Source organism: Mercenaria mercenaria, chromosome 18, assembly GCF_021730395.1.
Source record: "Mercenaria mercenaria strain notata chromosome 18, MADL_Memer_1, whole genome shotgun sequence".
Lineage (NCBI taxonomy): Eukaryota > Metazoa > Mollusca > Bivalvia > Venerida > Veneridae > Mercenaria > Mercenaria mercenaria.
In genome coordinates, this window is record NC_069378.1 from 35,005,331 (window position 1) to 35,271,683 (window position 266,353).

General features: G+C 35.9%; 5 protein-coding genes and 1 non-coding gene across 10 annotated transcripts; 2 read left to right on the forward strand and 4 right to left on the reverse strand.

Annotated features, from left to right (window-relative positions):
- Window positions 1–17,216: 17,216 nt before the first annotated feature.
- On the reverse strand, window positions 17,217–24,688 carry LOC123538712 (uncharacterized). The gene is made up of 3 exons (XM_045323007.2): window positions 24,408–24,688; window positions 22,412–22,577; window positions 17,217–18,833 (listed from the first exon to the last, which is right to left on the reverse strand). The coding sequence occupies exons 1-3, from the start codon at window positions 24,583–24,585 to the stop codon at window positions 18,494–18,496; spliced, it is 684 nt and encodes a 227-aa protein (XP_045178942.1). The 5' UTR covers window positions 24,586–24,688; the 3' UTR covers window positions 17,217–18,493.
- Window positions 24,689–30,252: 5,564 nt separating this feature from the next.
- LOC123538380 (low affinity immunoglobulin epsilon Fc receptor-like) lies at window positions 30,253–31,552 on the reverse strand. The gene has a single exon (XM_045322428.2). It carries the CDS (start codon window positions 31,468–31,470, stop codon window positions 30,535–30,537), a length of 936 nt encoding a protein of 311 aa, XP_045178363.2. The 5' UTR covers window positions 31,471–31,552; the 3' UTR covers window positions 30,253–30,534.
- A 1,535-nt stretch (window positions 31,553–33,087) lies between these two features.
- Window positions 33,088–136,711, reverse strand: LOC123538120 (spermatogenesis-associated serine-rich protein 2-like). Of its 4 annotated transcripts, none has more exons than XM_053529578.1 (15): window positions 136,628–136,711; window positions 108,995–109,071; window positions 101,890–101,998; window positions 85,869–85,915; window positions 85,425–85,599; window positions 81,828–82,154; window positions 77,805–77,888; window positions 77,368–77,500; window positions 59,411–59,469; window positions 58,133–58,242; window positions 51,581–51,680; window positions 49,855–49,980; window positions 48,682–48,779; window positions 48,374–48,464; window positions 33,088–46,984 (listed from the first exon to the last, which is right to left on the reverse strand). In XM_053529578.1, the coding sequence occupies exons 2-15, from the start codon at window positions 109,028–109,030 to the stop codon at window positions 46,506–46,508; spliced, it is 1,974 nt and encodes a 657-aa protein (XP_053385553.1). In that variant the 5' UTR covers window positions 109,031–109,071; window positions 136,628–136,711; the 3' UTR covers window positions 33,088–46,505. The 4 variants fall into 4 exon arrangements, with proteins under 4 accessions (XP_053385553.1, XP_053385551.1, XP_053385552.1 ...); XM_053529576.1 differs by lacking the exon at window positions 136,628–136,711 and adding an exon at window positions 130,330–130,411; XM_053529577.1 differs by lacking the exon at window positions 136,628–136,711 and adding an exon at window positions 113,684–115,071.
- Window positions 136,712–152,832: 16,121 nt separating this feature from the next.
- Window positions 152,833–161,169, forward strand: LOC123537884 (eukaryotic translation initiation factor 1-like). The gene is made up of 4 exons (XM_045321788.2): window positions 152,833–152,994; window positions 155,711–155,874; window positions 159,823–159,954; window positions 160,482–161,169. Exons 1-4 carry the CDS (start codon window positions 152,961–152,963, stop codon window positions 160,494–160,496), a joined length of 345 nt encoding a protein of 114 aa, XP_045177723.1. The 5' UTR covers window positions 152,833–152,960; the 3' UTR covers window positions 160,497–161,169.
- Window positions 161,170–167,822: 6,653 nt separating this feature from the next.
- On the reverse strand, window positions 167,823–229,882 carry LOC123538121 (N-acetylneuraminate 9-O-acetyltransferase-like). Of its 2 annotated transcripts, XM_053529573.1 has the most exons (22): window positions 229,735–229,882; window positions 222,197–222,293; window positions 218,555–218,741; window positions 215,794–215,904; window positions 214,380–214,431; window positions 213,414–213,485; window positions 211,692–211,782; window positions 207,502–207,613; window positions 205,760–205,884; window positions 204,603–204,673; window positions 203,402–203,534; window positions 194,946–195,054; window positions 194,629–194,718; window positions 192,328–192,447; window positions 184,165–184,230; window positions 181,516–181,672; window positions 181,016–181,095; window positions 178,553–178,657; window positions 175,901–176,041; window positions 174,930–175,007; window positions 173,167–173,259; window positions 167,823–172,103 (listed from the first exon to the last, which is right to left on the reverse strand). In XM_053529573.1, exons 1-22 carry the CDS (start codon window positions 229,862–229,864, stop codon window positions 171,852–171,854), a joined length of 2,472 nt encoding a protein of 823 aa, XP_053385548.1. In that variant the 5' UTR covers window positions 229,865–229,882; the 3' UTR covers window positions 167,823–171,851. The 2 variants fall into 2 exon arrangements, with proteins under 2 accessions (XP_053385548.1, XP_053385549.1); XM_053529574.1 differs by lacking the exon at window positions 184,165–184,230.
- Trnat-agu (transfer RNA threonine (anticodon AGU)) lies at window positions 212,418–212,490 on the forward strand. Its single transcript has one exon. It is a non-coding gene; the product is annotated as a tRNA-Thr (tRNA).
- Window positions 229,883–266,353: the final 36,471 nt, after the last annotated feature.

Below are 266,353 nucleotides of genomic sequence, written 5' to 3' on the forward strand. Positions count from 1 at the left end.
AAACAGTATATTGTCGAGTGACTATGGGCAATCACAAAAAGTTTGATGTCCATGTTTCTAGAAAACAGTATATTGTCGAGTGACTATGGGCAATCACGAAAAGTTTGATGTCCATGTTTCTAGAAAACAGTATATTGTCGAGTGACTATGGGCAATCACGAAAAGTTTGCTGTCGAGTGACTGTGGGCAATCACGAAAAGTTTGATGTCCATGTTTCTAGAAAACCGTATATTGTCGAGTGACTGTGGGCAATCACGAAAAGTTTGATGTCCATGTTTCTAGAAAACAGTATATTGACGAGTGACTGTGGACAATCACGAAAAGTTTGATGTGCATGTTTCTAGAAAACAGTATATTGACGAGTGACTATGGGCAATCACGAAAAGTTTGATGTTCATGTTTCTAGAAAACAGTATATTGTCGAGTGACTATGGGCAATCACGAAAAGTTTGATGTTCATGTTTCTAGAAAACAGTATATTGTCGAGTGACTATGGGCAATCACGAAAAGTTTGATGTTCATGTCTCAAAAAGCCAGTATATTTTCAACTGACTACTGGTAATCACGCAAATTAATGTTCATATCTGGAATCCAGTATATCATCTAGTGACTACAGGCAATCATGCAAAGTTTGCTGTCAGTGTCTCTATAATCCAGTATATCATCCATTGACTATGGGCAATCACGCAAAGGTTGATGTCCATGTCTCTATAATACAGTATATCATCTAGTGGTTACAGGCAATCATGCAAAGTTTGCTGTCCAGGTCTCTACAAGCAAGTGTATGTTGTAGTGACTACGGGCAATCACACAAAGCTTGATGTCTACATAATCCAGTACATTGTCTTATGGCAATCACGCTAAGTTTGCTTTCCGTTTCTGTAAGCCAGTGTATTGTCTAGTGACTATGGGCAATCACAAAAAGATTGATGTCCGTGGCTCTAGAATCCAGTAAATCATCTAGTGACTACGAGAAATCACACAAAGATTGATGTTCATGTCTACATAATTAAGTATATTGTCTAGTGACCACAGGCAATCACGCAAAGTTTCCTGTCTATGTCTCTAGAATCCAGTATATCGTCTAGTGACTACGGGCAATCAGGCAAAGTTTCCTGTCCATGTCTCGAGAATCCAGTATATTGTCTAGTGACTACGGGCAATCACACAAATTGATGTTCTTGTCTCTAGAATCTAGTATATCATCTAGTGGCTCCGGTCAATCACACAAATTGATGTTCTTGTCTCTAGAATCCAGTATATCATCTAGTGGCTCCGGTCAATCACACAAATTGATGTTATTGTCTCTAGAATCCAGTATATCATCTAGTGACTCCGGTCAATCACACAAATTGATGTTCTTGTCTCTAGAATCCAGTATATCATCTAGTGGCTCCGGTCAATCACACAAATTGATGTTCTTGTCTCTAGAATCCAGTATATCATCTAGTGGCTCCGGTCAATCACACAAATTGATAATCTTGTCTCTAGAATCCAGTATATCATCTAGTGGCTCCGGTCAATCACACAAATTGATGTTCATGTCTCTAGAATCTAGTATATCATCTAGTGGTTACAGGCAATCACGCAAAGTTTGCTGTCCAGGTCTCTACAAGCCAGTATATGTTGTAGTGACTACGGGCAATCACACAAAGCTTGATGTTAATGTCTTCATAATCCAGTACATTGTCTTATGGCAATCACGCTAAGTTTGCTTTCCGTTTCTTAAGCCAGTGTATTGTCTAGTGACTATGGGCAATCACAAAAAGATTGATGTCCGTGGCTCTAGAATCCAGTAAATCATCTAGTGAATTCGGGCAATCACGCAAAGATTGATGTTCATGTCTACATAATTCAATATATTGTCTAGTGACCACAGGCAATCACACAAAGTTTCCTGTCTATGTCTCTAGAATCCAGTATATCGTCTAGTGACTACGGGCAATCAGGCAAAGTTTCCTGTCCATGTCTCAAGAATCCAGTATATTGTCTAGTGACTACGGGCAATCACGCAAAGATTGATGTACATGTCTCAAAAAGGCCAGTATATTTTCAAGTGACTACGGGCAATCACGCAAATTAATGTTCATATCTCTGGAATCCAGTATATCATCTAGTGACTACAGGCAATCATGCAAGGTTTGCTGTCAGTGTCTCTATAATCCAGTATATCATCCATTGTCTATGGGTAATCACGCAAAGATTGATGTCCATGTCTCTAGAATCCAGTATATTGTCTAGTGATTTACAGGCAATCACGCTAATCTAGTATATCATCTTGTGATTACAGGCAGTCACGCAAGTTTGCTGTCCATGTCTCTATAATCTGGTATATCATGTATTGACTGCGGGCAATCATGCAAATTGGTGTCCTCTAGAATCCGGTATATTATACCATGACTATGGGCAATCACGCAAAGTTTGATGTCCATGTCTCAAAAAGCCAGTATATTGTCGAGTGACTACATGCAAATACGCAAATTGATGTTCATGTCTCTATAATCCAGTTTGTCGTCCAGTGACTATTGGCAATCACGCAGAGATCGATGTTCACTATAATCCAGTAATTACGCAAGAATTCATGTCCATGTTCCTGGAATCCAGTATATCGTTTAGTGACTACAGGCAATCACGCAAATTGATGTTCATGTCCCTATAATCCAGAATAGTGTCTAGTGACTATGTGCAATATCATAAAGAATGATGTCCATGTCTCTAGAATCAAGTATATCATCTAGTGGCTCCGGTCAATCACACAAATTGATGTTCTTGTCTCTAGAATCTAGTATATCATCTAGTGACTCCGGTCAATCACACAAATTGATGTTCTTGTCTCTAGAATCCAGTATATCATCTAGCGGCTCTGGTCAATCACACAAATTGATGTTCTTGTCTCTAGAATCCAGTATATCATCTAGTGACTCCGGTCAATCACACAAATTGATGTTCTTGTCTCTAGAATCCAGTATATCATCTAGTGGCTCCGGTCAATCACACAAATTGATGTTCTTGTCTAAAATCCAGTATATCATCTAGTGGCTCTGGTCAATCACACAAATTGATGTTCATGTCTCTAAAATCCAGTATATCATCTAGTGGCTCCGGTCAATCACACAAATTGATGTTCATGTCTCTAGAATCTAGTATATCATCTAGTGACTCCGGTCAATCACACAAATTGATGTTCATGTCTCTAGAATTTAGTATATCATTTAATGACCACGGACAATCAGCCCGAAAATCGTAATTTCCATGTTTTCTTTAGACTCGAGAAAATACTAAACCATCTGTTAACCAAGGGCAAACATCCTGAAATCCTCCAAATTTTGATATTTTTTGATGCTTCTTGAATCCAATATGTTACCCTGTAGCGCCCAGGTCCAATCATTCTACAGGGTTTGATGTCCATATAGATTCGTGTGTATCATATAGCAACAGAGAGCAAAGTTTTGTCTCTAGTATCCGGTATATAATCTAGTAACTAAAGTGCAAGATCCTGCAATGTTTGATGTTTTCATGTCTTCTGGTCTGTAAAATCATGTATATCATCCAATGACAGAGTGAAAGCATCCTGCAAAGTTGATGTTCATGTTGTAACATCATGTATGTTATCTAGTGATAGAGAGCAATCATCCTGCAATGTTTGATGTACATGTTGTCTGTAGAATCATGTATATCATCTAGTGATAGAGAGCAATCATCCTGCAATGTTTAATGTTCATGTTGTCTGTAGGATCATGTATATCATCTAGTGACAGAGTGCAATCATCCTGCAATGCTTGATGTCCATGTTGTCTGTAGAATCATGTATATCATCTAGTGACAGAGTACAATCATCCTGGAATGTTTGATGTCTGTAGAATCATGCATATTATATATAGTGATAGGATGCAATCATCCTGCAATGTTTGATGTACATATTGTCTGTAGAATAGAACAGAGCGCAATCTACCTGCAATACTATTATTAGTATTTGATGTGTGTAGAATCATGTATAACATCTTGTAACCAGGCAATCACCCTGCAATGTTTGATGTTCATGTTGCCTGTAGAATCATGTATATCATCTAGTAACAGAGTGCAATCTACATGGAAAGTTTGATGTCTATAGAATGAATTATGTATAGCATCTAGTAACCATTGGCAATCATCCTTCAAGTTTTGATATTCATGCTACCTGTAGCATCAGGTATATCATGGAGTGACAGAATGCATCATCCTGCAATGAATCATGTATAGCATCTAGTAACCATGGGCAATCATCCTGCAATGTTCATGTTGTCTGTAGGATCATGTATATCATCTAGTGACAGAGAGCAATCATCCTGCAATGTTTGATGTTCATGTTGTCTGTAGAATTATGTATATCATCTTGTGACAGAGAGCAATCATCCTGCAATGTTTGATGTTCATGTTGTCTGTAGAATCATGTATATCATCTAGTGATAGAGAGCAATCATCCTGCAATGTTTGATGTTCATGTTGTCTGTAGAATTATGTATATCATCTTGTGACAGAGAGCAATCATCCTGCAATGTTGATGTCATGTTGCTCAGTAAGAATTATGTATATCATCTTGTGACAGAAGCATCATCCATGCAATGTGCGATGTTCATGTTGTCTGTAGGATCATGTATATCATCTAGTGACAGAGAGCAATCATCCTGCAATGTGCGATGTTCATGTTGTCTGTAGGATCATGTATATCATCTAGTGACAGAGAGCAATCATCCTGCAATGTTCATGTTGTCTGTAGAATCACGTATATCATCTAGTGACAGAGAGCAATCATCCTGCAATGTTTGATGTTCATGTTGTCTGTAGGATCATGTATATCATCTAGTGACAGAGAGCAATCATCCTGCAATGTTTGATGTTCATGTTGTCTGTAGGATCATGTATATCATCTAGTGACAGAGAGCAATCATCGTGCAATGTTTGATGTTCATGTTGTTTGTAGAATCGTGTATATCATCTAGTGACAGAATGCAATCATCTTGCAATGTACGATGTTCATGTTGTCTGTAAAATCATGTATATCATATAGTGATAGAGAGCAATCATCCTGCAATGTTTGATGTTCAAGCTGTCTGTAGAATCATGTATAAGTGATAGAGTACAATCATCCTGTAATGTTTTATGTTCATGTTGTCTGTAGAATCGTGTATATCATCTAGTGACAGAATGCAATCATCTTGCAATGTGCGATGTTCATGTTGTTGTAGGATCATGTATAGCATCTAGTGATAGAGAGCAATCATCCTGCAATTTTTATTATTCATGTTGTCTGTAGAATTATGTATATCATCTTGTGACAGAATGCAATCATCCTGCAATGTTTGATGTTCATGTTGTCTGTAGCATCATGTATATCATCTACATCACCTGCAATGTTTTTTGCTCATGTTGTTGTAGAATCATGTATAGCATCTTGTAACCATGAGCAATCATCCTGCAATGTTTGATGTTCAAGCTGTCTGTAGAATCATGTATAAGTGACATAGTATAATCGTCCTGTAATGTTTAATGTTTATGCTATCTGTAGAATCGTGTATATCATCTAGTGACAGAGTGCAATCATCTTGCAATGTGCGATGTTCATGCTGTTGTAGGATCATGTATTGCATCTAGTGATAGGGTGCATTATCCTACAATGTTTGATGTTCATGTTGTCTGTAGCATCATGTATATCATCTAGTGACAGAGCGCAATCATCTTGCAATGTGCAATATTTATGTTGCCTGTGGAATCATGTATATTATCTAGTGATAGAGCGCAATCATCTTGCAGTGTGCGATGTTCGTGTTGTTGTAGAATCATGTATAACACTTTGTTACCATGGGCAATCATCTTGCAATTTGTTGTCTGTAGCATCATATATATCATGTAGGGACAGAATGCAATCATCCTGCAATTTTGATGTTCATGCTGTCTGCAGAAGCATGTATATCATCTAGTGACAAAGTGCAATGTATCATGTACATGTATAACATCTTGTAACCGTGGCCAATCATCCCACTAAAAGTAATGTCCATGTTTCCTCTAAAACCCGATATATCATCTTCTCATCCATGGCAGTCATCTTAATGAGTTTGATGCCCATGTTAACCAGAAGAACGTACTAATATATCATCTATTGACCAAGGATAATCGCCTTGTCAATAAAAATATCTATATTTTGTATGTAAAATCTGGTATATCATCTAGTGACCAAAGGCAAGTATCTTTCAAAGTATCATTAGTATGAGTCGTGTACCTCAGATCTGGTGATCAGGCTCGGAGGCCGTTCATGTACCTAGGTATCACCTGAACTCTGAATCATGTTCTAATGAATCATGTATATCGTCTAGTGCCCAAAAGGCAAGTATCTTGCGAATTATTATTAGTATGACGCCGATGTTGTCTTTGGAACATGGTATATCATCTAGTGACCAATGGCGTTTGGAAACCTGCTCTATCTTCTAGGGACCAAGGGCAATCATTCTACTAAATTTGATGTCCATGTTGTCTCTAGAACCCGATATTTTATCTAGGTGCCTCCGTTGCCGAGTGGTTACAGTCGCCGACTTCAAATCACTTGCCCCTCATAGATGTGTGTTCGAGCCTCACTTGGTGCGTTGAATTCTTCATGTGAGGGAGCTATTCAGCTGGCTTACGGAAGGTCGGTGGTTCTACCCAGGTGCCCGCCCGTGATGAAATAATGCATGGAGAAGCACGTGGGAGTCTTTTTCCACCATCAAAGCTTGGAAGTCGCCTAATGGCATGTGGTTGTGTCGGTGTGACATTAAACATCCCCCCCACCCACACACACACACCAAAGAAAAAGGATATACATGTATTATCTAGTTTACCTAGTTACCAAAGGCAGTTACTGTGCAAAGCCTCGTGTACGTGTTGACTAAAATGAAGTACTTATTTTCCATCTAATTACCGAGGGCATTCATCAGTCAATGGAAGATATTTTCCTATGTTCTCTCTACAATCTGGTGACCAAGGGGACTCGAGGAACAAATACATCATCTAGTGACCAGGATCAATTGCCGACACAATTTGATGCTCATACTGTCTCTATTATCTAGAATCATCTGTTGACAAAATGCAATAATCCTGCAAAATTTGATGTTCATGGAAACCAGTTTATCAATTAGTTACCAAATGCAACAATCCCGTAAAGTTTAATGTCTGTGGTGTTTGTCTCTAGACTCGAGAATCAACTTTACCATGTAGTGACCAAGGGCAATCAGCATGAAAGTTTTATATCCATGTTTCCTCTAGAATCCAGTATAATAGCATCTAGTGACGAAGTAATAATCAGTTCCCCAAAGTGGTATGTCCATGTTATCTCTAGAACCCGGTTTATCATCTAGTTACGATAAGATTTTATGTTTATGTTGTCTCTAAAATTCTGTTTATCATTTAGTGATCTAGAACAATCATCCAGCAAAGCTTGATTTTGATCTTGTCTCTAGAACCCGATAAATTTTTACTGACTTAACCAAAGGCAATCATCCATGACGTTTATGTTGTGTCTAGAATCGGATTTTTCATCTACTGACCTAAACCATCCTGCAATGATGTTGTCCGTGTTGGCTAGAATCAGCTACATCACCTAAAATTATCTCGATAAGTTTGATTCTCATGTTGTCTCTAGAATCCGGTATGTCATAGTCATTGGCAAACACTCTGCAAAGTTTGACGTTACTGTTTCCTGTAGGATCCAGTATATCGTCTAGTAGCCAAGTGTATCCATTCTGCAAAGTTTGATGTTACTGTTTCCTGTAGGATCCTGTATATCATCTAGTAGCCAAGTGTATCCATTCTGCAAAGTTTGATGTTACTGTTTCCTGTAGGATCCAGTATATCATCTAGTAGCCAAGTGTATCCATTCTGCAAAGTTTGATGGCCATGTTTTTTTTATTATAGAATCCACATGTACATGTATATTATTTAGTGACCATGGGCAATCATCATGCGAAGACTTGGTGTCCATGTTGCCCCAGTGATCGTGTATTTCATCTAGCAATCATTTTTCAAGGTACGATTTCCACGTGTTATCTACGATCATTGAATGCGTTTCATTTGGTGACCAGGGCAACTATACTGCAACATATGATGTCCATTTTTTTTCTACAATCAGTAACCGGTATATCACCAAGCAACAAAACAAACATCTTGCAAATTATGCTTTAGAATTAGGCATACCATTTAACGATCCAGGCAATTTACCTGCAGTCTGATGTCCATGTTGCCGCTAGAATCAGGTACTAGTATATTATTTAATGACCAAGGGCAATAACCCTGCCGAGTTTGATGTCTATATAGTAGCATGATCATCTTGTGGCCAAAGGAAATCACCCTATAAAGTTTGATTTCTATATTGGACAATCATCTATCGGTCAAAGATAAACATCCTGTAAAAGTTTATTGTCTATACTAGCCTTAAGGCTAATTCAAGCTGATGATCAGGTGACCAATGCAATCATCCCAGAATCAAGTCTACTGCCAAAAGCCAATTTTAGCCCGCCCGCTTAGCTCAGTAGGTAAGAGCGTTGGTCTACGGATCGCGGGGTCGCGAGTTCGATCCTCGGGCGGGGCGTATGTTCTTCCTGACTATTTGATAAACGACATTGTGTCTGAAATCATTAGTCCTCAACCTCTGATTCATGTGGGGAAGTTGGCAGTTACTTGCGGAGAACAGGTTTGTACTGGTACAGAATCCAGGAACACTGGTTAGGTTAACTGCCCGCCGTTATATAACTGAAATACTGTTGAAAAACGGCGTTAAACCCAAAACAAACAAACAAACGCCAATTATACAGCGTTTGTAATTTTTATCATGACCCCAGAATCAGTTATAGTGACAAAAAGTTTAACGATATCTCGTATACTGACTTTTGATTCTGGTGGATCTCGTGACCAAAATCAATCATACTATAACGATTGCTACAAGTACTGGTCCCTAAACCCTAATGATCAGAGTTGTGCACTCTGAATGTCATCTGGATGAGATTAAGAACTCGTGATTATTCTATACAAATTCATTCAAGTCACAAGTGTGACTGCAGTAGTAGTCACACGAACACAAGAGAACTGTAACTCTCTTTGAATAAATGTTCATTTATCCTCAATTATATTTTTCCAATGTTTTGTCCAAAAGCAAAATTACTTATGTTTTCCAATGAAACTCCATGTACATGAGGGTCAAGATGGCACTAGGTCTCTCACCTTAATAACACACCATAACAATGTTAACATGTTTTAACAAGTGATTTCATGGGAGACAAAATTTTGACCAATTTTCATCAAGATTGGACCAAAAAACGTGGCGTCTTGAGTGTAAACAGTCATTTTCTTTGATTTGACCTAGTGACCTAATTTTTTTACCCCACATGACCCAGATTCGAACTTGTCCAAAATTTCAAGAAAACAAAGATTCTGACAAAGTTTCGGGAAGATTGGAGCAAAAACGTGGCCTCTAGAGAGTATACAAGCTTTCCCTTTGATTTAACCTAGTAACCTAGTTTTTGACCCCATGTGACCTAGATCTGTGTCCCCTAGGGTGTAAACAAGCTTTTTCTTTGATTTGACCTGGTGACCTAGTTTTTGACCCCAAATAACCCAGATAAAAATTAATCCGATATTTCATGCAGACAAATATTCTGACCAAGTTTCATGCACATCAAATGAACAATAGTGTTAACAAGCTTTTCCTTTGATTTGACCAGGTGACCTTGTTTTTGACCCCACATGACCCAGTTTCGAACTTGGCCTAGAAATCACCAAGATAAACATTCTGACCAAGTTTCACGAAGGGAGGATCATAAATGTGGCCACAAAAGTGTTAACAAGGTTTTCCTTTGATTTGACTGGGTGACCTAGTTTTTGACCCCATATGACCCAGTTTTAAAATTGGCCTAGAAATCATCAAGATAAACATTCTGACCAAGTTTCATGAAGATGTGGCCTCTAGGTTGTTAACAAGCTTTTCTTTTGATTTGACCTGATGACCTAGTTTCGATCCAGGCCTAGAGATCATCAAGATAATCTGTGCAAGTTTGTATCAAATCAAAGCATAAAACCGAAACCTCTATATGGCTGAAAGAGCCAAATTTGCAAATTCTTCCCCTTTCAGGGGCAGTAACTCTAGAACCCATGATGGAACCTAGCCGGTTTTCAAAAGGAACCAAGATCTTATTGTGACTTAAGTTGTGTACAAGTGTGGTTAAAATCAAATATAAAATGTCACTTCTATCGGGTTCCCAAGGTAAAAATTAACAAATTTTGGCTCTTTCATGGGTCAATCAGGGAACGTATCTCAGGAACCTATGATTGGATCTGACAAATTCATCACGGAATCCGAGATTTATTGTTGTTAAAGACATTTTGCAAGTTAGAATCAAATCAAACCATAAATGAAGTCTCTACATGACTGCAAAAGCCAAAATAGCAAATTTTGGCCCTTTAAGGGCCATAATTCTGGAACCCACGACGGGGTCTGGCCAGTTTTTAAAAAGAACCGAGATATTATGCCAATACAAGTTGTGTGCAAGTTTGATTGCAAAATGTTGTCTCTATCGTGCTCAAAAGCCAAAAATATCAAATTTTGGCCCTTTAAGGGGCCATAACTCTGGAACCCATGATGGGATCGGGCCAGTTTTCGAAAGGAACCAAGATATTATGCCAATACAAGTTGTGTGCAAGTTTGATTGCAAAATGTTGTCTCTATCGTTTTCACAAGCCAAAAATAGCAAATTTTGGCCCTTTAAGGGGCCATAATTCTGGAACCCATGATGGGATCGGGCCAGTTTTCGAAAGGAACCGAGATATTATACCAATACAAGTTTTGTGCAAGTCTGATTGAAGTTGATTGCAAAATGTGGTCTCTATCTTGTTCACAAGCCAAAAATAGCTTTAAGGGGCCACAACTCTGGAACCCATGATGGGATCTGACCAGTTTTCGAAAGGAATTGAGATATTATGCCAATACAAGTTGTGTGCAAGTTTGATTTAAATTGATTGCAAAATGTGGTCTCTATCGTGTTCACAAGAAATTGTGGATGGATGGACGGACGGACAGACGACGTACTGTCACAAAAGCTCACCCTCTCATTATGTGACAGGTGAGCTAAACACACTGATCCATGTGATCCAAAATCTGACCACAGTGAACAATTCTTTAATAAGTGCAACAGTTTTAACAAGAGTTTAAATCAAAGTCAGACATAACAGAATTACAATAGCTTGTGTTGAAACCTTCAGAAGAGATGAGAGCTAAGTAGTAGAGACTAAGAAACGCAAGAAAAATTCTAACATTTTATTATTGCCATGCAACATTTTTTCAGCATGCCTATCAGTCATCAAAAATGAAACAATTTACAGTAAAAATATACATTTGTTCATACAAAAACATTTATCACCCATATGGCCTTTAGACTATGTACAGTTATACTCTTTAACATAAATTTTGTAACTAGTCTTCAAATCACTAAATCTGACCTAAAATGTAGTAGAAAACATACAAGTTATTCCATACTTTGTTGTTTTTTTTGCATGTCTAATACAAATGTAAAGGTCCTGAAAATGAATAACAGAAACTTCATATGTGAGCCGTGCCATGGGAAAACCAACATAGTGGCTTTGCGACCAGCATGGATCCAGACCAGCCTGCGCATCCGCGCAGTCTGGTCAGGATCCATGCTGTTCGCTAACAGTTTCTTTAATTGCAATAGGCTTTGAAAGCGAACCATGGATCCTGACCAGACTGCGCATATGCGCAGGCTGGTCTGGATCCATGCTGGTCGCAAAGCCACTATGTTGGTTTTCTCATGGCACGGCTCAATATTATAAAATTCACTAGTAAACGCGAGCATGATAATGATGGTTATCTATGTTCAGACATTGTGAGGTTCTGGCATTCTCGCTACAATAACTGACACAATTCTAAATTTTGACAGTCTTGTTCCCTAAAAGCCCTCAATCCCATATCCATATTGAACAGGTCATGTGACTGTTTGAAATTCCCAAAAGTGAATATTAACCCTCAGAGTAACATTTGATATGAAAGAAAGTCATTTTAATATTATTATTCTTAACCTGGTTAGACTTTTTTACTGTATCTCAATGCTCAATGAAAATGTCAGAATGAAAATACACATGTCCTTCCGGTAGTTTATCGCCTAATTTACCACAGTTCATCATTCAGGTTTGACATTTAACCTCTCAGGCTTAAACCGTATGGTGTAATTCCTACGTGTCTGAACTCTGAAACTGTGGTAAATCTGAGAGTAAATCACACTAAGGCACTGATTATTTGATAATTCAATTTAGATTAGATGCTACAATGACACTATCAATTATAGAAAACAAATCATAACAATATCAGGTCATTTCAGTTTTACATACAATGTGCAACATACTATGTATTCAGAGATTTTGATTTAATTACTTCTGACATTTATAATGACAATTAAATTATCAAGAATTTTTGGTGCAATTGATTAAAATTATCATGATTAACAGCTTAATCTTATGATCATGTAGCCAAAATAGAAACTAGTATAAATGTCTCAAAGCATTTAAGCAAACTGTCTCAAAACTCTTACACAAGACTATACAGCAAGTAACTCTAAATGATTAATGGTTATCACTGGCTGAATGAAGTCTGTTTCTAAAACCCTATGTATTTTTCTAGACAAATAAGAAAAGTTACCTCCTTAAAAAACTGTTACTTGGAAACAGTAAACTAAAAACGTAAAATGTTAACTTTTTGAACTGTAAGTAATACTACTGTCTTATTTAGCACCGTGTGTGTCTAGATTCTACATTATATATACACTATTTACAAACACAAGGGATTATCTGTTGACATAAAAATTATTGTAAAACAAATTTGTCAAACAAGAGCTGTTTGTAAACATATATATGTTCCCCATGATGAGCTGTTGGAAGCAACAAAGTATGTCATTTTTTATTCAGTGACCTTGACCTTTGATCTTAAAACAACAGGGGTCATAACAGACTCCAGCACTTTCTAGCAATTTATCACAGACCATTTTAAATCTCAAACTCACCAAGACCTCCAAAAAAAGATAGAATCCTAATAAACTGACCGCTGTTTGCCTGCAACTGTTCCAGATATAGATTTGAAAGTTTTCAGTTCTAAAGTCATTTTGACCTACTGACCCAAAACGTTATGTTGACCACAAGCAATCATCCAACGTGTACAACTATAGTCCAAACAGTTAAGTTACTGAGCAGTAACCATTTTCAGTCTCAATGTCATTTTCATCTACTGAACCAAAAACAACAGGTCATACACTGAACAGTAGCAATCTTCCTGTAATGTGTGAAGCTTTCTTTCGTCAGTGGAAACTGTGCTTAGTCTCAACATCACTATGATCTTCACCTTTTACCTTCTGACCTCCAAAACAATAGCAGTCACCTGATGACCAAAGGAAATCACCCTATGAAGTTTGACCATTGTATGCTAAAATGTTCTTTAGTTATCCAGAGGATTATCAGTCTCAAGGTCACTTTGATCTTGGCATTTAACCTACTGACCTCAAAAATAATTTGGGTCATTTACTGACCACAGGCAATCACCAAAGATCTTCAGTATCTGTAGGACACAGTATTTCTAAGGAAGTGAGCAGAAACCACTGTCAGTCTGAAGGTCAGGTTCACCTTGACCTTTGACCTAATAACATTCAAAACATCAGGGGCTATCTACTGACCAAAGGTAATCATCCTTAGAGGTTTGACAATTGTATGCTGGATCCCAAGAAATATGCTTAAAAGCAACATAATTATGTTGGCAATTAATGGTTCTGGAATTTTACATATTCTATTACAGCCATGACAATATACTGTGACCTTGAACTCTGACCCTAAATTAAGGGTTATCTACCAACAACAGAAAATTATGCCGACATGACTTTTAAACACGAGTTTCTTTCCATTACATATGAACATATACATGTATTACAGAAGAAAACGTTTCATAATAAAGGAAGTATGAATAGTTCTAATTTCATGTAAACAGATCAAAAACGAATATTGTACAGGAAGTGCACAACAAAAGTGTCCTATAACAATAGCCAAACTCACATCACCATGCTTTCTCCACAAGAGATAAAACTGTAACAAGAAAAGTGTAATATAAAACTTGAATTTTTACATGAAACATTCAGAATGGATTAAAAACCAAAAACTCTCTAGAAAAACAACACAAATTTTCATAACAAAACAAGTTAAAAGTCCTCAAAAGCATGAAAATGTCCTTTAACAATTTTCTAAAAAAGTGCAAAACCACTAACAAAAAACAAGAGGACCATGATGGTCCTGAATCGCTCACCTATCTCCACATGACCAAGTGTTCAACTGAGTATGACGTCGTTATTTCTATTATTTGACATAGTGACCTAGTTTTTGAGCACATGTGACCTAGATATCATCAAGATAAAAAATTCTGACCAATTTTCATGAAGATCCATTGAAAAATATGGCCTCTAGAGAGGTCACAAGGTTTTTCTATTATTTGACCTAATGACCTAGTTTCTGAAGGCACCTGACCCACTTTTAAACTTGACCTAGATATCATCAAGGTGAACATTCTCACCAATTTTCATGAAGATCTCGTGAAAAATATGGCCTCTAGAGAGGTCACAAGGTTTTTCTATCTTTCGACCTACTGACCTAGTTTTTGACTGCACATGACCCAGTTACGAACCTGACCTAGATATCATCAAGCTGAACATTCTCACCAATTTTCATGAAGATCCATTGAGAAATATAGCCTCTAGAGAGGTCACAAGGTTTTTTCTATTTTTAGACCTACTGACCTAGTTTTTGACCCCACGTGACCCAGTTTCGAATCTGACTTAGATATCATCAAGATGAACATTCTGACCAATATTCATGAAGATCTCATGAAAAATATGGCCTCTAGAGAGGTCACAAGGTTTTTCTATTTTTAGATTACTGACCTAGTTTTTTAACCCCACGTGACCCAGTTTCGAACTTGACCTAGATATCTTCAAGTAAACATTCTGACCAATTTTCATGAAGATCCATTGAAAATATCGCCTCTAGAGAGGTCACAAGGTTTTCCTATTTTTAGACCTACTGACCTAGTTTTTGACCGCACATGACCCAGTTTCGAACTTGGCCTAGATATCATCAAGGTGAACATTCTGACCAATTTTCATGAAGATCCATTGAGAAATATGGCCACTAGAGAGGTCACAAGTTTTTTCTATTTTTAGATCTACTGACCTAGTTTTTGACCCCACATGACCCAGTTTCGAACTTGACCTAGATATCATCAAGGTGAACATTCTGACCAATATTCATGAAGATCTCATGAAAAATATGGCCTCTAGAGAGGTCACAAGGTTTTTCTATTTTTAGATCTACTGACCTAGTTTTTAACCCCACATGACCCAGTTTCGAACTTGACCTAGATATCATCAAGATGAACATTCTGACCAATTTTCATGAAGATGCATTGAAAAATATGGCCTCTAGAGAGGTCACAAGGTTTTTCTATTTTTAGACCTAATGACCTGGTTTTTGACCCTATGTGACCCAGTTTCGAACTTGACCTAGATATCATCAAGATAAACATTCTGACCAATACTCATGAAGATCTCATGAAAAATATGACCTCTAGAGAGGTCACAAGGTTTTTCTATTTTTAGACCTACTGACCTAGCTTTTGACCCCACGTGACCCAGTTTCGAACTTGACCTAGATATCATCAAGGTGAACATTCTGACCAATTTTCATGAAGATCTTGTGAAGTATATGGCCTCTAGAGAGGTCACAAGGTTTTTCTATTTTTAGACCTACTGACCTAGTTTTTGATGGCACGTGACCCAGTTTCGAACTTGACCCTGATATCATCAAGATGAACATTCTGACCAACTTTCATAAAGATCCCATGAAAAATGTGACCTCTAGAGTGGTCACAAGCAAAAGTTTACGGATGCACGGACGGACGACGGACACCGCGCGATCACAAAAGCTCACCTTGTCACTCTGTGACAGGTGAGCTAAAAATTAAAAAATTATATATATATATATATATATATATATATATATATATATATATATATATATACACAAACTTTTTAAGGAAAGCAATCCTGATAACTGATACAGATTTTCTCTATGGATGTTTGACACAAGCTTGGATAAATCATTGATTCATAAATTAAAAGTAACATGCCTACAATTTTACCTCACAATATCAAAATCTGTATTTTTCCAGCATTTTTTCACTGCATAGCTTAGATGCTATTTTGCATCATACCCCTGTCCCAAGACATCTCCTAACATTTTTTTTAAAATAGATACCTCATACATAGCACTTTAATGTTGTGTAGGAACCTACATGCAATCAGAACAAATGATTTTAATTTCATACAAACATACTACATCATGAAATGTATAAACTGCTAAACCTGCAGCAAGATGCTCACAGGAAGATGTATGAACTTGTCATACATCAAAATCATGAAATTTCTTTATGTTATATATCAATCATGAATGCATGATGCGTGATTTTTCATCCCAAATAAAAATTACACATCAATGAAGACAAATATCTACAAATCAGTTACAGTAACTGCCAGACCTAACAATGGTTGGCATGTCTCAAAGTACAAGAAAAATGTATTTACATATCACATCCTTATTTACATAACAAAACATAATCTTTTGATCAAGTAAAGTACTTAGCACAGTTTTTTTTTTCTGGCGAATTGGGGGACAAAATTGGGCCCCAATCGCAATGGCAATTCGTATGTTTTTTTTCCAAGTTTCAAATCTAAAATTCCCAAAGTTAAACTTGTTTACTTCTTTTTTTCAACTTTTTCAAACAAGACTGTACCTATGAAACCTTAAACATTTGAAACAAATGAAAATTTACTAACTTAATGCATAATGATAAATTTTATGACCATTTTTTTCTTAAATGTGACATTTTAATAAAAATATGACTTTTAACAATTCCCAATTTAGGTCTTTTATGATGCATTTTATCCCAAATGTAGAGGCCCTGGCCCCATTCCCAAATTAGCAGAAAAACACTGTAGCAACTAGAAGAGTGGAAGCTTATGTTAAAAGAATACAATTTTGTAAGAGTGCCTGTATTTACTTTTATCTTTTTTGATACACAGAAACTGTTGTTGTATTCACACACACACACACACACACACACACACAAAAATTCTGTGAATTTATATCCCCCGCTGAATAGCTAGTTTTGTGAATAAGGGGGATATTTATTTTCCAGATATATTTCTGATTTTTTAAACAATTTATGGGCAGTTGCTGAAAAGATCCTGATGAAAGATGTGCACGCACCATCACACATAACCATCTTATTTTTTTTTTATTTGATGAAGATCCATCAATGGATTACTTTGTAATGTGAGAATCTGTGGATTGTAAAACAATTAGGGGGGATAACTCTGAATTTACTGAAGTGATCCCAATCAAAGACATTTTTACTCAATCAAGGGGAAATTTATTTATTTATTTGGGTTTTACGGCGCACCAACACAGTATAGGTTGTATGGCGCCAAACAGGACTACAAATTTTGGTTCCACATCTCATTTACATCGAAATAAAAACATGAGGTATGGAATCAAAATTTGCATACCTGCTGGAATCACAGAGTTACTGCAAAACCAAGTGTTAAGACCCTATTAGTCCCCTCTTACTATCATGCAAGGGTAAGGCAGTGGTTTCAATTCTTTTCATACACAGATCGTCCCAGAACCACATGGGGCCAATCAAGGAGAAAAGCTCTACCTTTAGTGGATCAAGGGCGATAATATTAAATGTGAGAAAAGGCCAATCAGTATTCATGGACTGTAAAACAACTGAAGGGCAATAACTCTAAAAGTAACTAAAGTGATCCTGATTAAAGTTGTGCATGAATCACTGCCCAATAGTGATCTCCATTTGTGTAAAGATTCATAAAAATCTACCAAAAGGTTACTTACACACAGTCAAACATCCTTAATATTTACCAAATCACAGGGAAAAGCCGTTTTTACTAAGTCAAGTGGGATAATACTACAGGTGAGCAAAGGTCATGTGCTATATAGTTATATAAATGTTTGTTGATTCTAGCTAAAATAACTTTTTGAATTATAAGCATTTTCATTTTCGGACAGACGCTTCAATGAACAGCCAGACGGACAACGCCAATTATATCTCCCTCCACCTTTTGGGAGCGGATAAAAATAACAGTTACAATAATTTCAACATGGCAAGCACTAACAAATAACAAATGGTAATTACAGTTAACACTTTTAAAACCCTTTTAACTAGCAAACAACAAGCACAAAGAAATTGCTATATTTCAACACTTGCAAGAATACAGCTACATTTATTTCTCACAATGTTTCCATCACAACTGGGGCAAAGTTTATCTTACTGAACACATTTTTCAAAAGGTGTCTGCATTTTTTTATATTGTTTTCACTCAAGTAATAGCCTACGCTTTTTCTTTGATGTGCGCTGCAATTTTGCTGCTGCTGATTTGCGTTTATCTTTCCTCGGTGTTGCTGGACAAACAAGTCTAGGTTCAAACTCTTTCTCAGGCGTGACAGGGGATAGGAGCTGGGTGCTGGCTGGATAATGGACAGGTCGTGTGTTCTCAAGCATTTCTTTGTGTGGTGACTGAAAGTGCGAAACCTGTCGCACAGTTTTTGGAGAAGTTGGCATTAGAGATGTGTGTGCTGGTTTCCCTTTCTTTGGCGTTGTCTGTGTTACTGATGCATCGTGTCCGCTCGGTGATGTAACTAACAGGTCCCGTAGTCTGAAATCAAATTATCTGTTTTATACTTAATGTACTTCACAAAGCAGATCAGCAAGTAAACAAGAGCTGTCCATAAGACAGCCAAGCTCGACTATTCGAAATATTGTCACAGAAGCTGGAAATTATTACCCAAAATGTTAAATATCAAAAGAGTTTTAAGTTCAAAAGGGGACATATCAGAGTTATGGGACTTGATGCTATCAACTAGTTTTATAACCCCGAAGAAACATGTTAAGTTTCAATTCAATATCTGCATTAGTTTTGGGGATAGTAACTTGCATGTAAAACTTTAACCAGAATTTTCTAAGTCCAAAAGGGGGCATAATTTGCTCAAAATACATGTTAAGAGTTATGGAACTTGACCCAGTGAGGTAGGTAATTGATCTAGAAAAAGAATAAATAAGTTCCAAATCTATATGCCTTTTAGTAATAGCTGTATGTACTTGCACGCAAAACTTTAACCAGAATTTTCTAAGTCCAAAAGGGGGCATAATTTGGCCAAAATACATGCCAGAGTTATGGGACTTGACCCAGTGAGGTAGGTAATTGATCTAGAAAAAGAAAAAATAAGTTTCAAATCTATATGCCTTTTAGTAATAGCTGTATGTACTTGCACGCAAAACTTTAACCAGAATTTTCTAAGTCCAAAAGGGGGCATAATTTGGCCAAAATACATGCCAGAGTTATGGGACTTGACCCAGTGAGGTAGGTAATTGATCTAGAAAAAGAAAAAATAAGTTTCAAATCTATATGCCTTTTAGTAATAGCTGTATGTACTTGCACGCAAAACTTTAACCAGAATTTTCTAAGTCCAAAAGGGGGCATAATTTGGCCAAAATGAAGGTCAGAGTTATGGGACTTGGTGCTATCAACTAGTTTTATAACCCCGAAGACACATGTGAAGTTTCAATTCAATATCTGCATTAGTTTTGGAGATAGTAACTTGCATGTAAAACTTTAACCAGAATTTTCTAAGTCCAAAAGGGGGCATAATTTGCTCAAAATACATGTTAGAGTTATGGAACTTGACCCAGTGAGGTTGGTAATTGACCTAGAAAAAGAATAAATAAGTTTCAAAGCTATATGCCTTTAAATGATAGCTGTATGTACTTGCATGCAAAAACTTAACCAAGGTGTGACGCCGACGCCGACGCCGACGCCAGGGTGAGTAGAATAGCTAGACTATTCTTCGAATAGTCGAGCTAAAAACTATAAAAATCTTAGCATTCCCATCCTCTTTTGTTTTCTAAATAATGAAAGGATTAGTCTAATTGTAAATCACTAATTTGGGCAAGTTGCTCAACATACAGTCAGCAAAATAATGAAGGATGCCAAATAAATTAATGTAAAACAAGTGAATGAAGTATTTTTCTCTATTGTTATTTGTAGTAACAACAAAGGGAAGTTTATCCGAAAAAAAAAAATCTATATAATGTAAGTCCACACATAATTCTTTACCAGGTAGAGATAAGTTAAAAATACACCTAAAAATTGGATGTAACATCATGAATGTTGTACCACAGCCAGTAATAAAAGTTACAATATAAGCTATTTATAGTAACAACAAAGGGAAGTAATTTAAAAACAAGGGTGCCTCATGGTGGTGAACATTTGTGCCATGTTACATCAAAATCCCTCCAAGCATGAAGAAGAAATGCTCTGGACAATGTCATTCTTGAAATTGACATTTGACCTCTAAGTGTGACCTTGTCCTTCGACCTAAGGACCTGGTTCTCGACACTCTGTCTCATGGTGGTGAACATTTGTGCCAAGTAATATTAAAATCCCTTTAAGGATTGTCGAGTTACAGACTGGACAGGAAAAAATCCCTTTTGGCCTCTGACTTGCAAGTGTTACCTTGACCTTTTAGCTAAGGGCCTGGTTTTTGCACATGACATGTTGTCTCATTCAGGGGAATATTTGTGTCAGCTGATATTTAAATCCTTTGCATGACAAAGTTATAGACCAGACAAGAAAAAATTACTACTGACCTTTGATCTCCAAGTGTGACCTTGACCTTTAAGCTAGGGTTCTGGGTGTTGCGCATGACACGTCATCTCATCATGGGGAACATTTATGCCAAGTTATATTGTAATCCCTTGATGGATGACAGAGTTATTGACCGGACAGGAAAAAAAACTGTTGTCCTTTGACCTCCAATTGTGACCTTGACCTTTGAGCCAGGGATCCAGGTTTTGTGCATGACATGTCATCTCATCATGAGGAATATCTGCGTCAAGTAAAATTAAAATCCCTAAATGAATGGCAGAATTATGGACCAGACATGAAACAGACCCTGTTCATGCCATGTAAACATGTGACTGCCAAGTGTGACCTTGACTTTTGAGCTAGGGGTCTGAAAGTTGTGCAAGACACATCGTCTTCTTATGAGGTGTAATTGTGCCCAGTTGACCTTTGACCTCCAATTGTGACCTTGACCTTTAAGCCAGGGGTCCGGGTCTCAAGTCGTCTCATCATGGGGAACATTTGTGCCAAGTACATGTAATATGAAAATCTCTTCATGAATGACACGAAATTGCGGGCGTACGGGGCAGACGGACGGAAGGACAGAATGACGGAGGGAAAAGTGCATTCCTATAGTCCCCGAGACTGGTTTTCAACCAGTAGGGGACTAATAAAAATTCTAATGTTGAAGAAATCAGTTTCTTCTTTTCTTGGAAAATACTAGACAAGTGCAATTTGTTTCTTTGGAAAACTGATAACCTGTGGGACATAATTCAGTGTATAATTTTCTGTCAAGTACACTTCGACCTTTATTTCCTTCAGAACAACAGGGTAAATCTGCTAATCATAGGCAGTCATGCTATGAAGCCTGATCAATGCATCCACCCAGCTATAGATTCTTAATGGCTTTTAGTGTCAAGAACACTCTGACCTTGACTACAGTTTCTGTGACCTTTGACCTCCAAAACAAAATGGGTCATATACTGACCATGGGACATTATCTTGTGAAGTTTGAAAATCCTACGCTAAAGCTTCTCAAGTTACTAATCAGCGACTGCATTCAATTTCAAAGTGACTATGACCTTGACTTTCTAACCCTGAAAGCACCAGCGTAGACGATTATCCTATAAACTTCAACAATCCTATGCATATTTAAGGTCTTGATTGAAAACTGTTTTCAGTCTTTAGTACTCTATGACTTCAACCTACTTACCCCTGAAATACAATAATGGTCTTCTAGTGACAACAATGTCTACATACAATCCTCCTAGGATGTCTGACCAAAGTAAGTAAAATCATCCTCCAGTTATTGGCTGGAAACTGTCTCAACATTTCTGTGACCTTGATCTCTGACCCAAAACAAAATCGGTGTCATCTTCTGACACAGGCAACCACATGATCAACTTTGACTGCTGAAGACCAGAGCCTCTCAAGGTATTTACAGGAAATACAGATAGTCTGCAGGATGAAGAACAGAACAACAAGGAGCAAACTTTATGCCTCTTCTTTGACAGTGGCATAAAGACAGAATGTACCATTTTAGTGTTCAAACATCACTCGAGTCCTCATCTCAGTAGCTGCCTAAATTATCAACCAAGTATCAAGAATCTCACCTTTCCGCATCTTCCTGTGTGACACCCAGGTATCTAGAGTAAAGGATGAGGGCTGCTTGTATAGCCAAAACTCGCTCGTGGTTCTTGTCACCAGGAAACAGGTCCCAGTAAACACTGTGCTCCCACAAATGTTTGATGAAACACACTTTGCTTTTGTACAGCTTACCTTAAATGTAAAACCATTATCATGTTTAGAAAGCAAAAATGGTCGTAATTGCCTAAGTAGCTCACAATATTTACACTTGAAGGGATTTGTTTCAATTTTTGTTTAGGGTTGCTACCAACAACAGCAAATAAATTCCATGACCTTTCCCCTTTAGAATCAAGTCATGATTTCCAATGCATATAACAGTTTAACTGTTATGGGTCACTGTGACCTTGACCTACTGATCTCAATATCAATAGGGGTTATGATCAACCTCCCTATTAAGTTTCATGATCCTAGACCCAAGCATTCTTAAGTTATCCTCCAGAAACCTTTTAACTGTTCCAGGTCACTGTGACCTTGACCTTTGACCTACTGATCTCAAAATCAATAGGGGTCATTTGCTGTCATGATCAACCTCCCTATTAAGTTTCAAGATCCTAGGCCCAAGCGTTCTCAAGTTGTCATTCTGCAAACTGTTTAACTGTTCCCGGTCACTGTGGCCTTGACCTACTGACCTTAAGAGCACTAGGAGTCATCTGCTGGTCATGACCAACCTCCCTATCACCTTTCAGGATCCTAGGCCCAAGCGTTCTTGAGTTAATGGGAGGAGGGGGGGGGAGGCATAAAAATGTAAGCAAAGAAGTACCCTGGTATGTTTCATGAACACTTCTAATAAATGTCCTTTGTTATTTTTTATGCTGAAACAAACTCCTTTTGGAGTTACATTTCGGACAAAGTGATATGAGGAAATTAAACAAAGGGAGATAATAAATCATAGTTCAAAAAGCAAGGTAGGTTGAGTTATGGTTTTTGTACATGGCACTTCCTCTCCACGTCCTTTATCATTTTGTGATGCTGTACAGAATACAGGACCCAAAAATAATTTGCAACATCCATTTGTTATATATTAATTATATAATAAATGGGTGCTGGATTTATTTCTGGGTCCTTGACTGTCTAATAAATTAATATATATAGCATAATTATTGACCTGTAGCAGTGTGTATATAATGTATATAATTTGTCTATGATATCGATTGTCCGATTAGCTCAGTTGGTAGAGCATCTGACTTGCAAGCAGAAGGTCGCAGGTTCGAGTCCTGTATCGGGCTGCACATTTTTCCGCTCCTATTACATTGGTGCCGTGAGTGTGGTGGCTAGCCTTGGAATCCTAGAGCTAGGGTGAAGCAATGGCTGGGTTAGTCAAAAGAATCTGAGTTTGTCTTTGAAAAAAGGAGGGAGGAATGTAGCAGTGTGTATATAATGTATATAATTTGTCTATGATATCGATTGTCCGATTAGCTCAGTTGGTAGAGCATCTGACTTGCAAGCAGAAGGTCGCAGGTTCGAGTCCTGTATCGGGCTGCACATTTTTCCGCTCCTATTACAGACCAAACAAATGGGCCGAATGGCCATGGTCTATGTTTAGGCCATGTATACATATATTTGGATGGGGAAACCTTTTTCCCCGACCATATCATCATTTTAAATGATTTAGTCTATGTCTTTCTATATCATAATCTACCTATACCTACCTCAGCTGAGCTACGCTACTGAATCTATATATAAATATGTTGACATCTCTTCCATGATCATTACTCATAGATAATTCTGCATGGCAAATCTGCAGATTTCATTTGTCTTGCTCCCCTCCCTGTCCCCTCCCGTTCCCACTTCCCTCCCATGTAACACACACGGGCACACAAATTAAATGTTACCAGATTCCGCGATCAAAGCACTAAACTGACATCACCGGAAAATTAACCTACATAAATGGCTATTTTCAAATTAAATTGATGTCAAATATTAAATTACTGCATAATTCATAAATTTGAAGAAAAGAAGTACCACATTTGCTGCAGTTTATTCCACCCTCGTAGTCTCTGTATGCACTGAGAACTTCGAAGATCCCACGCAACTCCAAGTTTCTCTCGCCTTCCCCGTCGTAGTTTTTGCCTGGACTCTGTAACACACGCCGTGATCGGCCAGAAATATCCAAGATGTTCGAACTGTCAATCATTGCCATTGTGATTACACATCAGAAAAGTAAATATCCGTCAATTTATCAAGAAAAATGCAACTTTTTAAGTCCTCGTGTTGACTCTTCGACGAAAATAACAACAAATGTCACGTGATTACGGTCATTTTGGGGTTAAAACTCCAATAACCAATCACTTGATAGATATTCCTTTCATCTTACCGCCAATTTATACCATGTGACCTTTTATTCTGATCATGTGATATTTTCGCGGGAATTGCAATACACAATTTTCCCGCTTTAAAAATATACATGCGACATGAGGGCTATGGAGCGTAGCCGGATGCCCACTAAGGAGGACCGGCGAGAAAAGAAGAAAAGGAGCGTATCTAGATGCGCTCATGGGGAATGAGAGCACCGATGGGAAAATGAGCCTAGCCAGATGTGCCCTGACCGACGAGAAAAGGAGCGTAGTAGCTAGATGCGCACTGCCGACAAGAAAAGGAGCGTAGTTAGATGCTCACTAAGGGAATGAGAGCACCGACGAGAAAAGGAGCGTAGCCAGACGTGCTCTGAGGGAATGAGAGCACCGACAAGAAAAGGAGCGTAGCTAGATGCGCACTAAGGGAATGACAGCGCCGACAAGAAAAGGAGCGTAGCTAGATGTATCCCGAGGGAATGAGAGCACCGACAAGAAAAGGAGCGTAGCTAGATGCGCACTAAAGGAATGGGAACACCGACGAGAAAAGGAGCGCAGCCTTATTCGCATGAAGGGAATGAAAGCATCGACGAGAAAAGGGAGGGGCGGGGAAGTGAGAGAGGGAGAGAGAGATTAAAACTTGTTTTACTAGTTTTATAATTAACTCTCACAGACTTGATACTGAAACTGGTCTATAACTAGATGTAAATGAGTTCCTGCTGACCAGAGGTCATGTGATCTATGCCATTCTGAAGAAATTGAGAATGTTATAATTTTGATACTGGCTGTAAAACACCTATTTAAGACAGTCGGCAATATAAATACACGCTTCTCAAAGATATTCAATGAGAACGAACGATGAAAATGCTAATACATGCATTATTAATAATTTTGCAAGTTTTATGTACGAGTGTTATAAATGAGGTGTGAATTATTGAAGATCTTTGTGTTACCTAGCTGAATTTGCATATTGAATTAAGGGACAAAAATTGTAGCTTCCTTGTAACCAACTACTGTTGTTGAAGTTCTTTCCCTTCCCTTACAAAATGTCCACAGTATAAATGTCATGCATGTTGGAAAATGAAAAAATATATATATTCTATTCTATTCTATCTATTCTATCGACAACTGCTCTCTACCCCCAACCCCCACTCACCCCGCCCAACACACACATACACACACCCCACATCCCTCATCCCTCCCAAATTAAGCCAATGTCAATAAAAAATCAATACAGACGGAGTCAAAATAGAATTATGCGTTTTGTAAAGCATTAGAATAGTTCACCAAAATATTGCAAACTATGCCAAAATGCAAAACCCAGTATATAAAGCGATGTCGTCGGACTAGGGCGACAGGGAGGCAAGTACAGCCCTAATATTTCGGCAAGCAACGACAAGCAAAGAAAATTACTGAAGTTGCTGAAAAGCGGATGTAAAGTAGAACGTAAGGGCCAACGTATGTATCCATAAAGAGAGGGTTGCACATTTCATTGATCCAATCAAACCGAGTCTGCTATTATTCTTATTTCTTCCAAGAGATTATTATCACAACAGCAATCTTTAAGTGCCGTGTGGCGGCTGTAAAAAGTCTCCCCGTATTTGGATTCAGTGTTGTTATATGTTCTGGACCTTTGGGATCAGGGAGTCCATTCAACATGTATGCAATAGAGTTCCACTTAAGCCGCTGCTAGGGGGCGTTAAAGGTGTTGTTACATTTCATTACCTCTCATGAACAGACTCAATGAAACCGAGTCTGTTATTATTCTTATTTGGTTGCATTCTATGCTTCAAAGAGATCTTTTTACAGATTTTATTTCCGAATTCACAAGCACCGTTAATCGTTGAGCACTGTGCTAATGGAATGACCTGTAAAGGTATACTGAGATTGTTCAAAATGGGCTGCCTTTTAACCATTCGCATTAGAGTTCTTGTAATAATTGCTTTACTCCGTAAACACTCTACCTTCAGGACGTTAATTTTCCATGCAGCTGTTCGGTAAAAACGTCATCTAAAGTTTTATTCTTTGAAAGCATAACTGCTGTAAACCATATTGTAGTTTTCTTACTCAGACACTGGCAAAATCAAAATATGAAATTTTGGAACACGTAGGTTTTGTTCTTCACCTCATTTAATTAATTTATCTGGGACGCGACAACGATAATCGTGTTTTATCAAGCAAAGATCTGGGAAAAGATGTATGTCACTTCTTTCATTTCTTGCCAGCATCCCTCCCATGTCCCATGTCGAGCATCCGCACTGCCTCTATCTTCCCAATGTTTCAAGGACCTCACGACGCGCCTGGACATGAGAGTGGATGGGTGAGGGGAATAGGTTGGTCAAGGTTTTTCGCAATACACTACTACGGTCATCTGCAAAAAGACGTACGCTGGAGACGCAGACGAAGGTAGGTCATTCCTGTAAAGCAAAAATAGGAGAGTTCCTAAGACGGATCCATGAGGTACGCTTGATATAACAGGAGCCGAGCTGGGTGTTGCCTTATCGATCATTTTTTTAGTTCGATGACCTGGAAATGCTTTTATCCAAGAATGAGTAGAGCGCCTGATGCCATAATAGGCTAATTTTAGCAGCAGTTTACCATGGCTTGATGGCAACATATCAACATGGCTTCGCTGTATCGACTTAGCATGTCATGAATAAAATCCATTAGTTGGGTTTCACAAGACCGCCGGGCAGTAAACAATGCTTAATTGAATTTATCTTCATGATCTAACATACTGCTAGGCTGAACACCACTAAATCCGGCTGTTCTTTATTTCATATAAAATCCACTCACTTTATAACGGTTTTCGACATTTTCTAGCGTATCAGATTTTCAGAGAAAGAACTATATCGCTACTTTAGAAAAAAACAAAAAGAAAAGGGGTGTTAACTTTTATATAAGAAAACTACAATTCGTTAAATACAACCCGCTGGTAATCCTTTTCGCTTTTTCAAAACATTACTTCTTAGGCCGCCATTTTTATCTAGCATGCGACAGGAACATGCCGATTTCGATAGAATCGGCTAAGAGATACATACTGAAACGCGGTAGAGTAAAAGAAAACACGATGCTATTGAGAAAGGGCACGAGGAAAGGGAGAAAGATTAGCTATATTTGGACTACTTGTGACTAGACCAGCGGAGGCTTACATTTGATTTGGCAGTGATCTGCCTACTAGCTACAATAGGTTAAGGAAACGGACCATAATTTGAAGTTTGAAATGTTTTTCCTTTCTTAAAAATAGACGTTACCAGTCTGAGGGAACAAAACCAGATTTATTGAAATGGATAGTAAAAATGGATGTACATTTGCACATTCTTTATTTCCTTCTGCTTTGTATGGATTTAGATTTTCCAGAATCTATTTAACACCCTTTCTTTTTCATCATGAAACCACGATGATGGAAACGCAATATCATTTCGCATTTTCACCATCGTGGTTTCGTGTTTTCATAATCGTGGTTTCGACTTTCAGCATCGTAGTTTCGACTTTCGACTTTCATCATCGTGGTTTCGACTTTCATCATCATGCTTTCGACTTCCGATGGTCGCAGTGAAAGCTGAAACAACGATTTCGAAAGTCGAAAGCAAGACGATAAAAACACAAAACCACGATGAGTTCATCATCTAGGTTTCGTGATTTCGACTTTCACCATCGTAGTTTCGAGTTTTCAACATCGTGATTTCGACTTTTCACCATGGTGTTTTTTAATTTCATCATCGTAGTTTCGTGATTTCGATTTTCGAGATATTGAGTTCAAAAATAAAAACATCGATGGTCCAAACGGAACACCGTACGTACAGCATGTCTCTTTCGTGAAATGAATTAGGGACTGTCTGAGTTTTTAACAAGCTCCGTAATCGTTTAAAGTTGACAGTCTCGCGCAAATCTCTAGAAAACTGCTTCTTCTTCGTTCGCAACTACACTGTCAGACCAGTAGCTATAAAACTGCTGATAATAACTTAATTCAAAACGACAGTACTGGACATAGGAGAAACGAACGCTTTGCTTATTTGAATATGTTATGTCACTAAAAACTGGTAGCTTTTTTAAACAAATGACTGTTGCTAGCGGATAATTTGTTATAAGTGATATAGCACTACATACACATATATTTACATAATCAGCCAATCTAAATATAAACGATGAAGAATTTGCAAATATAAATCAGTATCTAATGATAATGTTTTAGTAAAAGTTGAGCATTTAGTGCATGCTTATTTATATATTTATTTACTTATTTATTGATGTGGCCGGAAGGAGGCAGTACACGGATATATCGAATATATCGATATATACATAGGCCTCGAATCCTTAATAAAAGCCCGGCTGTGACTTTACGTTTCCTATTTTTCACTTCATAGTTTCTGTATGTTTTATAGTGTATAATAAGAAATGAAAAATAAGAAATGTGAAACGTGTCACACTTTACACTTCTCGGTTTTGGTATCGAAAGTGAGAAGTATGAAATGTGCAATTCACATTTTCTCACTTCTCGTTTTCATAGTTTCTATATGTTTCATAGTGTATAATAAGAAAAGAGAAATAAGAAATGTGAAGTGTGAAATTCACATTCTTCTTAATTTTGTACCAAAAACGAGAAATAAGAAATGTGACATTCACATTCCATAGTTTCTGTATGTTTCATAGCGTATTATGTGAAACGTGAAGTCAACACCGTGCCATTACTTCTCTGCATTTGCCTGAAAGTTCACGTTTTCCGTATCTCCCAGAATAATGCTGTCTCGGTCAAATTGACTGTAAATATATAGAGAATATTTCTTTGTTTCAGTGTAAGTATGAAATATCTTTCACGAGTGACGAGTGAACACCAGAAGCAATATTTTCAGGAGTGACATAGCCACGATTGAAAATATATGATATGGTGTTCATGAGTGAAAGGTATCCAATCCATAAATAGGTAACATTTTGATGCCTGGTGACCCCATGATTTTTGTATCATTTGAAAGAGTTGTGTATGCTGAACAATAATTAGTAAATAAGATAAGCAGAAATAATATGCAAGAATCATTACAGTCATTTTTTTGACAGCGAAACGATAAATCTTACACTGTAATAACTGGATCATAGTTTTGTTGAAGTTTCATGGAAGACTATAAAGTAAAAAACATAAAAACTCTGTAACAATTTTTTGTTTTCTTTTTCAGTAGGCAATATACTTTCAAATGATGTAAAAAATTATATGAGCTTACCAGGCATCAATATTTGATATAGGCCTATCTTAATAGCACTGTTATATAGAACTTGCTTATTTGTGGATCGGATACCTTAAATGTAAAACAAAGAAATTTTCATTTTATTTCATGTTTTGATTAAATTTGCCCATTTTATAGTTTCTTATAAGTGAAAATTTTGCCATTGTGATATTTGTCATTGTGAAAAATACCAGATATATTTCAATCTAATATTTCGATAAACCACTGAAAAAAAATCTTCTTAAGGTTATTTTACATACAACAAAACACAATAGAAAACAGCAATAAAACACAATAGAAAACAGAAAGATATTATAATAGGACGTGAAGTTTCAAAATCTTTATACACAACGTACATTTGATAGTAAGTAAGCAACATTTTTGGTAAAGTCTTCAAAGCACGTCGCGAATTTAATTTTCAGTTAGAAAGTGGGAAGAAATCATTCATATATTTTAGTAGAACACACAACATGCATTTTCCTTCGTCCAATCCCGTTACCATTAAGCTGTATACTACTGACGGTTGTAAAAGCCTAATATGTGATAATTGTCATCACAGTCGTGGCTGCACCAAGAACTTTAACCGACCACTGCTTTCTCACAAATGTAATAGTTATCCTCAAGACACGATTCGTCATTCAATAACGACAGTCCTACTTCCATGCAGTGCTGATTCCCGGACAGATTGTTCGGTTGACCAGGCTGCCACAAGGACGTTGAACCAACCGACTTTTGTGAACTCGCCCAAACCCAGCTCCCCTCATGACCATCATCGGTCGCGCCAATCCAAACATTATTTTCATCAAGTGTCAATAACATATACATCATTTTTTCTTCTGTGTCAGGTTCAGCAAGTTTTCCTCCTAAATCGTCACACCTGATCCTTGCTCCGTACCAACTCAACTGTTCGTTTTTCTGGTAGAGGTAACACGTGTCACCCTCCCGAAACCAGTTCTTTGGACAAGGATCTATCTTTCCGGCACTTTGAATTACAACATTTCCATCTACGTTTTCAAGCATATCTTGCAATGTTTTTGTATTCTTTCTCATTTCATTCAAATCACTTCTGACACTGTCTTCAAACAACTTCCAGTCTCTCTTAAAATTCTCCCTTTCATGCTCATTTTCGTTTACCGTTTGTTCAATTTCAAGCACGGATTCAGTATTACTGTCCGCCAGGTCTTGTATTATTTTCAACATTTTTCTTGTCACTGCCTTCTCTTCTGTTATTGCCATTGCTAAAGCGACCTTTGTGTCATGCTGCTCCTGCATAAAGTGTTCCAGCTTCTCGTCGAGTGACTTCAGTTTAGCTTCAACAACGGAAGTATTCATCGTCTCACTACCACCCACTGGTCCTGTCGCATTGATAACGTAGATAAGGTCTCGAAGTTCCATAACATCTGATCTAGTTTTTAACGACTCCTTCTCCAGGAAATCCAGTCTGCTTTTCAAATTTCTCGAGTAACTCAGACAGAAAATTCCAAAAAGGATACCGAATCCGAGCAATTTCAACATTCTCTTTCTGTATTTTATAAAACGTCCATTCAAAAGAAACAATATTAGGTATAATGAAAATATAGGAAGTGTGTATTAGTATTCATACAACAAATAGGAGTAGCCACTTGATCAGATTTAGAAATGTGCCGTATAATTGCATCCTGTTTGTAGAGAAATACATAAATATAAGTGTAAAACTATATGATTATGGTTACACTAATTTAAACTTCCTTTTTAAGAACCTTTATAACAACTGTACGTGTATTTAATCAGTTCTCTTTTTTCCTTCCATTGTATGATTAGAAAGTCACATCATTTATCGCCAATACGAAGGCAATATGTATGTAACATTAAATCTACAGTCGCCCAGAGGCATCAACTGAAAATACAAGATTTATTTGAAACCCGGTGATGGTTCGAATCGTGCATAAGTCAACACATGTTCATGATTTGATTGTATTATTTCATTCTTGGTGTTCGTCGGAATAAACTTATGGGTCGCCCCCACCCTTCTCACTCTCTTTCAGTCGGTTCGTCAGTCAAACAAGGAGTATCCTGCGATAACTTTAGAAATACACGGTATCTTTTATGGAACTTGGTACATGGATAGGTGGCAATATGGAGTATATGCACGTCCTTTTATTTTGTTGCAATGGCAAAAAATTGAGGTTGCGATGACAACAAAAAGTCCAAAAAATATGCGGACAAAAATGGCAATTGAATGAAGAGATTGTATATACATGAAAACAACACCAGAAACACTGGCTGTTTGCATATAAATATATTGCCTAGCGTCCAAAATAAGGTGGGACAGAGTTTGGCAATTCTTTATTTTAGTGACAGTAAACTTAAACTTTATCAAAATACAGTCAATGAAGTTTCAACGACACTGCAACTTAATAACCATTTAAGGTCTCGAATTCAATCCTGGTGTATAGGTAGGTGGGGGTGAGACGTAAAGAACGCACGGAACGGATCGGTGTGTCAACAATTACAAAAGGAGCTCAATGGTCAAATTTGTCCATCATATTTCGTAGCACTTCAGTCTTGGTATAAAGGTAGGTGGCTGGCGAGAGGACGATTCACGAAGCACATGAACTTGATCGGTATGTCAAGGTCACAAACTGAGTTCAAATGTCTAATCTGTCCTTTGTATTTTGCGTCTGCAGCACAACTTAAAAGTTATTCAAGGTATCGACTTTATACTGGATCATTGATCGGTAATTTGACTATTTGCAGAGTGCAACACTCCGCATTACTCGACCCTAAAACCACATTTAGTTTATTAAGCCTTAGTATATATAACCGTCACCGCCGTCGCATACACACACACACACACACACCTCTCCCTCATCGAAATATACATCCGACAAAAATTCAAAAATTCTCCCGCTTTGCACAGCATGCGTTCAAACAAGAAATGTTACTGACGAACGACTTTGCGAGTGGAGTGTTCTTGTTTGTGACCTTAATGTTAGCAGGTATAGACCCTTTTTACTGCATTTGACATACACAACAGGGCTTCTATTTGTTTCACTAAAATTCCTTGAATCGTTGACAAACTTCCTTTAGAGTTCAGTCAATAAATGCCTTTATCCATGCACAAGTGATGTTAAAGAGCAAGAACAAAACAAATATTTTTCATATAGTTTATTCGATATATTTGTAACATAATTTGCATTAAATATATTTATCTTATGCATATTTTAACAGATAGAGAATCTTTAAAGTTCAAAGTCGATAGTCGAGACAAAATCTAAGTAAACATTTTTACAGTTTCATAAATGCTGTTTTCCATTTTAAAAGAGATATATACAGTGACTAATATCTCTACATATAAAATATCTTCCAAATTCCACTAAGCCAGCTCTTAACAAACTGCCTATACATAGATTTATGTATACATGTACATAAATAATAATCTATTTTCTAACTGTGCAAATATATTTTTACTATAATCATATTGTTGATTCTTTACAAACCAGAGAATGTGTTTTGGTACTGTCCACAGATTCTTTACTGACAAGAGAATGTACACAAATACTGTCATGCTGTACAATACTTTTCCAATCTATCATCTCTAGTTATTCCAAAAGTACAATGTTAGAAAGCCCTATTTTAACAACCAATTAAATTATCAAGGCACTAAATACATTAACTAGAACTATCACTTAAGGCTATTAATACCCCAGATGCTCCTTTCATACAAAGTTAAATGTTGTGATCATCATCTTTGACCTTCATGTGACCTTAACCTTAGACCTAAGTTGTTAACTCTGTATGTCCTCTGGACAGGTTCACAACTGATGTTAATTTCATGAAAATCATTCCAGTTGTTAAGAGATACCAAGCGGACATAAATTATACCTATTTGATCTTTGACCTCTAAGATAGTGACCTGGGTCATGAGCTGTGCATGTCTTCATGATGAGGTTAACAATTGATCCTAGGTTTTATGAAAATCTTCCCAGCATGCAATGGACCGACATACGGACATGTCTGACTCCAATATAGCCCCCTTATACTTTGTATCTGCGGGTATAAAAATAACCTTTATAACAATAGTGTCTGAATATTAATCTTATCTAACTAGAATTTTGATTTCTTTTCACTTGATGCTGTTAATTCAAATCTGACATGTTCATAATGACAAAGTTGCAATGATAATTAACTCACATTAAACAGTTTCTGTACAAGTCTTAACACATGTAGGTTGGTTCATTCTGCATACTGACTAAATAGCATCATTTTATTACCAAACTGTATACCATTTATGTTACTATCTTTGTTTTCATCACACCAAAGTATAGATAATTACATAAAGTTCTGCAACTTCAAAACAAGAGGGTCATTGACCCTAAAGCGCTCACCTGCACAAGGCTTCAACTGCATCTGTATAATGTAATGGTACAAGTACAGAGTTAGGTTTCTTCTATGTTAGCCTATATTATATACATGTCACACAATTTTTAAAGTTTCCACTATATACATATAGGGAAAAGTAACCACGCTTTCTGGCAGCTATGTTTTTCGACAAATCAAAATAATCAGAGGGTCACAGAAGGACCACTTGTGTAAAATTATTTTAAAATCAAGGCAGCAGTTTCACAAAAGATTTTTTAGATTTCCACCATATACATATAGGGAAAAGTGACCACGCCTCCTGGCAGCCATGTTTTTTGACGAATTGGAATAATCTGAATAATCTTAGTAGAGGGTCACACAAGGACTATTTTTGTAAAATTATTTTAAAATCCGGCAAGCAGTTTCACACAAGAAGATTTTTAAATTTCCACTATATACATATAGGGAAAAGTAACCACGCCCTCTGGTGGCCATGTTTTTTGACGAATCAAAATAATTTGAACAATCTTGGTAGAGGGTATCACAAGAACCATTTGTGATAAATTAGGCGTAAAAAAAAGAGTTTGTTTCCGGTATCCGGACCTACCCTAAATTTTTGGCCTGACCCTAAATGTTTTTATGGCCTTGGAGAATATTTTTTTCAACTTTATAACAAAAAGTTGCAAAACTTCACTTTCTATACTTTAAACATGGTCAGTGATGTTAGAAATCAACTTACTGATACTATTTGTATTCATTTTTTGACATAAAAAAAAGACTCACTTAATAAATTCCAGAATTTTTTTTTTTCCAACCTACCTACCCTAAAATCTTTTAGCATGTTACCGGAAACAAGAATTTTTTTGTAGGCCTTATTTGAAAATCAGGGGAGCAGTTTCACACAAGAAGATTTTTTAAATTTCCACCATATATATATAGGTAAAAGTGACCACGTCCCCTGGCAGCTGTTTTTTTGACGAATCGGAATAATTTGAACAATCTTGGTGGTCACACAAGGACCATTTGTATTAAATTATTTTAAAATCGGGCCAGAAGTTTCACACAAGAAGATTTTTAAAGTTTCCACTAAATACAAATAGGGAAAACTGACAGCGCCCCCTGGCGGCCATGTTTTTTGACGAATCGGTAAAATTTGAACAATCTTGGTTGAGGGTGACATAAGGACCATTTGTTAGAAATTACTGTAAATCACTTTATATTAGCGTGATCTTTGTTTCGCGAATTCCGGCATCCTGAATTATTTCGCGAATTCATGAATTCGCGACGGAAGGGTCAGAAATTTAAATTCGCGAAGGTTCTTATCTCATGTTAGCAAAATTTCAGTTCCGGAACCAAATTAATGCAGGCTAAAGACTCGTCAAACACATGGTCCGTAACTTTTTTTTCATTTTAGCAATCGGTTACTTTATTCATACAGACTGAGATAATTGAGCATTTAAATCCTTTATTCAAGTTACTGGCTATCATTCTTATTACACTTAATAGCCAATAAAATGTTTGTTACAACCATTTCATAAATAATCAACGTACAAGTATATAATACAACGGTGTGATAAATTGTCCGTTTATCCCTACTGTTGTCTTAACAAAATGTGTAAAAAAATCAGGTTTATTTAGAAGATAAGGGATGATATAAATGTTCTCCTCGTACAACACGCGCTCTGCTTGTTTGACACATACGAAGTGCATCCAGAAGATGCTCTCCGTTAAAAACTGCCAGCTGCATGTAAATGTAACCTCAAGCAGTATATTCTACATGAACTATTTATAATGTATTGAAATGTGAAATGAATTGAAATTCATTCAATAAACATCAATGTATAGGTTGCTAGTATTCACTGCTGAATTTGACCGTATTTTGGACATATTTTCGGATATGTCTGTATGTTATGGAAGGATATTTACGCGGATTCATGATTTCGCGATGTACCCCATTCGCGAAAAATAGCGAAAATTAAAACACCACAAATAATACCGGATTTACAGTACTTCAAAATCGGACCAGTGGTTTAGGAGGAGATGTCGTTTGAAGAATTTTCTATTTATAGCTCTGCTGGCCCCTATGCATTTGAACAACTTTGGTAGAGAACCACCCAAGGAACATCCAGGCCAAGTTTCATCAAAATCCATTCAGTGGTTTTGGAGGAGATGTCATTTAAACACAGTTGTTGACGACGGATGGACAACTTGACGGACGGACGGACGAACGACGGGCACAGCGTGATCACAATAGCTCACCATGAGTACTTTGTGCTCAGGTGAGCTAAAAATTAAAGGTTAAAACAATTTGAACACTGAATTCAAAAGTGGCAAAATTATAGAGCTTGCTTCTCAAGCTACTAATCTTTTTTTTTTTCTTACTTTATCAAATAATTTAATCATGTAAAATTCTACTCTTTATTTAATTCCATTTTATGTGCACCTGCATGACTGCAGACTTTGAATGTATGTGTTCCAACTTGGTAACACAATATATATACAGGAATGAAATTGAAAAATTGAACATCTATACTGCATTACATTTCATAATGCATAAACAACTAAATCTACCCAATCCTGATTGTATAATGAAATGGTTATGAGGACCTATGAGACATTTCTTAAAATGATTTTTACTTTTTTTAGTTACCTTAAAATGAGTTCCATGCAGAAAATGAAATTTAGTGATGATGAATTTTCTAAGTTTACACCTGTTACCACATCAGAGTAAGACATTTTCAGAACAAAATAACTTAACCAGCAAACCCACAAAAACAGTGCAAAAAGCATGTTTCAATCCCATTAAATAGGAATTGTTCAGTAATTATCTCACATATCCCTATTAACATTTCCCCCAAAAGTTTTTTATCTGTTACAGAATTGCAATTCAACATATTTTTTCAAAGTGAGAGGCAGTCCAAAATCTGATCTTCAACACTGTATATATTGAAGTTGCTGTCTTGTATAAGCTATGTTTCACTGGGCTATCCAGGGCTAGTTTTTGCCAAACAGATCATTGCTATATATTTCCAAAGATATTTGCAAATTAAAATTGTCATATAAAGAGACAAAATTGAAGCAAACAGAGGTTTTCCTAGTGAGCAGTACACAATCACCTGACTATCTAGGTGAGGTAGAAAATGGGAGAGTTACATGTTATTCCAGCACTTGTTACAGTGTCCAGTATAACATAAAAGAAGTTTGTGTAAAGCATAGTCAACTCAGAACAATATTTTTTTACATTAAGTCTGAATTTGAATTCCAAAAGCTATTAGCTATGAATATCCAAGCAATTAACAGTAAAGTAACTTTGTTAAAAAAATAACAAATGTTCATATCAAGGTTGGAGATGGATCCCATTTGATGAATTCTACAAACATAGAAAGTACAACACAGAAGTATTTCCAAAACTAAACAAGATGGAGCAGCAAACTATTCAATTTCAACATTTTAATAAAAACGTGTCTAAATATTTTCACCAGTGTTCTTTAAATAAAGTTGCTGTCCTGTACTTTCTAGGTATGCAAAGTTGCAACAGTAAAGAGTTCAATCCAACAATGTTGTTTCACAAAGTTACATATACAAATAAATATGTAAAAGCTATAACCTTTTCAAATATACTATCATCTTTAAAGCATATTTAATTTTTTCATTTCACATTTAACTTTTGTTTATAACTAAAAACTACAGAACAACAATAAAAACAAGAGGGCCATGAAGGCCCTGTATCGCTCACCTGACCTCCTGACCTAAAGATCATCAAGATTAACATTCTGACCAAGTTTCATTAAGATATGGTCATAAATGTGGCCTCTAAAGTGTTAACTAGCTATTCCTTTGATTTGACCCCGTGACCTAGTTTTTGACCCGACATGACCCAGATTCGAACTTGACCTAAAGATCATCAAGTTTAACATTCTGACGAAGTTTCATGAAGATACAGTCATAAACGTGGCCTCTACAGTGTTAACAAGCTTTTCCTTTGATATGACCTAGTGACCTAGTTTTTGACCCCACCTGACCCAGATTTTAAGTTGACCTAAAGATCATCAAGATTAATATTCTGACCAAGTTTCATTAAGATATGGTCATAAATGTGGCCTCTAAAATGTTAACTAGCTTTTCCTTTGATTTGACCTGGTGACCTAGTTTTTGACCCGACATTACCCAGATTTGAACTTGACCTAAAGATCATCAAGTTTAACATTCTGGCTAAGTTTCATGAAGATACAGTCATAAATATGGCCTCTAGAGTGTTAACAAGCTTTTCCTTTGATTTGATCTGGTGACCTAGTTTCTGACCCCACTTAACCCAGATTTGAACTTGAGCTATAGATCATCAAGATTAACATTTTGACCAAGTTTCATTAAGATATGATCATAAATGTGGCCTCTACAGTGTAAACTAACTTTTCCTTTGATTTGACCTGGTGACCTAGTTTTTGATCCTACATGACCCAGATTCAAACTGAACCTTAAGATCATCAATATTAACATTCTGACCAAATTTCATGAAGATACAACCACAAATGGGGCCTCTACAGTGTTAACAAGCTTTTCCTTTGATTTGACCTGGTGACCTAGTTTTTGATCCCAGATGACCCAATATCGAACTCGTCCAATACTTTATTGAGGTTAATACTCTGATCAAGTTCCATTAAGATTGGACCAAAATGGTGACCTCTCGAGTGTTAACAAGCTTTTTCTTTGATTTGACCTGGTGACCTAGTTTTTGACCCCAGATTACCCAATATCGATTTAGTTCTAGATTTTATTAAGGGTAACATTCTGACCAAGTTTCATTAAGATTGGGCCAAAAATGTGACCTCTAGAGTGTTAACAAGCTTTTCCTTTGATCTGACCTGGTGACCTAGTTTTTGACCCCAGATGACCCAATATTGAACTCGTCCAAGATTTGATTGAGGGTAACATTCTGACCAAGTTTCATTAAGATTGGGCCAAAAATGTGACCTCTAGAGTGTTAACAGTCAAATTGCTGACGACGGACGGACGACGGACACAGGGCAATCACTAAAGCTCACCTTTGAGAACTTCATGCTCAGGTGAGCTAATAAGAAGCAAGAAAATTTCTCAATATAATTATGACATAATCTGACATCCACATCACTGTGCCATATTCGTCATACAATTTAAAGCTAACCAGAATTGTGTCCATAGGACACGGATGCCCCCACATACTGTGCCATCCTCTATATAGCAAAAACCATCAAAGGGTCATAACTGCAGTAAAAATTGTCACAGAAAAAATTCCTTCCTTTATGGTCATCTGCACATCAAGCTTGTTTATCTGTGAAAGTTTGAAGCACATCAGGTTAATAGTGTGGGAGGAATTGGACACACAATATTTTTCTCTATATTCCATACAGCAAAAACTATCAAAGGGTCATAACTGTGGTAAAAATAGTCATAGAAAAAAACCCTTCCTTTCTAGTCATCTGCACATCTAGCTTGTTCATCTGTGAAAGTTTGAAGCAAATCAGGCTAATAGTGTGGGAGGAGTTGGACACACAATATTTCTGAACATAGGTACAGACGGACATACAGACAGCAGCAACGCTATATGCCCCCACATAAATGTGTGGAGGCATAACAATCTGACTAGAAAAAGTTGTTAGAAAATGAAGTAGGTAATGGTATCAATATATAAAGCAACTTTTACCATCTATAATAGAAACTGGTACCAGGTGCTGTCACAAAGCTTGTAATATTTTAGCTGCTAAAAGCAAACATCTATATTCCAAAATAACAAGAGTATGACACATGCCCAGTGAAAATTACTAAAAGGAGAATAAGTAACATGAAAACAAGGGCATAACTTTAATAATTTCTGACACAAGAATCTGGAAAAAAGGCACATCTACTTCATGTTGATGTTTTTTAACAAGTTTTATTTGAAGATGTTGGAAAACTGAAAATAATTCAATGCAGCAGCAATATTTTTAAGTCGAAAACGTCTGTAACTAATAAAATTTGAACAAAAAAGTTCTGAAAATTTAAGCATGTGCACTTCATGTTGATGATCATTTCAGTTGGATGGAAACAGTAAGAACAGTTGAGTACACAATGTTCTAATGTAGCTGAAGTCCAAACTCAAGAAAAAATAACCAGACATAAAGTCCTGAGAATATGTGCATTTCAACTTCATGTTGACAAAGTACACCTTTCACTTCAATTAAATGGAAACTTTAGGAGTTGAGTACACAAGTAAGTTTGACAAACAGATGAACAGTTCAAACACTATGTCTCCTGTGTCTCTGACACCAAAGGCGAAGCAAAACTATTAAATCACTATACATCAATAAAAATATTTCACCTAATTAAACATTAACTGTACATTACTGACTTAAAAATACATATAATTAAATGCGTTAACAGTTGTTTAGCAAACAAGAACAAAGCTAACACTGTTCATCAGTTTCAATGATAAGATTCAATCAAAGCTCCTTCTAAGATTTAAAATAATAAACAATTTAACAGGCAATATTAACAGGCAATATTAGTTTTCTTAGGTAATTGAATAGAAAGAGCATAGTAAGCAACCTAGTTACTTATAACAACTTTAGCATAGAGAGTTCTGTACACAGAAAACAAATTACCATCACTTTATTCTGACCAAGGCAGCATACAAATTACCATCACTTTATTCTGACCAAGACAGCGTACAAATTACCATCACTTTATTCTGACCAAGGCAGCATACAAATTACCATCTTGATATGTCAAACCAATCTCAATAAACCAAATGTTGCTACTGCCTAAATGCACCAAGCAGTACAACCACAATCATGCACCAGAGAAAGGTGATGCTAACAGTATCCCATCTGCAAAACTTAAAACTTGACAGAAAATGTCAAGGCAGTTATAAAGACACATTCATCTGTAGAATATGTCATACTTTTAACACATTCTTTTACTGGCCATAATTGGTATATTAAAAATCCTGGAAAAAAAAAGTCAAGAACATTACTACCAATAAATACCATTTATTGGATTGTGAAATTAGATATATTACTGATCTTGTATATGAATTAAATTTTATAAAAACATTTTATACAATATATTACAGATTTTACTATAGCAACACTCTTGTACCGTTGAAAACATTTTTACTGAATGACAAAAGAAAATAAAGGTGTGTCCATAGGATACAGATGCATTACAATGAGAAGATTGTTACCAAGCTTTGCCATCGCTCACTTCAATTTCAAAAGAAATATTTCATCTCTCAAAACATTTTATGCCATTTCATATTAATTTATAATTTCATACTTCTAAATAGTCCAATATCAAGATACATATTGCAATGATGCAGACAAATTAAAATGAACTTTCCTTAAGACAGAAATATATCCTTATAGAAAATCTGTTCCTGAACACATGCAATGTAATAATATTTTTCAAACTGAAAAGTCACGCAGATATTAGTAAAACAAACTGGACCCCGACCTGCAGGTACCCAAGTTCTCATTCCATGTTTTCTAAACTGTTCAACCAAGTCTATTTTCCTTTGAAATATCATTTAGTTCCTCTATACACAATAAACAAGACTATATGTATATACCTAACAATAAAGGCTCCATACTAGAAGAGGCATTTGGTATTTGCTGCTATAAGAATCACAATATTATACTGAAACCAAACTGAATGACATGCATAAACTCAAAAACAATCTTACATCTATAAACAACTTTTCTTGCACTTTTAAAATTAATGCAAGGTCTATCTTTTAAGACTGATGTATGGACAGACAAACAAAATGACAAAATAAAACAAGAGCTGCTTGTAAAACACACATGCCCTTCATGAAGGTATGTCCCATTTTCAATTTTAAGCTTGACCTTTGACCATCAACACAATAGGGGTCAACTACTGACCACAGGCCATCATCCTATGAAGTTTGATGACTGTAGGCTGAAGCATTCTTTAGTTATTAAGCTGAAGCTGTTTGCAGTCTCATAGTCACTGCGACCTTGATCTCTGACCTACTGACCCCCAAAATATTACAAGTCGTGTACTGACCACAGGCAGTCATTGTATGAAGTTTTACCATTGCAAGATGATGCGTTCTCTAGCTATCGACCAGAAACCAAATGGTCTACCAACTGACTGCTCAAAATGAGCGAAACAATATACTCAACTTTTTAGAAGGAGGCTATACTGTTATACACATTCTCCATATTGCCATCTACCCATGATCAAAGTTTCATGAGAAAATATCTTGTACTTTTTAAAGTTATTCCAGAATCCACTATTAGGGACTGGTGGATGAACAGACAGATGGACAAACAGAGAAAATGAAGTAAAGTGCATAGTATTAAAAGTAATCACAGGATCACGCTGGATTGACCGACAGACTAACATGGAGTATACCAGAAGACCGCTATGATTTTACCAGAAGGAGACTAACCAAATTCTAAGGAAACTTCACTTTGTGATTTGTTGGTTTGTTAATTCTTTATTACCTGTTGAAAAGGACACAATAAATATTAAGTAGATTAAGAGACATGTAAAGAAAATTAATACTTTGTTATAACGAATGCTGTAACAATGAAAGTTGACTGCATTTCTGTTCACATAAGTAAAATAAATCACATATAATACACAACACCTTTAACCATTTAACATTAATACAAAATACTTCATTTTAAAGCTCTACAACTACAAAGCAACAAATTTGGCACATTACAACAACAACTATTTCTGAGAAACATGTTCTGCTAAGGTATTTTCACACATTACAATACATGTAGGAGAAGTAAATGTTTCTGTTTGACAAATATAAGTATTATAATAGCTCTATCTACAATGTGTCAAGCAAAATGTAGCTAAATGTTTGCAACAAGTTATATGACTAGTAACACTATAATGAAGCAGTTACATCAAACAGTTATAAAATCAGAGTGAAACACTTGTACTGTGTAAAAAGGTGTTCCCTCATATAAAATGCAACAGGAATTGTGGATAACAATCCAAAAGGTTTTCATAAATATTTCAATGGAAGGTGTATACTAAACTTCTAAACTGGTTCCGTCATTTTTTTTAAAGAACTAAATAGTACTAGGGCAAAAACTGAACCAAAAAACCTGACCAATCTTCCAGCTTAAACTGGGATAAAGGACAAACACTATCAAGACTGCCTATCATCACAGTATTAATGCCAACCAGGCTCCATGTTCACAAAACATTTTTCAGTCTCAGCTGAGTTTGAGACAGACATGCTAATAAAAATTCCAATCAATTAGGAAGTCACTTGAAAAACGTCATTATCAAACTCAGCTGAGACTGAAATTGGTTTGTGAACATTGGGCAAGATGATTAAACTCAATTATTCCTCACTCGATAATCCAGTGATACCTGAAAAGAGTGTTCACACTTTAAGCACAAGGGGATGACCCTACAATAATGGAGAAATCGGAACACCCATGCAGCTAGTACAACCCTTTTCTTTGTTTTGTTATCCTTTATTTTCACATGTTTACTATTCTCACATAATTCTTGTACAGATTAAGATTCAAGTTTTTTACAAAAATTCAAGGGACTTTTCAGAAGTATCACAATACAGCAGTATTTACAACCATTTCTTAACTTCAGAACATTATATCACTATATATATATATATAACATACCTTTGTGGCAAGCAGTGACTTGACAAAATGTTTTAATCTGACAAAGTCTGTTCTTAAAATACTTAGCAAAAATAATTTACCAAGACAAAATTTCTCACTATGTATTAAATTGACTGATCAAATTATGAGGTAATATTTAATATTTCTATTGATGGCAATATTAAGTTCAATAAACAGAGAGAGAAAATAAGGCCATAATCAAATTATGACAATACAGGAAGTCAACATCTCTAAAACACATGACAAAAACTCACTTTCGCTGTTTGCTAGAATTAAGTTAAAATATTTGTACACAGGTAATTTGCATTGTTTAAGTTCTTCTTTAACTACATATGTTTCTATATGTGTAAACTAAATTGTACAAAATATAACTGTATTTGTCTATTTGATATGTTTGAAACAAGTCAGTTCACTTATGTTTAACAAGATAATAAAATCATCAAGCCATGCATAATCTAAAATTTGAAATTCATATAAAATCTAAACAAGGCAGTCAGTCCAGTTCAATAAAAATACCCACAAAAATATAATAATCTGAATACATCTAACTGAACAACACTAAGCAATGAACAACCTTTCAACAAGAGGGCTAGGATAGTCCTAGATAGCTCACCTGAGTTTCAAAGCTCGCTTGAACAGGAAAATGAGTTTATAATTAGGGCCAGCAGTTTTCGAAGATTTTAAAGTTTTTCAACAAATGATCAAAACCAGAAGGAACTGGTAGAGGGCTACCCAAGGAACATTGCCTTCAAAATGTTTTAAAATCAGCAGTTTCAGAGAAGATTTTTAAAGCCAATGTATATTTTTTAAAGAAACAGATTATTTAAAGGTCTTTGGTAGAGGATCATTTTAAGGAACATTGCTGTAAAATTATCTCCATCCTCTGGAAGTCATATTTTTAAAACGAAACTGAATACTGAAGGAATCTGGTAGAGGATCACCCAAGGAACATTACTGTGAAGTTATTTTGAAATCAAGACAGTGGTTTCAGAGAAGATTTTCAGTTTCAATATTACAAGACAGGGAAAACTATCCCACCCCTGCTTTCCCTCAATCCCCGCCCCCACTTTTGCATGTATGTTTGTTTAAACAGAAGGCATCTGGTAACCGGTTACTCGAGGAACACTGCTGTCAAACTCTGATATAGGGCCAGTGGTTTCATACTGGGGAAGACTAGCCTTGCCCCTTAGGGGCCATGTTTTTATAAACAAACATAAAGATCTGAAGGAATCTGGTAAAGGGTTACCTAATGAACACTTTTGTGAAATTAATCAAAAATCAGCTCAGTGGTTTCTGAGATTTTTTAAGCTGTTCCTTTTCATTACCATGGCAACCAAAATTCTGCAAAGAAAATTTATTCTTGAAAAAAATCTGGAAGGGGACCAGTCAAGGAACATTCCTGTGAAGTTTGATTGAAATTGGTTTGGTGGTTAAGGAAAAGATTTCATTCAAAGCTATTGTAGATGACAAATGGATGACGGACATACAGATGTACGACACGCATCCACAGATCCTAAAAGCTCACCATAAGCATAAAGCTCAGGTTAACTAAAATGCATTAAACTAAATTATGAAACACATTATGTTAATTTTCCAGTTCTACTCTACTTGTCTTTCTGAGCACTGGACTAAACCTCTCCCCATCATTTTTTTTTTTTACATAATAGATATTTTCATGATAACTGATGTACATTAATTGATGAATTAATGTTAATATTATGATTTACTAAGGATTTATGAAGGTGTTCCCCTCCAGTTTGCACACACTTTTCTAGGAAGAAAAGGAAAGTCACAATTACAACCTTTAAAATGTCTTCCACATCTGTAACACAATATAACTGTGAGAATTCTAACTTGTTTACAACTAAATAGTCATTTACAATTTCAAAAAGCCAGGGCTGCAAGCTGCGATAAACATAGCATAAACAATGATTAATATGATGAAAATCAGGTTATCTTTTGGAAATTTTTGGAATAAAATAATTGCTTAACACAGCCCTGCATCAAAATATACAACAAATAACATGACTTTTAAATTACTTTCTACAAATTAGGTACAAAAATATTTCTTGATGCTACAGTAACAGTGATGTTTATATGTCAGTGACAGCATGACTTTCATTTTTTCTCTCACTTTGAAAAATTTCTTTAGTAAACATTTTTTTCACTCTACACAAAGTATCAACTATGTATCCATTATGAAAGTTGATTTCAAAAACAAAAGCAAAAATAAAACAAAAAGTATGGTGATAATTTGTATGAGTCTATGGGAACCATGAACATCGGAATCCTAAAGCGCTATGAAAAAGAAGGAAATTTTACATCTAAATTATATCAATTCAATAAAATGCATCATGTAGAACAGTCACCAATAGCATGATACATATACAAGAGCATAAAGATAACAATAATATACATCTAGTGAATATGTAAGTAGATTGCATAATTAACAATGTCATTCAAAAATAGAATCTGTAATAGTAACAATGTTTTTTCAAAATATAACAAAATTATTTACACTGTAGCTGTGCTATTTTCGTTGACTAGCAATTAAAGATACTTTTACCCTTCCCTTTTATTTTCATTAGAATTGTGAGGCTGTATATTAGTAGTGCTTGAACTAGGTGGATTACTGCGACGGCCAGGGGGACCTCGACCTCTGCCCCGACGTGGACTGCCTGAATTCTCTCTCTGTGGTTGTGGTTTCCTTGCACTAGAATCTTTGCTTCCTGATGCAGATGATGAGCCTGGTGCACCTAATCCAGAATTTTCCCCAGAATTACTTCCAGGTCTTAAACTGTCTGTATTGGCACCCCTGTTCATGCTTGAACTACCTCCCCTTCCCCGTCCACCACGACCCCGCCCGCCCCGAGGAGGTCGTCCAGAACCCTGAGGGCCCGTTTTACGTCCAATCAAAATAACTCTCTCTCCATTTGGGGCCTGATTAAATGAAACACGATTATCATCCTTTGGTCCATCCTGACGAGGTGGTCTGTCACGATCATTTCGTTGACGGTTTCGGTTGTTTTTTCTTGCTCCACCTGTAGTAAGCAGAGAAAGTATTTAAACTGGTTTCCAGTTCTATCTTTATATTTCACTATTAAATTCCAATTTATCACAGGAATTTTTCATTTAAATCAACTAAGGAAGTCTAAAGAAGAACACTGTCAACATTGTTTGACACATGCCCTCCAAAATGCCTGATAGAGTAACAATTTGAAGAAAATACAGGGGCTTTAATCAAAACGAGAACAGCCAGGATGACCCTAGATCGCTCATCTGAGTTTCATAGATTGTTTTCAACAATTTTGGTAGTGGGTCAGGCATGGTGTTTTGACAATGAAAGGTTTCCACTAGATACGGCTATCCTCTCTTGTAGCCACCAATTTACAAACTGGAATAATTTGAACAGGTTTGGTATAGAGTCATCTGGGGAACATTACCATAAAATTATTTAAACTAGATTTCATAGAAACAAACATTCAAACCATGTTCCATGTAAATGAGGTAGTTCATTAACTATGTTTTTCAATGATTTGACATTGTAACCTAGTTACAAATTTATCATTGAACATTCTGACCAAGTCTCAGGATCATCAGGTAGAAAGTGTTAACATGGTCTTACTAAAATTTGGTAAGTGACTTAGTTTATGACCTAGATAACGCAGTTTCAAACTTGAGTGTTAAGGCGTTTCTGTGATTTACACTAGTGACCTGTCTTTTGACCTCAAATCACTTTAGAACATGACCTAGAATTCACAAGACAAATATTCTGATAAATATTTATGTGGATTAAGTTGAAAATATAGCCTCTAGAGTGTGAACAAGTTTTTTCTACGATTGAAGCTAGTGATTTAGTTTTTTACCTCAAATAACTCAATTTCTAACTAGACCAAGATTCTGTAGTGAGAAATGGTCTGTCAAGGATTTAAAATCAAAATTAAGACCTCTGACAACCCAGTTTTGAACTTTACGTACATTTCATACAGACATTCTGTCAAAGTTTTATGAAGACCAAGTAGAAATGTGGCCTCTGGAATGTTAACAAGGTTTTCCTATTAAATGACTTCGTTTTTGTCCCCAGATGATATGGTTTACAATTGGTCCGAGATTTTATCAAGGGTAACATTCTGCCCAAGTTCTATGAAGATTGGGCTAATATTGCAACATCCTGTTTTAATACACAGTGTATAAATGTAGTTCTAACATTTCATTATGAAGTCAAAACAGGGGCTTAACTCAAAAACCGAAGTCCTGATAATGTGCACCCTTGTCCACTTCATGTTGATGTATATATATCAATTTTCATTTGATTTTGACAGAAATGGAGTTAAGTACATAAGAAAGTCTTACAGCAGGAATGGCAGGTGGACAGTTGAAACACTATGCCTTCAAAGAAAGATTCAGAAATAAATTGTGTATGAAATTACCTTGTGTAGGAGAACTTTCTACTTTAGCTGTGGAGTTATTTGAGACTGGAGCACTTTCAGGTCTTTCTGGGTAATTCTTTACAGGTATACCCTAAAACATATCAATTAAAATACAAAATACTGATACAAATAGTTAGGCATTTATTTGTACATCAAAATGCAACGTTCTAATATATCTTAATAACTACATGTAACAGTATACTGCTGTATTTATTTATATACTTTATGTATAAAACATCAGACTTTGCAAAACTTTGCAGTGAGGCCATCACTTTACTAGGTTCTCATAAATAATGAAATGTGACTACCTCTAAAGTTAAAGAATGTTTCAATCTTCGCTGTAACTCTGCCACCTCGTGGGCTTCGTCACGGTCTAAGTGGGGTGAAATGGGCTTCTTCTCATTATCTGTAAATGGAATATCTTAATAGAGTTTCATAGCAGTAGACAAATATAACTGCTCTATAGTTTTCAACCAATTCCATTGAAATGTACTAATTCAGTAACATCTTAGATCTATAATAAACTTTATAAGTAAACCCTCAGCAAATATCGTATGTTTGGAATTGACAATTTAATCTATAATAATATTACTCTTATGATAAATCTACAATATCCAGAGTTGTAAATGATAATCAATTTCTTGTACTGTTCCAATGAAAAGCAAGGATAAAAACAGAAAGATTGCATCTTATCATACCTACTAAGTACAACAAGAGTTGTCCATAAGACAGCCAAGCTCGACTATTCGAAATATTGTCCCAGAAGCAGGAAAATATTACCCAAAAAGGTTAAATATCAAAAGAGTTTTAAGTTCAAAAGGGGGAATAATTTGACCAAAATGCATATCAGTTATAGGACTTGCTGCTATCAACTAGTTTTATAACCCTGAAGGCACATGTGAAGTTTCAATTCAATATCTGCATTAGTTTTGGAGATAGTAACTTGCATGTAAAACTTTAACCAAAATTTTCTAAGTCCAAAAGGGGGCATAATTTGCTCAAAATACATGTCAGAGTTATGGGACTTGACCCAGAGAGGTTGGTAATTGACCTAGAAAAAGAAAAAATAAGTTTCAAAGCTATATGCCTTTAATTGATGGCTGTATGTACTTGCATGCAAAAACTTAACCAAGGTGTGACGCCGACGCCGATATAGACGCCGACGCCAGGGTGAGTAGAATAGCTAGACTATTGAATAGTCGAGCTAAAAACAGTAAATATTTGCATGTGCACAGATTTCATTTTGTAATACTTCAAGTAACTGTAAACAAGAGCTCTACCCCATGATAGCCTTTTGGAAGTTTATTGGTGTGTCATTTTCCGTTTCAAACATGCAGTAACCTTGACCTTTGACTAATGATCGCAGAAACAACTGGTGTCATCTCCTGAGAACAGGCTATCATTCTTTATCTTGAAAAGTGTTCTCCAGTTGGAAACCTTTTTCAGTATGAAGGTCTCAGATAATAAATATAAATACATACTGTTAGAACTGGAGATATCTAGAGTTGGTTTAGGTATATGCTGCTCCGACTCAGACATCGCTATACTGCTTGTTACACTGGACACTGATCCTTGACATTGAATATACTGACATTTCACTGGCATAACTAGAAAAAGAATTAATATGAAAAAAAGCAACCACTTTGTAAATTACAAACAAAACGCTTATAAAATCCAATGATTATTAAATATTCTTTGTTCATATAATACAAAACAATTACAAGAGCTGTATGTGTAAATTTTACATCAAATCTTTTGTAGCTCAAAACCCCATGATTTTCCCTAGAAATGTTATTGAACTTAATTCAGACTAAATGTGAATTAAACTAGAGCTATCACTAAAGGTGATGAATGTACCCCCCTCATGCACTGACACAGTACATTGCAATTTGACACACACAAGATTGCATAATTATGTGGACTGTATGTATACAGTATAGTAACAAAAAACAAAGTCCCATAACTATGCAGAATATTTATCTAAAAGAACGTAACATGCACCATGCACAACTAGGTTTGGTACTGATCACTTGTGTGAAGTTTCATTAAATTATGTGCAAGGGTTCGGAAGATTAGGCGCGCACAAGATTGCATATGCAGACTGTATGTACATAGTATGTTAACAAGAAACAAAGTCCCATAACTCTGCAATTTTTGTTGTTGAAAGAACCTAACATGCCCCATACACAACTACTGTTGTTACTGATCACTTGTGTGAAGTTTCATTAAATTGTGTCAAGGGGATAAGAAGAGATGGTGCGCACAAGATTGTGTCTATGTATATAGTATAGTAACAAAAAACAAAGTCCCGTAACTCTGCAAATTTTTTTTCTGAAAGAACCTAACATGCCCCATGCACAACTACTGTTGTTACTGATCACTTGTGCGAAGTTTCATTAAATTGTGTCAAGGGGATGAGGAGAGATGGAGCGCACAAGATTGTGTCTAAGTATATAGTATAGACGCTGTCTAGCATACCCTGACAAAAAATTAGGGCTAATTTTAGGGCAATTTGTACAAAAAAAATAGGGCTAAAATTAGGAATTTGGTACAATTTTAAGGAAATTTTAGGGCTAAATTTAGGAATTTTCAAATTAAAATATGGACTTTAAAGACCATGTAATGTGCTTACCTTTATGTGACTGACATAAAAGTAACTCACAAATAGTGCTTTATTTACAGAAAAGACGTCTACCACTGGTAAACTGCTTTGAACTGTGCTAAACTGTTTTTTTTCTGAATTAAAAGAACTTTAAAACAACATTTAAAACATTTTCTCTTTTTGATCATTGCAAAAAAGTAAAAAAATTAGGAATTTTTGTGAAAAAATAGGGCCTTTTTAGGAACTTCCTTTGATTTTTTAAAAAAAATAGGAATTTTAGCCAAACTGAAAAAAAATAGGAAAAAGTAGGAATTTTAGGGACGCTAGACAGCCTGTATTATAGTAACAAAAAACAAAGTCCCGTAACTCTGCAATTTTTTTTTCTGAAAGAACCTAACATTCCCCATGCACAACTACTGTTGTTACTGATCACTTGTGTGAAGTTTCATTAAATTTCCTCAAGGGGATGAGGAGAGATGGAGCGCACAAGATTGTGTCTATGGACAGACGGACAGACAGACAGACAGACAACCTGAAACCAGTATACCCCCCCTTACAACTTTGTTGTTGGGGGGGTACAATAATGAAGTATAAAGTATACATACTTTCACCAAACTCCTCTATGTCTTTCTTCAGCTTGTCATCATACATAAATCTTGTTGTTTTTGCCAAATCTTCATCAATCTTTCTGTCACTCACAAAATGCTGAAAAACAAAACAACAACAATGAATTCAATCCACTCTAAACAAACTCAGAATGAGGCCAACTCGTGCACATCCTGAAACAACCACTAGAAACAATGCTTTTCAGAGTTTTGTGGAGATACAGGTCATTCTAAATTCTGACCCATTCTTAATGCCTCAAAGTTGGATCAAAACAAACTAAACTAGATCTGCTTCTGTAGAAAAGCGCATGTCTCCCCAAAGCATTGTAGTAACAGGCAAATAGTCAATAGGGGACAGAAGCGAAAGTCTAAGAGACACTGATAGTTGGCTTAGTGACTGAAATGCAAATGGGATAATCTACTCTGCATCTCAAATCATCTATTGAAGTTTCAATGTTCTGGGTGAAGTGGTTCACAAGTTATAGAAGTTACTGGAAACGGTTTTCCATGTTCTGGTCCCTGTGACCTTAACTTCTAAAAGAATGGCCCCAAGATCAATAGGGGTCATCCACTAGGCATGTCTAATCATCCTTTGAAGTTTCAACATTTAGTTTTAAAGTTATGGATTGGAAATAGTTTTCCATGTTCCGGCCCCTGTGACATTGACCTTTGATTGAATGACACTAAAATCAAACGGGGTCATATACTCTGCATGTTCAATCATCCTATAAAGTCAAGTGGGTCAAGTGGTTCTCAAGTTATAAATTGGAAACAGTTTTCCTTGTTCAGGCCCCTGTGACCTTGACCTTTGATGGAAAGATCTGACCTTGACCTTTGATGGAGTGACCCCAAAATCATTAGGTCATCTACTCTGCATATCCAATCATCCTATGAAGTTTCAACATTCTGGGTCAAGGGGTTCTCAAGTTTCTGATCTGAAATGGTTTTCCATGTTCAGGCACCTGTGACCTTGATCTTTGATGGAGCGACCCCAAAAACAATAAGGTCATCTACTCCATAAGCCCCATCATCCTATGAAGATTGAAGGTTCTAGGTCAAATTGCTCTTGAGTTTTTAATCGTAAACACTTTCTCATGTTCCGGCCCCTGTGGCGTTAACCTTTGATGGAGTGATCCCAAAATCAATAGGGGTCATCTACTTCACATGTCCAATCATCCTATGAAATTTGAAGGTTCTAGGTCAAATGTTTCTCCAGATATTGATCATAAATGAAGTGTGACAGATTCTGGACAGTGACCTTTGACTGACTGACCCAAAAAATCAAAAGGGGTCATCTACTCTGCATGTTCAATCGACCTATGAAGTTCCAACATTCTGGGAGTTATTGATCCAAAACGGTTTTCCATGTTCAGGCCCCTGTAACCTTGACCTTTGATGGAGTGACCCCAAAAACAATACGGGTCATCTACACCATAAGCCCTATCACAATAAACTCCAAGGTTCTAGGTGAAATGGTTCTTCTCAAGTTATTGATCGGAAATGAAGTGTGATGGACAGATGGACCGACAGACAGGGCAAAAAGAAGTCTCCCCCAGTTTGGGGGGGGGGGGGGGGGGGTTTGGGAGACATAATGAAAGACGTAGATGAAGATATACTAAGAACTTGGTACATGAATATAGAAAAATCCCTAAAATGCCATTTTGGAGGATCATCCAATAATTATTTGTAAATCCATTGTGCTTGCCTTAATGGAACTATTAACTATAATACAAAATGAGCTACTCTACACACATAGCTATAGCCCAACATATATTACAGTGCTCACATAACTGTAGCAAACATGCACAAAACTGCTCAAATTGCTATAGCCTAAGATGTACAACACTGCCCACAAAGCTATTGCTGTACAAGTAAAAAATTGCTCATATAGCTATAGTCCCAACATGTACAACACTGCTCACATAACCATAGCTCTACATGTACTTCACTGCTCATATGGCTACAGCCCAACATGTACTATTAAGCTCGCAAAGCTATAGCCTAAAATGTACTATACTGCTCACATAACCATAGCCCTACATGTACTTCATTGCTCACATGGCTACAGCCCAACATGTACTATTAAGCTCGCAAAGCTATAGCCTAAAATGTACTGTACTGCTCACATAGCTATACCCCAACATATACTTAACAACTCACATAATTATAGCACAGCATGTACACCACACCACTGCTCACATAGCTGTTACTCAAAATGTACTTCACTGCTCACATGACTATAGCCAAACATGTACAACACTGCATACATGGCTATAGCTAAATATGTACTATACTGCTCATATAGCTATAGCCCAACATGTACTGTACTGCTCATATAGCTATAGCCAAACATGTACTGTACTGCTCATATAGCTATAGCCAAACATGTACTGTACTGCTCATATAGCTATAGCCAAACATGTACTATACTGCTCATATAGCTATAGCCAAACATGTACTATACTGCTCATATAGCTATAGCCAAACATGTACTATACTGCTCATATAGCTATAGCCAAACATATACTATACTGCTCATATAGCTATAGCCCAACATCCACTATACTGCTCATATAGCTATAGCCCAACATCTACTATACTGCTCATATAGCTATAGCCCAACATGTACCATACTGCTCATATAGCTATAGCCAAACATGTACTATACTGCTCATATAGCTATAGCCAAACATATACCATACTGCTCACATAGCTATAGCCCAACATATACTATACTGCTCATATAGCTATAGCCAAACATGTACTATACTGCTTACAAAGCTATAGCCCAACATACTCAAAACGTACTTCACTGCTCACATGGCTATAGCCAAACATGTACAACACTGCATACATGGCTATAGCTAAACATGTACTATACTGCTCATATAGCTATAGCCCAACATGTACTATACTGCTCATATAGCTATAGCCAAACATGTACTATACTGCTCATATAGCTATAGCCAAACATGTACTATACTGCTCATATAGTTATAGCCAAACATGTACCATACTGCTCATATAGTCTAGCCCAACATATACTATACTGCTCATATAGCTATAGCCAATCATGTACTATACTGCTCATATAGCTATAGCCAAACATGTACTACACTGCTTACAAAGCTATAGCTCAACATGTACAATGCTGCTCACATAGCTATAGCCCTAACATGTACCCCAATGCTAACATAGCTACTGCTCAACATGTACTACTAAGATCACAAAGCTATAGCCTAAAATAAACTATACTACTCACACAGCTATAGCCCAACGTTTTTTTGTTTTTTTTGTTGGGTTTAACATCACATGGACACAGTTACAGGTCATATGGCGACTTTCCAGCTTTGATGGTGGAGGAAGACCCCAGGTGCCCATCTGTGAATTATTTCATCTCGGGCGGGCACCTGGGTAGAACCACCGACCTTCCGTAAGCCAGCTGAATGGATAGCCCAACATGTACTTCATTGCTAACATGGCTATAGCCAAACATGTACAATACTGATCACATAGCTGTTGCATAAAATATATTACACTGATCACAAAGATATAGTTCAGCATGTACAACTCTGCTCATAAAGCTATAGCTCAACATGTATCACACTGCTCACATAGCTATAGCCCAACATGTGCTACACTGTTCACAAAGCTATAGCTCAACACGTATATCACTGCTCACATAGCTACTGCCCAACATGTACTACACTACTAACATAGCTACAGCTCAACATGTACAATGCTGCTCATGAAGCTATAGCCTAACATGTACAACACTGCTTGCATAGCTACAGCCCAACATGTTCTACACTGCTCACATAGCTATAGCCTAACATGTACAACACTGCTTGCATAACTATAACCCAACATGTTCTAACATAGGTATAGCCTAACATATACAACACTGCTTGCATAGCTATAACCCAACATGTTCTAACATAGCTATAGCCTAACGTGTACAACACTGCTTGCAAAGCTATAGCTCAACATGTACAACACTGCCTGCACAGCCACAGGCCAACATGTACAACACTGCTTGCAAAGTCCAACATGTACAACACTGCCTGCATAGCTACAGTCCAACATGTACAACACTGCCTGCACAACTACAGCCCAACATGTACAACACTGCCTGCATAGCTACAGTCCAACATGTACAACACTGCCTGCACAACTACAGCCCAACATGTACAACACTGCCTGCATAGCTACAGCCCAACATGTACAACACTGCGCAAAGCTAAGCCAACATGTACACACTGCTCATAGCTAGCCCAACATGTACAACACTGCCTGCATAGCTACAGCCCAACATGTACAACACTGCTTGCAAAGTTACAGCCCAACATGTACAACACTGCCTGCATAGCTACAGCCCAACATGTACAACACTGCCTGCATAGCTACAGCCCAACATGTACAACACTGCTTGCAAAGTTACAGCCCAACATGTACAACAATGCTTGCATAGCAACAGCCCAACATGTACAACACTGCTTGCATAGCTATAGACAACATATACTACATACTGCTCACATAGCTACTGCCCAAATATGTATTACACTGCTCACATAGCTATAGCCCAACATATACTACTAAGCTTGCAAAGCTATTGCCAAACATGTACTATACACTGCTCACATAGCTATTACTAGCCCAATATGTACTACACTGTTCACATAGCTATAGCACAACATGTACTACATTGTTCATTTCCTTTGCCCAACACCTAAAGTGGATTTTTCTTAAAACAGACAGTTTCTCCGCTTCTTTCACACACTTTTCTCTGCAAACTAAATTTTGTCCATAATCTGGTACATAATAATGAACTTTTAAAGCGAATTAAAGTTATCCATTTCTTGTTTTTGTGAATTCATTGATGAGCTATCTTGACAAAGTTTAACATTATACCTCTTACTCAAGCGAGAACAGTACATACAACAATTACTTCCAAGTCAATTAATACATCCACTAAAGTAAACATCTGTTTGCTAGTTTATAATGAGGATTCAAGAAACACCTTTCAAGAACATCTGTCATACAGTAACAGATAATATCTGTGTGTGTGTGTGTTGTGTGTTGTGTGTTGTGTGTGTTTAATTTGATTTTTCAACAAATTTAACATTCAGAATAGAAGTGATTTTACTTATCACTATATATGCCAATCTATATATGTATTGATTGCTTGAAAGCCCAGATCAGTGGCAACCTCAAGCAATCAGTGTTTTTACTGTACCTTTTCATTTTCAATCAACAGTTTTTCTTTTAAAACTTGTCTCAGAATGATACAAACAGATCAAAGTGAACTAGAGCTATCAATTCTTGATTAATACCCCTCAACACCTCGTTGAAACAGGGAAAGTAAAATGTTGTCATCAAGACCTTTGACCTTCAATGATGACCTTGATCTTTGACCAAGTGACCTGGATTATATACTCTGCAAGTTGTCTTGATGAGATTAATAACTGATTTAAGCTATTTAAGCTAAGTGTGGCCTTGATCTTAGATCTAGTGGGGTTGTGCTCTCTGAATATCACCTTGATTAAATATATGACTGAAATTTGTTTTATAAATTTTTCCCCAACAGACAATATATATGAAGCAAATCCATTATACCTTTGACCTCAAAAGTGTGACCTTGACCTTAGACCTAGTGTCCCAGGTTTGCTCCGCACATCGTCTTGATGAGGATAACAACTGAGGCTAGTTTTATGAAAATATACCCAGCTATTATGAAGACATGGAGTGGAAACAGAGTTAAGTTACTTGACCTTAAACCTCCAAGTCTGACTTTGACCTTGGACCTACTGACCTGGGTTCTGTGTTCTGCACTTCCTCTCAGTGAGGTTATCATTTGTTTTGTTTTTTTTTTTTGTGAAAAATCTACCCAGCATTAAAAGATATGGAGGGGAAGACACAAAGTTAAGCTAGTTGACTTTTAACTTTCAAGTGTGACATTGACCATGGACCTAGTCACCTGGGTTGTGTGCTTTGCACGTCCTCTTGATGAGGTTAACAACTAATGCTAGCTTTATGAATATGTTCCCAGGTGGAATGGACAGGTGAACCAACAGACATTGTGTATTTACAATATAGTGCAGATATATTTAGTATCTGGGGGTAAAATAAAAGGTAAGAACTGTAATATAAACACCTGGCTACAAAGTTTGTAGGGGAGTGACAAAAAAATAAAGGTAAGTGTCAGTGAGCCATCTTATTTTTCCTTCAAGCTTACTTGCCTGATAATTTAAATAACTTTTTTTAAATCTAGAAATGTACTATAGGAAACAAAATGCAACTATAAAAGTATTTTTTATCCCGCTTTACATAAAAATGAGCTTTCTGGAAATGTTTCCGTCAAAATACTGATGTTTTATTATGTTAGGAGCCATAAAAACTGCATAAAAAACAAGAATATTCCCACAGTGATCATAATTTATCACAACATTCACTGAGTGATTGTAATGTTTAGTAATAATACTTATACTGTCTCAACCTCAAATTCATTATAATTATCACAAGAAACAAGGATGTTTGAAGGCTGTAATGTACCTTTATATCTAGACGCAATTCTGCCAGATCATGTTCACTCATTCTTTCTGCACGATCAATCTTCACTTTAAGGTCATGTGCGAGCCCTTGACGCATGTTGAATACATCCCCTGTATGAACAAAAACAGTGTTCTGTCAACTCCAGATTAACATCAAAATAACACAGTTTTCAAAATGCATAAGTGCCCCCATTTAAGTCACTAAACTAAGGACTTTCATCGTTTGACCTCACTTCTACCCAAGTTTGGTAGACATCCAGTAAGCAAATTCTTAAGTTATTAAAGGTTTTTCTATGTTTAACTCTGGCAGCCATTAAAAGCAGTCAAGTGGAATCTTAAGTTATGAGCCCTGCAAGCTAATAGCTGCTATAAGCAGTGAGCACAATGCCCAACTTCATAGTACTGCCTGCTGTAGACAAATGACATGATACACACCCAGTCACATTATACTGACAGAGCTGACCAGTACAAGAACTATCCTCTTAATGTTGAGTGCCAAATGAGGAAGCCACTTGTACCATTTTTTTACATCTTTGGTATAACATGGCCAGACAGCCAATCCATGACCTCCCGCTCTTGAAGCAGGTGCTTTACCACTAAGCTAGTCATAAATAAAGTCTAGTACACACTGTTCACTTCTATAACTACTAATAAATGAACTGTACTTTTTAAAGGAGTTTGTAATTTCTTAAGTTAACACCAACAGCTTACTTTTATAACATCCATGAGTAATATTATCACACATGTTGCACAAAACATGAAAATCTTATAGCTACAAAAATAGTTCCTGAATTATCACATGTATAGATATTTTTCATATTTTGTGTATTAAAAAACCAATGAATTGACATTCATCAGTAAAATTCATCAAAAAGGAGCCCTTAGTCATAACAATTATTTACTTCTCAAAATTTTAACTTCTCAATATATGACAGTAAAATATGTTTGTGATGGAAGGATCCTTCAAACCAATTTTAAAGACAAAAGTCTAATTTAGGGATTTTTGTACACAAAATGGTGAAAATGTCAATACCTGAGGTATTTTTGGAATACAAGTTTTTATTAGATTAGACATCAACATTTTAAAAGCAAGTTGTTTTAGATGTTCTCATTAACTTCCAAAATTTGTTCTTAAAACTAGTGACCATTTTCTTATGTAATTTCTTAGTACCCCTTTGGAAAAATTTGAAATTTGGAGGTGTGCTTCTTTTAGACATAACAGTTACCTGTCAATACACATTATCACTTTTAGAAGTTCAAAAAAATAGAATTGTGTTACCTCCTGCTTCTTTAAGTGCTTTCACCTCTCCTACAAGAAAGGCCTCTCTTGCATTCAAACTGAAATAAAAGCGATTTATTTAGAACAAGGCAGTCTGAAAGACAGCTAAATCCCCCACCACTGCTATGGATAGTGAAAGGGTAAACCTTTGATTTTAGCTGTGACCTTGACCTTGAACTGACATGGCTGACTCATGAATTCTGCACAACGTCTTGATGAGGTGATCATTTGACCCAAGTTTCATGAAAATCCTTCAAGGAGTTTAGGAGATACAGAGCTGAAACCTTTGACCTTCAGTTGTGACCTTGACCTTGAGTTGACATGGCTGACTCATGAGTTCTTGATGAGGTGATCATTTGACCCAAGTTTGATGAAAATCCTTCAAGGGGTTTAGGAGATACAGAGTGGACACAAAATGGAAGGCTCAAACCTTCAACCCTTAGTTGTGACCTTGACCTTGAGCTGGCATGGTTGACTCATAATTTCTGCACATCGTTTTGATGAGGTAATCATTTTACCCAAGTTTTATAAAATTCCTTCAAGGGGTTTAGGAGATATAGAGCGGACACGAAATGGAAGGCTCAAACCTTTGACCTTCAGTTGTGACCTTGACCTTGAGCCGACATGGCTGACTCATAAGTTCTGCACATCGCCTTGATGAGGTGATCGTTTGACCCAAGTCTGATGAAAATCCTTCAAGGAGTTTAGGAGATATAGAGCGGACACAAAATGGAAGGCTCAAACCTTTGACCCTAAGTTGTGACCTTGACCTTGAGCCGGCATGACTGACTCATGGGTTCTGCACATCGTCTTGATGAGGTGATCATTTGATCAAAGTTTGATAAAATTCCTTCAAGGGGTTTAGGAGATATAGAGCGGACACAAAATGGAAGGCTCAAAACTTTGACCTTCAGTTGTGATCTTGACCTTGAGCCGACAAGGCTGACCCATGGGTTCTGCACATCGTCTTGATGAGGTGATCATTTGACCCAAGTTTCATGAAAATCCTTCAAGAGTTTAGAAGATATAGAGCGGACACAAAATGGAAGGCTCAAAACCTTTGACCCTAAGTTGTGACCTTGACCTTGAGCCGGCATGGCTGACTCATGGGTTCTGCACATCGTCTTGATGAGGTGATCATTTGACCCAAGTTTTATAAAATTCCTTCAAGGGGTTTATGAGATATAAAGCGGACACAAAATGGCAGGCTCAAACCTTTGACCTTGAGTTGTGACCTTGACCTTGAGCCGGCATGGCTGACTCATGGTTCTGCACATCCTCTTGATGAGGTGATCATTTGACCCAAGTTTCATGAAAATTCTTCAAGGGGTTTAGGAGATATGGACCGGACACGATTTTGTTACGGAAGGAGGGACGGATGCAGACCATTCCTATAATCCCTCCACCACGGCGGGGGATTAAAAGGAACTAGGATCTCCAAAAATTCAGCATGTTTTCAAATGAGTTATCAAGATCTAAAAGACAATGAATGGTGTGTGTCTAGCCATCTATGTAATAAAGACAAGCTCACTCTTGCGAAGCGTTTGTATGGTAGCAGAGAGATAAGGAGAGAGGGAGGGATGAAGGGAGGGAGAGGGAGAGAAGAGAAGAGTAGGGGACAGAGGAGAGAGATGATACTTGATGAAACAAGTTATAAATGAAATACAAGAGCTCCCCCCCACCCCACCCCACTGCTAGTTCCAAGGCTTGTATGAGGCAATATTGCCAGAGTTATGTTTACATTACCTACTAACGACAAATATATATATATGAGCAGTGTCATGAGAAAACCAACATAGTGGGTATGCGACCAGCATGGATCCAGACCAGCCTGCGCATTCGCGCAGTCTGGTCAGGATCCATGCTGTTCGCTTTCAAAGCCTATTACAATTAGAGAAACCGTTAGCGAACAGCATGGATCCTGACCAGACTGCGCGGATGCGCAGGCTGGTCTGGATCCTTGCTGGTCGCATACCCACTATGTTGGTTTTCTCATGGCACCGCTCATATATAAAGTTTCAAAGCTGGGGAACTCAAGCAGTGAACCTAAATAAAAAGAAAACAAATAACCAAGAAATTACCATTTTCTAAGTTAAAAGGGGCCATAATTCTGAGAAAAAGCAACAGAGACCTGTTACTTCACTACTTACTCTTCTAATGATAATTAACAAGTGTACAAAGTATAGCTATTATAGTAGTCATGAAAAGTGAACCTGAAAAAAATCATAACCAAGAAATTCCAATCTTCTAAGTTAAAAAAGACCATAAATCTGACAAAATGCAACAGTTACACTTCCTAATACCTCCTAATCTAATGAAAACAAGCAAATTCGATGAATTGCTATCCCCCTCCGAAAGGGTTTGTGGTGAGGAATGGCAAAAAATATATCCGGCAAAAAGTTAAGGATGTTAATAAGAAGCAAATAATTTCATTAGTCAAAATCAATTTAACAGAAAACAAATGTTTAATTAAAGAGTACATAATAAATGTATGATACTTTGATCCCGACTAAAAAATTTATTTTGAATGGGATATGCTTACTGTAATAAGCTTAGCTTTTAAAATTAAATGCAGTTAATTGAAATGTGAGCTTGAAGTTTAACTGGAACAAAATATTGTCTTTGAGTGGTTTGGCACCAGGTGTTGCTGTTTAACATGTACAGTTGAACTTAAAAGAACAGATGTCCTTAAGATAACACAATCAAGTAAGATATCTTGAACATGGCTGAGGGCAAGGTTTGTGCAGTCACAACTTAACATGTTGAAGGTTTGAATATTTAAAACAAGAGGGCCATGAAGGCCCTGTATCGCTCACCTGACCTACTGACCTAAAGATCATCAAGATTAACATTCTGACCAAGTTTCATCAAGATATGTTCATAAATGTGGCCTCTACAGTGTTAACTAGCTTTTCTTTTGATTTGACCCCCGTGACCTAGTCTTTGACCCAACATGACCCAGATTCGAACTTGACCTAAAGATCATCAAGTTTAACATTCTGACTAAGTTCCATGAAGATACAGTCATAAATGTGGCCTCTAGAGTGTTAACAAGCTTTTCATTTGATTTGCCCCCATGACCTAATTCTTGACCCAACATGACCCAGATTCGAACTGACCTAAAGATCATGAAGTTTAATATTCTGACTAAGTTTCATGAAGATATAGTCATAAATGTGGCCTCTAGAGTGTTAACAAGCTTTTCCTTTGATTTAACTTAGTGACCTAGTTTTTGACCCCAGCTGACCCAGATTTAAACTTGACCTAAAGAGCATCAAGATAAACATTCTGACCAAGTTTCATTAAGATATGGTCATAAATGTGGCCTCTACAGTGTTAACTAGCTTTTCCTTTGATTTGACCTGGTGACCTAGGTTTTAATCCTACATGACCCAGATTCAAACTGGACCTTAAGATCATCAATATTAACATTCTGACCAAGTTTCATGAAGATATAGTCATAAATGCGGCCTCTACAGTGTTAACAAGCTTTTCCTTTGATTTGACCTGGTGACCTAGTTTTTGACCCCAGATGACCCAATATCAAACTCGTCCAAGACTTTTTTAAGGATAACATTCTGACTAAGTTTCATTAAGATTGGGCCAAAATTTTGACTTTTACAGTGTTAACAAGCTTTTCCTTTGATTTGACCTGTTGACCTAGTTTTTGACCCCAGGTGACCCAATATCGAACTCGTCCAAGATTTTATTAAGGGTAACATTCTGACTAAGTTTCATTAAGATTGGGCCAAAAATGTGACCTCTAGAGTGTTAACAAGCTTTTCCTTTGATTTGACCTGGTGACCTAGTTTTTGACCCCAGATGACCCAATATCGAACTCGTCCAAGACTTTATGGAGGGTAACATTCTGACCAAGTTTCATTAAGATTGGGTCAAAATTGTGACCTCTAGAGTGTTAACAAGCTTTTCCTTTGATTTGACCTGGTGACCTAGTTTTTGATCCCAGATGACCCAATATCGAACTCGTCCAAGATTTTACGGATGGTAACATTCTGACCAAGTTTCATTAAGATTGGGCCAAAAATGTGACCTCTAGAGTGTTAACAGTCAAATTGTTGACGACGGATGGACGGACGGACGACGGACACAGGGTGATCACTAAAGCTCACCTTGCTCAGGTGAGCTAAAGAAAAAAAAAAGGAAAGGAATGGAAATATATTTATCTATACATATCTGTATATAGATATATGTATATATTTATTTTTTTAGGGGGTGGGGCTGCGGGGGAACGGCTGAGGAAACAAAATTTCACATGTTGATTATAAATCTTGATGGAAAATTAAAAATGAAAAAAAAAAAAAAAAAATGGGTGAAGGTGGTGGGGGGGCACAGGATGCATGATCAGTGGTGGGCATGACTGGGTGGAGGAGCGAGGTGGAAGAATGGTACAACTTGTATGTTGATAAATATTCGTGGAATGTTTGAAAAAAATCTAAAATAAGGAATGATAAAAAATATATATATATTTTTATTTTTTTTTCGGGTAGGGAAAGGGGTGTGACCAAGGCAAGTGGGTGACCAGGTGTGGGTGTGCAACTTCACATGCTTATAGTAAATGTTCATAGAAAAAAATGAAAGAAATTTAATGAAATTCTGCCAAATGGTAAGTTTGTTATGTACAAATATGTGTATTTTTAGACAATTAAAGGGCAATAACTCTGAAATTACAAAAGAAATCCGTACGAAATTGTGTGTGCACAACCACATTATGGTGGGTGATCTAAATTCTGTTTAAGTTTCATAGTTCAAGGTCAAATATATCAAAAATTATGATGCAGAAATTGCCATATCTATAGATCTATAGTATCCTATATAGTTAACACTAGAAACTTCTAAGGGCCATAACTCTGTTGTTACTTGGGCAATCTGACTGAAACTTGATGGGCCCCATAATCTCACATGTATATGTAGTTTGTTTAAAAAAATCTAAAATAAGGAATTTTTTAATTTTTTATTTTTTTTTTTTTTTTTTTGGAGGGTTGGGGGGTGGGGGGGGGGGGGGGGGGGGTAGGGGAGGGAGGAGAAGGGGTGTGATCAAGGTAAGGGGGTGACCAGGTGTGGGTACACAACTTCACATGTTCCAAACAAAATTGTGTGTACACAACCACATTATGGTGAAATCTAAATTCTGTTTAAGTTTCATAGTTTTAGGTCAAATATATCAAAAGTTATGAGGCAGAAGTTGCCATATTTATAGTACCCTATACAGTTAACACTACAAACTTCTAAGGGCCATAACTCTGGTGTTACTAGGGCAATCTGACTGAAACTTGACGCGCCACAAGAACTCATAGTGGTGAACATGTATATGAAGTTTTATATAAATATTCCCAACCATTTCCTAGATATGGCTCCGGACGGACGGACAGATGGAAAGACGGATGGAAGGACGGACGGAAAGACGGACGCACGTTCCTACATATGGATACTTATGTGGCTACTCTTTTGTTCTCTCTATTGTTCTTTTAGCCACGTAAGAGAAAAATAGCCACATAAAAGCCTTATGGAATGAATGACATCAAAGAAAAAGTAGTTACCTATTGTTCCTATAGCCACCTAAGTATGCAAATGTGAGCTCGGAAGGACGGACGACGGACAACGCCAAAACTATATCCCTCCGACTTTCGTCGGGGGATAATAAACACAGCGGTTCTTGGTCAACATACTCATCTTACAATGATAAACAAGTTTGTAAAGTTTCAAAGTTAATGTTCGTAAGGCCATAATAAATTAATAATCCTAGATTATCATCCAAATTTTGGTTAAAAAGAGGGGGGGGGGGGGGGGGGGGGTGGGAGAATTTTATTTTTAGCTCATCTGATTTTTTGAAAAAAAAAAAATGATGAGTTATTGTCATCACTTGAGCGGCTGTCGGCGTCGGCGTCTGCGTTGGCGTTGCCTGGTTAAGTTTTATGTTTAGGTCAGCTTTTCTCCTAAACTATCAAAGCTATTGCTTTGAAACTTGGAATACTTGTTCACCATCATAAGCTGACCCTGTATAGCAAGAAACATAACTCCATCTTGCTTTTTGCAAGATTTATGGCCCTTTTGTACTTAGAAAATATCAGATTTCTTGGTTAAGTTTTATGTTTAGGTCAACTTTTCTCCTAAACTATCAAAGCTATTGCTTTGAAACTTGGAATACTTGTTCACCATCATAAGCTGACCCTGTATAGCAAGAAACATAACTCCATCTTGCTTTTTGCAAGATTTATGGCCCCTTTTGGACTTAGAAAATATCAGATTTCTTGGTTAAGTTTTATGTTTAGGTCAGCTTTTATCCTAAACTATCAAAGCTATTGCTTTAAAACTTGCAACACTTGTTCACCATCATAAGTTGACCCTGTACAGCAAGAAACATAACTCCATCCTGCTTTTTGCAAGATTTATGGCCCCTTTTGGACTTAGAAAATATCAGATTTCTTGGTTAAGTTTAATGTTTAGGTCAACTTTTTCTCTTAAACTATCAAAGCTATTGCTTTGAAACTTGCAACACTTGTTCTTCACCATCATAAGCTGACCCTGTACAGCAAGTAACATAACTCCATCCTGCTTTTTGCAATAATTATTGCCCCTTTTGGACTTAGAAAATCCTTTTCTTGGTTGAGTATTATGTTTAAGTCAACTTTTCTCATAAACTATCAAAGCTATTGCTTTAAAACTTGCAACAGTTTTTCACCATCATAAGTGGACACTGTACATCAAGAAACATAACTCTATCCTGCTTTTTGCAAGAATGATGGCCCTTTTTAGACTTAGAAAATCACGGGTGGGACAATATTTCTATTACACAAAAAAAAATCAGATGAGCGTCAGCACCCGCAAGGCGGTGCTCTTGTTTATTTTTAAAACAACTGTACGCAAGGGACCCGGACTTGGGATTTTGACTCTTGAAATTAGCAAAAGTGTAAATACAAACTCCTAGGATTTCAGCTGAAGGGTCCTTTTCATCAACACGAGATTTATTTCAGTTTAAACTCACAAAATGAAGCCTTATATATTCAAAATGACAGCTATTTATACATAAATAGAACCCCTGAGTACAAGTAAAGACAAATGGCAAAAAACAGAATAAAGTAAAAACAAACTTGCAGACTTTCATTTTTACTCTCATATTACATTTATCAACAATTCAACATTCTATTTAGGAGCAGGATCGACCTGCGTCTTTGATGAGCCCACTTAGTTTTCTCGAAAATAAAACTAGTATAATTATTTTAAAATCTGGATATCCAAAATTGTCTGTCCGGATACTGTTATGCTTTTGTAAACATTGCCCATATCTCCAATTTAAAGGATGTGTTTGACAAATTATGAGGATGCAAAGACAATTGAACTGCATTTAACAGTACTTGATATTAATATTTACCTTGACATCTTCTCTTACTAAAATTATTTAAGAGAAAAGTTTATCAAATTCGGCACCACGGTAATCTACTTTCAATTTCAAAAAACTTATAGAACAAGAGGACCATGATGGTCCTGAATCGCTCACCTCTTCCCACATGACCCATTTTTGAGTATAACGTTGTTTTTTCTATTATTTGACATAGTGACCTAGTTTTTGAGCTCATGTGACCCAGTTTTGAACTTGAAGATCTTGTGAAAAATATGGTCTCTAGAGAGGTCATAAGGTTTTTCTATTATCTGACCTATTGACCTAGTTTTCGACCACACGTGACCCTGTTTTGAACTTAAATAAATGTCATCAAGGTGAACATTCTCACTAATTTTCATGAAGATCTCATGAAAAATATGGCCTCTAGAGAGGTCACAAGGTTTTTCTATTTTTATACCTACTGGCCTAGTTTTTGACCACACGTGACCCAGTTTCGAAACTGACCTAGATATCATCAGGGTGAACATTCAGATCAATTTTCATGAAGATCCATTGAAAAATAGGGCCTCTAGAGAGGTCAAAAGATTTTAATAATTCTAGACCTACTGAGCTAGTTTTTGACCGCAGTTGACCCAGTTTCAAACTTCGAACTTGACCTAGATATCATCAAGATGAACATTCAGACCAACTTTCATACAGATCCCATGAAAAGTATGGCCTCTAGAGAGGTCACAAGGTTTTTTTTATTATTTGACCTACTGACCTAGTTTTTTACGGCACGTGACCCAGTTTCAAACTTGACCTAGAAATCATCAAGATGAACATTCTGACCAATTTTTATGGAGATCCATTCACAAGTATGGCCTCTAGAGAGGTCACAAGGTTTTTCTATTTTTGGACCTACTGACCTAGTTTTTGACCGCACATGACCCTGTTTCGAACTTGATCTAGATATCATCAAGATGAACATTCAGACCAATTTTCATACAGATCCCATGAAAAATATGGCCTTTAGAGAGGTCACAAGGTTTTTCTATTATTTGACCTACTGACCTAGTTTTTGAAGGCACGTGACCAACTTTCGAACTTGACCTAGATATCATCAAGATGAACATTCAGACCAACTTTCATACAGATCCCATGAAAAATATGGCCTCTAAAGAGGTCACAAGGTTTTTCTATTATTTGACCTACTGACCTAGTTTTTGAAGGCACGTGACCCACTTTCAAACTTGATCTAGATATCATCAAGTTGAACATTCTGACCAATTTTCATGAAGATCTCATGAAATATATGGCCTCTAGAGAGGTCACAAGGTTTTTCTATTTTTAGACCTACTGACCTACTTTTTGACCACACGTGACCCAGTTTCAAACATGACCTAGATATCATCAAGATGAACATTCAGACCAACTTTCATACAGATCCCATGAAAAATATGGCCTTTAGAGAGGTCACAAGGTTTTTCTATTATTTGACCTACTGACCTATTTTTTGAAGGCATGTGACCCAGTTTCGAACTTTACCTAGATATCATCAAAATGTTCTGACCAATTTTCATGAAGATCTCATGAAATATATGGCCTCTAGAGAGGTCACAAGGTTTTTCTATTTTTAGACCTACTGACCTACTTTTTGACCACACGTGACCCAGTTTCAAACTTGACCTAGATATCATCAAGGTGAACATTCTGACCAATTTTCATGAAGATCTTGTGAAATATGTGGCCTCTAGAGAGGTCACAAGGTTTTTCTATTTTTAGACCTACTGACCTATTTTTTGAAGGCACGTGACCCAGTTTCGAACTTGACCTAGATATCATCAAGATGAACATTCTGACCAACTTTCATATAGATCCCATGAAAAATGTGACCTCTAGAGTGGTCACAAGCAAAAGTTTACGGACGGACGCACGCACGGACGACAGACACCACGCGATCACAAAAGCTCACCTTGTCACTTTGTGACAGGTGAGCTAAAAAGGTAGGACCAATACATTTACTGATCTAAATTTGATTGTATTTGACAGAAATTAAATACCTGTTTCAGTTGTGACACATTAATCAACATCTGGCTTTGTTATATCATGCAATAAACAACAATCAACAGGAGTAAACAGGAATGAAAATATCCGCAAACTGTTGTTTACAGATTCGTTATTAGCGAGGATTAATTAATATAAAGGAGTGAATCTTTTTTTTTGCGTTGTTTGATTTTTTCAATCGGGAGATTTGGACTTTTTATCAGTGTGATCGGGTTTTACATCCAGAATCGGAAGAAACCCGACGGGATTGAGAGAGGTGGGACGACTGAAAATATTGTTATATTTTTTTTTTCTTTTTTCTTTAAATATTTTGAATAAATAGAAAGCAACTGTTTCAATATTTCGGAATGGTATCGTTTAAAATGACATGAGCTTCTCAATTCAAACTGATAACAAAAGGTGTGATAGTCTTTTTGTTTTGATCAAATTACCAGTAATTATCGTCAATTAGCTTGCCACCTCATGTCAGTTTTGTTGTTCACATTTGATCTCGGTTAAAATGATCTCCATTTTATTTTATAAGTACCCTAATATTTGTGATTTTTAATATTTCTTTCATCAAAATACTTTTAAATTTATATGAAATTAATTTTGTTTGAAAGAAAAATAAAGTTTAAACTACTCGATCTATTACGGGAAAGTAACGGCAATCTTAGATTTTAGCGTAGACAGTAAGCACAGAGAGTAATTTCCCTTTATCAAAATGGCGAAAATCGAAAACAAAATTTGCTTTGGTTTGAAGTTGGAAAGTCATCTATACCCGTGTGTTGGGGCTGGTTAAAAAAAAAAAAAAAAAAACGCATTATCTATGGTATTTTGCCGCAGCATTAAAACAAATAAACCCTATCGCATGTTCGTACATTTTTGGTTCTTTTTTTTTTTTTGAGAGAGAAATAAAAAAGGTCGGGGCGGCATAAAAAAGAAGGGGCAGGCGGGGATGATGATCTAGCAATTAATTTATTATGGCCTAAAGTATTCAAATAAAGTGACCTTACTGGCATGCGAGTAGTCCCCGGACAGCAGTAGTCCCCGGACACTGTCCCGCAACGCTCTTTTTTTGCGATTCGTCTACATATTTTTGTGCCTAATCATACAAACGTTTGTTTTGGAGAAGTTTATCAATTTATTTTTTCACAGGTAATCATTATGAGTATAATAATCGTGGAAATCCTACCGCATGGTTACTTGTTTACATTTTCACTGGTGGGGCGTCCGTTTTTATTGCGCATGTGGAAGAAAGGCCCGGCTTGAGGGTTTTGAAATTAAGGCTACACGTATTTACTTCACGACTAGCAGACGATACATGGGTGGTTTTCAAAATAATGAAGCTTTTTCTTTTCTCTCACCTTACTTTAATTCAGTTTAGCTTTAGAATGCATTTTGGGGCAAATTATATCCAAATCAATGTAGTCAATAAATGTGTGCAATTTCAGCTTAATGAATCAAACAGTTTTAAAGTTATATTAAATTATATAGCTAATTTTGTCCCCTGTGCACCCAAAAAAGTGTGACATTTTACATGAAGTATAGTTTTCAACTGTGGCTTACTTTTTAAAACCATGCTTTATTGTAACAGCTTTGGCTTTTTCGTGTAACTTAAACTCTGCACATTTAAATAAAATACTTCTTTTCATTACCTACATCTTATTGTTACCAATATTTCACATCTTGTGATGGTACCCCCTTCACAAAAAATAGTGAAAAAAATACTAAATTTAAATGTTGAACACTACAATTTCATAACCCTATTACTTTTCTAAAGTCTTAATGTTTTTCTAAGATCCTTATCCCTTCAGCTGTGAAGACACAGTATGATTTTTTTCTTTAATAAATCAACTTTCTCAGAAACTTGCTGGATGTCTATACACCTAAAAATGTCCCCTGTGCACCTTTTCAGTTGTTAAGTGTCAGATTTCTTATATTCTTTAAATAAAATGGGATTTTACTTTATTTTCCTTGAAAGGGAGTTACAACAGATACAAAAGCAGCATTCAACTTCACATATTACTGACTGTTAAACATTCACAGAGCCAAAAGTGATGTCCCCTGTGCACCCTTTTTTGACATATATCAATTTTCATAGCATTACTGTAATTTGTGGTGGCAGTTCTATATTCTTAACAGTGTGAAAGCAAAATTTAGGCATTACTTGATAATTTAGCATTATATAAGAAACCCTGGACAATTTAAAATTCATTGTTTGCATTTATTTCTGAAGTTGCCAATTTTCAAGTTTAAAAGTGGATACATCAATTTTATTGCTTCTTAAGCTCTTTAAATTTACCTAAATATCTAATGTTCACTAGTAAATATTGTGTAGTTAAAAGAATTTTACTTACCATGAACATATTCTATGAATAAATATTTTGATACAATTTGTCCCCTGTGCACCCTTTTTAGTAACATTATAAAGTATGTATGAATTTTACTATTCCATTTTATCATGCATGGCATTTCGTCATTTGTCTACTATGAATAAGCATTGCATGTAAACTAAATGATTTCAGTGTATTAGTTATGTATAAAGTCACTTATTTTTTCTTTTAAAGCATTACATTCAGTTGAATTTTCATGTTTTGTAGTGAAAATTTTCAATTTTGTAGTTATTTTGTGGAATAAATCAGTTTTTTAATAGGATTTGACTAAAGTTGATCACCATTAGTCTTTTTATGAATAGAAAACTAATAATGGATAAATATTACACTGATTTTTAGTATGTGTCCCCTGTGCATCTGTACAATAACTCAATTTTGAGTTGACAATTCTAGAAATTAGAATTACTGGACATTCTTGAAATTTGGCATGTGGTTTATAAACATGCAAAGTGAGAGAAAAAAATAGGTTTAATAATTATATGTTAGTTATTTTGCATTTAGCAACAATTTTTCTAGGTAAAGTTTTATTTTCATGTCAGATTTGTGCAGAAATTGTGATTTTAAAAACCAGTGTCCACAAACATTTGAGTAAATAAGTTTCAAACCATACACATACACCCATTACTTATCATTTATGTTGAAAAAATTACTGTTATACATAATTCCTTGTCATAAAACACTGCAACATTTATCACCCATCTTACGGGAAATTCACTGAACTTTCGAATTAAAGGCTGAAATATTTTCTTATTGGCATTTCTCAACACTTTCCGAGAGTTATTTCCTTTAAATCTGAAGTATTTGCTATCATAAAAAATAGGTGACCACCCTAACAAATAAGTTTGAATTTTCAACCCCTATGTCACACTTTTGCTTCATTATTTTGAAAACCACCCACATACACTTTCAACAAGAAAACTTATTTTCTTTGTGACAACAATACTAATATGCCAAAATATTTCATAATTTGTTCGATTAGCCAGTTATTGTCCGTGACTTAAGAATAATTATTCTATTTTCTGATGTCGCTATTTTCCTTGTGGCTGGGACAAATAAATTTGACGCAAACTTGCACTCTTTTTACAGTCATATAAAATATCATTTTTTTTTTTTCAAAATTCCAGCTCATATGGGCAGTTCCCGATAAATATATTCATGAAAAAACGGTGTCCGGGCATTACTATCGAGCATGTAAAAATTTGACGTTCTACAGACCCCTTTTCGGTCCTCGCTAATTCCACGCAAACCTGACGGCATTTCACAGGAAAAACCCTAAACTGGTAATACCAGAGCTAAGGTATGTGTATATGTTTATCGTTTTTATTCTCGATATTGTTTAAGCTTTTGAGGATGAAATATATGCGATTTCTGTCCGGGGACTACTCGCATGCCAGTAAATAAGACTTTACCAAGAAATTCTAATTAGCTAAGTACGAAAAGGGCCATGATTCTGACAAAATGCTAGTGAGACAGAGTTATGGTTCTTGGCCAACATTTTCCTGTTTAAATGGTAAACAACTCTGCAAATTTTAAAAGCTACACTTCTTGTAGTACTTGAGAAAAATGGGCATAAAAAATCTAATTAAGAAATTAAATTTTTTTAAGTACAACAAGAGTGCCAGACTGTCACAAAATACACCCGTCATCGAACTTGGCCTAATTCAAGGGCCATAATCCAAGAGTGCTTGGGGCGCTTTGGCTGGTTATTGAACTTGGCCGAGATATTATGCCCATAAACATTAACAGCAAGTTTGGTTAAGATTGGATGAAAACAGTTCAACTTAGAGAGCGGACAAGGCTAAATTCGCAGTTTTTCAAGTAATTCAATCCAAGAGTGCCTGGGGCACTTCGGGTGGTTATCGAACTTGGCTGAGATATTATGCCCACAACCATTGTCAGCAAGTTTGGTGAAGATCGGATGAAAACTGTTCGACGCAGAGAGCGGACAAGGCTAAATTCGCAGTTTTTGGAGTAATTCAAGGGCCATAATCCAAGAGTGCCAGGAGCGATTTGGCTGGTTATCAAACTTGGCTGAGATATTATGCCCACAAACATTGTCAGCAAGTTTGGTGAAGATCTGATGAAAACTGTTCAACTTAGAGAGCGGACATGCTTTGGACGCCGACCGCACGCCCACCGCAACGGGTATTCACATAATGCGCCCCGTTCTTTCAGAGACGGGCTAATAAAAAGGGGCTACAACTAGAAATTGCTTTTGTAAAAAAGCGCATGTCTCCCCCAATGCAAAGATCTATATGCAAGAAGTCAATAGGGGTCAGGAGCGAAAGTCAAAGAGACACTGATGGTTGGCTGCAATAGGGATCATCTACTTGGCATGTCTAGTCATCCTGCTAAGTTTCAACACTCTTGGCCTAGTGGTTCTCAAGTCACTGTTCAGGCTCCTGTGACCTTGACCTTTGATCAAGTGACCCCAAAATAAATAGGGGTCATCTACTCTGCATGTCCAATCATCCTATTAAGTTTCAACATTCTAGGTCAAGTGGTTCTCAAGTTATTTTCCGGAAATGATTTTACATGACCAGGCCCCTGTGACCTTGACCTTTAATAGACTGACCCAAAAATCAATAAGGGTCACCTAATCTGCATGTTCAATCATCCTATGAAGTTTCAACATTCTGGGTCAAGTGCTTCTCAAGTTATTGATCGGAAATTGTTTTCCATGATCAGGCTCCTGTGACCTTGACCTTCAACAGAGTGACCCCAAAATTGATAGGGGTCATCTACTCTGCATGTTCAATCATCCTATGAAGTTTCAACATTCTGGATCAAGAGGTTCTCAAGTTATTGATCGGAAATGGTTATCAATGTTCAGACCCCTGTGACCTTGACCTTTAACGGAGTGACCCAAAAAACAATAGGGGTCATTTACTCTGCATGAACAATCATCCTATGAAGTTTCAACATCTTGGGTAGAGAGGTTCTCAAGTTATTGATCAGAAACGGTTTTCGATGTTCAGGCCCCTGTGACCTTGACCTTTAACAGAGTGACCCCAAAATCGATAGGGGTCATCTACTCTGCATGACCAATTACCCTATGAAGCTTCAACATTCTGGGTCAAGTGGTTCTCAAGTTACTGATCAGAAATGGTTTTCAATGTTCAGGCCCCTGTGACCTTGACCTTTGACCCCAAAAACAACAGGGGTCATCTACTCTACATGACCAATCATCCTACGAAGTTTCAACATTCTGGGTCAAGTGGTTCTCTAGTTATTGATGATATCGGAAATGGTTTTCAATTTTCAGGCCCCTGTGACCTTGACCTTTGACAGAGTGATCCCAAAAGCAATAGGGGTCGTCTACTCCAGCAGCCCTACAACCCTATGAAGTTTGAAGGTTCTAGATCAAATGGTTCTCCAGTTATTGATCGGAAATGAAGTGTGACGTACGGATGGACAGGGCAAAAACAATATGTCTCCAGGGGGGAGACATAATTCTAACAAATTGCACCTGAGAGTTATTCTTCTTTACCTACTTCAGCTGATGATGATTAACAAGTGTGCTAAGTTTCAAAGTTATAGCTCTTATGATCTTTTTATAAAACAAGAGGGTCATTGACCCTAAAGCGCTCACCTGACTATAAGGATTTAAGTGTGTTTGCATAACATAATGGTACAAGTATTGATAGGTTTCTTCTAAGTTAGCCGTCACACACATTCTTTCGCCTAGGGCAATAGTTAGACAGTACAACTCTGATATCACACACCAAAATCAAGGCTCTAGCTATTATTGATTCAGAGAAGATGCATGTGGTCCAAGTTTGAAGCCTGTATCTTCTTACATGTGAAAGTAGGTCACTAGGTCAATGTCAAGGTCAAAGTTTATTTCAGTACACAAACATATATGCATGTGGTCCAAATTTGAAGGATGTAGCTACAGAAATGTGAAAGTAGGTCACTAAGTAAAGATCAAGGTCAAAGTTCATTTCGGTAAACAAAACTATGCATGTGGTCCAAATTTGAAGACTGTAGCTTGAGAAATGTGAAAGAAGGTCACTAGGTTAAAATCAAGGTCAAATTTCATTTCGGAACACAAAACTATGCATGTGGTCCAAATTTGAAGCCTGTACCTTCAAAAATGTGAAAGTAGGTCACTAGGTCAATGTCAAGGTCAAAGTTGATTTCGGTACACAAATCTATGCATGTGGTCCAAATTTGAAGGCTGTAGCTACAGAAATGCAAAATTAGGTCACTAGGTCAAGATCAAGGTCAACTCATGTCAAGGTTCATCTAGCCACTCAAAACTATACATGTGGTCCAAATCTGAATCTTGTAGGATATGGACAAGAAGGTTTTTAAAGTTTTTCCCTATACAAGTCTATATAAACCATGTGACCCCCGGGGTGGAGCCATATTTGACCCTAGGGGGATAATTTGAACAAACTTGGTAAAGAACCACTAGATGATGCTACATTACAAATATCAAAGCCCTAGGCTTTGTGGTTTTGGACAAGAAGATTTTTAAAGTTTTCCCTATATAAGTCTATGTAAACCATGTGACCTCCAAGGTGGGGCCATATTTGACCCTAAGGGAATAATTTGAACAATCTTAGTAGAGAACCACTAGATGATGTCACATACAAAATATCAAAGCCCTAGGCCCTGTGGTTTCCGAAAAAAAGATTTTCAAAGCTTTTCCCTATGTAAGACTATATAAACCATGTGACCCCCCGGGGCAGGGCCATATTTGACCCTGGTAGAGGACACTAGATGATTTTACATACCAAATATCAAAGCCCTAGGCCCTGTGCGTTTGGACAAGAAAGATTTCGGGCCAGCACTTTCACACAAGAAGATTTTTAAAGTTTCCACTATATACTTACAGGGAAGTGACCACGCCCTCTGGCAGCCATGTTTTTTGACGAATCAAAATAATTGAACAATCGTACTAGAGGGTCACACAAGGACCATTTGTGTAAAATTATTCTAAAATCGGGCCAGCAGTTTCATATAAGAAGATTTTTAAATTTTCCACTATATACATATAGGGAAAAGTGACCACGCCCTCTGGCGGCCATGTTTTTTGACGAATCAGAATAATTTGAACAATCTTGGTAGAAGGTCACACAAGGACCATTTTTGTAAAACTATTTCAAAATTGGGCCAGCAGTTTCATACAAGGAGATTTTTAAAGTTTCCACTATATACATATAGGGAAAAGTAACCACGCCCTCTGTCGGCCATGTTTTTTGACGAATCGGTATAATTTGAATAATCTTGGTAGAGGGTCACATAAGGACCATTTCTGTAAAATTATTTCAAAATCGGGTCAGCAGTTTCATACAAGAAGATTTTTAAAGTTTCCACTATATACATATACAGGAAGGCCATGTTTTTTGACGAATCGGTATAATTTGAATAATCTTGGTAGAGGGTGACATTAGGACCATTTGTGTGAAATTATTTCAAAATTGGACCATCGGTTTAGAAGGAGATGTTGTTTGAAGTTTTTTTCTATTTTTAGCTCTGGTTGCCCCTATGTGCAACCAAGCGGAACGGTTTGAACAACTTTGGTAGAAGACCACCCAAGGAACATCATGGCCAAGTTTCATCAAAATCCATTCAGTTGTTTTAGAGGAGATGTTGTTTAAACACAAATGTTGACGACGGACGCATGCACGACGGACACAGCGTGATCACAATACCTCACCATGAGCACTCTGTGCTCAGGTGAGCTAAAAAGTTGACCTAAACAGAAATCTTAACTAATGTCAACACCAATAATCAAGTGACAATACCTCAGTTTTTTTTCAAAAATCCGACAAGCTAAAAATGGTAAAAACTTCCTCATCTGACAAAGTTGAAATTACATTACAAATGTTCCAAGACAGACCAGTCTCTTGTCATTACAGAGTATATCTGTGAAGTTAGAGGTAGAGGATGTCTATAACAGAGGCCGAAATTTGGTGGCTTCCCAATCTAAAAACATGCTTTAATTTCCCAACTTTTGGGGATAATTCCCAAAAAATTCCCACTTTCAAACAAAATCTTTGTTGAATTTGCCCAAATTCCAACAAAAATAACACTTGAATTTCCCAAAAGAAACAGGCTACGGTTTCTTCCAAAAACTGGGGAGAAAAAAGCCCTGCATTGGTCATAAATGACTTTTAATTTACAAGATAAATATAACAAATGTGTATCTGAGAGCTGATAATTACCAGGTTCTGACTTCATCAAATACAGATTTTATTCTTTTGCAAGATTTGTCCACCTCTTCATTAAAGATGAGACGAAGACGGTCCAGGGATACAGTTTGCCTGTGTAGATCCTTGGCTGATCTTTCCAGACCCACTGAAAACATATAAAAAGTATCATATTCTCCTTCTTACATTGACACAACCATATGTTATACTACACAAGACAGATATTCCCAAATAACTTCTGAGTAAATAGCGAGTATATTGTGATGGGTTTTTGACCCATGTAACCTTGAATTCAGACACTGACGTAGTGTTACTTCCAATAATATAATCAGTCATTAGCAAATTTGTGTTCCGATCATCAAGTGTTGATTGTTTGCTCCACTTTTCTACATCTAATTAATTCATGTTAAGAAAATAGTGCAAAATGATTACACAGGTGAGAAAATACTTACAGTGAGCATGTTTTTTCCCTGTTTTTCCATCTGTTGATGATGTACTTGCTGTCCTATCTCTGCTGTCATTGTGGCCATGAGATCCTGAAAATATAAGCACTTTTACTTTCCTCTTCAACTACGAGAAAACATAAACGTCTTTAATACATAATTTAGTCCAGTTTCTGAGTGCGGTTCAGTGTGCATGACAGGTGCCCTAATAATATTTCAATGAATTTGTAGACGGTTATCTGAAGTTAAAGAAAATCAAGGGTGGTAGTCATACCATGGTGCCCGAGTGTACTCTTTGTTAATTAAGAACAGTTATATACACAAGTCTGCTAATTAAACACCTGAGTGTGCTCTTTGTTTATTAAGAACTTAGGACTTGTGTATGTGCTCTTTGTTTATTAAGAACTTAGGACTCGAGTATGTGCTCTTTGTTTATTAAGAACAGTTACATACTTGAGTGTGCTCTTTGTCTAGTATCAACAGTTACATACCCAAGTGTGCTCTTTGTCAAGTATCAACAGTTACATACCCGAGTGTGCTCTTTGTCCAGTATCAACAGTTACATAACTGAGTGTGCTCTTTGTCTAGTATCAACAGTTACATACCCGAGTGTGCTCTTTGTCAAGTATCAACAGTTACACACCCGAGTGTGCTCTTTGTCTAGTATCAACAGTTACATACCAGAGTGTGCTCTTTGTCCAGTATCAACAGTTACATACCCGAGTGTGCTCTTTGTCAAGTATCAACAGTTACATACCTGAGTGTGCTCTTTGTCCAGTATCAACAGTTACATACCCAAGTGTGCTCTTTGTCCAGTATCAACAGTTACATAACTGAGTGTGCTCTTTGTCAAGTATCAACAGTTACATACCGGAGTGTGCTCTTTGTCAAGTATCAACAGTTACATACCCGAGTGTGCTCTTTGTCCAGTATCAACAGTTACATACCCGAGTGTGCTCTTTGTCAAGTATCAACAGTTACATACCCGAGTGTGCTCTTTGTCTAGTATCAACAGTTACATACCCGAGTGTGCTCTTTGTCCAGTATCAACAGTTACATAACTGAGTGTGCTCTTTGTCCAGTATCAACAGTTACATACCTGAGTGTGCTCTTTGTCCAGTATCAACAGTTACATACCCGAGTGTGCTCTTTGTCCAGTATCAACAGTTACATAACTGAGTGTGCTCTTTGTCTAGTATCAACAGTTACATACTTGAGTGTGCTCTTTGTCTAGTATCAACAGTTACATACCTGAGTGTGCTCTTTGTCCAGTATCAACAGTTACATACCCGAGTGTGCTCTTTGTCTAGTATCAACAGTTACATAACTGAGTGTGCTCTTTGTCTAGTATCAACAGTTACATACCCGAGTGTGCTCTTTGTCCAGTATCAACAGTTACATACCCGAGTGTGCTCTTTGTCCAGTATCAACAGTTACATAACTGAGTGTGCTCTTTGTCCTGTATCAACAGTTACATACATGAGTGTGCTCTTTGTCTATTATCAACAGGTACATGCCCGAGTGTGCTCTTTGTCTTGTATCAACAGGTACATACCTGAGTGTGCTCTTTGTCTATTATCAACAGTTACACACCCGAGTGTGCTCTTTGTCTAGTATCAACAGTTACATACCCGAGTGTGCTTTTTGTCTAGTATCAACAGTTACATACCCGAGTGTGCTCTTTGTCTAGTATCAACAGTTACATACCTGAGTGTGCTCTTTGTCTATTATCAACAGGTACATACCCGAGTAGGCTCTTTGTCTTGTATCAACAGTTACATACCTGAGTGTGCTCTTTGTTCAGTATCAACAGTTACATACCTGAGTGTGCTCTTTGTCTATTATCAACAGGTACATACCCGAGTAGGCTCTTTGTCTTGTATCAACAGTTACATACCTGAGTGTGCTCTATGTTCAGTATCAACAGTTACATACCTGAGTGTGCTCTTTGTCTATTATCAACAGGTACATACCCGAGTAGGCTCTTTGTCTTGTATCAACAGTTACACATCCGAGTGTGCTCTTTGTCAAGTATCAACAGTTACACACCCGAGTGTGCTCTTTGTCTAGTATCAACAGTTACATACCCAAGTGTGCTCTTTGTCAAGTATCAACAGTTACATACCCGAGTGTGCTCTTTGTCCAGTATCAATAGTTACATACCCGAGTGTGCTCTTTGTCCTGTATCAACAGTTACATACATGAGTGTACCCGAGTGTGCTCTTTGTTCAGTATCAACAGTTACATACCCGAGTGTACTCTTTGTCTAGTATCAACAGTTACATACCCGAGTGTGCTCTTTGTCTAGTATCAACAGGTACATACCCGAGTAGGCTCTTTGTCTTGTATCAACAGTTACATACCTGAGTGTGCTCTTTGTTCAGTATCAACAGTTACATACCTGAGTGTGCTCTTTGTCTATTATCAACAGGTACATACCCGAGTAGGCTCTTTGTCTTGTATCAACAGTTACACACCCGAGTGTGCTCTTTGTCTATTATCAACAGTTTCACACCAGAGTGTGCTCTTTGTCTAGTATCAACAGTTACATACCCAAGTGTGCTCTTTGTCAAGTATCAACAGTTACATACCCGAGTGTGCTCTTTGTCCAGTATCAATAGTTACATACCCGAGTGTGCTCTTTACCTAGTATCAACAGTTACATACACGAGTGTGCTCTCAACAGTTACATACCCGAGTGTGCTCTCAACAGTTACATACCCGAGCGTGCTCTTTGTTCAGTATCAACAGTTACATACCCGAATGTGCTCTTTGTCTTGTATCGACAGTTACATAACTGAGTGTGCTTTTTGATTAGTATAAACAGTTACATACCCAAGTGTGCTATTTTTCTAGTATCAAGAGTTACATACTTGAGTGTGCTCTTTGTCTACTATCAACAGTTACATACCCGAGTGTGCTTTTGTCTATTATCAACAGGTACATACCAGAGTGTGCTCTTTGTCTATTATCAACAGTTACATACCCGAGTGTGCTCTTTGTCTAGTACCAACAGTTACATACCTGAGTGTGCTCTTTGTCTAGTATCAACAGTTACATACCTGAGTGTATCAACAGTTACATACCCGAGTGTGCTCTTTGTCTACTATCAACAGTTACATACCCGATTGTGCTCTTTGTCTAGTATCAACAGGTACATACCCGAGTGTGCTCTTTGTCTAGTACCAACAGTTACATACCCGAGTGTGCTCTTTGTCTAGTATCAACAGTTACATACCTGAGTGTATCAACAGTTACATACTTGAGTGTGCTCTTTGTCTACTATCAACAGTTACATACCCGAGTGTGCTTTTTGTCTATTATCAACAGGTACATACCAGAGTGTGCTCTTTGTCTATTATCAACAGTTACATACCCGAGTGTGCTCTTTGTCTAGTACCAACAGTTACATACCTGAGTGTGCTCTTTGTCTAGTATCAACAGTTACATACCTGAGTGTATCAACAGTTACATACCCGAGTGTGCTCTTTGTCTACTATCAACAGTTACATACCCGATTGTGCTCTTTGTCTAGTATCAACAGGTACATACCCGAGTGTGCTCTTTGTCTAGTACCAACAGTTACATACCCGAGTGTGCTCTTTGTCTAGTATCAACAGTTACATACCTGAGTGTATCAACAGTTACATACCCGAGTGTGCTCTTTGTCTACTATCAACAGTTACATACCCGATTGTGCTCTTTGTCTATTATCAACAGGTACATACCAGAGTGTGCTCTTTGTCTATTATCAACAGTTACATACCCGAGTGTGCTCTTTGTCTAGTATCAACAGGTACATACCAGAGTGTGCTCTTTGTCTAGTATCAACAGGTACATACCCGAGTGTGCTCTTTGTCTAGTATCAACAGGTACATACCTGAGTGTGCTCTTTGTCTAGTATCAACAGTTACATACCCGAGTGTTCTCTTTGTCTAGTATCAACAGTTACATACCAGAGTGTGCTCTTTGTCTAGTATCAACAGGTACATACCCGAGTGTGCTCTTTGTCTAGTATCAACAGTTACATACCTGAGTGTGCTCTTTGTCTATTATGATGATGATTTGAATGATGCTGTCTTTGGGGCTGAGGACTTGGTGACTTCTCTTTGGCCCCTTTATCTCCTGTCACCTTCAACTCTGGTATGACCTTCACCTCTATTGCTGAATTGGTGACATTTGATTCAGACTGACTTGTAATGCTGTTAGGCAAGGTGACATCAAAATGATTACTATCTTCAGCAGCAGCTGTTGTTGTGGCTGACTGGGTGGGGTATGGTGAGGTGGCGCCAGTGGCAGGAACATGATATGTTGTTGGTCCATTTGAGATTACCGTAACTGAATGACTAATGTCTAGTTCTAAAGAAGAAAATGATATTAAAACAAATGGTTTTTCCTCCCCATTATTACTGATTATGCATTTTGTAAAATGCAGTAAAATTAATGTTTGAGACTTTGTAAGAAATTGAGGTATGCTATCTAGATAAGTGGTCTTAATTTAACCCTCTTTTGCTATTGGTTTATTCAAGAATAACTACATTCCCAATGCAGGTTTGCATTCATTTGCCATTAAACACTGTGCCAGTACTTTCAATGTTTATTATATATCACAAAGGTGCTATACAAACTGTTCTAGACCCAGTGACAATAAAGGAATGTTGCATTATTTACAGAAGAAAACATCTTTTTAAGTGCATTAAAAATAAATTCCATATTTGCTGATAAAAGATAACTTTTAAATCACATCATTAGTTATAAAGTTGTACAAAACATAAAAGGTATATATGGATGCTACAGCTGTAGGGTTAAATCAGTCGACTGCTAATGCCTTACAATTTCCGTCCACAGTTTTAAAGTCCTTTAGACTCAGTAATATTAACAATGGTTTTATTATCACTAACATTCACAACCAGAATGATACACAAACTAAAAACAGTCATGAACATTAAAAGAACTGTTGGAAAATAGCAACGCTTAACTATTCAAAAGCCTCGGCACTAAAAGTTAAAACAACAAATGCATAGGCAAAAACAAGTATAAAAGGGGCAACAATGCTGACTCATAGAACTTCTGCCTTTTATGATGCCTACAGAGATAACAGATTACCAAAAAATTTGGTTAAGTTTAAAAAAGGGGCATAATTTTTTAAAAAGCAAACTACAGTTACAGAGCATGCACACTGCATGTCAGATAATCATCGGGGAAAACTGTTAAGTTTCAATCCATTCCTACAAGTGGTTACTGAGATACATCTTATATACAAGAAAATATCAATAAATCCGATGGATGCTCCCCAAAATTTGCATATAAAAAAAACAAAATTGGAATTTACTGACTCTGCAAATAATTATAGTTTACTGATTTTGAATGACCAAAGGGCAATATCTCATTGAAAAATCATTCCAACATATGAAGAAAATATGCAAACCTCCTATTGAGAGTGAAGCATACGATGAATTCTTGTTGAATTTCAGTCTGTGGTTGCTGAGAAATACTCCTGACTATGATGTCGCTATAGTTTACTAATGTTGAATATTCAAAGGGCAATAAATAGTGAAAAAATCATCCAACCGAAACACCAAGATTAAATACCCGCATCTCCTCTTAACAGTAAAGCCTCCTATGAAGTATGGCTGAATTCCAATCGGTGGTTGCTGAGAAATATTCCAGACAAGAACTGTACTATAGTATACTATTATTGAATAATCAAAGGGCAATAACTCTGTATAAAATCATCCGACCGGAACATGAAGATAATATGCCCATCTCCTCTTGATGATGGAACTCGGCTAAATTCCAACCTGTGGTTGCTGAGAAATACACTGGACAAGAATTTTACTTAAATTACTATAGTATACTACTGTTGAATAATCAAAGGGCAATAACTCCAGAAAAAAATCATCTGACCGGAACACGAAGATAATACGCGCATCTCCTCTTAGGAGTGAAACTTCCTATGAACTTAAGGAGGTAGGTTACCTTGCTACAAGGGTAAATTCAAGTTAGTTTAACCGCAACATGTTTTTGTATTTCGTGTAATATGATGTTTTAACTGCTACAATCTCAATTTCGTTTGTCTCTGTCCCTTCAAGTTCAATTTTTATCTAGGTTTGAAGAACATGACCCTCTAAAGATATTTCATATTAAAAAAAGAAGGAAAATACGGATATTTAACACTTTTCAGCGTATTTTAGTTTCATTGATATTCGTAGAAGTCTGCATAAATATTAATTTTCCTAGTATGCACGTTAGCTTTCTAATATAAGCTTTAAATGCATATGTCGCGGGGCTCGTGTTTCCATGGTAACGCATTTTCTCTCATTTTTAAACAACTATGTATAAAAATAGGGGTTTTCGACCGCCTAAGTGGCATTCTGTTAATGACTAACATGGAATATTTGGGAAATATTAGAAGCAACATACCATGCACTTTACATGGTACCTAGTTTTCTTAAAGTTTACAGTAACCATGGCAACATAGATGTTTAAAATAGCTTATATCTTACTTTTTGTCGTAATTTCTTATAAAAAAAATATTGAATAAGATTATCTTTCTAGTTACTTTAGCTTTAAAACATATTATTTCTAACGTAAGTTATATTTTCTTGTTATTTGCATTTATTCAAACAAATTTTACAGCTTAGAATACATACGGCAGTACCCCTCGCCTGGCATTTTTCATGGAAAAATCGTTCAGCATGCTGATATTATTCTTATGGATATTGTTGAAATGAAAATAAAAAGCCGAAGTTGTGTTTCTTAAATAGACCAGTGTCAACGCTTTTGAATTTTACATTTAGATACATAGGTCACGGGCTTCGTTTCCATGGTAACATCAATTAAATTTAAGGAATCACATTTTTCTACTGAAAATTGAACAGTTTTAGATCTTATTTTTAGTATATAAGTAACAATTATCAATGGAACCTGAAAAATAGGTAATACAAATCAAACTGCTAGATTTTTTATTTGAAAATGGCCGTTACAAGTAACCTTTCATCCAACTATATTCCAAATAACATTGGTTACCATCATCCATTTTCTTACAATCCGCATAACGTTTCAATATAACTACATAAAAGAAGCAAAATATTGATGATTATTCAGAGCAAAAGATTCATAACAAATATTTCAGCAAATATTTGTTATTTGAAGATAGTTAAAATAAAGAAAATGCACAGAAATACGTACTTTCAAGATAAAAGCTATTAATTTTGCGCGGTAACTGACACGTAACGTCATGACGTCAATGACGTCATTTTAAGGCAACATTGTTTTGAAGCGTTTCTGCGGCGATTGATTCATTATTTCTGCATTATTAAACCATAAAGTAACAGATCGGAGGCAGGTTCATGATTTGTTTTCAGGAGAATGAATATACAAACACATTTAATTTGTCGTAAACGTCGTCGTAAATCGTCACGTTAACTTCCGGTTGGACATGCGCACATACAAATATGAAGGTAACCTACCTCCTTAAGCATGAATAAAGTGTAAATAGTACAATAAAACTATTTAAATGTTAGTAACTCAGTTTGATACCTAGTATCAGTGAACATGTGAGAAACCTCAGTCAATTATACTGAATGTATATCAAAGAGAAAAATGTCCAAAAAAAATACTTCTAACCATTATCTAAAACTCCATTTATCACAGGTGGGTGAGAGATATCTCCGTTCAGAACGCAGGTTGTTGCTGAGCCTGTTTCGCTGTCTGGAGTCTGTGCTATACTAGCAGACTGTGCTCCAGCAGGAGGTGCCTGAGTTGTTGATGTCTTCTTCTTGTTTCGTTTCTTCTTCACTGGCTGTCATTTCACAATGAAACAAACTTGTATAAATTACAATTGTAATATGTCAAATAACTTAAAATTTATGTCTACCTGCTTGTTGCTACCAAGAAATAGTGCTTTCATATTTGACTGGCCATTTTAGTCATTAACAACCATATCTCATAAACATGCATGTGGAATATGCAACTTTTTGAATAATTTTCTTCAGTAACTTAAGTCTCGAAATGCCTTAAGCCAGCTACTTAGAGAGCTTGCAAAGTTCTTTAGGACAACAATGAACATACCTTTGTTCCTGAGAACTGCCACTCCTGCAGGGCCTCTTTTGCTCCATCTATCAATGGAAATATAAAACATCACAGTTCATTTAAACTGCCTTTTCTTGGACTATTCTATATAAACGTGTTGTTTAACAAAGACATAATGCTGAATCAAACTTGTATTACAATACCAGTAACTAGAAGATGCTTTTGTAGAAAAGTGCATGTCTCCCAAAATGCATAGTCATATAGGCAAGAAGCGAAAGTCAAAGAGACACTGACGGTTGGCTGCAATAGGGATCATCTACTTGGCATGTCCAATCATCCCACTAAGTTTCAACATTCTGGGCCTAGTGGTTCTCAAGTTATGAATTGGAAACGGTTTTCCATGTTCAGGCCCCTGTGACCTTGACCTTTGATCAAGTGACCACAAAATCAGTAGGGGTTATCTACTCTGCATGTCCAATCATCCTATTAAGTTTAAACATTCTGGGTCAAGTGCTTCTCAAGTTATTGATTGGAAAGCGTTTTCTACGTTCAGCCCCTTGTGACCTTGAACTTTGATGGAGTGATCCCAGGGGTCATCTACTCTGTAAGTCCTATCACCCTATGAAGTTTGAAGGTTCTAGGTCAAATGGTTCTCAAGTAATTGACCGGAAATGGATTTCCATGTTCTGTCCGCTGTGACCTTGACCTTTAATAGAGTGACCCCAAAATCAATAGGGGTCATCTACTCTGCATGTCCAATCATCCTATTAAGTTTCAACATTCTGGGTCAAGTGGTTCTCAAGTTACTGACCAGAAATGGTCTTCCATGTTCAGGCCCCCGTGACCTTGACCTTTGAAGGAGTGACCCCAAAAAACAATAGGGGTCATCTACTCTGCATGACCAATCACCGTATGAAGTTTCAACATTCTTGGTCAATAGGTTCTCAAGTTATTTATCGGAAATGGTTTTCCATGTTCAGGCCCCTGTGACCTTGACCTTTGACGGAGTGACCCCAAATACAATAGGGGTCGTCTACTCCATAAGCCCTGTCACCCTATGAAGTTTGCAGGTTCTAGGTCAAATGGTTCTCCAGTTATTTATCGGAAATGAAGTGTGACGGACAGACAGGGCAAAAACAATATGTATCCCTGGTAACTGGTATTTTCATTCTTAACAAGAGTGCCAGAATGTCACAATATACGCCCCTCACAGCAAATTTCTTTACACTAGCACCTATATTTGCAAATGGAATTTTAATTTTGTGGTTGTTTAGTAATTATTGTAATTCTTTTGTTTTTCTAACTCCACAAAAAAAACCTCCTTACCAGGCAGAGATACCTTAGAATACATGTAAAAGTTAGAAGTAATATCGGTGTTGTACCACAGAAAAGTGGTCTTGGTTTTTCCCTTTGGTCAATTATAAAAAAGTTTCAATATACTGTGAAATCATTAATTTTCGTGGGGGACTAATTTTCGTGGATCTCGTGGTTGAGTCAATCCATGAAATTAAATCCCAACGAACAAGTAAAATTCCAATTAATTTTATGTTCAAAAGTTGAAATCCACGAATTCAAACCCCCACGAAATTGCCGTTTTGACTTAAACCACGAAATTTCATGCCCACGAAATTAAATGATTTCACAGTAAGTTATTTATAGTAACAACTAAGGGAAGTAAATCTAAAAAAAAAAAAATCCAAAAAAAAAAAAAAAACCCAAAAAATTTTAAGTCCACAAAAAAATCCTTACCAGGTAGAGATAAGTCAAAATACACCTCAAAATTGGATGTAACATGCATTTCATACTACAGAAAAGTGGTCTCGATTTTTCCGTATGACTAGTAATGAAAAAGTTACCCAAAAAAATATATCCGGCAAAAAGTTAAGGATGTTACTAAGAAGCAAATTTCATTAGTGAAAATCAATTCAACAGAAAATAAATGATTTTTTTTTTGGTTGGGGTAGGGGGGCGGGGCCAGCGGGGAGGGGATGTGACCAAGGCAAGGTGGTGACCAGGTGTGGGTACACAACTTCACATGTTTATAATAAATGTCCATGGAAAAGAATGAAAGAAGTTTAATGAAATTCTACCAATTGGTTGGTTTGGTATGTACAAATCTGTAGATTTTTAAACAATTAAAGGGCAATAACTCTAAGAACAAGAGGACCATGATGGTCCTGAATCGCTCACCTATCTCCACATGACCCAGTGTTCAACTGAGTATGACATCGTTATTTCTATTATTTGACATAGTGACCTAGTTTTTGAGCACATGTGACCTAGATATCATCAAGATAAAAAATTCTGACCAATTTTCATGAAGATCCATTGAAAAACATGGCCTCTAGAGAGGTCACAAGGTTTTTCTATTATTTGACCTAATGACCTAGTTTTTGAAGGCACGTGACCCACTTTTAAACTTGACCTAGATATCATCAAAGTGAACATTCTCACCAATTTTCATGAAGATCTCGTGAAAAATATGGCCTCTAGAGAGGTCACAAGGTTTTTCTATTTTTCGACCTACTGACCTAGTTTTTGACCGCACATGACTCAGTTAGGAACCTGACCTAGATATCATCAAGCTGAACATTCTCACCAATTTTCATGAAGATCCATTGAGAAATATGGCCTCTAGAGAGGTCACAAGGTTTTTTCTATTTTTAGACCTACTGACCCAGTTTTTGACCCCACGTGACCCAGTTTTGAATCTGACTTAGATATCATCAAGATGAACATTCTGACCAATATTCATGAAGATCTCATGAAAAATATGGCCTCTAGAGAGGTCACAAGGTTTTTCTATTTTTAGATCTACTGACCCAGTTTTTAACCCCACATGACCCAGTTTCGAACTTGACCTAGATATCTTCAAGGTAAACATTCTGACTAATTTTCATGAAGATCCATTGAAAAATATAGCCTCTAGAGAGGTCACAAGGTTTTCCTATTTTTAGACCTACTGACCTAGTTCTTGACCGCACATGACCCAGTTTTGAACTTGACCTAGATATCATCAAGGTGAACATTCTGACCAATTTTCATGAAGATCCATTGAGAAATATGGCCACTAGAAAGGTCACAAGGTTTTTCTATTTTTAGATCTATTGACCTAGTTTTTGACCCCACACGACCCAGTTTCAAACTAGACCTAGATATCGTCAAGGTGAACATTCTGACCAATATTCATGAAGATCTCATGAAAAATATGGCCTCTAGAGAGGTCACAAGGTTTTTCTATTTTTAGATCTACTGACCTAGTTTTTAACCCCACTTGACCCAGTTTCGAACTTGACCTAGATTTCATCAAGATAAACATTCTGACCAATTTTCATGAAGATGCATTGAGAAATATGGCCTCTAGAGAGGTCACAAGGTTTTTCTATTTTTAGACCTAATGACCTAGTTTCTGACCCTACGTGACCCAGTTTCGAACTTGACCTAGATATCATCAAGATAAACATTCTGACCAATATTCATGAAGATCTCATGAAAAATATGGCCTCTAGAGAGGTCACAAGGTTTTTCTATTTTTAGACCTACTGACCTAGTTTTTGACCCCACGTGACCCAGTTTCAAACTTGACCTAGATATCATCAAGGTGAACATTCTGACCAATTTTCATGAAGATCTTGTGAAATATATGGCCTCTAGAGAGGTCACAAGGTTTTTCTATTTTTAGACCTACTGACCTAGTTTTTGACGGCACGTGACCCAGTTTCGAACTTGACCTAGATATCATCAAGATGAACATTCTGACCAACTTTCATAAAGATCCCATGAAAAATGTGACCTCTAGAGTGGTCACAAGCAAAAGTTTAAGGACGCACAGACGCACGGACGGACGACGGACACCGCGTGATCACAAAAGCTCACCTTGTCACTTTGTGACAGGTGAGCTAAAAATTGACCAATTAAAAAAAAATGACAGGCATCATCGAAGTACGTTGGTTCATATTTATTTCAAGTTTCATGAAATTCTACCAGCTTGTTACTGAGAAATGGCTGCAGACGTGGATTTTTCATTAAATCAAGGGCAATAACTCTAAAGGAAATTGACCAATCAAAAAAAAAAAAAAACTTGACGGGCATCATCGCAGTATGTTGGTTCATGTTTATTTCAAGTTTCATGAAATTCTACCTGCTACTTACTGAGAAATGGTTGCAGACGGATATTTTTGGGCATTTTTCATTAAATCAAGGGCAATAACTCTAAGGGAAATTGACCAATCAAAAAAAAACTTGATGGGCATCATCGCAGTATGTTGGTTCACGTTTATTTCAAGTTTCATGAAATTCTACCTGCTAGTTACTGAGAAATGGCTGCGGACAGACGGATGGGACAGACGGACAATGCCATTTCAATACCCACCTCCCAATTTCATTGCCGGGGGATAATCATAATAAGCTATTTATAGTAACAACAAAGGGAAGTAATTCTAAAGAGGTGACCTGCACATGACACTCAGTCTCATGATGGTGTACAATTGTGCCAAGTTACATCAAAATCCCTCTATGCATGAAGAAGAAATGCTCCGGACAAAGTCATGCTTGTATCTGACCTCTGGCCTCTAAGTGTGACCTTGACCTTAGACCTAGGGACCTGGTTCTTGTGCACGACACTCCGTCTCATGGTGGTGAACATTTGTGCCAAATTATATCAAAATCCCTCCATGCCTGAAGAAGAAATGCTCCGGACAGTCATTCTTGTATCTGACCTTTGGCCTCTAAGTGTGACCTTGACCTTACACCTAGGGATCTGGTTCTTGCGCAAGACACTTCATCTCATGATGGTGAACAATTGTGCCAAGTTACATCAAAATCCCTCCATGCATGAAGAAGATATGCTCCAGAAAAAGTCATTCTTGAATTTGACCTTTGACCTCTAATTGTGACCTTGACCTTAGACCTAGGGACCTGGTTCTTCCGCATGACACTCCGTCTCATGATGGTGAACAATTGTGCCAAGTTTCATCAAAATCCCTCCATGCATGAAGACGATATGCGCCGGACAAAGTCTGTGGAGGCCGCCCGCCCATCCGCCCGCCAGGGGCATTCCAATAATACGTCCCGTTTTTCAAACGGGTATATAAAAATCAGTCATTGGCAGGGACTGCGTTTTGGGCTAAGTTGAGCGATAACTTTGCTTTAAAAAAATTCACTTCGCCCTTCCCACCCAGAAAAGCAAAGTTCAAGTTGCCCTAAAATTGCATGAAAGGAAAACATAATTGGCAATAAAGAGCGCCGAGATTATACGTCTTGGTTTATATGTAAAATCTGTAAACACAATACGCAATACACAGAATGTCACCGGGAGGCACGAGTGGCAAAACGTGTCAATGACAACAAAAGATGATCACTCGATTTCAGACTGACGTGGCAGAATTAGCTGCTAATTGTTTGCAGTTAATGTGATTGCAGTAAACGATGATAAAAGAACACAATAGTGACCGAAATCAGAGATCGGAGAGCTCGAAAAATTCGTAAACAGTGATAATTAACTTCCGATATTACAGACTAAACTAGAGCTATCACTAAAGGTGATGAATGTACCCCCTGCATGCACTGACACAGTACATTGCAATTTGACGCACACAAGATTGCATAATTACGTGGACTGTATGTATATAGACTGTATGTATACAGTAAAGTAACAACAAGAGCTGTCGGATGACAGCGCGCTCGACTATTCGAAGAATTGATTGAAGAATGGGGTCAAAATATTTCCATAGATTTTCAGACTAAACAAAAAAATGGATTAAACAAAAAATGTTCCTGTATTTGTGGATTTCGATTAGTCTTGCACTAAATGGCAATGTGTGACCATGATGGCAAATATGTTAAGTTATATGTTAGGCAAAACATGGACTTATATGAAAAATTTAACTAATTTCCAAGTCCAAAAGGGGCCATAATTCAGTCAAAATAGTTGACAGAGTTATGTACTCTTGCCTACAGATGGAAATCATGTTGATAAACTAGTGTTAAAAGTTTCAAAGCCACAGTTCAAATAGTTTTGACAAAACGCTGACTTGTAAGAAAAACTGAACAAATTTGAAAGTCCAAAAAGGGCCATAATTCAGTCAAAATAGATGTCAGAGTTATGTACTCTTGCCTAGAGATGGAAATCATAATGATAAACAAGTGTTTAAAGTTTAAAAGACATATGTCAAATAGTCTTGACAAAACATGGACATATACAAAACAGAACCAGTTTCCAAGTTCAAAAAGGGCCATAATTCAGCCAAAAAAGAGGAGAGAGTTACGTACTCTTGCCTATTGATAGAGACTATTATACTGAACAAGATATAAAAGTTTCAAAGCCATATGTCAAACACTTTACACAAAATATAAACTGGTACGAAAAACTTAACCAAGATTTCTAAGTCAAAAGGGGCCATAATTCAGTCAAAATGCTTGACGGAGTTATGTACTCTTGCCTACAACTGGATATTGTGATGGTAAACAAGTGTTGAAAGTTTCAAAGCTTTATCTCAAAAGACTTTGTCAAAATGTGGACTGGTACGAAAAACTTAACCAAGATTTCTAAGTCAAAAAGGGGCCATAATTCAGTCAAAATGCTTGATGGAGTTATGTACTCTTGCCTACAACTGGACATGGTGATGGTAAACAAGTGTTGAAAGTTTCAAAGCTTTATCTCAAAAGACTTTGTCAAAATATGAACTGGTACGAAAAACTTAACCAAGATTTCTAAGACAAAAGGGGCCATAATTCAGTCAAAATGCTTGACAGAGTTATGTACTCTTGCCTATAACTGGACATGGTGATGGTAAACAAGTGTTGAAAGTTTCAAAGCTTTATCTCAAAAGACTTTGTCAAAATATGAACTGGTACGAAAAACTTAACCAAGATTTCTAAGTCAAAAGGGGCCATAATTCAGTCAAAATGCTTGACAGAGTTATGTACTCTTGCCTATAACTGGACATGGTGATGGTAAACAAGTGTTGAAAGTTTCAAAGCTTTATCTCAAAAGACTTTGTCAAAATGTGGACTGGTACGAAAAACTTAACCAGGGTGTGACGCCGACGCCGACGCCGACGCCGTGGTGAGTAGGATAGCTCTACTTATTCTTCGAATAGTCGAGCTAAAAAACAAAGTCCCATAACTATGCAGAATATTTATCTAAAAGAATGTAACATGCACCATGCACAACTAGGGTTGGTACTGATCACTTGTGTGAAGTTTCATTAAATTGTGTGTAAGGGTTTGGTAGATTAGGCATGCACAAGATTGCATATGCAGACTGTATGTACATAGTATGTTAACAAGAAACAAAGTCCCATAACTCTGCAATTTTTGTCGCTGAAAGAACCTAACATGCCCCATGCACAACTACTGTTGATACTGATCACTTGTGTGAAGTTTCATTAAATTGTGTCAAGGGGATGAGGAGAGATGGTGCGCACAAGATTGTGTCTATGTATATAGTACAGTAACAAAAAAAACAAAGTCCCATAACTCTGCAAATTTTTTTTCTGAAAGAACCTAACATGCCCCATGCACAACTACTGTTGTTACTGATCACTTGTGTGAAGTTTCATTAAATTGTGTCAAGGGGATCAGGAGAGATGGTGCGCACAAGATTGTGTCTATGTATATAGTATAGTAACAAAAAACAAAGTCCCATAACTCTGCAAATGTTTTTTCTAAAAGAACCTAACATGCCCCATGCACAACTACTGTTGGTACTGATCACTTGTGTGAAGTTTCATTAAATTGTGTCAAGGGGATGAGGAGAGATGGTGCGCACAAGATTGTGTCTATGTATATAGTATAGTAACAAAAAAACAAAGTCCCATATCTCTGCAAATTTTTTTTCTTAAAGAACCTAACATGCCCCATGCACAACTACTGTTGGTACTGATCACTTGTGTGAAGTTTCATTAAATTCTGTCAAGGGGATAAGGAGAGATGGAGCGCACAAGATTGCGTCTACAGACAGACGGACAGACAGACAGACAGACAACCTGAAACCAGTATACCCCCCCTTACAACTTTGTTGTCGGGGGGTACAATAACGTGTCGGCGCATGGCGTGATTGACATCTGTCAATAGCTAATTAATATACGACGCTCCACCTACTGGCATACGTCCGCTTGTTGCGGCGAACTATATTGAAATTCACCGAGATTTTGATTGACAAGGCAGAACTTTCGAACTCGAGACGAATTGCGGGTAAAGCCGACGCATGGCGCATTTTGTGTGCAGGTCAAAACCTGGAATCTCGGGTCAACCGAACGTAATTCATGGTTTCAGAAAAAAGTCGTTTCGAAATTAATATAGACTACCATTTACTCCCGACGTTTATTTCTCCATCGGGATCTACTTACTAACCATTTTTTACTTTATTTCTCAGTCTGTATTTCTTTCATTAAAAATCATATAAGTTAAATATAATGCCCTTGACAAACTTTTTTAGTATTAAATTTATTGTTTGATAAAAATAACAGACAACTCTTTTAGTTCCTTTTGAAATGTATAAAAGGGAGGTAATACATTTAACCAATTATAAGGTTTTTTATGTCAAAATACGTTGTTTTTAAAAAAATATTGCCCCTGATTTTATCTACTGATCAATACAAATAACATTTCATTGAAAGTTCGAGAGTTTTTAAACTCTGTAGTTTGTCAAATAGGAGGAAGTACAAATAAAAGTTTTAAACTTTAAATGCTCACATACGTGAACGATGCTCACTGAAAAAGCTGCCCTAGGAAGGAAGAAATCCAAGAAAAATCAAGTACTGGTTATACGAAGAAAGATGTGTTGTGTCAAGTTGTCAAACATTTTACAGTAAAAACAGTGCAAATATGTACTGTATTGTTGAAACATGCACTGTTTTTATTTGTATGTCATAACAGATAATTCTACAAATGAAACTGAATAAACAATGTGGTTTTTATTTAATGCATGTGAGCAATGTCCTGCCTCCCAGTTACCAAACTTCTCCCTAAATTTCAAAACTTCTCCCTATTTTTCCTGGAGGGAGAAGTCACTTCTCCCTAATTTTCCAGGCTAAGGTAGTCCCTGCATTTGATTTGCACAAATTCTGTTGCAAAATATTGAACAATTTTTATTTCCTGAAAACGAGAGAAAGTGCATATTTCTCAATGAGAAGCTAACATGCTATTTACATAATACATCTTTAGCCTGAGTAAATCTGAAAATATCAGCATTAACGAACACTTTAACATAACAATACACAATAAAAGTTTGTAACATACAAAGTCATACATCAGAAGTTAATATGGAATGGAAAAGTATGTGTAATTTGGATATTCTCACAGACAAGTATGTGTGACTCTACTCTATCAGGCGACATAAAGTTATAAGTACTACTGTAACAGAAGGCAAAAAGTGCCAATTAGGAAGTCTATATCTCATAAGACAGACATAAGGAGTGTTTGGCCTAAATCTGATTTTAATCAAGGTTCAAACAAGGTTAGAGAGAGTTTATAAGTTTTACTGCTAGAGAGTTTCTTAGATAAGAGCATTCTCTACCAACTATATGAGATGGCAGAGTTTTTGTTCAACAAATACAACTTGGTCCAACCCCCTTTTATCAACCATATTAGCACCAATGATGTGTATTTAAGTTCTGTAGTAAGCCATCTTGAAGGCTTATAAGTGACTTGGGCGTAATGGTAAAATCCATCCTAATACATGAACACTTTTAGCCAAATGTTTGATCTCTAAGTTAGGACCTAATACAAACAGGGAAGATTTATACAATTCAAACAAGAGGCCCAAATGTGCCTAAGCCGCTCACCTGAAGAAAACCTCAACCATCTGACTTTGCTTCTAGCTAAGTTTGGCAAAAATCCTTTAAGCTTAAGTTTGATGTAATTCAGACCAGCAGTTTCAGAGGAGATGTTTAAGTAAAAATGTTGACACAGGACACTGGATGCCGGACTATCCAGCTATACTAATAGCTCTTCCTAAACAAAGTACTAAAACAAGAGCTGTCGTAGGACAGCAACACTCGACTATTCAACAGCCTTGTCAATTGAATGAATACAAAAGTCGATAAGGGGCATAATTTTGTAACAAGAGGGCCATGAAGGCCCTGTATCGCTCACCTAACCTATTGACCTAAAGATCATCAAGATTAACATTCTGACCAGTTTCATAAAGATATGGTCATAAATGTGATCTCTAAAGTGTTAACTAGCTTTTCATTTGATTTGCCCTGATGCCCTAGTTTTTGACCCCACATGACCCAGATTTGAACTTGACCTAAAGATCATCAAAATTAACATTCTGACTAAGTTTCATGAAGATACAGTCATAAATGTGGCCTCTAGAGTGTTAACAAGCTTTTCCTTTGATTTGATCTTGTAACCTAGTTTTTGACCCCACCTGACCCAGATTTGAACCTGACCTATAAATCATCAAGATCAACATTCTGACCAAGTTTCATTAAGATATGGTCATAAATGTGGCCTCTACAGTGTTAACTAGCTTTTTCTTTGATTTGACCTGGTGACCTAGTTTTTGATCCTACATGACCCAGATTCAACCTGGACCTTGAGACCATCAAGATTAACAATCTGACCAAAATTCATGAAGATACAGTCATAAATGTAGCCTCTACAGTGTTAAAAAGCTTTTCCTTTGATTTGACCAGGTGACCTAGTTTTTGACCCCTGATGACCCAATATTGAACTCATCCAAGATTTTACTGAGAGTAATATTCTGACCAAGTTTCATTAAGATTGGGCCAAAATTATGACCTCTAGAGTGTTAACAAGCTTTTCCTTTGATTTGACCTGGTGACCTAGTTTTTGAACCCAGATGACCCAATATCAAATTCGTCCAAGATTTTATTGAGAGTAATATTCTGACCAGGTGACCTAGTTTTTGACCCCTAATGACCCAATATTGAACTCATCCAAGATTTTATTGAGAGTAATATTCTGATCAAGTTTTATTAAGATTGGGCCGAAATTAGGACCTCTAGAGTGTTAACAAGCTTTTCCTTTGATTTGACCTGGTGACTTAGTTTTTGATCCCAGATGACCTAGTTTTTGATCCCAGATGACCCAATATCAAATTCGTCCAAGATTTTATTGAGAGTAATATTCTGACCAAGTTTCATTAAGATTGGGTCAAAATTGTGACCTCTAGAGTGTTAACAAGCTTTTCCTTTGATTTGACCTGGTGACCTAGTTTTTGACCCCAGATGACCCTATATCAAACTCGTCCAAGATTTTATTGAGGGTAACATTCTGACCAAGTTTCATTAAGATTGGGCCAAAATTGTGACCTCTAGAGTGTTAACAAGATTTTCCTTTGATTTGACCTGGTGACCTAGTTTTTGACCCGAGATGATCCAATATCGAACTGGTCCAAGATTTTATTGAGAGTAATATTCTGACCAAGTTTCATTAAGATTGGGCCAAAATTGTGATCTTAGAGTGATAACAAGCTTTTCCTTTGATTTGACCTGGTGACCTAGTTTTTGAACCCAGATGACCCTATATCAAACTCGTCCAAGATTTTATATAGAGTAACATTCTGACCAAGTTTCATTAAGATTGGGCCAAAATTGTGATCTTAGAGTGATAACAAGCTTTTCCTTTGATTTGACCTGGTGACCTAGTTTTTGAACCCAGATTACCCTATATCAAACTCGTCCAAGATTTTATATAGAGTAACATTCTGACCAAGTTTCATTAAGATTGGGCCAAAATTGTGACCTCTAGAGTGTTAACAAGATTTTCCTTTCATTTGACCTGGTGACCTAGTTTTTGACCCCAGATGACCCAATATCAAACTCGTCCAAGATTTTATTGAGGGTATAATTCTGACCAACTTTCATTAAGATTGGGCCAAAACTGTGACCTTTAGTGTGTTAACAGTCAAATTGCTGACGACGGACACAGGGCGAGCACAAAAGCTCACCTTAGCTAAAAAGGGAAGCAGGCTTACGGAACCTGCATAGTGCTTATCAGCTCATGACAGTAGACTAGTGTGTGAAGTTTCAATCCATTCCCATTAGTGGGTACTGAGATACCAGCTTACATAAAAGAATTTAACCAAAAACTGCTAAGTTGTAAAAGGGGCATAATTTTGAAAAATAATGCAAGGTAGAGTTACTAAACCTTTGCACTGCATGTCATATCATGACAGTGAACAAGTGTGTGAAGTTTCAATCCATTCCAATAAGTGGATACTGAGATACCAGCTTACATACAAAAACTTAACCAAAAACTGCTAAGTAGAAAAAGGGGCATAATTTTGAAACAAGAGGGCCAAGAAGGCCCTGTATCGCTCACCTGACCTATTGACCTAAAGATCATCAAGATAGTTTCATTAAGATATGGTCATAAATGTGGCCTCTAAAGTGTTAACTAACTTTCCTTTGATTTGACCTGGTGACCTAGCTTTTGACCCCATATGACCCAGATTCGAACTTGACCTAAAAATCACCAAGATTAACATTCTGACTAAGGTTCATGAAGATACAGTCATAAATGTGGCCTCTAGAGTGTTAACTAGCTTTTCCTTTGATTTGACCCGGTGACCTAGTTTTTGACCCCACATGACCCAGATTGGAACTTGACCTATAGATCATCAAGATTAATATTCTGACCAAGTTTCATTAAGATATGGTCATAAATGTGGCCTCTAGTGTTAACTAGCTTTTCCTCTGATTTGACCTGGTGACCTAGTTTTTGAACCTACATGACCCAGATTCAAACTGGACTTTGAGATCATCATGAGTAACATTCTGACCAAGTTTCATGAAGATATAGTCATAAATGTGGCCTCTACAGTGTTAAAAAGCTTTTCCTTTGATTTGACCTGGTGACCTAGTTTCTGACCCCACCTGACCCAGATCTGAACATGACCTATAGATCATTCTGACCAAGTTTCATTAAGATTGGGCCAAAATTGTGACCTCTAGAGTGTTAACAAGTTTTTCCTTTGATTTGACCCGGTGACCTAGTTTTTGACCCCAGATGACCCAATATCGAACTCATCCAAGATTTTATTGCGGGTAACATTCTGACCAAGTTTCATTAAGATTGGGCCAAAATTGTGACCTCTAGAGTGTTAATAAGCTTTTCCTTTGATTTGACCTGGTGACCTAGATTTTGACCCCAGATGACCCAATATCAAACTCGTCCAAGATTTTTATGAGGGTAACATTCTGACCAAGTTTCATTAAGATTAGGCCAAAATTGTGACCTCTAGAGTGTTAACAGTCAAATTGTTGACGCCGGACGGACGCACAACTGACGACGATGGACACTGGGCGATCACAAAAGCTGACCTTGAGCACTTCGTGCTCAGGTGAGCTAAAAATGCAAAGTAGGGTTATGGGACCTGCACAGTGCATGCCAGATCATGACAGTGAACAAGTGTGTGAAGTTTCAATCCATTCCCATTAGTGGATCAGGTATCAGCCTAGGTCAAAATTTTAGGGAGAAGTGACTTCTCCCTCCACAAAATATAGGGAGAAATTGAGAAATTTAAGGAGAAGCATCGGCATAGCATTCAGTTTCTTGCCTATATATATCCACTATCTGTGGGTCTAGCTGTAACTTATAAACAGTAATTATTTAAGGAAATTGATTCTTGCATTATCATTTTCATGAATTTCTAAATAAAGTATAAACTTAGCTAAGAAAAAGTCGCCTTTAAATTTTTATCCGAAATTTACATGTCCGAAATTCGTAAATTTAACAGGAGCACGATCAAAACGGCGTGAAAATTTTCATTAATGTTTCAATTCTCGTACTTTTATAATGCTCGATTTTTGCACCAACTTGTTCAGATTTATACATTTAATTTATTTATTTATTATTTTTTTCGAAAATAATACCAAACTCGTAGTTAATGGCGATCTTTTTACAATATTTTGTACGGCAGTTCTGACGTCCGCGAAATCATTTTTTATCCACATTACCCGAGCCGTTCATTTACAGAAATTGACCGTAATTACAGGCTTTCAAGTGACCTGTAATGAAAACCTAGGAGAAAAGTAGGAGCCTCTGACATAAAAAAGTAGGAGAAAAGTAGGAATCTGATAATAAAAAGTAGGAACTTATTAGAACAAACTCAGGCCCGAATCCAGAAATATCTGATTGGGGAGGCATCAGTTTTAGTACAAAAGCGTAACAGGCAAGGTGCATAGCGCCGAAAGGTTTTGGGGTACTGGAGGGGTATTCCCCTCATTTTAGGGGTGGAGATCAGGGGACTGTTGGACAATTTTGAAATAAAGGTGTGAAACAGTGGAGCTCTGGTGCATTTCTTTTTTTCTTTGGTCTAAAGTTTGAAGTATGGGAGGAGGCATCCAAGACATTTTATGGGATGGGGGGTTCTCCCCCTGGAAAATTCTGAAATACAAGTACGAAATGGTGGGTCTCTGGTGCATTTATTTGTCTAAATTTTTAAGGATGGGAGGAGGTATCCCAATCATTTTAGGGGGGTCAGGGGGCTTTCCCCCTTGGAAAATTTTGAAATGCAGGTTGAAACAGTGGGCTCTGGTGCACTTTGAGGTATGGAGAAGGTATTCCAATCATTTTAGTGGGGTCAGGGGCCCCGTGGAAAATTTTGAAACACAGGTATGAAATTGCTGGCTCTGGTACATTTTTGGTCTAAATTCTTAAGTACGGGAGGAAGAATCCCAGTTATTTTAAGGGGATCAGGGGGGCCCTTCCCCTGGAAAATTTTGAAATATAGGTATGAAACGGTGGGCTCTGGTGCAATTTTTGGTCTAGATTTTGAGGTATGGGAGGAAGTATCCCAGTCATTTTAGGGGAGAGGGGTTAGAGGGCTCTCCCCCTGGAAAATTTTGAAATACAGGTATAAAATGGTGGGCTCTGGTACATTTTTAGTCTTAATTTTGAGGTACTGGGGGGGGACACTTTCCTCAGTTGGGTGCAACTTTGATGAGTATAGGTCACTTCTCAGCAAACTTGGTGGGCATGGGCACCCTCTATCTAGCCCAGGATCTGTACCTGAATCTTGTACATTTACTCACAATTAGGAAGCAGGACATAAATCACAATATATAAGGTCTGTCTATTTTCATGATACTTTGAGGTGCCCATTGTACATAGCTACTTAACCTCTTATGCTTCAAAATTAAGGTCAGTATTCAACTTACATAACAAACTGTCAGCAGGTTTCTGCATGCATAAGAGGTCACCAGCAGCATGTCAAAGGTCTCTAGAGCATCACAAGTACACTACCAGTCCTTATATTATGTAACAAAATTAGTTATATAAATAGACTTACAATATTAAAATTGTGTTAACATATTTCTTCTTCTTTAGATAAAAAAGTAGGAATAGTAGGAGTTTTTTCAAAACAAGCAGGAAAAAAGTAGGAACAGACCTAAAAAGTAGGAATAGTAGGAAAAAGTAGGACTACTTGAAAGCCTGTAATTATGGTAATTGAAATAATTTTTGAAGTAATCTTTAATAAAATGAAAGAATAATATACAATTGTTGCATAAAATCATGCTCTCGTTAAGTTTATCGGCTTTTTACACGCAGATTGAAAATTTTCAAAATGGCGGCGGCTTACAATATTATTGATTGACACTGTTAGATATTAACGCTACGATTGGCTGAAGTTTGACAGGCGAGTAGGCGGGGTTGACTATGGATTTATCGATAATTTAATCTAGAATATGCATCAAGTTTTGCAACTTTAAGTAAACAGATAATAACTCGCTGAAAAACTCGGCGATTTGGATTTCGCCCGGAGGCGATAATTAGGTGAAGTGGCCGACTTTAAAGCGACGATATCGCTCAAATCGCCTTGTAGGCTGATCCCTGGTGGATACTGAGATACCAGCTTACATACAAAAACTTAACCAAATTGGGACGCCGACGCATGGGTGAGTCCTATAGCTCTACTATTCTTTGAATAGTCGAGCTACAAATTGCTGTTTTACAACATAAAGAAGCCCTACCACTTGTAAGACATGTATTTTACTACTGGTGTGAACAATTTTACAAGCCCCATCTAAAAAGTGAAGATATTAATATAAAGCTTGAAGAAAAAGGAAGGTGAGAGACTTACCTTCAAGATAGGCCTGTATAGTCTTCTCTACATCATAGTCATAAAACTGTAGCACCAGGATTATTTCGTTGTTGCTTCTTCCACTTACAACTTCTCTCACAGAATTTACCTGAAATTACAGAACCACACTGAATGACTATTTTAGCAACTTCCACAGACATTCCAGTTTATTTCTCTTGTCAATAAATGATCAAATGTTAGCACGACTTGTAAATCATTTATCAAAGAGCTGTCCTAGGACAGATGCTAGACTATTCAAATTGTTGTCCCAGGAGCAGGAATACTACCCTAAATGTTAAACAGAGTTTCAATCAAGTATTTGCATTAGTTTTGGAGATAGTATTAACTTGCATGCAAAACTTTAACCAGACGTTTTTTTAAAGAAGTTTTTATGTCCAACAGGGAACATAATTTGGCAAAATACATGTCAGAGTTATGGAACTTGATGCTATGACCTAATTTTATAAATCTAAAGAAACATGTGAAGTTTCAATTCAATATTTGCATTAGTTTTGGAGATATTAACTTTTATGCAAAACTTAAACCAGGATTTTTTAAGTCCAAAAGGGGGCATAATTTGGCCAAAATAAAAGACAGAGTTATGGGGTTTGATGCTATCACCTAGTTTTATAACCCCGAAGAAACATGTGAAGTTTCAATTCAACAGTCGAGCTAAAAACATAAAAATTTCAGACTGTGGCCTTAAGAAGAAAATAAAGCCTGTCAGTATAAACATGCATTTTATTAGATGAACCATGAATGAGTAATTGTTATTAAAGGCTGCTTACATGCCAATCTTTGTGTACTTGACGGACATGTGCAAATGTTCAACATTTCTCAATCATTAAAACATCATTCTTTTAAATTATATTTCATTTCATAAATCATTCACAAAGCCAGTTTTGAGTGTTTCATGTTAAAGCCACAGGGCTCTGGACAGTTTCAGCTATAACAAGAAATATCTTTAAAAATGATGGTCGGCGAATTGTAATAAGGAAAGAAGTTTATAAATTTTTCATCTTACATTCATCTTTCATCTAACATTTTCAAATTGCAAAACTAAACACCGCACTTTAACAATTTAAATGGTTCTCTTTTAATTTTTCGCAAAGGTTTCGTAGGGTTGCAATTTTGTTTTGTTTATCCTTAGACGAATAATTACAGCAGTAGTTCGATGAAGATTCATAAAGTGGTTCATGAGAAGAGTTCATTAAACGTGTTTATATTTTTAGCTAAATTGGTCCCTATCTCCATTTGTAACAAAATAGCAGGAGACCTTACGATATTGTTACAAATCGAGTTTGATAAAAATCCATTACATTTTAGTGGTTAATGCGAAGAAAGGCATATCTACTTTTAGCTATAGTGGTCCCTAATAGGGCCCAAGTTCCTATATAAATAAATTTGGAAGAGGACCTTATAATGATGCTCCAGACCAAGTATGACAAAGATCCACCAAGCTGTTCATGAGACGCTGTATAAAGGCATTTCTAGTTTTAGCTCTAGCAGCCCCTAAAAGAGGTCAAATGTCCCAGCTGAACAAAGTTGGCTGCGGGCCTAATAAAGATGCTACAAATCAAGTTTGATTAGAATACATGAGAAAAAATCAATTAAAGGATTTTTTTATTTATTATTTTTATTTATTTCTAAAATAGGCCAACTGATCCCGCTTTAACAAATGCATATTCGCTATTCGTGAATCTTTGGACAATGACGTCACACCTATAAAAAGTGAAGGTCAAGCAAAACATACAATTGTTATTATTTCAATATTTCTGTTTCATAAGCAAATTATGACCGCATAAGCAAAGTTTGACCGTAGTTATATCACATAGATAAACTGTATGCAACGTACCTTCATTTCAGTGTAAAATGAGATTCAGTCATTATATAGCATATATATAATGAAACAGATTTGAACTGAGTTCAATACTTGCATACAATACTAAAAAAAATTTTCATATATAACAAATCAGTTAAATAATTTGTAACAAATATATCAAAGCAAACAAGTATTCATTTTAATATGCAAACTGAATAAGTCACAAAAGCAAGAAACCTTTTCATATACAGACGACAATTGTAACAAGGAAAATCTTTTAAAAAGCACTTCTCTACATAAAAGACTCTTATCACACCCTTATTCATGTGATACGCAGACCGTATTCAGCTCTTTTTTTAATTTGATATATGTTGGTATTTGAACAGGTTTTTATCATATTTATTAAACTTACTTATTATTTTGAGATATATCAATATTCTTGCTAAATATACTGAGCCAAAGTTGGCTTTAAAACTCTGAGCAGGGTCGTTTAGGATAAACGCTTTGTCTACATTTCACTCAGCGTAGCACAGTCAACAGAGTGAAAGAAATTGACACTCTCGTCCAATCAGGCAGAGTGTTGCATAAATCTTCCGTTTTGATAAATTATCTATAATGCATTATCAAGTAGTTTGATTGGCAAACTGAAGTCACGTGGCATAGGAAAACGAAAACGAATTTAGACGGCGTCGCCGAAAAATGATCTTTACTTAAAAGTTAAATAGTATTACAGAATTATGAACTGACAGAAAGTTATATACAAACAAGATGGAAACAAGCAAATCTGTTGATTAATTACTGAAGAGATCCTGACAAATGTCTGTGCATCACTGCACAAAGTTCATATTCTGTCTGTTACATTTATTTTAAGAATAATGATATTTGGTCAACTGGTTTCTTGGTTTATGTAGTAATTTTAGGATTTTAAAACAATTCAAGGGCAATAACTCTGAAGTTACTGATGTAATCCTGATTAAAGTTACATGTGCAATACCACACTAAGCTGTTGTATATTTATAATAAGTATAATGAATCTATTGACTACTTCATAATGTAAGAATCTGAGGACTTTAAAGCAATAAATAGAGAATATTAGGTTACTGTCTTATAAATTTAAATTTATTAAGTGAGTCGGAGAAAATATAAAAGTCGAGGCTCTGCCGAGACTTTTATTTATTCGTAGACGAACTTAATAAATTTAAATTTATAAGACAGTAACCTAATGTTCTATTTATCCTACCTTCTGATCTAAAATCATTCTTTAATTAAAATTCAAAATTTACCACCAACTAGATCTGAGTCTGTCTTGCACAGAAATTAATACGCCCCACCATTACACAAACAGGTCTTTAAAATAAAAATATTATAAAATTAGAGCCGAAAAACAAAGGCTAACCTTGTTCTGCTTTGTGTCTGACTTCTCTGTTCTGCTGAACATTAAAGAATAATTTTAATTTGCTGCCAAGTAAAGTTTTGTCCGAAGTTCAGTTGAATGTCGGATTGCCCATCCTCACCAAGCAAACGATTGACGAGACTTATATACACGCCATATCGCCGCTTGACAAAACGAATAGGCAAACCGTTTCCTCGATGATTTTATTCAATAACACACCATTACAGATGCAATATATTCCTAGATTGACGAGTAGAAAGCTAAAATTCTGAACAAACGCTATACATGAGTCACTTCCCGTTTCTCCGAGCGTTTCCGTTATAAAAACTTTTTGTAGTAATTGCAAGTACGGTATGCATACACTATACATTTGTGATGGTCTCACATACCTAATAAAAGCGCGTTTCTGAAAATAATTGCATAAATATGTCTTTTAGCAGTTATTCTCAAAAACAAGATGGCGTCGTTTTAAAAAAAAATCCAAAAAGTAGTCCGCCAAGCTTTATTTAGTCACTGACCAGATAAAGCAAAATTTATCTGACCCCTTGATTTTTGCCTTTATTTTGCATGAAGGTAGGATAAAGGGCTATAACCCTGCAGTTACTGAAGAGATCCTAACAGAAGTTGAAACTCTTCAATATTCTGTTGAATATTTGGGTATTATGATATCCTATCAAACGGCTTCTTCATTATGTTGGAACACCAGGATTTTAAAACAATTCAGGGGCAATAATTCTAAGTTTACTGAAGAGATCCTGATGAAAATTGCATGCGCACCTCTACACAATGTTGTTGTATATTATTTAATTTAGATGAATTTCTACCTTGAATCAAATCCATTTACTAATTACAGAGACAGAGTGAAAGTGCAGGAAGCATAATTCATACAATATTGATGCAAGAGTAATGGACCTTGTGTGACTGATGACGTGGAATAACTATTTTAATTAAGAATCTAAGCCATTAATTTTGATAATAACAGAAATAAGTGAAATTACATAAAACTTTAATCTGAAATTCTTAGTAAAAATGGGGCGTAACTCAAGAAATATTGGTGCCAGCCTTATATCCCATGTGATGTGGGTCAAGATGAGGGATAATAGCTTAAGTCTGAAGCAAATCCAACAAATAATAATAGAAAAAGTGGATGTGCATTAAAAGCTTGGCCAAGGATCCTAGATGAGGATGCAAGGTGGGAAGGATAGCTTTCCATATACTCGAGCTATAAATAATACTTCTCAAAACAGGAAGAGTCAATCTGATGACTGAAACTATATTTTTGGCTCATTATCTACATGTCTCCCCACACAGATTGCAATGAAATAGGGGGTTTCCAAGGAAATCCATTACTGAATGTTTATTGAACCTTTCATCACATGCATACATAACTCTTCTACAGGCAGGAACATTTGAAGTCAACCATCTCTTTGTCAAGCTTATCACCTCAACTTATCACCTAACATTAAAGCAGTGTGCCCTTTAAACTTAATTTCTGAAAATGTCAAACACATATCTCACATTAATCAGATGTAAGATGTAAATTTCAAAGTTCTTTAAATTAAGAATGTTCATTCACACTGATGACAAGATTTGTTTTGATACATTATAGTAAATATACATATGATAATATACTAGTTTAACAAGAGCACCGCCTTGCGGGGGCAGACGCTCATCTGACTTTTTGTCTCAGTATAATAGAAATATTGTCCTACCAATTATTTTCTATGTCCAAAAGGGGCCATAATTTTTGCAAAAAGCAGGATGGAGCTATGGTACTTGCTGTGCAGAGTCAGCTTTTAATGGCGAATAACTGGAACAAGGAGCTGCGTTTTTAAAATGCAAAATCATACTGAAGTGTGTATGATCAAATATGTTGTTATCCGATGTTTTAAGTTTATGGTGAAGATCATATGAAGGTCAAGGTCATGTATAAATAGATCAGTTTGTAGGTCTTGCGATAAGGTTTTCTGAGTGTGAGTATGAACTAAATTGTGTCATTTATGTAAGCTGTAGGGCTAAAAATGTTGTTCATTATAAAAGTATGCTTGTTTTTACTAGACTGCCAGGATACAGTACTGAATTAATTTTACAAAACTGTAACAGTTTTAACCTGACACCATCTTATAAACATCTTGTTAAAATAATTCCATCAGCACATCTTATAAAATCTAACAAGATTACTCAGAATAATAGAAAAAGAAAATATTATGCTTGTGGGACAATTCGAATAATCGAGCATTGACTGTCTTAAGGACCGCTCAATTTCCTGTCCAGTCCAAAACTCTGTAAATCCTTGAAGGGATTCTAATATTACATGGCACAAAATGTATCCCGGTCATGCATAATAACTCGGAAGCCACAAGTCAGTAGTGCTGTTTTTCTGTTTGCTCCATAACTCTGTCATCCTTATATTACATGACTTGTATGGCAAGTGCAATACAGAGGTTAACTAGATCTGCTTTTGAGAAAAGCGCATGTCTCCAACAACTGCCTAATCATCTAAATAGTAAGTCATTCTTTTTATACTGTTTGGGTAAATCAAGGGCCATAATTCTGAAATACCTTGGGCGATTTGGCGAATTATCGAGCTTGGCCGAGGACTTATGGTCAAACACATTTTGCTCAAGTTTGGTGAAGATCGGATAAGAAATGTTCGACTTAGAGCGCAGACAAGAGCAAAAAGGCCGATTTTCAGTACTTCAAGGGCCAAAATTCTAAAGTGCCTAAGCCAATTTGGCTAGTTATCGAACCTGGTCGAGGACTTATGGTCACACACATTTTGTTCAAGTTTGGTGAAGATCGGATGGGAAATATTAGACTTAGAGTGCAGACAAGAGTAAAAAGGCCGATTTTTGGTAATTCAAGGGCCATAATTTCGAAGTGCCTGGGCCGATTTCGCTAGTTATCAAACTTGGCCGAGGACTTATGGTCAAACACATTTTGTTCAAGTTTAGTGAAGTTCGGATGAGAAATGTTCGACTTAGAGTGCGGACAAAATGGTTTTTGGTGCATGTTTAAGAATGAAGACTTCAGCATTTTTATGAGTCTAGGTGATTCATTAATTATTGTCAAGTGCCATAATTCGGAAGACCCTGGGCCAATTTGGCTAGTTATCGAACCTGGCCGAGGACTTATTGGCAAACACATTTTGTTCAAGTTTGGTGAAGATAGGATAAGAAATGTTCGACTTAAAGAGTGCGGACAAGATTAATGGTTTTTGGTGCATGTTTGAGAATGAATACCGGTACTTCAGCATTTTTATGAGTCTAGGTGATTTATCAATTATTGTCAAGGGCCATAATTCTGAAGAGCCTGGGTCGATTTGGCTAGTTATCGAACTTGACCGAGGTCTTATGGTCAAACACATTTTGTTCAAGTTTGGTGAAGATCGGATGAGAATGTTCTATTAAGAGTGCGGACAAGTTTTGTGACAGAGAGACAGACTGACAGACACACAAACAACAGTAAATCAATGTCTCCCACACCACTGTGTGGTGGAAGACAAAATAAGTCCAGCCCTGGTCAGTCAATCAATATTTCAACAAAATTCTTTTAAATTCAACTTAACTTTGAAAACTGATTATTTTGCCTCCAGACCTAAATGTGTACATTTTTAGTGTTAACAAATAAAAGTACAGTTTCTATTTTACTATTGTCACTTAGTATATGTTGACTGAATGCTATTATAATTCATTATCGATTAAATTAGTAAGGTTATCTTAAGGTAGATTTGTACTTTCTGAGGAAACAGTTTAAATGCCATAGTTATGAAAACTTGACTTGTGAAGTCATCTCATAATGCTATACAGACTTGTGAAGACTGAAAGTATTCTGTTCAGCAGCAGATGTTAGTTAGTGATAGGCACAGTCAGCAGACAAGCATGACATACCTTTTCTTTAATGTTTTCTTGTGCTACATCTGCCATGACCGCCTTTGTGCGGGAGTTGAACGTAAGTGTTGTAGTATCTGTAAAAGACAAACAAATTATCTTTAAGAAGATAATGTTTAAACAAGAGACACCACTAAAGTCTTGTTAATAGCAAATTACTTTTGACTTTTACAATACTTTACTTATTGAGCCAATTGGTTGTCAATTAACTCAATTTTGACTAATTCAACCCAAACGAATCAGTCAAAACAAGCAAATTCAGTAAATTGGTATCCCCGCCAAACAGATTAAAGGTTTCATCCTTGAAGCATTACCTGCCTGTAACTAGAGTTATGTAACTTGCCCCACAAGGTCACCTCATGATGCAGAAGACATGTAAGTTTGAAAGTATTTGACCAAGAAGTTTTAGAGAAACGGCTTACATGCGAAAGTTTACCTTTAAATTCTGAGTTAAGGGGTATAATTTTGAAATTATAACAGGTAGAGTTGTGTATCTTGTCCCTGATTTCCACATCAATACAGAATTTTATTACCTCTGTGTAATATTACATAAAAATATGCATGAAAAGTAGAAGTGCACAGTCATGCTTGTGAACTTGGATGTACGGACCTGACCTTCTACACAACACTCATCACCTCCCCAAAAGTTTCACTGGAATTCTTTGAAGCATTACAAAGTTTTAGCCAAAAACATTTAAATGTTTACGATGGATAAAGAGCAAACAAACAGCAAACTAAAACACAGTACGCCAGCATATCAACTATATCCTTCCCTTCTGGGGCATAAAAATTAACTTAGAATGCCCAACTTCTTAAAAGCGGGAAAACGGCTGTCTTCTTTGAAATCACAACTTTTTTTAAAAAGTAGCCTTCATAGATAATTTTTACATAATTATTTAAAAGATCTAGTGAAAATATAACTGCCTGACCTAGAATGCATAAACATTAAACAAAGTACAAACTACAATGTAAGTATTTATTATAATTTCTTCTAAAGGTCAACTATAATCTCTGAGATATGATTAATTCTATTATTGTCCCATTTTAATTCAGTTATCCAAACTTCTAAATGTGGCATAGGTAAAGTCAGCATAAAACTTAATTCTACAGTCTCCTAACTATATTCATTGCAGAGCAAAACAATCTGTCTGAAAATTTTAGGTATCATTTACCTTTACATCTTAGAAACACCTTTATATATAGAAACTATATCAGATTCTGTTTAATAACTATATATCCAGTATGTTTGTTAAATACCTATATAGCTGTATACACAGGTAAAATGTGAAAAGTCCAAACTAACAAAACAAGGCTATTTCACTCATTTAAATGTACATATCTCTGTATCTAGTTTAATCAATGGTGCGCTTCCTTTATCACAAATTAAAGGCTGACTTTTATCACAACAATTTTTTTTTATTTTATCACAACAAACTAACAGAAAAATAAAACAGCTTAAATCACAAAATGAGACTTAAAGCAAATATATTTTTGAATTTTTTTAATCTGGACACAGCTTTAATTAGGAGTATGTAAACTTTGCGGACTTTGAAGTACTTGAGTATGAAAATGCTCTCTGTCAAACTTCAATTGTGTGTCTATAGGACACTGGTGTGATATTAATTATGTATATCACCAACTTAACATCACACATTTAAATATTTAGAGACAGCTAAAAATGATTTGACTGAAATATAATATAGCACTCTATATTTTGATCAGCCCTCTGTATTCTCCTGGTAATAGGTAGGGCTGTCATTGATAGAAACGATATCGATGTATCAACGATATTTTTTGGTCGATCGATTATCGATTCCCATTTTTAAAAATCGATATTTTACACAGAGAAAAAAACTGTCCAGATAAACACTCAGACCCTCTAAAACAACTTTTCTGCCTGCAAAAATGCGCCCTAAGTAACGGAAGTTGTTAATAAAGGTCATGTCTAAACTTGTCCCGTAGCAGTCTTTTCCAACTAGTCGGCACTACCTGTATGGGGAAATACATAAATACAAATAAAACACATGAAAAGCATGCAATTAAACTAAAAATAACATTAACAAGAAGGTATATAGCATGTACATAAACAAATAGGTTGTTACACTAACTTAATAATCGATGTATCGTCGATATCTGTCTTCCGATATATCAGTATCGTCGATATGACAAAGACCCAATCAATGACAGCCCTAGTAATAGGGTTGCCACGACAACTCAAATGTCATTTATTTGTGAAATATCTTACAATCTGATTTGTCTTCAATAACTGAATTATAACATATATGTTTCTAGTTTCTGCATGAACATAAGAAACACAATGACTTTCCAGTATTTTAAACAAGTTATTACACAATAATCATATCATTTCACTAACTTAAGTTTTCTCATGGAATAGCCTGTATATGTATTTTTTTTTTTATTTATAATTTATATTAGGTTATACAGGACATGTACATTTGTTTAGCTGACAAACTCAATAAATTATCTGGAGTATTGTGAAATAGAAAAACAAGTAAAATTAGATTAGATAATTTCTATAAATATTTTCTGTACTATTAGCGATACATCTGTACTGTACTTTGAGTCATTCATTAAAAGTATGGTTTCAATGAAACAAAGCTAAGTTGAACATGGCAATTAAAGTGGCTCATTACTTTCTCTATTATTGAAAGAACACACTCGACAAGTAAGTTGGCATACACTAATTATATAATGCATTAATGACTTCACCTAACAAGAAATGTCTTTCCTTAGTTAGAACTTTCCTTACACTTCAAATTTCAGTGTACACCAAAGACTAGCTTTTATTCTGAAAACCAAACTCAGAGTTACTTATATTATCATACATGATCTTCAAATGTCATAAACGTAACTCAAGCCCTTCACAGTTAAAAAAACAAGAACAAAGTTACAGACCAGGATCCTGGTATATCAGTAATTCCAAAACCTCACAACAAACATTGAATCGAGACTTCTACATGTACACTAACAAATTCTTTAACAAACATGTGTTTTAAAGTACACTTTACGAAAATCAGAGTATCAGATTTCCATTTTGTCTGGGAATTGCAGATGTTTATCACACAGAAGCAAATGGATCTCTAACAACATACATTACATACAATTGCCCCAACTGATAAAACAGATTTTACAAGTATATGTCTCAAAACTTTATCATACTGCCAGAATAACCAAGTATTAACACAGCAAAGATGGTTAAATGACTATTATGGCATATACAGAAAACTGATTAACAAGAGGCTCAAATGGGCAAAAATCGCTCACCTAAAGGAGAACCTTGACCGTCTGACTTTGCTTCTGACCAAACAGTTTCATTAAAAGTTATTCAAAGCTTTCATTTTTTGCTGTCACTATAAAAAGCTTGACAGAGGTCCAACCAAGGCTGCCACATATCTGGCTGACAGAGGTCCAACCAAGGTGCCACAGATCAGGTTGACAGAGGTCCAACCAAGGCTGCCACAGATCAGGTTTGGTCCATAAAGTGGTTTATGACAAGAACTGTTTAAAGATTTTTTTTATTTTGAGCTCTGGAAGTCCCTACCTGCAGTCAAGTGGAAACATTTAAATAAACCTGAGAAAGACTGTTACAGGCTAAGTTTAGTGAATATCTTTGAAGAAGTTCATGAGAAGATCAAGATGTTATTTGAAGGTTTCCTATTTTTAGATCTGGATGCCCACAAAATGGGCCAAGTTGGAACCATTTGAATAAATTTCAGAAAGGGCCATACAAAGATGCTACAGAGGATCCATCAAGTGGTTCATGAAAAGTTGTTTGAATATTATTTTTTCGTTAGCTCCGGCCCAAAGGGGCCAAGTGCAACAATCTGAATAAACCTTAAAGAGGCCAACACAAGGATGTTACAAACCAAGTTTGGTTTTATTCTGACCAGTAGTTTCTGCAGAGATGTAAGTAACAAGAGCTGTCCATAAAACAGCCAATGCTCGACTGTTCAAATAATTAATTATTTTCCCAGAAGCAAGAATATTACCCTAAATATTAAAATATCTATAGAGTTTTAATCCAGTATCTGCAGTAGTTTTGTAGATCTATGGTAACTTGCATGCAAAACTTTAGCCAGGATTTTCTAAGTCCAAAATGTGTCATAATTTACCCAAAATACATATCATGGGACTTGATACTGTGAGGTTGGTTATTGATCTAGAAAAAGAAAATGTAAGTTTCAAAGCTATATGTCTATAAATGATTGCTAAAAATGTTGATGCAGGATGACGATGGATACAGGACTACCCATCTATTCTAATAAAATATGTCACAGATCCCTAAAGCTTTCAAAATACTTTATAACATGTAAATTTCTGAAAATGTGTGATAGCATACAGGAAGTCTAACCCTGTTGCAAGTGTCTGTACCTACAATGCCCACTGAGGCATTTTTGGATGGATATATAATAGCTTTTATACTTACATTTTCAAAGTTTCAAACATTGTATTGGGAATATGGACTAATTACAAAATTACAAAATTTCATTTTTTTCTCTTTTACTGTATTTGCATAAAGACAGATTTTAAACTATATTAGACAAGACTTGCATGTATTTATTGACATGCTCCATGTCTGCAACACATTCACTCATACCTCAGCATTCAGTAAAGCAAGCCTTCAGTTTGATTGATGCTTATTCAGCAGAAATTAAAGACAAAACTTACATCTATATGAAGTCACGCCTACTTAGTCTGATCCATTTTCAATTCAACAAGCCTTAGACATTTCCTTAAAGCAGCAAACTATAATATCATTACAACACTACATAAATATATACCAGTGGATTAAATGATTGTACTTCCTGTTTATAAAAGCCTATTTTTTGAAAATGTCTTCAGTGTCCTTAATCATGAACTTGAGTCAATACTTATATAAACATAAAATCTAACTGATACCCTATGAACAGTTGAATGACTTTACAAAACTTTCAAAATGGTTTGTAGGCATAAACCAAACCAAAATATTTTACAATAAACAGTTTTACTATTTTCAGAGACCATTTATAGTCAATATTTATAACTTTCAGTCTTGAATAATTCATTTGGCACTCACCTACATATTAAAAACTGTAAAGTTTTACAATGTTTTCAGTGCGATAGATTAAGCTTAAGTTTATAGTACAAGAGTACTATTAGTATTCTTTTAAAATTTCATTTAACAAAGTATAAGGGAAAGGAGACTATCATACATTTCATGGTTGCGTCAATCCACAAAATTACATTAAAAAAACTGCCTTTCATTTATTTTTTGTGAGTACAAAATTCAAAATGGAATTGTTGTTGGTTTTTTTCTTTTCATTTTCTTTTTCATTTCATTTATTTTAACTAACTCTGCAATTTATAAACTTGAAAGCTTAAAACCCTCCACATCAGTCAGGGATAGATTAATTTAACATTTTAGATAAAAATATGACTACTGTGCCATGCCTCTCTTCATCATCTCCTTTACTAAAAGGGAAATAATACAGAAGTTATTCAAGATAGAATTATAGCTTTTATGCTGTGCACTTCCTCTCATTTTGCCACATCATTACACTCAAGGAAAGTAAAAAAAACATCATATACTTACGGCAAAAATGTTATGTACATCTATGTATTCAGATATATTGTAAAACCATAATCTTAATGGGGGACTAATTTTTTGAGGATTTCAAAGGTTGAGTCTATCAACAAAATCAAATCCTAGCAAACAAGTAATATTCACATTCATTTCACTAAGGTCAAAATCCCCATGAATAACAGTTCTGTTTTGGTTCAAACCACAAAATATCAAGCCCTTGAAATCAACCAGGGTTTTCCCTTGGAAATTTTGATAGGGGGTCATAATGACCCCTTCATGTTTGACTTTGGGGGTCAATTTCAATTTCAAGGAGTCATTTTTGTAACCTGTTAAAAAACAAATAATGAAATAACAAGAGCTGTCTCCATAGGATGACATATGCCCCCGATGGCACTTTGAATGAGTAGTTATGGCCGATGTTAGAGTTTAGGACCTTTGACCCACGGAGCTGGTCTTGCGCGCGACACGTCGTCTTACTGTGTCACATATTCATGCGTAGTTATTTTAAAATCCATGCATGAATGACAAATATATGAACCGGACACGCCCATCAATGCACTATCATGAAAATAACCTTTAACCTCTAAGTGTGACCTTGACCTTTGAGCTACGGACCTGGGTCTTGCGCGCGACACGTCGTCTTACTGTGGTACACATTCATGCCAAGTTATTTGAAAATCCATCCATGGTTGACTAAGATATGGACCGGACACGCCCATCAATGCACTATCCTTTAAAGTCTAAGTGTGACCTTGACCTTTGAGCTACGGACCTGGGTCTTGCGCGAGACACGTCGTCTTACTGTGGTACACATTCATGCCAAGTTATTTGAAAATCTATCCATCGATGACAAAGATATGGACCGGACACGCCCATCAATGCACTATCCTTTAATGTCTAAGTGTGACCTTGACCTTTGAGCTACGGACCTGGGTCTTGCGCGCGACACGTCGTCTTACTGTGGTACACATTCATGCCAAGTTATTTGAAAATCCATCCATCGATGACAAAGATATGGACCGGACACGCCCATCAATGCACTATCCTTTAATGTCTAAGTGTGACCTTGACCTTTGAGCTACGGACCTGGGTCTTGCGCGCGACACGTCGTCTTACTGTTGTACACATTCATGCCGAGTTATTTGAAAATCCATCCATCGATGACAAAGATATGGACTGGACACGAAAATTGCGGACAGACTGACAGACCAACAGACCGACAGACTGACAGACGGTTCAAAAACTATATGCCTCCCTTCGGGGGCATAAAAATCCAAGAGAAACACTGTAATTGTGTTACATGATGCAGAGTTTTTAACGCTTATATACTTTTATTCAACTTGTCTTTATAATTTCTGCTTTTTTTCTACACATTTTTCTTAAAATCGGACTACAGTTTCAACCATTTGGGTGCATTTGCATGACTGCCGAATAAGTTTAATGTTTAGAAAACTTTTGCAGCCCGATATGAATGATAATACAAGGCCGGCATTACATCTTGCCATTTAATTTTTGTAGATTCTGCTTCCGTTTCGTTTGAGGACGAGGCAGTGACAGAGCTTTCCTCATGTGCAGAAGACAGAAAACATGTCATCTTTCGTTAGTGAGCCATTTTTGTTGAATGTAATGAGACGTGGAGGTTTATCCGATAATTAGATCTAGAACCCAGTCTACCTTACTACTTCGTACTTATGCGTGAATCGGTACTTACTTACAATATTGATAATTGAGTACAAAAATTCGCGACGCCATTATTTTGATATGATTAAGTTGCATCAATAATGACGCATTCAGAATTATTTTAAGGGTCATTTTGAAAATCAGTGTGCTAAAATGCACAAAATCGTGCGTCAAAGAAAACCCCGTGCTTTAAGTTTCAATTCTTCGCACATGTAGATCGCCTTAAAACACTTAAGGGTTAACCAAATCGATGTCAGATAATAGCTGCCTTACCTATTCTTAGAATAGTTGAACATCAAAGTATGATAGACAGATAGACAGAACATTCTGTAAAAAATATTACAGCTGAAACAAACCATATAATTTATACAGACAGCTCTTTAAATTATTGAAATATCTATATGTACGAGGGTTGTCCCAGAAAATCGCGAACTGTTTTTATTATTTCAAAAATAAGCGATGCATCAAATATTATTTTAACTGACGTTATTTCAATGTATACTTGACAGGACGATAGAGTTTAAAATTTGGTATCTGTCATATCATTTAAGTATTTTTTAAATAATGGACGGCAGTCAGTTCAGTTTCCCTCCTACAAAAAGAAGTGGCTCCCTTTTAAATTCATGTAACTTACTTGATATACATCTCAAAGGATTAAAATTTATATCATCGTTAGCGGCAACATGTGACACTTAATTATGTTGCATTTCAAGTCTTTGACATTACTTACGTTAAAATAACGCCAAAATCTTTAAAGTAATGGTCGCACGCACTTTCAGAAATGGCGACGCCAGATTAGTTCGAAGTGCAGGAAGCATTAAAGTATTATGCAGCCCTCTCTTGGAATCACTCGGCCAACCTTCCTTAAAACGTTTGTGCAACGTTAAGACAAGTGTTCTGCTAGCATTTGCCTGACTTCCAGAATTTTCTATTTCTCGTTTCGTTTGTAAAGGAGTCATACTGCGATCTTCACAATCTTTTATTAATACTTTCTGTGCTGCGAACTTTTCTGACGTCACCAATTCCGAAAGTGTGTGCGAACGTTATATAAAAAAAACTGAAACTGCTTTATTTGATTAAACGCCTAATTTTACACATAGTATATTCACCGGCGTTGTACATTAAATTATACCAGATTTATATAGCGCCAAAGGCGCTTTACATAGTTCAAATGCAGCCACACAGGGCGCATAATTCATCCTCTACTAGTACAGACACAGAGCGATCTGACCAGAGGGACAGAGTGAGACAAAGCCCCCACGACAGAGAGATCAGAAATCAGATACAGGCTTATCCGGCTAACTTAGCCTAGCTCGTTTCAATAGACAGCCTGGTTCTTTAACGTGCCCAGTGTATAGCACTGATACACGCAAGGATTGCCTGGGTTCCTGACCAGTACACCTCTAGTTGGGTGGGAAACACTGAAAAGCGTTTCTGAAAATTCCCGAGTAGCTGCCGGGGATCGAACCCCGACCTCAGGATTGCAGGCCTTTTTTTATGCTGATTTTAGGGCCGAAATTCGGCCCCATTCCCCAATCTAAAAAGTATACTTTTTTCCCCACCTTGGCCAAAAATTCCCCATGCAAAAAAAATGAAATTAGTTTTGATTTTCAGTCCTGATTTTAACAACTTTTCAGCAAATATATTCCTCCAAACAATGATTTCGCGACGTAAATTTCCCCTCCAAAAGGGACCTGGTACCCTTCCCCAAATTTACAAAAAAAGGGCTGGATTGGAAGGCCAGTGTGCAAACCACTGAGCTATCCGTCCACCCAATATATAATTACGCGCCACACGCTGCCATTGACGTCAATATAAATTTTAATCCAGTAATATGTATATTGGATAAGTTACATAAATTTAAAAGGAAGCCGCTTCTTTTTGTAGGAGGAAAACTGAGCGTGCGCAGACTAGCACTGACTGCTGTCCATTATTTAAACAAGAGGGTCATGATGACCCTGAATCGCTCACCTGAGTAATATGAGCCACATGTTTCAAATAGCAAACTGACGCTTAATTATTATAAAGTAGGTCAGTAGGTCACATTCATGTTCACTGAAAGACAGTTTTAAGATTGGTGTGCAAAACTGTATATGACATCCAAATTTCAAGGCTGTATCTTGAAAAACCAGAAAGTAGGTCAGTAGGTCAAGGTCACAGTCAAGTGATCCCTAATCACTTGGGTCATCAGGTAATTATAATTAAACAGTCTAGGAAATATGACCTGATAACTTTTGAAGTCATTTTTCCTATATAACTCATAATTATAACAAGTGACCCCCAGGGTGGGGCCTCTTTTCACCCCTGGGGCATAATTTGAACAATTTTGGTAGAGAAACACTAGAAAAGGCAACATACTTAATATCAAAAGCCTAGGCCTCGCAGTTTCAGGCAAGAAGATTTCTAAAGTTTTTTTACAATATAAGTCTATGTACAACACGAGACCCCCCCCTCACCCCACGAGGCAGGGCCTCTTTTCAACCCAGGGGCATAATTTGAACAATTTTGGTAGAGGACCACAAGGCAATGCTATATACAAAATATCAAAGGCCTAGGTCATGTGGTTTTAGACAAGAAGATTTTTAAAGTTTTTTACTATATAAGTCTATGTAAAACTTGTGACCCCCAGGGCGGGGCCTCTTTTCACCCAGGAGCAGAATTTGAACAATCTTGATAGAGGACCATAAGATGATGCCACATTGCAGTTTTGGACAAGAAGATTTTTTAAAGTTTTTCCTTTCGGTTGCCATGGCAACCAGAGTTCTGCATGGAATTGAATTCTTGAATTCTTTGAACAATTTTGAAAGGGGACCACCCAAGGATCATTCCTGTTAAGTTTTGGTGTAATTCTGCCCAGTGGTTTTCAAGAAGATTTTTTTAGAAAATGTTGACTGGCGACGGACGACTGGCGACAGACATTGAGCGGTCACAAAAGCTCACCATGAGCCTTTGGCTCAGGTGAGCTAAAAATACTCCAATAATATGACAGATATTTAATTTCAAACTCTATAGTTCTGGCGAGTATATTGAAATAACATCAGTTAAAATAATTATTTGATGTGTCGCTTATTTTTTAAATAATAAAAAAGTTCGCGATTTTCTGGGACAACCCTCATACACATGAAATATAGACAGGAAACAGTATCACACTTATCACTAAAGTCTCCAGAGATTCAGTGTCAGATCAAAGGATACTGTTTTTCAAGGTGAAAACTTCAGAATATATGTATTGATTAAAAAGAAAGCAGGCAATAACTAGCAAATGTAGTACCAACGTACATGTACTGTACACCATGATGGAAAACATGAGGGCCATAATGGCCCTATATCACTCACCTGTTATCATTGCACTTCAGGACAGGAAGGTCAAACAAGAGGGTCATGATGACCCTGGATCGCTCACCCGAGTAATATGAGCTACATGTTTCAAATGTCAAACTGATGATTTTTAGAAATTTTTTGGAAGATTTTCCGATGTACATTCAAGTAACCCCTGGGGCAGGGCCAATTTTACCCCAGGGGTCATGATTTGAACAATGTTTGTAGAAGTCTACTAGGCAATGTTACATATCAAATACCTAAGATCTAGGCCTTCTGGTTTATTTTTAGCAAATTTATGAAGATTTCCCCCATGTACAATCAAGTAACCCCTGGGGCTGGGTCAATTTGACCCTGGGGGGTCAAGATTTGAACAAATTCTGTAGAGGTCCATTAGGCAATGCTACATGTCAAAGATCTAAGCTCTAGGCCTTCTGGTTTATTTTTAGAACATTTTGAAGATTTTTCTATGTACAATCAAGTAACCCCATGGGGCGGGGTCATGATTTGAACAAATTTTGTAGAAGTCTACTAGGCAATGCTACATGTCAAATATCTAAGACCTAGGCCTTCTGGTTTATTTTTAGAAATTTTTGTTAAGATTTTCCTATGTAAAATCAAGTGACTCCTGGGGCGGGGTCAATTTTAACCCCGGGGGGACATCATTTGAACAAATTTTGTAGAGGTCCACTAGGCAATGCTACAAGTGAAATATCTAAGCTCTAGGCCTTCTGGTTTATTTTTAGAAAATTTTTGAAGATTTTCCTATGTAAAATCAAGTGACCCCTGGGGAGGGGTCAATTTTGACCCCGGGGGTCATGATTTGAACAAATATTGTAGAGGTCTACTAGGCAATGCTACATGTGAAATATCTAAGCTCTAGGCCCTCTGGTTTATTTTTAGAAAAATTTTGAAGATTTTCCTATGTAAAATCAAGTGACCCTTGGGGCGGGGTCAAGTTTGACCCAAGGGTCATGATTTGAACAACTTTAGTACAGGTCCACTAGGCAACGCTACATGTCAAATATCTAAGCTCTAGGGCTTCTGGTTTTTGAGAAGATTTTTTAAGATTTTCCTATGTAAAATAAAGTGACCCCTTGGGCGGGGTCAATTTTGACCCGGGGGTCATGATTTGAACAAACTTGGTAGAGGTCCACTAGGCAATGCTTCACACCAAATATCTAAGCTCTAGGGCTTCTGGTTTTTGAGAAGAAGATTTTTTAAGATTTTCCTATGTAAAATCAAGTGACCCCTGGGGCGGGGTCAATTTTGATCCAGAAGTCATGATTTGAAGAAATTTTGTAGAGGTCCACTAGGCAATGCTTCACACCAAATATCTAAGCTCTAGGGCTTCTGGTTTTTGAGGAGAAGATTTTTAAAGTTTTTCCTTATGGTTGCCATGGCAACCAGAGTTCTGCATGGAATTCAGTTCTTTGAACAATTTTGAAAGGGGGCCACCAAAGGATCATTCCTGTGAAGTTTGGTGAAATTCTGCCCAGTGGTTTTCAAGAAGAAGATTTTTTTAGAAATTGTTGAAGGATGACGCACGACAGACATCAAGCAGTCACAATAGCTCACCTTGTCACTTCGTGACAGGTGAGCTAAAAATGAGACAAATATTTGATTTAAACTGAGACACTGTTTGAACTGAATAGCAATTTATTTCCAATTTGCCCATAAAAATTAGAGGTATCTAATTCCATCTGCTTTGGGTCATTCATAATGGATTTTTTTTAAATTTCAATTCTTGGCTTACTGGAGTTACCAAAAATTTGATAACCATATCAGATAATTGTGGATTACAGGGGTTACCAAAAATTCTGCAAAGACATGTTGACAAACATCATATATATTAATATATGTATAATAGTATTAGTTTCAGTTAGAAACCAAAAGGGCTGCTGACTGGACACCTAGCCTGTATAGTGATGCCAAATTTAATAATCAAAAGACTTATAATTAGTATCAGTGTGGGAAACTGATCGGTAAGGGTGTAACATCAGTAAATGAGATCTATATGTATGTGACTGACAAGGGCAAGGTTGTGAGGTTGGAAAAATGACCAATGAATGATAGTTATTACTCAATGTTATTATGGAATTAGGCAGGAAATGAATGTTGATTATAAGACAGGAATAACAGGTGTGTCTTGATTTGAGAGAAAGGGAGCCGAGAGAAATAAAATATTAACCCTTACCCCGCTAAGTTTCTATAATGAACTTGTCCATCTTTCAATTTGGACAGTTCCATTGTAGTGTTATTTCTAGAGCTCAAAAAGGGCAGGGTGCTGTTCGAAAGGGGCAGGGTGCTCTTTTAGACGTGAAAGTTACCATAGCAGTAGTTGCATTTCTAGATGTCTATAGTTAATATTCAATTTATCTTTATTGCACACTTAAAAGAAATGTCACATAATAAAGTGGTAAATCTTCCCAAAACCAGTAACAAAGTTTACAAAGGCTTTTTACTTACTTTAAAGTTTAGGTTAAACCATTCAGGCCTTTCTCTTAAAAATGTCACCAAGAATGTCAACTTACTCATATGAATATGAAATAGTGGAGGGCCTAATATAAGCTTAATCTTGAAACCAAGATCATGTTGCAAACAACATAGTAAAAGGCCTGTTTCAGGTCACATTGTAAACTAATAATTATCAAAAGTCATGTTGTATTGATCAGGTTTTTCATCAATATTTCATTAACAGAAAAGTGCTATAAGTCAGGTTAAAGTTTACTAAAACACATACCAAAATATTCTATCCGGATACTGGTACACTTTTGGAATGTTGTCTGAGTTTACATGACCCACTAGGGTAAAACCAGAGATAGTTCCTCAAATTTTGCTGTTTCTCATCATAAAAAATACACCGTCAGCTGTTTTGAAGGAAATAATGGAAAAATTGCACACGACATCGGGAGTAATAAGACACCTGAATGGACATTCTAAACTTATTTTTTCTTTCGATATTCATTAAAATTTGTGCATTTTCTAGTTTAAATTACAGTAGAATCAAACTGCATTGATATATACTTGTTATTATACTAAACAACGGTCTAATTTAAATTGTGCACAAAGAAATCTAGGGCACTTTTCACGTGCTCGGTAATCAGCTGGCCGCTTACGTGGTAAGCGTAAGATACGAACGCCTTTTTGACATTTAACAGGATCCATACTCTTTATCAATTAGTTTTAACACTTCATTGATTCTCATTACCTGTGTGCACTCGCCGTGACGTAATTTGCTGATCAAAAAATCGTCGAGGCATGTCAGCAGGGAAATTGACGGGATTTAGCAGAGAGGGCACATTTTAAGGGCAACGTGGCGGCAGTAAGAAAGGGCAGGGCGGGGCGCCCTGATGCGTCGCTCTAGAAATAACACTACATTAACAGCATTACCACTGACTTTTTGAAAAGTGGGTACATGTACCCACATACTTCAGTAAATGTGGGTACATGACAAAAAAGTTGAGTACAAACCATACAAATTGATAAACAAGAGGGCCATGAAGGCCCTGTATCGCTCACCTGACCTACTGGCCTAAAGATCATCAAGATTAACATTCTGACCAAGTTTCATTAAGATATGGTCATAAATGTGGCCTCTAAAGTGTTAAATAGCTTTTCCTTCGATTTGACCCAGTGACCTAGTTTTTGACCAGACATGACCCAGATTCGAACCTGACCTAAAGATCACCAAGATTAACATTCTGACTAAGTTTCGTGAAGATACAGTCTTAAATGTGGCCTCTAGAGTGTTAACAAGCTTTTCCTTTGATTTGATCTAGTGACCTAGTTTTTTAACCCACCTGACCCAGATTTGAACTTGACTCATAGATCATCAAGATTAAAATTCTGACCAAGTTTCATTAAGATATGGTCATAAATGTGGCCTCTACAGTGTAAACTAGATTTTCCTTTGATTTGACCTGGTGACCTAGTTTTTAAATCTACATGACCCAGATTCAAACTGGACCTTGAGATCATCAAGATTAACATTCTGACCAAATTTCATGAAGATATAGTCATAATTCTGGCCTCTACAGTGTTAACAAACTTTTCTTTTGATTTGACCTGGCGACCTAGTTTTTTACCCTGGATGACCCAATATTGAACACGTCCAAGACTTTATTGAGGGTAACATTCTGACCAAGTTTCATTAAGATTGGGCCCAAATTGTGACCTCTAGAGTGTTAACAAGCTTTTCCTTTGATCTGACCTGGTGACCTGGTTTTTGACCCCAGATGACCCAATATCGAACTCGTCCAAGATCTTATTGAGGGTAACATTCTGACCAAGTTTCATTAAGATTGGGCCAAAAATGTGACCTCTAGAGTGTTAACAAGCTTTCCCTTCGATTTGACCTGGTGACCTAGTTTTTGACCCCAGGCCCCGTGTTCACAAAACATTTTCAGTCTCAGCTGAGTTTGATAATTGAAACTTTATTTGCCATTTATATCTAAATAGCATGTTTAAAAGTAAATTTTAAGTTAATAACTATTTTCAAATGACTTTTCGGTATTGATGGTCAGTTTCAATTGGAATTAAGTCTTGAAGTTTTAGTAAAACTAATAATAAATTTTCAAGCTCAAACTCAGCTGAGTTCGAAAAATGTTTTGTGAACACGGAGCCTGATGACCCAATATTGAACTCGTCCAAGATTTTATTGAGGGTAACATTCTGACTAAGTTTCATTAAGATTGGGCCAAAATTGTGACCTCTAGTGTTAACAAGCTTCTCCTTCGATTTGACCTGGTGACCTATTTCTGACCCAAGATGACCCAATATCGAATTTGTCCAAGATTTTATTGAAGGTAAGATTCTGACCAAGTTTCATTAAGATTGGGCCAAAAATGTGACCTCTAGAGTGTTAACAAGCTTTTCCTTCGATTTGACCAGGTGACCTGGTTTTTGACCCCAGATGACCCAATATCGAACTCGTCCAAGATTTTATTGAGGGTAACATTCTGACCAAGTTTCATTAAGTTTGGGCTCAAATTGTGACCTCTAGGGTGTTAACAGTCAAATTGTTGACGACGGACACAGGGCGATCACTAAAGCTCACCTTTGAGCACTTCGTGCTCAGGTGAGCTAAAAAATGTTCCAACTGAAACCATCTTTCAATCTGGACAGTTCCATTAACAGCATTCCCACTGACGCTTTGAAAAGTGGGTACATGTACCCATATTCTTCAGTAAATGTGGGTACATGATAAAAAAGTTGGGTACAAACCATACAAATTGATAAAAAAAATGTTCCAAGTTCTGAAACAAAACTGTAAAGAAGTATATGAGAAGTGACACTTTTATTCACTTATTCAATTCGCATGCGCTTTCGCATTTCAATGAAAAACATAAAACAGGGTATTTATAACTTTTGTTTTTTCACGAAACACTTAAAACACTTTTTATTTTTCAGTTATCATTTTTCATGTTTATCATAGGCTTTGAATAATCATACATTTATGCATATCTTCAGTTGTTTGTATCCAGGTGTCACTGAAAATACCATTTTAGTATGTGACATGACCCCTTGTGAATTCTTGTCAAGAATGATCATTACTTTTTGTGACGAAAGTCAGGGCTTAAGCCAGGCTAAGATTTTAGGGAGAAGTCACTTCTCCCTCAGCTAAATTTAGGGAGAAGGGGAGAGATTTTTAGGGAGAAGTGACAAGATTTTAGGGAAAATGTGGAAATATTTTAACGCCATGACATGCAAGTTGAAAAAGGAACTAAATATGCTTAATATAATGTTACTATTTTTATTATTTCCTGTCTTGGTTTAAGTCTATTGATTTAAAGTAAATAACAAATTCACTCAAAATGTCAATGATTCTGTTTTCTTATCCTTGTAAACCTTGTGAATCTAATGTGATTAAACTGCAAATTAAAGTTTTTTTTCACTCTTGCAATGATTGCCCAAACCAAGAAAACCCTTTGAATATAAATACAATTTAAAAAAGTTAATTCCATATCAGCAAAAAAAAATCAACTTCCAGTGCACTCATAGTCACAGTCACTTTAAATATGCTGGTTCTGAATTAAATAGGTGTCAATAGCAGTGACATCACTATGACATCACATGGAATACAGTTTTCTTTGATCTGCTGGTGTCGGCACACATTAAAAGAAACAGTTGTTAAACCCAGTTTCTGATGGCAGGTGTCAAAAAAACACATTAAGCACAGATAGTGCTTGACTCCCTTTGCCTTTGCTATCATTGCTATAATTATTGTTGAATTGCTGTTAATAATAGAATTTGGGTCATTTGTGGCTGATTTGGGTTCATTATGTGGATGGATGGGTCCCAGCATCACACATTATGTCATATACAAAAGTTAAAGGGAACCAGATATTTGATAGAGCAAGTACTCGTTGTAAAACGTTACGTTTAAATTTGGACCAATCAGAAACAAGTTCTAACAAGAGCACTGCCTTGCGGGTGCTGACGCTCATCTGATTTTTTTTGTATAATAGAAATATTGTCCTACCCATGATTTTCTAAGTCTAAAAAGGGCCATCATTCTTGCAAAAAGCAGGACAGAGTTATGTTTCTTGGTGTACAGTGTCCACTTTTCATGGTGAAAAACTGTTGCAAGTTTTAAAGCAATAGCTTTGATAGTTTATGAGAAAAGTTGACTTAAACATAATATTCAACCAAGAAAATGATTTTTCTAAGTCCAAAAGGGGCAATAATTATTGCAAAAAGCAGGATGGAGTTATGTTCCTTGCTGTACAGGGTCAACTTATGATGGTGAACAAGTGTTGCAAGTTTTAAAGCAATAGCTTTGATAGTTTAGGATAAAAGCTGACCTAAATATAAAACTTAACCAAGAAATCTGATATTTTCTAAGTCCAAAAGGGGCAATAATTCTTGCAAAAAGCAAGATGGAGTTATGTTTCTTGATGTACAGGGTCTGCTTATGATGGTGAACAAGTATTCCAAGTTTTAAAGCAATAGCTTTGATAGTTTAGGAGAAAAGTTGACCTAAACATAAAACTTAACCAAGAAATCTGATATTTTCTAAGTACAAAAGGGGCCATAATTCTTGCAAAAAGCAAGATGGAGTTATGTTTCTTGATATACAGGGTCAGCTTATGATGGTGAACAAGTATTCCAAGTTTCAAAGCAATAGCTTTGATAGTTTAGGAGAAAAGCTGACCTAAACATAAAACTTAACCAGGCAACGCCAACGCAGACAACCGCTCAAGTGATGACAATAACTCATCTTTTTTTTCAAAAAGTCAGATGAGCTAAAAATAGCACATCTGCTGGGGTATAAATAAGAAGATGGATGACAGAGAGCTCATTCGGTATCCAGCGGTTGATGAAGACACATCAAGGATTCAACTAATAATTTATCCCAGTACCTTGAGAAGGAGACTATTGCAATTACCCTGTCAGGGCGGATAAATTATTAAAAAGAAGACTTTGGAAGTTCTTAGACTAAAGAAGAGTAGAGTAGCAGAATTTCGATAAGGTTTCGAGCTATAGGGCCAGCGCATAGGAGTTTTACCTTAAGGGTAGTTGAATGCTATAGACGATAGCATATATAGGCTGAGCATCGGGAAGCTGAGACAGAGACCCAGAGTTTGGTAATCTACTGAGATAGTAGAAGAGTTCCAGCTTATATGACGTTTCAGCGTTATTGGCGAAGTTCAGCCAAGGCATCGGGGTGGTTGAATGCTACATATGATAGCATATAGGCAGGGTTCTCGGAAACGCCGAAATCGGCGTCCCTGTACGCATAATTGGTCCCGGTATACGCGTGTTTATTACAGCTTGGGAGTCCCCGGACGCACGTTTCTGCAGTGAGACGCAGTGAAAATTAATTGATTACATAAATTGCGAATACACAAGGTTTGACTCGAGAGCAAAATATGTGGGCGGAGTTACTCGCTTGTCACCGATAGCCGCGTACAGCCAATCAGCGTTGCCCGTTTCCACTTCACCGCGAGACAGATCATCTGGAATACATGTGATTGTCGGTGTGATTGCATAGGTGACAATTTCTAATTGCTAACGACGGATTACGTAGTGTTCGAAGTAACTCGATTGTTTTCTCACGTACTAATTACCAATTTTAAAGAACTTTTTAGAATCTTTTTTAAGAAAGTGATAATTAGGCTTAATTATGAATAAGATGCTGTCGATGCCGGTCTTAGTAACGTGATTATTTTTCTGCAAAATCGCTGATGTTATTTCAGGAAGCATTTATTATGTTGATCATAGACATACTGTGCATTCTTGTATTTTAGACACGTTGTGCTCTTAATGAGTATTAAAATAAAAGTAGTAATTGTTTATATATTTTCTTTTCACTGTATGTTTATATACGTTTCCATTCTGAAATAAAAAGGTACCAGTAAGAAAAAATTATCAGGAGCGATTTTTGGGCAACTTAATAGGGGATTTTGTCCAACTTGATAACTTCACTGGGGGATTTTGTCCAGGAAGATCAGAAGCAGGCGGGAGGGGGGGGGGGGGGGGGGGGGGGGAGGGGGCATGATGGCCTACACTTAATTTGACAGTACAATAGAGGCCTGTGTTTTGACGAAACGTTTAAGTCTGTACGTCAGTCTAGTCAGTAGTTGGGACTGCAACTTTTTCAGCTTTGGGAGTCCCAGGACTGCAACTTGAAATTGCTAGTGAGAACCCTGCATATAGGCGCTGAGCATCCAGGAGTCAGGGCAATCATATAGAGTTTGAGAGGACAGAGGCCGAGCATCTATGCGATAGGACTCCTATGTTGTTGATTCAAAGACATTGTCTAAAGGGAACTTCAACAAAAAGACCAGTCAAGTATACAGTCTCCAGCCTATAGGAGTTTGAGCTAATCATTTTTAACTGAAGATTGTTAGTTTGAAACATTTAGTGATTTGCCTGATCCATGAAATTGTCTAGCTCATAAAAGAAATCATTGACGAATCATTGGTACACGAATCATTTAGGCAACGTAGCCAGAAGAAAATTCTATATATGAGATATTTGGTCTCACCAGCTCTACGTTTTAACAAAGGACATTCTACTTTCGTTTGTCAGCTAGTCTAAGACATAGTCACCTTAGCGATTGGACCCAAACCATTGTTCAAAATACTAAAGGCATAGCACTTCTCTGGGTCATATAATTCGTGTCCTGACACGTGTCACCGTTTAGAAGGGGTAAATATGCCTCTGGGCAAATACACTTCCTGCTACCAACTTCGCACATTTTTGTTGATAAAACTACGTATGTTCCAACAGTTTAAGGACATTTTTTTGTAATATTTTTTTGTAGCATTTTTATACATTAATCGCCATTTTCTATCGCCTTCTATTGCGTTTTAATCGACACTTTAATAAAATAATCACCATTTGGCGATAATGTCGATTGGCAGCGCAAGCACTGTTATGCCTTAATAAGTTAGCAAACTGTCTTTGTGTTTCAAATGTTTAAGGTTTCAGTCTTGTTTAAGAAAGTTGAAAAAAAAAGACAATAAATTTAACTTTAGGAATTTTAGCTTTGATACTGGGAAAAAAACATACTATTTGTCATTGGGACTGGGGCCCAATTTCAGCCCCAAACTGGCCAGAAAAAAAAACACTGAGGTAAGGCTTAGAGAGATGACAACTATAAAATAACAGATCCAAAAGTCATCTTGATAAGCTAGATAAGTAAGTTGCTTATCCAGCCCCTAGTTCCGGGATGTACCATATAACTTAAGTGTCTCAGATAAAATTGTCCAATCTTGACTTGAATGTATCCTGGAGTTATTAGTTTTGAAGCCCTTAAGCAGTCTAACATGTATTTCATTAGAAACATAGATCAAACAAATAAATAGTGTTGTTATAACTTATAGCATGTTTCCCTGTATTTTATTCCTGTTTTGTGAATTTTATCGGGGAAAACATGTCAATATTTGTTTTACTGCTGACTGACCATCCAGGCATCCATATTTTTTAAGGCTCATGAGAAATGACGCCTTTTGACTGGCTGGCTTTCTTTCCCAAAACTTTACTTTTTTGGTGCCTGTATGGCCAAAATCATATCTGGCTGTTATAATTCTATGTGAATGCAGTCGAGACCCGAAACTTAAAAAGGACAATGAACAAGTTAATATTAATCTTTTTCAGTGACCTTTTTACTATTTCTTTGTAAAATGTGATTTTTTTTATTCAGTTCACATATTGTTATTAAATAGCAGTCATTCATTATCAAAACAGAGAGTACACAAAAAGATATAACCCTCTCTCATTGCCCTTACTTTGGTACTTTCAGTGAAAACCTATTAGAAACATGACCTTCTTTATTTGGAACAAGATTTGACAAGAACAGCAAAACCATATTCAATGATACAAGGTGTATGACCTACAGGAGAGTGAAAAATCTAAAATTTATTCAAAATTTCAGTCAAAGGACTGTCTTGTGACTTTGAAAAATAGCTGAGGGAAAGAGAAAACCAAGATCTGAATTCTTGACCAGTTGCTTCTGTAATATTTAGGTTTTTAAAGGAGTGGAGATTTTTGCATTATCAAAAAAAGACATAAAAATACACAAAAGTAAGAAACAATAGTATAATCTTAGTGTAAATCTGTTGAATGCATTTATGTTTTATTTGAGCAAAGAAAAATATTGCCTGCTTTGCAAACACGATAGTGTAATTTGGCATCATAAAAGGTCGCTTATAACAAACAAACGAGGTCAATTCTATTAGACCTAACTCAAATTAGCATTACACTTGAGAAATGGATATAATTCAACTAAAACTTATAAATTTACCATTCTTTAATCCATTTTTTCGTGCCATGTCAAGAAATTAAAAATTTGCACAACTTTCGTCTGCCGGAAGTTATTCGAATACGATTCTTACTTTAATTTTATCGACGATTATAAAAATAACCGAATGTTTTCGTGCACGCCCACAAGCTATGAAACGCCGTAAATGTCTTCACCTAATTCAAAGGCACTGTGATGCCAACGGAACTTCAGTTGAAATCTGGTAGATCTAGATCTATTCCGACAGAAATATGTAGTTTTGCACGTTTAGATCAGTTTTTTTACCGTGTGTAGAATTTGATTTTTTCGAAACGGTTAACGTATAACGCATGTTTTTTTTTCGTGATAGATCTATATCATCTGCAGAATCCCCGGGATACTTCTTCTTCTTCCAATTACAGAAGAAGAAGAAGAAGAATCCCGAGGGATTCTGAAGATGTTATTACACGAAATGAACATGCGCTAACGCTATTCGAGCATTTTAACGCGTAAAAACTAATAAATGAGTACATTGTCACTCAACGTCATTAAATTTCAACGAAATGCGCGCATATATAAATAGATGTTGTAATAGCACGTGAGCGCGAGAATCTCTCTGTAACGCACGTTTTCTCTTCTGTTAAAACACCGAAAAGTGACAAGAACAGCAGTTTTCAGTTTTATGCTACAATATACTTAGTTTAGTTTAAACATATTTATTCCCAAAATGAAGTGCATATATTGATACAAATGTCATACTGTGATGAAACAAAGAGCTATAAAATAAATGTATTTTATAGTTCTTTGGATGAAAGCAAAACAGGAAAGGATAAGAATGAAAGACAAGTCTTATATAGAATTCTTCCCCTTAGCGGACAAAATATAACTGTATGAGCATATCGAACTGAAATCTGTGACGGGGCTAGAATATAGTCTTAAAATGTTTAAGAAAAAAAAAAAGAATCATTACTGATGAAAAGAAAAAAAGGGGGAGACAATGTATGATGAAGAGAAATATTTACATAAAAGTGGAAGTGAATTTTTGAATGATAGGATAAGTCAAGCGTAGAAGAGAAACCAGAAAGAGGCAAGGTATGGGCATGTCTCAGGGTTGCTAAGAGAATCTTTTACTTTCGGATATATATGTCTGTATATGAGTGAATATAGTCATGTTATCCTGATCAGAAAGGTCCTGGTTTCCAAATAGAACAGTATCCAAGTCAATTACAAAATTCCTCAGATTATCAAGAAGATCGTATCGACAACGATTAAAAATTCTGCACTCAAAAAAGAAGTGGAAATTAGTTTCAGTCTGTCCACACTGGCACAATGGTGTGGGAGAAATATTTTTAGGTAAAGATGTTGATTCAGTGCACTGCATTTTGTTCGTAGTCGTGTATGGAGCATCTGGAGTTTCCTGTTTCCGGTGTAATAATAGGCCGGAGTGCGCTGCTTGTTTTTATTTCAGTTACTTTTAAATGATGAAAGTGTTTCAGAATTACGGATACCTGGTCTCAGTAGGTTCCAATCACGTAAAACAGAAGGCAAAAAAGAATTGAAATATAATGTTGTTCTAGCGGGTACACCATGTATATTTTCAGAGCTTCTTAGGTTGTAGCGGTTATCACCAGAATCAGGAACTTGAGAGGATACATATGCTGGGGTCAGATTAGATTTCATTTTGAAAAACATGATAAGTCGATGTTTGTAACGTATGTCGGAAAGTGACTCCCAGGGTACTTCTCTCTTTAGGTTTTCCAAGGAAACAAGTTTGGTAGCTCCAGAGACAATGCGAGCACATTCATTTTGAATTTTGTCAAGTTGATCCAATTCATACTTGGTACAATTACCCCACACTACGTCTGCATATTCGAGTATTGGCCTTAAAAACGAAATATATATAGTTTCAAGGGAGCGACGGTCAAGTGAGAATTTCAATTTCCGCATTATGTATACCCTTTTCCATGCCTTTTCTACAATGTAATTGATATGAGAATGCCGGCAACAATTATTTGACAGGAAAACACCAAGATGTTTATGTTCAAGTACCTCGGGAATAATCTGGTTAAACATTCGAAGAGGAGGATGTTGATGAAAGTTTCGTTTTCTTGAAATTAAAAGGGCTTCTGATTTGGAGGGATTGAATGTAACAAGCCATTTTTCTGCCCAGGATGATATTGTTTGGATATCAGATTGGAGCAGATTTGCCGCAATATCCGGTTGTTGAACTATTATATATAGACTTGTATCATCAGCAAACAAGTTGATGCATGATCCGATTTCATCCACGATATCATTGATAAAGATAAGAAAAAGAAGAGGCCCGAGAATCGAACCCTGTGGAACTCCAGCTTTGAGAAATGCCCAATTAGATTTGACTCCAGGCAGTACAACACGTTGACGTCTGTGTGACAGATAATCTTGAAACCACATGTGAAGAGAACCAGTGACTCCTGAGTATTCTAATTTACGTAGTTAACCTTTGTGCCAGACTTTCTCAAAGGCCTTGCTTATGTCGAAAAAGACCGCACGAACTGCTAGACCGTTATCGAGCGCTTTACAGAGAGTATCGTATATGAAGACAAGTTGATTTACCGTGGAGTCACCCGGAATGAAACCAGACTAGTTAAAAAGCGGGAATCATGAAGATGGTTAAAAACATGCTTGAAAATGAGGCGTTCAACAACCTTTTCAATAGTGTTTAAGAGAGATATTGGACGATAGTTTTTCGGAAGAGTGGCATCATCTTTCTTGAAGATTGCACTAACATGGGCTTCCTTCCATGTGGCTGGCACAGTAGAATGTTGAAGTGAAGCATTGAAAAGGTCACAAAGAGGAAAAGATAGTTCATGAGAAGCCTCAAGTAGAATTCTGTTGCTTATGCCATCAGGACCCGCGGCCTTGTGAACTGGTAGAGACTTTAAGACATCTTCAGTTTCTGCTGGAGATAGATAAATTTCATTTAAAAGAGTGGTAGCATTCGTTGGGCCAAGATTGGGTATCTCTATATTTTCGTCATCAATGTATGTCTGCTCTTGGAAGTAATCATTCAAAAGGTTAGCCTTTTCAAAATCAGAAGATGTTGTTTGACGAGTATTAGAATTATATAGTGGAGGAATAACATTGTTGTTCGTTTTAGAGATGAAGGATTTTAAAGTATTCCACCAGTCTTTGGAAGAGAATGATCCGTTTTTAAGTTTGTCTGAAAGTTTGATGAAGTATTGTGATTTGGCTTCACGAATGAGCAAGACAGTTTCATTTCGTACTTGTCGGAATTTTTGCCATTGTTGGGGAGAGTTTGTTCTCTTAGCCTTTCTGTTTACGCTTTCGTATGTTCTTCCTTATATTGCTTTTCATCCAAGGGACGTCTGAGGGTCTAATTGTGACATTTTTATTTGGAATATTATGTTTTGCAATTTCTGTAATTTGTTTGGTGATATTGGAAGCATATATATTGATATCTTGATCAATACAGCTATTCCAGTTGAAATTGTCGATTTCAGCCTTTAGGCTGTCATAATCTCCTCTATTGTATTCCCATACCAGTCTGTCAAAGAATTTTTGTTTCAATTTACTAAATTTAAGAAGCCCGAAAATAGGAATGTGGTAACGTTGGTCTTGTTCAAGGAAGTGTTCCCCAACACCAGAAAGAAGAATTATATTTGTTATTTCTATTTGAGACGAAAATGAGATCTAATATGGATGTTGAGTGTTCTGTGAAATGAGTTGGTTCTCCGAAATGAGTTGGTTCTAAGCTTTTTTAGATTAAATTGTTGTGTGATGGAAAGAATGTTTCTATGTGGAGTTGGACATAGAGCATTGTAGTTGAAATCTCCAGTGATAATTACGTCCGAGATGTTTGTGTCAATTGCAAGACCAATAGAGTCCTCAATTAGGTTATTATATATGTTGTCAGAACTAGGAGGTCGATAGAAGACTCCAAATAGAATATGTTTGTTGTTATGAAGAACTATTTCCACCCATAGAAATTAAAGACGATTGATCTCAAGGTCTGATCTGCGCACGTAATGTATATTATCTCTAACATACAGAATAACTCCTCCGTGACAATCACCAAAACGATCTTTTCGTTCGGGTTTATGATATGAATGCAACATTAAGTCTTCAGAAGTAATTGAGCGATTTAACCATGTTTCAATATACTTAGAAAATTTGGCAAAAAATGGGTTGTGTCCTACATTGATTTGAAAAATTTTGGCCTAACACATGTTTTCATTACGGGGATCAATTTTGATAATATTTTTATGGATATTCTGTTCCTGCAATGTAGCAGATTTAAATGAAACTTCCCACAGTCATATATAAACATATACACTCATAGACATTTATAATCGGTCACCTTGATTTTCATATATTTCTTTAAGAATAGGTTGAAAATAAAGCAATAAAGTATACAGTCACTTTATTCAATATCTTAATAACAATATGGGCAGTTTCATTTCATTAGAACATTTAAGATTTGGTAACAACAACACACACACTTTCCAAAGTCACATTTTCTCTTTGTCAAATTAATATCATTTAGGAGTTGCTCAAAAGCAGAATTCGACGTTTGCGACTGCAATTTAATCTACATGACCTTAAAAATGACGCCATTAACAAGAGACAGAATATCACACAAGGCGTCATTTAGATAAATAATTTCTTATTTCGATGCGTAGCCATTTTCAGGCAGTTATTAATGCGAACAGCGGACATACGAGATATTGACTGAAAGTGTGACTGTGGGTGTTGTTATTCACACTATTTTTGTTACCAAGGCTCAAATTCTCATATTGTTATTAAGATATTAAATAAATTGATTGTATACATTATTGTTTTATTTTCAGGGCATACATAAAGAAATATTTGAAAATTTTAGATGATCGCTTATAAATGTCTATGAGTGTAGGTCTGACCTATAAAATGGTGCAATAAGATATATAGGCCCGTGTGCTTGTTTTTTGTTGTTTTTTTTTGTTGAGATATTTGCCAAATAATTAAGATTTTAAGGCATGTTTTAAATTGTTAAACGTGTCAGGCGTTTCAATATCATATTTTAACGTAAGAAAGATAGTAACTTTGCCGCTGTAATAAATTTCCTCACCTGATGCCATTAATCAATTTCCGTAGGCCGATTGCGTTTTCCAGATAAATGGCGTTACACCATTTATTCCGGTTTATCGAACGTGCAGAACTAAAATGTTAACATGTCATGAGGAATTCTAACTGACTAATCAGTACAGTGCAGTGGCCTTCAGTTGGCGAGGAAGCTCCGGGTCTATGATAACTTCTTTCCATCCATGCCATAGTGGTGTAGCTAGGTCTATGGTAACTTCTTTCCTTCCGTTGGTCTGAGACCTCATCAAACACCTTACTAAAGACAAAATGTCAGCAATCTGTCGTCTGTTTTTCAAGCCTTCTTCAAGATTATAGATTTCATTGGGACTCGCAGGATGTATTCTATATGAAGCCATGTTGTTGGTTACTTGGGATTTTGTTTCTGACTACGATGTGACAACAGCTAATATGCTCCATAACATTGCAACACATGGTAGTTAGGGATACTGGACGGTAGTTCGCAGCCTTGTTTATATTTCTCATATCCGGCACCCTTTTTGTAGAATGGTGCATTATTTGCTCCTTTTCATTCGCCTTGGGCTTGTCCCTTGTCATGTAAGCGCACAGGCTGGTGGCTGCGTTGCTGCTATTTCCTCCAGAAAGCGAAAATACACCTAGTCAGAATCTGTGGCTTTATGCGGGTGTAGATCCTGTAACTACATTTGACACCATTCATATGAATGCGTACATATAGCTGATGCTGACAGGGCAAGGGTTTTGCCATGGATGGCATGTATGTATGAACCGATGAAAACTGACGATGCAGTATCTTAGACTTGGCCTTGGTGTCTGCGTGAATTGCACCGACTTGTCTAGGTGGTGCTACGTCAGTATATGAGTACAGCTTTTTTGAAAACGGACTGAGTGAATGTGTATATATTGTGTGTATAACTTTAGATATATTCGCAAACTGATATCAATACGTGTAGCAAACCAGAAGAGTGCATACAGAATATGTGCCAAGTGTAAAGTTCAAGGAACAGGGAAACTGAAAAGGATCGTTTGCTTTTTAGTTTGAACAGCAAATCTGTAAAACATAAAATTATTAAGAAGTTGAATTCATACATATAACATATAATATTGCTTCTCTTATACGAAGTTTTATGACTTTTTCTTCACTAAAAACTTACTGAGTCAACAAAAACTAAAACAAATCCAATATAATGATAATAGATTGACAATAGATATAAATTCTACATACACGGAAAAAATAGCTAAAGCGATAAGTAAAATCCTAACGATATCTGTTTCCACTTGTAAGATCCCTTTCAGAAAATAATTGCCGTCACAAGGAAATTATTGTAATAAAAGATATATATTGATTCAAATATAAATGCTTATTTACATGTTTGCAAAAGCTGTCCATGGGCCGGTCAGAAAGATTTTATTTACACATAGCTTGATTAGTGATGGACAAGAATAGAAAAATACTAGCACAGAAAACGTTATAAATGCTTCACCTAAGTATGTAAGGAGATAGATAAATGAAATATATTTTTATTATTGGTAATTTTCTCAAAATTGTGTTAAATTTTGTTTGGCGATGAAGGAGAAAATAATAAATAATAAACAACTCTCCCGTCATGTTTGCAACCAAAATGTAGTTTAACAGCGCTGTATCCAAGCGTTTGTTATAACTCGAAAGATGCATCCTATGTTTACACAGAGTTGTTCATAGAGTACAAACGCGCATACAAACGGACCACTGTCGAAAAAAAAAAAGAGTCGACGTTTTGTACTGCCAAACCGATCCCGTTTAAAGTTTCTGGAAACGCTAAGTTGTATAGAAGGCGCATTTGTTTGTCTAGTCACATCATCAATTCGTGTTTACATTTTCAACGCCCCACTCTAATCGAATAAAGCCTCAAATGGTAACAGCTTGGGAAAGATAAAGAAGGTTAAGTACATGGATATGTTGTATGTATAACTCCATTCAGAGATAACGTGAAATTTATATGTCAATAATTTGGTGCATTTTTACTTGCATATTGCTTTCGGTCAAACTTTCCGAAAATGATTTTAAAGCGGCATTGTCATCAACATAACAATAATTTCAAGATCGTTTGGGTTATCTTACATTTCGAAGATTTGTTTTCTTGAAGAAATGGGACACACGCAAGCTGACATGGGTTAATCTAAATTTAAATGTAAATTGCAGTTTCGACAATTCACAGTTTTTTAATTTACTTTTTTTGTTTGGTTATCATTTTCACACAAATTCAGACAGATTTTTGGCTAGCAACTTGCAGAGTTTGCAAATCAAGGACATAGGTCTATAATTGGCTGCCTGTCTTTCTTCACCTTTCTGGAAGAAGAAGAAGTTCGGAATAATACTGTTATCATTGGAGCCAGTGTCGGGCTGATTGGTCTGGCATCGGCCGTGACATACGGCTTAAATCCTGAAGTGTTTGTAATGTACAGAAGCCTCTTTGCAGCCATGCGTTACATGAATAATCGCCAATAGATGTACAGCTTCTAAAACACGTTAAACTAGACATCTTAAATTGCATTTCAGTAGATTTGTATTATTTAGAATAATTCTAGAATGGCAGATCTATGTTTTGTAGCTTTCACAGGATACGCTTCAAAATAATGAAATGATGTCCGTAGTTAGCCTTTTTTATTTATATATATTTAGTTTATACTAATCTATTTTAGCTCGATCGCGATGGATTCTTCATTACTCTCGAGACTGCACTGATTTGTTTTATTGTGTGTGTTTAACGCCATTTTTCAACAGTATTTCAGTTATGTAATGTTGGGCAGTTAATTAACCTAACCAGTGTTCCTGGTTCTGTACCTGTGAAAACCTGTTCTTCGCAAGTAACTGCCAACTTCCCAACATGAATCAGAGGTGGAGAAAAAAATTACTTCAGACATAATGTCTTTTATCAAGTCGTCACGGAGAACATATGCCTCGAACTCACGACCCCGCGATCCGTAGATCTGCGCTCTCCCTATAAGCGGTTTGAGGAGGTATCGCCTATCATAGTGCGAAATCGATCCGATCTCGGTTTGGTGTTGATCTTTTGTTCTTTATTTTGTGTAAATTTTGATGGCATAGTGTGTACGTCGAATCGACATCAGCGTAACGTAATATGATTAGTATGGATTATACATAATACATTAATGCCGGTGTGGTGCAAGAAAAAAACACCGACTAAAACAGGTGTAGCATCGTTTCGACATCGGCGGCTGACATCGACAAATTGCTGATATGCTAACATCTAGCCAATGTCGGTCCAATGTCGTTATTTTTGCTGGGAAGCGCCCTCGAAATATTGAGTATCCCCAGATCAGCATTTTTACCAGGCATGTCACATGACCTAAAATGATGCGTAACAGTCATAAAATGTCTGCCACGGAGCCAAATGTCTCGAAGTAAATGACGTTTATACGCAACCGTTTTTTAAATCAAACATAGCGCAGGCTAAGCAGCACAAAAATCTCATTCCGACGGTATACCTCCCAAAATTGTAGCTTGCTCCTCTAGGTTTTGAATGAGCCGAGTAAAATGTTACAGTGGTATTGATCAAATTGTTGTTATGGAAAACGCACGACGTTTGTCAATATTTCACCACTACGTCTCAAACTATATACTAATGTGAAACAAGATCATCTCGGCAAATGTAACAAAGGAGTTGTAGGACATGTGAACGAAACAGTTCTCATCTCAAGTGTGACCCGAAGAACTCTATAAGACTTGTCTTTCGTTCTAATCCTTTTCATCTACTGTACATGTAATGTTTGTATTTCAATATAATTTTGTAAAAAAGTATTGAATGTGTTAAAGCCATTGATGCCTTTCTTTTTTTTTTAATAAATCTTACTTCCGAAGACGTATTCTATTCAATCTATTGGATGCCCTACCTTTACGGGTAATTACCAGGATTATACATACGGTTATAGGACTGAGAGTTACGCACGAGCTACAGGATTATACAGACAGTTATAGGACTGAGAGTTACGCACGAGATACAGGATTATACAGACAGTTATAGGACTGAGAGTTACGCACGAGCTACAGGATTATACAAACCGTTATAGGACTGAGAGTTACGCACGAGCTACAGGATTATACAGACAGTTATAGGACTGAGAGTTACGTACGAGCTACAGGATTATACAGACAGTTATAGGAGAGAGTGTTACGCACGAGCTACAGGATTATACAGACAGTTATAGGACTGAGAGCTACGCACGAGCCACAGGATTATACAGACAGTTATAGGACTGAGAGTTACGCACGAGCCACAGGATTATACAGACAGTTATAGGACTGAGAGTTACGCACGAGCTACAGGATTATACAGACAGTTATAGGACTGAGAGTTACGCACGAGCTACAAGATTATACAGACAGTTATAGGACTGAGAATTACGCACGAGCTACAGGACTGTACAGACAGTTATAGGACTGAATTTCCACACGAGCTACATGATTGTACAGACAGTTATAGGAGAGAGTGTTACACACGAGCCACAGGATTATACAGACAGTTATAGGATTGAGAGTTACGCACGAGCTACAGGATTATACAGACAGTTATAGGACTGAGAGTTACGCACGAGCCACAGGATTATACAGACAGTTATAGGACTGAGAGTTACGCACGAGCTACAGGATTATACAGACAGTTATAGGACTGAGAGTTACGCACGAGCTACAGGATTATACAGACAGTTATAGGAGAGAGTGTTACGCACGAGCTACAGGATTATACAGACAGTTATAGGACTGAGTGTTACGCACGAGCTACAGGATTATACAGAAAGTTATAGGATTGAGAGTTACGCACGAGCTATAGAATTATACGGATAGTTATAGGATTTGCAGTTACGCACGAGCTACAGGATTATACAGTCAGTTATAGGAGTGAGTGTTACGCACGAGCTACAGGATTAGACAGACAGTTATAGGATTGAGTGCTACGCACGAGCTACAGGATTAGACAGACAGTTTTAGGACTGAGAGTTACGCACGAGCCACATGATTATACAGACAGTTATAGGATTGAGAGTTACGCACGAGCTACATGATTATACAGACCATTATAGGATTGAGAGTTACGCACGAGCTACAGGATTATACAGACAGTTATAGGATTGAGAGTTACGCACGAGCTACAGAATTATACAGACAGTTATAGGACTGAGAGTTACGCACGAGCTACAGGATTATACAGACAGTTATAGGACTGAGAGTTACGCACGAGCTATAGAATTATACGGATAGGTATAGGATTGGCAGTTATGCACGAGCTATTCAAACGCGGCATTGCACGACTTTAACTGAAATTTTGGTAGTGGTTTGCGCTGTTTTGTTGTATAAATGTTTGTATGTGATCCCTCACGACAGTTGATATGCATTTTATATTCTATATTTTTTCAGCAGGTCAGATCTCTGTCATTCTGAAAGAAGTCCCAGTAGAAAAGCACCGTACAAATGATATAGAGATACATTTTGCTGTAAAAGCTAACTCAACGAAGACATAGGTAAGTATTCTTGCTTAGAATAGTAATAAAATCACACTGTTGTCTTTTAGAGGTAAAAGAAAAAAGAAACTCATATGAAATATGATATATTTATAACAAAACAAATATATAAAGTAGGTCAACGTGGAATATATCTATATGATGTGGCAAAACTAATAACATTGTGTTAATCTTATCACAAAACTTGTTTTATATTAAATAATCTTGTTGTCTTTTAGTACATCGGTATGCGGTTTATTCATTTGCCGAAGTTTTCCCATGCCTTCGTTTTCATGTAAAGATGGGGAACAACTTTTATAATAAATAATTTGATCTGAAGGGAGAAATCAGACGTACAAACTCTTAATTTTTAACAAAACTTATAATGCAATCGCATTGTGAGCATATTTTAGATGCAGCGCCCATGATGAAGAAAAAAGATTTAAGGCGGCAAATATCAAAAGAACTTTACAATGCAGACGCGAATGTCAATAATCCAAAAGAGCACATTGACAAGCATCTTAAAGTGAACAAGGTGTGTGTCCATGTTGGAAGGTCTACATGTACCATCAAGGACTTGGGACACAGAGAAAAAATATGTAAACATGAGACTGGTGTCAAATTGTTTTCTTTTTCTTTGATTGTAAATTTTTTAAACCACTATTTTTCACGTATCTGAACGGCTGATCTTTAATCGAATTGAAATTGTAATGGGATGTACGTGTAAAATGTTTGACAACATCAGTCTGCATTTTGTTTGAGTACATGACTTCAATTAATCAAGTAAAACGGTAAAAGAAAAATCAATACTTTTGGGTCAAAATCCCCGCACCCCTTTTCAAGCTTGAAAACAATATCATTTTGAATGTCCAGTCCAATTTTAAGATACATTAAAAATGAAATCTGTATAAAGATCCTCTGTGTGCATGGAAATATAAAATAAAACAAGAATACCATTCTAATTTCAAGTAGATAACATTGATAGCACGATATTATAAGATTATTTTTGATCAATATCAAATTCACATACATAGCTATGTTCCGTCCTCATAAGCACTTTTTTCTCATGAAACCGCCGTCCTAACTTTTGCCTGTTGCCATTATTTTTGTGTTGTAAATGTTTGTTGTCTGCAAATAAAACTGTTTGTGACAGTACAGTTTCATTTTTACATTTCACGATATAATATCGGGTAACTATTTCAAGTGATTGCTTTTTCCATACAAATGCAATTTCATTCGTGTTCTTTTAAAATGAAACTTACACAACAATTTGCCTTCGATTTTATTGTTGTTATAGTGTTTTACAAAAATTAACACACCTCCTTCTGGATTTATTTAAATATTGAAAGTGACATGTCTTCTGTTATATTAAATCAAATGAACGCAAGTCTGATTCGGTTAATAAAGAGATAGATGTTGTCTTTACTGTATGATAAAATGGGAACGAGTACACATTAAAAGTAAGATATTGCAAGTTAGTAATGAATCAAATCGTCGTTTCTAAAACACAAAACTACAAATTATAACAGTCCCTTGTTTTTTGTAGTAGCATTCTGGTTCCCCTCCACATGCTTTTTCCAACCTCACACGTAAAGTCTCCATCGGGATTGATGCTTACATGTGTGTATCCTGAATAAAAACAAGATTTATATGAATAACAATTTTACTGACTTTTTTTTAAGTAGGTTAATTATTATATTTATTATTATGATGATTACGGAAAAGAACAAGCAGAAGATGATGATAATAACGGCGTAGATTATAATGATATAGGTTAGAGACCACCAATTGTTTTCCCATAGACTTACATTGTAACATTATGGCGTGTACGGCCTTCCATATACATCGAAACATGTATATCTAATTGCAAGTTTTTCAAGAACTATCTTAGTTCTACCAAAATATCGGACGAAAAACATATGAATAGCGATATTTTATTTAAGTAATTTTCGTGTGAATGAGATGACCCCCTGTTTACATCATTGACATGGCGGGAGAAATTCGTTTGATAAAACTTTTTTCAATACACATAAAATGTAGCAAATTTTGTCAAAAGGTATAATAAAATACTGTAAATGCAGTGAAAAAAATATCAATTTTGAAAAAATAATCACTTCCTGGGTTTGTTTACATGACTGACCAATCAGAACGCACAGATGTTACCTTATTCCCAGGTATACACTTACCTCATTCCCAGTAAGTTCCCTGTAGGTATGAAGGTATTAAATGCATCCGCTGCTATTTTCTATATAAAATTAACAACTTATAACATATTTTTATCAAGATTTCTAGCCTTTCACTTCCTGCGAGACTACCCTTGTCTTGAAGGTCTGTCTTTAGGCAATCAAAATATACCCAAAAAATATGGGGTTGACCATAATGCAGTGAAACCATGGTCACGTGACTGAGACACGTGATGAAAACGTTAATATTGTGTAGGTAGACATCAGGAAATACCTACTTTCACTTTCATTTTACAAGGCAGCTTCCATTCATCTTCTGAAGCATATAACGTAGCTTAAAATCATCTGCGGACATTCCTTTTTACAATCAAGCACAAATAAAGCTTATATCTGGCATGAAAATGGCCTTTACTAGGCGGGAAAATTGCACTATATATTGATATGGACTACATTCGAGTGGACCACGGAGGCATATCCGGCTAATTGCCCCCTTCGTGGCTGTACTTTTTGGAATTGGTGGTCTCTGACCTTTAGGCCTAATGCTATAGGTTAGAGAACACCAATTGTTTCCCATATAGGCTTCCATTATAACATTATGGCGTTTGCGGCCTTCCGTAATTCGAAATCGCATTTTTTTTTCAAGAACTATTTCAGTTCCACCAAAATATCGGATGAAAAGTATACAAGTACGAAAGTTGCTGCAAGATACGCCAAAAAAAAAAAACAACAGTTCTATCATATTTTATCTATATTTTACAAAAAAAAAAAGATATATTAGAATCTGAACACTATATCGTGAAATTATTACGCCAATCGTGCATAAATAGTGTTAAAACACTCTTTTGCAAAAAAAATATTTCTTAAATATTATATTCTAATATGACTACTTTACAACCTTAAAGTCCGTTCACGTGTTTTAAATTATAGTTCCAGTATTCAACTATTCCTGTTCACAAGTTTAAATCTACAGTTACAGACTATCCATCTACGTCCGTTCACAGCTTTAAATTTTTTAGTTTCATTATTTATCTATGTCCGTATTATAGTTATAGTATTTATCTATGTCCGTTCATAATTAAACTTTATAGAGTATTCGCCTATGTCGTTTTTATAGTGACAGTACTCGTCTATGTCCGTTCATAAGTTTAGATTTATTTTTACAGTATCCATCTATGTATAATCCATTCATATGTTTTGTAGTTCTTAGTGTTGTTTTTATTAAGAAAAAACAATAACAAACTAACAAACATGCTCTCTGAAGAAAACAACAATAAGATTGATATAAATGAATGTGACAATCGGCGATTACTACCCCTGTTCGTGTATACAAACTATGAGCACTCTTATCGTTTGTTAATGTATTTCTGCAATATATTAAATTTTAGATAGAACAAAAGAAACGGTTAATCACTGTCCCCAAAAACATAAAATGTATATATCACCAATACCAATACCCGTTTGTGAATTATTTGTTTATATGTTTTGTGCACATGTTATTGCAAAATGTTATTTTGTAGTCTGTGCTTCCTCAATAAAGTTCTGTTCTTTTAACAATGCTTTAATTATCACATCGATATTATGTTTAGTTTAGAGAGTGACTTCTTAATTCTATCTATACGCTTCTGCCAGTCGCAAAGGTTATCGCTCTTCCTAATATCCCACCTGATATCCTGGTAACCCATGGAAGACAATGCTTACTACTATGGGTTTTCTTCGGAGCATACCGTTTAATACATGAGAGATGGTTTGCAGAATTTGATTGTTTTTTCTTCCCGAAATATCCCATTGCAGTCCTCCATATGTGAACACAAGCCGTCTTGGTCTGCATACTCACACCGCAGCAAAAGATGTTATGGTCTACTTTTTTTGATTACTTAACGCTTTGATTATGTAGGGATTACATATTTAGAATAGGTCCAAAATATTACCTAGTTTAATGGGCATATTCACTTATTATGTAAGGTTTTAGCCATCTAACAAGATAGTAAAATCCTCACATAAGGTACTGTATCTATCCGAACCTGATTTGACCAAGGGGGCACCATTCTTCTAGGAAAATGTGCGCAGACTAATTCACAGTTTATTTCATGTTCACTAATTTGTTGTGTTTAGCCGACTACAAAATATCTGGTTGGTCTTTCCCGTCTGAAAATATCGTAGCCGATGCTGCTATCAGGAATGATCACAGATTTGTGGTTTTCAAGTTTTAACTAGGATTCAGTGAGAACAAAACGATCTAAGATTTATCAGAATTAAGAAGTGAAGACAAATAACATTTCTTTTCATTATCTTTAATGCATTTCAAAGTTATTTTCACAACTTTCATAGAAGCATGTTTGAATTAAATAGGTTAAGGGAAAGAGTTGCTTCGGTTCTATCGTAATGCTTCTCTCATTAAAGTACTAGTAGGTTTGGAATGAACAACAACAACACGTAAAACAGTATAATATTTAAGAAATAATTTATAGCAAAAGAGAAATTATTACGCCCGACGTTAACCGCTCATCGTGCATAAATAGTGTTAAAACACGGTTTTGCTATAAATTATTTCGATTCTAATATGCCCTTAATCTAAAACAGTAAATAAAAAATAGCGCTCTTTCTTGGTCGCAACAAAAACATTGACCTCACCACACGTTAACGTGACGTCATTCTAGCGTAAGAGTGTTTTAACATAGAAAAGCATATTTAATATATCTCACTAGTGATTTGTCGCTGAATAAATCATTGTTTGGAGTTCAGATGCGAAGGAATTATATCACGAGGGCGCCACCCGAGTGATATAATAATACGCATCTGAACGACAAACAATGATTTATTCAAGAGCATATAACTAAATGAGATATATTATTTCGATTCGAACACGTTACCTAGGACTTTAAAGTACATCCTTGAAGACGTTCATTAAATATTTGCCCGTTTTCAATCGGTTTCTTTTCCAGTGCGCCGCTATGCCGTTTGACGCTATGACGTAATAATTGTGACGTCAGAACAGTGAATTGTTGTATAATAATTCACTGTTTCCAGTCTTCTTTGTTTAATAGGAAAATGAATCGGATCGTGTTAGAATAGAAATTAGAATATAGTTTATCAACGCGTTTCGGTAGTTAGTACCTTCATCAGGATAAACAAACATTTGTGACGTGTAAAACAGACGTCACAAACGTTGACGGAAAAATATGACGTTACATTTGTAAAGGATACAGAACACGCTTTCGGATATAACAATACAATATTTTTTTTCTCATTAAAGTAGAAATCAGTTACAAGCTTGAACGAGCATTAAGTGAAAGAGAAGATTTTACAACTGACACTGAATGAAATGGAGCCCAATTGGCCAAACTGTTTAATGAAACATCTATTGATATGATGCATTATTTGATAACCAATTATGTCAAACATTTCTAAATAGATTTTTGTTTTTGTTTTACGTTTTTAAGTTTTTAAAAAGCGTAATTTCTCTTTCAAAACATAAGTTCATGTTGTTAACGCTAATCAAAGTAAACGCTTACTATAAAAGGTAAATGCACGAATCATTAAATATACCGATATATCTCAAAGTATCTGAGAATCTCGGAAATAACTTCTTAACTGGATCTACCGTCTTACACTAAATTTATCATGTATTTCTTTTTTAAGAGTGGGTTCATCCATCATTACTTCAGTTATAGACTAATTTCATAGTTGTGAATTTGTATTTCATTTTTCATACACGAATAACAGTTACTGTGTCATCACAATACTGGAATCATCTGTTTTGTTTTGTAATATTTGAAGAAACTATTTTGGCGATGTGTTGGAATTACCAGACATTAATGTACGGACTTTCCATCATATAGGCATATATTTAAAGAAAATATACTTCAGAAACAACATCGCTGTCTTCAGTTTGTGTACGTTCTTCGTTTGGACTTACATAACAAACAAAGTTCCGGGCATATATGTGGAAATCTATTGCATAAGTACTGAATGGAATTCCATGATCTCAAACGACCAGAAAATATAACAACACTGAATCAGAGTACGGGGAGGTATATATTTTGGAAATGTCAAGGGGTACGGATCCGTACCTCTAGAATCTGATTCTAGAGGTACGGATCCGTACCTCTAGACAAGCCTGTTAGGAGTTTTCTAGAGGTACGGACCTCCGTTTTTCTAGAGATTAAGGGTAATTTACATTTCAAATTTTGTTGAAAATGAAATAACAAATAAAACTTCATCAGTATTCACCTTAAACTTTGATCTAAATGGTTTACAGATACCAATGTTCATCCGCTTAGTTACATTTTCTTTCGAAACGTGAATAACCCAGGAACACCAAATAATTTAAATCATGAGGATCATCGAAATGGCAGAGAAAAAAAAAAGATTAAAGATTAAACAAAATAATGTTTAATAAAAGAAAACAACCTAATTAACCCTTAGGGTATTTATGTTTTCCGCACATATGGTAGCCGTTACGAGAGACAAGGGACGTTTTCACAAACAGTTTCTTTTACTTAGAGTCGGTTAATTGATAATTAAACTATCAGTTCCGTGCCGATTATCATTCGACGCCGCCCTGAAGGCGGTGTCGAGTATATGGGATACACTTTTATTTCGGACCCTGTAAAGATGGTAATGAATAGTTTCGGAGTGATAAACTGAACACAGTGAATAGTTTGTAAAAAGATCAACGATATTGCACAATACATTTTAGTGAATAAACAAAAAAATGGAAAAAAGAAAACATAAAAAAATATATGTAATGCAACTTATTATGTGATTTAAAACAATGCTATCTGTCTTTCCTCTCCTTATTTGTAGAGCAGAACATATTTTTTTATTTACAATTTCGTCAAAAATGTTGATCCGATTTATTGATAAGGGAGGTTACTCTGTAAGTCAAGTTTTCTAAATCTATTCTTAGCATGACCTACTTACCTATCTCATTTTCTATAAATAGAACACAATGCAGATGAATTGCCTGGACAAGGGAGCGTTCGTGTATTTTACAATAATCTTGCAGTAGACTTCGAAGAGAATATTAAGAAAAAATTATGGAAAATTACAATTTGCCTGCATAAAAATTCCTTGGGGAAAAAAACGTATTTACAAAGTAAATAAAGGAATCAAAAAGCATAGATATGTTGAAATGAACGAAGGAAGTGCCGCTGTTAACTTATTTTTAACCTTTTGTCTTATTTTCTTTGTTGATAGGTACAGTGATGTAATTTCAGACTGCGCACACTTTTGCAAATTCCTATTTCTATTTGTTTTTTTTTTGTTTGATTGTTTTTTTTTCCTTCTTTTCTCTTTTTTTTTTTTTTTTTTTTTTGCTTATATGTCATATAGATCTACTCATTGTTTACAGATATACACTGTCAACTAAGGTGTGCAATAGGCTAAAGAGCATTTGGCTGAATTTGTCGGTGACAAGTTAATACTTCTTTAAATGTGGTTAGATCGAAATATCAAAAGCCATGGGACCATAACTTATCAAAGCATCAGTGACTTTAAAATAGAATTCCTTGTTGGATTTATCTGTTCATTGATCTTATATGACTAGTCAGTTGCTCTGGTTTTATTATATCTTGTTACTTGCTTCTTTTTTTCTTTTTTCTTTTTAATTTAATAGATAGTTTTTGTATTTGTCCATTCCTGACAAAAACAAAAAAAACAAAAGAAACAAAAACATTTTCATTGAAATATTTTCTACACTTTTGCAGTGGGTTATTATGCTTGCTAAATGTCTTGTAATATTAGATTTGAATCTAGACACTGACACTGACATACTCCTAGTAACTTGACAGTTCAACGAGTTATCGTTCGTCCGGAAAAAAATGAATTCTATGATATCCAAAAGTATATAAGAAAGATTCATGCCTTGGGGAATATATAGAGATTATTAACGTTATATCATTCTTTTCTTGGACAAAATTTTTGGTTGTTTTTGGCAACGGAAACAGTAAATTGCTGTGTATAATCTGCATTCTGAAATCTATAATGTAGGTGACTAAGGTCCATAAAACTTCATCAGTAAATAGAAAACACTCATTACATTACATGATAATAAAAATAATGGTTTCTGTGAACCACAACTTTTCACAGGAGGTGACCTTAGTTAGTGAAATAATTACTTTAATTTTGTATGTAAAGGGACCACCTACTCGCAATGTTAATGTTATTGCAGGTAGAGGACTTGTATTGCATGGTAAAACTTTTCTATCATGTTTATTCTTCGTGTTTTAAACAGTTTATAACATATATTGTTTTATGTGCTAATGTTGATAACTTGTAGCCAGTCAGATTAATAAAGTAATGATTAGGTGATTTCTCATACTGCAATAAATGTACTTCAGACACAACACTTGGCGGCGTCTTTGATGCTTGCATCAATGGATTTCCTTGTTATGTCTTGTTAAATAACAAAATGAATAGGTGCATACTATTATGCCTTCCGAAGGTTTTCTGCTGAATTTCAAATATAATTTATTCAAGGGTTAGATTCACTCATCAGTTTATTTTACCATAAACTAATCGGCACGGTGTATTCATTTGGAGTTCCTCGCTATTTAGGTTTTGAAAGAAAAGGTAAACAATCGGGTGAACGCTTGTATCCGTAAACCTAGCCTGGGAATCCAGTCTGACAATTTCTAACCTTTTATATATTTACCTACAGCCTGAGGAAAGCTGTTTTCCGATCGTAGCGCCACCTACATTACACCCGAAATATGCGAGTGTTTAATAAAGAACGATAACTTCTGAAAGCAATAATCCATGGCTAAAAATAGAAACGGAATTCTAACGGAAAAGACAGATCGGAATCGTGTACTTCCGAAGGTTTCCGAACATTTCCGGGCTAGAGAAAAAATCCAGTTTGTACTTCCAATAGCTTTTCCAGCAAGTTGTAACAACTTTAAAATATGTAAGTTTAAACTTAAATTTGCGTCATAGCTGTCAAGATGTTATATTAATGCAGACCTAGTAATCTACGAAAATTACCGAATTTTCGGCCTCGTTGCCTCGTTTTCGTTTCAAACAAGCGCAAATATGATCACATGTTAATTAGGCTAATAATTATAATAGTTATAACACACTAAATAGTTATTGTTCTTTATTCTATATAAAATTGACCTAATTCCAATGACCGCAGCACACATCAGGATCCATTTTAAATTTCTGTAAGCTATATTTTCTTGAAGAATATTGTCAGTACTAACTAAAAATCAAAAGAAAAGTGGGGGTCATTTTGATGCAAGAAAAATAATTTCAGTCAAACACATAAACTGCAAAATTAGCTAAAAAATGAGACCCCAAATTATGATCTACGTTTCCATGAAAATTTTTGTAATGTTGTTATTTCATTTTGAAAATGCTACCTACATGTCAAGCATAGATCTGTCATGTGATTTTAGCAAAAACGTTGCAAAGAAAATAAGGAAAATAGCTCTACAGAGCAAAAAAACTGAGGAATATTTGTATCCGCCATTATGCGACCACCATTTTTTTCGCGCCATTTTTCTTTTTAGTGTCTGTATGCCTATAGAAAATCGATAATCAGTAGTGACATGGAAACTCCATCAGATTTCCCCAGGCGTTGATAATATCAGAAACTCGGTGAATGCCAATTAACACTAATTAGCGCAAATTAAGTGGCATCTTTAATGCATAAATATTAGGTATGATTTCTTCTGACAAAGCACAAATTTTATCAACGGCGTCCCAGGCTACCGTAAACCACTTAGATCAAAGTTTTAAGTGAACACTGGTTAAGTCTTATTTGTTGTTTCATTTTCAACAAAATTTAAGATGTAAATAACCCTAAATCTCTAGAAAAAGAAAGTCCGTACCCCTAGAAAACCTCTAACAGACTTGTCTAGAGGTACGGATCCGTACCCCTAGACACTTCCATATATTTTACGGCCGCCGCCCGCTGTTGTGGTTTAATTAGAGAATGTCAGCGTTATTTTTGACGCTGCCGTCATTTCCTTTTGAATTATCCGTTTTGGGGCCGTAATATGTTAACGCTTTGCCACGGATCGCGCATATAAATGTGTGTTTTAACAGCACGTGTGCGCGAGAATCTCTCCTGTTTCCTTGTGCCGCATTTTTATCTACCTGGGACTTGCAGCAGGAAGGCACTCATTTCCTGATAGATATTTCATGAACGGGAAGAGCTAGAGACTTAGGGTCGGTCTCATTTTGTAACTAAATATAAACGTGAAATAGTGATACATAGTTTGTGTAATTTTCTGGAGGATTTATTCCACAAAGGCCTGGGAAATGAACCCATTGCTCGCAAAGCCTTCAGTAGATCGTACATATCATATGAAGGGGTGAGGGCTCATATTTCACTATATATTCTTTATATTCTTCATTTTGCACACATTTAGGATGAAAACAGGGGGTTTTATCAGTCTGATCATATCTAATCATCCCATGTCCGATACTCGTGCCCCTGGTCCAAACTTCTCGAAAATGTTTATTGTTGCGGCGACCCGGGTCCGATTCCCGACTTGGGCATTTTTTTTTTTTAATTTCTTCTTGATTTGGCATTTTTAACATAGTTTAGAAAATGATGTTCATGATATGACCAATCTGACTAAAGTACATCTCCTAGTACGCTACGCTTAGGATCTGAAGACGTGCTATTGCTGTGTTCTGACGACCCTTCCGCCAGCCAATCAGAGTCTTACTTACAACATTTTGTATATGAAAGTGGAAGTTTAAAAAAATCTATATTTAGCCTGGGTTTTTCATATTTACAATTCCTATGACGACCACATCGCGACTACGCCCTCGTGTTTTGAGAGAAATCATATGTCATGGTAAGGACTTGGTCACGTAAAGTGTCAGACAGCCGGTTAGCTCAGTCTGTAGGGCACTCGCCCTGTAAGGGAGGGGTCCCGGGTTCAAATATCATAGAGGCATCAAATATCAGAGCGGCATGTGAAAAGAAAACCACAACAAACATGCAAATAACTGGTGTAGATAGTCAATAACTTCAATCGATATCGTGTTAAAATCGAAATAATATACATGTATCTGAAACAGTGATCTCATCTTGAATAAAATCATTGTTTGACGATTAGATCTAGTTGCGTGTTATTAGGCTTCAGTGTTGTTATATTTTCTGGTCCTTTGGGATCATGGATTCCATTCAATATATGTGTAATAGAGTTCCGCTTAAGCCAGTGCTATAGGGGAGGATAAGTGGGGGGGGGGCCGTGAGAATTATTGCACATTTCATTACCTCATGAAAAGATTCAAGTCAATCAAACCGAGTCTGCTTTTATTCTTCTTGGTTGCATTCTTTGCTTCCAAAGGATCTTTTTACAGATTTTATTATAATAACTTGGAGTGTGCTCACGTCATGTAATTCCTTCGTATCTCTACTGAAACAATGATTTGAATCAACGACATGACTGTTTGGGATGTATTTTGTCAAATAAACGTGTGTTGATGCTGAGAGAATGAAAAAATCGCGTGCATCTAAACAACGTTTATTAAAGTAGGGATGGTGAAGTAACAAGTTCTGTGACTTGAAAATGAAATGTATTTGAATTCATTATTACAAGCCTGTGCACCCTATCGTGTGAGGCCAAAGAGCTATTAAAATAAATGAAAGTATTTATACTTCTTTGGTGAGGCATTATAAAAGAGAGATGGACAGGCAGGCCGGCAGAACGTGTCATTTTCTCGTACAGATATGGTACGACACAAAACGGGTTTTGTTGTTGTTTTGAATTCATGACGTCAGTGTACTTTCGCAATACTTCCGGCAGATAGTCTAGAAGAGTTTGTTTATCAAGACCTGTAAAAATCTGCCTTCATCTGTCTTCCCGAACAAGGGACGGGTTCATTTGTAATATTAGGAGAGCTTTAATCGTTTGTATGACCAGTCTCGATATCGGTCAATTAGGGTCTGGTGAGGAATTTCTGTAAATAATAAAATAAAAATTCATAATATATTTTTTTTTCAAACGTCAAAATGGCTGCACTCTTTGTTTACTAAATAGGATTATTGCGTAGTTAGCTGATCAGGAAGTTCGTGGTTGTTTGAAACATTAAATCTTTGTTTTTAGAAGCATGTTTGTTTTATATTTGCTTGTAAATGTGTTAGGGATATGTTTGACCTGTGTTTTTCTTCTCTTGTTTGTCTTGGAAACTTGGTAACATTTTTATTCAGTCTTTTCCGCTTGAAATGACGTTTTTTCATGAGTTCGTACCACAGAACAACACGGAAGTAAGAAAACTGAATTACCACACAATTGATAAAATATATTTGTTCAAATATGGGCATTTTAAACTTTAAAGCCTCAGAAGTTTTTAGCCCGAAAAATGATCTGATACCAAAAAAAAAAAGACATTTATTTGAAAATCTGACACAAAAACAGTCACATATTTATAGTATAAAAAAGCGCCAAAAGTCTATATACCTAAGCTTTTTCTGTTATTCCTTGGTAATAGAAGTTTGGATTCCAGTCACAAATAAAGGCCTACACTGAACAGTAGGTCACCAACAGTCCTGTAATTTCAAATAAATCTGCTAAGGAAATGAAAAAGAAGCATAAGTTACTCTGTCACTAACTAGAATGTACTTTTCATGGGAATATTGTCTAAGATTTTTTTTGGCTGCATTTATCAATAAATATAATGGTCAACTACTAGTAATAGAATGCTGTTTTTTTGTGTGTGCAAAATCTGATGAAACATCTACTATGGTGTTCACGGTTGCGATGTTTTATCTTATGCTATATTGTGATAACTAGCATTTCTTTGGACATTTTTCCAAAGATTTGAACACTGGGATATTGATGGTGAACACTTAAAATTGGATATTGATGGAGCCTTAGTAATTTGTCATTATAAATTTATATAGTATTCAGAAAATTTCACAACTGGCTACATTACTGGGCCATGCTAGATTATATATGATATAGCATACCAACAAGATGGTTTATATGTTAGTGAAAAATAAGCAAGGGCTAGCTCAAACAGCTTAAAATGAAACATGCAAAAACCACTGTTTTAATGCAGTAGCTTGGTTGGGCAAATTGTAACACAACTTGTTAACTGTTCTGCAGCTTACTCAAAGAATCAGTTGCTTTGTTCTTGTAACATACGCCATCTAAAGTTAAATCCAAATTCCAAATGAAACAGAGCACAAAGTAACATTTCTATGAAAAATTTTCATTACTAGGAATCCCACTGACACGAAACACCATGTACAGTGTAATTACACGAGTGCAACAGGCTTAAAGTATGGTCTTCCCAGAAGTTAGAATATCGACAAAGTCAGTTTCATCATCTCAAACACACAACGCTAACAACTTAAATCTCTTTTCAGTTTCTTTAAGACTTTATAAAACATAATCAGTCTGTATCTATTCAACAATGATTTTAAGCTCCCCCCTTTTCATAGTCTTCCATTGACTGAAGTTAGTGAGACTGGGAGCAAGACTATTTTTCACTCAAAATGGTATAATGTAAATAAAGTATCGTTGTGCATATAAATTTATCAAGTTGAATAGTCTTCCATGATTTGTGTGTTGTTAAAGCTGTCTAAGCTACGAAAAATAATCCATAATTATTATGGCCTACACAATAGATATTTATAGTATATAAATAAGGGAGGAGTAAAGTCCCAACGTCCTGGCGGAGTAATGTGTTACTGTATTGTATACGTGTGTATGAAATCTGTTTGATAATAGCAGTGTTCGAAATTTGCGGTAGTCCGATAGCCCGTGGCTACCAAATTTCAGCTTGGGCTACCGATTTTCCGCAGATACAAGCCCTACCAGGCTACCGAATTTTCCTAATTTGTTTAAAAAAATCATGCTAATTAAACAAGTATAGCATCGTGATTTCATATGATCTCCATTAATAAACACTAAGAAGGCATCACGCATCGTCCAGACTGAGGAACGCTTATTGAATTATTGTTGTTTTTTTTTTTTGCACTCTCACGTGTTGACAAATCAAACGCAAAGTGTCAAAGACGTAACCGCAGCGCTAACTGGCTGAATACAATCACCTCTAGTGTAACGGATAATTAGATTAGCTTTCACACTTCCTGCAGTAGGCGGAGCTTAAATTAATATTGCTATCAGCGTGTGTGTATGTGTGTATTCAGCACTCATTTTTACATCTTGCAAATTGTCAACAGTTTAGTAGCAGTAACTGGCGAGAGCTGATCCTAAAAAATCAGGCATTACAGTTTAGATTTCGTTTGGCAAGGAGTGTCATGTTGATGCTTTTGGACTCTGGCGATGCTGATATGGACTGGAATATTTAGAGTTAAAATTTTTCGAAAACATGGCAAACATGTACTGTATGCCTTTTTTATTCCTTCAAACATGCATAGAGATTGTCTGTAAAACAAAATTTTATATGGTGCAAAAATTAAGTATTTTAAGGTGTTAAAGTTCGGGCTAGTGAAATTGGTGTCGGGCTTGGAAAATTTCCTATCTGGTAGCCCGAACGGGCTAGTGGATTCAAATCTGAATTTCGTACACTGTAATAGACATGATAGAAGATTAAAAAGTCAAAATCAAAATCATTGTGGCAAATCTGCTTAAGTTAGTTTGCTTTTAGCTTGAATTTGCTTGTATAAAGTTTATACTTTTATGTTGTCTTTGTAGGACCAGATCCTTTCAGTGATCAAACAGAAGATGTTGGTTGTGGGGGTCAAGATAATCATATTCACATAAGAATACAGCAGCGTAACGGACGTAAAACACTCACAACTGTACAGGGAATTAACCCGGATTACGATTTCAAGAAAATTGTGAAAGCATGCAAAAAGGTAAATTCATACATTAGACCACACTGCTGTGTACATGCCTGTTTGCCTCACGAAATGTGTTCTTCAGGGTAGAATTTCCACTGCAAGTAACTGATTTGAAGCCAGAGAAATAACCCAAAGGTTTTTGCTGTTACGAAGACTTCATTTGTTGATGTAGTTTTGTTTAATTACACAAGAACAGGGATCATCCTACAAGGCGATTTGAGCGATATCGTCGCTGTAAAATAGGCCACTTGCCTAATTATCGCCTCCGGGCGAAATCCGAATTGCCGAGTTTTTCAGAGTGTTGTAATCTGTTCACTTAAAGGTTGTAAAATAGATTAAATTACCTAAAAATCCATAGTCAACCCTGCCTACTCGCCTGTCAAACTTCAGTCAGTCGTAGCGTTGATATCCCACTGTAGTTAATCAGTGACAATAATATTGTAAGCCGCCACCATTTTGAAAATTTTCAATTGGTGTGTAAAAAAGCCAATTAAGGTAACGAGTGCATGATCTTATGCATCAAGTGTATATTATTTCTTGATTTTAATAAAAATTACTTCAAAAATTATTTCAAACATGGCCAATTTCTGTAAATGAATTGTTCGGGCGCTGTGGATAAGAAAAGATTCTGAACGTCTGAACTGCCGTACTATAAAAAGATCGCCAATATCTACAAGTTTGGTGTTATTTTCGAAAAGATTAATAAATCAATCAATTAAATGTATAAATCTGAACAAGTTGATGCAAGAATCGGGCATTTTTATTATTTTTAATTTATTAAAGCACGAGAATCGAAACATGAATGAAAATTTTCACGGCGTTTCGATTGTGCACCTGATAAATTTATGAGTTTCGGACGTGTATATTTCGGATAAAAAATTATAGGCGACTTTTTCATAGCTAACTTTGTACTTTATTTAGAAATTCATGAAATAATAATGCAATATTCAATTTCCTTAAATAATTACAGATTATAATTTGTAGCAAGACCCATAGAAAGTGGATATATAGGCAGGAAACTGAATACTATGCCGAATCTTCTCCTTAAATTTCTGAATTTCTCCCTAAATTCTGTGGAGGGAGAAGTCCCTAAAATTTTGACCTAGGATGATCCCTGAAGAATTCTGCAGATGTTAGAATAGTAAATAGTGAACCATGTATTGTGATGATTCAGAGTTCAAAGGAAGTCTTTTTAGCTCACCTGTCACAAAGTGACAAGGTGAGCTTTTGTGATCGCGTGGCATCCGTCGTCCGTGCATAAACTTTTGCTTGTGACCACTCTAGAGGTCACATTTCTCATGGGATCTTTATGAAAGTTGGTCAGAACGTTCACCTTGATGATATCTAGGTCAGGTTTGAAACTGGGTCACATGTGGTCCAAAACTAGGTCATTAGGTCAAATAATAGAAAAACCTTGTGACCACTCTAGAGGCCATATTTTTCAATGGATCTTCATGAAAATTGGTCAGAATTTTTATCTTGATGATATCTAGGTCAGGTTCAAAACTGGGTCACATGAGCTCAAAAACTAGGTCACTATGTCAAATAATAGAAAAAACGACATCATACTCGGTTCAAAACTGGGTCATGTCAGAACAGGTGAGCGATTCAGGACCATCATGGTCCTCTTGTTATTTTATGCTCTTCTGTGAAATACTGAAATTTATCAGTGAAATAAAATTGATATTTTCACTGTTTCAAACAGTGAAAATATCATTTTTATTTTTCACGGGTACGGAACTACATTTGAATGCAAAATGATATGAATTATAAATGATTGGAATTTCCTTGCAAAATATTCCTCCGTGAAGGTAAAGATGTATAAAAATAATAAAAGGATCATAAATATTTACAGTTTATCATAATGAAATGTAAAGGAAATCGGGAAATGTAATAGAACTATTTATAGTTTTTAGCTCACCTGTCACAAAGTGACAAGGTGAGCTTTTGTGATCGTGCAGTGTCCGGCGTCCGTCCGTGCGTGCGTCCGTAAACTTTTGCTTGTGACCTCTAGAGGTCACATTTTTCATGGGATCTTTATGAAATTTGGTCAGAATGTTCACCTTGATGATATCTAGGTCAAGTTCGAAACTGGGTCACGTGCCATCAAAAACTAGGTCAGTAGGTCTAAAAATAGAAAAACCTTGTGACCTCTCTAGAGGCCATAATTTTCAATGGATCTTCATGAAAATTGGTCAGAATGTTCACCTTGATGATATCTAGGTCAAGTTCGAAACTGGGTCACGTGCCTTCAAAAACTAGGTCAGTAGGTCTAAAAATAGAAAAACCTTGTGACCTCTCTAGAGGCCATATATTTCACAAGATCGTCATGAAAGTTGGTCAGAACGTTCTCCTTGATGATATCTAGGTCAAGTTCGAAACTGGGTCACGTGCCATCAAAAACTAGGTCAGTAGGTCAAATAATAGAAAAACCTTGTGACCTCTCTAAAGGCCATATTTTTCATGGGATCTGTATGAAAGTTGGTCTGAATGTTCATCTTGATGATATCTAGGTCAAGTTCGAAACTGGGTCACGTGCGACCAAAAACTAGGTCAGTAGGTCTAAAAATAGAAAAACCTTGTGACCTTTCTAGAGGCCATATATTTCACAAGATCTTGATGAAAATTGGTCAGAACGTTCACCTTGATGATATCTAGGTCAAGTTCGAAACTGGGTCACGTGCCGTCAAAAACTAGGTCAATAGGACAAATAATAGAAAAACATTGTGACCTCTCTAAAGGCCAAATTTTTCATGGGATCTGTATGAAAGTTGGTCTGAATGTTCATCTTGATGATATCTAGGTCAAGTTCGAAACTGGGTTAACTGCGGTCAAAAACTAGGTCAGTAGGTCTAAAAATAGAAAAACCTTGTGACCTCTCTAGAGGCCATATATTTCATGAAATCTTCATGAAAATTGGTCAGAATGTTCACCTTGATGATATCTAAGTCAAGTTCGAAAGTGGGTCACATGCCATCAAAAAGTAGGTGAGTAGGTAAAAAAATAGAAAAACCTTGTGACCTCTCTAGAGGCCATATTTTCCATGGGATCTGTATGAAAGTTGGTCTGAATGTTCATCTTGATGACATCTAGGTCAAGTTTGAAAGTGGGTCACGTGCCATCAAAAGCTAGGTCAGTAGGTCAAATAATAGAAAAACCTTGTGACCTCTCTAAAGGCCATATTTTTCAACGGATCTTCATGAAAGTTGGTCTGAATGTTCATCTTGATGATATCTAGGTCAAGTTCGAAACTGGGTCACATGCCTTAAAAAACTAGGTCAATAGGTCAAATAATAGAAAAACCTTGTGATCTCTCTAGAGACCATATTTTTCAATGGATCTTCATGAAAATTGGTCAGAATTTTTATCTTGATAATATCTAGGTCAAGTTCAAAACTGGGTCACATGAGCTCAAAAACTAGGTCACTATGTCAAATAATAGAAAAAACGATGTCATACTCAAAACTGGATCATGTGGGAAGAGGTGAGCGATTCAGGACCATCATGGTCCTCTTGTTTCTACAAAGACATCCTGACGTCACAACATTATGACGTTATGATGCGATGCACATGACGTTGCGCGGACAAACTGAATATAATTTGGTTAAAAACATTAAAAATGCTTAAAATGAATAGCAGATTTGTTTCTTTCAGTGTAAGAACGAAATATATTTCACTCGTGAACACCATAATTTACATTTTCACTCGTGGTTGCGCCACTGGTGAAAATATTGCATTATAGTGTTCACTCAGTGAAATATATTTCGATCATACACTAAGACAAACAAATATCCTTTATCTCTTACATGGTGGGAAATGTATGAACATATGATTTAAGTAAATGCCAAAATATTTAAGTTACTATTGTTGTTACTTGTTAAGTTAAATTTAAACGTAGCACAGTGTATATAATAAATGCTAAATAAATGAGTGTGGTAACATTGAACTTGTTGTGTACTGCAGGAGTTTGCTTGCAATGGTACAGTGGTAGAGCACCCAGAATACGGTGAAGTTATACAGCTACAGGGCGATCAGAGAAATCACATCAGAGATTTCCTCAAGAAAATTGGCATTGCTAAGGAAGGAACTATCAAGGTATTTATATCGGACTCATTTATATCATATCGGTAGAAGTTAGAAAGTTACACAAATTCATGAAGCATAGTAAACAAGACATGAAACATGAACCAAAAAAGTATATGTCCATAATTCAACAGTTTAATGAAGTTGATTCTGGCCCAAAAGTACAAATAATTTTCCACAGAGTTACATATAAATACATGGCTTTGACATGTGCTGCAGTCAGGATTTGAAATAGGCAGGGTAGCAGCTTGTAAAAGGGCACATCAAAGTGGCGAGATTGAAACTTATTGGTTCAATAATTTCTTGTGCTGAAACCTTCCTTTAGTTTTAAAGATAAGGCTTAATATTTGTAACAATTTCAAAACCCATTGCAGTATATGTCAATAAGTAAATCCGTGGTATATTTGTTTTAGAACTGTTAGGAAATTGTAATACTGTAGAATACAGGTAGGAAATTGTAATACTGCAGAAATCAGGTAACTGTAGAATACAGGTAGGAAATTCAAGTTTGGTATGATTTGTTCCTTTATGTTTTTCAGGTCCATGGTTTCTAGTCGGACCCAAGCATCCATTGGATATTATAATTGAAGATTTTTATAACTCGTCATCACTTAACAATGAAGTCAACAATCCAGGAAAACTGTAGTTTATAGTTGATCATTAGTTCCATTGTTGTAATGCACATTGTATATAAATCACTCAGTCACAGAAAGCATGAAAGTTTGTAAAAAGACTCGATTATCTCACAGAAAGGAATTCCGTCGGAGAAGAAATTGTTAAATGTTACTCTTTGGTCAGTCAGTATATCTCTGCGAAAAATTTATGCATTGCTGTAACTGTAGATTGTTGTAAACCTTGGCTCTTAAATTTGAAGCAATGTAATTGAAGAATGTATGTTATCTGAAGTAGGTGGTATCCTTAGTACATGATTTGTAAAAATGTTTTTTTTTTAACTTAATATTTGCTATTTAACTTATTTGCTATCTCTGCACGTAAATGATTATTTAAAATTCTCACAAGTGACAGTCCTGAGACTGTTACACCATTTGACTTAATTTCAAGCAACTGCAAATAGGTTATCATGTCATTTTATTGTTTTGTGTGGGAGTATGGATTCAAAAATTTATTTGAAAACTTTTCGTATATAATCAAATAGTAATTCTGAAGTAGTGCATCAGTGTTGTTGAACAGTTCTATGCTAGATTATGTAATAAAGTTTCTTTTATACTTGGTGTGTATTTCCTTTGTTTACTTTGTATATCTGGGTGGAGAACATTAATTTTAACTGTAATTTGAAATAGGACTGTAGCTCAATAAGGAGTGTATATCTAAGGGTCACGGGGTCACAAGTTTGATCCCATGGTGAGGTCTCTTTGAGGATTTGATAAACAACATTATGTCTTAGATAATCTGTCCTATACCACTGATTCATGTGGACAAGTTGGCAGTTGTGGAGAATAGGGTAGTATTGGTGCAAAATGCAGGAACACTGGTTAACTGTCTGCCATTGCATACCTGAAATACTGTTTGGAAAAGTGCACTTACTCAGAATTTTAACATGTCCTACACATTGCGCAGTGATACTAATTTCACTCGAGTAATGATAACCTTTTACTCGGACTTTATCATAGACTCCATGTGTAAAATCTCAGACTTTAAACTAAAATCGAAGTATTAAAATCCATGTAATAATGTCTCAATGAAACTTTAAAGTTTTGTAGTTTGTAGCATTGTCTGTGGCATGTGCATTCAAAATTATGCCTCCCCCAGTTGGGGGAGACATTGTTTTTGCCCTGTCCGTCTGTACGTCACACCATGTCCGATCAATAACTGGAGAACAACTTGACCTAGAATCTTTAAAATTCATAGGGTGGCAGGGCTTATGGAGTCGACGACCCGTATTGCTTTTGGGGTGGGTCCGTTAAAGGACAAGGTCTCAGGGGCCTGAATATGGAAAACCATCTCCGATCAATAACTTAGAACCCCTTGACCCAGAATGTTGAAACTTCAAAGGATGATTGGTCATGCAGAGTAGATGACCCCTATTGATTTTGGGGTCACTCTATTAAAGGTCAAGGTCACAAGGGCCTGAACATGGAAAACCATTACCGGTCAATAACTTGAGAATCACTTTACCCAGAATGTTGAAACCGAATAGGATGATTGGTCATGCAGAGCAGATGGCACCTATTGATTTTGGGGTCACTTTATTAAAGGTCAAGGTCACAGGGACCTGAAAATGGAAAGTCATTTCCAATCAGTAACTTGAGAACCACTTGACCCAGAATGTTGAACATGCAGAGTAGATGACCCCTATTGATTTTAGGGTCACTGCGTTAAAGGTCAAAGTCACAGGGGCCTGAACAAGGAAAACCATTTCCAGTCTGTAACTTGAGAACCACTAGACCCAGAATGTTGAAACTTCATAGGATGACTGGACATGCAGAGTGGATGGCCCCTATTGATTTTGGGGTCACTCCGTTAAAGGTCAAGGTCACAGGGGCCTGAACCTGGAAAACCGTTTCAGGTCAGTAACTTGAGAACCACCTGGCCCAGAATGCTGAAACTTAATAGGACGATTGGTTATGCAGAGATGTCCCCTATCGATTTTAGGGTCACTCTATTGTTTAAATTTGTTTCAAAATGCGTATCTCAACGTAATTAAGCATAAAATCAAAAGAAAATTTGTTTTGGGTGAATATGGAATATATCTCACTGAGAAGTAAGAAAATGTCAAATATTTTCAGGAGCGCGAGTGAAAATGTGAACATTTTCTCACTTCTCAGTGAGATATATTCCATATTCACTCAAATTCAAATTTTCTTTTGATTTTGTGCTTAATTACCTTGAGATACGCATTTTGAAACAAATTTTAATCTCAGCGCAGACACGCGTAAACGAACATGATGTCAAACGTGTTGTGACGTTAGAAAGACACACACAGCATAATGTTCCATTTCATTTTATTTCTTGCTGCGTAACGTTATGAAATTCTCATTAAGTAGAATATTTTGAATCGAGAAATATACTATAAAGAACAAAGTGCGACTACAATTTTCATCCTGTTTTAAGCAAATAATCAGGGATCATCCTACAAGGCGATTTGAGCGATATCGTCGCTTTAAAGTTGGCCACTTCTCCTAATTATCGCCTCCAGGCGAAATCCAAATCGCCGAGTTTTTCAGCGAGTTATCTGTTGACTTAATAAAGTTGTAAAACTTGATGCATATTCTAGATTAAATTATCGATAAATCCATAGTCAACCCAGCCTACTCGCCTGTCAAACTTCAGCCAATCGTAGCGTTAATATCCCACAGTGTCAATAATATTGTAAGCCGCCACCATTTTGAAAACTTTCAATCGGCATGTAAAAAGCCGATAAACTTAACGAGAGCATGATCTTATGCAACAATTGCATATTATTCTTTCATTTTATTAAAGATTACTTCAAGAATTATTTCAATTACCATGATTACGGTCAATTTCTGTAAATGAATTGTTCAGGTACTGTGGATAAAAAATGATTTCGCGGACATCAGAACTGCCGTACAAAATATTGTAAAAAGATCGCCATTATCCACGAGTTTGATATTATTTTCGAAAAAAAAAAAATAAATAAATAAATTAAATGTTTAAATCTGAACAAGTTGATGCAAAAATCGGGCATTATAAAAGCATGAGAATCGAACTGAATGAAAGTTTTCATGGCATTTTGATCGTGCACCTGTTAAATTTACGAGTTTCGGACATGTAAATTTCGGATAAAAATTTAAAGGCGACTTTTTCATAGCTAAGTTTATACTTTATTTAGAAATTCATGAAAATGATAATGCAAGAATCAATTTCCTTATTTCCTTAAATATAATTACTGTTCATAACTTACAGCTAGACCCACAGAAAGTGGATATATATAGGCAGGAAACTGAATGCTATGCCGATTCTTCTCCTTAAATTCCTCAACTTCTCCCTAAATACTGTGGAGTCACTTCTCCCTAAAATTTTGACCTAGGATGATCCCCGATAATTTAAAATTTATACACAATGCACAAGTAGATCGGCAAAGCTATATCATTTACAGCGAGTGATATGCAGTGACTGATATTAATTATATCTCACTGATAAAACACAGTATTTCATCAGTTAGCATAAAATAAAGTTGTTTAAAGGATTTTCTATTCTTACCTCTGGCTGCTGCTAAAATCATTCAAGCGAACAAATGACAGACAAATGAAACACCCCATGCTTAGCCTTTCGTGTAGGTGATCTAAAAATTAGTACAACTATTATGTACATTTTTCCAAAAAATATAAGGCATTTGTCTATTGGAGCATAACTTTTTAAGTGTATTGAGTGAACACTATATTCATTCCTTTGACTGCCAACTCAGTTGCCAGTAACTGCTGAATATATAATATATAATAAAAACAACTTGAATGTTTGATTTAACTTTATTTTCTTATTTTATATCAATCTTTTTTAACAGTTCACAAGAATACTCCATTGATGTATCACTTTGATTTAGGATTTAACTTGGAACAAATAAATGCAATGAAGGACTGTAAACTGCCGAAGCCATACCTGTTAATGGAACTAGCATTGTTTAAGTATAAATAATACCGCCCATGTCAGAAAAATAGCCACTAGACAGTTATGTGCCAAATTAAAGTTAAAACAATTATGCATTTATCATATTATTGTAAACACTGCTGCAATCTCTTATAAATATCATATATTAAGCAAGATGCTCTATGTCCCTATCTATATACAGTAAAACCCACAAGCAGCCTATCAAGGGAGCTACACAATAAGGTTGCTAAAAGCATGTACTAGTAGCTGCTTCAGTCTGCTTGAAATCTGAACAAAACATCAAAGTGCCTGCTTTATACAGCTAAACACGGGTAGATTTACTGTACAATGTATTTTAGTTGACAGTCTACTGACGTCAATGATTAACTTAAGTAATCAAATCTTAACAACTGTTAAGTTGGAAATCTGTTATGATCATGCATGGAAAAATGTGGTTTTCAAAATAATAGATAATATGCGATAATACAGTAAGATTTATTTGTAAAACATTTTTCAAAGTTTTCTTCAGAGAAATTTACTGTAAACTTCAGGCTTAACATAATTCCTGATTAACAGCCTTTAGAAAGGATAATATTGCCAGTTATAGAGATGTGTTTCTTACTTTTCTGACTTTTGAAATTCACTACAAGATTGTTAGTATCAAGGCAGATACTGAACTGACAACAAATTTTACAAATAACTTTAAAAGCTTCAGTGCAGAGGCGTACCGATCTCAAATTTGTATTTCTTTTTGCATTAAAGTAGTTCTGCATGTTTGATAAACTGGAAGTAAAAACATACATCTTTATCCAGGTAAAGTAGAATAAAGCTATGGAAAGGAAAATCATTTTCTGAATAAATGGCAATCTATGAGTAAAATTACTAAAACGGCAACATTAATAGGTGGTCCGGTGGCAACATGCTTGATTGTCGATCCAGAGGTCCGGGGTTCAGATCCTGGTCCAGGCACTGGAAATTTATCAGATGCTCAATATCCCACCTAGCTAAGAGGCCAGTCCAAGTTCTTCCAAGGAAAGACGGCCTCATATGTATCTGTGCTATACACCAGGCACTTGAAAGAACCAGACAGTTTATTCACAAAGAGTTAGGCACAGGCTTGTATCTGAAGGATTTCTCTCTCTGTTCTGGAGGCTTTCGCATTATCTCTGTGGTCAGTTTATTTATTTATTTGGGTTTTAGGGCGCACCAACACAGTGTAGGTTATATGGCCCAAACAGGACAGATCACCCTATGTCTGTATTAGTTGATGATGAATTTGGCTGCCTTTGCACTATGTAAAGTGCCTTTGAACGCATTTATCATGATGTAAGGCCCTATATAAATCTGGTATAAAATAATAATATCTTTCTAGAGACAAAACATGATGTAAAAAAGATGGACACGTTAAATAATTCCAAATAATGTCTCAAAATATGCTTGAAATGTGCAAATCTCTTTAATCATGGTGAAATATCTTAAAAATAAGCAAACTGACCTACACACTTCAAGCCACCATATTACAGACCATATGTTATATATTCATATATACATATATTCAGAAGTTTTTTCTAAAAATCTACACTGCAGAAAAAATTCTATTTGCCAAAATGGCAAAAAATTGTGATTTTCTACAGACTCCCATTATGAAAGTCAATTTCTATCCAAAAAGTAAATCAATGAAAGCACACACTTTGAACACTTCTTGTATAAAATGTACAGACATCTGCAAGAAAGGCAGGGAAATGAATGTTTTAGATACACTTTGTCAACAATAAGGAATAACTTGTATACTAGGTATATTAATCAATTCCTGGCACGTACAATTAATAAATTTCTTGTATATCTACAGTGTTTCTGTATGAAACTAGAAATTGTGTCCATAGGACACAGATGCCCCCACATACTGTGCCATCCTCTATATAGCAACAAGAGCACCGCTTTGCGGGTGCTGACGCTCATCTGATTTTTTTTGTATAATAGAAATATTGTCCTACCCATGATTTTCTAAGTCTAAAAAGGGCCATCACTCTTGCAAAAAGCAGGATAGAGTTATGTTTCTTGATGTACAGTGTCCACTTATGATGGTGAAAAACTGTTGCAAGTTTTAAAGCAATAGCTTTGATAGTTTATGAGAAAAGTTGACTTAAACATAATATTCAACCAAGAAAACGATTTTTCTAAGTCCAAAAGGGGCAATAATTATTGCAAAAAGCAGGATGGAGTTATGTTGCTTGCTGTACAGGGTCAGCTTATGATGGTGAACAAGAGTTGCAAGTTTTAAAGCAATAGCTTTGATAGTTTAAGAGAAAAAGTTGACCTAAACATAAAACTTAACCAAAAAATCTGATATTTTCTAAGTCCAAAAGGGGCCATAAATCTTGCAAAAAGCAGGATGGAGTTATGTTTCTTGCTGTACAGGGTCAGCTTATGATGGTGAACAAGTGTTGCAAGTTTTAAAGCAATAGCTTTGATAGTTTAAGAGAAAAAGTTGACCTAAACATAAAACTTAACCAAAAAATCTGATATTTTCTAAGTCCAAAAGGGGCCATAAATCTTGCAAAAAGCAAGATGGAGTTATGTTTTTGTGTACAGGGTCTGCTTATGATGGTGAACAAGTATTGCCAAGTTTAAAGCAAAGCTTTGATAGTTTAGGAAAAAGTGACCTAAACATAAAACTTAACCAAGAAACTGATTTTCTAAGTACAAAAGGGGCCAAAAATTCTTGCAAAAAGCAAGATGGAGTTATGTTTCTTGATATACAGGGTCAGCTTATGATGGTGAACAAGTATTCCAAGTTTCAAAGCAAAAGCTTTGATAGTTTAGGAGAAAAGTTGACCTAAACATAAAACTTAACCAAGAAATCTGATATTTTCTAAGTACAAAAGGGGCCATAAATCTTGCAAAAAGCAAGATGGAGTTATGTTTCTTGCTATACAGGGTCAGCTTATGATGGTGAACAAGTATTCCAAGTTTCAAAGCAATAGCTTTGATAGTTTAGGAGAAAAGCTGACCTAAACATAAAAGTTAACCAGGCAACGCCGACAACCGCTCAAGTGATGACAATAACTCGTCATTTTTTTTCAAAAAATCAGATGAGCTAAAAACTATCAAAGGGTCGTAACTGCTGTAAAGATAGTCATAGAAAAGATTCCTTCCTTCATGGTCATTTGCACATCAAGCTTGTTCATCTGTGAAAGTTTGAAGCAAATCAGGCTAATAGTGTGGGACTATTTGGACATGCAAGATTTGGGATGCAAGGACCAATGTACAGACAGCTGCAATGCTATATGCCCCCCAACATAAACAAACATCACTGAAAGCTTACTTCAAAATATTTAATACATTTCTACAAATCTTTTACCGTTACACTCAACACTAGAAAACAATCATTTCTCGCAAACAATGAAAAAACAAGAGGGCCATGATGGCCCTATATCGCTCACCTGGTTAAATGGTTGCTATGAAGATTTGCATTTAAGCTTGACCTGGGGTCATGATTTGAACAAACTTGGCAGAGATCCACTAGGCAATGCTACACACCAAATATCTAAGCTCTAGGCCTTCTAGTTTATTTCTAGACATTTTTTGGAAGACTTTCCTATGTACAATCAAGTAACCCCTTGGGCGGGGCCAATTTGAAGCCGGGGGTCATGATTTGAACAAATTTTGTGGAGGTCCTCTAGGCAATGCAACATCTCAACTAGGCAATGTTACATTTCAAATATCTAAGACCTAGGCCTTCTGGCCTATTTTTAGCAAATTTATGAAGATTTCCCTATGTACAATCAAGTAACCCCTAGGGTGGGGTCAATTTGACCCTGGGGGTCAAGATTTGAACAAATTTTGTAGAGGTCCACTAGGCAATGCTACATGTCAAATATCTAAGCTCTAGGCCTTCTGGTTTATTTATGGAAAATTTGAAGATTTTCCTATGTAAAATCAAGTGACCCCTAGGGCGGGGTCAATTTTAAACCCGGGGGGTCATGATTTGAACAAATTTTGTAGAGGTCCACTAGGCAATGCTACATGTTAAATATCTAAGCTCTAGGCCTTCTGGTTTATTTTTAGAAAATTTTTGAAGATTTTCCTATGTAATATCAAATGATCCCTGGGGCAGAGTCAATTTTGACCCCGGGGGTCATGATTTGAACAAATTTTGTAGAGGTCCACTAGGCAATGCTAGATGTGAAATAACTAAGCTCTAGGCCTTCTGGTTTATTTTTAAAAAAAATTTTGAAGATTTTCCTATAGAAGTCTATTTAAAATCAAGTGACCCCGGGGTCATGATTTGAACAAATTTAGTAGAGGTCCACTAGGTAATGCTACATGTCAAATATCTAAGCTCTAAGGCTTCTGGGTTCTGAGAAGAAGATTTTTTAAGATTTTCCTATGTAAAATCATATGACCTCTCGGGTGGGGTCAATTTTGACCCCGGGGTCATGATTTGAACAAACTTGGTAGAGGTCCACTAGGCAATGCTTCATACCAAATATCTAAGCTGTAGGGCTTCTGGTTTTTGAGAAGAAGATTTTTAAAGTTTTTCCTTTCGGTTGCAATGGCAACCAGAGTTCTTTGTGGAGTTAAATTCTTTGAAAAATTTTGAATGGGGGCCACCCAAGGATCATTCATGTGAAGTTTGGTGTAAATCTGCAGTTTTAGAGAAGAAGATATTTTTAGAAATTGTTGACGGACACACGACGGACATCAAGCGGTCACAAAAGCTCACCATGAGCCTTTGGCTCAGGTGAGCTAAAAACGTCCTTCTGCTGTGATAAGTCAAAATCTGGGTTGGTGTAAAAAAGAGGCTGAGTGACTGGGGAGAAGCAGAAACTGTTAAGGATTTCAAGGTATATTATTGTGGGTGGAGTGTTCTTATGCAGTACATCTGCCAACAAAGCACGCTGTGAACACACTGAAAAATTAATAGTTACATATAAAAATGTCAATGAGACAATCACATTTCAAGTCAAATAAATAACAAAAATAAATTAAAAAAAAAATGCATTTTAACAATGTCTATCTTTCACATAATAAATAAAATACACAACACAATTTGATCAAAAATACAGAAGATCTGAAAACAAAATACTGTGGCATCAATATTACAATCCCCCCATTCCAGAAATTAACAAAGATAACCAGATGTGTATCCATAGGACACAGATGCTCCCACCCCACACACTCACTCCTGTCACTGTACATGGTTTCATGACTAGGTGAAATATTTTTGAAGATGTTTGCAACACAACTTTTAAGCACTTCATGTGTATTTTTCACTAAGTGAAGGACCTAAATCTGGCCTAGCTGGGTGAAATCCCAAAGAGAACACCTGGTGCTCAACTTCACATGCTATATAACAATCCCCTAATATTTTATGACTCTAGGTCAAGTACATTTTGAGATACATGGGACACAAACTTTTATTTTTTGACTAAGTCAAGGGCCATAACTCTGGCCTAGCAAAGTAAAATAAAACAAATCAGGTGCATAAATTCGCATGCTGGATAATATACCTACATAGTTCCATGACTCTAAGTGAAATATCTTTCAAGACATACGGAACACAATTTTTAATCACTTCAAGTGTATTTTTCACTAAGTCAAGGACCATAACTCTGGTTGGTTGAGTGAAATCACACAACAGAACACAAGGTGCACAACTTCACAAGTTATATAACAATCCTTTAATGTTTCATGACTAGGTCAAGTACACTTTGAAATAAATGTAACACAAACTTTTATTATTTGACCAATTCCACGGCCAAAATTCTGGTCTTGCGAAGTGGAACACAAACTTGTATGCGCGTAGTGCAAATTTTTGACAAAAAGGACGATAATTCTGGTCTGATTTACAGAAATCCTGAACAGAATCCAAGGTACACAACTTCACATGCTGAATAATATTCCTATGATGTTTCTTGAAACTAGGTCAAATAAGGGCCCTAACTCTGGTCTGGTTGTGTGAAATCCAAATCAAAACAGCACGTGCACAACTTCTCATGCTGAATAACCATTCTGTGAGGTTTGATGACTCTGGGTCAAATACTTTGAGATATGCACAACACAAATTCGGTCAAATGGACAGACAAGGGCAACTCTTAAGTTTTGGGAGGCACAAAACAACAGTATTTGCAGTATAAGGCTGTATTTATTTTATGTTTTGTTTTCATGGCTGGAGAGCTTTCAAACAATAGCTAATATACTGCAGTAGTAACTTACAGGAAACAGGGAACAAGTTTACTGTATTACAGCATTTGGAAACTTTTTTTATAACATTCTGAAGTCCAGTTACTGTCAACGGGCAATGTGGCCCACATAATTATATAGTGAAAACAAGGAATGAATACGAATGGCAAGGAATGGTAGATGTAAGACCAGAATAACGATTGAGGATGACAATAATGGTCATGAATGGGAGGAGGATTACAGTTTTGTCAATAAATGGTACATGTATATGGAGGATGCAGTAATTGTAGAGGATGACAGTAATGAATATTGGATGAAGGATGACAATAATTGCCATAAATGGAAGATGGAGGATGACAATAATGGTCATAAATGGAAGATGGAGGATGGCAATAATGGCCATGAATAAATGAGATTGTAATAATGGCAATGAAAGGAATGGCAGATGGAGAATGGCAACAAATGGTCATGAATGGGAGATACAGAGGATGACAATTATGGCCCTGAATGGGAAATGGAGGATGACAATAATGGCCAATAATGGCAGATAGAGGAAGGAAAAGGTGATGGAGGATGAAAATAATGGCCAGGAATGGTAGAGCATGAACAATGAATGAAGACAGTAATGGCCAGAAATGGTGAAGGATGACAATAATGGCCTTGAATGGGAGATGGAGGATGACAATAATGGCCATAAATGGTGGAGGGAGGATAATGACTTATTTCCCATTTGCTGACAGTCTCACTGTGTCTTAGATGTAAACCTGCCTCCATTCTATTCAAGCAGGCATTTTCTTCAATAATAGTTGACATTATCCCTGCAGCTTGGCCAAGAAGTTCCCATGTTCAAGCACTCCCTTCCTGGGGAATTAACTTGGTCTGCTTCGTTAAATCTATACCATCATGTGGAAACATTTACCAGATCTAGCTCCTTTGAACTGAATCAATCTGTCATCACATGGATGTTGAGACTTTAATCTCACAACATCTGTAGACAAAATCTTTTATTTTGCCATCATTATCAGTTTTCATCACCCCGTCGGCAAAAACCCAAATGTTCACACCATATTGATCACTTTCAAAAAATAGGAATAAAGATATCACAAATATTTCTTTGAATTCCACTAACTACCATTACACTGACGTATTTCAACCTTTCAGATGACACCTCTTGAAATACATAGAGGAACTATAACAAGTGCCATAATGATTATATTTCTAAGTAAAGCTTTCCACTCGTGTGGTACCGCATATTTGGTCAATACAGACGTAATGTTAGCAATTTCGTGACTTATACAGATAAAGATAAAGCTTGTGAGTATCACATTTAAGACAGGGTAGCTGGGTATCATCACTAGAACACCGTGGGTATCTGCTGCCAACCAGATATGGTACTGGGATATAAACAACTGAAATATACAATCATATATAAATATCAGATAACCATCCACAAACTTCATTTTTCAGTTTCCATAATATACTGTAAAATCATTTAATTTCGTGGGCATGAAATTTTGTGGTTTTGGTCAAAACGGCAATTTCGTGGGGATATGAATTAGTAGATTTCAAATTTTGAACATTAAATTAATGGGAATTTTACTTGTTCCTTGGGATTAAATTTCATGGATTGACTTAACCACGAAAATTAGTCCCCCACCAATATTAATGACTTCACAATAGGTCATTACATGTGCACTGAAACTGATGCACAAGTTGCATGACTTTTAAAACTCTATATTACTTAAGCTCAATCCCTGTTGCTCAAGAAAACAAGTACATATTATTTAATGCAAAACTAATAATTATTGTTATAACATATCATTTTTAAGAACTAAATCCAATAACATATTTAAATGATATCACATAAGCTGTGATGAAATTCACACATTTATACTGACAAGGCCGTCTGAAAGTGAAAGGTTTGATGGTATTAGGATGAAGCAGTGACACTGTTAAGTATATTTTATAGTGACCTTGACCTTGAGCCTGCTTGGCTGACTCGTGGGTTTTGCAAGCCATCTCAATAAGGTGAGTGCTTGACCAACGTTTCAAGAAAATCCATCCTTCAAGTGGTTTAGCAGAAAACGAGGGGGCAGGAAACTGAAGGCTCAAACATACGAGTTGTGACCTTGACCTTGAGCTGGCATGGGTGAATTTTGAGTTCTGCACATTGTCTTCAAAAGAGGTATATTACAGCAAAGTCATATTAGATGGTTTCAGTGGGTATATCGTTTGAAGAAAGTGTAGACAGAAAGTAAGTGGTCACAACATGTCACCCTGAGCAATCTGTGCTCAGGTGAACTAAAAATATGCAATTCAATTCATTGACATTAAAGTGACCATTTTTTTTTTGCATTTAACATCAAAATGACAAGACTTCTTGAAAAATCTAATTTATTTCTTTCTATTCTGAAAGTACTTTTAACATCTACTATTTATTTGCCACAAAGAATCATGAAAACAACAGCTTACCTCTAATGATATTCTACCAAACCAAGCAAAGAATGAGCTATACCGTGTTCTAATACCTCCAGGAATATTTCTTACAAGTATAAATGAGACAATCTGAAATATAAACCAAGTTTTCAAACATGTATTTATTGTTTTTATTTCAAGTTCATCAAAAGCTTGCAAATCTATAATACAGAGATTGTGTTAATAAGGTACAGAACAGTGAAGATAGGCATGAAATGAAATGCAGGGGTATTCTTTACAACAAAACTTTTAATTTCCTTTCTAGCCACTGGCTGTGAAACTATAAACTCTTCCCTCTCTGATAAATCATCCCTTTCTGGCCACTGCAAATTATGAACCTTCCCTTTCAGGGCAGTGCAAGCTATAAATCTTCCCTTTTTGGCCATTGTAAGCTACAAACCCATTAACCTTCCCTTTCTGGCCAGTGTAAACTATAAGCATTTCTTTCCTGACCAGGGTAAACCACAAACCTTCCCTTTCTGGCCAGTGTCAACTATCAACCTTCCCTTTTGGACCAGTGTCAACTATAAGCCTTTCTTTTTAGGCAGTGTGAACCATATACCTTATCTTTTTGGCCAGTTCAAACCACAAACCTTCCCTTTCTGGCCATTGTCATCTATAAATCTTCCCTTTTTGACCAGTGTTAACTATAAGCCTTTCTTTTTAGGCAGTGTGAACCATATACCTTATCTTTCTGGCCAGTTCAAACCACAAACCTTCCCTTTCTGGCCATTGTCATCTATAAATCTTCCCTTTTGACCAGTGTTAACTATAAGCCTTTCTTTTTAGGCAGTGTGAACCATACAGTTACCTTATCTTTCTGGCCAGTGTAAACCACAAACCTTCCCTTTCTGGCCATTATCATCTATAAATCTTCCCTTTTTGACCAGTGTTAACTATAAACCTTTCTTTTTAGGCAGTGTGAACCATATACCTTATTTTTCTGGCCAGTGTAAACCACAAACCTTCCCTTTCTGGCCATTGTCATCTATACATCTTCCCTTTTTGACCAGTGTTAACTATAAGCCTTTCTTTTTAGGCAGTGTGAACCATATACCTTATCTTTCTGGCCAGTGTAAACCACAAACCTTCCCCTTTCTGGCCATTGTAAACCATAAACATAACAAAGCTGTATTACAAGTAACTGTAAATTCAGAATTATTTGTGGAAGACTAATTAATGGTTGCACAATCAACAAAATTAAATCTTAACAAATAAATAAAATTCACATATATTTTATCAATAATAATTATCTAAAATCAACAAATTTATGTCCAAATAATACAGCCGTTTTAGTCGAAACAACAAAGTTTATTGTCAATTATTGCGCAGTTAATATCTTTGAAAATAAGCTTTCCTGATAATCGAAAATTCATTGATATATCAAAAAGTCATGTTTGCTAATTTTGTTAAGTTTAAAACTTTAGAAGCGTCTGATGATAGAAGAAGACCCTAGAGCTATACTAGTTTAAAAGTCAAGTTTGCATATTTTGTTAAGTTTAGAACTTTAGAAGAGTCTGATGATAGAAAAAGACCCTAGAAGCCCCTCTAGTCATTTTTGTTCAGGCATGTGCAGGCATTTGGGTAGAAACACCATCCTTCTGTAAGCCAGCACCTCACAAAGAATTTTACACCCCATGTGAACCCACAGCAGCGAGGGCAAGTGATCTTAATCATTGGGCCACGACAGCCACGAGGGCCACAACGGCCTCTCTGAAAAATCAATGTGTTATATGCAACATGAGGAAAATATGACTTACAGGAATGAACATGATGTAAGAATGCACATCGTTACATTCTTGTTTATTTCTACACAAGCATGAGAAAGCAGCATAACTCTGAAAAGGAAAAGATCATTTCATCAGTTTCATAAATATGTTAGGAGTGGGAAAGTGGGTACACCTTGATCAGAATATTGAAATAACAAATATGCATGGCAGAGAATCCAGTATGCTTTTTCCTAATTTTCATATCTGCATTAAATTGATCTTCGCAAGGAACTGACATCTTGCTCAAATCTTACAGAGGTCAAGTTAAGTTTAACTTGAATGAAGTCTCCTTTTCCAGTCTGTATGAAAATTTGCCTAACTGAAACTGGAACTACATTGTTGGACTGCAAATCCAAATCTCTCCCTAGGCACACTGTCCTCAAACCATAGCACTACAAGTCCAAATTTCTCCCTAGGCACACTGTCCTCAAACTGCAACACTACAAGTCCAAATCCCTCCCTAGGCACACTGTCCTCAAGCTGTAACACTACAAGTCCAAATCTCTCTCTAGGCACACTGCCCTCAAACTGTAACACTTTAAGTCCAAACCTCTCCCTAGGCACATTGTCCTCAAACTGTAACACTACAAGTCCAAATTTCTCCCTAGGCACACTGTCCTCAAACTGTAACACTAAAGTCCAAATCCCTCCCTAGGCACACTGTCCTCAAACTGTAACACTACAAGTCCAAGTCCCACCCTAGGCACACTGTCCTCAAACTGTAACCCTACAAGTCCAAATCTCTCCCTAGGCACACTGTCCTCAAACTGTAACACTACAAGTCCAAATCTCTCCCTAGGCACACTGTCCTCAAACTGTAACACTACAAGTCCAAATCCCTCCCTAGGCACACTGTCCTCAAACTGTAATACTACAAGTCTAACTCTTTTCTTAGGTACATTGTCCTAAAACCATACCATTACATACATATACATTCAAGTAAAAATCCAATTTTAACTCACCCCTAATCCTATAAGACCCAGACATGTAAATGTCCAAGATATTCCCGTCGAGAACAGATTTCTGTTGTCAATATCCTGGATAACTTTATAACGTTTCAGTATGAGGTAGCCAAATGCAAACAACATTCCATACACAACACTCTGTTGAGAAAACATCGTATTAGTTATATCAATTGAGAAGTATAATATGTTTCTCTTGGCTTTTCACTCAGAAGATTTCTTTCTATATGAAGGTTCTATGACAAAACCATTAGCAACCTTGATTTCTTATGTACTTCATAAACTGTGAGAATGAGAAATAAAATCTAAAAGGAACATTAAATTTTTCAGAGTTTTTAACCTTAACATTTTAACAATAAATAAATTAAGAAAATGATGACTTATTTCATTATTCAGTCAGATCGATTTTGCTTTAAAGTCTAATGTAAAGCTAACATAAAATCAAATGAAAATTTCTGGGTCTTTGTGATGAAGAACATTCAATATCTTGCTTGGTAGAGCATTCATCTGTAAGAGACACAATGTAACCAGGGAAGGAAGTACTGCATTATAAGGTCAGGAAGTGGACTTACAGAACTAAAGCATGCCCTTATGGTCTGTTTGTTTGTTTGTAAGCTTATTTATAGCCACCACCAGAAACCCATATAGACAACTTCCCTGTAAGACTTTCAGTACTATAGTTAAAGTGCTGGATATAGAAGATGCTTGAATGCCAGAAGTTCCCTGGTTCTTAAGCATGCCAGGAGTTAATCATCAATACACAGGACTCTTATCCCAATGTCAGTCATTTTAAATGCAGGAGTGGTGGGGGGGGGGGGGGTCAAAGCCACAACCCTTTGTTCTGTAGTCAGTGTTATCACTGGACCAGTGCATCTTCTCTAAAAGTCTGATACCTGTCATTGATGAATACATCATAGTATGCTGCATACAATATGTTATCATACAAATGTTTGGATTTACCATTTCATTTATAAACTGGTGAGTAAATAGAGAAAAAATGTAATGAAATAATTTCTCATATCAAAGGGAAGTAATTCTTAAGAAAATAAACAGACATCAAATTTCTAATAGGGTCAATATGGCATATCACCTTAGTTATGTTGAACGTTTATGCCAAGTTATTTAAGTATTCATGTATGTATAAAAAAGTTACAGACTGGAACTGACCTAAAATCTTTTACTTCTGTGACCTTGATGTCTGAGCTAGGGGGTCTGGGTTTTCAATGCGCATTACACATTGTCTTATTATGGGGAACATTTCGAGGGCTCAGAGCAGAACTAGTCAGGTATAGTTGAGTAATGGCGGACAGGTTTTTTAATCTTTCACTTGGCATGTCCACAGAGGTCTAAACTGAACATGTGTGAACTTCATTGCGGATGTATTTTTGACATTTTGGTACAAAAATAGGAGAGAAGGTTGCCTATGGTGAAGTGATTTTAGTATTAGCAGTACTACCAGGTCACAGCAGTGTGATTTTGATGTGGTTTTTTAGAAAACAAATGTGATAAGTGAAATCTCTTAAAGGATATACAGTCGAATCTCGGTATCTCAAACTCGCTTACCTTGAACTTCCGCTTAAGTCGAAGAAATTTTCAAGTCCCGTCAAATTTCCTTCTTTATATATGTAATTCAACTCCGGTTACGTCAAAATTTGACTTACCGAGATTTCGGATGTGTCGAAAGGGTTTTTCAGTCCCGTCAATAAAATTCAAGTGCATTGTAAACTCGGTAAGTCAAAGTGAGAAAAATATGTGATAAAATTTAACACATGTCATTGTGAATGTGGTTGGTTTTTAACACTTGTCCATGTTTATTGCCTTGCCAGAAAGCCGTGATGCTGACATATCAAAGGTGCGGCGAATATCAAAGTGAGATGATGTCATACTTGTTTGCACGTGCCATAATGATAATTGTTTGATGTAAACATTAGACTTCTTTTAATCAGCGGTCATTTGTTTTTGTGACGTCATGAAAATTGCTTTAAATTTAAACTAAAGAATTAATTAATTTGAACAGTTGGGATCTTTCATAAAGATTAATTAGAGGTAATCGCAATGAGACTGTATAAAAAAATAGCTTCTTTGGAGAAAGCATCATTCGTTCAAAATGCCAGGTCGAGATGCTATCAATTCTCCGGGAGCTCTGATTATGTTAACATGGAAATAAAATGCAAAGTGTACTAAAATTTATAACTATTTTTGTTGCGTCTTAAAAGATTTATTGCAAGGTATACTATATTTATAGTGTTCCCAATAGCTGGAGATTAAAAAGGTTGGAACCAACATTTTTCATCATTTCGTCAATATACGTCCCTCAACATAACTCGAATTTCGGTTATCTCGAAATAAAAAGCACGGTCCCTTGAAATTCGAGATACCGAGTTTTGACTGTATATACATATGACCCCTACTTTTCTCTTCATTTTATGTCAGTTTTATCATCATTCTTCACTATGAGATTAAAATTTTGTTCTCTGAAATGGGTCTAGCTATGTTTGGCAGCTCTTTAAAAATTGTCAGTTTTATATAAAATAAATATGGAATACTATTTAGGTGTATGTAACCTTGAACTGACTTATCTTTGTTCACAGATGGTCATTAGCAGAAGTTAGACTGTATTCTTTTTTAACAAAAATAATAAAGTTGACTTACATAACGATCTAACTGCCATCTAAACCTCCATTCATGTATAGAATCATCTGATGTAACAAACAGTGGTTTTAATGGTCTCATCAGGAATATCTTTTCAAAGAACACCTGCAATTAAAAATAATCTGATGTCACAAACAGTGGTTTTAACAGTCTCATCAGGAAACATGGAATATCTTACAGTTCACTTGGACCTGAGATGTGGAACTGGTTAACTAACTGTTACACTTACAATTTTTTAACATCATTCTTCCCCCATTGGGGTTAACACTTAAGCAGGCATTGTGCTTCATCTACACTGCTAACTAGGCATTATGCCCTACTGACCTAAGCAGCCATTGTGCTGTATCTAATGATTTTTATTTATTTTGTTGGATTTAACGTCGCACCGACACATGAGAGGTCATATGGCGACTTTCCAGCTTTAATGGTGGAGGAAGACCCCAGTTGCCCCTCCGTGCATTATTTCATCATGAGCGGGCACCTGGGTAGAACCACCGGCCTTCCGTAAGCCAGCTGGATGGCTTCCTCACATGAAGAATTCAACGCCCCGAGTGAGGCTCGAACCCACATCGATGAGGGGCAAATGATTTGAAGTCAGCAACCTTAACCACTCGGCCAAAGAGACCCCCTTTATCTATCTAATGAGTTAACATGCTCTACCTACAGAGCTAACCAGGTCCTGTGCTCCATCTAAAGAGCTAACCAGGCATTGAGCTCTATTGAGCTTACAAGACCAGACATTGTACAGAGCTAAACAGCCACTGTGCTCAATCTACTGAGCTAACCAGGCACTGTGCTCTACCTAATGTGCTAACCAAACATAAAGCTCCACCTACAGAGCTAACCAGGTATTGTGCTCCATCTACAGAGCCAGTGCACTCCATCTACTGAGCTAACCTGGTGTTGTTTTTCCATCTAAAAAGCTAACCAGATATTGTGCTCCATCTACAGAGCTAACAAGGCCTTATGCTCTGTCTACAAAGCCACTGCGCTCCATCTATTGAGCTAACCTGTTATTGTTCTCATCTACAGAGCAAACCAGGCATTGTGCTCTATCTATTGAACAAATCAAGCGTTATGCTCCATCTATTGAGCTAACCAGGTATTGTGCTCCATCTACAGAACTAACCAGGCATTATGCTCCATCTACAAAGCCACTGCATTCCATCTGTTGGGCTACCTTGTATTGTTCACCGATCTACAGAGCTAACCAGGCATTATGTTCCATCTACAGAGCAAACCAGGCATTGTGCTCTATCAATTAACCTAATCAAGCCTTACGCCCAATCTATTGAGCTAACCAGGAATTGTGCTTCATCTACAGAACTAACCAGGCATTATGTTCTGTCTACAGAGCAAACCAGGCATTATGTTCCATCTACAGAGCAAACCAGGCATTGTGCTCTATCAATTAACCTAATCAAGCCTTACGCCCAATCTATTGAGCTAACCAGGAATTGTGCTCCATCTACAGAACTAACCAGGCATTATGCTCCATCTACAAAGCCACTGCGCTCCTTCTATTGAGCTAATCTGTTATTGTTCTCATCTACAGAGCTAACCAGGCATTTGTGCTCTAATCTATTGACCTAATCTGGCATTGTGCTCCATCTACAGAGCTAACCAGGCATTATGCTCTGTCTAAAAAGCCACTACACTCCATCTATTGAGCTAATCTGTTATTGTTCTCATCTACAGAGCTAACCAGGCATTTGTGCTCTAATCTATTGACCTAATCTGGCATTGTGCTCCATCTACAGAGCTAACCAGGCATTATGCTCTGTCTACAAAGCCACTACACTCCATCTATTGAGCAAACCAGGTATTTTGCTCCATCTACAAAGCAATTGTGCTCCATCTATTGAGATAACCTGGTATTGTTCTCCCATCTACAGAGCTAACCAGGTATTAGGCTTCATCTTCAGAGCAAACCAGGCACTGAGCTCCATATATTGAGCTAACCAGACATTGTGCTCCATTTACAGAGCTAACCAGGTATTGGGCTTTATCAAGAGCTAACCAGGCATAGTGCTCTATCTCATAAGCTACCGAGGCACTATGCTATACTGAGCTAACCAGGCATTGCTCTATCTAATAAGCTAACCAGACAATCTTTGCCCTTTTTGAATACAATGTATTTACCATGATCTAGTGGAGCATCATATGCGAAAGTTTTCTTTTTTTTAAGTCATACAGAGGTGGACAGTAGTGCCAGTATTTCACTTACATATTAGCTTTAAGTTGACATAACCAGCAATCCTGGATTCTATACCTGTACTGACTTGTTCTCCATAAATAATAGACAACATAAAATACCTGAAACCATACGATGGATGCTAAATGACTTAATAAATTATCATGGATCTTTAACTCTACCTTCTTAGTTAACAAGGTAGACCTTTATTGACACAAAGTATACAAAATCTCATCTCTGACACGGGACATGATGTTTATAAAACTTACCTCAGACATGTAGAACAGGCTAATAACTGTGACTAGAAGGACAAACTTTATCACCATGAAGAAATATGCTCTTGTTTTCTCTGAAAAAAAAAACAACTGCAATAATACAGTCAAACTTCATTCGCTCAAACTCGACAAGACCGTCAACACTTATCGGCAATTCAAGTCATCGATAAATAAATATTATACAGAGATTTTGCTGTGACATTATGATGAGTTCAAGAGAAGGGTGGTGTCCAAATTGTCCGAGTTCAAGCAAACAAAGTTTGACTATATATATAAATCCTATAACACTGATTCTTTACTACTTGAAATTCTTCATTTGTCAAGCACTGATCACATAACAGTACATGTCATAATATATCACTGAGACCAAAAGGCCAACACTTCTGTTTAAAAAGTTGTCTGTTTATAGAAATATGTGGATTTTTACGTCTGCTCTACTTGAAGAAAAATGAGCAAAATTTTAAGCGGATTTATGACAAGAGATAATCACAAACCTTCTGCATGTTTCTCCGACACTCGGGGCCATACCGCCATGGTGATGTATATAACCATAAACCAGAATGACACCAATGGTACAAAATAGTAGAATTGGTATGGACGATTCATTACAAAGCACAATGTTACAACTAACAGGTTCAAACGGAACAACACCTGAAAACATCAACATTTTCCAGTTCTGTAAAACATCAAGTCAGTGATTACCTCACTATACTGTGAAATCTTTCTTTTTAAGTGGAAGACTAAATTTCATTTCCTGACAAAGAATAATACTCTCTTTTTTATCTATTAAATTTGGTATCAATGAATTCATGTCCTCACAAAAAGTAACCATAAAATTGCATTCCCATGAAATGAAAAGAATTTAAAATATCCCTTATAAACAAACTGTATTACAGCATTACGAATTTGTTTCAATTCAATCATTTGTCCTTTAATACATGTGATTTAAGATAATTTATATAAAAACTGTCTACACTGAAATATTCTAGCTATCAAACACATATGAACTGTTAAGAAAGAGAAAGAGTTTGGTGTTAAAGGCTTAAATCATATACTCTAAGTTATTCCCTATGTTGAGAGGATATACAACGGCATACAGCCTGCCTGCATACAGCCTGCCCTGATTAATTTTACTTGTCTCAAGTGTACCCTAACAACTAAACGATCTCAGACAGGCTATAGGACTATTATATAACCTTGTCAGCAATATATTTATAATACGGAAAATTTACATTTAAATCTCATACTTCTGCAAATATTATCCTTCCGGATTTCTGATCAATGCCCCTACCTGCGCTTCTTTATTTATGTTTCCATAATTCTCAATAAAATCTTACTGCAATATTGCTAACTGAGTGCACTCTTTATTTGCAATATAACACTGTGTTAGATAGGTCTTCATATACATTGAAGCATCATTCAAGCACATAGCTAAGCAAGTTACAGACTGAGAAATAATTACCTTCAAATACAGATGTACAAACTTCATCTTATTTACAAAATTAACATCATTTCATAGAAATATGAGTTACTGGATTACCAACTGCAGAGTTTTGCAATGTTGGAACTTCAGAGATTAAAATTGTGAACTTTCCATGTTAACATGGTACAGAGTATGTTGAATGGTGATCAGTTTTCTCTTAACCTGTCAACAAGATGAGCCAGGTTTGAAAATCTTTGTGATGTTATAATTACATTGTTTTGGCATTCAAAATGATAAACCTATACGACTTGTGTGCTTACAATATTTTAATGAACTCACATGACTAAGATGTCACATAAAGACGAAACATTCCAGAGGTCATAAAGCTTGATTATCTATGACCTTCACATTGTCATATATTATACATGCATTATACATGACATTATGCATAGAAAGTTTGCCTTGTGACCCAATCTTAAAGTAGTGGCTGCTGTTTGTGGCGGATTTCATTGTAGAGATCTTCAACATTAGATATCTGATCAATTAAAACAGTAAAAGGAATAGAAAACACAACTGTTAATATAAGAAATAAATAGCAATTTAGTAATTTCTATTTTGGAATGAAAAACATGGATGAGATTAAAGAAAAGGTGGAGGCCTTTGGTCTACACACACTTTAACATGTCCATTCCCAAATGAGAATTACTAAAGCATAATTTTTTTCTTATGTTACCAATAGAAAGCTTTGAGTGATAAAAACATGTGAATCAACTACTACTCTGCAGTAAGTAGGTAAGTGAGGACTTGGGGTGGGATCATATTATTGTACAACAGTTAGATATATGAGTAGGGAGAAAGGCAAAGGCTGTGTTCTCATACAGAACTTCTGCTGAGGAAAAGCTTCTCAGATGGATCTATATTGTTCTTGAATGTGAGATAAAAATAACACATTTAGTAGGTATGAACAATTAGTTATTTGATCTATTCAACAAAATTTCTAATGTATGGAACTTTGGTAAGTAAGTGTTTACATTGTTATCTAAGGGTTTTCTGCAACACAATTCATATGAAAGCTTTACAATTTCTCAACCTATAAATCTAAGGAAAGCATAAATGAACAAGAGGGCCATGATGGCCCTATATCGCTCACCAGAGTTGATCTGGCCTACTGACCTAGTTTTTGACCCAGCAAGACCCAGTTTTGAATTTGAACTAGAGATCATCAAGACAAACATTCTGACCAAGTTTCATAAAGATTGGGTCACAACTGCTGCCTTTAGAGTGTTCCCACATGACCCATTTCGAACTTGACCTAGAGATCATCAAGACTAACATTCTGACCAAGATTCAAAAGATTGGGTCACAAATGACATAATTGTGGCCTCTAGAGTGTTCACAAGGCAAATGTTGACGGACGACGCATGCCGGACAATGACCGGTCACAATAGCTCACCTTGAGCACTTTGTGCTCTGGTGAGCTAAAAATGAAGAAATATTGCTTCTGTGAAAGCAGAATACAGCAATTAGTAGTATACTTAAATGATTCTTTTTTCCCAGAAATAAGTTTTTGCTTTCGTATGTCTTATAGCAGGATATAACAAAATCATCTATGTCTGTGAAAGGCTTCAGCTCCAGCTAATATCTAGAATACATGTTAGGATATTGTAAGAAGGTTTGAGATAACTTCTAGCAGTGAAAACATCACATAATGCAGACTTACTTCAAGCAATCTTCTTAAAGAGTTCTGTCTCAAATGCCAGTAAACAGGCAATACACTGCAACCCTTCTGAAACATGTAACAAACAAAAACTGTCAGAGTAAACAGGCAATACACTGCAACCCTTCTGAAACATGTAACACATTTACTGTCAGAGTAAAGTGGCAATACACTGCAACCATTCTGAAACATGTAACACAATTACTGTCAGAGTAAACAGGTAATTCATGGCAACCCTTCTGAAACATGTAACACAATTACTGTCAGAGTAAAGTGGCAATACACTGCAACCCTTCTGAAACATGTAACACAATTACTGTCAGAGTAAAATGGCAATACACTGCAACCATTCTGAAACATGTAACACAATTACTGTCAGAGTAAACAGGCAACACACTGGATCCCTTCTGAAACATGTAACACAACTACTGTCAGAGTAAACAGGTAATACATGGCAACCCTTCTGAAACATGTAACACAATATCAGTCAGAGTAAACAGGCAACACACTTGAACCCTTCTGAAACATGTAACACAATTACAGTCAGAGTAAACAGGCAACACACTTGAACCCTTCTGAAACATGTAACACAATTACTGTCAGAGTAAACAGGCAACACACTTGAAACCTTCTGAAACATGTAACACAATTACTGTCAGAGTAAACAGGCAACACACTTGAACCCTTCTGAAGCATGTAACACAATTACAGTCAGAGTAAACAGGCAACACACCTGAACCCTTCTGAAACATGTAACACAATTACTGTCAGAGTAAACAGGCAACACACTTAAACCCTTCTGAAACATGTAACACAATTACTGTCAGAGTAAACAGGCAACACACTTGAACCCTTCTGAAACATGTAACACAATTACAGTCAGAGTAAACAGGCAACACACTTGAACCCTTCTGAAACATGTAACACAATTACCCTCAGAGTAAACAGGCAACACACTTGAACCCTTCTGAAACATGTAACACAATTACTTTCAGAGTAAACAGGCAACACACTTGAACCCTTCTGAAACATGTAACACAATTACAGTCAGAGTAAACAAGCAACACACTGCAACCCTTCTGAAACATGTAACACAATTACTGTCAGAGTAAACAGGTAAGACATGGCAACCCTTCTGAAACATGTAACACAATTACAGTCAGGGTAAAGGGCAATACACTGCAACCCTTCTGAAACATGTACCACAATTACTGTCAGAGTAAACAGGCAATATACTGCAACCCTTCTGAAACATCTGACACAATTACTGTCAGAGTAAAGTGGCAATACACTGCAACCATTCTGAAACATGTACCACAATTACTGTCAGAGTAAAGTGGCAATACACTGCAACCTTTTTGAAACATCTGACACAATTACTGTCAGAGTAAAGTGGCAATACACTGCAACCCTTCTGAAACATATACCACAATTACTTTCAGAGTAAAGTGGCAATACACTGCAACCCTTCTGAAACATCTGACACAATTACTGTCAGAGTAAAGTGGCAATACACTGCAACCCTTCTGAAACATGTACCACAATTACTGTCAGAGTAAAGTGGCAATAAACTGCAACCCTTTTGAAGCATGCAACACAATTACTGTCAGAGTAAAGTGGCAATTCACTGCAACCCTTCTGAAACATGTAACACAATTACTGTCAGAGTAAAGTGGCAATACACTGCAACCCTTTTGAAGCATGCAACACAATTACAGTAAGAGTAAAATGGCAATACACTGCAACCCTTCTGAAAGATGTAACACAATTACTGTCAGAGTAAAGTGGCAATACACTGCAACCCTTCTGAAATATGCAACACAATTACAGCCAGAGTATAGTGGCAATACACTGCAACCCTTCTGAAACATGTAACTCAATTACTGTCGGAGTAAAGTGGCAATACACTGCAACCCTTTTGAAACATGCAACGCAATTACAGTCAGAGTAAAGTGGCATTACACTGCAACCCTTCTGAAACATGCAACACAATTACTGTCAGTGTAAAGTGGCAATACACTGCAACCCTTCTAAAACATGTAACACAATTACTGTCAGAGTAAACAGGCAACACACTGCATCCCTTCTGAAACATGTAACACAATTGCAGTCAGAGTAAAGTGGCAATACACTGTATCCTTTCTGAAACATGTAACACAGTTACAGTCAGAGTAAAGTGGCAATACACTGCAACGGTTCTGAAAAATGTAACACAACTACTGTCAGAGTAAACAGGCAATACACTACAATCCTTCTGAAACATGTAACGCAATTACTGTCAGAATAAACAAAGAATAAACTAAAGTCTTTCTGAAACATGTAACACAATTACTGCTAACAAAATGCCAGTATGCAGGCAAAGTACAGCAACCTTTCTTAAACATTCATCACCATTACAGTAAGAGTATCGCAAACATGTAACACAATTACTGTCAGAGAAATGCCAGTATACAGCCATTATACAGCCACCATTCTGAATCATGTAACACAATTACTGTCAGAGTAAAAATGCAATAGACTACAACCACTTTTAAACATGTAATACAATTACTGTCAGAGAAATACCAGTATACAGACATTATACAGCAACCCTTCTGAAACATGTAGCACAATCACTGTCAAAGTGAAAATGCAATAGACTACAACCACTTTTAAACATGTAATACAATTACTGTCAGAGAAATGCCAGTATACAGCCATTATACAGCAACCCTTCTGAAACATGTAATAGAATTACTGTCAGAGAAATGCCAGTATACAGCCATTATACAGCAACCCTTCTGAAACATGTAATAGAATTACTGTCAGAGAAATGCCAGTATACAGCCATTATACAGCAACCCTTCTGAAACATGTAATACAATTACTGTCAGAGAAATGCCAGTATACAACCATTATACAGCAACCCTTCTGAAACATGTAATACAATTACTGTCAGAGAAATGCCAGTATACAGCCATTATACAGCAACCCTTCTGAAACATGTAATACAACTACTGTCAGAGAAATGCCAGTATACAGCCATTATACAGCAACCCTTCTGAAACATGTAATACAACTACTGTCAGAGAAATGCCAGTATACAGCCATTATACAGCAACCCTTCTGAATCATGTAACACAATTCCAGTCAGAGTGAAAATGCAATAGACTACAACCACTTTTAAACATGTAATACAATTACTGTCAGAGAAATGCCAGTATGCAGCCATTATACAGCAACCCTTCTGAAACATGTAACTCAATCACTGTCAAAGTGAAAATGCAATAGACTACAACCACTTTTAAACATGTAATACAATTACTGTCAGAGAAATGCCAGTATACAGCCATTATACAGCAACCCTTCTGAAACATGTAACACAACTACTGTCAGAGTAAAAATGCAATAGACTACAACCACTTTTAAACATGTAATACAATTACTGTCAGGGAACATTCCCAGTTAACTTATACAATCGCAATCCATATACAGCAACCCTTCTGAAACATGTAATACAACTTACTGTCAGAGAAATGCCAGTATACAGCCATTATACAGCAACCCTTCTGAAACATGTAATACAACTACTGTCAGAGAAATGCCAGTATACAGCCATTATACAGCAACCCTTCTGAAACATGTAATACAATTACTGTCAGAGAAATGCCAGTATACAGCCATTATACAGCAACCCTTCTGAAACATGTAATACAACTACTGTCAGAGAAATGCCAGTATACAGCCATTATACAGCAACCCTTCTGAATCATGTAATACAATTACTGTCAGAGAAATGCCAGTATACGGCCATTATACAGCAACCCTTCTGAAACATGTAATACAACTACTGTCAGAGAAATGCCAGTATACGGCCATTATACAGCAACCCTTCTGAAACATGTAATACAACTACTGTCAGAGAAATGCCAGTATACGGCCATTATACAGCAACCCTTCTGAAACATGTAATACAACTACTGTCAGAGAAATGCCAGTATACGGCCATTATACAGCAACCCTTCTGAATCATGTAACACAATTACTGTCAGAGAAATGCCAGTATACAGCCATTATACAGCAACCCTTCTGAAACATGTAATACAACTACTGTCAGAGAAATGCCAGTATACGGCCATTATACAGCAACCCTTCTGAATCATGTAACACAATTACTGTCAGAGTGAAAATGCAATAGACTGCAACCACTTTTAAACATGTAATACAATTACTGTCAATGTTTACAGGCAACAAACTGCAACATTCTGAAACATGTAATAAAATCACTGTCAGAGTAATGCCATAAAAAACAGGTAATACACTGCAACCATTCTAATTTATGTAACATATTCACTGTCAGAATGAAAAGGAAATATACTGCAACCCTTTTGAAACTTATTGCAGAATTACTGTGTGAGAAATGTCAGTATGCAACACTTTTGAAACATGCATCTCCATTACAATAAAAGTAAACAGGCAATACACTACAATCCTTTCTGAAACATGTAACACAATTACTGTCAGGGTATGCAAGTATCACACAGCAACCCTTCTGAAACAACCACCACAATTACTGTCAGGGAAAACAGGCAATATACAACAATCGTTCTTAAACATGCACCGTAATTACAGTCAGAGTAAACAGGCAATACACTATAACCCCTCTGAAATGTGAAACACAATTACAGTCAGAGTAATGCTTGTTAAAAAGGCAATGTATAGCAACCCTTCTAAATCATGTAACACACTTACTGTTGTACATGTAATACAGTGCAACCCTTTTGAAACATGTAACACAATTACTCTCAGAAAGGTACAAAACTCTTCTTTTACATCTAATTCACATCTTTTTACCAAATGGTTGTTCAACGTAAGTCAGCTGGTGACTATCAACAAGTTAGATTGAATGTATAGTGTTATTTCTAGAGCGACGCAGCGGTGCGCCCCGCCCTGCCCTTTTTTACTGCCGCCACGCTGCCCTTAAAATGTGCCCTTTTGCCTTTGATCTTCTGCTAAATCCCGCCAATTTCCCTGTTGACATGCCTCGACGTTTTTTGATCAGCAAATTACGTCACGGCGAGTGCACACAGGTAATGAGAATCAATGAAGTGTTAAAACTAATTGATAAAGAGTATGGATCCTGTGAAATATCAAAAAGGCATGCGTAAGCGGCCAGCTGATTACCGAGCACATGAAAAGTGCCCTTGATTTCTTTGTGCAAAATTTAAAATTAGACCGTTGTTTAGTATAATAACAAGTATAATATCAATGCAGTTTGATTCTACTGTAATTTAAACTAGAAAATGCACAAATTTTAATGAATATCGAAAGTAAAAGTAAGTCTAGAATGTCCGTTCACGAGTCTTATTACTCCCGACGTCGTATGCAATTTTTCCATATTTCCTTCAAAAAAGCTGACAGTCGGGGTATTTTTTATGATGAGAAACATCAAAATTTGAGGAACTATCTCTGGTTTACCCTAGTGGGTCATGTAAAGTGAGTAAAAACTACTTTCAATCAACATTCCGAAAGTGTACCAGTATCCGGATAGTATATTTTGAATATGCGTTTGAGTAAACTTTAACCTGACTGTAATAGCGTTTTTCTGTTAATGAAATATTGATGAAAGACCTGATCAATACAACATGACTTTTGATAATTATTAATTTACAATGTGACCTGAAACAGACCTTTAACTATGTTGTTTACAACATGATCTTGGTTTCAAGATTAAGCTTATATTAAGGCCCTCCACTATTTCATATGAATAAGTTGACATTCTTGGTGACATTTTTTCAGAGAAAGGCTTGAATTGTTTAACCTAAACTATAAAGTAAGTAAAAAGCCTTTGTAAACTTTGTTACTGGTTTTGGGAAGATTTACCACTTTATTCTGTGACATTTCTTTTAACTGTGCAATAAAGATAAATGAAATACATATTAACTATAGACATCTAGAAATGCAACTACTTCTATGGTAACTTTCACGTCTAAAAGAGCACCCTGCCCCTTTCTGACAGCACCTTGCCCTTTTTGAGCTCTAGAAATAACACTAATGTTCTTATGCAAATATAGTCAAATATATGAACCCCATAGTAACATTTTTTCACAGCATTAGAATAACGAGGGTTTCCGAATTCTGGTTGATATATGACATTTTACTGTTATCCACTCAAAGCTTTCTATTTCAAAGCATCAACATTTACAATATAGATAACTGCCACACAGATTTCCAGTTAACTCACAAATAGAGCATTGTTGTGTTGGACAACTGGTATTTGTTGGATAGTGCATACAGCTACACATATGTTAGTCTGGAAAGCTGTTACTACTATCTTGTAAAGGAATGAAGTGTGACATGTCATATACTGCTGCTAATAAAGATCCATGTCAAATTAGCTAAATGCAAAATCAAAATGCAACCATAACCAAGCATAGTGTTAAACAAATGAAATTATTTGGACAGCCTTTACTGACAATAGCTTAACAATATCATGTGATGTTTGTCAATGTGAATACATTTCAGCTGAAGTCTGCAGTGTGAATACTCCCCCACATTATTCAACAGTTGAAGTCTGCAATAGTACAAGTCTACAGTGCAGACACTTCCCACACTATGCAACAGTCCGAGTCTACAGTGTGGAATTTCCCATAATGTGCAATAGTCCAAGTCTACAGTGTGGACACTTCCCATAATGTCCAGCTGTCAAAGTCTACAGTGTAGACACTTCCCATAATGTGCAAGAGTCCAACTCTACAGTGTGGACATTTCCCACAATATGCAATAGTTCAAGTCTACAGTGTGGACACTTCCTAGGATATGGCAATAGTCCAAGTCTACAGTGTGGACACTTCCTAGGATATGGCAATAGTCAAAGTCTACAGTGTGGACACTTCCCACAATATGGCAATAGTCCAAGTCTACAATGTGGACACTTCCTAGGATATGGCAATAGTCCAAGTCTACAGTGTGGACACTTTTCACAATATGGCAATAGTACACGTCTACAGTGTGGACACTTCCCATAATATGCAATAATCCAAGTCTACAGTGTGGACACTTCCCACAATATGAAATAGTCCAAGTCTACAGTGTGGACACTTCCCATAATATGCAATAGTCCAAGTCTACAGTGTGGACACTTCCCATAATGTGCAAGTATCCAAGTCTACAGTGTGGACCTTTCCATAATATGCAATAGTCCAAGTCTACAGTGTGGACACTTCCCACAATATGGCAATAGTCCAAGTCTACAGTGTGGACACTTCCCATAATATGCAATAGTCCAAGTCTACAGTGTGGACACTTCTCACAATATGGCAATAGTCTAAGTCTACAGTGTTACATGATGTGGGTAATAAGGTGGAACATCTATTTCAAGTTTGAATCAAATCCACTGATATAACAATGTCTTCCTGATTTGACCTAGTGACCTAGTTTTTGACCTCGGGTAATCAAGTTTTGATCTTGACCTAGATTTGATAGAGACAAATATTTTGACAAAAGTTTTCAGACATGGCTTCTAGAGAGTCAATAAGGGTTTTCTATGATTTAACCTGGTGTCATAGTTTTTGACTGCTGGTAACCAAGTTTGACACTTGCCCTTTTTATTCTTACATAGGCAAACAGTTTCATAAAGGTGAGGTAGAAATGTGGTGACTCGAGTGTTAACAAGGTTTTCCTATGATTTTACCTAGAGACCTAGGTTTTGACCCAAGGTTACCGAGTTTTAAACTTGTCCTAGAATATTTTAACAGTTTCATAGAGGTGAGGTAGAAAATGCAGCCTCTAGATTGTTAAAACAGATTTAGGTTTCCCATCTATAGACCTAGTCACCTAGTTTTTGACCGAAGATGACTCAATAATGAATTTGTCCAAGATTTTATCTAGGGTAATACCCTGACCAAGTTTCATCGAGATTGGGCTAAAATTGTGACCAGTAGAGTGTAAAATGAAATTGTTGACAATGCATTGCAGACACGGGGTGATCACCATAGCTCACCTTGAGGGCTTTGTGCTCAGGTGAGCTAATAAGTGTTTGGCAAAATTCTTTTTAAGTGTTCTCTATAGGTTCAACTCATTTACTATGCACATTTATGGTGGAAATAATAGAGAAAAAATTTTAGACCAACAAATCAAAACTTGACCCATGCAAAACAAAATAATGGTGTGTGTCCCACATCTTACCTGACAATATCTGAAGGGGTCATAATCTCCTTTCTTCCAGAAATACATGAAATGTCCATACCCAGTCAGGAACAGGTAGCACGATACTAACACTCGTATATGCATGTATATTGGCAGTATCTGAAATAACATTACTAAGTCTTACAATTTTATTTTAAACAAATTAATATTTCATCACTAGAATATTAGATTATTTTTTTGATAGTCAACCTTATTAAACTATTTTCTTTTTAGTTGTACCAGTATGTCGAGCAAATTTTTTCTCATAATGCTTGACTCAGTTTACATAGAATACAACTGACTGCTTACTTTGCTGACAAAAGTTATGTGGTATGAAGTATAACCAACAGTTTTTACAATACTGTACCAAGTTATGTGGTATGAATTATAACCAACCGTTTTTACTATACTGAACCAACAGGGCTCTGGAAATTTTGAAAACCAATCGGTCCAAAACGAAATCACAACATCGGCCTTACCCTACCCATCATATTTAACATGATATAGTAAAGAAATTAGTATGTCATGCATTAAAGATGATTTACTGGTCACCGCGAGTTACCATACAATGAAAACAGTCATTCAGTATTATATGTAATCGTTACTTTGTTTCAATTTCGATGTTTTTCCAAGGATAAAATTGCCGAGGCACCATGTTTTTACCTAACTAGTCTAAAAGCCAACGCACCTGACTTTGGTACCATATACATGGCAGGAACTTCGTGATGTTTCCTTATTATTTGATGGATTTTTATAAAATACAATGCGTTATAGTGATTTACTCGACACATAGTCTCTGCCAAACACTCTCAGTATATTTTAGAGTACTCTGCCATGGACTAAATGTGTAGTATATGTGAACGCTGAGATCGAATTTCCCATGTGTAGGGTTGGTCGCCAATCAATCTACGTGGATATTTCATTTCACTGGCGCTGTACTTCAGTAAGCAACTAAGTTTTGTAAACTTTTTATATTCTCTTCTGATGTGAACAAAATTTCACTTTGGAACGTTTTTTAGACCGATTTGCTACAATGGCCGGTCCGCTACTCTGGTTTTCTTTATCATTCGGGTTTGCCAGTCCATTTTTTTTTTGTACAGTCGGGCTGCAAAGACAATTTTCTGTACTAGTTTCAGACAGACTGCAAAAAGTATCATGTAATTTTTACAAATCAAGTAATTAAAAAAAATATTTATATCAGTTTCTTGTGTGATGTCTCATTAAATGCAGTGACCATTTGTTTCTTTTTAAACTAGCTTTTTGAAATAAAACAATCCGTCGGCTAATGATCAAATTAAAAGAAGTGGGTCCCAGACAAAAGCATTTGGATCCAGTCCAAAGCACATGGGTCCAGTCAAAAATGTTTAATGTACTGCTGTCGGCTGCCTGCAAACACGAAATGATGTGCCGCACGAACACTGTAGTGACACATGCTAATTACGGACCGATTACCAAGGTGACAATCAGAACGTTTGACAGGTTTATTGATTATCTGAGGGTGTGATCAACAATTTCCTGCTTGGCAGGTGATCGTGTATTGAGATTTAAGATCAAAAATTGTACTTTTTCTCCATTTTTACTGGACCGATTTTTTTTCTTTTTTTACACTTCACGAATTGGTCTGAAAAGTCAAAAATCGGTCCAAAACCAACAAACCGGCAAATTTCCGGACCGCTGTGAACAAAGTTATCTGGTATGAAGTATAACCAACGGTTTTTACTATACTGTACCTGTGATGTAGTATACTTAATTACTAGCACCTGTGATGTAGTATACTTGCTTTACTAGCACTTGTGATGTGGTATACTTACTTTACTAGCACCTGTGGTATACTTGCTTTACTAGCACCTGTGATGTGGTATACTTACTTTACCAGCACCTGTGATGTGGTATACATACTTTACTAGCCCCTGTGATGTCATATACTTAATTACTAACACCTGTGATGTGGTATACTTGCTTTACTAGCACCTGTGATGTGGTATACTTACTTTACTAGCATCTGTGATGTGGTATACTTGCTTTACTAGCACCTGTGATGTGGTATACTTGCTTTACTAGCACCTGTGATGTGGTATACTGAATTCACTAGCACCTGTGATGTACTATACTTACTTTACTAGCACCTGTGATGTGGTATACTGACTTCATTAACACCTGTGATGTGGTATACTTACTTTACTAGCACCTGTGATGTGGTATACTGACTTCACTAACACCTGTAATGTGGTATACTTACTTTACTAGCACCTGTGATGTGGTATACTGACTTCACTAACACCTGTGATGTGGTATACTTACTTTACTAGCACCTGTGATGTGGTATATTAGTATAACTAACTGCATCCAACCTTTCCACTCATCTGTCTGGTCTCGATGTAAAACTTCAGTCTGAAACATAACAAAAATATGACCAAGCTGGTGCTTTGTCTACTTATTACACTGTTATTTTAACCAGAAGAAATATGTTGAAACTATTACTTTTTCCATTTTATATATTTTGAAAAGTTCAGACTAACTGCTTTGTAACATCGAAGACAATTCAACCGTGACAGAAGCAACTGACAAGAGACTGAACCTCTTCTGTAAAATGTATAATAATAAATGTATGTCCTTACCTTATCTGTACTTTCAGTGAAGAAAAACCCCAGTATCATCACATAGGCAAATGGCAAGAAGAAGTTCACATGTGTATAATACTTGTTCTCTTTCATGAAGAAATTAGTTCTGAATAAAAGAAAGAAAATATTCATTAACAATCATTATGCTGAAACTGAAATCATATTTTGTTGCATCGTCTTGCAGATTAACACGACTGTTTGTCAAAAGGTTAAATTTCAGTACTGTATGTAACTTGTTCTGTTTTAATGCTCAACAATAACAAACAATGAAAATGATTAGCATTACACACCAACCCTAAGCAATGTAGTCAGTAAAAAAATTACAAGTAATATACTATAAAACCAGAGGCATAATGTGTCTATATTGCATACCAGAATTTCACATTTTTCCATAGAGACATATTAGGAAATCTAGATCAGTCATATATCTGTTAACCATTTTAGATTAGATTCAGCAAGGAAAATTTCTGTGATATTATTTCAAAATCCAACCAATGGTTTCGGGGGAGATGGCATATCAACATTTTTCTATTTTTAGCTAATGACAGCCATGCCTTTTGACAAATCAAAATACAGTTGAATATCTTTACCTCGATATCGGTTAGCTCAATACTCCAGTTAGCACGATGTGTTTGAGTCGGTCCCGAATTTTCCCTATTTATCTTAATGTAATTATTTATCATTACCTCGATATGATTAGCTCGATACTTTGTTTAGCTTGATGAGATTTTTCAGTCCCATCAACTTAGGTATACCTATACTGTTTTTACATCTGGTTTTGTCGATATCACAGATTGTCAAAAAATATCCATTTTATTTGTAAGGTGTGAAAATCAACCTATTGTTGTCCGGCAATGTATTAATCATATTCAAGTTAGTTTGTGTTTGTTTTGTTTGTTATTCAATCTTTAATCCAATTTAAATGTCGGGAAGTTATCTAACTTTCAATAATTAGTCTTATAAAACAAAGAAGTATAAAACAAAATTTATTTTTGTAACTCTTTGCCTAAAAGCAGGAAAGCTGTTTTCCAATATAACAACTAATTTGGATGAAATATTTTCTGTTTGACGGAGTAAAAATCTGCCATTTAGGATTGAGTAACAATATGCGTATTCAACTGGCAAATTTTCGTTATCGAAGCAAAGTCAAAATGACTACTCAACTAGGAACATTATCGCTGCATTCAGACTTGTTTAGGGAATGAATAAAAATGTAAATATTTAAATGTATATTTTGAACAAGAGCACCGCCTTGCGGGTGCTGACGCTCATCTGATTTTTTTTGTGTAATAGAAATATTGTCCTACCCATGATTTTCTAAGTCTAAAAAGGGCCATCATTCTTGCAAAAAACAGGATAGAGTTATGTTTCTTGATGTACAGTGTCCACTTACGATGGTGAAAAACTGTTGCAAGTTTTAAAGCAATAGCTTTGATAGTTTATGAGAAAAGTTGACTTAAACATAATACTTAACCAAGAAAATGATTTTCTAAGTCCAAAAGGGGCAATAATTATTGCAAAAAGCAGGATGGAGTTATGCTGCTTGCTGTACAGGGTCAGCTTATGATGGTAAACAAGTGTTGCAAGTTTCAAAGCAATAGCTTTGATAGTTTAAGAGAAAAAGTTGACCTAAACATAAAACTTAACCAAGAAATCTGATATTTTCTAAGTCCAAAAGGGGCCATAAATCTAGCAAAAAGCAGGATGGAGTTATGTTTCTTGCTGTACAGGGTCAACTTATGATGGTGAACAAGTGTTGCAAGTTTTAAAGCAACAGCTTTGATAGTTTAGGATAAAAGCTGACCTAAACATAAAACTTAACCAAGAAAACTGATTTTCTAAGTCCAAAAGGGGCAATAAATCTTGCAAAAAGCAAGATGGAGTTATGTTTCTTGATGTACAGGGTCTGCTTATGATGGTGAACAAGTATTCCAAGTTTCAAAGCAATAGCTTTGATAGTTTGGGAGAAAAGTTGACCTAAACATAAAACTTAACCAAGAAATCTGATATTTTCTAAGTACAAAAGGGGCAATAAATCTTGCAAAAAGCAAGATGGAGTTATGTTTCTTGCTATACAGGGTCAGCTTATGATGGTGAACAAGTATTCCAAGTTTCAAAGCAATAGCTTTGATAGTTTAGGAGAAAAGCTGACCTAAACATAAAACTTAACCAGGCAACGCCGACGCAGACGCCGACGCCGACACCGAAGCTGACGCCGACGCCGTTAACCGCTCAAGTGATGACAATAACTCATCATTTTTTTTCAAAAAATCAGATGAGCTAAAAATTAAAAAGTTGTATGAATGTATTTAAACAAGAGCTCGTCGAACACGAAATGCCCCCCTTGATGCATTTAGTAACTACATAAGGAACAAATTATATGCTCACTTATGCATGTGGTTCAAATTTGAAGGCTGCAGCTTGAAAAATGTGAAAGTAGGTCACTAGGTCAAAATTAAGGTCAAATTTTATTTCTGAACACAAAACTATGCAAGTGATCCAAATTTGAAGCCTGTACCTTCAGAAATGTGAAAGTAGGTCACTAGGTCAATCTCAAGATCAAAGTTAATTTCAGTACACAAAACTATGCTTGTGGTTCAAATTTGAAGGCTGTAGCTTGACAAATGTGAAAGTAGGTCACGAGGTCAAAATCAATGTCAAATTTTATTTTGGAACAAAAAACTATGCATGTGGTCCAAATTTGAAGTCTGTACCTTCAAAAATGTGAAAGTAGGTCAATAACAAGGTCAAAGTTTGTTTCGGTACACAAACCTATGCATGTGGTCCAAATTTGAAGACTGTAGCTAAAGAAATGTGAAAGTACGGTAGGTCACTAGGTCAAGATCAAGGTCAACTCATGTCAAGGTTCATCTTGCCACTCAAAACTATACATGTGGTCCAAATTTGAATGATGTAAGTTATGGACATGAATGTTCTAAGTTTTTCCCTATATAAGTCTATATGAACCATGTGACCCCTGAGGCGGGGCTTATTTGACCCTAGAGGGATAATTTGAACAACCTTGGTAGAGAACCACTAGATGATGCTACATTACAAAATATCAAAGCCATAGTCTTTGTGGTTTGGACAAGAAGATTTTCAAAGTTTTTCCCTATATAAGTCTATGTAAACCATGTGACCCCCAGGGCGGGGCCATATTTGACCCTTGGGGAAAAATTTGAACAATCTTAGTAGAGGACCACTAGATGATGTCATATACAAAATATCTAAGCCCTAGGCCCTGTGGTTTTGGACAAGAGGTTTTTCAAATTTTTTTCCTATATAAGTCTATATAAACCATGTGACCCCCGGGATGGGGCCATATTTGAGGGAAATAACCTGAACAATCTTGGTAGAGAACCACTAGATTTTGCTACATACCCAATATCAAAGCCCTAGGCCCTATGGTTTTGGACAAGAAGATCAGAAACTGTTTAACTGTTCCTGGCCAATGCGACCTTGACCTTTGACCTAATGACCTCAAAATCAATAGGGGTCATCTGCTGGTCATGGCCAACCTAACTATCAATTTTCCTAAAACTAGGCCCAAGCGTTCTTGAATTATTGCTCGGAAACCATTTAACTGTTCCTGTTCACAGTGACCTTGACCTTTGACATACTGACCTCAAAATCAATAGGGGTCATCTGCTGGTGATGACCAACCTGCCTATCAACTTTCGTGACCCTAGGCTGAAGCGTTCTTGAGTTATCATCCGGAAACCGTTTAATTGTTCAGGGTCACTGTGACCTTGACCTTTAACATACTGACCTCAAAATCAATAGGGGTCATCTGCTGGTGATGACCAACCTCCCTATCAACTTTCATGACCCTAGGCCCAAGCGTTCTTGAGTAATCATCCGGAAACCGTTTAATTGTTCAGGGTCACTGTGACCTTGACCTTTAACATACTGACCTTAAAATCAATAGGGGTCATCTGCTGGTGATGACCAACCTCCCTATCAACTTTCATGATCCTAGGCCCAAGCGTTCTTGAGTTATAATCCGGAAACCGCTTTACTATTCAGGGTCCCTGTGACCTTGACCTTTGACATACAGACCTCAAAATCAATAGGGGTCATCTGCTGGTGATGACCAACCTCCTTATCAACTTTCATGATCCTAGGCCCAAGCGTTCTTGAGTTATCATCCGGAAACGGATTGGTCTACATTCCGACCGACCGACCGACATCTGCAAAACAATATACCCCTCCTTCTTCGAAGGGGGGCATAATAAATTAAGATGCCTTATTTGTCAATAAGATTAAAATCGTATTTATGTTTTATATTATTTCTTTCCCCTTTCAAACCCTCCGAAAAGCATTGGATATAATGACAATATAGGCGTCCGACAAAAGTACAAAGTAATCCCAGATATCATTGATATCGTTACGTCGAACTTCAGATACGTCGATGCAATTTTTACAGTCCCTTGAATATCGAGTTAATGGTATTCGACTGTATTATGAACAGTGCTCCAGCGAGCGCGGAATAGAAGAGCGCGGCGCCTTGCCCCTTTCTCAAAATGCCCTGCAGTTTTTAATAGCGCCCTGTGCCCTTTTGAGTCTAGTAAATATATGCCTTACTGATGTGTCCTGTTTATTGTCCTCTCCCGCTGTGAGAGCTGCTTCGGTTATGCAATATACAACATCACTTATTACACCTGTCATCAATCATCAAGGTTACTTCCGTATACACGTGACCGCCTTTTAGGTCCGCCCCACATGTCGATCAAACTAATTAAGTGAATCGCGACAATTTCAAGGCATTATTTTGTTTTACATCTGTCAAGCTAGATATCGCGAGGGCGGGACTGCGCATGTGCTACACTTCTCTCAGCTTGTGAAGTCGATAATTAACTCAAAATATTTTCAGGATCTTTTTTGGGCATCCCTTTAGTAATTATCGTATTAGAAACAAATAAAACTTTTGATTTAGCAGTCGTTATCTAGATATAAGTATACTAATTTAAACAAGAGGGTCATGATGATCCTGAATTGCTCACCTGAGTAATATGAGCTACATGTTTCAAATGTCAAACTGATGATAAGATATTAAGAAAGTCAGTAGGTCACATTCATGGTCAATGAAATTCAGTTTTACGATTTGTGTGCAAAACTGTGTATGTCATCAAACTTTCAAGGCTGTATCTTAAACAAGAGGACCATGATGGTCCTGAATCGCTCACCTCTACCCACATGACCCAGTTTTGTGTATGACGTCGTTTTTTCTATTATTTGACATAGTGACCTAGTTTCTGACCTCATGTGACCCAGTTTTGAACTTGACCTAGATATTATCAAGATAAAAAATCTGACCAATTTTCATGAAGATCCATTGAAAAATATGGTCTCTAGAGAGGTCACAAGGTTTTTCTATTATTTGACCTACTGACCTAATTTTTGACGGCACGTGACCCACTTTCGAACTTGACCTAGATATCATCAAGATGAACAATCAGACCACTTTTCATACAGATCCCATGAAAATTATTGCCTCTAGAGAGGTCACAAGGTTTTTCTATTATTTGACCTACTGACCCTAGTTTTTGACAGCACGTGACCCACTTTCTAACTTGACCTAGATATCATCAAGGTGAACATTCTGACCAATTTTCATGAAGATCTCATGAAATATATGGCCTCTAGAGAGGTCACAAGGTTTTTCTATTTTTAGACCTACTGACCTAGTTTTTGACCGTGCTTGACCCAGTTTCGAACCTGACCTAGATATCATCAAGATGAACATTCAGAATAATTTTCATTAAGATCCCATGAAAAATATGGCCTTTAGAGAGGTCACAAGGTTTTTCTATTATTTGACCTACTGACCTAGTTTTTGACGGCACGTGACCCAGTTTCGAACCTGACCTAGAGATCATCAAGGTGAACGTTCTGACCAATTTTCATGAAGATCTTGTGAAATATATGGCCTCTAGAGAGGTCACAAGGTTTTTCTATTTTTAGACCTAATGACCTAGTTTTTGACCGCACATGACCAAGTTTCGAACTTGACCTAGATATCATCAAGATGAACATTCAGAATAACTTTCATACAGATCCCTTGAAAAATATGGCCTTTAGAGAGGTCACAAGGTTTTTCTATTATTTGACCTACTGACCTAGTTTTTGACCGTACATGACCCAGTTTCAAACCTGACCTAGATATCATCAAGGTGAACATTCTGACCAATTTTCATGAAGATCTTGTGAAATATATGGCCTCTAGAGAGGTCACAAGGTTTTTCTATTTTTAGACCTACTGACCTAGTTTTTGAAGGCACGTGACCCAGTTTCGAACTTGACCTAGATATCATCAAGATGAACATTCTGACCAACTTTCATGAAGATCTTGTGAAATATATGGCCTCTAGAGAGGTCACAAGGTTTTTCTATTTTTAGACCTACTGACCTAGTTTTTGAGGGCACGTGACCCAGTTTCGAACTTGACCTAGATATCATCAAGATGAACATTCTGACCAACTTTCATAAAGATCCCATGAAAAATGTGACCTCTAGAGTGGTCACAAGCAAAAGTTTACGGACGGACGGACGCACGGACGGACGGACGGACGCACGGACAGACGACGGACACCGCGCGATCTCAAAAGCTCACCTTGTCACTTTGTGACAGGTGAGCTAAAAACAAGAAAATAGGTCAGTAGGTCAAGGTCACAGTCAAGTGACATCATATTACTTAGGGTCATCAGGTAATTATAATTAAACAGTCTTGGAAATAGGATCAGATGATTTTTTAAGTATTTTTAATAGGTGGACGGATAGCTCAGTGGTTTGCACACTGGCCTTCCAATCCTGAGGACGGGGGTTCGATACCCGGCAGCTACTCGGGAATTTTCAGAAACGCTTTTCACTGTTTCCCACCCAACTAGAGGTGTACTGGTCAGGAATCCAGGCAATCCTTGCGTGTATCAGTGCTATACACTGGGCATGTTAAAGAACCAGGCTGTCTATTCGCAACGAGCTAGGCTAAGTTAGCCGGACATGCCTGTATCTGATTTCTGATCTCTCTGTCGTGGGGGCTTTGTCTCACTCAATCCCTCTGGTCTGATCGCTCTGTGTCTGTTCTAGTAGAGGATGAATTATGCGCTCTGTGTGGCTGCATTTGAACTATGTACACGCCTTTGAACGTGAAATTGATCATGAAAAGGGCGCTATATAAATCTGGTATAATAATAATAATAATAACTAAGTGACCCAAGGGCGGGGCCTCTTAAAACCCCAGGGGCATAATTTTGGTAGAGGACTACTAGACAATGCATCATACCAAATATCAAAAGCCTAGGTCTCAGACAAGAAGATTTTTAAAGCTTTTTCCTATATAAGTCTGTATAAAACTTGGGACCCCCAGGGCAGGGCCTCTTTTCACCCAAGGGGTATAATTTGAATAATTTTGGTTGAGGACCATAAGACAATGCTACAAACCAAATATCAAAGGTCTAAGTGTTGTGGTTTCAGACAAGAAGATTTTTAACTTTTTTTCCTATATAAGTCTATGTAAAACTTGGGACCCCCGGGGTGGGGCCATATTTCACCCTAAGGGGATAATTTGAACAATCTTGGTACAGGACCACTAGATGATGCTACATATCAAATATCAAAGCCCTAGGCCATGTGGTTTTGTACAAGAAGATTTTCAAAGTTTTCCCTATATAGGTCTATATAAACCATGTGATCCCCGGGGCGGGGCCATATTTGTCCCTAGGGGGATAATTTGAACAACCTTGGTAGAGGATCACTAGATGATGCTATATACCAAATATCAAAGCCTTAGGCCATGTGGTTTTGTACAATAAGATTTTCGAAGTTTTCCCTATATAAGTCTATATAAACCATGTGACCCCTGGAGCGGGGCCATTTTTGACCCTAGGGGGATAATTTGAACAATTTTGGTAGAGGACCATTAGAGGATGCTACACACCAGATATCAAAGCCCTAGGCCCTGTGGTTTTGGACAAGAAGATTTTTAAAGTTTTTCCTTTCGTTTGCCATGGCAATCAGAGTTCTGCATGGAATTCAATTCTTTGAACAATTTTGAAAGGGGGCCACCCAAGGACCATTCCTGTGAAGTTTGGTGTAATTCTGCCCATTGGTTTTCAAGAAGATTTTTTTTAGAAATTGTTGACAGACGACGCACGACGGACATCAAGCAGTCACAATAGCTCACCTTGTCACAAAATTTGGATGATAATCTAGGAATTAATTTATTACGGCCTAAAAAAATCTGCAAAGTATGTACAAGCATGCTTCCTACTAATCAATCTTATAAAATTTCTTCCAAATACCATCAGTAGTATACGTGAGTGTGAAAGAAACTTTATCTTAGAATCGCACGAGTAGTTCTGATAAACTTCTTTGTTATATAGGCACAGATAGCACAAAATCAGTATATCATAAAACATATTTCACAATAATACATGTAAACAAGATGGTGTTACCTATCACACAGGTAGAAGTAAGCCATGATTATCCCCAGTTTTGAGAGAGATGACAACACTTCATACAATGACTGGGAATGTTCTGCTACAGGTTGCTCCATGCCATTGGTACCTCCATTTCTCTGGCCATTCTCTACAAGACATTCCATTTAATTTTACTATATAAACTGAGCTTTCCAAGTCTGGAGACAAAACTAAAGCTGCTTTTTAGAAAAGCGCATGTCTCCCACAACTGCCTAATCATCTGAATAGCAAGTCTGTATTATACTGTTTACTCACAGAAAATATAATATACCTTTGATAATTTTGGAGTAAGTTTTGGAGTAAGCGGCCTATCGGTAAGTTTTGGAGTAAGCAGCCTATCCGTAATTCAAGGGCCATAATTCCGAAGTGCCTGGGCCGATTTGGCTAGTTGTCGAACTCGGCCAAGGACTTATTGGCAAACACACTTTGTTCAAGATTGGTGAAGATCGGATGAGACGGACGGATGGACACACACACACAGACAGGAATAAATCAATATGTCTCCCACCACACAGTGGTGTGGGAGACATATAAGTTTTGCCCAAACATGGATATGTATTTATGAATAAATCAACTGTAAGTCTATCTTTGCTGTATAATTATTTACTAATGCTATAAACCTATTTAACAATTTAACAAGAGCTGTCCGCAAGACGAAATGGCACAATTGTGTGTGTGTGTGTGGGGGGGCATAATTTGGCCAAAATGCATGTCAGAGTTATGGGACTTGATGCTATCAGTTTCAAAGGTATATGCCTTTGAATGAAAGCCCTATGTACTTGCATATGCAAAACTTTAACCAAGGTGTGAGGCCGAAGCCAGAGCAAGTAAAATAGCTGGACTATAGCTCCGAATAGTGGAGCTAAAAATGCCTATTTTTAATATTTTTCCAGACAGTTGGAAAGAACTCTAATAAATATTGCAGTGCATCAAATTTGAATACATGATCATCAATTTGCAACCAGGAAATTTTTTCTCAGTATAGCACATACAGTAGGGACTGATACAAGGCAATGAACTGAGCATTTTTGTCTAAGACATAATGTAAGACTTCAGTCAACATTTACATTCTGAGTAGGGTGCAATTGACCAAAACTTCCCTATACATCCAGCTGTTCAGAAAGTATCATTTTGTTGACTTTATTACCAGTCGGAAGACGCAAGAATTGAAACAAACCTGTTCTAATTTTAACACCATTCCTTCTCATCCTTCTTCTGTATATAACCAGAGCAAACATAGATATCATACTGAAACAAATCAGTAAAAAATAGATATCATACTGAAACAAATCAGTAAAAAATAGATATCATACTGAAACAAATCAGTAAAAAATAGATATCATACTGAAACAAATCAGTAAAAAATAAATATCATACTGAAACAAATCAGTGAAAACATAGATATCATACTGAAACAAATCAGTGAAAGCACAGATATCATACTGAAACAAATCAGGGAAAACACAGGTATCATACTGAAACAAATCAGGGAAAACATAGATATCATACTGAAACAAATCAGGGAAAACACAGATATCATACTGAAACAAATCAGGGAAAACAGAGATACCATACTGAAACAAATCAGGGCAAATATAGATATCACACTGAAACAAATCAGGGAAAACACAGATATCATACTGAAACAAATCAGGGCAAACACAGATATCATACTGAAACAAATCAGGGCAAACATAGATATCATACTGAAACAAACCAGGGCAAACATAAATATCATACTGAAACAAAAACCAGAGGAAACATAAATATCAAACCTAAGCAAACACAGATATCATACTGAAACAAATCAGGGCAAAACTTGCAGGGTGGCATTTCACTACAACAGTTAATATTTTTACCATGTTTTATTTAAATATTTCATACCATGTCATGAATGTACAGACAGGATAAATGGATGGATGGAAAGATGGATGGACAATGCCAAAACAACATTCCCCAACCTTTGGTCAGGTATAACAAATATTATTCTTAATGTAGAAAACAAAATACTATCATACAGAATTGTCTGGAGTTTCTCAACTCTCTGTATAATATCTAGAAGTGTATAAATAACAGTTGCTACACAATGTCATTGTCTGTTTTATTTTTCATTTGGCTATGACTATGACAGATTAATTTTATCAATGCAAGTGTCTTTCCATGATAAAAGAAACACTAATTAGGAACATTGTGCTAAATAAATTATTAATAGCAATTTATTAATATTTTTGAAACAAACAGCTATCAGCGGAAAACAAGTATTCCTTACATTGTGCATCATCCTACATCATCGTCTACAGAATGATTATGTGCATTGTACAAACATATACCTACCAGACAAGAAAGAAAGCTGCCACAATAATCTGTAGAGTGGTGGTAGGTTCTGGATTGCTGCAACATGTACCATCATTGTGGTTCATGTGGTTGTTACAATACATGTTCATCAACATCTGAACATCCTGTATACATATACAAGTCATTAATTAGTTCAGATCAATTCAAAAGTTTTGGAAGAAGTCACTTAAGGAGAATTAGGGAAACTTTAAAGAGGTCAGGAGACATTAATGTACAGTCTAACCTGTACTAACGGTCACCTCTAATCAGCAGTCACCTTAGTTAAATAGTCACTTTCAAGTCCTCCAGTGCATTTTCCATTTTTAAAAGTCTTTAAGCAGTCACCTGACTTCTGCGGCCAGCGGCCAGTTATTTACCTCCCAATTAGTCATTAATCCTTGTTTGTCCTGTGTTAGGTGGTCACACAAAGCGGCCGTATAATCTACTAATCATCTATAATTTGTTTCTTTTCACAAGATTAATTAAATAAACAAACAGCAACTGCATGGTTAATCTGGGATTAATCAGCAACTAGGTAAAACAGTAAGCTGACGTCAGCATGGTTAATCTGAGATTAATCAGCAACTAGGTAAAACAGTCAGCTGACGTCAGCATGGTAAAACTGGGATTAATCAGCAACTGTGTAAAACAGCCAGCTGCTGTCAGCATTGTTAAACTGGAATTAATCAGCAACTGTGTAAGACGGTCAGCTGCTGTCAGCATAGTTAAACTGGGATTAATCAGCAACTGTGTAAGACAGTCAGCCGCTGTCAGCATAGTTAAACTGGAATTAATCAGCAACTGTGTAAGACAGTCAGCTGCTGGCAGCAGGGTTAAACTGGAATTAATCAGCAACTGTGTAAGACAGTCAGCTGTTGTCAGCAGGGTTAAATTGGAATTAATCAGCAACTGTGTAAGACAGTCAGCTGCTGTCGGCATGGTTAAACTGGAATTAATCAGCAACTGTGTAAAACAGTCAGCTGATGTCAGCATGGTTAAACTGGGATTAATCAGCAACTGTGTAAAACAGTCAGCTGCTGTCAGCATGGTTAAACTGGGATTAATCAGCAACTGTGTAAGACAGTCAGTTGATGTCAGCCTTGATTCCTGGGATTAATCAGCCACTGTGTAAGACAGGCACCTGATGTTGGCATGGTTTTTCCATGATTAATCGGCAACTGTGTAAGACAGTCAGCTGATGTCAGGCCTGTTTTTCTGGGATTAATCAGCCACTGTGTAGGACATGCACCTGATGTTGCATACTTTTACTTGGATTAATCAGCAATTATGTAAGACAGTCAGCTAATGTCAGCATTGATTCCTGGGATTAATCAGCCACTGTGTAAGACAGTCACCTGATGTTGACATACTTTTACTTGGATTAATCAGCAACTGTGTAAGACAGTCAGCTGATGTTAGCATGGTTTTCCTGGGATTAATCAGCCACTGTGTAAGACAGTCAGCTGATGTTGGCATACTTTTTCTTGAATTAATCAGCAATTGTGTAAGACAGTCAGGTGATGTCAGTGTTGACTCCTGGGATTAATCAGCCACTGTGTAGGACAGTCAGCTTCTGTCAGCATGGTTTTCCTGGGATTAATCAGCCACTGTGTAAGACAGTCACATGATAAGTATTTGTACAGGATATATGAGTAAGTCAAATGCTGAGAACAGATAGACACTTTTCATTCAATCTACTAGTTGACAAAGAATTGTGTAAAAAGATTGTTAGTTGGCCTTACCAGCTGTAAAGGTGTAGAAGACAGATGTATACCATCCACTAACTCCTTCTTCATTCCTTGAGCTACCAACCTTGATGAACTCCAAATCTTTGCTGAACTTTGTAACTTAGCACTGCAACAGAGGACAACCACAACCTGACTACTTGCACATTATGTATATGTTTTTTCGGATTTAACGTCTTTTTCAACAATTTTTCAGTCATATAAATGATGGTGTCTACTTGTAGCAGTGAGCACAATGAACAACTTTATAGTGCCGCATCACTGGAATATCACGCCATAGACACATGACATGATACCCCACCCAGTCACATTATACTGACACCAGGCTGACCAGTCCTAGCACTACCCTGTTAATGCTGAGCGCGAAGCGAGGAAGCTACTAGTACCATTTTTTATTTACGTCTTTGGTATGACAAGGTGCCGGGGATCAAACCCACGACCTCCCACACTCGAAGCTTGAACATTAATATGTAGTAACAAAAGAGACCTCATGGCCCTAGATCACTTATCATAGTTTTACAGCTCAAACATGTTTTTTTTTTTTTTGGGCTTCAGTTCTGATTGAAATATTTTGATTGTATGGTCACCATAGGAACAATTGTGTGAAATTTTTCTGAAATCTAAACATTTCAAACAAGAGCATTTTCAGTGTCCTCTCTATGCTTACATGTCCACCATTTGAATGCAGTTCGGCATGTTAGCATGTTAACTATTCAGTGTGTCAGCTATATATGTTGTTAATTTCATTAGAAGTAACATTTCCAGAACAGTACTTCAGTTATGTAAGAGAAGGCAGTTAACAGTGTTCCTGGATTCTGTACCACTACTAACCTGTTCTCCATAGTAACTGCCAGCTTCTTCACATGGATCCAAGATGGGGAACAAATGATTTCGGACATTAAATGTGGTAGGGTATATCATTGCTTTCAAATGTTAACAACAGTTTATGCTATTTATCAAATCGTCATAGAGAACATACACCTTGCCTGGGACTTGAACTCAAAAACCCAATGTTGCCTAGTTATGAAATCTCCCTACTGAGCTAAGAAGGCAAGCTATTTTAAGATCAAGTCTAATGAAGATCAAGTAGAAAAGGTGGCCGCTTATGTGTTAACAAGGTCTTTCTATGATCTGACCTAGTCACCTAGTTTTTCAAACCTGAGCTAGATTTCATGGAGACAAACATTCTGACATCAAGCAGAAAGTATGACCTCTACAGTGTTAACATGGTTATTTTCTATAGTTAAATCTAGCAACCTAGTTTTTTACCTCAGGTGCCTCACATTTGAATCTGCCATAGTTTTAATAGAGACAAATATTCTGACAATGAATTATCGTGATCAAGTAAGAAATGTGGACTCTAGAGTGTGAACAAAAGCTATTCAGGATTTAATCTCGTGACCTAGTTTGTACCTCAGGTAACCCAATTCTGAATATGGCCTAGACTTCAGAGAGACAAACATTCTAACAAAGATTTATGATTATCAAGTATAAAATGTAGAATCTAAAACGTAACTAGAGTTATCACTAAAGGTGATGAATGTACCCCCCGCATGCACTGACACAGTACATTGCAATTTGGCGCACGCAAGACTGCATAATTATGTGGACTGTATGTATATAGACTGTATGTATACAATATAGTAACAAAAGACAAAGTCCCATAACTATGCAGAATATTTATCTAAAAGAACGTCACATGCACCATGCACAACTAGGGTTGGTACTGATCACTTGTGTGAAGCTTTATTAAATTGTGTGCAAGGGTTCGGAAGATTAGACGCGCACAAGATTGCATATGCTGACTGTATGTACATAGTATGTTAAGAAGAAACAAAGTTCCATAACTCTGCAATTTTTTTTTCTGAAAGAACCTAACATGTCCCATGCACAACTACTGTTGTTACTGATCACTTGTGTGAAGTTTCATTAAATTGTGTCAAGGGGATGAGGAGAGATGGTGCGCACAAGATTGTGTCTATGTATATAGTATAGTAACAAAAAACAAAGTCCCGTAACTCTGCAAAAAAAATTCCTGAAAGAACCTAACATGTCCCATGCACAACTACTGTTGTTACTGATCACTTATGTGAAGTTTCATTAAATTGTGTCAAGGGGATGAGGAGAGATGGTGCGCACAAGATTGTGTCTATGTCTATAGTATAGTAACAAAAAACAAAGTCCCATAACTCTGCATTTTTTTTTTCTAAAAGACCTAACATGCCCCATGCACAACTACTGTTGTAACTGATCACTTGTGTGAAGTTTCATTAAATTGTGTGTCAAGGGGATGAGGAGAGATGGTGCGCACAAGACTGTGTCTACAGACAGACGGACAGACAGACAACCTGAAACCAGTATATCCCTCCTTACAACTTTGTTTTTCTGTGACCTAGTGACATAGTTTAAGACCTCAGGTAAACCAGTTTTTTTCTGACCTAGATTCTATTAAGACAAACATTCTGTTAATTCTTATGAAGATCAAATGGAAAATGTGGCCTCCACATTTTTTTCTTTGATCTGACCTAGTGACTTAGTTTAAAAATTATGGTAACCCCATTTCATAAAGAGAAACATTCTGACAAATTTTTTGAAGATCAAGCAGAAACTTCAACCTACAGCGTTAACAAGGTTTTTATATGACTTGACAAAGTAACTTTTGAACTAAAATAACACAGTTTCAAATCTGGCTTAGATTTTTTATCGAAATACATTCTGATAAAGCTTTATGAAGATGATGTAGAAAATATGGCTTTTAGAGTGTTAACAATGATTTCCAGTTAAATGATCTAGTTACATCACTTTTGACTCCAGATGACCCATTCACATAGATTTCATTGAGGGTGATATTTTGGCAAAATTTCATTAAAATTGGGCCAAGGTAATTGAAACCTCTAGTGTGTTAACATTTCAAGTTGCTGACGACAACGAAGGAAGATAGACACAAGGTGATCACACTAGCTCACCTTCAGCACTTTGTAATCAGGTGTTCTACCAAGAGGGCCAACATGGCCCTAGGTTGCTCACCTGAGAAACACACCATAACAGTGTAAACATGCTTGATCTAGTGATTTCATGGAAGCAAATATTCTGGCAAATTTTCATTAAGACTGGACCAAAAATGTGGTCTCTTGAGTTTTAAACAAGTATTTTCTTAGATATGACCTAGTGACCTAGTTTTTGACCCCAGATGACCAATATTCAAACTTTTCCTAGATTTTATCAAGGCAATCATTCTGACCAAATTTCATGAAGATCAAATGAAAAATACAGCCTCTATCGAATACACAAGGTTTTTCTTTGATTTGACCTAGTGACCTCCTTTTTGATTCCAGATGACCCGTATTCAAAGTCATCCTAGATTTCATCAAGGCAATCATTCTGACTAAATTTCATGAAGATCAATTGAAAGATACAGCCTCTATGGCATACACAAGGTTTTTCTTTGATCTGACCTAGTGACCTATTTTTTGACCCCAGATGACCCATTCAAACTCGTCCTAGATTTCATCAAGGCAATCATTCTGACTTTATTTCATGAAGATCAACTGAAAAGTACAGCCCCTATTGCATACACAAGGTTTTTCTTTGATTTGACCTAGTGACCTAGTTTTTGAACCAAGATGACCCATATTCAAACTCGACTTAAATTTCATCAAGGCAATCATTCTGAACAAAATTTATGAAGACCAATTGAAAAATACAGCCTCTATCGCATACACAAGGTTTTTCTTTAATTTGGCCTAGTGACCTAGTTTTTTACCCCAGATGACCCATATTCGAACTCGGCCTAGATTTCATCAAGGCAATCATTCTGACCAAATTTCATGAAGATCAATTGAAAAATACAGCCTCTATCGCATACACAAGCTAAATGTTGACAGACAGACGACAGACAGACAGACGCCGGAAATCCAGCGATCAGAAAAACTCACCTGAGCATTGCAGGTGAGCTAAAAATGCCTTTTTTGTACTTTAAACCATTAGCAAAACATAACCTACTGTTGTTATTCTATTTTTAATGCTCCAATGCAAATCTGAAAATTGTACATCAATGTTCACTTCATGAATTATGATATAACTATGTAACTTTCATGTGGAATGTACAGCATTTAGTGTGAACATGTTGAAACAGCAGTAATACAGTAACCACGGGACTTATCCCCCAACAAAATCACTGTACTTACAAAACTTCCAGTGCCACTTTATTATAGCGATCTATCTGTTCATTTGTGATCATAGAACGATTTGCATACAATCTTTTCTCTAACACAGGATCTGAAAAAGTCATAAATCTGTAACTCTCATACAAAAAATTAAGCTGTGAAGAAACAAGTTTAATGTTAATTAGACCTTGAATTTTTTCATTCATTGTAAACAAGAGCACCATGATGGCCCTACATTGTTCATATCACCTGAGTTTCACAGACTGCTTGAACAACTTTGGTAGTGTTGCATATAGAAAATATCTGTGCTGAAAGCAAATGCTGAAATGCATAAAGATATATGACAGACTATCAGATTTTCAGTCCAAATGCCATGTTGGTTGAAAAAGGGTTTTCAGCTAATATACTAGATTAACATATATGGAGTGCAAATCTGCAATTTCAAAACAGAAATCAGTTGATGGAGAAACTGGAACTTTTCAGACACCATGTTCCAAAGGATCTTTTTACAGATTTTATTATTCATCAAAACTAAGGCAGAGCATCTTAATGGAGACTCCTTCTTAAAAAAATATTACTACAAATACATAATACAAAGGCCCTGGTGGCCTTAAGTCGCTCATCTTAAATTGACTTTTTGATGGATGACACAATGATTTTTAACAAATCAATATGCCCCGAAGGAATTTGGTAGAGGGTCACCTAAGGAACAATGCTTTTAAATTGTAGCGGTTCTTGTATCGGGTGGCCTCGGTAGCTCAATTGGTAGAGTGTTGGCACAGTAAGCCGAAGGTCTGAGGTTCGAATCCCGGTCGAGGCTGCACATTTTTCCTGAGACTGTTACAAAATTATCATGATATTGGGGTATTTGGGAACTCGTCCGGGATGCTCACCCTTGGAGCCCATGCAGGGCGAAGCAGTTTGGCTGGGGTGTGCATCTGAATTCGGTTAACAGTCTGCGGCAGACATTGACCAGAAGTGCCAATGTCTCACAATAAGAGGGAAGGTGTGTAGCGGTTCTCGTCCGAGGTTCGAATCCCGGTCGAGGCTGCACATTTTTCCTGAGACTGTTACAAAATTATCATGATATTGGGGTATGGAGATTTTTTTACAGATTTCCAAGTAATCATATAGGGAAAACTGTCCCTGCCTCGAGGCAGCCATGTTTTTTTAACAAAACAGAAAGATTTGAAGGAATCTAGAAGAGGGACACTGTTGTGAAACCATTTTGAAATAGAGCAAGCAGTTTCAAAGTTTTCCATACAGCCTTATAGTTTTGAGACAAAGATTTTTCATTTAAGTTGCCATTGCAACCAGAATGTGGCACAGATGACCTAATTTTAAGAAACATTACTGTGAAGTTTGACTGAAATTAATATAGCAGTATGGTGTTTTTTTTTAAGATTTAACCTCAAATAACCCAATCTGAGATTTCACACAGACATTCTGACAAAACTTTAAGAAGATGAAGTACAGACTTCAGTGGTTTTCCCATTTCAATGACCTAGACTGAGGGCAACATTCTGACCAAGTCTCAATAAGATTGTGAAAAATTATGACCTCTAGAGTGTTAACTGTTGATGCCAAATGATTGACACAGAATGAACATCTGATCAGCTTGGACACTTTGAGCTCAGGTGAGCTAAAACAGGTTATTATGCATGAACTCATTAACAATATCAATACATTATACTTCTGTATTATATACGACATAAAATACATGTAATAATGTGAATAGTTTACCTTGAAGTGCCCATATGATGTCTGTGGATTCTTTCATCTTCTCAAAGTAAGGAACAACGTAGGTCAAGTTCGCTAAAAAGCAAAGAAAACTGTCTATTTTTTCATCAACATTATAAACAAGAGCTGTAATAGGAGACAGCTTGCTCGCCTATTTCGATGCTGGATTGTGAAACTGGGCACATCTGAGGAAGCTGGAGCTGTCACTAGTGTTTAATGACTCCAATAAGAATGAAGATATTGAGTGATGATGTTGAATAACTATTTTAAGTTTGAATCAAATCCATTTAGTAATAACTGAGATTAAGAGTGAAAGTGCATGAAAACTTTAACCTGAAATTCTAAGTAGAAGAGGGGCATAATTCAGGAAATATCAGGAAAGGTATAGACCTTGTGTAATATGATGTGGGTGGTAAGGTGGAACAACTATTTTAAGATTGAATCAAATCCTTTTAGTAATAACTGACATAACTGAGATAGAGTGAAAGTGCATAAAAACTTTAACCTGAAATTCTAAGTAAAAAAGGGGGATAATTAATAAAATACTGGTGTGAGAGTTTATGGCCCTTGTGCCTTATGATGTGGGTGATGATGAGGAATAACTATTTTAAGTTTGAAACAAATCCATCAAGTAATTACAGAGATAATGTGAAAGTGCATCAAGACTTTAACCAAAGTGCGGACGCCGGGTCGAGTAGGACAGCTCTCCATACTTTGTATAGTCAAGCTAAAAACTGTATTAACATTTGCATTTTTTTTGTCAAAACAACCCTGCAACACTACTGAAAGGCCATATCTATGAACAAATATGGTAGCTACTGTAACAACACTATGAATTGTCTCTCCGCAAACTTAAGTTATATGCAAAATAAGAACTTATGAAATTTTTCTTTCTTTCAAAACATTTAATACTAGTTTTCATATTCTTTTAAAATGAACTGAAAGAACAGAATTGCTGAAAAAACATACCTTCGAAGTTTTTTAGTGCATCTTTGCTGGCATTAAATTCTTTGATTATCCACTGAAAATTAAAAGTAATTATACAAGTTCTTCTTACAGATCAAAAGCTAGTCATCCTTTGTTTATATTATAGTTGCTAACTGCCAGTGGAATCAAAACTATAGAATATTACGCAAACTCTCTTTCTTTACTTAAATATATATGGCTAAAAATATAAATTAAAACAAGTGCTGTCTGTTGACAGCGTGCTCGACTATTAAGTATGAGGTCAAAATATTAAGAAATTTCTATGTCAAAAAAGGGTCATAACTGAGCTAAAATCTTTGTCCTAGTTATGTAGTCTTGCCTTATGGAGATTATGATGGTAAACAAAAGGTCAAAATTTCAAAGATATATGTCAAACAGTTAAGACAAAATATAGACAGGAACGAAAAATTTAACTGATTTGCAAGTCCAAAATGGGCCAAATTGAGCCAATATCTTTGACATAGTTACATACCCTTGACTACAGATGGCGATTTTGACAATGAACAAGATTTCAATGTTTCAAAGCCACATGTCAAACAGTTTTGAAGGAACACGGACTTGTGTGAAAACTGAACCACTTTCCAAGTCCAAAAAGGGCCATAATTCAGCCAGAATACTTGACAGAGTTATGTACTCTTGCCTACAGATAGAGATTGTTATGGTAAACAAGTGATTAATGTTTCAAAGCCATATGTCAAACAGTTTACACAAAATATGAACTGGTACAAAAACTTCACCAAGATTTTAAGTTAAAAGGGGCCATAATTCAATCAAAATAGTTGACAGAGTTATGTACTCTTGCCTTAAACTGGACATGGTGATGGTACATGAGTGTTGAAAGTTTCAAAGCTAATGTAAAAAGGTTTTATCACAATGTGGACTTTTTACAAAAACTAAATCAATTTCCAAGTCCAAAAAGAGGGCCAAAATTCATCCAAAATACTTGACAGAGTTATGTACTCTTGCCTACAGATAGAGACTATTATAATAAACAAGTGATAAAAGTTTCAAAGCCATATCTCAAACAGTTTACACAAAATATGAATTTGTATGAAAAAACTTAACATAGATTCGTAAGTTAAAAGTGGCCATAATTCAGATAAAAGCCTTGATGGAGTTATGTATTCTTGCCTAAAACTGGACCTGGTGATCGTACACAAGTGATGTAAGTTTCAAAGCTATATGTCAAAAGGTTTTGTCAAAATGTGGACTGGTATGAAAAACTTAACCGAGGTGTAATGCCGAGGCCGTGGTGAGTAGGATAGCTCTCCTTATTCTTTGAAAAGTCAAGCTAAAAAACCTTTTTTACTTCAATCTACAGGAAAACAAAAAAATAGATAAAATGATGTTCATTTCACACTGCTGTTTACTGCATCTATACTGTAAGATGAGATACCGTTGCACTTCCTGTTACAATGAGATTAGGTCTGTCTCTTGGTCCATTCAGCATCCAAGACTTGTACATCTTATGCATGTCAGTATTTACAAATGGCATCCAAATAAAATCCTGCAAAATAAGAAATGAAAATAAACACTTTGTGAAAGACATTACAATGGCAGGGTGATATGTGCATGTGTACTGTTAAACAGTACTTCTACAAAGCTTATGTTTAGCTGACATTTGGCTGATGTTTAGGTAATGTTTGGCTGATGTTTAGGTAATGTTTAGCCAATGTTTGGCTGATGTTTAGTCAACTTTTGGATGATGTTTAGTTAATGTTTAGCCAACGTTTGGCTGATGTTTGGCCAAAGTTTGGCTGATGTTAAGCCAACATTTGGATGACATTTAGCCAACATTTGACAGATGTTTAGTTAATGTTTGGCTGATGTTTAGCCAACATTTGGCAGATGTTTAGTTAATGTCTGCCTGATGTTAGCCAACATTTGGCAGATGTTTAGCTACTGTTTGGCTAAAGTTTAGCAGAAGTACCTGATGAGTGCAGCAAAAGAGTTATACATGTATATCATAACAATTACACTAACACAGAAGGTATATTGGTCTGTTCATTAACAGAGCTCTTCTACATGCTTTTGTCTGGCTCAAACCAATTCAACTTAATCATTCAAAACAGAACAGGAGGACCATGATGACAATAGCTTGCTCTCCTCTCCCTGAATGACCTTGAATATGTCATGACAAACTGTATTATGGAAGATAACAAGAAAAGTTTCATGAAAATACATAAACAAGAGCACCGCCTTGCGGGTGCTGACGCTCATCTGATTTTTTTTGTATAATACAAATATTGTCCTACCCATGATTTTCTAAGTCTAAAAAGGGCCATCACTCTTGCAAAAAGCAGGATAGAGTTATGTTTCTTGATGTACAGTGTCCACTTATAATGGTGAAAAACTGTTGCAAGTTTTAAAGCAATAGCTTTGATAGTTTATGAGAAAAGTTGACTTAAACATAATATTCAACCAAGAAAATGATTTTTCTAAGTCCAAAAGGGGCAATAATTATTGCAAAAAGCAGGATGGAGTTATGTTGCTTGCTGTACAGGGTCAGCTTATGATGGTGAACAAGAGTTGCAAGTTTTAAAGCAATAGCTTTGATAGTTTAAGAGAAAAAGTTGACCTAAACATAAAACTTAACCAAGAAATCTGATACTTTCTAAGTCCAAAAGGGGCCATAAATCTTGCAAAAAGCAGGATGAGTTATGTTTCTTGCTGTACAGGGTCAGCTTATGATGGTGAACAAGGGTTGCAAGTTTTAAAGAAAAAGCTTTGATAGTTTAGGATAAAAGCTGACCTAAACATAAAACTTAACCAAGAAAACTGATTTTCTAAGTCCAAAAGGGACAATAATTCTTGCAAAAAGCAAGATGGAGTTATGTTTCTTGATGTACAGGGTCTGCTTATGATGGTGAACAAGTATTCCAAGTTTCAAAGCAAAAGCTTTGATAGTTTAGGAGAAAAGTTGACCTAAACATAAAACTTAACCAAGAAATCTGATATTTTGTAAGTACAAAAGGGGTCATAAATCTTGCAAAAAGCAAGATGTAGTTGTGTTTCTTGCTATACAGGGTCAGCTTATGATGGTGAACAAGTATTCCAAGTTTCAAAGCAATAGCTTTGATAGTTTAGGAGAAAAGCTGACCTAAACATAAAACTTAACCAGGCAACGCCGACGCAGACGCTGACGCCGACAACCGCTCAAGTGATGACAATAACTCATCTTTTTTTTTCAAAAAATCAGATGAGCTAAAAATGTCATTTCTATTGTTAATCTTACTAAGGTAGTTCAGCACATTCGGATCAAATTTTTTTCTTGAATGTAGAATTTGATTAAACTCAAGATTTTTCAAAACATTCAGAATATACTTAGAAAATTCAGCAAATAAAAAAGATTGGGTTGTGTGCCTGATTTTTTGCTAGACTGATTTGAAAAATTTGGACCTCACGCAATTTTTCATACTGGGAGTCCATGGGAAAATCATAACTTATAACATTTTTGCAAACAGAAATTTTTCTACAATGTATATTTTAATGAAACTTCTCACAGTTGTAAATAAACATATGGCCTATAATGTGGTGAAATAAAATTTATAGGTCAGTATGCTTATTTTTGAGAAATCTGACCATGTTTAGAGTGAACCGCACATTTCACGCCAATTTTAAGACATTATTTTGAATTATTTAACGTGTCAGATGTTTTAATATCATATTTTAACTTAAGAAAGATAGTAACAGTGCCATTGTAGTAAATTTACTCACAGGTTGCCATTAATTCATAAAATGATTTTCATTCCCGTACGCCGAATCCAGGCTTTATTCTACGTTTTCCGGATAAACGACGTTACGCCATCACTTCTGGTTTATCAAATGTGCAGAACTACATTAACATAGTAAGACAGCTCTCCAACAATTTGTATTGGCAAGCTAAAGATGGCACAGACTGAACTATGCTTCACTACCCACTACTTTAGAAACCCTCTCATTTCTCATAAAAATGCATTTTAACAGCTGAAAGGTGTTATATAAACAGCAATTGTACACCCAGAACCACAAAAAGGAAGAGCACAAATTATACTTTTCTATAAGCATTTACCAATGATATATATATATATATGTATGTAACCCCATAGCAATAATTTACAACCTAATTATCCTGGCATGGTTCTGAATAGATTTGTAGATATTTCAGTTTAACTTACCACTCTAGCATTTATATGCTTGTCATGAAAGTTGATATCTTCATGTGCCTTGTATTGTAGCACTGGTTTATTACTGAGCAGATTTACAAATTCAAAGTAGAGTTGTCTTATCCTTGAATCTCCAAGAAATGTGATGTGGTTGTGACCGCCCCAGTACGATATGTAATGCATACACATTCTAGAATCCCTGTACAGAAATACAATGTTAAAATAACAGCTAAATAAAACTGTTTTATTTGACTGAAAAGTTATTTTTAAACAAGTACATATTCAATCGTGTTGTAAAAAAGGCTTTCAAACATTATCATACATCTTTAATAAATTCTTAATTAATAACAAAATACAGTAAAAATATTCATCTTACATAAAATCTATACACAAATCCAAATTAACATTAAACCAGATGTGTGTCCACAGGACACACGTGCCCCCCAATCCTGTCACTTGTACGGTTTCATGACTCTAGGTGAAATATTTTTAAGACATATGCAACACAAACTTTTTAGCACTTTAAGTGTATTTTTTCCATAAGTGAAGGACTGTAACTCTGGCTTGGCTGAGTGAAATCCCAAAAGAGAACATACATGTAGCTTTACATGCTATATATTAATCCTCTAATATTTATTGACTCTCGCTTAAGTACAATTTGATATACATGGGACACAAACTTCTATCTTTTGACAAAGTCAAGGGTTATAACTCTGGTCATGCAAAGTGAAATAAAACTAGAAATGTGTCCATGGGACACAGGTGTCCCCTTTACATGACAAAGGACACAGATCAACTTTGGGAAAACAATATGTTGCTATTTAAAAAAAAATGCATAAAATAACCATTTTTTCCTAGGTCAGGAGCCGTAACTCCTACAATACTGAATGAATCCGGATGCAAAACCCCAGGTGCACAACTGCACATGCTGACCAACATTTCTGTAAACTTTGCTGACTCTAGGTCAATAATTTTTGGAGCTACGTGCGACACAACATTAAAATGACCAATTTTTAACTAAGTCAGGGGCCATAACTCCTACACGACTAAATGAATCCGGACCCAAAACCCCAGGTACACAACTGCACATGCTGACCAACATTCCTGTAAACTTTGGTGACTCTAGGTCAAATACTTTTGGAGCTACGTGCGACACAACATTAAAATGACCAATTTTTACTAAGTCAGGGGCCATAACTCCTACACAACTGAATGAATCCGGACGCGAAACCCCAGGTGCACAACTACACATGCTGACCAACATTCCTGTTAAGTTTTGTGACTACGTCAAATACTTTTGGAGCTAGGCGTGACACAACATTCTCGGAAGGACGGATGGACGGACAAGGGCAACATTCCTAGATGGTTTCATGACTCTTGGTGGAATTTTTTAAGATATTGGCAACGAAAGCTTACAATCACTTTATGTGTATTTTTCACTAAGTCAAGGCCTATAACTTTGGTCTGGTTGAGTGAAATCCCAGACAGAATACCAGGTGCGCATCTCACATGCTATATAACAATCCCATAATGTTTTACGATGTAACTCATTGCAGACTTGGAGCGGTCTTCTGCGCATGCCCGAAAGTGATTATCAATTGTAGCGCTTGGCAAAAATATGCATATTTTTGCATGTCCGCATGCATTTAGTGTACAATATGCATAAAATACTGACTAAAGGTTAGGGTTAGTATCACCATGGTTACAAAATATATACAGTGAAGTCCGCTTATTTGCATACCCAATTTGTCAAAGCAAAATATGCGAATAACCGGGCTATTCGTTTATCCGAATATACGTATATGGCTTCTGTTTCGGTATGCTTCGGCTGCTCTAGGCGCAATGGTTATTACTTTGAATCAATACGGCAACATTAATTAGAAAATGTGTCACTAATGGAGTGATTAATCATACCTGTGTATGTTTTAAACAGATAAAGCTGTAAACGACAATATATTTTATTTACCACTGACTGGACTTTACCCGCGAATCGTACAGATATCAAAACGCCATGCCGGTAATTTTCCATTCCACGAGCACGTGCGACCTATCGTAATGCCTAACTTACAACGCCGTTACTTTTGTTCATCGACAGGTATACAAAAAACGCACGTCACGCATTCAGTTTTTTATTTTATCGCTTCAAATTTTCAACACCGATTGAGAAGTAATATAGTTTGAATTCTATAATGATTTAAAAAAGGTTTTAACAGAAATGTTTGCAAAATTCTATAAAAACGGTCGAATTTTCATAAAATTACTTGCAAAATTTCAAACAGCGCGATCCTAAATACTTATTACTTTCTAAAAGTAAATAGATGATACAAACTATGGGCATAAAATTCAGACTTTTGACCAGAAAGTACAAAAACAGAATAGAAAAATCTTAAATAATGAAAAGGCAGCAGCAATTTAAAAATATGAAGTAAAACGATTTTTGCACAGATTTCTGTTACGCGACCTCGTGAACGTACATAGAAAATGCGGTTAAAAACAAAACAATAATGTTGTTGCATATTTTTAATAAGTTTTGAATGAATCTTTGTACATGTACATGTATTTTTTGACACAACACTTTATAATAAGATATTCTTCTCAAACCATTTTGTAATTTCCTTCAGGGCAAATAGGTCACAGGGGTAAGAAATCCGCTATTATAGTTTGACACGTTTACCTGTCAGTTTATACGGGATATTGCACATTTGCTTTAACAAATTAAAAAGAACCTTTTTTATTGATTGTTACAACACTAGATCTACTTCTCAGCACTTAAGAACCGAGGCGGTACGATCAAACAGTGATGTGCAACATGGCGCGAAAACATGACGTAATGCCACGAAAATCTCGGGGAAACTATACAGCTTTGATCTCCACTTCTAATGTCATGATACCAACAAATTTTTTTTAGCTCTTTGAAGGGGTGTTAATTGATGATGAAAACAAGGCCAATTACATTTTTTATCAACAGAATAATTACCGATAATCGTCAAGGATTTTTTTTTCGCTTTCAACGCGGGTGGGTGGGGGATGTTACCCGACATTCATTCCGCAAAAACGTACAACAAAAGGTCTTAAATTCTTGTGCAGATCGATAAAAGTGTAACAATACGTCACCTATAAAAGTGTAACAATACGTCACCTGTACATACTTAACGTACTTAAATTACAAATTTACCTGAGTGATTCACACGTTGACGAATTTGTCACGCACCGATTGTCACCTAGGTGACGTGAAACAGCTGATCGGCTAGAGTAATTCACAGTAAATTTTCGGCATCTTTTGATCATTTTTATCGCTGTTTGCGACCATAAAAAATTAGTGGACTTTTAGCCAAATGTTTTATGCAATTAAACGGGATGGATTAAAAATTCAGTGCAATTATGCGAAAAACTTTAAAGGTAATTATATAGGGATCGATCGGTGCTTCAAGTTCGTTTGCGAATATCCGGGATATGCGATTAACAGATATGCAATTAAGTGGAACGTACTGTACATTTAAGATATTTTCGTTCAAATTTAGTTAATCCGGTATGTACCGGAGTCTGTAATTTATACCGGCGCTCACAACAAAATATCGTTCACAACATAAAACTTGTTAAATTCTTCCATTAAATATTCTTAAAATAGTATATAGATGTATGCAGTGAACTTACTCTAGATTATATTTGTGAGTCATACAACCATACGGCTGCCATACACCATACCCGGGAAATCTTCCATCACTTAGCAACCATTTACAGGAATCATTACCTATAAAAACAATACACAAAGTCAGAGTAAAAATATCAAATCAGAAAAATTTTTATGATAAACTGTTTTTTGAAACTGACCTGTTTTTAAGGAAAGTCTGCAACTTATTTTGAAAAATCTGCAGTGGTAAAAAACAACCCTGTTAGTCAGGTTGCCTTTTTAAACAGATAAAGTACCTTAGCAGTGGTTGCATTTTTCCATGCTTATGTCATTCCATTTGTAACTATTGTAAACTTGTTGCAGAATAAAGTGGAAATGGATTTCTTTCGGAAACCGTAACAGAGCATAATGAAAGAAGTCTAGAGGTCTGGTAATCAATATACTTGTACTGTTAGTACATGTACTGAGTTACCAGTGCATACCATAATTGCTAGGGAAAAGCTGTTATCAATTGTCATAAGTTGACAATATTACGTAGTTTTTTGTAAATATTAGTAACTGTTTTTTTTAAAGAAATAGCTCTCACTCAGGTTGGAGACATACTGAATATGAAATTTTATCACCGATTTCGGTTATTCACAATTATATACTTTAGCAGTAAAACAAATTCAGCAATTTATGAGCACAATCCAAATATAAAATACTAAAGAAAAACATGTCTATTATTTGAATCCTTCAATTAATAATTCGTTATCGTGTTTTTCTTGGGGTTAAAGGACTGTACACACTTCCGTTTCCCACCACTGGGGTCTAGCTAGGAGGTCATTTCTTCCTCGAGCTGATTTAGGGAGAAGTGAGGAGACTTCAGGGAGAAGTGGGAAGACCTTCGATTTTTTATTTGTACCTCAACCATGTTGAGTGATTCGAAAGGTGGCTATAATTTTCTTGTTTCTTAGTTAATTCTGTATATAAAACAACATTGATGTGACTATTCATTTTCTTAGTTACATCATTTCCCATACAGTAGTTATAGTTTCATTACAAAATTCTGGAAAAAAGTTGTTTTCAACAATTAAAGCCAATGCTGTAAATCTACATTTTTGTAACCCGCAGATTTTTGGTTATATTTTGTATGCAAGATATAAGTGTTAATTATCAACACCGAGTCCCCACTGTCTTCGGTAAACAGTATCTCACTGGAATAAAACTGAAAGTAAACTGTGTAAACTAGAAATACATATTCAAATCAATTTATACATGAAAGTCAATTTAACGTAATTAATACTTTACATGTTGATCTTTTACCATAGATAATAAATAATTGTGTACAATTCCAATTAATCGCATGGTTAATCAACAATTTCTTTATAAAACATTTTTTTTTGCACTCGCACTTATTGACAAATAAACACAAAATGTCAAAGACGTAACAGCGGTGCTAACTGGCCGACCACAATCATCTCTGATGTATCAGATAGTCGATCTGGTTCCCGTCGTACTATGTATTTTAATACAATCAACAGTGAAGGGGCAGGTAATTTGATTTGCTCTTTTTGACACCATGCAAATTGTCAACAGTCCAGATATGACGGATAGTGGTAATTAGCAAGTGCAGCTGAAACAAAATCGGGCGACTTGCATTTCGCTTTGAGGTTAGATTTGAGCGAAGTTGAAGTTCCAAAGTGGTTATTCATAACTTTATCATGACATCAGGGGTTCTAACTGACCAATCAGATTGAGAGCTGCATTTTTGAGTATAAGCCAGTTTCCACTTGGGTATAACAACATTTATTTATAATGAACATATAGTGACTTTAGAAATACATATCACACAATTTTAGAAATCAAATTAAGATTTTTCACTGGACATGTCCCAGATGATGCTACAAACAACAAAACTGAAGTTTCATTGAAATATTATATGGATTTAATACCTTTCTTTTAGTTTAAAGTTTGAGAGTCTATGATAAAGTCTGAGTAAAATGTAATTACTACCCAAGTGAAATTAGTATCATTCCGCAAATTATGATTTGGACATGTTAAAATTATGAATTTCGCTTAAGTTGCCGTCTTGCAATGGGGAAACGTTCGCTGAAGTTGCCCACCTGCAATGAGGAAACGAGAGCAATGTTTTAAATCATCACCTGTTTTTGCTAGATAAATGAAAGTTTCCTCTCTGCAAATACCATTCAAGGTAAAAGGTAAAGGTAAGTTTTATTTACCGTCGCCTGGTGAAACAATTAACATAAGCTCTATAGAGCTTTTCTGCGACCCTATATTAAGAATTAAGTATTCATATTGATTACCAGACCTCTAGACTCTGGGTGTAGAGGTCTGGTTACCGGACCCCTAGCTTCTGCCTTCTTCAAAGGCAGTTGCTAGAGAGCCGGAATCGGTTCCCTAGACAGCGAACTTATTCGTCCGGAACCGGTTCTCTAGCCAAAGTTCCGTGCATAGGCTAGGGAACCGGAATTTTATTTCTATGCATAAAACTGGCGAAATTCACTTTGTTTCTTTTGGTAAGTATCATGTGCATGTTCTTATCTTAATAAGTTAATTAATTTTACTATTTCAGCAAGTATGCCCTTTTATTTACTTATGTTTAGTATGTCTCCAGAAGTGTACTCGCCGCATACTATCCGCCATATTGGAATGATAAAATAAACTAGTACGAATGAATGGGAAATCATCGACACTGGAGCCGAAATAAACATGAAATTTAAACTTAAAAGGTGTATGACAATAAAAGAAACGATTAAAACAAATTAAATAATTTCTGTTCATTAGTATTGATTACATATCTTTGAACGTGAAATGCCGAGGTGTTACAAACCAGTATTTAAAGTGATCAAAGAATCTGCATGTATGAAGTTTTAAGGGAATTAAATTAATTTGTTCATCTATAAACATGTAATGACGCAAATACAAACCAGTATTATTTTATATTTAAATAATTTAAATATAGTACAAGTTTAAAGCAAAATTTAATAACATTTAAAAACAGCGAAGTAGTTTTCACGCATTCATTCGTACTAGTTTAAATCATTCCAATACGGCAGACACAGTATATATGCGGCGAGTACACTTTTGGAGACAGTAAACGCAGTTAAATGCAAGGGCATGGTAAAATTAATGTATGCGGCGAGTTGCCTGCTGCACAGTAAATGGGCCAAATGTGTTAGCATCAAAGTCAAAAATTAAAGTTAAAGATTTTTAACCTGTTAAGCCTTTTTCATGAAGTTATATGTTTTAACTTCATGAAAAAGTAAAATAATAGATAACTTTTTGCTGGTTTTTGTTTTTATACATCATTTTCTATTGATGGTTGGGCAAGGGGACGGACGTTACATGGGAATGTAAAAAGCTTGTTTCTGAAGCTGTTTACTGTCATTAAGATGAGAAAATTCACCAAATCAATAAACCACTACATCTTTACAAGAAACTTATAAAAAATTTGCCAAAAATTGAAAAAAAATAAAAAATTTGTTATTTTACCTGTCGAAGCAGAGAAGGAAAAAAACAGCCATACTCATATTTTTCCTGTTACCATTTATAATATTATACTTAATTGGATAACAACCTTTTAAATGAAGACACAAGAACATCAGTTATTAAACAATTCAGTTTTTTGTATATTTCTTTTTTATTTAGGCTTCAAAACTAGTAAAGAGAAACTGATGGCAAAGGGGGACGGACGTTACATTATGAGGGGACGGACGTTACACTAATTATATACATTTGTTTTTCAAGCTTTAATGTGGCTCTACTGAATAAAAACAGATTCTTTTAATGTTAAACCTATCTAGATGAATGAAAAATGATACAAAGTAATAAAATAAAAAGAAATATGCTGAATTAGTAGAGTCTTAAAATATGGAGGGAAAAAGAAAACAGTATTTTTTAATCAGGAAATTGATAGTGTTCGTCCTATGTATTCACTGACTTAATGAAAGGTGTTTCTAAATTTTCATTATTATGCTTATGTCATTCAATAAAAGATATGTGTGTGGTAATGGTACATCTTACTGCTAGAGTTAAGTAAATTAGGATGGATGTTACAAATTCACCATAATTTCTAACAATTTTTTTTTGCAAAAACTATGTTGAAGCATAAAACAAAACAAAATGAGAAAACGCATTAAAATATTTCTTTTCATGAACATGTAAATGATATGTATCATATAATATCATACACTTTTAAGAAAGTGACAGTAATCATCATCTCAGCACAAGAAGGGGATAAGAGCTCTGACATCAAACACTTTTTTAACCGAGGTGAGGAGGATCATTTTGTTTCACTTTGAATTTCACAGATTCCACTATAAATCATATTAATATACATAGATTAAGAAAAATCCCTTTAGTATGTAATCTGAAAGTAATGCTGAAAATACATTTATATAGACAGTATTTTCTATTCCCCTGTTTTGGGGATTGAAGGAAGGATCCATTAGGAGGGGAAAAATATGCTGTAATAACAAATACTATTTGGGTCCTTAATATGACTTTGAAAAAAAAATACCCTGGACCCTTTACAACAGTTGGTACATTTACTTAAAATATCTGTGATTCATTGCCATGACACATCAGATTTTGTTTATGAAATGATCATAATTTAGACAAAAAATTTATTCAATTTAAGGGTCTACACAACCATATGGCCATTATTACTGGCATGAGCCTGGATCATAAAATTAGTTCAACTTAAAGACACTGATTCTGGTATGCCAGGTATGTGGCCTATGGGGATGATAAGGTCTGCGTATTGGCGGTAAGGGCCAATACACAAGTCTGGACCTTTGATAGACTTGCTTCTGTTTATCATAATAAGCTACTGTATAGCTACTGTGCTGTAACTAAATTGCAGGTGATATTTCTCACCTTTATAGCAAATCAGTTCTCACCTTTATAATGAGTTTAGAAAGCTTGATTGAATTAGGGCTAAATAAACAAAGTTATAAGATACAACAGTGTTTTTATCATATTTTTAATAAATCAAGTTTTTTAACAATTACATCTTATCATTGCTGTTTTTTTATCAAAAATATAAAAAATGCATTCAGGCACATAGCTTTTAAAAATAATAAATTATGTGTATTTTGAACATTGATATATCTTTATTGCTGGATTTTATTATACATAAAAGAAACGTTATTTAGAAAACACATGGGGAATTATGCATTTTTAATAAATAAAATCCTTCTGTCCATATTCCTTTTTTATCTATTAAAAATGCAACTGAACGCTTCTTTAATTTCTAAAGAAATCCAGCAATTATCTTTTTTCTGGTTTTATTTTGTTACTTTTGATAACAAAATCATAATCATTGAATAAACAAACTTGTGATTTCTCTTATTAAGTTTTAAATAATTATTTTATTGTTAAGGAGTGAAAATTGCTTTAATTGCTATGAGAGTTATAATTTAATTGGCCAGGGCATTACTCAACATGACTGAGCAATCAAAACTAGTATGTTATCAATTCAAATAATTTTGTGTACATTCTGAAAAAACAAAAAACAAAAAAAAAAAAAAAACAGCATTTCAATCAATAAAATGCAAAACACAGGAAATAACCAATTTATCTGTAGGCAATAAAATTTATGATTCTCTGACAATAATTAGGCTACATGTCAAGTCTACAGGGGTTTTATGGACCCTTATCAGACTGGACCAGACAGGATCTTGTATATTGGGGATTAAAAAGTCTGGTATTTAGGGGGGGTCACTTATATAGGAGATTTTCTTTGCCTTTAAAAGAATTTCACACATTTAGTCCCACTCCTAATCTGCATATGACAGCAAGCTCCTCCCCTTTCTCAGTTTTTCAAAAGAAATCACTTTGTATATACAAGGTTCATTAACGAATCAGTGTTTTTACAAGGACTAGGTATGGATCCAGAAATGTATATACAGGGTCCAGTTTTATGGCACCATGTATAACGCTTAAGTTTTCCCAAAGTATGTGTTTATACAAGACTCGTTAAGAAGGTAAGTGTTGTTTTTAGAATCTTACAAGGATCCAGAGATATATACATGTATAAACTGGGCCCATTTAAGTGGATCCATTTTATCAGTTTTGTATATTTTTCTCATGTTGTTTTTATAGCCAACTGTTGTTCCAGCAGGGGTCTCGTTACATGTGACATATTATTCTTTTGAATAATGTCCTCATATTTGTAAATAAATGTTTCATTGGGAATGATTTAACACACACCATCTTTATTTATCAATATATAACCTACAAAAATTACTGATGAATAACAAAATCAGAATATATGAAATATTCAATTATCACAATTTTTGTAACATCCGTCCCTTTTCTGTAACGTCCGTCCCCCTATTTTTCAGATGAAGATGATACAACATCATATAAATCTAAATGAATCTTTTTATTTATTTATTACTTATTGATGCATGTCCTATCAAACAGGAATTAATTTCATTTAAATTTCCTCACATAGCATAAAAAACAAAGATTTTTGCTCTAATTTTCAGGTTTTTTTCTAGTTTTCAATTTAAAATACTCAAAAGTATGAAAAAAAATTTTTTTCAACATTGTTTTTGATAATTTCATACTTTTTACATACTCTTGTGAAATAATAGTATCAGATATTACCATCAAAGCATGAAAACAATGCATTTTGTACAAGATTAAGAAAAGCATATATAGGGGGACGGACGTTACAGGGACGGACGTTACACATAACTTTTGATATTTCGTCATTTTTTTCCCAGCAAGGCTGCAGATCTATTTATTTTTCATTTTTTCATGATAGGTATGTCATTAAGCATATATGAAAGTAATTAATATCAATATATTCATATTCAATTATAAAATAATAGTGGGGGACGGACTGTAGAATTTTTTGAAAAGTGTAAAAATCCAATGCTAACGCATTACATGAAAAAACGGCCTATTTTCAGCCATAAAATGGCTTTCAAATTTTTTTTTTGGTTGATTATGTGATTTTTTTTACTGCAACTTTGAATACTAATAAGACACATTGAAAACAGTTTTAACAAAACTTGAAACAGATGTTCCTCTATAAATAAAATGCAGTTACATGTTTTTTGAAAAAATTGGCCCATTTACTGTGCAGCACTACACTTTTGGAGACAGTAAACGCAGTTAAATGCAAGGGCATGGTAAAATTAATTAAGATAATAATATGCATGACACTTACCAAGAAACAAAGTGGATTTCGGCAGCATTATGTATAGAAATAAAACTCCGGTTCCCTAGCCTATGCACGGTATTTTGCTTAGAGAACCGGTTCCGGACGAATAAGTTCGCAGTCTAGGGAACCGATTCCGGTTCTCTAGCCACTGCCTTTTTCAAAACATTGCAACAAATAACCAAACTTCAATGTACAGTGTCTACTTGTGATTATGTTGTAGGCATGTTGTGTAGTTAATTACTTAACATTGATGTAACTTGATGGTCACTGAAACTGGTCAACCAACTAAAAGGAATAGGGCTCACGAAGTGTTGGTATCCAGGTTCCCCACCCACTGACCTCGGATGCAACATCTGACTTTGTGCAATTGGACATACTTACTATACTTAACGTGAATGAATCCATGATAAAATACAAATCCAGTCACCATGAGAAAGGCAAGGACTTTTGCATTTTCAACATTTAAATAGTATGTTATTTCGTGAGTTGAGGAACTGGATTTGTCGGCCATTTTTTTCGGTTGTTCCTAATCCCCGTACCGAACCCGTACCGCACATTCATACCCTTCAACTTCAACTTCAACGAAGTACTCTCCAACGCCTCTGTGGACATCGACCTGAGGGTTAAAAACTGCACATGGCAAGTAGAAATACTTTATGGGTTATCCTGTGATATATGTATGTCACAAAATTTATTTTATTTATTATATAAAAGAGCTAGTCCATTTTTCTTTAATATCAGTCTGAGATTTAAGACATAGCTATTTCTGTGATATAATTGAATGTATGTTTGTAATAATGTTGGTTTTCTGTAATATTTGTATTCATGACATATATATTCATGAATAAATCTATCTATCTATCTATTCTTCACCTAAGTAGAAAGTACTGGGAGCGACTGGACGGAAGACTTGAACGCGTCCAGGCTCGGCGCAGATACAACAGAGGTGGGTAGAGCATTCCAAACTGGTATGGTGCGTGGAAAAAATTGAATGTTGATACATGTTTACAGGTATCAGCGTTGTGTTTACCTTATTATCAGTTATCCTTAGATTGGTATGGACCCCTAAAGATCTAGTCCACACCCAGCCCCGACCCTACACCTGTCCAAACCATGTTGGACTGCAGAAATTTGTTATGTTATGCTCATTGTTTCTGCGTTTAAGGCGATCGTACATGTATAACTTCCGCAAGAAATCGCATTATTCTATGTCTCTAGCATACCTGTCCCTACTCCTGCTGTCACTCTCAGCATATATTGAACTAAACCCCGGCCCTGGTTCAAATTATGCATGTGGTAGTTGTGGTCTTGAGGTTTATGATCATGATCAAGCCCTAGAATGTGATGAATGCCAAAGGTTACACCACACTGCCTGCCAAGGTGTAGGGAATAACACATATGATAAGTTGACTAATCTAGATGTCTCGTTCTCATGGCTGTGCACCCACTGCAATGCAATAAACATCTCCAACCTATCAAGCACCTGTAACTCACCCACCAGCCACCACAATAGCTATTCAGTCCTTTCACATCATAGCCCCACCTCAGCAGATTCAGGTCCCCAGGTTACATAGAAAAGCAAATAATAATCCTCTCCCTATGTTAACTTTAAGGTTATGTACCTGAACTGCCAGTCAATTGTCAATAAAAAACATGAGTTCCATGTCCTACTGGATAGGCACAACCCAGATATTGTTGTTGGAACTGAGTACTGGCTGAGAAAAGACCACCTCACAAGTGAAATATTCCCATCATCCTTAGGTTATATTCCCTTCCGTAAAGATAGACAAGTTGGTAAAGGCAGTGGCGTGTTTATTCTGGTTAAAAATAAGTATATCTCATCAGTGCAGCAACACCTTGATACTTCCTGTGAAATACTATGGGTTAAAATTAATATGAATACAGCCAAACCTCTCTATGTTACTGGCTGAGTACTATAGACCAAACGAAAATGATATCAAAAGCGTCATTGAGTTTGAAAGGTCACTGGAACTTACCAGACCCCTTAAAGGAACCAAATGGATATTTGGTGACTTTAATACCCCGAAACTATCCTGGGACTCTGATCACATACCTGTTCTTTAGTCCAACTGTAACTGTCCCCAAACATATGATAAGCTACTTGAAGTCCTTGACGATCACAGCCTCACACAAATGGTTAATTCCCCCACCCGAAATGACAATGTTTTGGATTGGTTCTTAACAACCAACCCAACACTGGTCAGTAACGTTACCATTCAAGCTGGTATCTCTGATCATAACCTTGTCATCACTCAAGCCCGACTTAAACCGCAAATAAACAGACAGGCCCCCAGAGTAATCCCATTATTTAGAAAAGCAAAATGGGATGATTTTAAGAACTTTATAAATAGGTCTAAGGTCAATATCCTCCAAAATGCAGAGGCTCTTTCAGTGGAAGACCAAGTTCAGTCAACTAATCCAAGAAGGTATTTCCAAATATGTTCCAATTAAGAAATTAGGCACCAAAAAGCTTCTCCCCTGGGTCACCCAAGACATAAAAAGATTAATTAGAAAGAGAGACACCCTCTTTCAAAAGGTAAAAAAAACACAAAGGTCAAAATCAGTACACTGGGAAATTCAAAACCATCAAACACCTAATACAATCTAAGATAAAGAAAGCATATGAGGCATACATAGAAAACATTTTGGACATTCACCATACAGATGACACTGACACCACTAAATTTACTACCAAAAAGTTCTACACCATCATTAAAAAAGCCAGACAAGACAGCAAAGGTATTTCCCCACTAAAAGATCAGTCCAGTGGTACCCTCACCTCAGATAATCTAGGAAAAGCAAATATCCTGAATAAACAGTTCCAGTCTGTTTTCTCAGGCATCTCCCCACTATCATTGTCCCAGCTGTCCAAAAATGCTTTTAGGAACCCAAAAACCCAGTGATGCCGAACATAAAAATAGACCCAAATGGTTCTCTGAAACTACTCCAAAACCTCAAAGTGGATAAGGCTGCCGACCCAGATAAGATTAAACCCATTGTCCTTAAGGAACTCCGCCATGAGATCATTGATATAGTATCACTGCTATTCCAAAAGTCCCTAAATTCTGGTCAACTCCCTTCTGAGTGGAAGAAGGCAAACATCGCCCCTCTGTATAAGAAAGGTGATGCTAGTGATCCAGCTAACTATAGGCCCATATCATTAACATGTGTTCTATGTAAACTCTTGGAGCACGTCATAGCATCTAGCCTATCCACACACTTCACAAAACATAACATACTCTATGAACTGCAGCACGGGTTTCGTGAAAGACGGTCCTGTGAGACCCAGCTCATTGAGTTAGTAGACAATCTAGCGAAAAATCTTTCCATATGTAAACAGACCGATCTTATCCTGCTTGATTTTAGTAAAGCCTTTGACAAGGTCAATCACTTAAAACTATTATACAAGCTCCAAGAACACGGTGTGTGTGACCAAATCGTAGCTTGGATACAGTCATTCCTTATAGGCAGATCCCAATCAGTAGTAGTTGAGGGCATTACATCTGATCAAGTCCCCGTCACGTCCGGTGTCCAGCAGGGATCTGTTCTAGGGCCCCTCCTCTTCCTACTATATATTAATGACCTCCCCGACATGGTCACATCCCAGGTGCGTCTATTCGCAGATGACACAGCCATCTATCTCACGGTAACTTCCCACTCTGATTGTCAAAGGCTACAAAATGATCTCCTTAAGTTAGAGAAATGGGAATCTTTATGGGACGTGGAATTTAATCCTAGTAAATGTCAGGTCCTCCATATAACACGCAACAGGAAACCCATTGAATTCACCTATAAACTTCATGGCCAAACATTGTCCCCAGTTAAAGATGCCAAATACCTTGGAGTCGACATCAGTCACGATCTTAGATGGAACACACATATCTCCAGAATCACAACAAATGCAAACAGAAAACTAGGTTTCATCAAACAAAACATGAAAGCATCAAAAGTCTAGCATACAAAACAAAGGTCAGACCGTAGCTTGAATATGCCTCATGTGCATGGTCACCACATACAGTCAACATTCACAAGCTGGAAATGGTCCAGCGACGCACAATCAGATGGGTCAAGAATGATTATTCCTGTTATTCCAGCGTAACACAAATGCAAAATACCATTGACTGGCGCACGCTTGAGAACAGACGTCTAGACTCTAAGCTTGTCATGTTCTATAAGATATACCATGGCCTTGTAGCCATCTCCCTCCCCAATTACTTACAGGCCCCTACCAGGTTTACTAGGCACATGCATCCCTTTAAGTCTTCGTCAAGTCCATGTCAGTTCAGATTACTTGAAATAATCCTCTTTCCCCCACACCACAGTCTTGTGGAATGGGTTACCACCAAATATTGCAACCATGTCTGACCTTGAGTCCTTCAAGCAGGCAGTGGCCCAGCTCAGTTACTAAGTAAACTACAATTGTTTTTATCCTTTTACTCTATCCTTTTTAACATTTTAACAACATTCGTCACTTTCACAGTCTTGCTATTGCTGAAAGAACTGTCTTTCAGTTTTTTATTCTTTTATTCTGTACTTCCGCACCCTGCCCATAATAACATGTACTCGTGAGAGGTGTGAGACAGTATAAAGAGATAGATAGATACATTCACACGGCAGTGAGGTTGCAAGAACTTGTGATCATTACTTTGTCTAGTGGTTCGAATAATTGCTTTAGTAAATATGAAGCAGGCACTGCAATAAGTCCATGGACCACACGGTATAGAAGGATGACGTTAAAGCGCTGGCGACGTTGTTGTAATGATGACCAATGAAGGTTTGTGATGATTGAAGAGACGCTATCTGGTTTCAGGGGATTAAATGGCTTGTTGGCGACTAATCTTGCTGCGTCACGTTGTACTTATTCAATCTGTTTTATTTGGGTTTGTTGTTGGGGATTCCATAAAGGAGATGGATATTCAAGTTTAGGTCGTACGAGGGTATGACAAGGCTCTTTCTTTGACGACTGATGGACATGTTTTGAGGTTCCCCTTGACGAATCCAAGCGTTTGAGACGTTTTGCCTGTTACTTGATCTATGTGTGTGTTATACTTGCGGTTACCACTCAATTCTACCCCCAGATATGGATGATGTTTTAATGTTTCAAGTTTCTCATTATTCATAGTATAATTAAATGTTTTCTTATTAGCAGAGTTAGAAAAGTTCATGATGGCACATTTTTTCACGTTAAACTCCATTTGCCATGAGTCACTCCACTGTACCAAACGTGAGTGATGCCGCTCTACAATCGGTTTTCTAATCCATTCATGCACAAAATTCATGTATATTGTTATATGTGCATTTTTCTAAATAAATACCATTTAAACCAAATTCTTTTTATCATTTCATATTAGTACAGTATTTAATGCCACTACTAGGCCTACCTTAAGAAAAGGACCAAAAGCTTCTCGAGTTCCGAGCATTTAGATTCGGCACTGCAGCACAAACAAGTTACAGAATTTAAAACATTACCATGGTGCAATATGACAATGACAATGACAATGACAATTACCTACGAATTAAGAACATCTGAAAATATTTAACAAAAGCAGCCACTGAAATTTTAGTTTTCCCTTCTGGAATACTGCAATGCCATACTGAATTGTTAATTGTTACCACAATTTTAGAGTTGCAGCATGTTAACATATTAAACTTACTGACATTTGTAAAAAATACAAATAAAATATTTCTTAGGTATATATTTTCTCTAATATATTGCAGCTTTGGGCAAACTAAAATAAAGTGGTACTCGGTCTTTATACCACAGTTACATAATTTATACTTCGAGGAATTCTGTTGAACTTCCGACCATTTTTAAAAGTCAAGACCATCTCTAACGACTCTCAACACCAAATGACAAGTGAAGACCAGTCGACCGCTAAAATTTAAATGCTGATCTAGTGACCAACATAGGAAGTGAGCTTGGATTTTTGCGATACAGCCGCTGTATCAAAAGCCATTTTAAGGCAAGCCAATTTTGTGGATCATATTTTTATTTATAAGCTCACATTTACTGTTTAAGTTAAAATAATACTGTCAAATTAGAATACTACTACTCATGCACTTGTTTCTTGGACCATTTTCATCTATGTTTATGCAGTAGTACATTAGCCATGGTGAGTCTGTCAATTGAAACTAAAGTCTTTAAAATGATATTTTTATCTTTCTTAATCATAGAATCACGAAATTTTGCATCAAAATAAATAAGTCCGCTGTTGCACGCGTGTTTACTGAAGTACACGTGAAAAGTTAATACATAAGTGGACGTTTCTGATATTCAGTAAATATCAAGTGTCTTTTTAAACGTTCAAAGTCCACATAATCCATAACGAAGCCTGCATACACTTGGTTTGCAAGCTAGAGAATTCTTGGAAGGAATGATTGTCTTTATCCATAAAAGGCACTGTTTATCGGCGTGGCAGTATGTGGCATGACCTGGTGTGTTGACGCTGAAAATATATAACACGGCAACAGAAATTCTTTCAAGAAAGCTTGGGGTGAGGAGGGAGGGTATTTTTGTACACGAAGTGTCGACTTGCCTGCCGAGTAACTTGTGAAGGAATGAACCGGTTTGAAATATAAAATGACTACACTCGTGAACTACTCGTGCGTGAAAGTGATTTATCAAGACACGTTATATTACACGGATTTGATTGAAATGACAGAATAAGCAGAAGTTACAGCTTTTGCATGCCTACTGAAAAAATAGCATTTATTTATTTCGTAAGAGAACGGAATTGCTTTAACCAGCATACTGTTTTCACTACACCATTTTTGAATGAATATGCACTGTTCTGTAAATTTGTTTCGACAACTGTATGGTTTTTATTATGGGTGCCATTAAGCATGATTTGAAGCAAAGAAATCTGGACAGCCATGCCAGCTTGAATATTTCGGCCTGGGTGGTTCCAATACTCCCGCTTTCATAGTTTTGGGTATTGTATAATCACCACTTGGATATTTGTGCCTGTTTTTCATTTTTGCCTTTTGGCAGTTCCTGTGATATGCATGCTCCATAACCTCAAATCCCCTTTCTAAAGTCCAGTTTGTTTAGTTCTCATGATCAACAATTAGGCTAAGTTTGCCGTCTTATCGGTCACTGGGCCATATCGACTTTTTATCTGATTGAAATTTTCCAATAGAAACAAAGAAGGAAAAAAATTGAACAAATACTGTTTTCATTACAATGAGCGCACAATATTTATTATCCTATTGAAGTATTCGTCATTCTTTTCTCTTTACAAAGATATAAAAAATATTTTTCTTAGATGAAGAATTAATGCTTCCATTGGCGATTAAAAAACACCACTATCTGTTTCCTTTTATGGCATACACTTACTGAATAAAATAGTAAAAACCTGTGATATATATCTTATTTTTTCCTCTGTATTCACTTTATTCATCTTTTGAGAATATTTATTATCCTATTGAAGTATTCTACAGACGATAAACATTTTATATATGTTTTTGTTTTGAAATTATTGTTCCTTCTCAAGGGAAGGAACACTTATGATGAACATGTCACACTTGACTGAGCATGTAATGGATACAAGGGTATTGTCAAAGGAATTCGAATCCCCGTAGGGCGCCGCCATCTAGGACTCATGCATATTCATTACAAATAGTATCTAGCCCAATATGTGTTTACGCATAATTATAATCTTTATTTCAATCTTTAGTGCGATACAACTACGTAAAATAACAGAACAACAAGACACAATAATAAAGTTTAAATCATGTAACTCCTCAATTGAATATATCATAGTAAAGAATCGAGATTAATGAAATGAATATGCATCATCTAAAAATAAGTCTCCCGCCCAAAAAAAAAAAAATACGTAATGAAATATTGTCTCTGGTTACGTGATTTTTTTAGTTTCTAACAGTGCTTTCTTCTGCATACTTTTTTACCCTTTCTGATTTGTTTTTCGAATCTTAAATGCATGTATGAAATTTCTTTATGTTAACGAAATAAGACATTATATTGAAATTTGAAAATTAACTTAATTTAATAATATTTGTAATTGAATTCATATTAAATCATGTATATCTGAACAAAATTATTACTTGACATTAAAAGTTCAGCGGTGTTAAGTAAATAAAATCATTTTTAAGAAAATCATATATATTGGCGAGGCTAGATGTGATTTATGTCACTGGCAATGTGATTTAATCTCATAAATGTATATAACTTTATAATAATCTGAATCTGATGTTACTGTTAACTTTATACCTATGCATTTGCTTATGATAAGCAATGTTCTATAACATACGTCCCCCTCTTCATAGTGATTTTTGTGTGTTATTTTGAAATATATTAGCAATTTATTGTCTAACAAAGTTAATGAAATGTGTCAGAATAATTTGTATATCTGATATTTTGATAACGTAACACAAAAGCACAGATGGTGCCTTAGCTATAATTATTGTTTAATTGCTGTTTATAGTAGGATTTTGGTCATTTGTGGCTGATTTGGGTTCATTATGTTGATAGCTGAATCCCAGCATCACACACACTGTCATATACAACAGTTAAAGGGAACCAGATATTTGTTAGAGCAAGTACTCGTTGAAAAATACTGGGCGCATTCGGAGGCAGTAAACAGTTTTCTGAGCTTCTCGGCCTAGAGTCGCCTACCTAACTTTCAAAACCTCACACAAAAGTCTGTAACCACACACCTGAAATAAAGATATTGCATCACTGTATGTCCATCGTTACAAACCATCTGCAATACATCTCTAATATCTAGTTTTCTGTTTACAAGACCTAAATTTTGTGCTATCCCGGTCGCGGAAACTGATGATGAAAAAAGCTAAATTTGCCAATTTTTCAATTGCTGCAGAAAATTCCCTGCCAACGATAGCCCCAATTGCTACACTGTTCCATACTCCAGTAACAATGTAAAATCTGAAAATAAGCTGAAATATATGTGCCATCCGTACCGTTTTTTCACTATTCCACTTTTCCTGAGGTCCCTGCTAAAATGACAACCCCACTTTAAGTTAGCTCAGAGGAAGCATGTCATTACGTTATACTATCAAGATCAAGGCTACTCAACTGATTTTTTTTTAAATAAGTGAAACTCAATTCTAGCCGCTGAAACTTCAATTCTAACAATTATTATTATTCAGAAGTTCAAATATGCACTTCATTCCTTAAATTGCCTCTTATTTGTAAATTTGACCCTGGCCAATTCGACACTAACAGCTGAAAACTGTTTACTGCCTCCTTCGGCATACAAGCTCGTGTAACTCTGACCAGATCACCCGAGTTCACCTGAGTGACACGAGTAACAATTGTAGTCCGAACGCTTTATCGAGTAACTGAAAATGATGGAGAACGTTACCTATATGCTAACAGTTCAAAAGCTTCTGAGCTGTAACAATAATAAAGAATGGTTGCTACTTTTGACATACAATAACTTAATTTTCCAAAATAAACTGCTGATCAGGCAAGACAGTATCCCTCGATCGTATCAGAAATTATGTTGAATTAGTGGACTTTATGTTTTATGTATGTGATATAGTGCTGTTAGTTGATGACATTGCCGCTGCGTGTATCTTACATAATGTTTGCATTTTCAATGACAATACAATAAGTGATTTTTGTGAAGAACCTGATATAGGTATGACCTCTGTCAGAGTGAAAAATCAGACTGGATTATTATCAATCGACATTTCAGATTCTAGGATCAAGTAACACTTGGAAAAAATGTTCAGCCCATATTGTTTAATAGACTAGAAATTTCTATTTTATGTTAATTTATATTTTAAACTATTTCTGAAGCAAGAGCTACAACTTATATTAATCCTCTTATGTCTACACATGACTCTACTACCCCGAACTATTTCAAATTAAAAGGGTGTTTGGTATAATTATTTCGTTTTTTTTATTGTTCTGACTGAAAGAAGGTTTGTCGGCAAGTAGGGAGGTAGAATATTTTACTTATAACTTCAGCATCAATGTGTGGCTTCTTTTGTGGATTATTTGTCCTTATCGCTCATTTTGTGTTCTAAAGACTAGATGTTTTTTCTAAAAGCTGCCCCATGTGAACCTAGAAAGAAAACTTACAAGATTTAAGAATCAGATCGAGAACCCTCGAAATTTGCTTGACAAGGATGTTACTGTAAGAAGCAGATTTCTCAACCACTGTCCTATTCAGCAGTATTTACAGATGGGGGCATGAATGCCAAAAAGAGCATTTCAAAGTTACTCTACATTTAGAAGAAAGTAAAAGGTTTTAAAAGAACAATGACAGCTCGCTCCACTATTCGAAGGCAACTGTCGATATGAATGATTTTCGATTCTAGAACTGAACTAATGATTCAAGGATTAATTGACTTCATTCTATATATGATCTCGCTTTTAACCCCTGAATAGATATAAGAAGTTTACAACCTAGTACCGCCCTTAGACAAGAGCAACTTGATGGTAAGATTTTAACCGTCATTTTCTTACTACAAAAAGGGACATAACTTTGCCAAAATTAAAGTAAGTGTTGTGAAGCTTGATGCTTTTACCTGGCTTTACAACCCTGAAGACATGTGAGAAATGTTAACCCAATGCTCCCATTAGTTTTTGAGAAATCAACTTGCAAGCAAACAGAACAATATCTATGCACAAGAAAGAGGGCATAACTTGTCCAAAATTAAGGTTATGGGAATTGATGCTTTGACATTCCGTAACATCACTGGAGACATGTATGGAAGTTTCAGTCCAATATCTGCATTAGTTGCCGAGATAGTACCTTGCATGCAAAACTTTAACCAGCTTTTTCTAAGTTTAAACAGTGGGGCATAACTTGGCCAAAGTTCAAGTAAGAGTTATGGAAATTGATGACATGTCCTTTACAACATGGAAGACATGTGTGAAGTTTCAATCCAGTATCTGCATTAGTTTAAAAAAACTTGCATGCAAAAATTTAACTCTGAAAAGGGGTCTGACTCAAGTAAGAGTTATGAGGCTTGTGATATGTTGATATGACCTTATTTTACAGACCCGAAGAAATGTGTGAAGTTTTAACCAAACATCTGCATTAGTTTGGATATTCTAACTTGCATGTAAAACTTTAAATTGCATTTTCTAAGTCCAAAAGGGATATAATTTTGTCAAAATACATATAAGAGTAATGGGACTTGATCATCTGCTTAAAAAGTAAAAATAGGTTTCAAAGCAATATGTCTATAAATGAGACCCATAATTTACATAAGATTCGATCAAGAGTTATCTAACTTGATTATTTTGGTAGGTCTGACGCAAAGACTTGTTTGAAGTTTCAATTCAATATCATCTGTGGTTATTGAGATAAAGCCTTGATAGTAACTGCACCCAAACTTATACAAGTGTACCAAAGACGCCTTGTTTAAAGTGTTAATGCATTCGGATACGATCACCCGACTTTCCCAGCTTCAGGAGGTGGGTAGAATTCGGGTGACACAACTACTATCGCCCGGGTTACACGAGTTATACTCGAGTTATACCCAGGGTGACTCGGGTTAGCTCGAGTAAGTATGCCGAACGCGCCCACTATGTATAAATTTGGACTAATCAGAACACGTTCTATAAATAGCACCAATTAAAGCTCATGTCTGCTAAGGTATAAAAAGGTAGATGGGTGACAGAGAGATCATTCTGTATCCAGCGATAGAAGAAGACACATCGAGGATTCAACTAATAATTTATCCCAGTACCTTGATGAGGAAGGTATTGCAATTACACTGTCAGGGCGGATAAATTATTAAAAAGTAGACGTTTGAAGTTCATATACTAAAGAAGAGTTGCAGAATTTCAACAAGGTTTCTAGCTATAGGGCCAGCGCATAGGAGTTTTACCTTAAGGGTAGTTGAATGCTATAGACGATAGCAAATATAGGCTGAGCATCGGAAAGCTGAGACAGAGACATGGGTTTTGGTGATCTACTGAGAAAGTAGGAGAGTTCCAGTTTATAGACGAGATTCAGCGTTATTGACGAAGTACAGCCAATGCATCAGGGTTATACCTATATGGTAGTTGAATGCTATAAGTGATGGCATATAGGCGCTGAGCATCGGGGCAATCATAGTGAGTTGCAGCTTTAATTAAAAGAACATAGGCTGAGCTTCTATGCGATAGGACTCGTACGTTGTTGTTCAAAGACATTGTCTGAAGGTAACTTCGACACAAAGACCAGTCAAGTATAGTATCTCCAGCCTATATGAGTTTAAGCTAGTCTGTGCTGTACAATTAATGGTTAGTCGTGTGCATTTCCCAATATATTCGGTACAGATCAAAATTTGTCTTGTAGATAAAGCAGTTTGTTATTTGTCCGGTACATTTCTTAGTTTGTGTTGTACATATACTAATTTGTGCTGTCCATTTCGTTATGTGCTTTTCTTAATAATGTTCGGTACAAATCATGATTTGTTAGACAGAAAAATAGTTTGTTAAGTACATTTACTAGTTTGTCCCGTACATTTCTTAATTCGTGTTGCATTAACTAGTTTGTGCTGTTTTATCTACAAGACAAATTATAATTTGTAACGAATATATTGGAAAATGCGCATGACGAACTATTAATTGTACAGCACAAACTAGTGAATGCACAACACAAACTAAACAATGTACCGGACAAACTAGTAAATGTACTTAACAATCTGTTTTATCTACAAGAAAAAATATTATTTGTAACGAATATATTGGAAAATGCACATGACGAACTATCAATTGTACAGCACAATCTAGTGAATGCACAACACAAACTAAACAATGTACCGGACAAGCTAGTAAATGTACACAACAAACTGTTTTACCTACAAGACAAATTATAATATGTAATGAATATATTGGAAAATGCACATGACGAACTATCAATTGTACAGCACAAACTAGTGAATGCACAACACAAACTAAAACAATGTACCGGACAAACTAGTAAATGTACTTAATCTGTTTTATCTACAAGACAAATTATAATTTGTAACGACCAATTGTACACCACAAACTAGTGAATGCACAACACAAACTAAAACAATGTATCGTACAAACTAGTAAATGTACACAACAAACTGTTTTATCTACAAGACAAATTATAATTTGTAACGAATATATTGGAAAATGCACATGACGAACTATCAATTGTACAGCACAAACTAGTGAATGCACAACACAAACTAAGACATGTACCGGCAAACTAGTAAATGTACACAACAATCTGTTTTATCTACAAGACAAATTATAATTTGTAACGAATATGTTGGAAAATGCACATGACGAACTATCAATTGTACAGCACAAACTAGTGAATGCACAACACAAACTAAGACATGTACCGGCAAACTAGTAAATGTACACAACAATCTGTTTTATCTACAAGACAAATTATAATTTGTAACGAATATGTTGGAAAATGCACATGGCGAACTATCAATTGTACACCACAAACTAGTGATTGCACAACACAAACTAAAACAATGTAAAGGAAAAAATAGTAAATGTACACAACAAACTGTTTTATCTACAAGACAAATTATAATTTGTAACGAATACTAGTATATTGGATAATTCACATGACGAACTATTAATTGTACAGCACAAACTAGTGAATGCACAACACAAACTAAGACATGTACCGGACAAACTAGTAAATGTACACAATAAACTGTTTTATCTACAAGACAAATTATAATTTGTAACGAATATATTGGAAAATGCACATGACGAACTATTAATTGTACAGCACAAACTAGTGAATGCACAACACAAACTAAGACGTGTACCGGACAAACTAGTAAATGTATACAACAAACTGTTTTATCTACAAGACAAATTATAATTTGTAACGAATATATTGGAAAATGCACATGACGAACTATCAATTGTACACCACAAACTAGTGAATGCGCAACACAAACTAAAACAATGTACCGGACAAACTAGTAATCTGTTTTATCTATAAGACAAATTATAATTTAAAAATCATCATGTCAAGACAGTCTAGGCGTTCCATATATTGGACAGAACATTTATGCTTACTTTATTATTTGGAAAGCGATTTCAAATTAACATTTTTGTATATGTATGTTGCATTGGTAAAAGTATTGTCTGCAATAGTATTCTGTTGTGACGGAATGTATACAGTGATATTTTTCTTGTTTGTTCCTGTAATCAAAGCATGTATATATTGACATGTGCTGTCGGTGAATAATCTTACTAAAATCATCATTAGATCAAGCTGGATCAGTTGTGCTGGAATTATAGACTTTTCTGAACCAGAATTATACATTGCAACTTTTTTTCTTAGCATATCACATGTATTAGAATTTTTTTTTATTTCACATTAGAATGATTACTTGTCACTGAAGTCATATAGGCTATATAATATAACTAATGTCTAAACATGTTTCACCTCCACATGACTGTCTTATACAAAATATAGTGTGTTTCAGTTTTCTTAGCTAGATCAAGTGAATAAAAGAAGAAAAGCAAATTCCTTCGGAGTAAAGCTTTCCATGTTGGTTTAGACATAATTCAATAAATGACTTTTTACAATCAATTTATGTTTGACAAACATAACAAAGAAAAAAGACCTAAGTAACTTCTAAAATTAAATTTTATTTTGATGTTAATACTATTCTGAAAATTCTGTTTGGGGGGATTCATAGCAATTGCACAATTGCTTAAATGTATGATTTCCATATGTGGCATTATTTCTGAAATTCATTCAATTTATTGTTAAAGGTATATTCAATGTCTAATTATTTCATAACAGGTACATTTCAGAATATAAATCAACATATTGCAATGTGGATGTGGGGGTGATCTAACCACTTACAATCAATGGTGATTTATGTAAACCTGTAACCCACAGAAACGTACTGACGCTGATGGATCATTCTTCCAACAAATACATGTACTGGAGTGTTGGGTGTGTCTTTTTATGGTAACAAAATGTTAAGGGAATATTATGGCAAAAACGGTATGTGCAATTCACTCCGTGCAAAGGTACCTATAACCTCTATACAAAGCTATCTCTACTATACCGTATATTGTCTTTCAAACAAACATGAAGTTTGTGGATTAAGAAATGTTCCATTAAAAGTATTGGAATATATCAAATGTTCTTTCTACAATTTTAAAAATCATATAATTATCATTGCCTTATTATCAATCATCCTTAACGGATTACATCCATACTTCCTCATAATCCAGATATAACTTGATTATTTTGCGTATGCTGTTTCACTCGTTAATGAAGATGGTTTTGTGAAATATAATCAGTTATGTCAGTGTTGCAAATAAATAATAGTTTTATTATGCATCATTCAATTAATTGTTTTTTTTTGTTGTTGTTTTTTTTTTTTGCCACATAGCTCTTTGATGCACTAAAATAATGAAAAATGAGTAGGACTATGTTGCCCATCAAAGTACTATCAGCCAAATGTCTCCTTGGTGTCTCGGAATAAATGTCGCTTAAACAATATGTAACGATAATGCACATATCACTTTGATAAATAACTGATAATACACATACAGTTCATGAAAATGTTTAGCAGAATAATAACACAAAAGATAGACCAAAATATAAAGTCAAAGTTGACACAAAGTGTTCATAACTACAGTGAAGCTCAAGTGGGTTGGCTATAAAATTTTCAGCCTTTTGAACATGAATATATTTAGATTTACGCAATATCTCAGGCAAATTAACATTCAGGGATAATTAAATAAATGTACAAAATTAAGTTTGTACTGAAGCATTCACACATACTGAGTTAATATATATGCTTCCTTACTCTACGAAGAAAAATAACAATATTCTTGCTGCTATTTTACAATATACGAGTTACTTCCCTTCGTTCAGACGTTTTGTTACATACTGTATTCTCATTTGGGATACAATTCCGACACGCTGCAATGTTTACAAGCTGCATTCGGTATTGAAAAAGTAAATTGTAATATCTTGCAGTCTAATAATGTCGCACATATACTGCATTAGTGAATCATGTGCATTATTTTTCAGATCAGGGAAATGTTGATATGCGACCACGCAAACATTGCGTCACTATAGCAGCACACATTATGTCAGTAAGCAGCATCGTAGGACGCAGCACTCATCATGTCATTACGCAGTTTCGCACAAAACAACATGCATCATGTCACTACACATTACTGTAGTGTACGAAACAGCACGCATTTTGTCAATACGCATCATCGTACGTCATGCCATGCATTATTGTACGAAATCACATGCATTATGTCAATACGCAGTACTTATCGTATAAGGCAGTTTGTACGAAACACTGTCACTATGGTGTACCCGATCGTAAGACGCATCACTTGTTATGTCACTACGCAGTAGGCAGCAAACACTATGTCAGTACGCAGTAACGTACGGCACAACGCGCATTATATCAGTACGCAGTAACGTACGGCACAACGCGCATTATGTCAGTACGCAATAACGTACGGCACAACGCGCATTATGTCATTACGCAGTAACGTACGACACAACGCGCATTATGTCAGTACGCAGTATTGACTGACTCAGCGTGCATTATGACACTACGCAGTATCGAACGACAATATAATTGATTAGTATTTTGCACTGAGTATTGTTAGGCTTACGGCGAAACGACTATTTCTGGTAGGAAGGGACTAATTATCAATAGTTTAAAGAGTTCTTGACTGATATCGATGTACAGTATTGTATCAATTCCGGAATGAGAGGACATGACTGGATTTCATACTCGTGCGAATAAAACATAGAATAAGAAAAAAAGTAAGACACCAAATAAAAACAATGCACATTGAAAAGATCCATTTAGGTTGCTTAACCTATAGAAAAAACAAACAAACTCATAACTAAAACAGTTCAGATAATAACAATATGATTTACACTTGGCATGGACCATTTTCAATCAGCTAGGTGTGGTCCAACATACTTTTTCCGTACCAGTCTAATTATTTCCGCTGTACTGTACGTTGCGAAAAAGTGCACAAACTAAAATACTTGCAGAATGTGGCCATACATGCACAGAAAGGCTGACACAGGACCATAACTCAGCGAATCCCTGTCGTTATCATGAATATTTAGAAACCAATGGGTGACCACTAGGTTAATATCAAGCATAGAGTAATGATCATCCATTACAATATATATGAGAAAATTTATTCGAAACCCGACAAGAAATGTAAAAGAAGATAAGTACCACTGTTACGATCGGACGGACGGACGTAGAAACGTCTAACTACTATTACTAAAAGTGAACGGATAAAACAATTATCTTTTTCAATTTGCAAATTTAAACGTCTAGCTACTATTACTAAAAGTGAACGGATAAAACAATTATCTTTTTCACATTTCAAATTTAAACGTCTAACTACTATTACTAAAAGTGAACGGATAAAACAATTATCTTTTTCACCTTGCAAATTTAAACGTCTAGCTACTATTACTAAAAGTGAACGGATAAAACAATTATCTTTTTCATCTTGCAAATTTAAACGTCTAGCTACTATTACTAAAAGTGAACGGATAAAACAATTATCTTTTTCACATTTCAAATTTACTATTCGCTACTAGAATAATTGAAACTACAATAAATCGAAACAACAATTTAAGTCTATCTTGCACTGATTCACTCTTTAAGCGGTGGACAGCACGCTTAGAAATTCTTCGTCAAGAATCGCATATTTCTGTAAGGTGGGTAAAAAAGGATGCAACTCAAATTTGCAATGCGTTTCTTCAGAAATACTTCTTCATGCAAACTTCTTCATCCGGGTTATTGTACGTGTAGCCAAAACTAAACTAAATTTGAATATTTACATAAACAGTATTTCGTAATGCAATATAAAGTTTTAAATTTTAACTGATTTATAACCGACGTACAACAACCTGCCGAATGAAAAATCGATCTTACGGAAGTGTTCTGTGTTTCCCTGTCATCTCTTTGTACAAGAGTGTCAATGCGTAATATGCTTGTCACACTGCAGTACGAACATGTCCTAAACACTTATAAAGTTTTTTTGCAAGAGGATGTAATACCAGCGTCAAATCGTTCACTAAGCATACATACAAGGCAAAACAGTTCTACTGCAATTATGTCATCACTTTTCAGGCAGCGACATGAAGTAAAGGCAAGAATTTTTGTACCTATGACTTTCAGCAGGAGAGTCCTCGTTTCCGGATTGATATTATATGAACGGGAGGGGCAAGAGGTCTGTTTCATTTTGTAACTAAATATATACGTGCAATGGTGATAGATAGTTTGTGTAATTGTCTGGAGAATATGTTTCACATGGGCGTGGAAAATGAACCCATTGCACGTGGGCACCAATGTCTGGTTTATTGCATTCTTTACATGGTATATATCCTTTGAAAGGGACTCATATTTCACTAAATACTTTCAGCTTGGTTTGAACAAGGGTTTTAATTTGTCTTGTCATATTTCTTTCATCCCAGGTCCGATACGCGTGCCTGTGTCCATTGTCAGTACACTAAGCGGTAAACCTTGCGTCTGTACTTTTTTAATTATTACTTTTTTGACGTTTGCTTTGTGTATTTCAGATGCATGTAACATATATAACCCAATTTTCTTTTAATATACTAACCTATTTTCTGACCTCTCGCCTGACTGAAACCTAGTTAAATGCAAAATATGCACTAAGTTTCCCCAGTCAGAATGTTATTTCACAAAAAAAGAAAATGTATGAAGTGTATTCTTAAAAAATAAAAGCTGCAAAAACAAATGATGGTTCCGCCTTTTAAATAGAAGTAACCTTTGCATCAGTATTATTATTCAATTCAAGACAGAAAATGAAATAAATTACTCGTTGATATGTCAGAGTTTTTCATATTTGCAAAAATATTAAAAAAACAAGTCGACATGAGTCATTATATAAGCCATAATCTCATGTTGTCTTAATTGTCCAGTTCAATATAATACAGACTATCCATCATACACGATCATAAATACAATTTATTCATGACAGGTTGGATGTAAAGTAATAATGTTTTAATTTACTCTTTAAGTCACGTGATTTGATGACTAATACACAATCCAATGAGAATTGATGTTACAAAATTTAATTTCTATTTTTGATAAAATGTATTCAGCCAATTAACATAATATTCTAATTTAAGACTCAAAGTGTCTCCCTTCTCAAAAGGGATTCATATGGGTTACCTTATATTCTGTTTTGTTCCGTGGGAAATTTTAGTAGAGCACAAATAAATGAACTTATAGAATGATATGACTTTATATTCAAAATTACTCAGAAAATCTATATTTTGATACAAGCTGTTCTTTTTTCACTTTTTTTCTGAACTAGATGTAAACATTTCCTTGTAAACGCCTCACACACATGTCTGACTCATTCATTCATAATTTTCATATTCACACCGTAAAGACAATTAATGTCATGTTCAAACTGTACCACAACATGCAAATGATATGTGTACTAACAAAACCTCATTGATAAATTGGGCGCGCGCTTCACCATAATTTTTAGCATCGACCAATCAGAATTACGGGATGACAATTGCATCGTCATCAAAATTGTAACAGACAATTTACAGTGACTCATAAATTAACATATCTAGACCAAATAAAATTACTAAAATAGTTTATATCATTTAGCTTATTCATATTTTGAATTAGAGTAGTTGGGAAAAAGTGAAGTTGAAGTACACTAAGCGGTTGCAACGGCTATGGCCGTCTTGGCATGGAACTATAATACAGTACCCTATGCAGATCACAGCACCATTTGATAAAAGGATTTCTTAATGTATTTTCTTTTTGTTTGAGCTCATCTGAACATCATACATTAATTTATACTCGTATTTGACTTTGCAGACCCTTGCCACAAAACTCTTAATTACATCATGTTTCCGTATGCAAGATTCAATATATCAGCTATATGAACGCTGGACTTAAAGTATTGCTTTGAAACTTTTTGTGGTACAGAACGGCCTGACTTTTGACCTTTCTGGTACTTTTCAAAATACTATTTTGTTTGATCTAATTTAATTAAGTTTTATAATGTTTCTACAATTACTTACGTACATGTTTGAAACATCACAAACGTATTTGACTTAATAACGTATTTTTGATAAAAACTACTTTTTCACTGGATTCGAACATGTACTTACGGGAGTAAATTTTACTCTTTTTTCTAATTGAGCGTTAGGAAAAGAGTATGAATTGAATCGCATGTAATTTACGCTAGCCTATTGTTTATAAGGAATTCATCAACGATTCCGGTATTTAAAACGGCTCGTTCTAACTATCAACCTTGAAACTGTGTTCCTGTTTACCGAATTTTAAGTGGTATGCAAGATATGGATTATTCATGTTTGCATTAACAAGTATTAAAACTAATCTTTTAAAGCCACTCGCCTACAGTTTGGGTAAAATTTTTCAACATGCACATTTCCATCAAGTTTGGCATGGAATATATATATGACACTGAAAAATGATTAAGTGGGTGAAAATAAAAGTTAGATACTGGTAAAAATGCAAGAAGAGTGTACTTTTTTTGTATTGTTCCAAATGCACTGTAACGGTTTACTACATTTTGCAAAATATTTTGGTTATTTATAAGAATATCTTGCAAAAATCTTATGTCAATAAGTTTGTACCACTAGTCATTTTCACAGTACTCACTTTTTATGGATTTTTTTGACATAAATTATTTTTCGCCTAAAATGTTTTGGTTAGTCCCTTTAAATCACTGGAATACATGCTGTTGGTAGAGTTGTTTATTTGCTCAAACAGGTTATTGATATTTAAAACATGTTGGCCGTTTCCAAGAACAACAGAACGGTAGAATCGTAAAGTCATCACCTATGAATCTTCGTGAATCTGCAAAAGTCCTTTGTATATGTTGGTGACCTCGACCTTCGGCCTCGATCACCAACATTCCCGCAGGCTTCTGTACACATTTTACACAAAGAACGTTTATCATCCCATAAGGTTATGAAGGGGTGGGGAGCCTTGATGTGATATTTACCAAACATTTAAAGTTATCTAATATGTTTTGCATAAAATGTTTTAGTTCTATCGTTTCATTTGCAAACAATTAGCTTTCGGAAAACATCACATGTAAACAACACACAAATCAATTTTCGTTACTTTTGAGCCTGGTAACAGAAGTCCGGTTAACCCGATTGGTGCATAATGGTAAATCGTCTTATTGACACCTTGTGTTGTATCAATTGCTTGTTTGCATTCTATTCTTCCATAGAAAATTCCAGAGAGTTAGTTTTATAATTACACCACTGCAAAGCGTTTTTATTTTTAAATAATTGTTATATGAAGTGACAATTTCTATGAAAAGTGTACTTTCTCTCCATTTTATTATATTTTGAATCCAATGCCATTGTGGTGCTACCTAGTCTAAAATATGAGTCATTAAAATATGTTTTCGAACATTTATGATTATAAAACATATTATAAGCGATGCAGGCAGACAAAACAATGACAAAATTCTTACATATATCATTTGGCGGTGAGCAGAAACCGCAATTATTTCTACGCTTACGATAATTAACCTGTCTATTTCAAGTGACTTTCACATGCCGCTGATGACAGTTATTGCTGGTGTTGAAATTATACCAGTTTATGACAATGTCATATATTCTAATTAACTTGTGACTCATAAAAATCATCCAATAGAAATTCAAAATAAGGAAATTCCCTGTGACGTTGGAATATACCGACAAACCAAATTAAATGGCACGGGAGTGAGACTCATCGCTGTAGCTAAATTAAGTGCGGAGTCCCATCTCAGCGACATTATTTTAATTTTATTGTCCTTCATGAATTTTAATGAACTTATATTTATATATTTATGATAGATATCCTGTCATGGTATAGCAACAATAATTCTTTAAAAATAACTTCAAAATTGGGTCGTTGTATACTCATGACTAACATGTTTTCATTACATTGATATTTTTAGTAAAGTCATGCAGCAATATTATAAAACCTGTCTAGTGTGCCTTTTTAAGATCATACAACGTTTGTGCAAAATACATGTTTTTGAATTAACACGTATAAATTGAAAATAAATTAACACTTTATAATAAGAAATGAATTTAAATCACGAAGGTATGGTATTTGCTTTTGGTTCTTTCAGGATGTGAGTACGTACTCTGGTAGCTAAAAAGTCAATTTCCGAGATGTTTATATGCTGTTACAGATCCCTGAGCTGAAACGCACCCCGTATTTAAAATAAAAAAGTGGAAAACCACAGGTTGCCCAACACGACATAAACGAAAATGTTGCAGGCTCGGTTTGATTGAGCCTGTTCATGGACGGTAGTGGAAATGCAAGCTACCGTCCACGCCCTCTAGCCCCAGGTTGAGCAGAAATTAACATTTACACATGTTATAAGAACCAGACATCCACAGATGTATTCATACGGCTAATATTCATATTCATTTAAAAATAACCAAAAGTCGTGCCAGAAACCTGCCCGCTGTAGTTCAACCGACAGTGTCACATTTTACTTTAATATGTTTTAATCTATTTTTCTGTTGATATGACAAAAAAATAACCATGATACACAATATACACACAAATGGGTACCAATGTCTGCAATATTTTCCCACCATTGCTGTTGTCGCGTGATTGAGGTACCGTTCATTTTGAGGCAGAATCGTTATTTATGGAATTTTTTTTCTGAATTTAAACTTTCTAAGGTATGTTTCTTATGAGCTTATTTTAAAATGCTTATATTTATAATTCAGTTAATTTCATAAATATGAAAAATGTTGATCTTGATGTTCAAGAATGACCATTTGCTACGAACTTCGCATGACGTAATCAGTTTGTCACAAGATTAGTGCTCGACACTGTGGTTATGCTATAATTTAATGGACGAGACCTTCAGAAATTAAAAGAAGCGTCAGTTTAGTTATGGTAAAAGTTAAAAGCTGCGGTTGCCAAATATGACAGTATCTTTCACACTTTATACTTTGTCCTATTATTTTGTTACGGCAAGTTAAGTGTATTGTATCAGTTCTACAGCCTTCCTTCTCCAGGCATGGAATAATTAGATAAAAACACAACAAATCCTTACTTCTCTTTTTATATAAATGAACTAAAAATAAGAAACATAAAACATTTTAATAGTAACTAGAAACACTGAATTAACCACATAGTTTTCCCCCAGCATTTCACAATAATTATAGCTAAATATTCATAGTCTGGTGGGTGATAATGGAGGTGACGGTATTTCAGGTTGCAGAAGTACACTTATTGGGACTGACCTCCTTGAAACTTAGCGACTGGCAGATTATTTGTTATTAAAATACATGAAAATTAGCTGTTTTTTTTTTTTTTACTAAATTGAGAAGCATTTGTCACGGCGTACCAAAGGTAAACTGCCGTGTGGACACACTGGCATGTACTGGTTTTTTCTGGACACACTGGTATGTACTGGTATATTCTGGACACTTTTTTATTTTATATAAATTCACTTTATTTTATATAAATTATACTTTCGTCTGTCAGATGCAAAAAACTGAATTTAAAAGTTCGAATAAAAGAACATTATTTGAATTTGCAAGATAAGCAGTAGACATTTGACACGTGTTTACCATGAAATCTGTAAGCTGACACCTCATAACACCTTTCTGAAAAGAACAGTTCGGCTATAAATTTAGTCATCTAATTTCTTGAATTTGGAAAATTGAAACGTGGTCATCCATGGCTCTAGATGGTGCACTAATGGTAGTTATTTTGCTTTAATGTAACTATAAATAATATTATAATATATAATTATAAAAATTATGTTTGATTTTCACCAGGTAAATATAATGGATTTTGACTGGCTGTCTTGGCCAGGAGGCATGGTTATTTGTAAATAAGTGTTAATAATGTTCAAAATGTTGGTCTGTTTGATTTTTTTCATCTTAATGCATGGAATCGAAGAAAGAAGTAGTCTGATTCGTTGGCAGAAAAAATAAGGAAGTTCAGTGTTTGGTGAAAGAGGAGTGTAACGATAAAATCCACATAATACGTGTTCGTCTTTTTTCTCAGACCAGAAATTCACAACTTGGTTAAGTGTTTGAAGTGATTCAATTCCTTTATTAAGGTATGACCCACCTAATGGTGAATATTTCAAATGTTCAAAACAATGTTATAGCAATATCATCTATCCAGTGAGAGACTTGTATGCAAAATTTAAACAACTTTTACCGTGCCGTTTTTTTATATAAATTTTTTATAATTCATGATATTTCCTCAAGCTCAAGTAGAAACAAAAGTGATTGCCACTGTCCAAAACGTTTGCAGAGAATTCATTTTACCACCAATTTTGATAAAAGAAGCGTCTAACTATTGGTAAACAATTATAAAACACGAAATAAAATTGTGAATATATTTTTTTTCTAGGGTACCCTCAAGTAAACGGATTAAATGAGACAGAATTCTAACTCCAACAATGAAAAACTAAGGTCGAGTCATGCGGGACTGTTTTAAATTTTGAACACTTCATTCAAAAATAACCTTGGGGCAGAAGTATAACCTACCTACATTTCTTCCACAATATGTAATCTAAAGAATAAAGGCAAAAAGAGAACTTTTACCGCATGTAACTCAGTATTTTTAAAGATGTTTAACTCTGCCCACTTCTGTTTTAGAGTTAAATTCACTTTGAACAGCTAGAAATCATTTATCAAATGAAAATTTTTCACTTTTGTACAATAAATCAATATTAAGTTTTGAAAAAGTAAAATCTTAGTAGAAAAAAAAAAAGAAAAAAAAATATTTGGTCCCAATGGGGCTTGAACCTATGCCCCCTGAAAAATTTAGTCAAAGTAGGTTTATTGCAGGAATTGAATACTCTTCAAAAGGAGGTACACTATTACACGGGTCATACCTTAATGAAGGAAGTTGTATGAAAACATGTTACTTTGAAAGGTGGTCTATAAAAGTTTTGTACAGATTTTTTTAATTAAAGCACAAACGTAGGCTCTTCCGTGTTGTATGATTTAACCAAAATTTTAGATATTACAAGAATTTCAAGAAATCCAGTACCTTTAGTCTCTACCTTAAACAAGACCTGTCTTCTTCGATTATTGAAGGAGATGATTATGATGGTTAAGAAACTAGAGTACATCTAAATTTATATGAGCCAGTCAAAGACACTTTCATACTCGAAACAGACTTAGAATTTACATTAGTAATTAATTTTTCATCTGAATTAGATTCACCCAGACAGATGTGTAAATAAAAATTAACATATTTTACACATTTTTTTTTCATTAAAATAATATAGAGTTTGGGGAGATAGGAGGTCAGCATTACCATGGCAACCCATCTCTTTATTATCAATGAGAAATATATACACAGATCTCAACATCCTGCTGTCATTACATACTTACAATATTAACTGTTCAGTTACATTCACGCCGCTACTTTAATCTTTTTTTCTTATAGATGAAATTCTCGGATAGTGACCGTCACTTTACAGAAAGTAATGAAGAATTTTTATGGCCTTGCTAAGTAGATACGTTTTTAACAAAAAAATAGGCCACAGTTACAGTTCGGTAAAAGATTTATAGTATATACCGTGATGGAACAATGACACAAAATGCCTAGCCCATAAGCGTCATTTCCTTAGTTACTTTCGTGCAACCTTAACTGATGTTAGTAAATATCGTATAACCAGCTGTCAGTCACAGAAACAGTCAGGATATCCATAGAAACAGAAATGTGTCTGTCTTTAAACTGCTAATTTTGCGGATGATATTGACGTCATCGATTTCACGGTAAGGAAATCTTAGTAGATCATTCAACACTGACTTACGTATCTGTTGTACGTGGATATAGCAGGGCCTTATCTGACGTACATTTTTCATTAATTGTTTTTATTTGAGAGTTGACATACGTTTTCATAATTATTACCAGTTAAACAAAGGAGAAAACAACAGTTGACTCGCGGACCGGTAAGAAGCATAAGGACGTCAACTTTGACGTCAAATTGCCGCATGAACGTTCTTTACTCCTCGGGTAAATGACGCACAACATGATATTTATCAAAATATTTCTTGTGGTTTATCGTTTAATTTACCACGGTACTCCGTTCAGGTGCTTCAATATTTAACCACAAGGGCGTAAGCCCGCGTGGTTCAATTCTGAACTCTGCACCGTGATAAATTCGACGACAAACCTCTCGAAGACCTGGAGTTTATGATATATGAAAAATTGATGCACATTTCCGTTAAAACATGACGACATATTTTCGGCGTAGTACAGGCGTTTTCAGAATTAAAATGATATAACATGATTGTGTTACCCCTCTTTTTTACAGCTATATACTTTAAAATATAGTTGAATTACTTAATTCAAACACTGAATTTGAACAACATAACAAATTTTAGACCGTGTGCGGTTTGATTCTTTGCATTATCAAATTATTTTAGAAAATATTTTAAGAATTAAATGACATTCCTTGCAACATTTACATTTCGCAATGATGCTTTATCCGTTCTTACTTTTTAGCTCTATACCTTATCAAAATAACAATTTTAAGTAATCATAAATTAAAGTAAGACATTTGTGTCTTTTCTGGAAAGGCCGAAATTGATTTCATCTAATTTAACTATATAAAGTAAATGTTATCACATTTTGCCGAAGTGATGATAACAAATAATTAAAATAATATTCACCATTAACAAATAACAAAATGTAAGGCCAGAATGTACTGTAAAATTAGATTATAAATCCAGCATAGGGAGCTACGGCAACCCGAATAATGTAGATATCAAACAGAAACGACCAGTCAGTGTACACTTTGAAGGATAAACCAAGTGCAGAGGCAAGGAGGTAAAATTTTATATTATAATTTTTAATGAAATACCGCGAAACGAATGCGTAAAACAATTCTGTCTTACTCTGTTTTCTTGCTTTCTTTAACTTTAAAAGCAGCTTAAAACAATAAAGTTACCGGCAGTTATATTTAAGAGTAAATAAAACTATCCATTTGTTTCATAACTTTGTGTTGAACTTACATAGCAAGATTCAAAATGAATCTCCAGCTTAAAAGTAAACAAAATATTTAGTTTGACAAGAAAATAACCAAAAATAGCTTAGCAAAATCTTGTATACATGTATTTGATACTGAGAAGCATTTTGAAAATAAAAAATAAAATATTAAAATAAAGAAACTGAAAATTGTGTAAAATAGCACATGTTCCTAAAATGATATATCAAATCTGTTTATGAAGTGTGCTGAAGAAACGTTTGGATATCACAAGGATTACAAGAGACAGGATACAAATATGTGTATACAACATAATAATGACAAATGGTTCCGTGAATAATGATTGTAGAAAGGCAAGAAAAAATTTCATAATGCAAAATATTTATATAAACTTGGTAAATCCTATGAAAACAAAGGAAACTTACAGATTAAAAGCAAAGAATATAAGACAATTATAAATAAATCTTTTATCACTTTTAAGAAAAAAAACTGCAAAAAAGCTCAAATCTAAAAAAAAATGTTCAAAACCAAAAGATTTTTGGAAATTTTTGCGCGGGAAAACAAAAAAATAGGCAAAATGCCACGGTAAAAGATCACTTTGACTACATTAGAAATATAAATGAAGTTGCAGATAATGGTGAAAATCTGACGATAAATAATAATGAATTAAGACATATTAATGAACAATTAAATACGTCAATTACAGAAGATGATATATCAAATATGGTAAATGCCTTGAAAAATAATAAAGCTACTGGGGTTGATGAAATTTTCAATGAGCATATAAAATGTCTTTCCCCAAAACAAAACATATATTTTTGAAGCTGTTCAATGTTATTTTTGATACTGGTGTAATTCCTGAAACGTGGACTATTTGGAAAATTAATCCTGTCTACAAAAGTAAAGATGACCCTTGTGATCCCGCAAATTATCGCCATATTACGTTACTTGGGTGTCTTGGTAAATTATATACCGGAATTCTAGAATACACAGTTGAAAAAGATATCATCAATGAATATCAAGCAGGGTTTCGGAAAGGGTCTCTTACTGATATTCTTCGTATAGCATGAAAACTCTTTTTTGTGCATTTATTGACTAAAGAGTGCTTTTATACAATATGGAAACATGGTCTTTGGGTCAAATTGATTAGAGAAAATATTAATGGTATTTTTTTTCAAACCGTCCAAAAGATGTATAAAGTCATGTATTTTTTCAAATGGAAAATGTTCGGGTTTTTTTTTTCAATTGTAATGATGGTGTGAGACAAGGTGAAAATTTATCGTCTCTGCTATTCTCAATATGCATCATATTGTGAAGAATGGAATCTCCAGCAAAATGTATCGAAAACAAAAAATTTGATTTTTAGTAAAAGTAGACCAAAACCTGTATTTTTTATTATAAAACAGAGATATTAGAAGTTGTTTTATTAAGCAAAGCTTGAGATAGCTAAACAAGCAACTAAAGCTATGTACGGTCTTATTAAAAGCACAGAATTTATATCTTCAAATAGAATTGTTTTCAAAGATTGTTAAACTTATCCTTTTATATAGTTGTGAAATATGGGGCTTTGGAAATATTGATGTTATTGAACGAGTGCAACTCAAAATTCTGAAGCATATTCTGCAGTTAAAAAGCTCTGCACCAAATGTTATGGTCTATGGTGAAACTGATGTGATGCCAATCAAAATCGATGTTAAAACAAGAAGGATATCCTTTTGGTAAACACTTGTAAAACCAGAACATAGAAAACTATCCTCTGATATCAATAGTGTATTGACTTCCATACAAATGTAACATTATTTAAGTGGCTGAAATATGTTCAAGGTATATTTATAGAATGTGGTATGCATGACATAGGGTTATCGCATGAATTTCTAGATTGTTAATGGTTATGTAGTATTGTAAAGCAACGACTGACAGATTTGCTTTTAAAATAAGAATTTGTTCCATTACACGTGCGGCCTCTCGATTCCATATTTTAGGCAACCTTTGATTTTATTCATATTTGACATCCAAATTTCATTAAAATCTATATTGTATCCCTGACAAACGTCTAATATTTACATATTCGTGGTCCGTTTTATTTCTTTGAATATTGGAGTCCTATTTTTCAGTCTCCTAATAAAAAGCCAAATAGTTTTTTTTAAATACATTTTTGCCCCAGATGCTCTTTCATAAATGAAAAGATTTTGAAATAAAAAATCGTGGATTGAAGATGCATCTTACAAAAAAAATGCGTATCATCAACATAACGGACCTAGTTTCAAGTGCAATACCGTTTTGCGAAGGAATTTTGATGTCACATTTATTTTCATTTTGTCTTACAATGCAAGCCATCGGCTCTGCTTGTAAAATAAACGGGAAATACTGAAGAAATCAAATATAAAACCGGTTGTCTGTATAGCTGTTTTTGAACCAACCAAAAGCATTTGAACTTATGTCCTAACTTTAATTAAGGACACATTTAGGGGTCAATGACATTTTTTGGACATGTTTTGTTTTTATTTCATATAAATTCATCAGAATTTCCTCTGTCAGATGCAAAAAATGAATTTAAAAGTTTAAATATAAAACCTTTATTTGATGAATTTCCAGAATTAACGGTGGATTACAATAACACCCTTCTGAAAAGAACAGCCAGACACGGTATTTCTGGACCATCAGCTTAGCATTCGATTTCCTGAATTTCAAAAATTATGATGGGGGTCATTCAAGGCTCTAGAGGGAGCGTTAATGGGAATTATATTGCCTTGATGTAATGGAAATTATATGGGTGATTTTCATCAGGTAAATATAACTAATTTGACTGGCTGTATGAATACATCTGCGGATGTCTTTAAATTATATCCTAGTGTAAATGTTGAGTTCTGCTCATTCCGGGGTTAGAGGGCGTGGACGGTAGCTTGCATCCCGTTGCTACCCTCCATGAACAGGCTCAATCAAACCGAGCCTGCAGCATTTTCGTTTATGTCGTGTTGGACGACCTATGGTTTTCAACTTTTTTTTATTTTGGTGGAGAGGGTTAATCATTTGTGAATAATTATTACTAATTGTTCATATTGTGGACCTATTAATACAATGGAATTGAATAATGAAGTCGGATTCGTTGGCAGAAAAATAAGGGAAGTTCATGCTTTGATGAAGGTGGGGCCTAAGGATTTAGTTCTCATTATACATTATCTTCGTTTTCTCAGAAACGAAATTCTCAACTCGGTGAACTGTTTGATGTGATTCAATTCCTTTATTTATGAAATGTCTGTTCCTTTGAAGGGTATTCTATAAAAGTGTATCATATTTTTTAATATATTAACCCATTCTTGCATTATATTACTTTTAATTCATTGGGAGAACGAAACAGATACCCAAAAATAATTGATTTGTCTGTAACTCTTTTTTCTGGCATTTTAAGGAAAAATTGCACTTTGGTAGTTTATGGGCCTCCCATACCTCACACACACACACACACACACACACACACACTTTTGGCTCATTTGAAGTACTGATGAGAGAGTTGAATCTGTTTGAAGATAACAATTACATATTTTGTTATCTTAAAAGGATCATGATGCATAAACTGTTATTACAATAGTACATAATAATGGTATAGTTCAATCTTTCATCTTCATTTTGGTATGTTGCGCATTATGTTTATTCTTCAGAAACACGGAGAAAAATCATGTAAAAGCAGGTCACCCCTTGATCCCTAAGTGTGTCCTTTAGAACATATATTGACCCATTTCCCAGGCTTTTGATTGATCTAAAAATATCATTACTGTATTTTTGTTGTTATCATCTGGACAATGTATTATATTTTTTGATAAATCGACCTTTAATAAATCCTCTCTGATCTGTATGAATTATTTTTTGCAGAAGCGGCTTAATACATTCTGCGAGACATTTTGCAAATATTTTATAATCGACATATGCTAAAGAATGTCAGTTATCAAGAAATTGTTATACTTATTTAATTTTAATTTTATAGTTGGATCTCAAAACCAGAATAGTCTTCAATGTCATGTCCACGTTAAAAACGAGAAAGAGAATAATTTACATAGCGTAAAATATTATTGTAGAGAAATTCAATTAGTTTCTGAAGCTGTCAAGACGTTTTTCGTATACCGTTTTAAAGGTTTACTGCCTGCGATGTGGTGCAAAGGTTAGTGTATAATATAAAAAGTGTATTCATCGTGAATGACATTGACTTTGACAAAATAAAAAGTATTAACATAAACGCACCAACGCCTTCCAATTTAGTACCAGTAGATTAATGAGCATGCATATTTATATTAAAATAGGTCAATATAGCAACTACTTTACTTGAACATGGTTACATTTCATCATGCGTAAAATACATTATACATTATATATATAATGATTGATTAATTGAACTTGAATACTGTGTTGGTTATAAACACATTTGTTACATTTTATGCTGAATGCTTATTATCTCAGTATTTAGTTGAGAATATAAAATTATTTGATTTTCTAGGCTGTACTGGTATCACAGAGATAAAAGTGTTGAGTTCCTGTTAAAGATTAAAGTTGACATTTGTCCTTATGTCGACTGATCTCTCACTGTGTACTGAATATATAAGACTGATCTCTGTCTACTGTAGATATAAGACTGATTTCTCGCTGTCTACTGTAGATATAAGACTGATCTCTGTCTACTGTAGATATAAGACTGATCTCCCACTGTCTACTGTAGATATAAGACTGATCTCTCATTGTCTACTGTAGATATAAGACTGATCTCTCACTGTTTACTGTAGATATAAGACTGATCTCTCACGTAGATATAAGACTGATCTTTCACTGTCTACTGTAGATATAAGACTGATCTCTCACTGTCTACTGTAGATATAAGATTAATCTCTCACTGTGTACTGTAGATATAATACTGATCTCTGTCTACTGTAGATATAAGACTGATTTCTCACTGTCTACTGTAGATATAAGACTGATCTCTCACTGTGTACTGAATATATAAGACTGATCTCTGTCTACTGTAGATATAAGACTGATCTCTGTCTACTGTAGATATAAGACTGATCTCTCGCTGTCTACTGTAGATATAAGACTGATCTCTCGCTGTCTACTGTAGATATAAAACTGATCTCTCACTGTCTACTGTAGATATAAGACTGATCTCTCGCTGTCTACTGTAGATATAAGACTGATCTCTCGCTGTCTACTGTAGATATAAGACTGATCTCTCGCTGTCTACTGTAGATATAAGACTGATCTCTCGCTGTCTACTGTAGATATAAGACTGATCTCTCACTGTCTACTGTAGATATAAGACTGATCTCTCACTGTCTACTGTAGATATAAGACTGATCTCTGTCTACTGTAGATATAAGACTGATCTCCCACTGTCTACTGTAGATATAAGACTGATCTCTCATTGTCTACTGTAAATATAAGACTGATCTCTCACTGTTTACTGTAGATATAAGACTGATCTCTCACGTAGATATAAGACTGATCTTTCACTGTCTACTGTAGATATAAGACTGATCTCTCACTGTCTACTGTAGATATAAGATTAATCTCTCACTGTGTACTGTAGATATAATACTGATCTCTGTCTACTGTAGATATAAGACTGATCTCTCACTGTCTACTGTAGATATAAGACTGATCTCTCATTGTCTACTGTAGATATAAGACTGATCTCTCACTGTGTACTGTAGATATAAGACTGATCTCTGTCTACTGTAGATAGCACACCTGGCGTTTCCGTGATTCCAACCCCTTCGTGATTTTCAAACACGTTCAAATATGACAGCAATAGTCACGTTCCAAGAAAACTGTACCCCCTCCCCCACCCCACCCCACCCCGCTAAAAAAAAACAAAAAAAAAACTAAATGTGTAAAGGTTTGGCACTATCACAAAATAAAAGGTAAAAATAGGCAATAACGAACGAAAAAGAAAACAAACATGAAATAAAGGAAAGATGATGCGCCTCAAACCTCACATGTAAATCTCCACCATTTTCAAAAGTTTACAGTAAAAGTTATCATTCTTAACACATGTAAGGTTAGAAAAATGTATGTTATGTAAAATGTTCATCAAACAAACCTAAAGAATCTTATGTATAAACACGTGTACTCATGGGTACATGGGTACTATATCTGGTTATAAACAATAAATGTATTAATTATTCTATACATTCTTGATTCCATTATTGGCGTTATGTATTACCATGATTATATTTTAAGACTAATGACATTTAAATTTTTTGTAGTTAAGACGTTTTCTTGTTCTCACATTTCAAAATGAGTTTGTATTTTCTGAAAAAGATAGTTGATGTACGACTTTGTACAGTATAATTACATTTATAGAAAAGTGTAGGTTTTTGTTTATGCTTTTGTTTACACTAGTTAACGTCAGTAATTCTATAATTAAATGATAATAGCTTGTTCGGTGGCCTGCCAGGCACTGTCGGGAAATAATATGTCAACGTTCTCTTAATAATCCAACATAATTCTTGTAGGCGTAAGGACATTGTAGAAAATAACATTAAATGCATCACAATGATCAAAATAGCTGATAGATCTATACTCTTTCTAGGAATTATAGTTTGAAAATATCACAGGGAGATATTCACGGTAACCGTTCATTAACGCAGTGATGTACGCTTTCACTATAGGACTTCTGAGAGTGTTCTATTATTTTAATTTTTCTCTGCGATCGCTTATCTTAGGCAGTTACATGTTAAAATAAAACAATGACGCTACTGCTGTTATTTCCTGGTAATTGAACTTTGTTCATATTTTATTCCTGCACAATAGGATTTGTTAACTTTCTGGATACAGAATATGTTCCATATGTCATTGAAATTATTTGTCTCTTATTAAACAGGACATAAAGATTTTTTTATTAAACGTGTTTCAATTAATTACGAGATATAAGTGTGAAATAGGTGTTGTTTGTTCACTAGTCACGTGTAATTTATGTTGTTATACAGTCCTACTCAGTAGTTCGGTAGCTTTCTTTCATTGGGCGGCAAAACTATTACTAAAAATAGAAATGTTACAAAACTGTATCTGTCCTGTTTTATGATAAATTATAACATATTAAGAACACATGTCTTTACTACCAACATAACAATACTTCAATCACTGTTACAACAACCATTGGTGTGCTTGAAGAGCAAACATAAACATACATACATACATACATACATAAATACTTCATATATAACACAAAATAACGTAACTGGTAAAGATGTAATGTCTGATAATAAGTCAAAACTATTAAAAAACAACAACTAGATTTATACTTCACATAAAACTTACATTTGCTCCGATTCCGAAATATCGATGTGATTTTAAACTGTCAAGAATGATGTCATGACATTTACCCTATAATAATTTTTGAGCTTATACCAGATACTTTACCTCAAGAATAATTGGTTCCCTTTCTAAATATGAAACTTATTGTTTAATTGAACAGATGAAAGTAAGAATATAATTGTAAAGATGTATATCTATGACATTGTACTCATTTTGAATGTGACACTGGATTTTTGGTGAAAATAAAATGGAACCGAATCATTTTTGTATGTATATAGTAATTACTTTGCGTGAGAATGAGAAAACCGATCTTTGTCTTCACTGCAGATTTCTAGCAGCAGTAAAATATAAGACTGATCTCTGTCTACTGTAAATAAAGATTTTTTTATTATTATTATTATTATTATTATTATTATTATTCAAAACAAATCTTCATAAATAAGTGCAACAGTTATTACTAAGTAAATAGAATTGCAACATAATAATATTACTATGCGATTCTATGGGAAGTGTCTTCAAAATTTGTGTTTTACGCACCTTTTTCACAGGATTTTTGTGAAACTGTCAGACATAAATCTGAATGGTTCCTAGAATGTGTGAATTGACATGTAAATGACGCAGGAAAAGCACATTCTCACAACGTGAGGTTAAAACCTTCACATACGTAGCAAAGCAGCTTACAGCCTCGGCTGTAATAGCAATATTACGATCGTTTCTTTACACACACGCGCACAGAGAGAGAGAGAGAGAGCGAGAGACAGAGAGAGAGAGAGAGTGCGAGAGACAGAGAGAGAGAGAGAGAGAGAGAGGCGCGCGCATACATACATACATGCTTGCGTGTGTGCAGGTGCTTGCGTGTGTGCAGGTTAGGAATATAAATCACTTATTTTGCGTATGTCTTTAAAGCTTTCTGCTGAAAACTATTTTTATTATTTTTACATTTAATAAATGATGATGCAGCAATTTTTTTGTTATTATTTTAGCACTATATTCAATCATAATCACATTAAACAAATATTTGTTTAATTGTTAATAAACTCTTACATAGTAATTATGTTTATCAACAGCACCGTTCAAACAGCATGTCTCAAAATCATATCGGTTGACAATATTTCTGCTTTATTTGTCAGTTTACAATGCAATTTCATTTTCTAGTTTGCATCCTTCAATGAGATATTCATTTTGCATACATCATGCCTCCTCATTGTGATATTCGTTTTGCATATATCAAGTCATATCCATTTTGCATATATCAAAACTCCTCATTGTCACATTCATTCTGCATGCATCGTATCTTCTCCATGTGATATTCAATTTGTTTACACCATTCCTCCTCAATGTGAAATTCATTTTTCATATATCATTCCTCCTTAGTGAGATATTCGCTAAATACATTCATCATTCCTCCTCAATGAGATATTCTCTTTGCATTCATGGGATATTCATCATGCGTCCTCAAAGTTAATTTCAATATGCTGCTATCATGCCTCCTTTGGTTTAACATCTTATTTCAAACATGATTTAGGAGTAAGTTATATTATGATAATATAATAATAATAACATCTTTATTTATAGAAGGTAGCACATGAAGATATAGATCAGTACAAAGTAAAAATGATACATCTTAATTTTAAATGCGGCCTTCTAAAAAACAACAACAACCAAATACAATTTACATTATCACATTCATCCTTATTAATATCACATTCTTTCTTAGACAAATATTTCAGTCCAGTCCATATGATATAACGTGCCTCGGTTAATCAACTTCACGGATGTGGTCATTTTATATTTCAAGCCGGCCCATTCCTTCACAAATAACTCAACAGGCAAGTCAACACTTCGTATTAAAAAATAAAAAAATTCCCACCCTTCTCACCCCAAACTTTCTTGAAAGAATTTCTGCTGCCGTTCTGTATATTTTCTGCGTCAACACACCAGGGCATGCCACATACTGCCACGCCGATATACTTTTGTGGATAAAGACAATCATTCCTGCCAAGAAGAAGTCCCAAGCTTGCAGGCTTCGTTATGGATTCTGTGGACTTTGAACGTTTAAAAAGACACTTGATATTTACTGAATATCAGAAACGTCCAATTATGTATTAATACAAACACTTTTCACGTGTACTACAGTAAAAGTGGACTTATTTATTTAGCTGCAAAATCTCATCATCCTAAGATTTAGAAAGCTAAAAATATCATTTTAAAGACTAGTTTATCCCCCCCCCCCCCCGCCAAAGGCGAAGGGGATATTAGAAATGCTCTCCGTCCGTGCGTCCGTCCGCCCGTCCGTCCGCAACGATCTTTGTCCGGAGCATAACTCCAAAAGTACTGGAGGGATTTTCTTCAAACTTCATACACTGATAGAACACATTGGGAGGAAGTGCAGTGTGCAAGAACAATAACTCTACCTTGCCTATTTTTTTTGAGTTATTCCCCTTTATCATATTTTCTTAAAACATTTTGTCCGGAGCATAACCCCAAAAGTACTGGAGGGATTTTCTTCAAACTTCATACTCTGATAGAACAAATTGGGAGGAAGTGTAGTGTGTAAGAACAATAACTCTACCTTGCCTATTTTTTGAGTTAACCCCCTTTATCATATTTTCTTAAAAAACTTTGTCCGGAGCATATCTTCTTCATGCATGGAGGGATTTTGATATATCTTGGCACAAATGTTTACCACTATGAGGCGGAGTGTCATGCGCA

What these genes read in the sequence shown, in the direction of transcription:
- LOC123538712 (XM_045323007.2), bottom strand. Translation starts at nt 24,585, where the DNA reads ATGGCAATGATTGACAGTTCGAACATCTTGGATATTTCTGGCCGATCA. An exon ending in AATAAACTGCAGCAAATGTG is followed by an intron (nt 22,578 to 24,407) that starts GTACTTCTTTTC and finishes TTTACATTTAAG; the next exon opens with GTAAGCTGTACAAAAGCAAA. An exon ending in ACACAGGAAGATGCGGAAAG is followed by an intron (nt 18,834 to 22,411) that starts GTGAGATTCTTG and finishes ATTTGATTTCAG; the next exon opens with ACTACGGGACCTGTTAGTTA.
- LOC123538380 (XM_045322428.2), bottom strand. Translation starts at nt 31,470, where the DNA reads ATGTTGAAATTGCTCGGATTCGGTATCCTTTTTGGAATTTTCTGTCTG.
- LOC123538120 (XM_053529576.1), bottom strand. Translation starts at nt 130,357, where the DNA reads ATGGCACGAAAAAATGGATTAAAGAATG. An exon ending in TAGACAAAGAGCACACTCAG is followed by an intron (nt 77,889 to 81,827) that starts GTATGTAACTGT and finishes TTATATTTTCAG; the next exon opens with GATCTCATGGCCACAATGAC. An exon ending in AGGGAAAAAACATGCTCACT is followed by an intron (nt 77,501 to 77,804) that starts GTAAGTATTTTC and finishes ATATGTTTTCAG; the next exon opens with TGGGTCTGGAAAGATCAGCC.
- LOC123537884 (XM_045321788.2), top strand. Translation starts at nt 152,961, where the DNA reads ATGACCAGTCTCGATATCGGTCAATTAGGGTCTG. An exon ending in TATCGGTCAATTAGGGTCTG is followed by an intron (nt 152,995 to 155,710) that starts GTGAGGAATTTC and finishes TTGTCTTTGTAG; the next exon opens with GACCAGATCCTTTCAGTGAT. An exon ending in TTGTGAAAGCATGCAAAAAG is followed by an intron (nt 155,875 to 159,822) that starts GTAAATTCATAC and finishes TGTGTACTGCAG; the next exon opens with GAGTTTGCTTGCAATGGTAC.
- LOC123538121 (XM_053529573.1), bottom strand. Translation starts at nt 229,864, where the DNA reads ATGGCCGACAAATCCAGTTCCTCAACTCACGAAATAACATACTATTTA. An exon ending in ATTCATTCACGTTAAGTATA is followed by an intron (nt 222,294 to 229,734) that starts GTAAGTATGTCC and finishes TTGTTTTTATAG; the next exon opens with GTAATGATTCCTGTAAATGG. An exon ending in GTCGGAGAAACATGCAGAAG is followed by an intron (nt 181,096 to 181,515) that starts GTTTGTGATTAT and finishes TTTTTTTTTCAG; the next exon opens with AGAAAACAAGAGCATATTTC.